Here is a 242,034-nt window from a genome sequence, read left to right as displayed (position 1 = left end):
ACTTCCACATGCTGCAAGTGTGGCCAAAAAAAAAAAAAAAACTATCTTTTTTCAACACACACACACAAAAAAGAGGGGTTCCTGTTGTGACACAGCAGCAACAAATCTGACTTGTATCCATGAGGATGCAGGTTTGATCCCTGGCCTTATTCTGTGGGTCGAGGATCCGGCATTGCCGTGAGCTGTGGTATATAGGTGGCAGGTGTGGCTTGAATCTGGTGTTGCTGTGTGTGGCATAGGCCAGCAGCTGTACCTCCGATTCCACCCCTAGCCTGGGACCCTCCATATGCCACGGGTGCGGCCCTAAAAAGACAAAAAAAAAAAAAGGAGCAGAAATGGGCCGCTCATTTCATTGGTCATGTGGTTTCTCGTATGCTCAGGCCTACTGGAGTGTATCTCTGGGGACGGTCATGTACCCTCTTGGAAAAGCAGGGACTGAGTAGAAGGAGCTCAGACCCTGGACTCCAAGCTGGGTTTGAATTCTGGTTGTGCTTCTGCTTACCAGCTGTGTGACTGTGAGGAATTTAGTTTACTTCTCTGATCCTTGGGGTCCTTGTTTGTAAAAATGGAGTCGTAACCCCTACCTTGTAGGACCACTGTGAAAGATGAGCATTGCATTTAAAGCAACAAGCACATGAGTATGTGGACCAGAGCAGACGTTTAAACATGTAGTTATTGCTGTAACAGGGCCCTGTGTGCAGAGGACACCATGAACAATTTGTATCCCAAGAAACTAGAAGCTAGTACTATGTGTATTATATTTAGGAAATCCTAGGCCTCTGTAGGAATGCTGCTAATCACTTAAGAAATATAGGTTGAGGACTTCCTCTTGTGGCTTAGTGGGTTCAGAACCCAACATAGTGTCCATGAGGATGTGGGTTCAATCCCTGGCCTTGCTCAGTAGGTTTAGGATCTGGTGTTGCCACAAGCTGCGGTGTAGGTCGACAGTGTGGCTCAGATCTGGTGTTTGCTCAATTTGACCCCTACCCTGGAAACTTGCATATGCTGCAGGTGTGGTCCTTAAAAAAAAAAAAAGAAAGAAAGAAATATAGGGAGTTCCTGTTGTAGTGCAGCAGAAACAAATCAGACTAGTATCCATGAGGATGGGGACTCGATCCCTGGCCTCACTTGGTGGGTGTTGCCGTGAGCTATGGTGTAGGTTGCAGATGTGACTCGGATCCCGTGTTGCTGGGTCTCTGATGTAGGCCAGCGGCTGTAGCTCCGACTTGACCCTTAGCCTGGGAACTTCTATATGCCACAAGTGCAACCCTAAAAAGAAAAAAAAAAAAAGAAATACAGATTGGGTACCTACTATGTGCCACGCTGTTCTGGGCAAGTAAATAAGGGAAGGGCTGAAGAAATGGCATTTGCAATGAGATCTAGAGGACAAGGAATCTGGGCAAGAAAGTAAGGCAGGGAATTTGTGAGAGAGGGAGCAGCATTTGTGTTAACAGAATTTCACAGGAAGTTATCTGCAGTCCTTTTTTACCCTCACTAGGGGGAAGCATGGAGAACTATTATACAAAAGACTACAGTGAAGGACTTTAAAAAAATATATAGGAGTTCCCATCATGGCTCAGTGGAAACGAATCCGACTAGGAACTATGAGGTTGCAGGTTCGATCCCTGGCCTCGCTCAGTGGGTTAAGGATCCAGCATTGCCATGAGCTGTGGTGTAGGTTGTAGACGTGGCTCGGATCCAGCATTGCTGTGGCTGTGGTGTAGGCCAGCAGCTGTAGCTCCAATTTGATCCCTAGCCTGGGAACTTCCACATGCCATGGGTGCGGCCCTGAAAAGACAAAAAGACTATATATACATGTACTGTGTATATATATATATATATACTGGAGTTCCCATTGTGGTGCAGTGGAAATGAATCCAACATGAGGTTGCAGGTTTGATCCCTTGCCTTACTCAGTGGGTTAAGGATGCCCTCAAGCTATGCATAATGTCCTTATATCCCCCCCAAAAGAGTTAAAAACTGTAAGTTAGCTTAGCGAACATAATTATTGGTTTCGAATAGTTCAAAACTCATCGACCAGAAGGCAAGTGTTCAAATATGATTTGAAGAATTATGAGTGTGTTCTTGAAAGTGATAGAATTCTGAGTGGGTCAGGGCTAAACATCAGGGGAGGTACAGGGCAGGGCGGCTGGGCAACTTGGAAATTCCTGCTGACTCACCAAGTTGTCTTCTCATCTTCTCAACTGTTTAAAAAAAAAAAAAAAAAATCAAGGGAGTTCCCGTCGTGGCGCAGTGGTTAACGAATCCGACTAGGAACCATGAGGTTGAGGGTTCGATCCCTGCCCTTGCTCAGTGGGTTAACGATCTGGCATTGCCGTGAGCTGTGGTGTAGGTTGCAGAGGCGGCTCGGATCCCGCATTGCTGTGGCTCTGGCGTAGGCCAGTGGCTACGGCTCCGATTGGATCCCTAGCCTGGGAACCTCTATATGCCGTGGGAATGGCCCAAGAAATGGCAAAAAGACAAAAAAAAAAAAATCAAGAGACTACTCAAACCTGTGTGATACAGTAAGAAATAGAGTTTGTCCCCCCAAATCTTCTACCACTCTTGAAATTTCCTGAGTGATGGGTATCTTTTAGTATTCCTAACAAGCCCCTTTCAACCGTACCTGAGCTTATGCTAGCAAAGTGACCCATGGACAGCTTCAGTTTGGAGGCTGGCTGCCAGAGGAACCGATCCTGTGTTTAGTGTTGGAACTTTCTTTCTTTTTTTTTTTTTTGTCTTTTTGTCTTTTTGCCATTTCTTGGGCCACTCCTGTGGCATATGGATGTTCCCAGGCTAGGGGTCGAATCAGAGCCATAGCCGCCCGCCTATGCCAGAGCCACAGCAACATGGGATCTGAGCCGTGTCTGCAAACCTACACCACAGCTCACGGCAACGCTGGATCCTTAACCCACTGAGCAAGGCCAGGGATCGAACCTGCAACCTCATGGTTCCTAGTCGTTAACCACTGCGCCACAACGGGAACTCCAGTGTTGGAAATCTCTGCACCCCTCCTGACTTCCAGGCAGGGGAGGAACTGGAGATTGAGTTAATCATCGATAGGCAATGATTCCATCAATCATGCCAGCCTAATGGAGTCTCCAAAAAGCCCCTAAATGACCAGGGTTTGGAGGGTTTGGAGCGCTTTCAGGCTGGTGAACACATTGAGGCACTGTGGGCAGGGAGAGCCTAGAGAGGGCAACGAGGCTCCGAGCTCCTCCCCTGACCTTGCACTGTGCCCTTCTTCCATTTGGGTGTTCTTGAGTGCCATCCTTTGCAGAAAATCAGTGATTGTAACCAAAATGCTTTCCTAAGTTCTGTGAACCTTTCATTCTAGTACTTATTGACCCTGAACAGAGGGTCATGGAAACCCGTGGAGAGTTATAGCTGCTGGTCAGAGGTATAAGTGGCGACCTTGGACTTCAGCATCTGAAACAGGGGCAGTCTTACGGGACAGGGCTCTTAACTATTGGGAATTAATGTCAGTATTGAATTGAATTGTAGGACACCCAGTTGGTGTCTGGAGAATCAGAGAATTAGTTGCTGGGTGGAAGGAAAAAAAACAACGTATGTTTCATTGTCAGAAGTATTGTGAATAGAAACAGTTGACCTTGGACACTGTTTTGAACTCCACACTGATCGCTTGTCTCAGGGTGCATGATTTTGGCAGGCCCTCTTGTGCTAGAGTTGCCATCTGATTGAAGTTTACCCTGAGAATCTGGTCTCCAAGGACCATGCGGTGGTCACATCTGCCAACTGGGTTGTCAGCGGCATTTATCAAGGCCGTAACTGTAGCTCTCACAGCTGCTTCTGTTTCATCCTCTGCTTCTATCACCCGTCTGTGGTTAACCGTCCCCGGGTGCTTCAGTTAGGCGAGCCAACTGGGGACTGGCTTTGAGGGGGAACAGGCAGAGTGAGAGGTGGCTCACTCGCCTGTCTGGGGACAGCGCAGCCCACAGAAACTTGCCGAACGCTTACTGTGTGCCAGGTGCCTTGCTCTGCACTGGGGACAGAGAGGTGACATGTACTCCAGCCCTTCTGCAGAGGGGAGAGACAGCCAGGGATAGTAATTCAAGAGTGTTGGAACCTCTGGGGAGGCCAGCATCCTCTCCGCACAGCGCTCTTCCAGGTTCCTTTCGGTTTTTTGTTTGTTTGTTTGTTTTTAGGGCCACACCGACAGCAAATGGAAGTTCCCAGGCTAGGGGTCAAATAGGAGCTATGGCTACTGGCCTAAGCCACAGCCACAGCAACGCAGGGTCCGAGCCACTTCTGCGACCTACTCCACAGCTCATGGCAACACTGGATCCTTAATCCATTGGCTGAGGCCAGGGATCGAACCTGCATCCTCCTTATGGATACCACTTGGGTTTGTAACCCGCGGAGCCACAAGGAGAACTCCCCTTTTGGTTCTGAGTTACGCCAAGCGCTTTCATGTCCTGACACTGTCCCATGAGCTGTGTCTTCTTTTTGGAACTTTCTTTGCATGGTATTCATCTTTCAGATACCAGTTTAATGTCATCTCTTCCAAGACGCCCTCCTCAACCATCCATTCTGGTTTCCCCCATCTCCACCTGGCCATGCGGTGTCTCTCACTAAACGTGTTTCCTTCATAGCCCTTTCCCCAATGTGCAGTGAATGTATTTCTTTGGTCCCCCTCCCTCCCACCAGGCAGTAAGTTCCCCAAGAGCGTGTCCTGTTGTTTTTTCTTTTTTTTTTTTTTGTCTTTTCTAGGGCCGCTCCCGTGGCATATGGAGGTTCCCAGGCTAGGGGTCGAATTGGAGCCGTAGCCACTAGCCTACGCCAGAGCCACAGCAACGCGGGATCCGAGCCGCATCTGCCGGATCGTTAACCCACTGAGCAAGGGCAGGGACCGAACCCGCCACCTCATGGTTCCTAGTCGGATTCGTTACCCACTGCGCCACGACGGGAACTCCCCCTGTTGTTTTTTCTAAGGGTGACCCTCAGGTGGATGGTTGGGTCAGTGCTGACACCTGCAGCTCTGAACAGAGTGTTTTCTGTCAGAGGAAGGAGCTCTAGGACTTTGCAGAGGAGGAGCGATTTCACCCACTTGGGAGGAGGAAGGGACTTGCCCGACAAAGGCCATAATAATGAACTGAGCACATGGGGAGCGCCTTGGGGAACCCCAAGCCTGGAGTGATGGCAGTGGAGAATGAGAAGGGTCTTGACTCCACGGCACAGCCTTCTTGGGTGTTTTTTGTGTGCGTAGGGGGAGTGAAGGCCAGCCTTATTTACACTCAAGCATTTTCTCCTTAAGCCAGCCTCTCATGCTACTACTCCTCTGAGATAACAGGAAGCATTTCACTAAGTGCTGCTCTGAGTTTGCCTGCCGCTCACACAGATTTTCTGGCCTCACTTGGCAAATTCCATTCTGCAAGGAGATCTCCGTGGCACGATTCAGAACCCAAGGAATTCCAAGGGGCTTGAACATGACCTCAGGTCTTGGTTCCCTAGGAATGGGGCTGAGGTGTTTTTCAGCGTAGTAGAATGGAAGGTCATTCCTTCGTGATGTTAGGAACAGACAAATTAAACTTCTGCCATTGATTTTGAAATGTATCTTCCTTGGCCAGGGAACAAAAGACGGACATGGCGCTGTTGACGACAGTGTGCTAGATGTCGTGGGCTCCCACTCAGGGCCCGCCCTTCCGAAGCTCCCAGTCTGGTAGGGAGTTAGCGTCTTTCATAAATATGTACAATTCAGGGTGATCAGTGGTTCGGATATGGCCCTGACAGGGTGCAGTGAAGCGGGGATGCAGTGAGGGTGTGTGCAGATTTCAGAGAGGGGTGTGTTGAACTCAGTGACCAGTCTCTCTGTTAAGTTGTCCCAGGGGCAGTGAGAGGAACCAGGATGTTGGCCTCAGATCCATTTTTTCATTTTTTTGACTATAAGACCTGGACATTGTTCCAGTCCTAGGGATCCAGGATGAAGCACCTGCTCCCAGAATGGCACGTTCTAGTGAGTGGTTAATGAAGAAGTGTGGGCTGTCATGTGGTCAGAGGTGCCCTCAAGGAAAACAAGGCAGGTCAGAGGTTAGAGAATGATGAGCTGGGGGCGATGGCTGGGTTAGGCTGAGAGGTTGGCCAGGGCTCCTCTGCAGCAGCTCCCCTGGAGCAGAGCCCTGGGTGAAATTAGGGCGCAAGCGTGTGGGTGTCTGGTACCCAGAGGAAGAGTGTTCCCGGGAGAGAGAACCACAGTGCCCAGGTCCGGTGAAGGGGAGTGTGTTTGGGGACAGCAAGGTGGCAAGTGTGGCAAGTGGGCACTGAGGCTGGACAGGTGGCTGAGGGCCAGCTCAGAATGGTAAGTGAATTTTAATTTTGGACCATCGGAGGCCTTTAAGCAAAAGAGGTGGCAAGCAAAAGAGGGAAATCTGACAGGAATGCTTTAAAAAGGATCCCTCTGGCTGCTCTCTGGGAGCAGAGGGAGCAAGGGGAGAGGAGAGAGACTGCTTTGAAGGGCTGCAGGGACTCGGAGGAGAGGTGTGGCTGTGGGGGTGCGAGTGAGCCCAGAGAAGCGGTAACGTGCCTAAGGATATGTGTTGATGCTGATAATTGCGTGTGCTTCGAAGCGAGAGAAAAAGAAGAGGCAACAGCAGCTCCAAAGTTTTTGATCTGAAGCCAGTGGAAATTCCCCCTCTGCCACTTCCTTCCATGTGCCGTCCCCCTTTTAAGATACACAGCTTTATTAAGATAAATTCACATACCATGCTCTTCACCCATTAAAGTGTATCATTCAGTGGTTTTTAGTATTTTCACGGAGTTGTGCAGTCATCACCACTATCGATTTTAAAACATTTTCATCACCCTTAAAAGTACCCATTAACTGCCACTCCCCGTTTCCTCCCAACCACACAGCCCTAGACAACCACTCGTCTACTTTCTGTCTCATCTGTCTGGTGCTTTTAGGGTCTCAGAATTTCGGTTTCCTCATCCGTAACTTCACAGGGTGATTGTGAGGTTTAAAAGAGAATATGAGGGAGTTCCTTTTGTGGCTCAGCAGTTAATAACGAACTGGACTAGTAACCATGAGGACGCAGGTTCAATCCCTGGCCTTGCTTTGTGGGTTAAGGATCCAGTGTTGCTGTGAGCTGTGGTGTAGGTCACAGATGTGGCTGGGTCCCTCATTGCTGTGGCTGTGGTGTAGCCCAGCATCTGCATCTCCAATTTGACCTCTAGCTTGCGAACTTCCATATGCCACAGGTATGGCCCTAAAAAGAGAGAATACGAAAAGAAAATAAGAGAGAATGCCTACCAGGAGGCCAAGCAGAGTAGTCTTGGCCTTAGTAAGTGTCCTGAAAATCCCAGCCCTCCCCGTCTGCTCTGGTTCCTGGTTCACTGTCTTATGGAAGCAACAGGGGCAGTGGTGAAGTGTGTGGGTGCCAGACCCAGATTGCTGGATTGTGAGTTCTGAACTCCTCAGTGACTAATTGTATGATTATTGCAAAGTTTTTTTTTTTTTTTAATCTCCCTGGGGCCTCACATTCCTCAACTGCCAGAAAGGGATCATAGCAAGTACTTCCCCAGTTGCTCCGAGTCAAAATGTGTGAAGTGGAGTTACCATCATGGCTCAGCGGACGGGATCTCACTAGCATCCGTGAGGTTGCAGGTTCGATCCCTGGTCTCGTTCAGTGGGTTAAGGATCCGGCATTGCCATGAGCTATGCTGTAGGTTGCAGATGCGGCTGGAATCCCAAGTTGCTCTGGCTGTGGTATAGACCAGCAGCTTCAGCTCCGATTCCATCTTTAGCCTGGGAACCTCCATATGCCATGGGTGCGGCCCTAAAAAGACAAAAAAAAAAAAGTGTGAAGCACTGGATCATTGCCTGGTCTGTAGCAAGTGCTCAGTGAGTGGTCTGTGTTGTGGTTCTGTTATCACTATTAGTCAATTAAGGAGCAGGCAGGTGACAGCTCCCAATGTCAAGGTCAGAAATGGACATTTTTGAATCCAGGCAAATGCATGGGTGAGGGAGGGAGAGAGACCATGGATTTATTTTCCATCTTGCCCTCTGGTTGGATCTCTGCCTTTTGAAAAGTCACTTGTCCCCTCTAAGCCTCAGGCTGCTCATCTGTAAAGTGGGGGCAGAAATCCTCCTCACCTTGTGGTGCTCTGTGGAGGATTCAGGAACCTATGCAGTATGAAGCACTGTGTTGAACACAGCAGGGAAAAAACCCTACCCCCCCTAGAGCTTGGATGGAGCTAGTAGAGAGAGAGAGTAAAGAATAATCATAAAAGCCATAATGATCATAATAAAAATACATGAATAGGAAAGCAGATAAAGCACATGGCACCTGGCATGTGGTGAGCATTCAGTCAATGGTAGCTCTTGTGATTTTTTTTTTTTAATTTTTTAAGGAGTTCCCATCATGGCTCAGTGGTTAATGAATTTGACTAGGAACCATGAGGTCGCAGGTTTGATCCCTGGCCTCGTTCAGTGGGTTAAAGATCCGGCGTTGCCGTGAGCTGTGGTGTAGGTCGCAGATATGGCTCAGATCTGGCCTTGCTGTGGCTGTGGTGTAGGCCAGCGGCTATAGCTCTGATTAGACCCCTAGCCTGGGAACCTCCATGTGCCATGAGTGTGGCCCTGGAAAAGACAGAAAAGACAATACATAAATAAATAATAAAAAATTTTAAAAATTTTTTGTCTTTTTAGGGCTGTACCCCGTGGCATGTGGAGGTTCCCAGGCTAGGGGTCTAATCAGAGCTGAAGCTGCCGGCCTACACCACAGCCACAGCAACACCAGATCCTAGCCACATCTGTGAACTACAGCACAGCTCACGGCAATGCCGGATCCTTAACCACTGAGCGAGGCCAGGGATCGAACCTGCGTCCTCATAGATACTGGTCATGTTCATTTCCTCTGAGCAACAACACGAACTCTGCTCTTGTGATTCTTATATGAAAGCAGTTTGTAAAGCTGGACAGCACGGTATGGAGGTAGGTCTCCAGGTGACTGTGCCAGCACGTTGCCTTCATCTAAGCCTACCCTCATCTCTGCTCAATTAAATTTCCCTCAGCCTCCAAGGACCCTTTTGTGTCGCCTGGTTGAAATCTCTGCCTCTCGTGGTAGAGCTTTCTTTTTTCCTCCCTTCAGCTGGCATTTACTGAATGCCACTTTGGACCAGTCCTGCTACTGGAGTCTGGAGCTTTTAAGCTGAACAGCCCAGGATGGATGTGGTCTGGAGCATGAACAGAGGGAGCCCAGGGCACTATGGGCCAGACAGTTATGAGCCAGACTGTGTAGGTAGGAGCCTGGCTGCCTTGGTTTTAGTCTGTAAGGGGAAACCCCAAGGCTTCTGAGCTCAGTGATAAAATTAGCAGATAAACTAAGACCTCACAACATTCTTGTTTAAATACTATGTGGTAAAAGTAAACATTTGCATTGCATTTAGATGCATAATCTATATTTAAGCATTACCATCTAACCAAAGAGAGCTACAAGATAGAAATGTAAGGACATGTAGAGGAACAAAGATCTCAGGGCAAATAATGGCTCAGCGTGAAGACAGTATTTTGCCAGAGTTGCAGTGGATGTGGCAAAATGGAACAGGGAGGTTTTGGAGCTGGATAAACCTGGGTTAGCTTTTATTACCCGAAGGAAGCTATTGCTCCGTGGTGAGAGTTAATACCCACCCTGCTGCTCTCAGAGTTGCTGCAAGGATGAAAGAAAACATCCATCAAGTTCCTGGCACTTCATAGGCACACAATAAGAGGTGTGTATTATCAAATATTAATAGCAGTATTAATTATTAGTAACAATGCAGCCTTATGGAAAGAGCTCGTGGGTCAGCCAGACCTGTGTTCAAATCCTGAGACTCCCGTTGCAGGTTGCTTAACCTTTCCGAGCCTTAGATTGTCTCCTATAAAATGAATGTAATACCCTCTTTGTGGGTTGACATATGCTGATATATGATGGATGTGACAATACAAAGTACCTAGGTTGTATGACAGGTGTTAAGTGCTTTATTGAATATTCTCATTATAAAAATTATATATTCTGATGGCCAAACATATACAGAAAGAAACAGTTAAAGAAGTAATGACATATCACTGAGAATTCCATTTCCTATAGCTCCTGGCCAATTTTAGATATCTCTTTATGCAAACTCTTTTAGTTTGGCCACATAATATACATGAGTTTATAGTACACACCTGTCCTGTTTTCACTCCATAATATGGAGATATGTGCAGTTAATAAATATAGATTTATCTTACATTTTTTAGTGGCTTCCTAGTAATCTTATTTTATGGAATACCAGAATTTATTTAACATTATAGATGGTGTTTGAAGTCATTTCCAGATTATTTTCTGTTTTATACAATACTGTATTAAGCAACCTTCTACATAGGTCATTGCTCACTTGTGTATTTTCCTTCCTGGGATAAATGAATTACTACATCAAAGGGTCTTCCCATTATAATTTTGTTCTTTGGTAAACTGCCTCCCAAAATGCCTATATGAATTTGTACTCCCACCAGCTATGCGTAAGTTGTGCCCATTTCCCTATATCCTTGCTAACATTAGGTTCTGCCAATCTTTTTAATCTTTGCTGGTCTGACCCATTGAAAAATAATATCTCAATTTTGTTTCTATCTGTAGTTCCGAGACTACTAATGAGGTCGAAAATATTTTTGAGTATTTATTTCCATTTGTGATTCTTCTTTTGTGAATTGCCTGTTTAGGCCATTGTTACTTGATCAATTTTCTAATCAGGTATTTCGTATTAATGTTTTTTTCCTCTTTTGGCTGCACCTTCAGCATGTGGGAAGTTCCTGGGCCAGGGATGGAACTTGTTCCAAAGCAGTGACCTAAGCCACTGCAGTGAAGTCAGCAGATCCTTAACCCACTGCTTCCCAAGGGGGTGCCTCCTATTGACTTTTAAGAACTCTTTGTTTATTAGGAATCTTAACTCTTCATCAGATATGTGACAGATATTTTCCTCCACTTCATTGATGGTCTTTAACCTTTGGTATTTTATTGCCACACATGAATTTTTCACTGTATGTAGTCAAATCTTTGTATGTGTGTGTGGGTGTGTGTCTTTAGGGCCACACCTGAGGCATATGTAGGTTCCCAGGCTAGGGGTTGGTTTGGAGCTATAGTTGATGGCCTACACTACAGCTACAGTAACGCCAGATCCATGCTGCATCTGAGACCTGTGTCACAGCTGGTGGCAACACCGGGTTATTAACCTACTGAGCAATACCAGGGATTGAACCTGCATCCTCATGGACACAATGTCAGGTTCTTAACCCACTAAGCCACATTAGGAACTCCTATGTAGTCAAATCTTGACTCGATTTTTCTTGATGCATTTTTTTAAAACATATAACATGCTTAGAAAGACTTTCAGTTCCAGGATGATAAAAATATTCACTTGTTTTCTCTTCCAGTGCTTTTATTTTATTTTATTTTATTTTAATTTTTTAATTTTTTGCTTTTTAGAGCCACATGTGTAGCATATGGAGGTTCCCCAGGCTAGGGGTCTAATTGGAGCTGTAGCTGCCAGCCTACACCAGAGGCACAGCAACAGTGGATCCGAGCCATGTCTGCAACCTACACCACAGCTCACAGCAGTGCCGGATCCTTAACCCACTGAGCGAGGCCAGGGATTGAACCCGCTACCTCATGCTTCCTAGTTGGATTCCTTTCCAATGTGCCACGATGGGAACTCCCACTTCCAATGATTTTATTGTTTCTTTTATCACATATACATCTTTGATCTGAGAGATGGAATTTAGATTTAAGGAGAGAAGTGGAGCTCCAACTTAATTTTTCTCCAAATGGCTACCCAGTTGGTCCTGTTCTGTTTATTGACTCCCACCTTTTCTCTACCAATATGAAAAGTTACCTTTATGATGCGTTCCAATTCCTTGTATACTTGGCTCTATTTCTATACTCTGGTTTAATAGGTCTGTCAGTTCCTTTGTCAAAGTTGGACTGTTTTATTTGGTGTGGCTACCTAATGCATTTTAATATCTGGTAGAACAAGTCCCAACTCATTTTAATCTTAGAACTTTTCTTGGCAGTAGGGCAGAGTGGTTAAATTCGGCCAAGTTTGGGTTCATTCAACCAGCCTGAGCTTTAACCCCAGGTCAGCTAGCTGTGTAATCATGGGCAAGTTATTTTTTTTCTCTCTGAACCTCTGCTTCCTTATCCGTCTAAAGTTAATAATTCTCTTGTGGCGCAGTGGATTAAGGATCCACTGTTGTCAGTGTGGCTCCTTGGGCCACTGCTGTGGTGCGAGTTTGACCACTGGCACAGGATCTTCTGCATGCCTTGGGCATGGCCAAAAAATAAATAAATATTATTTTTTAAAAATAAAGTTAATAGTAACAGTATCTACCTTAACGATGTTTTTGTGAAGAGATGAAATAGTGCATGGCAAGTCCTTGGCCAGGGTCTGGTACATGGTAAGTGGTCAGTAAATGTTCGGTCTTTTTAATTTTTTAATTTTTATTTTTGGTCTTTTTATCTTTTCTAGGGTACACCCACGGCATATGGATGTTCCCAGGCTAGGGGTCTAATCTGAGCTGTAGTTGCCAGCCTACACCACAGCCACAGCAATGCAGGATCCGAGCTGCATCTGCGACCTACACCACAGCTCTTGGCAACGCCAGATCCTTTACCCACCGATCGAGGCCAGGGATCGAACTCGCATCCTCACAGATGCTAGTCGGGTTCGCTAACCGCTGAGCCACGACGGGAACTCTGTGTTCAATCTTTTCATTGTGAAAACTATGTATCTATTTTTTCCACTTGAATTTTAGGATCACTTTGACAATAAAATCTCACTGGAATCTTAACTGGGATGGCATTTATTTGATAGGATAATTTTGAGATAATGAGTATCCACATGTTATAGGGTCTTCCAGCCTGAGGCAAGCTGTGCTCTTTATTGGTCCAAGACTTCACGTTCCTTGGCAGAGCCTATAGTTTTCTTCACAGAAGATGTATGATTTTATGTTAATTTTATTTCCAGACAGTGTAAGTTTTGTTTCATTTTGTTTTTGTGAATGTGAATTTCTTAGTACATAAGAAAGTTATTCATTTTTAAAAATCGAGATATAATTGACATAAAACATATTAGTTTCAGGTGTGAAAATAATGATTCTGTATTTGTTTATATTGTAAAATGGTCACCACAGTAAGTCTAGTTAATATCGATCACCACATGGAGTTGCACATTTCTTTTCTTGTGATGAGAACTTTTAAGATCTATTCTCTTAGCAATTTTAAAATATGCAATACAGTATTATTAACTATTGTCGCATGCTGTATATTACATCCCAAGGACTTATTTTATAACTGGAAGTTTGTACCTTTTGAGCACTTTTACCCATTTTGTCCACCCCCCCACCCCCACCCCTGGCAACCACCACTCTGTTCTCTTTATCTAGTCACTCGTTTTTAAATGTTTATTTTGCACCTAAAGTAGCTGTAATTGTTGATTTGGGAAATAATCTCTCCCCTACATAGTATCAGCTTTTGTTTTTTTTATTTTTTTTGTCTTTTTAGGGCTACACCCACGGTATATGGAGGTTTCCAGGCTAGGGGTTGAATCAGAGCTACAGCTGCCGCCTACACCACAGACACAGTCACAGCAATGCAGGATTCGAGCCACATCTGTGACCTACACCACAGCTCATGGCAACGCTGGATCCTTAACCCACTGAGTGAGGCCAAGGATGGAACTTGCATCCTCATGGATGCTAGTCAGATTTGTTTCCGCTAAGCCACGACGGGAACTCCAGTATCAGCTTTTAGACGTCCGAGTCTCTCAGCTCCAGGAGCACCCTAGGTTTCTATTGCTAGGGCACCTACCACATTGGCTTGAAATCCATCTAGATAATGCAGGAACTGTGTCTTATTGGGCTGTTAGTCTCCGGGGTTCAGTGGAAAGCTGGTATCAGGATAAACTTATCAATGCCAACCAAAGAAGGTGCCCAATGCTGCATTTACTGTTTTCTGGGATAGAAGAACCTCTCTTCTAGGACAGACGGCAGGACAGCAAATAGGCCTGCAGTCCCTGAGCTCCTCTGGCTGACCCTGAGGAAGTCATCATTAATGTCAAGAGTGGATATTTTTCCTCATCGCATTTTGCAGGAGGCTTTGGGTGCTGTGGGAGTGCAAAGGACTCGGCGAGTATAGGGCAGCAGGGAAACTCTTGCTGAAGAAATATTCAAGGAGGAGTCCAGGATGACTCTGCACCCATCTTGCTCCCCATCCACTACAGACCAATGTTATCACCCGTCCTGCGTGAATGAATCTGTTCAGCAAACAGAGCATCTGCTCTGTGTCAGGCCCTGGGCTGTTGGGTTTGGGGCCACAGGGTTGGGTAAGAGCCAGTATCTGAGCTCAAAGCAGAGCTCTGTTGATTCCTGGTTGTTATAGAAGGCAATTAGAACTCCTCAGCATGGGGATCTATCCCCTATCCTTCCCATATGTCCCCTACTAGGTCCCAGCCCACCTTTCTGACCTTGCCTCCTCCTCCCCCACTGGACTGCTGGTCCCTCCCCAGCTGAACACCTTTGCACTTTCACATACACGTGGAGGTTGCCATCCCATCCTCTCATCATACTCACTGTCACTTCTACCTAGAATTCCCTGGAGCCACTCTTTCTTTCAAGAACAGGAGTATTACCACCTCTGTGAAGTCCCTCCTCCTAGAGAGTTTGTTAGTGCATCCTCTTTTTTTTTTTTTTTTTTGTCTTTTTGCCATTTCTTGGGCCGCTCCCGTGGCATATGGAGGTTCCCAGGCTAGGGGTCTAATCGGAGCTGTAGCTGCCAGCCTACGCCAGAACCACAGCAACACAGGATCCGAGCCGCGTCTGCGACCTACACCACAGCTCATGGCAACGCCGGATCGTTAACCCACTGAGCAAGGGCAGGGATCGAACCCTCAACCTCATGGTTCCTAGTCAGATTCGTTAACCACTGCGCCATGACGGGAACTCGTTTTTTTGCTTTTTTTAAGGGCCACACCTGCTGCATATGGAAGTTCCCAGACTAGGGGTTGAATGGGAGCTACAGCTGCTGGCCTACGCCACAGCCATAGCAACGCAGGATCCAAGCCATGTCTGGGACCTACACCACAGCTCACGGCAACGCTGGATCCTTAACCCACTGAGTGAGGCCAGAGATCAAACCCGTATCCTCATGGATATTATTCGGATTTATTTCCGCAGCACCACAGCAGGAACTCCCATTACTACATCTTTGTCCAAAATTGATGATAGGTCTTAAGAATGTACCTAGTTATTTGTTTCCATGTCTATTATCCCATTAGAGCAGGGAACCCTCAGAGTCAGTAACCTTGACTTTGTCTCTGCAGTAAGAACTAACACACAATGGGTTGCTTAGGAATTGCAGTCAAAACAGGATTAAAGAAATTCACCTTCTATAATTAAAGAGATAGAGTACATCGGGAAGAGAAAAGATAGGATTTCTTAGCTTAGAACAGGGGTTCTGAGCCTAGGGCTCCAGGGAGGCAAAAGAGCAAGTGACAAAAGAGTGTGAGCTGTGTACAAAGTTGGGTTACTTGGGTTTCAATCCTGGCTCTGAGACAAGTGGCTTTATTTTTCTGAGCCTTTGAGGAAAGGGGGAGTACTACAGTTACTGCTCTTACTATATTGACTTCAGGGGGTCTGGGCACACCCTGAAATGCTACAGAGAATTTTGTATAAATAAGTTTTTCTGGAAAGAAGGTCCCTTGATTTTTAGTAGATTTCACCAAACATACAAAGCAAGCACAAGGGAGGCACTGTATTCCTTGTCTATCGCCGTGTAACAGGTTACCTCAGAACTTAGTGACTTAAACCAATGAATATTATCTCACACCGTTCCTGTGTGTCAGGAATCCAGGAGCTGCCTATTCAGGTGATTCTGGCTCTGGATCTTTCATGAGGTAGAACTCACAGATGTTGGCCAGGGCTGAAGTCATCTGAAAGCTTGCCTGAGGCCATGTGCTGTGTAGAGGTCACCTCTCCATATGGGGGCTTGAGTGTCTTCATGACATGGTGCCTGGCTTCCCCTAGAGCCTGTGACCTAAGAGAACAAAGCAGAGAAGATGCAATTTTAGGACCGAGCCCCAGAAGCCAGACACAGTCATTTCCAAACTATCCTGTTGGTTTTAGAGTTCAGCCTATTCAAAGTGGGAGGGACTAAAAAGAGTGTGCATGTTGGGGCTGGGAATCACTGAGGGCCATTTTGGAGTTCGGCTCCCACAGGGCCCTAGAAAGAATCTGTGATGAGTTTTGACTTTTAAGTCTTGACTCTAACAACAACTAATTGTATGCTCTTGGGAAAGTTCCTTTGCTTGACTGGCCCTGCCAGTTTTCTCACTTAGCTCACTTGGTAGTTGAGATACTCGAGAGTTAAGGCCTGTGAAAGCCATTTATCTAAGCCCTCAACTTCACCTTCAGTTCTTAGTAATCATTAAAGAGGAAGAAATACTATTTGGGGTGGTGTGTAAGTTAATGCTTTCAGTGTAAAATATTGAAAATGAAGAAACAACCCATCTACCAATCTCATCATCTTAGCTCCACCACTCTTAGAATTTTGGTGTTAAAATACACTTTAAAGTTTCTTGGAGTTCCCTTAGTGGCTCAGCAGTTAACAAACCCGACTAAGATCCATGAGAACACGGGTTTGTTTGATCCCTGGCCTCACTCAGTGAGTTAAGGATCTGGCGTTGCCGTGAGCTGTGGTACAGGTTGCAGGCTCAGCTTGGATCCTACATTGCTGTGGCTGTGGTGTAGCCCGGCAGCTGTAGCTCCGATTTGACCCCTAGCTTGGGAACTTCCATATGCCACAAGTATAGCCCAAAATAAAATAAAATAAAGCAAAAAAAAAAGTTTCTTTTCCTTCTTCACAGAGAAAAGATAGAGGAAATGGCTTAAATTGAGATCACAAAGATGTATGGTCGATCTCTTTGGCATTAACAGATTGAAAACTGGGATGGGCTCCTTAGTGGGGTCCTGAAATCTCCACCAGAAAACCTTAAAGAATCAGGCAGAAGGCTGTAATTATCTACAATTTTGGTAAAAACTAGCTCAGGTTATCCTTTGAGACCATTTGGGGGGGCTCCCCACAAACCTTTATAAGTAAAATAAAAAGAATTCATTATTATTATTACTGCTAAGAATAAAAAAAAAATCTTATTTTTTCATCAAACTCACATAAGTATGAGTGGCACATACTCATTCTAGAAGATTTGGAAACTAGTGAAAAAGTGAAAAACATCTGCCACCTTAATCTAAATGCTCCATTTTGTGGTTTAAATGAAAAATAATTTTTTTCAATGAGAAAAAAATGTAATACTTTGTAGGGGAAAAAAGCCACTCTCCAGAAGTAAATATTATTAACATTTTGGTGGAATAAAATGGGATTTCAACAACTTTTTCAGCTTCATGGGAGACTGAAAAAGAGGAATGGAGTTATAAAATGGTGAATGGCAGGTAAGCCAAGTTAGGGCTGCCCATCACATGGGCAGATACTGTTTACAGGGAGGTCATCAAGTCTTGATACTTAGCATCTTTACAACTCGTATAGATGTGTTTGGGTGAATCCTATACCCAAGTTTACAATTTGTGCAGACAGGTTCCAAATACTGTTTAGGGCCATTCGACAGGAAAAGAGTTCTTCAGGTTTTTGTCTGATAAAATCATCATTGAATAAGGTCATTTGTTCCATAGATTGAACACCTACCATGTGCCAGATGTTGGCAGTGTGATGATAACCCTAAGAAGATGCTAACAAGAGCACAGATACTAAGCCAAAAATCATACAAAGAAATGAAATGTGGGAGGGACTGAGAGAGTGCACATTTGTAAAGGATCATATGCTAGGCTGCAAGTTCAGCAAATGTCTCATTTAATCATCTGAGAACTGAGGGAGGTAATTTGACCTCTCTGAACCTCCACTTCAACTGAAAACGGGGGGAGTTCCTGTCCTGGCTCAGCGGTTAATGAACCCAACTAATATCCATGAGGATGCAGGTTCAATCTCTGGCCTCGTTCAGTGGATTAAGTATCCAACGTTGCTGTGAGCTGTGGTGTAGGTTGCAGACGTGATCAGATTTCGAGATGCTGTGGCTGTGGCACAGGCCAGCAGCTGCAGCTCCAACTCAACCCCTAGCTTGGGAACCTCCATATGCTGTGGGTGTGGCCCTAAAAAGACAAAGGAAAAAAAAAAAGAAAGGAAAAGAGAGAAAGAAAGAAAGAAAACGGGGACAGAGTCACTGGGAGAAAATGTTCATCAGTGTAGCAAACTCTGTTCTAGGGCTTGATTCACCGAAGTATAAAAATGAGCACTTTTTACACTTCAGACTCTAAACCTTCTTTTTTTTTTTTTTTTTGCTATTTCTTTGGGCCGCTCCCGCGGCATATGGAGGTTCCCAGGCTAGGGGTCGAATCGGAGCTGTAGCCACCAGCCTATGCCAGAGCCACAGCAACGCAGGATCCGAGCCTCGTCTGCAATCTACACCACAGCTCACGGCAATGCAGGATTGTTAACCCACTGAGCAAGGGCAGGGACCGAACCCGCAACCTCATGGTTCCTAGTCGGATTCGTTAACCACTGTGCCACGACGGGAACTCCCCAGACTCTAAACCTTCTTAGTGGCAAAGAGAGCTGGCCTTCAGTAGTCTACTGAGTTCAAGGTGCTTTACAAAGATCCCATTTAATCCCCATCCCACCCTTTGAGTTTATGTCCCCCATCATCCAAATGATGGCTCTGAGTCAATGAGAAGTATTATAATTTGACCAAGACCAGATAGCTGCAGAATGACTCCGAGAAGATTCAAACTAGGCCTGCGAAGTCCAAAATCAGTGGCAACACATTATCTCATGGTGAGGTTCCAGGGGTATGTGTGTCCTTTTGGCAATGCTTGGGTCTGTTGGTGGTGTGTTTGTTATTCAGATTCTCCAGGAAGAATTCATTCAGTGTCTTTGCTCCTAGCTGTGCAGCTTGAAAACAGTGACTCATCCCCAAACAGGGCAGGGTTGGATATCATTTCTGTTTATCTTATACTGTCCTGTGGCACCTGTGTTGACTTCAAATAAACTTTGTAATAAAAGCACCATGATAAAAACAGAAAACACATACCAAAAGAAAAAAAAAGTATCAGTTTGTTTTGGGGGCTTCTCACAGAGGATACATCCATCAGTCTCATTAACTTAAAAACAAAAGTGACAGCTACTTTTTAATGACTACATTGACTTTAATGACTAAAGCCAATTTTCTAACACACATCTTTTTTCCTTTTTTTTTCCTTGGCCATGCCTGTGGCATGCGGAAGTTCCTGGGCCAGGGATCAAAACCATGCCACAGCAGCAACTCAAGCTGCCGCAGTGGCAATGCTAGATCCTTAACCCGCTGTGCCACAAGGGAACTCCTAACACACATCTGTATGGTCCTCTGAATGTACTCTCTTCACCCCTAGTTATGATGCTGTCATTAGTCTCTGTTTGATTCTGTGGGGGCAGAGACCTTAAAACATTCACATCTGGATTCTCCCCAACTGAGAGCCAGGCAGTTTTGGCTGAAAAAATTAAGTCAAGGCATTTCCACCGTGCCTGCATTAGCTTTCTTTTGCTACTATAAAAAATTACCAGGAGTTCCCGTCGTGGCGCAGTCGTTAACGAATCCGACTAGGAACCATGAGGTTGCGGGTTCGGTCCCTGCCCTTGCTCAGTGGGTTAACGATCCGGCATTGCCGTGAGCTGTGGTGTAGGTCGCAGACGCGGCTTGGATCCCGAGTTGCTGTGGCTCTGGCATAGGCCGGTGGCTACAGCTCCAATTGGACCCCTAGCCTGGGAACCTCCATATGCCGCAGGAGCGGCCCAAAGAAATAGCAAAAGACAAAAAAAAAAAAGATAAAATAAATAAATAAAAAGTTACTAGATTGAGTGGCTTAAAACAGCACTATATCTCACACTGTGGGCCAAAAGTCTGGACTGTGTGGCTCAGCAGTTTCTCTGATAAGGCTAGAATCAAGGTGTTAGCAGGAATGGACTCTTCTCTGCAGACACTGGGGTGGGAATGGGGAGAACCTACTTCTGAACTCATTCAGGTTGTGAAAACTCAGTCTCATGAGGCTAGAGGATTAAGGTCCCATTACTTGCCCACAGGGCTTGTTTTCAGCTTCTAAAGGCTGCCTACATTCCCTGGCTCATGGCCCCTTCAGCAACAGTGGTTTGAGTTCCTCTCAAGCTTCAAATCTGATTTCTTTTCCTGCCTCTTCTCTCCAAAGCAACTCTGCAGCCTCCTTCTTCTGCTTTTTAAGAGCCCATCAGATAATCCAGAATAATCTATTTAATGCTCCTTAATTCCACCTCAGTGTTCCTTTTTGCCAGGAAATGTAACACATTCACAGTTTCTAGAGACCAGGGCATAGTTTTCTTTTCTTTCGGTAGGGAGCGAGAGGCCAAGGAGGCCACTATTCTGTCAATCACGGTGCATGTATTAACATGTAAATTTTTTGGCGCAGCTGGTTAAAGATATGGCATTGTCACTGCTGTAGCTGGGATAGCTGCTGTGGTGTGGGTTCGATTCCTGGCCTGGGAACTTCCCCATTCTGTGGGTGTGGCCAAAAAAACCAAAAAACATAAATTTTATTTTATTTATTTTATTTTGTCTTTTTAGGGCCACACACACACGGCACATGGAAGTTCCCAGGCTAGGGGTCCAATTGGAGCCACCTCTGCTACCTACACCAAAGCTTGTGGCAATGCCGTATCCTTAACCCACTGAGCAAGGCCAGGGATCAAACCCATATCTTCATGGATACTAATCGGGTTTGTTACCAGTGAACCACTATGTGGACTGCAAAAAAACGTAAGTTTTAGAATGAATCTCCTCTACTCCTTGGAGGTCAGAGAAGGATGAAGCTACTCAAGAAGAAAACATTTTGAATCAAGCCAAATGACTTGTCAAAGGTTACTGTGTCAGCTGCAGATTAAACAACAATAACCAACATTAAAAAAAATCAGGTCAGGAGTTCCCATCGTGGCACAGTGGCTAACGAATCCAACTAGGAACCATGAGGTTGTGGGGTTCGATCCCTAGCCTTGCTCAGTGGGTTAACGATCCAGCGTTGCCATGAGCTGTGGTGTAGGTTGCAGACACGGCTCGGATCCCAATTTGCTGTGGCTCTGGCGTAGGCCGGCGACTACAGCTCCGATTATTCCCCTAGCCTGGGAACCTTCATATGCCGCGGGAAGTGGCCCTCGAAAAGACAAAAAAAAAAAAAAAAAATCAGGTCAGACAATTTTTGGGTTGTGGAGGTGGGATTCTTCCTTTCCCTCTGTTGGAGTGAAGTTAGAAGGGGACAGAAGATTTTAAAGCACCTTATTTCACCGTCTACCGTCGATTTACTGTGCAGGATTTTGTTTATTGGACACCAAAGTCTTGTGTGACATGCATTAGAAACAGGAGCACTGGAGTTCCTGTTGGGGCTCAGCAATAACGAATTTGACTAGTATCCGTGAGGATGTGGGTTTGATCCCATGCCTCGCTCAGTGGGTTAAGGATCTGGCATTAATGTGAGCTGTGGTATAGACTGCAGACTTGGCTCGGATCCCAAATTGCTGTGGCTGTGGTGTAGGCTGGCAGCTACAAATTTGACCCCTAGCCTGGGAACTTCCATAAAAAGCAAGGAAGCAAGCAAGCAGGAGCACTGAACTCCTTGTTAGGCTTGGGCAGCATGGTGTTGGTCTTCCCTAAGCATTGGCTCTCCCGTGTGCTGACCTCAGGGAGTGAAGAGTGTGCTTCCTCAGAGGGAAAAACTTTCAAATATGGCCACTGACCCTTCCTCCCTAATTTTAAAGAACTGGCCATTATCCAATTTAAGGCTGATTCTAGGAATGTTTCTGGATATTGGCTGATTCAACAACCAGGCACAGAAAACCTATGTGTTGGGTACTCTGAATCTCATTTCATTTCGTGCTCTGCAACCAAGGCTCAGAGAGGGTAAATACATTGCGCATTGCCTCTCAGCCCGGTACCTATTAAACACTAGCTCTATGCCAGGAGCCAAATTATATATACCCATTCACACCCTCTTCCAACATGCCAGGTGTTTTATGTTGATTTTAATCTCAATAATGCTGTTAGGTATTACGCTGATAACCTGGACTGGCTGGTCTAGGTCCGTTTGACCCCAGGTTCTGTGTTCTCTCCAGGGTACTGCCTCAAAAAAGGCCTCAGGTGCATTCTGGAAAGTATGGCCCCGAAGTCCAAGTTCTTTACACCATCCATATCACCAAGTTCACTAGGTGGTAAGAACACTGCGGGCTGGGGTGCAGCTTCTGCAAATACAGCTTCTGCAAACACAAAGCGGTATGAAAGCACAGGAGGAAATGGGAAACTGTCTAGGTCCCTCAATCATGAAATAACCGTTTTACTGATATGAGTTTCTTTTTGTCTCATTATTATGCGGCAGTGAGTCATTTAGCGGAGGACCAAAAGGGAAAGTCCTGTCACTTGTCACCTACAAGAAGTGTCCGTGAGAATCGTTTAGGCGGAGAAAGGCACTAAGCGGGGGGGTGGGGGTTGAGCTACCAGTTCTCAATCCCCACCCTTAACAGCGCGACGGCCCGAAAGAGAGAAGCGCAGAAGGGGTTAAACCTAGCACGGTGGAGGTGGTGTGGGGGGATCCAGCCACCGCCCCTTCCCAGCATTACCTCCCATAATGCTTCAGGCCCCCATCCAGTTCCCGCACCTCGCGAGACTCCACCCAGCCCCTTCCCCGAAAGACTGTCTTTCCCCCTTCCTCACCGAGCCCTGCGCGGGGCGGAGGAAAGGAGGGGAGGGCGGAAAAGACGGGCCGCTGGGATCGCCGGGAAGTGTGGTCCGAACGTTGCAAGCAGCCATATTCTTCCGGAGCGGGAGAGGCCAGACAGGCAGCCTGGACTACGACTCCCAGCCACCTTTTCGGTTTGTTTTTGTTCAAAAAAAAAAAAAAAAAAACCCTACAGTCCCCCTCCTCACTCTTCACACACACTCACACACACCCACAGCAGACACGCATATACCCTGGCGCCGAAGGGAAAGCCGCGTCTCGCCTTCCTGCCCCGCCGCCAGTCTAGTCTTGGCCCCTCAGCAGAGCGGGAAAGCGGAGGCCAGAGCTGTGACCTCTGACCCCATGGTTATGCGGAGCCGCCGCATTCCTTAGCGATCGCGGGGCCACTGCTGCCGCCGCCTCCACCGCCACCGCCGCCGCGGGCGACTGACGCAGCGCGGGCGCGTGGAGCCGCCACCCCTCCCCCACCGCCGTCCTCGCGCCGGGTCTCGCGCCAGCCGGTCCCCAGCGCGCCCGCCCCTTCTCCCCGGCCGCACCCGAGTCCTCGCGCGCCGCCGCCGCCACGCGCCCCCCGCTGCTGCTGCTGCCGCTGCCGCCGCCGCCGCCGCCGCCCCAGCCCCGCGCCGCCGCCGCCCTAGCCCACCCCGCCCGGAGGTCCCGCGTGGAGCCGCCGCCGCCGCCGCCGCCGCCGCCGGGGAGGAGGAGGATGAAGGACAAACAGAAGAGGAAGAAGGAGCGCACGTGGGCCGAGGCCGCGCGCCTGGTGAGGCGGGCGGCCGAGGGGGGCTTGGTGGGGGGGCGTGTGGAGGGTGGGTTCGGCGGGCACCCCCCCACCGGGAGGGGGAGGGGTGAAAGCCCTGCCCACCGCAGGAGGGGGCGGGCCACTCGGGAACGGGACAGTCCCCCCCCCAAGGCGTTCGGTGGGGAGAGGTCCCCCGCCGGGTCGGATGTGGCGCCTTTTTCTGCACGCTCCCCCCCCCCCCAAATTCCTGCGGAGGGGCGAGCTGGCTGGTCGGCTCCTCCCTCTCCGGGCGGCGGGGCCTCAGCCACCCCTCCCCCACTATTTGGCAGTATCTCGGGGGTCTGGGGAAGCTTCGTTTATGCACCCGGGGGAGTTAGGTTTCCGGGAAAGGTCGGAAGCTCCTCCCTCGCTTCCTGGTGGGCAGTGGGGTAGTGCGTTTGACTCCGGGGGTGGGAAGGAGCCCCCAGTTTCAAGGACGCGAGTGGCATTTTGAGATTTCGAAATCTAAACCAGGTGTGTGCAGGGAAACAAATGCTTACTCCCAGCTTGAACCCTGAGCTGTGGTTCTCAAACTTTAGTGTCCTGTGGGGACACCTGGGGAGGTTGTTAATGAATGCTCATCTTAGGGTCCTACCTAAGACCTTTTGAGTCTTAGATTCTGAAGTAGAGCCTGAGTATGTTCATTTTAACCAGCTACCCAGGTTGGTTGTAATGCAGGTGGCCCACCGACCACACTTTGAGAACTGCTGACTGGACTTCATAAGTCTGGACATAGGCATTCTGCAGAGAACTAAGTACACTTTGCAAAGAATGTATCTGTGTGTTCTCTATTCCTTGTTGTCCTGGTGCATGTATACATGCAGTGTTGGACAAAGACTAAGTGTCTCTGTTTGAAGATACTGCTTACTGAGGACTTAGCAAAGGAGAGAGTAATTTGAGTATTTGGAGCTGTTTGGGAGATTGTGAATTTTCTGTTCTCAGTGTCACAAGACTTGCAAGTGAAATATCTTCCTTTTGGATTTGCACCCACAAAGCTAAGACACTTTGAGACATATTCTTATAAAATCTTGCTGATGACAGTAGTAACAGGTTGTACTTGTCTCAGAAATGTCACTTTCTCAGAATTGTCACAAAGCAGGGTTATAGTGCAGATGGCACACTTGTCTCTCGACACCTTGTAGTTTATATGCAGTTGCTATAATTCACTTTTAATGATGAATGAAGCTCAACTTTCTAATCTTTCATTTTATTGGAGAGTGAGGTTCTTGCCTCAAAGGTGTTGTGCAGAAGAAGACGAACGTGTGTTTGAGGTTTTTACAAAACTATGGTTCACCTTTTTCTTTCTTGGAGCCTGTAAAACTCAGTCGTTGACTTAAAAAGAACTAATGCTGTTTAGTTTATAGGAAAAATTTGGAGTACCTGATCATCTTCCCCAGGCATCTGTTACCCAAGGAACAGAAGTAGCAATTAGTTTGTGTGTTGAAGTTTTGTGCTTCAGTTAACTTGTTTTGGTTTGGCATATGAAATTTGAAGATTTGGAGGTACCTAAATATTTTTCTCAGATTCAGTCAAGTTTGGAAGTTTTGGTTAGCTTTCAGGATCTCTTGTTAACTTTAGGATTTTTCCAATGTTTCTTCACCTGGAAACAAATTGAGGCCTGAAGGAGAGTAGGAAAGAGCCAGAAGGATGTGCTCTCTTTCTCCTTGAGTTGTGTCTTTTCATTGAAATTCTCCTCTGAGTTTCTGTTATGCAGGTGTTTATGACTTTGGGCATCAGAAGGAAATTTGCTTGCCAGAGTTTTACTTGTTAGAGGTAGGTGAAAGTACCTTTAAATCCTGTGTTATGTACTGACGGAATTCTAAAGTCCGCTTGTCTCAAAGCTCTGTTAGCTCTTCCTGGTTGAAAGGCACTAGGAATTTGGGGTCCACTGTTCTGTTAAGTCTCTTTAGGTTCTTGAATTTACTGTTATTTGCACTTGAGTATCCAGGTTGCTATTTCTGTTGTATCATTGTCTCAACTCTTGCCAGATTATCCTGGTATGTTCTTTATCTTCTTTTTCTTCTATGGTTATTCATTTAAAAAATAGTAATATGAATAGGAATTACTTTCTGGTGCACTTAGATACCTGAAAGCTGACTTGTAGGACTATGGTGTGTAAGTCTGCGTATCTTTTATTATTCTTTGTTTAGAATTTTCTGTCTCTTTGGATGGGATCAGTTGGTGGGTGAGCAAGAACTTTTCTCCCCTCATTGAAAAAAAAAAAAAAAAAGGTGTAACAAGTGCTGGAGCGTTTGTGATTGCTTGCGCTGGAGAGAGAGCAAGCAGCTTGACCTGAGTGAGCTGTAATGGTTGGATCGTAGATTGAATCTAATTACTCTTTGAACAGGTGAATTTGGAGTTCTTGCCATGGCACTCAGGTGCACTGACTTGGGGGCAGTTTCATGCTGCCCCCGACCTTGCTGAGATTGGTGGCTAGCATAATACCAGGAACATTTTTAAAATCTATTTTTGTAGGAAAGAAGAGATTTCTGGACAATTTCAGTAGTGTAGTAAACACCAAGAGGTTGATTTTTGTCGCTGTTAATTATGTTGTTGAGAAGTAGATATTCTTTCAAACATTTTCTAGCGTTTTTTTTCCTAGATGTAAGAGAGAGACTTCATAGGGTAGAAATCCTCCTGCTTGTTAGGAACAATTTGCTTGGGAGAAATAGCTGAGTGGATTTCCCTTTAAATTGAATGCCCTTAAATGGATTCTCCCTTGCTTTGAGAACCTCTGCATTGCATGCTTTCTCTTTCACTTTGATTCATGACTGACCATTCTTACATCAAACATTTTTTTCCCCCTTTGAAGTTGGAGAAGAGATACTTTTTTTTAAAGTATCCTCTAGAAAGACAGACTAGGGATAGAACACTGCTGAATTGTTCTTACACTAAAAGCTGGAGGCATATACAGTTTTAATAAAAGTGAATACTTTGTATCTTTTGATGTAACTTCCCTTTAGAGATTTTTGTTTGCTCTGTCTTAGATTCTCAGGCTCTTCCTGACTGCTGTTTAGATAATTGGTAACTAATTTTTCAGTCAATGCTTCTTAAAAAAAATTCATCATACAAAAATTTGCTAGTCCAGCTCACAGTTAGTATTGAAGAAGAAGTTACATGTGTGGCCGTGAGCATTAGTAGCCTGTACCAGAGTTTATTGTGGGTATGTTCACATCAACACTGCTTAACTTGGCACTTAGGTTTTCGGAATGCAAAGATGAATAAGGTTTGCCCTTGAGGAGCTTATGGTCTTCTGGGGCTGGAGAAGGTCCGGACACATGAATAGAATTTCATTACAGGCATGGTAAGTGCCATCATAGATGCATAAATGGTAATAGGCATCCTGGTTCCTGCTTATTGTCTAGGCATAATTATGAATAATTCCTCCTTTTACTCTCAAGTGTCCTACTTTGGAAGATAAATTATATGTGTTGTGCAACTGTGGGACACTGAAAAGAGATGATTAACTCTGTCTGGCAGAGAACAGAAAAGGCTTCCTGGAGGAAGGTGCTTTCTGAACTGAATCTTGAAGGGTGAGTAGGAGTTAGGCCCATCATAGAGGATGAGCAGGAGCTGGTAACAAAATAAAGGAATGTGTGTGTGTTTACTTGCAGGATGGAGAGTGTGGACACTGGGTAGAACTACACGTAGTTATTGGAACATAAAGTTTGTGGAGTATCAGTTGGGCAGTCCTGTAGAGAGACAGGTAGAGACCAGATTCTAAGGGCCTTGGGTGCCAGGCCAGCACACACCTACTTTGTATCACATTTTAGGCACTGACTGCACTGTCTTTAATCTCTAAAACAACTCTGAGAGGAGGCCATCAGTATCCTTCTTTCACAAATGAGGGAACGTGGGCTCAGAGTGGGTAGTAACTTCCCCAAGTTTAGCAGGTCAGAATTTGAATCCGGGTCTGTCTGGTTCTAGAGCCTTTGCTTTTTCAGTGGGCCAGTGGTCTCTTTGGAAGCTTCAACTTTCACTGTATATAATAGGTTGTTGTCAAAAGACTTTAAAGGGGGAAAGTGATGAGGTCAGGTTTATTTTGTTGGACTGACCTCAGGCTGTGGTGGGTTAAGTTCTGCAAAAGCAGGAGTTTTTAATCTTGTTTACTGATGAATTTCTAAAATTGTCCCTAGCACAAAGGAAGTATTTCATGTGTCTCTTGAATGAAGGATGGCAGTAGCGTGAGAATGAATTTAAGGAAAGCAGGGCTGGTTGCAGGGATATTAGCAAAGAAGCTGTTATGTCAGGTTGGGTCAGAAACTGGCTGTGGGAACTGAGGGACAGGTGAGACTGAAGGATGATGCCTAGGTTTCTGAATTAGGTGGTGAGACAGACTTCCACCCAAGGAAAGGAAGATTAGAAAAGGGGAAATGAATGAGAGCAGATGATCATGGGGGCATCCAGTATAGAACTGAATATCTGAAGCTTGGGGAGATATCCAGGCTGGAGGCAGAGGTTTGGGAGTCACCAGAATTTAGCTAAGAGTTGACACTGTGAAAGATAATAATGTTACCCAAAGAGAATATAAAAACTGAACAAGGAGAGGCTAAAAATGGGACTACGGTAAATAGAGGTTTTATTTCAGCACCTACTTCTCCAAAACTTGACTTCCATTAGTTCTCAGGGCTCACAATCCTCCTTGGAGAAGTCCTGTCAGACTTTTTGCTTTACCTTTGTGGCAGAGCAGTGCGGTACTTAGTCGGTACTGTTAAATGAGACTGCAAGATGTTGGCGTGGCTTGGAGTAACCTCAGCAGCTGCACTGGTAGAGACAGTGCAGAGATATTGACAGCATGTCTTTTTCTTCCCTCAGAAGGATAACATTTCTTAACAACTCAGCTTCTTAAAGTCAAAAAGCCCCGGTTGCTCACAGAGATACTGCTGCCATGACTTTAGTTATAAAGGTTACTAATATAAACAATGCTCCATTTCTCATGGTTTTGCTTGCACCAATCATGTAGAAACGTAGCATCATGTTGCCAAGTGGCAAAATGTGCTGTGGCAGTTACCAGCAGAATTTTACAACCCAGTGGCATAAGTTATCATTTAAAAACTAGGGGTGTTAATCAAACTTCCTTGGGAAAGGAGATCTAAATGCTTTTCTGTCTTATAATTTATTGTGTAGCATTTTGTATTCTGTAGTTTAGCCATATTAACAGCATCAAGTTAAGCAGTATTCAAGGTTGCTAAGGCCCCACATACCATAACATACATGCTAAGGTGAAGTGTCTTTTCAGAATTGAGAACTAGAATATTTCATGTAATTGCAGTCACTTTCAGGGAGTAGATATATGTGTAATTTGGTTTCAAAAGTAAAATTGACTGGAAAAACTGAGTTGTCAGCAGTGTTAACCTCGCAGCAGAATTGTAGCCCATGTTCTATGCTGATGGACGTAAATGGAAGTTACACACTGAAATCAGAACATTTCTGTTTCTTCAGGTATTAGAAAACTACTCAGATGCTCCAATGACACCAAAGCAGATTCTGCAGGTCATAGAGGCAGAAGGACTAAAGGAAATGAGGTTTGTGTTGCTCTTGGTGCTTAACGTGAGGTTTTATAGGACATGTGTCTTTCAGTAGATCTCCTATGTTGTGTGTTCTCTGAGTGGAGGGTGGGGATGGCTGGACAACCTTTGTTTTCATTAGCAGTGTAGCAGCTTTCCCCATCCTTGCTCTTCCATAAATTTGAACATGGAGCTTGTTTTTTGTGTAAGGAGTCAGCACATTTTCTCTTGTACTCTGTTTTGTAAGTTTCAGTGATAGAGAAGAAACAGACTGACAGGCTCCATCGTGTTTAAACCTACCCTTCTCTCTACCGTATCTGTGAAGTTTGTTTTAGGATCAGAGAAGTCTCATCACCATAAAATCCACTGACTTTTTTTTCCCACTACTGATTCTAGCCATTCATGATATGAGCATACTAAACTGGGGCGTGACCTTGATTTTCTTATCATATGATGTATTTTTCCTAGAGAAGCAACAAATTAGAAACACGGAAAGAATCGCAAGCATGAATAAAAACCAGTAACTGATGTGAATCCTTTCTCTCCTCACCCCAAGGTGTAAATTAAATTTAAAAATTTTTAAATTTAAATGAAAGAGAAGCACAACATGGTTCCTTCTAGGACTCAGAACAAACAGCATATATTTTGTCTGTTAAGCTTTAGCTCCTTAAAATTGATCTTTTTAGGGTCACAAGATCCTCACTTTTCAGCTGTCAGTTCAGACATTCTCTAGTTGACATTTTGTGGGGAGGGAAGTTCAGAACTGTCTAGCTCACATTCATTTAAATACTACCTATGGGAGTTCCCCTCGTGGTTCAGCGGTTAACGAATCTGACCAGCATCCATGAGGACGCAGGTTTAACCTCTGGCCTTGCTCAGTGGGTTAAGGATCTGACATGGCTGTGAGCTGCGGTATAGGTCGAAGATGTGGTTGGACTCCCTCGTTGCTGTGTCTGTGACGTAGGCTGGCAGCTATAGCTTCGATTGGACCCCTAGCCTGGGAACCTCCATATGTTGTGGGTGAGGCTCTAAAAAGCCAAAAAAAATAAAATAAAAATAAATTAAAAAATTAAAATAAATACTGCCTGTGCACTTTGTGGTGTTAATAAATAATTGTGTTTTACTTTTGTTTTTTATGGGCTCTTTCCCATCATGCTCCTGTCTGCACTGCTGTTGGACCACTATGCCTATAGAAGGTAAATTAGTTCCTTTGGGACAGATGGCATTGAGAACCTTAACTTGTTTCTGTTTCTAGCTCTTATAGGAATTGTGAAGCAGTCATGGTGACTGGTGATGAGTGAGCAGCTCTGTAACTTGTAGACAGAGGTATAGTGTGTAGGAGTTAACACTGTTCGAAGAAGGACTCTGCCAGCATGTCGTTCCCCCTTGTAGCAGAGATGCTAGCACACCCACTTGATACTCCAGATTCTGCACAGAGGTTCTTTTAGAGATTGGTTCTTGGTGAATTTTTTTTTAGCATCCAGTGTGTTCCAAAGCAGAATAAGTAATAGAGCTTTTTTTTTTTTTTAATGGCTTTCTTAGACTTAGAATTTATTTTTAACACTCTGCATAAATTAGGGCCTCTAGTTCTGGAAATGCTGAGAGGCTTTACTTAAGATATTTATTTAACATGCTGGAGAGAGGAAGAGAAGGTGCATGGGTGAACTCTCATATCAACATGCTGGTGCCAAGCTCAATTAATATTTAATAATGGGCATTTGTCTGTATTTTTGACAGTTTTCTATTTTAAGATTGAGTAAGTATCCTCTAACTTACGTGAGTTGTCATTGTTTTGCAACCTACTATTGTAGCAGGGACCGTGAAATAACTTAATACTCCATCCTTTTTTTTTTCTTTTTTTTTCCATTTAATGTTTGAGCATTATTGGGTACTAAATCCATTTGACTTTTCTTTTTATTAAATTATTGCTCCTGAGTAGCTGTAAAATAAAAACCATCTGAGAAAAAGCAAATGAAATACTCTTCCTTTTGTGTGCTTAGTAAGGAAATATTTAACTGAGAAAAAAAAGGTGAGCTTATTTTCCTGGGGTAGCATCATTGATTTCTGTGGTCTTAGTGTTGAAAATGTTATGTGGCTGTTTTTGAGCAAGATATGGAGGTTGAAATATAGAGGGGAAACTAATTTAAAAGTTGGTATAAAAATACTGGGTAATTTTTTTCCCCCAGAACTTCTGAATATACTTGCAAAATCATTGTGTAGTTTTTCTAAATTTCTTGAGAACTTGGTTTGTATTGTCAAAAGGCACTAAAGGGGAGTTCCCGTCGTGGCGCAGTGGTTAACGAATCCGACTAGGAACCATGAGGTTGCGGGTTCAATCCCTGCCCTTGCTCAGTGGGTTAACGATCCGGCGTTGCCGTGAGCTGTGGTGTAGGTTGCAGACGCGGCTCGGATCCCGCGTTGCTGTGGCTCTGGTGTAGGCCGGTGGCTCCAGCTCCGATTAGACCCCTAGCCTGGGAACCTCGATATGCCGCGGAAGCGGCCCGAAGAAATAGCAAAAAGACAAAAAAAGAAAAAATAAATAAATAAAAGGCACTAAAGGAACTGTGAGATGTGGAGTGGGAATAACACATAACATGTCTTCTCCCAGAGCTCTCTGGGTGCGATTTACATGAATTTCATTTGTTCCTCTCTTGCTGCTTTCAAAGTAGAATATTTGTCATGGGATCTTTTCTTATATATGTGTTTCCTCTTCTTGATTTTGAAATAAGTGGAAAGGGATTAGATCTTTGACTAAGTAGGCATACTGATTTGTATGACCATCTTTCATTATTGTATATTTCTACAGCGGGACATCCCCTCTCGCTTGTCTTAATGCCATGCTGCATTCCAATTCAAGAGGAGGAGAGGGGTTATTTTATAAACTGCCTGGCCGAATCAGCCTTTTCACACTCAAGGTACGTAATATAAACTCTCCTTTGGTGCAGTGGTTTTTAAACTTTTAAGAATCACCGTAGGTTTGGAATGAGGCCCATGAATTTGCATTTCTAATAGGAAGGTGATGCTGAGCCTGTTGTTCTGAAATGGCATGTTGATTGAGATGTAGTGTGAACAGGGTTTAGGAGTTATTTAGTCATATCAGCTACTGTGTCCATATTCAGTTTTTCCTTGTCTATATCTTTGCAGATTGTGTGCAGTAGAGGGATAAGTAAGTATGGGGGTAATTGTAAATATGCCTTAATAGGATTTTGTTTGTAATACTATTGTGAAGGATAAATTACTGGGCAGCTAAGTGAAACCTGCTGTATGGAAAATAACTGCAATGTGAAAATTCTTGTGGAAATTTAAAAACTCACTAGCATTTATCAAGTGACACTAATTACAAAAGAAGATAACAAATCGGGTAGAGTTCATAATAAATCTTACATAGAGCTGAAATGAACAAGCTGTTTTGTGATGTATCTGGCTATCATTTAAACCAGGGGTTGACAGTTTTTTTTTCTGTAAAGGACCAGATGATAAATCTCTTAGGTTTTGTGGACCACCACATTATCTCTATGACAGCTATTCAACTCTGCGACTTATTTGTAGCAGGAAAACAGCCACAATTAATGAACAAATGGGCATAGGTGTGTTCCAGTAAAACTTTATTTATAAAAACTAGCAGTGGGCTAGATTTGGCTTGGAATATAGTTTGCTGACTTCTAATTTAGACATAGTTGACCTGTTGATAGTGATGAAAATTTGATGTGGATCCTTAAAATTGTCCGTAATGTAGTTAAAAATTGCAGTGGTCTATACATAGGCTTTTCCCGTTTAGTCCTGTTTTCTTGATAGACTTATTTTCTTTAATTAATTCAAAATTTAAACACTTGAGCAAATACCAGCTATATAACCTATGGTCATAAAACTTGATCTTTAGGTACACATTAGGTGTATCTTATGTTTGAATGGCTGTGCTATTCTGTGTATTATTTTTATTTGTAATATTTTGGACTTTAAAAGATGGCATAGTACAGCAGAAATTGGCACAACATAGTAAATCAACTTTAACTTAAGAAAGAAAGAAAAAGCATTAAAATGTAATGTCAGGAACTGAGCCTTGGAAGAGACAGAGCCCTGAGTTCAAAATCTGGCTTTGTAACCTAAGACAGATTGAACCCCTCTTTATGGTGTACTCATCCCTGGCAGAGTCAGTCCTTAATAAATGGTAGCCTTTATTGATATTTCTTTAGGTTCCTTATCCTTAATTGCTTATTAATGGCATTTTTCTATTATATTATTATACATTATATAATTATATGTAATTATGTGAAGTTATAATTTATGTATATTATATATATTACAAAGATGTCTTTTAAAGGAACATTTGTATTTTAAAGGTGGAGAGAAATACCTCTTTCTGTCAACACCTTAAGGATAGGAATTGAGTTTTGTGTTTGTAATCTGGCTCTGGGTGGAATTCTTGGCATAGTCACATTTAATAAATGTTTGAACTAAATTAAATTTATTAATTTTAATGTATCTGAGTGCACTCCATTAAAACTGCTGTTAAGTTTGAAGGTGTTCTGTTAGTCTACATGTTGTGTCTGAGGTACATTTCATTGAAGCTGTGCTTGGCACATTCTCTCATCTGTGTGTGGCTTTAAGTTGCTTATTCTTCCTAACGGCTTGCTCGTTGGAGTTATACCTCACTCCTCTGATATTCTTTGAGCTCTTTTTGGGTTCATGGTTTGCTTGTCTCGTTCCCCCAGTGGGAGTGTAAACTTTCTGAGGGCAGAGAGTGGGTGAATAAAGAAGGTGGTGCTTCCCCCCCCCTTTTTTTTCCATCCTTTTTTTTTTTCTTTTTCTTTTGAAAAAATTTCAAATCTGCAGAAAAAGTAGAGAACTACAGTGAACACCCCATCCAGCTTTTCTTCCTAATTATTACGGGTTTGCCACATTTGCTTTATTCTTTACATGTGTATGCTTTTTTCCTCCATACAATTTACTTCACCCCTAAATATTTTAGAATGTGTGTCTGAAGAGCAAGGACATTATCCTACATAACCACAATATCATTATTATAGTCAAGACACTTAACTGATACAGAGGTGTATAATAGAGCCCATATTCAAATTTTTTGTAGTTCTAAAACCATTCTTTATGGCTCACTTTTTGTTTTTGTTTTTGTTTTTGTTTTTGTTTTTGTTTTGTCTTTTTAGGGCCACACCCACGGCATATGGAGGTTCCCAGGCTAGGGGTTAAATCGGAGCTGCAGCTGCTGGCCTGTGCCACAGCCACAGCAACGCAGGATCCGGGCTGCGTCAGACCTGCACCACAGCTCATGGCAGTGCTGGATCCTTAACCCACTGAGTGAGGCCAGGGATTTATATTGTTTTTTATACTTGGGATTTCCCATCCTTATAGAAACCAGTGAGAGCTCCTTTATAGTGTTCTGTATTTTTGAGACTTTCACACTGAACTACTTTACTTTTGTGACTGCATGGTTGTGTCATTGGTGAGGTTAACCTGGCTTGGTGAGTCAGCATTCCAGCACTCACTGTCAGGCATAACTGCAGTCATCTGAACACTGTTCCGTTTTATTGTAGAATGATGCTCAAATCAAGATGTCATGACTCTTTGCACTTAATTATCCTTATGTGCTGATATAGGGCTCAGCCTTCAGGGTCCTTTAATTCAGTTAACAGGCCCAGTTAAATCTTTTTATATGTAGAATATTTAATTTTTTTTTTCCCCTTTCCCTGTTCCTGTGGCATGTGGAGGTTCCTGGGCCAGGGGTTAAACCCATGCCATAGCAGCCACCAGAGCCACAGCAGTGACGATGCCAGATCCTTAACCCACTGCGCCAGCAGGGAGTTCCTTAAAGAGTTTTAAAAACTCTTAGTAAAAGAAATAGATGACCACACTTGAAGTATCCATCCATTAAAATCCAGAGTTTGCAAATAAAAGAAAGGGAAAAAGCAAGTGGAGGAAGAGGGGGAAGTAATCATTGCAATTTTGCAGTTATTTATAGAACTACAATTAAATTATTCATGTACAACCCCACACTTAGAGCAATTCCAGAACTATTTATATTACCTTTAAATACCATGGAGAACACATGGAGGAAGCCTAGACTTCGATACAGTCAAATCATAAGAGTCTGTCATTTGAAAGGCAGTACCAGAATCCATTTTGATTTTTGATAGGTGCACAGCAACCAAAGTAATGTTTTAAAAATGCAAATCACATCATACCACTATCTTTCCTGGCCCTTGCCTACCTCTCTGATCTGCTTTTCTAGCCCTTTCCCCTTTGTCATTATACTTCAGCCAACCTGGCCTTCACTCAGTTTCTCAAACACCCCAAACTTGTGTTCACCTCAGGGCCCTTGGACTTGCTAGCCCCTCTCTCTGGAAAGCTCTGGTCTTATCATTTGGTTTTTAGTCTAGAAGTGTCTTCACAGTGAAGCTTTCTCTAACTACCTATCTCAGTTCTACAACATTGTGAGGGTTTTTGATTCTTTCACAGTCCTACTTTGTTTGGCTACTTGATTATCATTAGCCTCCCTCCACTAGGGTGTCACTGCAGGGACTTTATTTTCACTGTATCTCCTGTATCTAGCAAATAATACATATGTAGTAAAATATTGGCTGAATGAAAAGTAGAAGATAGCATCAGCTAGTTGTTGTAATTCACCCTTCTTTTATGTTTTATTGTAGAATATGCATATTCTGGGTTGTTTTTTTCTTCTCAGCAAGTTGACTTTTAAGAACCCTTTTTTTCTTGCCCTCTTAGGGGCAGTTCTACATAAATCTGTGAAAGACTCTGCTGACACCAGAAATAAATCCCAGGCCATGGCTGTAATCTGGTTCCTCTAATTGGTTAAGGCAGAAACTGAGCCATTAGAAACAGTTTAAATGTCTTAGGTATGTTTTAGATATCATGTTATTCTTTTTAGCATTTTGAACATTGAGTCATATCCTTTGATACATTGTGGGCAGTTGGTTTGAATTTCTTTACTCTGTGTTGATTATCTTGGTGTTTCTGATTGTGATCGTTCTTTTCTGTACCAGAATGAATGGTATATGGTGGTAGCAAGAGCGCTGAACTAGGGTTGAGGTCTGGGTTCCAGTATTAGTGCCTCAGGTTCTATGGAATATCTAGGTTTATACCGCTCTGTCTCTAACACTGAGAAGTTGAAATAGATAGCCATATGGGAGTTCCCATTATGGCTCAGTGGAAAGGAATCTAACATCCATGAGGGACGCAGGTTTGATCCCTGGCCTCGCTCAATGGGTCAAGAATCCATTGTTGCCGTGAGCTGTGGTGTAGGTTGCACACGCGGCTCGGATTGCGTGTTGCTGTGTCTGTGATATAGGCTGAGCAGCTACAGCTCCAATTGGACCCCTAGCCTGGGAGCTTCCATATGCCGTGGGTGTGGCCCTAGAAATAAATAAATAAATAAATAACTGAATAAATAAATACTTCAGGTGTTAAATCTTTCATCCCATGAAAGGGAACTTTATAAGTAGATGACTGTGAAACTGCTCTGGTTGAAGCAAGCGTGAAGGCCCAGTTTCTTCATTTCTCCTGGATTCTGCCATCCATATCCTATGCCCCAAGCACCTAAGGCATCTTTTCCAGACCCTGGAGCTCTGCTAAAAACCTCCTAGAGTGAAAGTTCAGTGAATATTCGTCCCGTGCTCACATTCCTCTGTCTAGACTCTTCTGTGTGAGAAGTAAGTCAGCCTTGGATATTTTTCTTTCCTGTTATTTTGCGAATCACTTGGAGTATACTGGAGGCAAATCCTGTACCACTCTGTACTGCGTAGACGGCCTCCTTAGTAGAGCGGTTACCATTTGTTTTGGTTAATGGTTGCAGTAATTTGGTTTTGATGGAAGCTTTGACCCTTCAGTTGGTAAAAGCTTCCTTATTGGAGTAATTCTCAAGGATGGCCTGGATCCGCCTTTGAAAAATAGGGTATTCCTCATTCTGACAGGATTCTCACGCAGCTCAGGGAGAAAAAGAACTTGATTGTTAATGGAGCCCCTGTCAGACTCTGGTTTAATGCCTAAGAGATAAGCTGCCTTTTGTCCTTCCACCTCCTGAAGTTCAAAGCCCTGTAAGGATGAAGTGGTAAATGCTAAAGGTCAGGGAGCAGAAGTTTGGAAGGCACTATCATTGGGATGATTTTATAGCTCAGAGGGGTGGGCAGGGTGATAGTTTCAAAGTTTCTAAGGCAATGTATGTATGTTTTAACAAAAAGGCTGTAAACATTTTTTAAGTATGATCTTAAACCACCAGGGTTCTAGGAAAATGAGATTTGTACATGCTCCAGGCTTCTTTGGGACTGTGTTTTTAAAAATGCTTAAATTTTTCTTTGGCATTTGATTTCTTCTCAGTCTTCATGTCAGACTTTTTCAGAAAGTTGTTTGAGGAACTTGTGTAGACTAAGAGAGTTGCTTCTTACTCTAGCTTAGCTAAATCTGGAAGAAAAGATGGAAACTGACGTTTAATTGAGTGCTAACTATATTCCAGGCAGGCATCGTACTCCTCACATTGGAACATAAATATGTTTCCTACTCCTGTACTAATGGGGAAGCAGCCTGAGAGAGTTTAAGTAGAAGTCACATTTTTGGTTATTTGAGAGATTGGTGTTTAACACATGGAGCACAGGTTAGGATGTTCTAAGTTTCTACCAAAGAAGTTGGTTCTCAAATGTTTGAGGTACGTAGTTAAGGTTCTGAAAGAATAACTTCAAATTCTCTGTGCATCTTGGGGTGGGAAAAGAATAAGGAGCAGAAAAGGTAGCTATTTTCTTCTGGAAGATGCTGTCTTTTTTTGATTCAGTTGTAATAGATGGGCTTTAAAATGTGTGCTTTTAAGCGTCATGTAATCCTTTTGTTTTAGTCTTCTCTTTGGCACTTTATGCCAGTTTTTCTTTGGTAAATTAACTCCTGACAATTTGTCTTTTAAAACAGTTTTTTTTTTGTTTTTTTTTTTTTTGGTCAGCATTTCCATTGCCACCTTAGTCTTAAATTATCCTCATATGCTAGCTATTGAAATAGCTCCTGCCTGGTCTTCTTGCTTTTACTTTTGCTTCCTTAGAATCCCGTTTGCTTCTTTGTAATACACACAGCAGCCAAAAGGAGGTTTTTTTAAAAAAACATAATTTGATCATGACACATTTCTGTTTGATTCCTGTCAGTGGTTTCCATGATGTTTACCAAAAAATCCAAACCTCCCTCAACCACACTGCCCTAGTTTCAGTTCTTTGAATTCCTTTAGCCCAGTCCAGTTTAAGGGTCTCCCACTTGGAACTCTCTTCCCTCTGTTTTTGCCCGGCTCAACTTAATGGATCTTGACTTAAATATCAGTCCCTCAGAGGAGCCATTTCTCTAAACTGAGTGTTCCTGTGGTGCCTTGAACTTCTTTTCACTTATAAATTTATAATTATATAATTATTGGGGTGATTGTTTGATATGTCTCTCCTAACTAGCCCTTAGGGGCAGAGAAACTGTATTATTTTGTTCTTGTCTATATGCTGAGCATCTATCATAGTAGTTGCTTAATAAATACTTGTTGGATAAATGCAGTGGAAAAACACATGACATGGAAGGAGATTGTTATGTCTTGATTGGTATCAGTTCTCTATGGCAGATAGTTGCATTGGTTCAGAGTGGTAATTTTTAGTGCTAAAATTGATACATGTGGAGTTCCGGTCGTGGTGCAGCAGAAATGAACCCAACTAGTAACCATGAGGTTGCAGGTTTGATCCCTGGCCTCACTTAGTGGGTTGAGGATCCGGTGTTTCCGTGAGCTGTGGTTTAGGTCAAAGATGCAGCTCGGTTCTGGCGTGGCTGTGACTGTGGCCCAGCAGCTGTGGCTTCGATTCGACCCCTAGTCTGTGGACCTCCATATGCTGTAGGTGCAGCTCTAAAAAGCAAAAAATAAATAAATAAAAATAAGTAAATAAATTGATACATGTGGTATGGAATGTTTACCAGGATCTCTTTTTCATGGAATGAAGTGTTTGAAAACCTCCAAAGTGTTAGCTTTGTTTTCTCAAAAGAAAAAAAATAGTGTCCAGTGTTGCTTTTGAAATCTAGTGCCATATTGATTCCTGATCTTCAGTATGTGCCCTACTTTTTTCTTACTGTCTCTCCCTGAGAGACGAGATGTTTTATATACTCAACATTTTAGGATGTTGTCCATGGTTATATAGTGTGGGTCTGTTTTGACTCCATATGCCTTACTCACATGTCTCATGGTTTTTGGTTGAGGGCCTATTCTTGAGAATCAGACTCTTAAATATTGTGGGAAATTCAGGGTACAGTGATTTTGTGGCTTCACTCCTGCAGCAGTGGGTAGTGATTGTCACTTAGGTGCATGGTGCCAGAGAAGGGGTGTTTGTCTCCTAATGCAAACTTTATAGTTTCCACATTCCCAGCTGCATTCCTCATCCTTGTCTGTCCTAGTACCTGATTTAAGTTTTGAGCCTGTCTGGAGTTTAGGGGATGAATGAATCTGCTTGGTTCTTTACAGTATGTTTTTCCATAACACTTAGATTTCATCTTTGTTTTGCTGTGTCTCCTTTGCTTCTCTGTTTCTCAGATGTCACTGACAATCTCCAAATTATATCCCTGCCCTGGATATTCCTTCATGAACATCAGACTTGTATATATTCAGGTGCTACTCTATCTCTTTTTGGGTACTAATGGGATCTCAGAATCATTAATTCAAATTAATGATTGTCCCACCTTAATCATTATTAGTTAGAATTCCCTCTTTTGAGTTGCTTATTTTAGAAACCTTGGCATCCTCTTGGACTTCTTTCTTTTGCTCTCATGACACACATAATCATCAATAAATCCTGGGAGCTTAATTTTTGGAATATATCTCATTTTACTACTCCCCCTCCTCCCTCCTGATTTAAGCCACCATCAGCTTTCTCCTGGATTATTGTAGTAGCTTCCTAACTGGTTTCCTTATTTCTGCTTTTGCCACCCTCCTCAGCTCTGGAGCCAGGAAAATTTCTTAAAAAGGTCAGTCAGATTGTGTCATTCCTCCCAAGTTCAGCTCCCCCACCCCCTGCCACCCCCTTCACACAGGGTAAAGGTCAAAACCCTTAGAGTTGTTTGCAGTGCCCTTTCTGCCTCCCTCCCTCACTCCCATCTCTTTTTCCTCTTACTCTCTCCCTCTGTTCACTCTGCTGATAAACACAGCGGCTTCCTTGGTGATCTTTTAACATGCTTTCACTATTCGTCTCAGGGATTTTGGCTTTGCTGCTTCAGCTGTCTGAAAGGCTTTCCCCCAAACACCTTCCTGCCCTGTTTCTGCACCTCCTTCAAGTCTGTGCTCAAGTTTCTGCACCTCCTTCATGTCTGTGCTCACCCTGACCTCTCCATACCATAACTCTCCCAATCCCCTTGTCCCCTGCCTTATATGTATATAATTTATTGTAATTATCTCCTATGACTTGAACTAGTCCACTAGGGAGAGGAGGTGGGTTTTTTTTTTTTTTTTTTTTGGTTGCACCCATGACATGTTGATGTTCCTGGCCTAGGGATCGAACCCATGCCTTAGCAGTGACCTGAGCCACTGTAGTGAGAATACTGGATACTTAACCTGCTGAGCCACATGGGAACTCCAGGAGTTTTAATTTTAGTTAACATTGTCTCGTCAGCCCTTAGGAAAAATAGAGGTACTCAGTAGTAAGTATTTGTGTGAATAAATGAATCATTTATTTATTTTGATTTGGTAATATAGTGAATTGTGTTAATAGATTTTTCTTCCAGTGCTCAAGCATCGTTTTATTCCTAGGATAAATGTTACTTTGACATGGCTTTCTTTTTAAATACACATTGTTAGATTTAGAATAAGAATAATTTTTTGGGATTTTTGCATCTGTATTCATAAATGACCTATATATTATATGTCTTTTTTTTCTTTCTTTCTTGGCCATATCCATAACATGTGTAAGTTTCCCTGGGGCACAGGTCCAGCTTCCCTCACAGCAGCGACCCAAGCCTCTGCAGTGACAACACCAAATCCTTAACCTACTGTGCCACAAGAGAACTCTATAATATTTTGATTTCAGATCTTGTCCTGTTTTGGTATCAAAACAAGATGTTCTGTTTTCCCTCTCTTGATTCTTTACAGTAGTCTACTAAGACAGGTTTTTTTTTTGGCGGTGTTTTTTTTTTTTTTTTTTTTAAGACCATGCCTATAAAATCTACCGGGCATGATATGTCTTTTTTTTTTTAATTTGTCTTTTTAGGGCTGCACCCGAGGGATGTGTCTTATTTTGAGAATGTATTGTTTTTACTTAAAAGTAAAAAATAGTTGCAATATATAAATTATACCAAGTAGAATATATGCATATTTATATTGTTTTAAATAATAGTAACTAGGAAATAAATTGCCACTCCCTTATCCACCATCTCTCTCAAGAACAGAACACCCTCTATACTCTTTGAAGCCTCTGACGAGCACATCCCCTTTTCTCCCTGCTAAAGATAACCACTCTTCTAATTTTCTTATTAATCATGACCTTGCTTTTATTTCCAGGTTTACCCACATGTGTGTGTATTGCTGAACATGCCTTTTAAAAATATCTTTATGTGAATGGAATCACACTGTATGTATTTTTCTCTGGCTTGCTGCTTTTGCTTGTCGTTTCCAAGCTTGATCTGTGTTGGTGCCTTTAATTGAAATCATCATGTTTTCTGCTATATGCTGTCTTACGGTTTGAATATTTCGTGATTTCTTTGTCTCTTCTGCTCTTGGTGTGTCTTTGGGTTCTAGTTCTCGCTGTAACAAACACTGCTGTGTTGAATACTCTTGTGTGTCTCTTAGCGCATGTGTGCAGTAGCTTCTCTAGGGTGTGTGTATTGCTGGGAATGGGACCAACTAGGAGGTTTTGCACCTGGTCATTGTTACCAGATAGTATAGCTGTTTATCAAAGGGATTGTATGAATTTACACTCCTTTCATAATATATGAGAATTCCTTTTGCTCTAGTATTATTGGTATAAAATAGTATTTTGTGGGTTTTTTTCCATGTTTTAAAATTATGGCATCATTTACATACAGTAAAAATTTACCCATTTGAATGTACTAATGTATAGTGTATGAGTTTTTTCTTTTAAATGCATTTGGTTTATTTTATTTTATTTTTTTGTCTTTTTAGCGCTGCACCCAAAGCATATGGAGGTTCCCAGGCTAGGGGTCCAATTGGAGCTGTAGCTGCTGGTCTACACCACAGCCACAGCAACTCCAGATCTGAGCTGTGTCTGCAACCTACACCACAGCTGACGGCAACAGCGTATCCTTAACCCGCTGAGCGAAGCCAGGGATCAAACTGGTTGGGTTCATTAACCACTGAGCTATGAAGGGAACTCCAGTTTTTTTTTACTTCACATTTGTTTTGACATTTTTATCTGGCATTTTATCAGTGCTATTTATTTATTTATTTTTTGCTTTATAGGGCTGTACTCTCGGCATATGGAGATTCTTAGGCCAGGGGCCTAATTAGAGCTGTAGCTGCTGGCCTATGCTACAGCCACAGCAGTGAGGGATCCGAGCCACATCTGTGACCTACACCACAGCTCATGGCAATGCCGGATCCTTATTATATGGCTTGAATGCAGTTGCTCCAGTAAATTTTGGTGCTAACCTGCTTCTCCTTCCCCTGAAAATTGTTTTACATTTATGTACAGTAAAATTCACCCTTTTTAGGTTATAGACCTTTGAGTTTTAACAAACACATGTAGTAATTGCCACTGTAATTAAGATATAGATCAATGCCACCATCCCAGAAACTTTCTCACTGCTTTTTTTTTCCTTTCATCTTTTTAGGGCCACGTCCGTGGCACATGGAGGTTCCCAGGCTAGGGGTTGAATCGGAGCTGTAGCTGCTGGCCTACACCACAGCCACAGCAACACAGGATCCAAGTTGTGTCTGCAACCTATACCACAGCTCAGGGCAACACCAGATTATTAACCCATTGAGCGAGGCCAGGGGTCGAACCGTCCTCATGGAAATTAGTCAAATTCATTTCCGCTGAACCATGATGGGAAGTTTCCCTCCATGCTTTTTTTAAGTCAACTCCTCTTCCCTCCCCAGCTCCTGGCAGCCATTGATATGTTTTCTATCCTTAAAGTTCTGCCTTTTCCAGAATGTCATGTAAATGGAGTTACACATTACAGAGCTCTTTGAGTCTGGCTTCCCTTGCTTAGTATGAAGTATTTGAGATTTAATTATCTTTTAATGTGCAGTAGTTACCCTCTCTGAGGTTTCACTTTCTGCACTTTCAGTTACTGGTTGTTCATCTGTGATCTGAAAATCTTAAGTGGAAAATTCCAGAAATAAACAATTCATAAGTGTTAAATTGCACACTGTTCTAAGTAGTGTGACAAAATCTTAAGCCATCCCACGCCATTCTCTTCGGGATCCCCAACAATTGACAGTGTCATGGCTCAGTGATCTCGGGTTATGTCCAAAGCAGATGATCTTCCTTTGAAGGAGGTTGGTCGTAGTCTAACACTACGTCACATTACATCATTCACCTCACTTCATCTCATCATGTAGGCGTTTTATCATCTCATATCATCACAAGAAGGGTGAGTACAGTACAATAAGATAATTTTGAGAGAGAGCACATCTGTATAACTTTAATTACAGTATATTGTTATAGTTGTTCTAGTTTATTATTGTTAATCTCTTCCTGTGCCTAATTTATAAATTAAATTAAACTTCATCATTGGTATATGTGTATAGGAAAAAACATAGTATACATAGAGTTTCATACTATTTCAGTTTCAGGCTTCCACTGGGGAGCTTGGAACTTACTCCCCACTGATGGGGGGGAACTGCTGTGTTATTCAGCCTCAAAAGAGAATGAAGTATCGATATACAGTAGTCCACCCTCATCTGTGCGACTGCTGAATATCCATAGTTGATTCTTTTTTGGTGCTGAATTATATCCCGTTGTATGGTCTACCATGTTTTGCTTATCCATTCCTCAGTTGATAGACGTTTAGATTGTTTCCTTCTTTGGACTATTAAGAGTAGTGAGTGCTACAAATATTTGCATATAAGTCTTTGTGGATGTTCGTTTTATTTACTTTTGGGTAGATACTTAGGAGTGGAATTGCTGAATTATGTTGTAATTTCTGTTTAATTTTTCTAAGAAACAGCTAATCTGTTTTCCAAAGTGGCTATGTAATGTTACATTCAAGTTTTTTTGTTCTTTAGTAAAATTTTTTCTTTTTTCCCCGGCAGTATCACTTTTCTCCTGAAATCTATTTTGATATTGATATAGCCCATCCAACTGTCTTATAATTCGTTTTTGCATGGTATATATATTTTTTTTCTTTTTTTTTTGTCTTTTTTGCTATTTCTTTGGGCCGCTCCCGCGGCATATGGAGGTTCCCAGGCTAGGGGTCGAATCGGAGCTGCAGTCCCCAGCCTACACCAGAGCCACAGCAACGCGGGGTCCGAGCCGCGTCTGCAACCTACACCACAGCTCGTGGCAACGCCGGATCGTTAACCCACTGAGCAAGGGCAGGGACCGAACCCGCAACCTCATGGTTCCTAGTCGGATTCGTTAACTACTGCGCCACGACGGGAACTCCTTGCATGGTATATTTTTTCCATCTTTTTGCTCTTAACCTAGCTATGTCTTTTATATTTAACAGTCCTTTGTATTTCTAGTTGGGTCTTATTTATTTTTATCCAGTCTAATAATTTCTAGCTTTTAAATTAGGATACTTGGATTATGTACGTTTAGTGCAATTACTGATGTGGTTGAATTAAGACTCCCATATAGTTCTTCGTTTTCTCTTTGTCCTGTTTTCTTTTCTTTTTTCCTTTTCCTGCCTTCTTTTGGATTGAGTATTTTTATTTTTTATTTATTTTTTGGCTGTACCCAGGATATGCAGGTTCCCAGGCCAGGGATTGAAATCTGAGCTGCAGCTGCGACTGTGCTGCAACTGAGGCAATGCTGGATCCCTAACCCACTGCACTGGGCTGGGGATCAAACCTGCATCTCTGCAGCGATCCTGAGCTACTATAGTTGGATTCTTAACCCACTGCTCCATAGCAGGAACTCTTTATTTTTAATTTTTTGGTATTTCTTCAGGACATTTATGTATTAAATTTTTTTTAATTGAAGTACAGTTGACTTACATATACATATCTATTTTCAGATTCTTTTCTATTATAGCTATTATGAAATACTGTCTATAGTTCCCTGTGCTATGCGGTAGGTCCTTGTTTATTTTATGTATAGTTCTGCTAATCCCAAATTCCTAATTTATCCCTCCCTTCCTTTCCCCTGAATTGATTATTTTTAATATTCCCCTTTATCTTCACTTTTAGCTCATTAACTATATCTCTGATTTTTTTCAGAGGTTACGTTATTATTTACCAAATGCACCTTTAACTTCTTTCAGACTATTTTTTTTTTTTTTTTGGCTACACCTATGCCAGGGATGGAACCCAAGCCACAGCTGGGAAATTCCTCAGACTACACAGGTCTTTAAATAGTATCACACATTGTACATAAAATATAAGATCTTAATGATGCTCTTTGTGCTGTTTTTTCCATACATTTTACTATACTCTTCACAAAACATTACTGCTTTTGCCTTAAACAATTCTTTTAGGCATTCTCTTATGGCATAGTGGGTTAAGGATCCAGTGTTGTCACTGCAGGTGGCGGGTTCTATGGGTTGTGGGTTCTGTGGGTTGGGGACTCCAACAAGCTGTGGGTGCAGCCAAAAAAAAAAATTATTTTAAAGAAATTTAAAAATGGGGGGGTAGTATTGCTTTACCTTCATATTTACCATTTCTAGTTTCTTCATTTCTTTGTGAAGGTCCAAGTTTCCATTTGTGGTGAATAGATGTGACAAATTCAGCTCTTCTTTCTGTGACAGTCTTTATTTTGTCTTGAAGGATATTTTAGCTAGATATGAAATTCTACATTTACCAGTCTTTCGTTTTCTGGTTTGCATAGTTTCTGATGAAGAGTTTGTGGTAATTCTCACATGAGTTGACTTTTTTCCGTTTCAGGTTTTAAGTTTTTTTTCCTCTGTATTATAGGTTTTGACAATTTGATTATGGTGAACTTCACATATCTGTGGGTAAAATTAGAAATTTTATTTTATTTTTACTTTTTTTTTGCTTTTTAGGGCCACACCTGTGGCATATTGAAGTTCTCAGGCTAGGGGTTGAATTGGCACTGCAGCTGCCAGCCTGCACCACAGCCACAGCAACTCTGAAATCCAAGCTGTGTCTGTGACCTAGACTATAGCTTGTGGCAGTGCCAGATCCTTAATCCACTGGGCAAGGCCAGTGATTGAACCCATATACTAGTTGGGTTCATTACTGCTGAGCCACAATGGGAACTCCTCAACTTTGAAATATTTTCAGCCATTATTTCTTTTCTTTCATTTTTTTTTCTATTGTCCTGTTTCTTCTGGCATGACACGTATGTTTGACCACTTTATATTGTGCCACAGATCATAGATGCTCTGTTAATTTTTTCCAGTGATTTTTCTGTTTTATTTTGAATATTTTCTATTGGTACTGACCTTTTCTTGTGTAGTGTCTAATTTGCTGTTTAGTCTCACTGGTGACTTTTTCATTATAGATAATTGTATTTCATCTTTAGAAATTCCATTTTTTCTTATTTTATATCTTTTTTCTCATTAAGTTTATTCTTTTAATCCTTGATCATATTGCATCCATTTATAGTAGCTGTTTTAAGTCTGTCTACTAATTCCATTCCTGTCATTTGCTATTGATTGTTTTGCTGATGAGTCACATTTTCCTGCTTCTTGGCATATCTAGGCTAGGTGTTTTTGTTTAGATGCTGACAATGTGAATTTTACATTGTTGGGTGCTACAATTTATCTTCCTTTCAAGAGTGTTGAGCTTTGTTTTGGCAAATCATTAGGTTTCTCTCTTTGGATTAGTTTTCTCCATTTGAGGCTTGTTTTTAAGCCTTGTTAGGGCAGATCAGAGTAGCTTTTCTCTAAGGATGATTTAAATCTTCTAGTAAGATATTTCCCTTCTGGGGTCTCCACCAAATGCCTGAGATGTTTAACAATGCCACTCCACTCTAACTAGTTATAACTTCTAACTCTCTAGGCCTTGTGCTGAGGGAAAATGTGGGGGGATTACCTCTGGGAATTAATTATTCAGCCTTTCATTGTGCAGCCTTTCGGAATTTCACCCTATACATATGCAGAGACCCTGTGCAGATTTTTGGAAGTCTTTTTCTGCAAAGCTTCCTTGTCTCTGGAATTCTCTGTGTAGCCTCCTGCCATCTCAGCTGTGGTCTCTGCTCAGCTCAGGAAATTGCTGTGCTCTGCTTTAGATCCCCCGTGTGTGTGTGTGTATAAAAAGATAAAATATTTCATGAGTTCTTATAATTCCAATTCAAGTTCAAGATTATAGGTTTTTTGGCTTGACTATTTTCAGTTTTACAGGTGTATATCCTTATGTGGAAATTTTGATTCCCAGTGAAACCACATAATTTGCTCATTTGCTTTTTCCAGTAGTCTCAGAATAACAATACCAGCACCAGCAGCACCACCAATATGATTATAGTAAAGGGTTTTTGTTGTTCTTGGCTGTAGGGTGTATCTTACTGTGGCCTTAACAAATCATTGCAATTTAAAAATCACTTGAAATAGGAGTTCCCGTCGTGGCGCAGTGGTTAACGAATCCGACTAGGAACCATGAGGTTGCGGGTTCAGTCCCTGCCCTTGCTCAGTGGGTTGACAATCCGGCGTTGCCGTGAGCTGTGGTGTAGGTTGCAGATGCGGCTCGGATCCCGCGTTGCTGTGGCTCTGGCGTAGGCCGGTGGCTACAGCTCCGATTCGACCCCTGGCCTGGGAACCTCCATATGCCGAGGGAGCGGCCCAAGAAATAGCAACAACAACAACAACAACAACAAAAAGACCAAAAAAAAAAAAATCACTTGAAATAATTCATTTGTTTGTGGTTATGCCATCAACTTGATGTGTAGTTTGGTTTACTAGTTTTACCTACTTTTTTTAAAGAAGAGATTGCTTAGAGTTCCCTGGGGCTCAGTGGGTTAAGGCTCAGTGAGTTGCGGATCCAGCGTTGACACTGCTTTAGTGTGGGCCTGATCCCTGGCCTGGGAATTTCTGCATGCTGTGGGCGTGGCTTTTATAAATTTTAATTTTGCTTTATAATGATATAAGATATTTACGTATGGTAAATGTACATACAGCACAGTGATTTTGGTTTTTTTGTTGTTATTTTCTTTTTTTTTTTAATTGTTAGGGCCACACCTGTGGCATATGGAAGTTCCCAAGCTAGGGGTTGAATCAGAGCTACAACCGCTGACCTGTGGCCAGCCACAGCAATGCCAAATCTGAGCTGCGTCTGTGGCCTGTACTGTGGCTCATGGCAATGCCAGATCCTTGACCCACTGAGCAAAGTCAGGGATCAAACCTGCATCCTCATGGATACTATTTGGATTCATTACCACTGAGCCCCAACGGGAACTTGTACAGCACAGTGTTTATTCAGTGAGTTCTAGCTTCTTTCCAATCCCCTTTGCTTGGTCCATCTTTTCCCAGTGGGTAAGCATTTTATTATTTTTTTTTGTTATTTTCCTTCCTTTTCAGAAATATAAGCATAACATTTGTTTTTGTATCTTCCTTTTTTAGAATGACATTATACACATTTTTCCCCACTTTATTTTTTAACTTAAACAGTGTTTCCAGGAGATCACTCCATAGCCATGTGTAGAGATATTCTTCATTCCTCTTTAGAGCTGTAGAGTACTTTAGTTTGTGGATTTACCATTGTCAGTATTAATCCATAGACTGATATCAGTATGTGAATTATTGTTCCTGTCTATAATGAGGTAAGTACAGAAATCTGGAATGTTTAGAAACTTATCACAGTTTGACATTGCCACAACATCTGAGCATGGTTATTGGACTCATCCCCATCTAGATCAGAGTGTAGGTCAGCTTGGGTGTTTTCAGGCTCACACAGTGAGTCATGTGTATGAGTCATGTGCAGTGGGACCACATATTGGTCTTTGATGGGCTGGGGAAAAGAAACCAGAACTGGTCCTTTAACCCGAATAGTTTGAAAAGGGTTGTATTTACTTTGTGTACTCCGTTGGTAGACATGGCCCCACAAGTTTTGACATGTATACTTTTAAAATATTTTTTCAGTTCTGAATATTTTAAATTATTATGAAATCTTATTCATGAATTAAAGTGTTGAGGTTTTTAAAAAATTTCTAAATATATGCAGGAACTAGGCCAGGAACTGAACCTGTGCCATAGCAGTTACTTGAGCCGCTACAGTGAAATGCCAGATCCTTAACCCACTGAGCCACAAGAGAATTCCTGTATCTTTAATTTTTAAACCTACTTTAAATATCAATTTGAAAAATGTCTCCTTTTGTTGATTTGTCAATTTCTCCTTGCGATCAGTTCATTCTTTATATATTAAGGCTATGTTGTTTGTTTTTAGTTGCCTATTATGGTGTAATAAGCCAATGCAAAGTTTATTGTCTTAAAACTACAACCATTTCGATCATGTTTCATCAATCTGTGGGTTGATTGGACTTGGTAGGGTGGTTCTTCAGCTCCACGTGAGCTGGGGTTGCAAACATGTGGACATGTATTAAACTGAAAGGGCCAAGACAGTTCACACATTTGGCAGCTTGGTAGAGGTAGCTGGAAAGCAGAGCTTAGCTTGGTTGTTGCTGGGGTGGCTGCGCTTTCATTTCATGTGGTCTTGGCACTTTTCCCCTTTGCCCAGTCCTTCCTGCACTGTTTCTCTGGCAGGGCCATCCAACTTTTTTATATGGCAGCTTCAGGGCTCTTAAAAGTGCAAAAGCAAGGGTTGCCAGGCATTCTTAAGGCTCAAGCCCAGGATTGGCATAGGGCCACCTCTGCTACATTCCATCATGCCAAGCAAATCAAAAGATCAGCCCAGATTCAGTGGGAGGGGACTATACAGGGACAGAAATAGCAGGCAGCTTCATTCATGGGGATCTTTTTTTTTTTTTCTTTCTCTTTTTGCCATTTTCTTGGGCCGCTCCCATGGCATATGGAGGTTCCCAGGCTAGGGGTTGAATTGGAGCTGTAGCCGCAGGCCTACGCCAGAGCCCACAGCAACGTGGGATCTGAGCTGCTTTTGCAACCTACACCACAGCTCACGGCAATGCTGTGAGGCCACTGAGCGAGGCCAGGGATTGGACCCGCAACCTCATGGTTCTTAGTCAGATTCATTAACCACTGAGCCATGATGGGAACTCCATGGGGATCATTTTTATTTTTATTTTTTTAGTTAACTTTTTTATGGCTGTACTTGTGGCATATGGAAGTTCCTGGGCTAGGGGTCAAATCTGAATTGCAGCTGCAGGCCTATACCACAGCCACAACAGGACAGGATCCTAGCTGCATCTGCAACCCATGCTGCAGCTTGTGGCAACACCGGATCCTTAACTGCTGAGCCACAATGGGAACTCCCATTGGAGTCAATTTTTAGAGACTAGCTACCACATTGTGTATTCAGGTTTCTGATTGTTAGAGCTTTTGGCTTTCCTTTTTTGGCTTTTTAGGGCCACAGTTGTGGCATCTGGAAGTTCCCAGGCTAGGGGCTGAATGGGAGCTGTGCCATAGCCAGAGCAGTGCAGGATCTGAGCCGAGTCTGGGACCTATACCATAGCTCATGGCAGTGCCAGATCCTTAACCCACTGAGAGAGGCCAGGGATAGAACCCTCATCCTCATGGATGCTGGTCGGGTTCGTTACCACTGGGACGTAATGGGTATTTTCTTTCTTACTGTGGTAAATGTACATAACAAAATTTAACATTTCAGACATTTAAAAATGTACAGTTTTGGAGTACCCACTGTGGCACAGTGGGATTGATAGCATCTCTGGAGCTGGGAAACAGGTTTGATCTCTGGCCCAGCACATTGGGTTATGGATCTGGTGTTGCCACAGCTTCAGTGTAAATTGCAACTGTGGCTCAGATGTGATCTCCGGACTGGGAACTCCATATGTTTTGGAGCAACCAAAAAATGTGCAGTTTTATGGCATTAGTAAGTATGTTCCCATTGTTGTACAGCAGTCACCATTGTCTCCAGAACCTTCTCCAGTTGAAACTCCGTACCCATTAAACACTGACTCCCCATTCCTTCCTCCTCCAAGCCCCTGGCAATCAACCTTCTACTTTCTTGTCTCTGTAAATTTGACTAGTGCCTCATGTAAGTGCAATCGTAGAATATTTGTCCTTTTGTGACTGGCTTCCTTCATTTAGCATAATGAACCCTAAAGGGTTCATCCATGTTGTAGCATGGACTCCTTTTATTCCTCCTTTCTACCCTCTACTGGCTTGGAAGTTGTTTGTTCTTTTTCTGGTATACAGGTTACCTTTACATTTTTCAACATGAAGACTTAATCTAAATTGAATAGCTCTCTCCTCATGAATGGCAGTTGCATTTTAAAATGTTTTTATTCTGAGTGTTTTATCTCTCCCGTGCTCGTCTCTTGTTCCACTTTACTTTTAGCTCTCTCAAAGGTAGGCATTAAAAAAATGTTTAAAAGTATTTATGTTGAAATATTACAAGTTTATTAGTTTGACATTGCTTCTTGCATCCTGTTCTTCTGAGTTTCATTTCTTTCGTATTCATGTACCTTTGTACATCTTAAGGACTCTTTCTTTGTCCTTGCTCTTAGATGGCATCTTACTTGTGTAATGATTTGTAGTTGATCATTTTCCCTTGTAGGAAGATGACATTTCCTTGTTTTCTTGCTTCTGTTGTTGCATTTGAGAAGTCTGGAGTCCGTTTCTACTTTATAGTCATTCTTTTTTTTGGGGCTGGACCAGGGATCAAACCAGACCCACAGCAGTGACAACACCAGATTCTTAACTCACTGAGCCACCAGGGAACTCCAATATAATCATTCTTTTGGTTGCTTTTCCTACTTTCTGTTTGTCTTTATTGTTTCTCTTTTTGCTGTAGTATATATTTGAGTAAATCACCCTGGTAATCTGAAAATTCATGTCTAGACCAGTATGTCTTTAAATTTCTTCTTTCTTGCTTCCTTTTCTGACATTGATAATTCACAGTGTTAAAACTTCTCATTCTGAGAGTTCTTGCCATGGTGCAGTGGGTTAAGAATCCGACTTCATCAGCTTAGATTGCAGCTGTGGCTCACATTTGATTCCCGGCTTGGGAACTTCTGTATGCTGTGAGTGCAGCCATAGAGTTTAAAAAAGAACAAAACAGAACACTTCTCATTCTGTCTTCCATACTTTCGTGTTTTCCATCTCTTTATCTTTTTGTGCTACATTCTGTGAGATTATTTCAGATCAAGAATATGGTTTACTAATTCTTTAGTTTTGATTGCCCATTTCCCTTTATAATCACATTTTTTAATTTCTAGATTTCCTACTTGATTCTTTTTTGAAATTTGCAGATTATCATTCTATCCTATTCTTGTTTTTCTTTCTAATTTTATTTCTGTGTATTTTACACATAATTATTTAAAAGCTTCTTTATTCTATTTTACTTACTTTACTACTATTCTCGAGGTCTAAGTTTGCCTATTTCTTTTTGTCTGCTGAAAACCCTGTCTCTAAAGGCTGATTTCATTATGTAATCCGACCTGCCCCCACCCACAGCACGTGGAAGTTTCCAGACCAGGGATCAAACCCTTTCCACAGGAGTGACCCAGGCCACTGCATTGAGAACACCAGATCCTTAACTCACTGTGCCACAAGGGAACTCCTATGTAGTTTTTTAATTTTGACTTAAATACTTATCATCTGTGGCGTTCTTTTCTGGGGGGGGGGCGATTTTTTTGTGAGTCAAGTTGCGGCGATGTCCCTCTCAGATGGTTTTGAGCTTGTACTGAACTTGGTAGACTTCCTTAGTGTAGTTCCAGTGATTAGGCTAATTTCTTGGCTTGGGGTTCCTGGACTGCTTAGGTACAGTGATTTTCAGAATCTGTATTTGTGATAATGAGTTTCAGTTTCTCAAATGTGTCTTGATTTCTGGCAGATGACAGACTTCTTTTTCATGGACTGGAAATTGGAGTTCATATTATTCCTGTGTAGTTTTTTGGTGGCTTTTGGTATTTTATACATCTGACTCATTTTCAATTTCTTGTCTCTTAGTTTTTTTCAGACATTAAAACATCTACCCCTGGGGTTCCCTGTGGCTCAACAGGTTGTCACTGCTGTGGCTCTGGTTACACCTGTAGCAAGGGTTTGATCCATGGCCCCTGGAACTTCCACGTGTCACAGGTGTGGCCAAAAAATAAGGAGAAAAAAAAAAAAAGCTGTCCTAATCCCTGTATCTGTTTTTAGTAGCCCTGAGTAGGTTGTTTCTAGCATCAGAAAATTTCCTTTTCTTGCTTTTGGGCTTGCCTATGTGTATGCTATATTTTGCACAGTTTTTCTGTGTGTTTGGATTGGGCGATGAATGCTGCTGTGTCAGGCTGAAAGATCTGTGACACATTTGTTCACTTGCTGTAAAACAGTCATAACTCACTAAAACGCAACAGTTTCTGAGTTCTGCCAGAACCCTGCTACTGGTGATGCCGTTGTGATGTCTCTGAGATCGTTCGATTTTGCTCACAAAGCACTGTGTCAGACTACAGGGACATGTCAATTGGCATCAATAACGGGCCATTTGACGGGAGTGCTTTTGATTGCCTTGCGCCTAGAACGGTTTTTTCTCATTAGCTGTTCTTATGGGAAGGAATCACTGTAGTGGCCCAGTGCTGTTTTCTGAGCACTTGGGATAGAGAAAAAAATTCCTTATCTTTTCTTTCAGTGATCTAATCTTCAGCTATCCCAGCTGAATGGGCAAATGCCCAAATTTCTGTCTAATTCAAGAACTCCCAGATCTGCATATCCAAAAGAACATTTCCATGCAAAGGTTCCACAGGTATCACAGATCCACCCTTCTACTGATGTCACAAATCAGCCCTCCTCTTACGTTACTTATGCCCTCAATTTCTTCTCAGTAACTCAGACTTAAAACCTGAGATACTCCTGACTTTCTGCTTCCACATGCAGTCAGCTGCTAGATCACACTACCACTTTCTCGTAGTAATCGTATCTTTTCTCTCTCGCTCGCTCTCTCTCTATATATATATATTTTCTCTCTGTATATATCAGGGTGATGTATTCCAGATCAAAATCTCTCATTATCTCTCCTAATGTGTCTCTCTGACCAGTCTGTTTAATTCTCTGTTTAGCTCAAACCAAGACCTCACCTTCTTATCCTCCTTTCTTATCCTGAACTTTTGGTGAAGTTCCATAAAATATCTTGTTGATGACTGTTTGTGTGATGGGGATTATTTTCCTTTTAGGTGGAAATATTTTAGCTAGAAATGTATATCCCATTTTTGTTCCGTTTTAAGTAAGTTAGTGGGTCATTATGAAATTGTGTGCACGGTAGTCAGGGAGTAGGGGAAAGGCTACTCATCTAGAGACTGGAGTTTTAGTCAATAACTAATAGGATGACTTTGGATAAATTATATTCTCTAAGCCCTCAGTCTCATCATCTGTAATATGAGGGTTTGAATTAGGTTTGTGTATTATTATATTAGCTAGCATTTATTGACCTCTTAATTTGTTCCAGGAACTGGGCTAACAGCTTTTCATGCATTGTTATTTTTTTTTAACTCTTTTTTTATTTTTTAAAACATTATTTTTTTGTCTTTTTAGGGCTGCACCTGCAACATATGGATCCCAGGCTAGGGGTCAAAAGGGAGCTGTAGCTGCTGGCCTACACCACAGCCACAGAAACATGGGAACTGAGCTGCATTTGCGACCTACAGCACAGCTCACAACAGCAACGCTGGATCCTTAACCCACTGAGTGAGGCCAGGGATTGAACCTGCATCATCATGGATGCTGTCAGATTCATTTCTGATGAGCCACGATGGGAACGGCTCATGCATTGTTATTTTTAAAAAACTTTTATTTGGAAATAATTCTCAACTCATAGAAAAGTTGCAAGAATAAATAGTACAAAAACACCCTTATTCTAACATTTACTCAGATTCATCTATTGCTAACATTTGTTAGCAAATGGAAGATCTGCATCTGTGTTCATGAGGTGTATCGGGCTGTCGTTTTCATGTAAGAGTAATGTTGTCCTTAAAGAATGAATTAGTGTCTTAATTTGTTTTGGTTGTTAGAACAGAATTCTACAGACTGGGTAATTTATAAACAGAACTTTTTCTCATTGTTTTCGGAAGCTAGAAGTCTAGGATCAGGGTACTGGCGTGGTAGGATGAGGGTCCTCTTCTAAGTCGCAGATTTCTTACACCCTCACATGGTTGAAGGGGCTAGGGAGCTCTGTGGGGTCTCTTTTATAAGTGCTCATTTTATTCATGATGACACTAATAATCCACTTCATGACCTAATCACCTCCCAGAGGCCCGACCTAACTATCACAGTGGGATAAGGATTCCAGCATTTGAATTTGGGAGGGAGGAGTGGGGGACACATTCAGACCATAGTCATTGTGATCCTCTCCTTTTAGATTTTTTTTTTTGCTTTTTAGGGGCCACACCTATGGCATATGGAGGTTCCCAGGCTAGGGGTCAAATCGGAGCTACAGCCACTAGCCTACGCCATAGCCACAGCAATGCAGGATCCGAGCCTCGTCTAGGACCTACACCCACAGCTCATTGGCAATGCCGGATCCTTAACCCACTGAGCGAGGCTAGGGATTGAACCCACATCCCCATGGATCTTAGTTGAGCCATGAAGGGAGCTCCCCTTTTAGATTTTCTGAAAGAGTTTTTACACAGAATTGGGATTACTTCTTCCTTAAATAGAATTCACCAGTGGAGCCATATGAACCTGGAAAATTTTAATTACAAATTCAGTTTCTTCTTCAGATACAGAGCTTTTAGGTTATGTACGTCTTCTTGGGTGAGTTTTGGTAGTCTGTGCCCATTTCATCTTAAGTTTCAAAATTATTGTCATAAGGATGTTAATGATTTTTTAAAATTATGCTTTTAATATTTGTAGAATCTGTAATAGTGTCACTGTTCTCTTCTTGATATTGGTAAATGTGTCATCTGTCTTTACCTGATTAGCTAATGGCTCATCAGTTTTAGTAATCATCTCAAAAGTCAGCTTTTGATTTCTTTGATTGGTTCTCTTTTGTTTTTCTGTTTTCTGTTTTATTGATCTCTGCTCTTGTTTTAATATTTTCTTTATAGGCATTCACATTGTGGTGAAGTGGAAACAAATTCGACTAGTATCCATGAGGATGTGGGTTTGATCCCTGGCCTCACTCCGTGGGTTACGGAGCTGGCCATTGCCGTGAGCTGTGGTGTAGTTTGCAGACATGGCTTGGATCTTGGCGTTGCTGTGGCTGGCAGCTGTAGCTCCAATTTGACTCCTAGCCTGGGAACTTCCATATGCTGTGGGTGTGGCCCTAAAAAGAAAAAAAAAGCTTTTTATGTTTGATTTGGGTTTAATTTGTTATCTTTTCCTTCCCACTTTTCTCTTGATGGAAGCTGTGGTATTTGCGAATTTTCTTCTTTTCTAAGATGAGCATGTAATATATACAACACAATTGGATATGTTGTGGGTTTTTTTTAATATAATTTTTATTTTTTTCCATTATAGCTGGTTTACAGTGTTCTGTCAGTTTTCCACTGTACAGCATAGTAGTTAAGCATACATGTATACGTTCTTTTTTCTCACATTATCATGCTCCATCACATTTCTCATGTTCTTTTTTCTCACATTATCATGCTCCATCATAAGGGACCAGACATAGTTCCCAGTGCTGCACAGCAGGATCTCGTTGCTAATCCATTCCAAAGGCAGTAGTCTGCATCTATTAACCCCAAACACCCCATCCATCCCACTCCCTCCCCCTCCCCCTTGGCAACCCCAAGTCTATTCTCCCAAGTCCATGATTTTCTTCTGTGGAAAGGTTCATTTGTGCCATATGCTAGATTCCAGATATAAGTGATATCATATGGTATTTGTTTTTCTCTTTCTGACTTACCTCATTCAGTTTGAGAGTCTCTAGATCCATCCATGTTGCTGCACATGGCATTATTTTGTTCTTTTTTATGGCTGAGTGGCATTCCATTGTGTTTATATACCACATCTTCCTGATCCAGTCATCTGTCGATGGACATTTGGGTTGTTTCCATGTCTTGGCTATTGTGAATAGTGCTGCAATGAACACGCGGGTGCGTGTGTCTTTTTTTTTTTTTTTTTGTCTTTGCTATTTCTTTGGGCCGCTCCCGCGGCATATGGAGGTTCCCAGGCTAGGGGTCGAATCGGAGCTGGAGCCACTGGCCTACGCCAGAGCCACAGCAACGCGGGATCCGAGCCGCATCTGCAACCTACACCACAGCTCACGGCAATGCCGGATCGTTAACCCACTGAGCAAGGGCAGGGACCGAACCCGCAACCTCATGGTTCCTAGTCGGATTCGTTAACCACTGCGCCACGACGGGAACTCCTTTTTTTTTTTTTTTTTTTGCATGTGTCTTTTTTTAAGGAAAGTTTTGTCTGGATAGATGCCCAAGAGTGGGATTGCTGGGTCATATGGTAGTTCTATGTATAGATTTCTAAGGTACCTCCATACTGTTCTCCATAGTGATTATACCAGCTTACATTACATTCCCACCAACAGTACTGGAGGGTTCCCTTTTCTCCACACCCCCTCCAGCATTTGTTATTTGTGGACTTATTAATGATGGCCATTCTGACTGGTGTGAGGTGGTATCCTCTGGTGGTTTTGATTTTCATTTCTGTAATAATCAGTGCTGTTGAGCATTTTTTCATGTGCCTTTTGGCCATCTGTATATCTTTTCATTCAATTCACAATATCGTTCTAATTTTTCTTTTGCTTTCTTCTTTAAATTATTGGTTATTTGAAAGTTGATGTTTAGTTTCTGTATATTTGGGGAATAGCCAGAGATCTTTCTGTTATTGATTTTTAATCTAATTCCATTGTGATAAGAGAACATACTTTGTATGATTTGAATCCTTTTAAATTTATTGAGGCTTGTTTTATGGGCTGGAATATGGTCTGTCTGGATAAATGGTCCATGTTTACTTGAAAACAGTATGTATTCTGCTGTTGTGAGGTGGTGTGTTCTGTAAATGTTGATTAGCTTGTTTTTGGGATAGCATTGTTCAAATCTGCTTATATTCTTCCTGATTTTCTATTTACAACTTTATGTAAGGCGAGGCTATCGACATTACTAATCGTGGGTTTATTTATTTCTTTTAGTTTTATCGTTTTTACCTCATATAGTTAGTAACTTCAAAGGAACATAAACATACAGGTTCCTCTTGATGAACAGACTCCTCTGTCATTTTGAAAAGATTATCTTTATCCCTGGTAGTATTCTTTGCTCTGAAATCTACTTTATCTTATAATAATATAGCCACTCCTGCTTTCCTTTGATTAGTGTTTGCATGGTATATTTTTTCTATTTTTTATACTTTTAGCCTGTGCCTTTATATTTCAGGTGGGTATTTTCATTTGCACTGTCTTTCTGAGAAATTTAAGAAACGAGGTACATATTTTTATCTACATATTTTCCATATTTCATGCTCTTGATTGCCTATGTGTAGATCCATATTCCCCCCATCTGGTATTATTTTCATTCTGCCAAACAGACTTTCTTTAATGTTTCTTATAGTACTGGTCTGCTGGTGATGGTATTTTTAGACATTTGTGTGTCTGAAAAATTATTTCCCCCTTCTTTCTTAATATTTTCACTTGATACAGAATTCTAAATTGGTAATTTTTTTCTTTCTGTACTTTAAAGATGTTGTTCCACTGTTCTGGCTTGTATTATTTCTGATGAGATGTCTGCTGTATTTTAATCTTTGTTCCTATGTAAGTAATATATCTTTTCTCCTCCTATTGTTTATTTTAAGATTTTCCTTTCATATCTGCTTTGTAGCAGTTTCATTATGATGTACTTTAGCATAGTATTTTTTGTTTCTTTTTCTTGGCTTTGTTAAGTTTCTTGGATCAAATTTGATAAACATTCAGCCATTATTTCTTCAAATATTTTTCTCCTACACCTCCTCTCCCCCTTTGGGGGCTATAATTGCATATAAGTTTGGCCACTTGAGGTTTTCCCAAAACTCACTGATGTGCTGTTCATATTTTTTCCAGTCTTTTTACTTTCTTTGTTTTGGGTAGCTTCTACTGGTATATCCTTATATTCTACTCGATTTTTCTTTAGTGTTCTGTTTGGATGTCATTTATATCTTACATGGCTCTACTTAATATTCTCAATGTTCAACACATGAAATGTAGTTATACAGGTATACCTTGCACGTTGCTTTATGGTGCTTTGCAGAGATTGCCTTTTTTTTTTTTTTCCAAACAAATTGAAGATTTTTGGCAACACAGCATCCAAGCAAGTCAGTTGACACCATTTTTCCAATAGCATTTGCTCATCACGTCTCTGTGTCACATTTTGGTAATTCTCAAAATATTTTAAACTCTCTCATTACTATTATATTTGTTACGGGAGTCTGTGATCAGTGATCTTTGATGTTACTGTTGTAATTGTTTGGAGGGTCCATGAACTCTTCCCATATAAGATAGCAAACTTTTTTTGTGTGTGTGTCATTTTTGGCCCCCTGTGGCATATGGAGCTCCCGGGCCAGGGATCGGAGCCACAGTTGTGACCTAAGTCGAAGCTGCAGCAACCCCAGATCCCTAACCCACTGTGCCAGGTGTTGAACCCACATTCCATCGGCTCCCAAGAGACCACCGATGCTGTTACACCACAGCGGGAGCTCCTAAGATAGCAAACTTAATTGATAAGTGTTGTGTGTGTTCTGGCTATTCCACTGACTAGCCACTCCTCCATCTCTCTCCTCCTCAGGCCTCCCTATTTCCTGAGACATAACCATATTGAAATTTGACCAGTTAATAGTCCTGCAGTGGCCTCTAAGTGTCAAGTGAAAGGAAGAGTTGCATGTTTCTCACTTTAAATCAAAAACCGGAAGTGATTAAGCTTAGTGAAGAAGGCATGTCAAAGGCTGAGATAGACCAAAAGCTAGCCAGCTCCCCGCCCCCCCCGCCCGCCAAATAATTAGCCAAGTTGCAAATGCAAAAGAAAGTTCTTAAAGCAAATTAAAAGTGCTACTCCAGTGCACACAAGAATGATAAAGTAAAAGAGCCTTACTGGTTAAATGGAGGAAGTTTGAAGATCAAATCAGCCATAACATTTCCTTAAGCTAAAGCCTCATTCAGAGCAAGGCTCTGTTCAGCTCTGCAAAGACTGAGAAAGGTGAGGAAGCTGCAGACGATAAGTCTGAAGCTAGCAGAGGTTGGTTTATGAGGTTTAAGGAAAAAAGCCATCTCCATAACATAAAAGTGCAAGGCGAAGCCTCAAATGCTGATGTAGAGGCTTGCAGCAAGTTCTAGATCTAGTTAAATAATGAAGGTGGCTACAATAAACAGATTTTCAATGTAGATGAAACAGCCTTTGACTGGAAGAAGACATCATCTAGGACTTTGATAGGTAGAGAGGTAAAGTCAGTGCCTGGCTTCAAAGGACAGGCTTACTCTCTTGTTAGGAGCTAAGGTAGCTGGTGACTTTAAGTTGAAGCCAATGCTCATTTACCATTCGGAAAATCCTGGGCCCTAAAGAAGTATGCTAAATCTACTCTGCCTGTCCTCTAGAAATGCCGCAACAAAGCCTGGATGATAGCACTTCTGTTTCTAACATGGTTTATTGAATATTTTAAGCCCATACTTGAGACCTACTGCTCAGAAAAAAAGATAGCTTTCAAAATATTACTGCTTATTGACAATGCACCTGGTCACCCAGGAGCTCTGATGGAGATGGACAGTAGGATTAGTGTTTTCATGCCTGCTGGCACAGCATCCTTTCTGCAGCCATGGATCAAAGAGTCGTTTTGACTTTGTGCTGTAACTATTTAAGAAGTACCTTTCATAAGGCCGTAGATGCCATAGAGAGTGTGATTTCTCTGATAGATCTGGACAAAGTAAATTGAAAACCTTCTGGAAAGGATTCACCATTCCAGATGTCATTAAGAACATTTGTGATTCATGGGAAGGTATCAGATTACCAACATTAACAGGAGGTTTGAAGAAGATAGTTCCAACCCTCGTGAATGACCTTGAAGGATTCAAGACTTTAGTGGAGGAAGAACCTGCAGATGTGGTAGAAATAGCAAGAGAACTAGAATTAGAAGCAGAGCCTGAATTGCTATAATCTCATGATAAACTTAACAGATGAGGGTTTGCGTCTTATGGATGAGTGGTTTCTTGAGATGGAGTCTACTCCTTGAAAATATGCTGTGAAGATTGTTGAGATGACAACAAAGGATTTAGAATATTATATAAACAATCTATAAAGCAGTGACAGTGTTTTAGAGGATTGACATCGATTTTGAAAGAAGTTCTGCATGCTATAAAATAGCATTACCTGCTGTGGGGAACTTGTTCATGAAAGGAAGAATCATTTGATATGGCCAACTTAATTGTCTTAAGTTGCGATGGCCCCACAGTCTTCAGCAACTACTGTCCTGACCAGTCAGTAGCCATCAGCATCAAGGTAAGACCCTCCACTAGCAAAAAGATTAGGACTCACTTGAAGGCTCAGATGATGGATTAGTGTATGTTAGCAATAAAGTTTTTTAAAATTACAGTATGTACTTTTTTTGACGTAATGCTATGGCACAGTTTAATAGACTACAGTGTAGCGTAAATGTAATTTATATGTGTTGGAAAACCAAAAACTTAGTTTGACTTGCTTTTTGTGATAATTACTTTATTGTGGTGGGAACTGAACCACAGTATCTTCACAGTTTACTTATAATAACTTTATGTATCTTCAGTAGTTCTACCATGTTTCACTTTGGGGTTTGCTTCTATTTATTTTCATGTCATTATGGGTCGAGTTTTTCTAGTTCTTAGCATTCCTAATAATTTCTTATTGGATGACAGGCATTGTGAATTTTGGGGTTCTGAATATTTTTGTATTAATCTTAGTTGTTTTTTTGTTTTTTGTTTTTTCTTGTCTTTTGTCTTTTAGGGCCACACTCGTGGCACATGGAGGTTTCCAGGCCTGGGGGTCTAATTGGAACAATAGCTGCTGGCCTGCACCACAGCAACAGCAACATGGTATCCGAGCTGCGTCTGCGACCTACATCACAGCTTACGGCATAGTAGAATCTCATAAGGCCTAAATTAATTTGCATTTCCCTAAGGATTAGTTAATGTTGAATATCTTCCCATGTACTTATATTCCATTTGAATATTTTTTGGTGTATTTTTTTATGTTCAAGTCTTTTGCCCAACTTTTTTTTTTTTTGTCTTTTAGGGCTGAACCCATGGCTTATGGAGGTTTCCAAGCCAGGGATCTAATTGGGGCTGTTGCTGCCATCTTCAGCCACAGCAATGCCAGATCTGAGCCGTGTCTGCAACCTACACCACAGCTCATGGCAACGCTGGATCCTTAACCCACTGGGCAAGGCCAGAGATCGAACCCGCAACCTCATGGTTCCTAGCTGTATTCGTTTCTGCTGTGCCAAGATAGGAACTCCTTGTCTAACTTCTAATTGGAATATTTTCTTATTATTGCATGTAAAATGTTCTAGATGGAAATTATTTGTTGAATATATGATTTGCAAATATTTTTTCCCAGTGCGTGGCTTATCTTTTCATTTTGTAGGAGTGGAGTATCTTTTACAGAGAAAAAGTTTTAAATCTTTTTTATTTTTTAATTTTTTGCTTTTTGGAGCCACATGTGTAGCATATGGAGGTTCCCAGGCTAGGGGTCGAATTGGAGCTGCAGCTGCTGGCCTATGCCATGGCCACAGCAGTGCAGAATCCAAGCCTCATCCGTGATTTACACCACAGCTCATGGCAGTGCTATATCCCTGACCCACTGAGCGAGGCCAGGGGTCAAACCCAAATTCTCATGGATACCAGTCAGATTGTTTCCACTGCGCCACAATGGGAACTCCAATTTTAAATCTTGAGAAAATTGTTAGGTGTTTTTTTGGGGGGGGGGGGGGGGGGCATCTCATTAGGGCCGTAGCCATGGTATATGGAGGTTCCCAGGTAGGGGTCAAACCAAAGCTGTAGCCGTTAGCCTGTGCCACAGCCACAGCAATGCCAGATCAGAACCTCGTCTGCAACCTACACCACAGCTCCTGACAACACCAAATCCTTAGCCCACTGAGCAAGGCCAGGGATCGTACCTTCGTCCTCCTGGATACTGGTCAGATCCATTTCCACTGAGCTACAGTGGGAACTCCACTATATTTAATTTATAGTTTTTTTTTTTTTTTGGTGTTTGTATGCATCATGTCGAGAACTCTTTGTCTAACTCTACATGGTACATAATTTTTCTCCTATGTTGTCTTCTGAATGTTTCATATTTTACATTTAGGTCTATGATTTCTTTTGAGTTAATTTTTTTTAAGTGTAAGGTTATATGAAGGAGCTTTTTTTTTCCCCTTTGAGAATGGCCAGTTATTCTAACACAATTTGTTTGTAAAGGCTATCCTTTCTCTATTAAATTTCTTTTATACCTCTGTTAAAAAAAAAAAATCAGTTGGCCGTATTTTGTAAAAGGTTCTGCTTCTGGTCTCTGTTCCTCTGTTATCTTAATTACCATTGAATAGCTGTATGATAAGTTGTGAAATTAGGTGATGTGATTCCTCCAGCTTTATTCTTTTTCAAAATTGTTTTACCTATTCTAGTATCTTTGCCTTTCCATGTAGAACTGTCTTAAATAATACCTACGAAATTTTTTGTTAAGATTTAATTAATTTATTTATTAATTTATACTTTTTTAGGACCGCACTCATGGCATATGGAGATTCCCAGGCTAGGGGTCTAATCAGAGCTACAGCTGGCAGCCTATGCCACAGCCACAGCAACGTGAGATCCAAGCCACGTCTGAGACCTACACCATAGTTCATGGCAACTCCAGATCCTTAACCCACTGAGCAAGGCCAGGGATCAAATCCGAATCCTCATGGATCCTAGTTGGAATTGTTAATCTCTGGGCTATGAAGGCAACTTCCTTTGTTAAGATTTTAGTAGTAAATATATTAACCTAATAGACTGGGGAGAATTGACATCTTAGCTATATTGAGTCTTCCAGTCTGTGGATGGTATCACTTTTCATTTACTTAGATTTTTGATATATTTTTTAATTTAATTTTTATTTTATATTGGAGTATGATTGATTTACAATATTGTGTTTCAGGTGTACAGCAAAATGATTCAGTTATACATATACTTATATCCATTCTTTTTCCGATTCTTTTCCTGTGGGATATTACAGAATATTGAGTAGAGTTCCTTGTGCTATACAGACGTCCTTGCTGGTTATCTGTTTTATATATGGTAGTATGTATATGTTAATCCCAAAGTCCTCATTTATCCCTCCTCCCCTTCCCCCTTGGTAGTCATAAATTTGTTTTCTGTGTATTTAGGTCTGTTTCTGTTTTGTAAATAAGTTCATCTGTATTTTTTTTTTTTCTTTTTATGGCTACATCTGTGACATATGGAAGTTCCTGAGGTAGGGGTCAAATTGGAGCTGCAGCGGTTGCTTGTATCACAGCCACAGCAACACCAGATCTGAACTGCATCTGCACTTATGCTGCAGCTGTGGCTATGCCAGTTCTTTAACTGACTGGGTGAGGCCAGGAATCAGACCCAGTCTCACAGAGACAACGTTGAGTCCTTAACCCACTGACCCACAACTGGAGGGCTGATCTCCATTTTTTTTTTTTTAACTCCACGTATAAGCAATATCATACATTTGTCTTCTTTGTCTGGCTTTCTTCACTTAGTATGATAATTTCTAGGTTCATCCTTATTGCTGCAAATGGCATTGTTTCATTTCATTTTTTATGGCTGAGTAATACTCCATCGTAAGGGGTGTGTGTGTGTGTGTGTGTGTGTGTGTATCACATCTTCTTTATCCACTTACCTGTTGATGGACATTTAGGTTGCTTTTAGGTCTAGGCTATTGTAAATAGTGCTGCAGTGAACATTGGGGTGCGTGTATCTTTTTGAATTTGTTGGAAGCTTTCTTTTTCTTCACACCCTTTACAGCATTTATTATTTGTAATCTTTTTGTTGATGGCCATTCTGACCTGAGTGAGGTGATAACTTATTGTAGTTTTGATTTGCATTTCTCTAACAGTTATTGATGTTAAGCATTTTTTCGTGTACCTTTTGGCCATCTGTATGTCTTCTTTGGAGAAATGTCTATTGAGATATTCTGCATGCACCTGCAGTGGCATCGCTGGATCCTTTGACCCACTGCACCAGGCCTGAATAGTAACCTGAGCTGCTACAGTCAGATTGTTAACCCATTGTGCCACAGTGGGAACTCTTAGTTGGAGTCTTTTGTGTTTCCATACAAGTTAGAAAAATTTTTGCTCTAATTCTCTAAAAAATGCTATTGGTAATTTGATAGGGATTGCACTGAATCTGTAGATTAACCTTGAGTAATACAGTCATTTAGACAATATTGATTCTTTCAGTCCAAGACCATAATATTATCTTTCCATTTATTTTGTGTCATCTTTAGTTTCTTTTATCAGTGCCTTATAGTTTTCAGAGAACAGGTCTTTTGCCTCTTTATTTAGTAGGTTTATTCCTAGGTATTGTATTCTTTTTTGGTGCGGTGGTACATAGGATTGTTTCATTAGTTTCTCTTTCTGATCTATCATTGTTAGTGTATAGATATGCAGCAGATTTCTGTGTATTAATTTTGTATCCTGCAACTTTACCAAATTAATTGATTAGTCCTAGTAGTTTTCTAGTAACATCTTTAGGATTTTCTATGTATGGTATGTCAGCTGCAGACGGCGACAGTTTTACTTCTTTTCCAGTTTGGATTCCTTTTAGTTTTTCTTCTCTGTTGCTAGGACTTCCAAAACTATGTTGAATAAAAGTGACAAGAGTGGACATCCTTGTCTTGTTCCTGGTCTTAGAGAAAATGCTTTTAGCTTTTCACCATTGAGTATGATGTTGGCTGTGGGCTTGTCATATATGGTCTTTATTATGTTGAGGTAGTTTCCCTCTGTGCTCACTTTCTGGAAAGTTTTTATTATAAATGGGTTTTGAATTTTGTGAGAAGCTTTTTCTGCATCTGTTGAGATGATAACATGGTTTTTATTCTTCACTTTGTTAACATGGTGTATCACATTGATTGGTTTGTGGATATTGGAAAATTCTTGCATCCGTGAGATAGATCCCACTTGATCATGGTTTGTGATCCTTTTAATGTATTATTGGATTCAGTTTGCAAGTATTTTGTTGAGAGTTTTGTTTTTTGGCTTTTTTTTTAGGGTTTCACCTGCAGTATATGGCAGTTCCCAAGCTAGGGATCAAATCAGAGCTGCAGCTGCCAGTCACAGCCACAGCAGCACAGGATCTGAGCCGCAACTATGGCCTACACCACAGCTCATGGCAATGCTGGATCTTTAACCCACTGAGCAAGGCCAGGCAGGGATCAAACCCACATCCTCATGGATACTAATTGGACAGCTGGTTCATAACCTGCTGAGACATAGTGGGAACTCCCTTTTTGAGGATTTTTGCATCTATGTTCATCAGTGATATTAACCACGTTATTTTTCTTTTCCTTTTTTTTTTTTGGTATCTTTGTCTGATTGTGGTATCAGGGTAATGGTGGCCTCTTGGAATGAGTTTGAGCATGTTGCTTCCTCTGCAGTTTTATGGCATCATTTCCCAAGGATAGGTATTAACTCTTCTCTTTGCCTTGGCAACACCAGATCCAAGCCACATCTGTGAACTATGCCTCAGGCTTGTGGCAACGCCAGATCATTAACCCACTGAACAAGGCCAAGGATCAACCCCGCATTCTTATGGATACTAGTCGGGTTCTTGACTTGCTGAGCTACCACGAAAACTCCTAACTCTTCTCTAAATGTTTAGTAGAATCTGATCTTTGTTGAAAGTCATACCTGTTGGAAGGTTTCTTTTTCTCTGGTCCTGCACCTTCATTGGAAGTTCTTGTTTATTTATTTTTATTTTTGTCTTTTTAGGACAATGGCCTATGGAAGTTCTTTAAAATAAAGACTTGTTTGAAGAGGCAAAGAAGGATACTACATAATGATCAAGGGGTTTAATAGAAAAAGATATAGCAATTGTAAACATACATGTACCAACATAGAAGCACCTCAGTATATAAGGCAAATGCTAACAACCATTGAAGGAAAAGTCAACAGTAACAATAATAATTGAGTATTTAATTTAATTTAATTAATTTATTTATTTTTGTCTTTTTGCTATTTTTTGGGTCGCTCCCGCGGCATATGGAGGTTTCCAGGCTAGGGGTTGAATCGGAGCCGTAGCCACCGGCCTGCACCAGAGCCACAGCAACACAAGATCCGAGCCGCGTCTGCAGCCTACACCACAGCTCACGGCAGCGCCGGATCGTTAACTCACTGAGCAAGGCCAGGGATCGAACCCGCAACCTCATGGTTCCTAGTCGGATTCGTTAACCACTGCGCCACGACGGGAACTCCAATAATTGAGTATTTTAATACAGAGCTTACATCAATGGACAGATCATCCAGACAGAAAATCAATAAGGAAACACAGGCCTTAAATGACACATTAGACTAGATGGACTTAATTGATGTTTTTAGAACATTTCTTCCCAAAGCAGCAGAATACCCATTATTCTCAAGTGCACATGGAGCATTCTCCAGGATAGACCACATGTGGGCCACAAATGCTGGTGCTTTTAATGTCCCAGAGACCTCTGAGACTGTCTTCATTTCATTTTTCTTTCTTTGTTCTGCAGCAGTGATTTCCATTGATCTGTCTTCCAGTCTGCTTATTCGTTCTTTGGCCTCCTCAGATATTCTGCTATTGATTCCTTTGAGTGTATTTTTTATTTCAGTTACTGCATTGTTCATCTCTTTTTGTTTTTTAAACCTTCTAGCTCTTTGTTAAACATATCTTATATCTTCCCAGTCTGTAGCTCCATTCTTTTTCCAAGATCTTGAATCATCTTTACTTATTCTGAATTCTTTTTCAAGTAGGTTGCCTATCTCCACTACAATTAGTTGTTTTTCTGGGGTTTTATTGTGTTCCTTTGTCTGGAACATATTCCTCTACCCTCTCATTTTCCTAACTTTCTGTATTTGTGGTCTCTGTCCCACAGACTGCAGGATCATAGTTCCTCTTGCTTCTGGTGTCTGTCCACTTGTGGGTGAGATTGGTCTAGGGGCTTGTGCAGGCTTCCTGTGGAGGGACTGTTGCCTGTCCACTGGTGAGTGGAGCTGGGTATTGCCCATCTGGTAGGCAGGGCTGTGTTCAGGGTTGTGTTTAGAGGTGGCTGTGGGTTCAGGAGGACTTTCAGGAGCCTGTCTGCTGATGGTTGGGACTGTGTTCCCATTCTGTTGGTTGTTTGGCCTGAGTCATACCAGCATTCAAGCCTGCAGGCTCTTGGGTGGGGCCATGTCTCTGCACCAAAATGGCCACCTCTAGGAGCGCTCACACTGAGTATTTGTTGGGTCCTCTACCACCAGTGTCCTTGCCCCCACAGTGAGCCACAGTTGACCCCTGCCTCCCCAGGAGACCCTCCAAGACCTGCAGGTAGGTCTAGACTAGTCTCCTGTGGAGTCACTGCTTGCCCTGTGTTCCAATGTCTGTGAAACCTTGTGTATGACCTTCAAGAGTAGAGTGTTTCCCCTAGTTCTGTGGAGCTCCTGTGCTCAAGCCCTGGTGGCCTTAAAGCCAAATAGTCTGGTGGTTCCTCCTCCCAGTGCCAGACCCTCAGGCTGGGGAGCCTGCCATGGGGCCCAGAACTCTTCTGTGGGAGAACCTCTGTGATACAATTATTTTCCATTTTTTTGGGTTGCCCACCCAGTGGGTATGGGATATGATTATATCATTGAAAGTGCCCCTCCTGCCGTCTCATGGCTTCTTTGTCTTTGGATGTAAATTATTTCTTTTGTCAATATTTGTTCAGCAGTTAGTTGTGGTTTTGGTATTTTCATGGTAGGAGTTGAGCTCAAGTCCTTTTATTCCACCGTCTTGTCTCCTCCCCCAAGCCTGGTAGTGGGAGCTGGCTGTGTATGCTGGTGTGGAGGGCTGGAGTGCCTCCACTGGAGAGTTGCTGCTGAGAGGTGTTTGGGGGCAGCCAGGGGGGTGAGGGTGACTGACAGCCCCCTCCATACCATGCAGCTGCTGGCCTTGTTTTTGATATTTTCATCAGCATTCTTTGGTTTTTAGCATACAGAGTCTGTACATGTTTTATTAAATTTATACCTTAATATTTTAATTTCTGAAGAAGTTATTGTAAATGTTATTTTGGTTTCTAATTGTTGATTGTTAGTATATACAGTATTGAGGGGTTTTAGTTTTGTTTTTGCTTTTTGGGGCCACACCTTTGGTATATGGAAATTCCCAGGCTAGGGGTTGAATTGGAGCTGTAGCTGCCAGCCATAGCCACAGCAACGTGGGATCTGAGCTGTATCTGTGACCTATACCACAGTTCATGGTGACACAGGATCCCTGACCCACTGAGCAAGGCCAGGGATCGAACTGGCATCCTCATGGATACTAGTCTGCTTCATTTCTGCTACGCCACAATCAGAACTCCCTTGTTTCTTTTCTTTCTTTTTTTTTCTTTTTTTTTTTTTGGTTGCCCATTGCATATGGAGTTCCCAGGCCAGGGATCAGATCCCAGCCCCAGTTGTGACCATGCCTCATCCTTAACCCACTGTGCCAGGCTAGGGATTGAACCTGTGTCCTGGCACTCCAGAAGTGCTGCTGATCCCATTGTGCCACATTGGGAACTCCTGATACAAATATAGATATGTGTGTGTGTGTGTATATATATATATATTTTTTTTTCTTTCTTTCTTTTTTTCTTTTTTTTTTCTTTTTAGGGCCTCACCCACAGCATATGGAAATTCCCAGGCTGGGGTCACATCGGAGCTGAAGCTGCTACCATATGACACAGCAATGCCATATCTGGGCCACGTCTTTGACTTGTACCACAGCTCATGCCAACGCCAGATCCTTAACCCATGGAGCGAGGCCAGAGATCAAACCTGAATCTTCATAGGTGGATACTAGTTGGGTTCATTATTGCTGAGCCACCATGGAAGCTCCTTTTTTTTTAAATGTTCACCTGTATCCTGTGAACTTGATAAACTCACTTGTCCTAGGAGTTTCTCCTTTAGATTCCTTGGGATCTTTTATGTAGACTATCATGTCATCTGCGAATATGGTCAGTTTTATATATTTCTGACCTGTGTGTGTTTTGTTTCCTTTCTTGATTGATTTTTCTGATGGTCAGTGTGATATCCTTACCTTCTTCCCATCCTTGCCTTGTCTTAGTAGGAAAGTATTCAGTCTTTTACCATTAGTATGATAATTTAGCTCCAGATAGTTTATAGATGTTCTTTATCAAGTTGAGGATATTCTCTTTCTGTTCCTAGTTTACTGGAAGTTTCTTTTTTTTATCATGAATATGTGTTGGATTTTGTCAAAAATTATTCTTTGTTTTAGTAGATACATTTTTAATACATATCATTGTTTTAATTTTTTTTTTTGTCTTTTCTAGGGCCGCACTCGTGGCATATGGAGGCTCCCAGGCTAGGGGTCTAATAGGAGCTGTAACTGCCAGCCACAGCCACAGCCAAGAGGGATCTGAGCCTCGACTTCGACCTACACCATAGCTCACAGCAATGCCGGATCCTTAACCCACTGAGCGAGGCCAGGGATTGAACCCGAAACCTCATGGTTCCTAGTCAGATTCGTTAACCACTGAGCCATGACCTAAACTCCAGTTTTAATTTGTATTTTTCTTTTTTTTTTGTCTTTTTGCCATTTCTTGGGTCGCTCCCACGGCATATGAAGGTTCCCAGGCTAGGGGTCGAATCGGAGCTGTAGCTGCTGGCCTGCACCAGAACCACAGCAATGTGGGATCCGAGCCGTGTCTTCGACCTACACCACAGCTCACGGCAACACAGGATCCTTAACCCACTGAGCAAGTCCAGGGATGGAACCCGCAACCGCATTGGTCTCGCATGGTTCTCAGTCAGATTCGTTAACCACTGCGCTATGACCGGACCTCCTTTTTTTTTTTGTCTGTATTTTTCTTGATAAATGGTGATGACTACCTTTTCATGTGATTTACTGGCCATTCCTGTCGTCTTATGTTAATTGTCTATTAAAGTGTTTTGAAGTTATATCAGGTCATTTTTAGCATCCAGGCTTCAGATTCCAAAAAGGTTTTGCTGGAGTTCCCATCATGGCTCAGCAGTAATGAGCAGGACTGGTATCCAGGATGATGTGGATTTGATCCCTGGCATTGCTGTGACCTGTGGTATAGGTTGCTGACATGGATTGCATCCCATGTTGCTGTGGTTGTGGTGTAGGCTGGCAGCTGCCTCTCCAATTTGACCCCTAGCCTAGGAACTTCCCTATGCCACAGGTACAGCCCTAAAAAGCAAAAAAAAAAAAAAAAGGTTTTGCTAATTGTCCCCGTAATGTCCTTTAATGGCTAAAGGATCTAGTTCAGAATTACGTGTTGTCTGTAGTTGCTGTAAGTCTTCAGTCTCCTTCATTCTAGAACAGACCTTCAATGTTTCCTTGACTTTGATGACCTTGACTCTTTGGAAGATTGTTTCATAAAATGTTCATTTTGGGTTTTCTTGTGATTTGATTTAATTTATGCATCTTTGCTAGGAATATCAGAGAAGGCTCAGGCGACTCATTATTTTAACTTGTCCTGGTACTAATGATGTCTACTTATCACTTAGTTAAGGAGCAACTGCCAGACTTCATCATCATGAGACTCTGCCCCTTTTTTGTATCTTTTTTTTTTTTTTTTTAAAGGATCACACCCTCAGCATATGGAGGTTCCAGGCTATAGGGCCAAACCGAAGCTGTAGCCGCTGGCCTACGCCCCAGGCACAGCAATGTCAAATCCAGGCCATGTCTGCAGCCTACACCATAGCCCACAGCAACACCAGATCCTTAACGCACTGAGCGATGCCAGGGATTGAACCTACTTCTTAATGGATACTAGTCAGATTAATTTCCGCTGAGCCATGATGGGAACTCCATTTTTCCGCCTTTTAATTATTTCGCAGGAGGAGCTTTGAAGCTCTTTGCTATCCCATTCTTCTAAATTTTTGTTTGTTTATATCTGTATGAAATCATGGTTTTCTGTTTTATTCAGTGGGTTATAATTTGTTATTATTACATGTCCCTGATTTGTTAGTCATAATCTTATTATTCTGGCTTGTCTGTCCCTTTAACATATTCCCATCATTCTTGTAGTACTATCACCTTTCTGGCAAAAGATAATCTGGGCTCACTGTGTACTTTCCCTGCTTTAGCCCTTATTATTAGGATTTCTCCACAGAGCCCTGGTGCTTTTAATACGTAGCGATATTTAGAAGTCAAGATGTAGGTTCTAGACGTACATACTGTTGTTAGGGTGTTGTTGACCTCAGTTCTCCCAGCGGGAAGCAGCTAAGCAATATTTGAGTGTATATACATACACATGTATGTATGTGAATTTGAGTGTATTTATATACATACATGCACTTAGATACATATAAGCACTTACGACTATATTTATGTCTAGCTTTATCTAAATATATTAAAAACTGGAGTACCCATTGTGGTTTAGTGGTAACGAACCCTGCTAGTATCCATGAGGATGTGGGTTCTATCCCCGGCCTTGCTCAGTGGGAGCATTGCTATGGGCTGTGGCATAGGCCGGCAGCGACGGCTCTGATTCAGCTCTTACCCTGGGAGTGTCTGTATGCCACACTTGTGGCCCTAAAAAGCAACATAAGTAAGTAAATAAATATATTTATTAAAAACTAAGTTTACTTGAATAACTTTTTTTTTTTTTTTTGGTCTTTTTAGGGCCGTGCCCACGGCGTATGGAAGTTCCCAGGCTAGGGGTCCAATCAGAGCTACAGCTGCTGGCCTATACCACAGCCACAGCAATGCCAGATCCGAGCCTCATCTGCGACCTACACCACAGCTCACAGCAGTGCCGGATCCTCCACCCACTGAGTGAGGCCAGGGATCAAACCCACAACCTCATGGTTCCTAGTCGGATTTATTTCTGTTGCGTCACAACAGGAACTCCAATAACAAATTTTAATGCAAGCCCAGAGGGTTCGTTGTATTTTTCTCCCTTTCAATTTCTGTTAACTTCCTTCTCCCGCAGTAATAAATCTGACTCCTAGTTTTCCTGTTAGCTCTAATGATCTTCCCAATCTCTTATATAACTACTCTGCTCTCCCATCACTGTTGCTGCCCTTCCTTCGTGAACATGCCCTTTTGACCCCTCTTGAACTCCAGCACCCTCTGCGATGATGGCCCCCGTGGTTGAAGGCCTCATCTGCTCAAGCTCTGATGCCCCACTCGAGGCTGCTGCCCTCCACACCTACCTTGGGCTTTGATACCCTGCCCCTTGTCATTTCTTGTTTGGGAATTTTGCCCCTCATGAGCTCTGACTCCCATACCATGCTGGCCCCAGCTGTGGACACCTGTTCCCCACTCAGGCCCTGACATTCTACTCGAGGCCACTGGGGCTCCTCTCCCCACCTTTGTTGTATACACACGTAATGGAAAAACACACTAGTTTGGGGGAAGAAGCTAGCAGCCCTCCCCCCTCCTCTTTTTTTTTTTTAAGTAGTACTTTTTAGATATAGTCTTTTTGGTTTTCATTTATAGAGGTTTTTTTAATGTACTCTGGATACAAGTCCTTTGTCAGATGTATGTATTGCAAATATATTTCCTGTTCTGTAGGCTGCCTTTTCATTTTATTAAGCTGTCTTTGATTAGAAATTTTCAGTTTTGAGCAAGTCCATTTTATCAAATTTTTTAAAGTATATAGTTAGTGTTTTTAGAAATCTTTTTCTATCCAGTGAATATTTTTTTTCTTCTGTAGAAGCTTTGCATATATATAAAGTTGGGTTTGTTTTGTTTTATTTTTTATTTTTTATGGCTACAGCCACAGCATTTGGAATTCTGGGCCAGGCGGTTGGGGCAACACTGTGTCCTTTAACCCATTGCTCCTGGCAGGGCATTGAGCTTATGCTTCTGCAGTGACCTGAGACATTGCAGTTGGATTCTTAACTCTGGAAGCTTTACATTTTTGGTTCTTAAGCTTAGGTTTGGCTCCCTACTTTATATCTACTTATTTGTTCAGTTCTAGAATAAACATTTAATAGTTTCAGAATTGCCAACCTGTTCCACTGTGAAAAACCAATCTAACTAGAGCTCGGTGTATGTTGGTAGTTCATTTTATTTCTTTAGCCCAGGTGTACATAGTTAAAACGCTATCTATGTTTGAGAGTTGTGGAATTCTCACCTTGGCTCAGCAGAAAGGAATCTGACTGGCGTCCATGAGGATACAGGTTCGATCCCTGGCCTCGCTCACTGAGTTAAGGATCTGGTGTTACCATGAGCTGTGGTGTAGGTCATAGATGCGGCTTGGATCTGGCATTGTTGTGGCTGTGGTGTAGGCCAGTGGGTTCAGCTCTGATTTGACCCCTCGCCTGGGAATCTCCATATGCTGCAGCTGTGGCCCTAAAAGACCAAAAAAAAAAAAAAAAAGAGTTGCTACTTGGGTTAGATCCACTTCTGCCCCTGTTCAGTGTGGTAATGTTAGTTATTTGAAATACATAAAGCAAAATCTTTAAAAGTATCACAGTATTTTCTGTTTTCAAGGCTGTGGGAAAATGCACTGTTATACTTTGCTGTTAGGAGCACAAACCAGACAACTTTTTTGAGGGGAATTTGGCTGTTAACAAAATTACATTAACACTTACTTTTGACCCATCATTTCCACTTCAGGAATTTACTCTGAAGATACACTTTCAGTAATAAAAAGTGAAGATTCACAAGGTTATTCGAGGCAGTGGTGTTTCTGTTTGTAAAATGTTAAAAGAGTAAATGCTGGCACATGGGAAAGTGGTTGCATAAATAAACTTCTGTACATCTGCATCATGGAGTATTATGCAGCTAAGAAGAGACCAAGGAATGATATTTATAAAATGGAAGAGTGAAAAGTATTTTGCACTTTGCTGTGTGCAGTATACACTTTCTAAGGATGACGGGGAAGTTCAGAGTTGGTATTATCATTTGTATAAGAAGAATAAACTGGAAACCAATGAGATTGGTTATCTAACCAGGGGATTGGTAGGAATGGAGTGGAAAGGGGGGGTTGTTGGGAGAGGGGGAAGAAAGGGATAAAGGAGGCAGTGTCAATTCTCTTGAATATAAACTTTAGATAATTTTGACTTTTATAACCATGTTTCACATTTACTTAAATAATAAAGCTGAAGAATGAAAAACAAAATGGATTACAAACAGAAAAGATTGAGTCTAATGCTATAACTAGCTATAAAATCCTCTTGTTGTTGTTGTTGTTTTTAGGGCCCATGGCATATGGAGGTTCCTAGGCTAGGGGTCAAATTGGAGCTACAGCTGTCAGCCTGTACCGCAGCTCAAGGCAATGCCAGATCATTAACCCACTGAGTGAGGCCAGGGATGGAACCTGAAACCTCACGGTTCCTAGTCGGATTCTTTTCCTCTGCACCTCAATGGGAACCCTTTTTTTTTTTTTTTAAATCCTCTACACATGGTCAGGCACATCGGTTTCATTCTTCTTTCTAAAGGTTGGTTCTATAGCTGTCCTTTCTCCTGTTCGTTATGGACTGTTTGTAGGGCGGCCAGTCATCCTGGTTTGCCCAGGATTGAGAGATTTCCTGGGGTGCAGGACTTTTCAGTGCTGAAATGAGAAAAGTCCCAGACACACTGGGACAATTTGGTTTTACCCTCTCTGACAGACATATTGCTGTTTTCCTGGGATTTTCCTTCATTCTCACCTTAGGAATTTTCATCTCCTTTCTCCTGTATTATGTAGCCCTTCTTTCCTGTATCTCATGCAAGCGTCCTTTGTGTAGTTTGTTCATGTAATACACATTCTCCAGTTGCTTCCTGAGAATGGGTGCATAGGAGGTAAATTATTTGAGACCATGCATGTCTTTTTGTTGTGTTCCATACTAGATTATTGGTTTGATTCAGAATTCCAAAAGGTGTTACTCTTACATTTTCCAGAATTGCTCTTGAGAGGCAGCATGATGGCATTCTGATTTCTTTGTCATGTGATATCTTCTCTCTGACCAGAAGATTTTAGGATCTCTTTTTTTTTCAGACCTGTATTCTCAAATTTCATGGTGTGGTGCTGCATAATGGGTCTTTTTTCATTCATTATGCTGGGCAATTCAGGTCTTTTAATTTGGGGAAAACTTCCTGTCTTTTTCTGTTTTCTATTTCTGGAATTTCCTTTTGTTGCATGTAGAACTTTTTTTTTTTTTTTAAACAGCCCCACCTGTGGTACATGGAAGTTCCTGGGCTAGGGGGTTGAATTGGAGCTGCAACTGCAGGTGTACACCACAGCCACAGCAACGCTGGATCCCAGCCCCATCTGTGATCTACACCACAGTTTGTGGTAATGCCAGATCCTTAACCCCCTGAACCATGCTAGGGATCGAAGCTACATCCTCACACATACTGTTTTGGGTTCTTAACCCACTGAACCACAACAGGAACTCCAGTAGGACTTTTTTTGATGTAGCCTTATTTTCTTTTGAGTCTGGGAATTCACCTATTTGTTATTGTTGTGTTTTTGGTTTGGTTTTTTTGGGGGGTGTCTCTCTCTGTCTCTCTCGTGCTCTTTTTTTTTTTTTTTTTTTTTTTAGGGCCGATCCTATGGCATATGGTAGTTCCCAGTCTAGGGGTCAAATTATAGCAGCAACTGCCAGCCTACACCGAAGCCACAGCAACACCAGACCCAAGCTGGGTCTGCAGCCTACACCACAGCTCACAACAACACTGGATCCTTACTTAACCCGCTGAGCAAGGCCAGGGATCAAACCCACATGCTAATGGATAGTAGTCAGGTGTGTTACTGCTGAGCCACAGTGGGAACTCCTCTATCTCATTTTTAATTAGTAGCAAGTTGCTCGCATTCTCTGATATTCTTTTATTTATTTATTTGTTTATTTATTTTTGTCTTTTTGCCATTTCTTGGGCCGCTCCCGTGGCATATGGAGGTTCCCAGGCTAGGGGTCGAATTGGAGCTGTAGCCACCAGCCTACGCCAGAACCACAGCAACGCGGGATCTGAGCCGCATCTGCGACCTACACCACAGCTCACGGCAACGCCAGATGGTTAACCCACTGAGCAAGGGCAGGGACCGAACCCGCAACCTCATGGTTCCTAGTCGGATTCGTTAACCACTGCGCCACGACAGGAACTCCCTGATATTTTTTTATTTCTTAAAATAGCATTCTGTTCTTGTTTTTGAACTGTCTCTTTGATAACAAATAAATATTCATTATCTCAGTTTCCTTTCAGTTCCTCTGTTTATTTTGGTTGCTTTCCTTCATGTAACAGTAGTGCCTACTTATCTGGGGGTCTTTGATAGGTCATTCATGGTGAGAACTGACGGATTCTGTGCTTGTGGGCACTGCTCGTTGGCTGTGATTGAGAGGGGACCTGAATGTTTTTTTGGAATCCTCCAATTGTCTGTACTTTGAAGATATTTTTTCTTAGGAAGGAGGAGGAATCCATCTCTTGCCAGGTAGTTGAGAGCAGGTTGGGGTTGTAAGGCTACTGCTGTTTGGAGAGCTTGGGGAGCTGAGTTCGAGGAAAAAGCTGATGGTGTTAACATTTTGTACATGATCTTTGACTTATTACTTCTGTTTATAGAGTGTGGCACTTCACACCCTCCACACTCCTAGAGCTAGTTTCTTCTATTTCAGAACCTCTCTGGTTTAGTCCAGTCAGAATGTAAATCTTCTCTTTTCTTTTGGAGCTAGAGATGGGTATGGCCTGTTTGCGGCCCCAGAGGTCTAAGGGGTCTAACTTCTTGTTCAGACTTCTAGCCCATCCCCCTCTTTTCATTCCCATACCTCAGCTCTGTCTGCAGTGGTTCCTAGTAGCTCTTAATCCCAGTTTTACTGTATGACTGGCTTGTGCTTTGTGAGTTTTTCCTCTGTAGGTTTAAACCTTAGTTTTAGTGCAGCCATTCTAATGAGGCTTCGCAAGTTTGCAAAGAATGTTTTGTCTGTTCATTTTGCCATGTTTAAATGGAAGCTGCAGCCTTTGTGCAGAGAAAGTGGGAAATGTCTTTGACTTCCACACCAGAACCTCCCCTTGTACTCTACTTGCTGTCCAGGCTTATGGCCCTTGTTCTTCCCAGTAGCAGCCAACCACTGCCGTTAATTTAATGTGCATCCTTCCTACTCATATGTATCCATGAAGAATGTGTAGTTTGGGGAGATCCCATTGTGGTGCAGTAGAAAGGAATCCGACTAGTAACCATGAGGTTGTGGGTTTGATCCCTGGCCTCACTTAGTGGGTTAAGGATCCAGCGTTGCCGTGAGCTGTGGTGTAGGTTGCAGATTCGGCTGGGATCCTGCGTTGCTGTGGCTGTAACATCAGCCAGCAGCTATAGCTATGACTCAACTCCTAGCCTGGGAACTTCCATATGCTGTGGGTGTGGCCCTTAAAAAAAAAAAGAAGCAATGTGTAGTTTGTTTATGTAGATGTATTTTTTATTCCTTTTACCTGTCATTTAATAGTGTATCATATCAATATATTGTTATTTATCCAGTCCCCATTATAGAATTTTTGATTTTTCACCTTTCCCCAGTTTTTCACTATTATAAACTGTGATAGTAAAACTGCTGTAATAATCATTATTTTATTTTTGTGGTCTCCGTATGCAGATGTGTGAGACTCTTTCTAGGAGACTACTTGCTTACCTTTTAATGGGTAAATTGGAGGTGATTGGAGGTGATCTGGGGGGCTTAGAAATATTTCATTACACTTTCTTCCTGTGTTATGTACCTGTGATGAGAAAAGTAGAATTATAAAACTTCCAGGAGTTCCCGTTATGGCTCAGTGGTTAGCAAATCCGACTAGGAACCATGAGGTTGCAGGTCCAATCCCTGGCCTCGCTCAGTGGGTTAGATCCGGCAATGCTGTGAGTTGTGTAGGTAGGTCGCAGATGTGGCTGGGATCCCTTGTTGCTGTGGCTCTGGCGTAGGCCGGCGGTACAGCTCCGATTAGACCCCTAGCCTTGGGAACCTCTATATGCCGCGGGAGCAGCCCTAGAAAAGGCAGGAAGACAAAAGAAAAAAAAAATAAAACTTCCAACTCTTTTCAAAAATTTTGTTGGGAAATACATATGCTTTTTAAATGGTCCAGCAATCCCTTAACAATATTGAAATCTGAAATATTTTGAGAACTGAAAAATTTTTCCTAAATCATTTGGCAGTAAATCCTGATTTGTCTAAAATCATTTGGTGGCAAAACTGATCTAGACTGACAAGGTTACTTTATTTTATTATTTTATTTTATTTTTTTGCCATTTCTTGGGCTGCTCCTGTGGCATATGGAGGTTCCCAGGCCAGGGGTCCAATCAGAGCTATAGCCGCTGGCCTACGCCACAGCCACAGCAACAAGGGATCCGAGCCGCATCTGTGACCTACACCACAGCTCACGGCATTGCCAGATCCTTAACGCACTGAGCGAGGCCAGGGAACGAAGCCGCAACCTCATGGTTCCTAGTCAGATTCGTTAACCACTGAGCCACGACAGGAACTCCCTGACAAGATTACTTTAAACCTGTTTATTTCACTTGTTATATACATACATGTTAATTCAAAAAATATTAATGTATTTGATTATGGGCTGCTGGTGGTGGTAATATATGGCATATTGCCATTCTGAAATTGAAGAAATTCTGAATTCTAAAACATCTAGGCCCAGGGGTTTCAGAGGCGGGATTGTGGTGGTCACCATCAACTAGAAACTGTTTGCAGATGTGGGTGACCAATCACAGATGAGAATTTATTTCTGGTTGATGGAAACTTCTTTTTTGTTATTAATGAGATCTCAGTTTCTTCTCTCAAAGCTGTATTCCAAGAGTTTGTTCATTTTTAAAATAACAGCTCTTTTCTTTTTTTGACAGCTATAATATTGAAATTGCTTGTGATAATGCAAATGGATTTCAAATTCAATAGAACTTTCTTTTTATGAATCTAAGTAGTATCCATGAGGTTTCAGGTTTGATCTCTGGCCTTGCTCAGTGGGTTAAGGATCCAGTGTAGCCATGAGCTGTGGTGTAGGTCGCAGACACAGCTCGGATCCTGCGTTGCTGTGGCATTGACCGGTGGCTATAGCTCTGATTAGACCCCTAACCTAGGAACCTTTCATATTTAGGTGCATCCCTAAAATAAAAGAAAAAAAAAGAACTTTCTTTTTATATTGAGTATTTTTAAAATGGATAAAGCCTTTTCCCAAGCATACACAGAGGTTGTGTTTACTGGTTTTTTCATTTTTCTTTAGGATTCACATAACAAAGTTAAAACATCAACAAACCGTTGTCTAAAGATGAATTTTAACTTTGGAGCTATAAACTTTCTGTATACTTTAATGTCTTTTTTATGTGGCTTTTTACAAATTTTGATTAATATCATTCGTGTTTTCAGAGTCTGTCAGTAAAATTTAGTAAGCAGTTTTTTATCTAGGTTTATTGGGCTGTAACTCACAGACCATATAGTTTATCCATTTAAAGTGTACAATTCAGTGGCTTTTAGTATATTCATAAACTCATACAACCATCACCGTGATATTCAAGAACATTTTCATTGCTTCTAAAAGAAACCCTTCAGCAGTCATTTCCTATTCTCCCCTCCCTCTGTCCACTGGCAACTGCTGATCTACTCATTTAATTACTAGAGCTTTATATATAAAAACAGAACGAAACAGGGTTTTTCCATCTTGTTCTTCTTTGAGAGTGTCTTGGCTATTTGTAGTCTATTGCCTATCACTGTAGAGTCAAGCTCTATTAAAAAAAAAAAAACTAGTAGAAGAGTTCCCTTGTGGCACAGTGGGTTAAGGATCCAGCGTTGTCACTGTAGTGGCTCAGGTTGTTGCTGTGGCACAGTTTGATCCCTGGCCTGGGAACTTTCACATGCTGTGTGCATGGCCAAAAAATCCGGTTAAGAGTTTTACTGGAATTTCATTGAATCTGCAAATCAATTTGTGGAGAATTAACATCTTTACAGTATTGAGTCTTAACCAAGAACATGGCGTAGCTCTCCATTTATTTAGGTTTTAAACCTTTCTTGGTAAGCTTTGTTTTCTTCATGAAATGGTTTTATTTCTTTTGTGAACTTTATCCCAGAGTAACATATTCTTTGTTGTTATAAGTTAGATTTCCCTCCTTCCTTCCTTCCTCTTTTGTTTTCTTTCTCTCTTCCTCCCTCCCTTCCTTGGCATGCAATAGCTTGGTGTGGGATCTTAGTTCTCAAACCAGGCCAAATCTTGACCACTAAGGAACTCCTGTACATTTTCTAATTGGTGGTATTACTGCTGATGTTGCGTTAATGTGTTTTTTTGTTTTGTTTTTGTTTTTTAGAGCTGTACTCTCGGCATATGGAGGTTCCCAGGCTAGGGGTCAAATCAGAGCTGCAACTGCTGGCCTATACCACAGCAATACCAGATTTGAGCCGCATCTGCAACCTATACCACAGCTCACGGCAACACTGGATCCTTAACCCACTGAGCAAGGCCAGGGATTGAACCCGCAACCTCATGGTTCCCAGACAGATTCGTTTCTGCTGCCACACAACAGGAACTCCATGTTAATGTGTTTTGAATCTTAAAATCTTTCTGAATTTCTTACTAGGTCAGAGTCTCTTAGATCAATGTAATTAATTATACTTGTTTGGAAATTATGACATTTTGGTTTCTTCTAACCTTTTTTTTAATGCTTTGGTCAGGAACTTTGGTATGCTGTTGAACGGTCAAAAATATGACTTAATTTTTAATAATTTACATTAAACAACCCTCAGATCAGCCTACCCTAAGAGAGTATACATACATTTCTTGTTCAGAAGTGATTTGTCAGACCCATAAAGAAAGGAAAGGCATGCATGAGATTTACTTCATGATTTTTTAGTTGAGAACCTAATCCTGAATGGTTTAAACTTAATTGGTTTAAACTTTACTGTTTTATTCTTATTTGGAGCTTGTGTTTACGGTGTCCTTTATTTTTCAAAACATTTGACTTACGGGAAAGTATTTTATCTGGGTTTAGTTAATGCTGATTGCTTTTTTTTTCCCTGCATCACTAGCCTCTTACAGTTGCCTTGCCAAACTGATATGCTTTATGTATTTTAAAAACATTTATTTGTGTTAATAGGTGAACATGGGTAAAAATTACATAGGTGTTCTTTGTACTGTTTTTATTCTTACAGCTTTTCTTTAAATTTGAAATTATCTCAAAATAAAAGTGTTTAAAATGTATTTGTAAAAGTAATGCATACCCATAGTTTAAAAAAAATAATAATAACTTAATTGAAAAATGAGGGAGTTCCCTTTGTGGCTCAGTGGTTAATGAACCCGACTAGGATCCATGAGGACGCAGGTTTGATCCCTGGCCTCACTCAGTGGGTTAAGGATCTGGCATTGCCATGAGCTGTGGTGTAGGTCACAGACACGGCTTGGATGTGACATTGACATGGCTGTGGTGTAGGCCTGTGGCTGTAGCTCTGATTCACCCCCTAGCCTGAGAACTTCCATATGCCGTGGTTTTGGCCCTAAAAAGAAGAAAGAAAAAAAAAGGTTAAACACTTGAACAAATGACTTCAAAAGGGAAGATATGACAATGGCCAATAAGCACATTAAAATGTATTCAGTATCTTTAATTATCAGGAAAATGAAAATTAAAACCATAATGAGGTACTGCTTTAGAATGGCTGAAATAAGACTGACAACACCAAATGCTGGCAAGGATGTGGAGCACCTAGGACTCATACAGTGCTGTTGGGATTGTAAATCTTTGGTGTCTTGGGATTTTTGTTTTTAAATGAAGTTGAACATTCCTCCATCCTGTATCCCGGAAGTTCTCTTAGATATTTACCTATGAAAATGAAAACATGTCGAGGAAAAACTCTGTACAAAAATGCTCAGAGTAGCTTTGTTCGTGATAGCCCACATCTGGAAATAACTCACATACCTTCAGCAGAAGAATAGATGAACAGATCGTTGGTATGCTCTTCTGTGAAAACAAGTCATGAACTGTTGATGTAGGCAGCAACATGGACGACCCTCCTAAACATTCCACCGAGTGAAAGAAGCCAGACACAAAAGAGTACATCCTGTGTGATTCCATTTACACGTAGGACAGGAATAGGCAGAACTACTTTTGGTGTTAGAAACCAGAGCAGTCATTGTCTCAGTGGGCTGGAAGGGGCAGCGTAGAGTGGGGTGGACTAGGAAGGGGCACATGGGAACTGCTAGGAGTGTTAGATCTGTTCTCTATCTTGGTGTGTATTTGTCAAAACTAATCAGATGGTATACATTTCACTCTTTGTAAATTATACCTTAATTAAAAAAAAAAAAGGGAAAGGACACAAGGGGTATACATCGATCCAAGGACATTCCTGCACATGAGCACAATACAGTTCTCACACGTGGGAAATTGAGCATTAATGCTATCCTGCCATTTACAGTGTTCACATTCACATATTCCAGTGTTAGCTTTTATAGCATTTTTTATATTCTGGTTTCATTACCTATTAATTAAAAAATTTTTTTTTTCAGTGTAAAATGTCTTTGTAATAAAATTAAAATACTGAGTCCTAGAGCAAAGAGTTGGTCCTCATCCCAGGAAGGTCGGAACTGGACAGCTTGAGATTTTATCGTGATACTCAGAACAGTGTGCACTTTGAAACTTACGGGGTATTTCTGCTATTTCCCGTTTAATATTTTCTAATCATAGTTGATTGTGGAAAGTGAAAGAAACTACAGATAAAAGGGGACTCCTAGTGGCCCGTGGACTTCATGAGTTAGAATTTTGTGGATTTCCCTTATAAATTTCTGGTGTATTTTTAATTAGTAGAATTGTGATGTTACCTACTCTTTTTCACACATTTTATTCAAAGAACATGACACCCCCGCCCCAGCCTTTCTCTGCTGCACCTCTCTCCATCCCCCAGTACTCATTCATACTCCTTCTGATTTTGAGGTAGCCCCTGAGTTTTCCTGGGGAACGGGTGGTTTAATTTTGAGCCTCCACAACAAAACCTGTTGGAAGAAGTGTTTGTTAAGAGATGCATTTTAGAGTGGAGCTCTCTTCTACACTCTAGCCTTGTTTCCACCACCTTACATTAGTTTAGATCTTCATCACTTTCTTTTTTTAGATCTTCGTTTTTTCTGACAGAGTGAAACTCTTCTTCCTGCCCCGACTTCCTGTGGTTAACAGAATGAAATTCCTAAAACTCAGATCATTATCCTAATTGATACCCTTCAGAGACTCCAAAGCAATCACAGTTTAATCCCTCAGCACAGTGTCATGATGTCGTCAGCCCTCTTGCTATCTCTCTCTCCTTCTCGCATATCCAGTTTCTTACACACATACTGAAATCTCTGGTTACTTTGAGTTTGGAATGTTTTTCCACACTAGCTTATCCCATTACCTGGAACTCCCTGCTCCTCCCCACTGCCAACCTACCTGCCTACTAGCTAACTTCCTTTAAAACTCAGCTCAAGCAACACATTCCCTCAGAAACCTTAACCTCCCTGGTCCTTACTCACTTTCTGTACCTCTGTGCCCTCTTTCTTCCAACTTGGTGAGTTAGATGCTCCTTGTTCTGGGCTGCCACAGCTCTTTGTATTGTTATAGATTGGGTTTTCTTCCCTACTTATTTGAGCTCCTGATTCCCCTCCTTATACCTTCCTCCACCCAGGAACTATCATGGTGTAGTTTATAGGAGGCACCCCAGATGCTTTTAATGAATGATTAGATGCAAAATTATGTCTAACTTCCTTGATGTATGTATGGAAAGCAGTTCTGAAAAAGAGGTCAATTAGAAAGGTATAGGAATTTAATTGGTATTCTAAATCCCTCTCCTCTAGGCAATACACATTTAGGAATGACTACTGTGCTTATAGGATTTGTAGGGTTTTGCTCACCTGAGTTGTGCCTTGCTGTCACAGAAGGATGCCCTGCAGTGGTCTCGCAGTCCGGCTGCAGTGGAGGGGGAGGAGCCAGAGGACACAGCTGATGTGGAGAGCTGTGGGTCTAATGAAGCCAGTACTGTGAGTGGTGAAAATGATGGTAAGTACCCTTGACGAGATGGGCCTGGAGCCATAAGCAGTCGCAAGGGACTAACCTTTATTTCCCTCTCTTCCAGTTTCTCTCGATGAAACGTCTTCTAATGCCTCCTGTTCTACGGAATCTCAGAGTCGGCCTCTTGCTAATCCCAGGGACAGCTGCCGAGCTTCCTCACAGGTAAGGAGGAGAGCTGTGACTAGGCTGCGAGGGCAAGGGAGGGCAGGCGCACCGCACAGGACTCTTCCTCCTGAAGTTCCTTGCGGGTCTTTGAGGCTGGCAGAAAAATCATTTTGGTCTCCCCCTGATAGTATTGTTTAAAAGTGGGCTGTAGGAAGAGTGGGTTATAGATCTGAGAGCAGAATGATTTGTTTTTTCTCTTTATCACAGTGGATAACTTTGTTATTATGATAAACATGGGAAAGGATAGCAGAGTGGGGAGAATCTGAGCTTGGCAGTTGGCAGTTTGCATTACTGCCCTGCCGCTCAGTAGCTTCGGGCAGATTCCTTTTCTGTAAAATGGGGGTCACAATACGTTCATTTCAGTTTGGGGTGACGCCTAGCACAGTGGCTGGCACCCGGCTCACTAACATGAGTCATTGCTGTTCTCGGCATTAGCTGCCCGTGTTGGTTGCATACTGACTGTGTTACAAGACAGTGGGTGGAGATGGGCTTGAGAAGGACTGCTCTTGTGGACCTGTAGGTGACTCGGGCTCTTTTTCTGTTCCCTCTGGGAATATAGGCAAACAAGCAAAAGAAAAAGACCGGGGTGATGCTGCCTCGAGTTGTCCTGACTCCTCTGAAGGTAAACGGGGCCCACGTGGAATCTGCATCAGGTACGTGTAAGCTGGTGATCCTGACGCTCCTTCCTCGGGTCCTGGGGACCCGCCTCCCTGCAGCAGCAGTTTCTGATCTAGGTGGTGCTGCGCCTCCTCCGGCACAGTGGTGGTGAGACCTGACCTAGGTGCTGGGGCCAGGCTCTGCTGGGCGCCCTCCCTTTGCCTCCCAGAGCTGTCGTAAGGGTCCAGTGAAGGCGTGTGCAGGTGCTTTGTAAGAGGCGAGGTGCTGTGCAAACTGAGATGGCGGTTTGGCATTCTTACGTGATGTTTTAAAGCCAGACCAGGAGGTGGTGATCTCTGACAGCCCAGGGCGGGGCCATGGAAGCCCCCGGTATCGCTGGCAGCATCTCAGGGAGAGCTGGGAGAAGTAAGCTTGTCTGAGAGCCACGGGCGCGGCGTGTGATACTTTTGACCAGTGGAATGCTGTGCCTTCAGGGTTCTCGGGCCGCCACGCCGATGGCGAGAGCGGCAGCCCGTCCAGCAGCAGCAGCGGCTCTCTGGCCCTGGGCAGCGCTGCTATTCGTGGCCAGGCCGAGGTCGCCCGGGACCCTGCCCCGCTCCTGAGAGGCTTCCGGAAGCCAGCCACAGGTGAGTGGCTCGGCACTCATTTCTCTGCCTGTAAGGGGGCCCCTGCAGGCCTAGAGAGAAGATGATGTCTTCTGCTCCACTTCCTTTACAGTTTATTTTTACTTCCTGGGTGGCCCTTTACTTTTTGTTGTTGTTGTTGTTGTTGGTTTTTTAACCTTGCATTTTGGTTATTTAATGCAGATTTTCTCTGCTAGACTCTGAGAGAACTCCCTGTGGGCAGAGATGGTGCCACATTGCTTCTTGTATGTCCCTTTAAGGGCCTAGCCTGTGCCTGCCTTGATATTGCTTAGTAAGTGCTCAAGAGAGTGGGAATTGCTTTTGAGCTTCTCAGTGAGGAATTCTAGCATTTGTTTTCTTTCTTTGATAGCATCCTGCCAACTATGTTCTCAACATCTGTAGTCTCTGTCAGACGCCCTTTTTTTATAACTTAGTATGTTGAGTGGAAGCCTGTGTTGGGTTTGGGGGTGCAGGCCTTCCATAGTGTGTACCTCCCCCGCCCCGGCAGGGCTGTGTGCAAGGCTAGTATGTGATTTGCTATTTCAGGATTTGTTTCTCAAAGCCCACATGCTATTTTTTATAGAGGGGCCACATGAAACCATTAAGAAGACTAACCTTGGCTCCTGAAAATCAGAATAAACCATTGCCCAAGTGGCTACTAGCTTTTCTGTCTTGCAGTTTCTCCCACTCATCAGTAGTGCTCAGTCTTAAAGTCTCAGAGCTCTCTCTTCCAATCGCTGAGGCTTTTGTGAGCAGTATTGACGTTTCAGTGGGCTTTAAGCAACCCTTAGTGCCTTTCTGCATGGAAGTCCTATGTTTCCAACCCATTCACAGAAGCCTTCTGCAGATTTTTCTGTAGGACTCTAAATGGATTTGCTTTTATACACCTTCCATAATTTCTCCTGTTGGCTTTGCTAAGCCTTTTCTCCAGTTCTGAGGGAAGCTCAGAGCCTGCCCCTTGCCTGGTTTTCTTTGGGAAGAGTGTAGCATAGCACGCTACAAAGTCTTGTCTGAGAGGATGCAAGGCCAAGTGTTCTCTTAGGTTTGATGGCAGCAGAAGTAACCCGGAAAGAATACTGGTAACCGCTAGGTTAGGATAGACTGGACAGTTGAGCAGACTGTGTGCAGCTAAGTTCTGGGTAGCTTGGGTGCTGCCACCAAAGTTTTCCCTCTGTTGGTATTTGCTTTTTTGCTTTAAGAAGCTGAACACCTATATTTTGTTTCTTACTGCTTGAAAAATCACAGGTCAGATGAAGCGCAACAGAGGGGAAGAGATAGATTTTGAGACGCCTGGGTCCATTCTCGTCAATACCAACCTCCGGGCCCTGATCAACTCTCGGACCTTCCACGCGTTGCCGTCCCACTTCCAGCAGCAGCTCCTCTTCCTCCTGCCTGAAGTAGACAGACAGGTACACACAGGCAGCTTCCTCTTTGCTTCTCTCTGGGCCGGCTTTTATTCCCTTTCTAAATTTATTTATTTATTTGTTTTTTGACCTCGTTCTTTCTAGGTGGGGACGGATGGCCTGTTACGTCTCAGCAGCAGTGCACTGAACAACGAGTTTTTCACCCACGCGGCCCAGAGCTGGCGGGAACGCCTGGCTGATGGTGAGTAGACATTCTCATCTCAGTGGCTTGAGTGGTGCCTCCCATGTGTGGTGTCACTTTCTGGTATTTAAAACCTAAACACTCATTTTCAGCCATCTCCTGCCTTTTATTCAAGGGGCATTTAGTACGAGGTGGGCTTTCTCCTGATAGACATGGTAGGTCTTGATGTGCTCCGTAGTGCTAAAGAACGTACAGGAGTATCTGGACTTCCACTGTGTGTATATCCATCTGCCTTGCCTCTTGATCATTAAGGCTATAACCTCCTATTCTTGCAGTAACCAGGGCATTGTCTGGGTGGATGGAAGAAAGTGTACCGTGGCATTGGACCTGCTTGTTAAGTTCCACCACATGCTCTGTCTTTGGAGACATTGCCACATACAGTGATTGTTAGCTTCTCTTAATTCAGTTTTGTGGGGAAGCTACATGGGAAAGGTTCTGGGAGGTTTCACAGACACACACTGCGCCCCCCCTCCTCCTCTGGTTCGATGATTTACTAGGAGGACCTGCAGGACTCAGCATGTAGTTGTATTCCGGCTGTAATTTATTTCAGCAGAAGAATACAGGGCAAAGTTAGCACAGGGAAAAGATGTCTGGGGTGTAGTCCAGGGAAAGCAGGTGCAGGCTTCCCAGGCCCTCTCCCAGTGCAGTCACCCTGGATATGCTCAGTTCCCTCAGCAAGGCGTTTTGGCAGCATATGGGAAATGCAGTCTGCCAGGGCAGGCTGTTAAGGACTTGGTGCCTAGGGCTCTTCCTGGGATCAATCATGTAGGAAGCCTGTGCCTGGAGCATACCCACATTCCACAGCCCCCAGAGGAGAGCAGGGGCTCACCATGGATAGACTCCAGGCACAGTGAGCCATTCCTGTCAGTTAGGGGTGGGGACCCTCCTGAAATCCAAGTTCCCAGATGTCAGCCAAGAGCCCACCTTGTCAGCAGCCCTCTCTCTAAGCCTGCTGTGTTAACTTTTTTCTGCACGGGGAGTAAGAGTGATTCTCTTGTTTGTTTTTGTTTTGCTTTTTTGGTCATTGTGCTGCTTGCCTTTGAAGAACTGCTTGCCCTAGGGAAGAGTACATTTCCCTGAATGGACGTGTTCTGTACTGAGTAAGAGCATGATGTGAGAGGTCCTCCAGTGGAGACAGGAGCCAGAAGATAGCGTTAAAAAAACCATTTCCAGGAGTTCCCTGATAGCTTAGCAGATGACGGATCCAGCATTATCACTGCTGTGCACTGGGTCATTGCTGTGGCACAGGTTTTATCCTTGGCTTTGGAGTTTTTGCATACCGCAGGTATAGCCAAAAAAAAAAAAAAAGATTTCCAAACTCACCACAGTTACATGTTATTTAGAAAACTTCTGACACGATAGAACTACAAGATTAGCTTTTCGTAAGACAGACATGAATATCCTTGATGAACCACTTGAAAAGTTTTCTTTCTCTCTAGGCGAATTCACTCATGAGATGCAAGTCAGGATACGACAGGAAATGGAGAAGGAAAAGAAGGTGGAACAGTGGAAAGAAAAGTTCTTCGAAGACTACTATGGACAGAAGTAAGGCTCTTGGCGCTATGAGTCCTGGTCTGGCCTCTGGGGGAATGGAGGCGGCTGTTCTCAAAGCCTGTAGGTCGCCCGGAGATGAGGAGGTTGCAATGACTCTCATTCAGCTTAGTGCCATTCAGAGGGAAGCTGACACAGGTTTTTCTGTGGTTAGCATTATGTACCATACAGATTAATTTTGTTCTGAGAGATCTAACATCTGGGTGTATGTTGTTCATAGAAGTAAAATAGACGTGCCCTCTCTGCCCTTGTAACTGATGGTGTGAGTTTGGTTTGCAGATTGGGTTTGACCAAAGAAGAGTCATTGCAGCAGAATGTGGGCCAGGAGGAGGCTGAAATCAAGAGTGACTTGCGTGTCCCAGGAGAATCAACACGACCACAGCGTGGCCCGGCCACCCGACAGCGAGATGGGCATTTCAAGAAACGCTCTCGGCCAGATCTCCGAACCAGAGCCCGAAGGAATCTGTACAAAAAACAGGAGCCAGAACAAGCAGAGATTGCTAAAGACACACAGTCTGTGGCACCAGACATCCCCCTCTACAAGGATGGGGAGGCTAAGACTGATGCAGTAGGGGTGGGCAGTCCCCATCCAGCTGGCACATCCTCCACAGCACCCACCTCAGAGAGTCCCGAATCCCCGGCAGAAACGGTGGCTTCCCGGATGCAGCCCAGTCCAGATGACCTGGCACGTGTCTCCACGTCTCCAGACAGAAATCCCAGTGTGCCTCAGGAGACCGTGGATCAGGAACCCAAGGATCAGAAGAGGAAATCCTTGGAGCAGGCAGCCTCTGCATCCTTTCCCGAAAAGAAGCCCCGGCTTGAAGATCGTCAGTCCTTTCGTAACACAATTGAAAGTGTTCACACCGAAAAGCCACAGCCCACCAAAGAGGAGCCCAAAGTCCCGCCCATCCGGGTAGGAGGCTGCTTGATTCTGGCTGCCCTAGGCCCAGTCCCCTTTAAGGGACAGGAGATTAATGGGACTCCTTGGCAGGGACAGAAGGCCCTGGGCCCTTGTATTAATTATGTGGGGGTGTGGCACTCTCTAGAAGAGAGCTGTTCTTGAGATTGACTTGAATGCCAGGGGGATAAAGTTCTTTTCTTCCTCACTTGTTTGTTCACTCTGTTGAAGTTCTCTCTAGAGGTCAGAATCCTTTGGGGTTTTAAAATCTTTTATTAGGTAGTAGTAGATTCTTTTGTGTAGTGACTCACACAGTCCCACCAGAAATCAAATGTGGAAGTGTGGCATATAAGAGCCCTTGAGCAGAATCTCCTCAGAATGGTGTGGTGTCTTGGACAGCCATCTTACCATGCTTATTTCATTTTTGAGGAAAACATTTTCCTTCTCTAGGCTATGACCCCTGAGCTACTAGAGTCCCAGTTTAGCTTTATAGTTCCTAGGCCATAGCACTCAGTCAGTTAAAACTGTTTTCTCATTCTTCTCTTGCAGATTCAGCTTTCACGTATCAAACCACCCTGGGTGGTTAAAGGTCAGCCCGCTTACCAGATATGCCCCCGCATCGTCCCCATCACGGAGTCCTCCTGCCGGGGCTGGACTGGCGCCAGGACCCTTGCAGACATTAAAGCCCGTGCTCTGCAAGTCCGAGGGGCGAGAGGCCACCACTGCCATCGAGAGGCGGCCACCACTGCCATCGGAGGGGGGGGTGGCCCGGGTGGAGGTGGCGGCGGGGCCACCGATGAGGGAGGTGGCAGAGGCAGCAGCAGTGGTGATGGTGGTGAGGCCTGTGGCCACCCTGAGCCCAGGGGAGCCCCGAGTGCCCCTGGAGTGTGTGCGTCAGATCTACAGCGAACACAACTACTGCCGCCTCGTCCTCTAAATGGTGAGCTTGTCCAGGCTGGAACTGCCATGTCCAGAGCCAGGAGAGAAGACCTGGCTTTGCTCAGAAAGGAGCAGAGCTGCCCTCTACAGAGGGTTCCAGATGTCCTCAGGAGCGGGCTGGAAGATGCCTCCCAGCTCCCCATTGCTCCCACTGGGGACCAGCCACGCCAGGCTCTGCCCCCACTGTCCTCCAGAACCCCAGCACCTGAGGGGTTAGTTGAACAGCCCACGTTGCATCTGCGAGGTAGAACCGAATGTGGGTCTGGTGCCACTTCCTGGGAAAGCGATAATGGGGAGCAAGGACCCCCTGTCCCCTTGGAGAACAGTCCTGTTCAGGCTCCAGCAGGGGATGTTGTATTAGAAGGAGGCACCAGCCAGGCTCTGGACAGTGACCGTAATCCCACCGTGAAGGACCCTGAGAATGTGACCCCGTGTTCTATTCCTCAATCATTGGCTGGTTGCCTGCAGGACAGACAGTTTGATGATGAATCAGGACTCAGTGCCTCGGGCCCACCCACCAGGGAAAGAGCTGCTAGACAAGGAAACTTGAAAAGTGAGGCTCTCTTCTCCGCTGTTGCTGCTCCTCGGATGCCTGGCCTGTCAGATGACGGGTCAGTGAGACAGCCTGAACCCACCTCCAGAAAAGGTGCCCCACCTCTTGAGCCCCAGGTGGGAGAAGAGCGGGACAAAGCTGCTCCCCTCGTTCCGATGTTGCCTGGGGCCTTGACAGCTGAGGAGGGGCTGGATCCCCTCGATGACTTGGCTTCCCTCTGGGCAGTGCCATCTCAAGGGTGTGCTGACCGCGCTGGCAGCAGGCAGCTAGAAGTTGCAAAGCTGAGAATCAATGGAGACTCTGAAGCCCTGAGTCCTCACAGCGAGTCCACAGACACAGCCTCTGACTTTGAAGGCCACTTCTCTGAGGACAGCAGCGAGGCCGACCCTGGTGAAGCCACAGTGCAGGAGAGGTCCTCGGCGGCAGACCAGGCTGAGAAACATGATTGGAATGGCTCCGCCGCACTCCCCAAGGTGCACCGCGACCCGAGTCTGGTCACAAGGACAGACAGCATGGTTGCTCCTCAGAGCTGGGTGTCCCGAGTATGTGCAGTTCCCCCCAAAATCCCAGACTCCCTGCTGTTGGCCAGTACTGAGTACCAGCCGAGGCCCGTGTCTCTTGGCCGCCCCATGTCCTCAGTGGAGGCCACCAACCCACTCGTGATGCAGTTGCTGCAGGGCAGCCTACCCCTAGAGAAGGTTCTTCCTCCAGCCCATGGGGGCAGCAAACCCGAATCCCCACAACTGCCGCTTACGAAAGAGCAGAGCCATGGCGGCTCCCTGGGGACACAATCTTTGCAAGATCCTGGGGGAAACAGTTACGAGGTTGGTAGGAGCAGTCCTAGTTTGTCAAGAACCTCGAAGGAGTCTCTTCTACCTGAGAGCCGTGAAGCAAGCACCGGCCTTGCCAGCCCGCAGGCTACCCAGGTTCCTGGAGCGTCCTCAGAAATCTCCAAGAAAGCCCCAAGTTCAGACTCCCTCTATCCAGTGACACACCCAGTGGCTGCCTCTGGGAAAGTGGAAGTGGACTCCAAAGAGCAGTCCTCCTCTTTCAGTTTTAAAGATCAAAAGGAAGCTGGTCATCTGACCCAGAGCAGTAATTCAAGTGCCACCCCAGGCACGAGTCCAGGAAATCTCACTACCTCGAGAGCCCCTTGTTTCTCATCTCCAAATGCGGTCTCCTCAGGTCCCGATCCGGCAGGTCGGGCCCTGGGTGACCAGAACAGTGCTGGAGGCCAAGGGAAGAAGCTCTTTGGCTCCCAGAACGAGGCTGCAGCCCTTCAGTGCCCCAGGCCTGTGGAGCCAGCGCCACTGCCTGCTGATGCCCCTCCCACTTTTCCCAGTAGGAAGTTGGCTCCAAGCAAGAACTCCGTGTCTGGTGGGGTACAGACTGCCAGGGAAGACTGGGCTCCAAAGCCACCGCCTGCCTCTTTTGACAGAATCAAGAGTGAGAAGATTTTTGGTGGGGGGCCTCTCAAGGCAAACGCAGAGAACAGAAAGGCAATGGGGCCCGGTCCTCGGGAGCTGGTGGATCATTTGCAAGGGATGCCCTTTGTCCTTGATTTGCCCTTCTGGAAATTACCCCGAGAGCCTGGGAAAGGGCTCAGTCAGCCTCTGGAGCCTTCTTCCATCCCCTCCCAACTCAACATCAAGCAGGCCTTTTATGGGAAGCTTTCCAAACTCCAGCTCAGTTCCACCAGCTTTAATTATTCCTCCAGCTCTCCCACCTTTCCCAAAGGCCTTGCTGGAAGTGTGGTGCAGCTGAGCCACAAAGCAAACTTTGGTGCGAGCCACAGTGCATCACTTTCCTTGCAGATGTTCACCGACAGCAGCACGGTGGAAAGCATCTCGCTCCAGTGTGCGTGCAGCCTGAAAGCCATGATCATGTGCCAGGGCTGCGGCGCGTTCTGTCACGATGACTGTATTGGACCCTCAAAGCTCTGTGTATTGTGCCTTGTGGTGAGATAATAAATTATGGCCATGGGAAAAGTTGTATATTTAGTGTGTGTATTTTGATAATGATTGATCTTAAATCAGTATCCAGAATATTGATAAAATAGACTTTGTCTCTCTAGGCAAGAATTCTCTTGCCTCTCCCTAAAATTTTTAGTGCTAAAGCCCCTCTGCCACCTGTTGGCTCTTCTGGTCTTGCTGGAAGGGTTTCCTGCAGGGCAATTCGCTGGCTGCCCAAGGCCGGCCGGCCTGAGCTCTCACTTAGTCAGAGCTTGGTGTGGTGCGGGAGCCTCCTTGAGACCCTGAGGGACTTGAAGCAGAAGCGAGAAGGTTGTGCTCCCCACCTAGGGAGCTAACCTGCGTGAACTGAGTAGAAACGTCAGTCTTCCACTGCCCCCTCCCTGCCGTCTCTCCTGCTGCTCCTCCTGGGGAGCTGATGGGGAAGAAGCCAGTACAGGGTTTACAGTCACTCCCAGCAGTGCCCACCAGGGGGCTTAAGCACCTGCTGACCTCAGGGTCACCGTCCATCATTTGCCAGTTGATGGAGCCAGTTTGACCTTTGGTTCTGTTGCTGAAGCCAGTTTGGGACTTAACCTGTTTCTGAACCTTGAATAGACCTGCTTGGACAATGGGTCGGGAATAGGGTTTCCTCCTTGTAAGTCAGGTGTCCAGACGTCTGGCAGGTGAATTCCTCTGCTCGACACCCTCTCCGTCACTTTGGACTCCGGGAGTGGGCCTCTCCACGCACCTGTGTATGTGAAAGTCATTTTACATTTCAAAGCAGTGTGTTTTTCTTATTTTTATATTTTTAACTCTTTATCCTTGGATGTATAAAGTGAGCTTTTGGCTTCTGTAAGTATGCTCTATGCACCTCTGATGTTTTATCATGTATTTATATGTTGTACACAGTACTGGCCGATTCTGTAAATGGATGTATTGTACAGAGAACACAAACGTCTCTCTCTTATTTTACATCTTCGGCATCATTGCATTAAAGTGGTGTAATTGACTTCTCTCCACCCATGTCAGAGCCGCTGCTTTTGGTGCTGCCCAATGTGAGGGGTGGACTGATTGACTTGTGACCTGCCAGGTGACCCAACACCCTGTTACCAGTGGACCTGCCAACGCCTGCAGAGCCACGGGCAGCCTGGCCACTCGCTGCCGGGCAAATGTGTCTTGCTCCTCTCATCTCTTCTCCTCTGACCTTCACTGGCTCCCCGCTGCCGTATGTGACAAATCACCACCACCAGTGTTAAGTGCTTCTGAATCCAAGGGTGAGTGCCCTGGGCAGCCCCCAGGGGGCCTTCCAGACCCGGGTCACCACCTGTCAGCTGTACCTGGGACCATGTGCTCTTGGGGCCACAAGGCTCCACTGGACATACTTTTTTTTTTTTTTTTTGGCCGCACCTGCAGCATGTGGAAGTTCTTGGGGCAGGGATTGAATCCGTGCCACAGCAGTGACCCAGGCCGCTGCAGTAACAGTGCCGGATCCTTAACCCACCGCACCACAAGAGAACTCCTTCACCGGACATACTTTTGACAGCAGGTTGAGGAAGAAACAGCTATGCCTGCTGCCTGCCTCTCTCCCAGCGTGTTTCCAGCAAGTAGATGTCTCCATAGCCGTCTTCCCTTACCCTGCTTCCTGCCTTATTTCCTGTACCTCGACCTGTGAGTTGAGCGTCCTTCTTGTTTACCTTAGGCCTCCCCGTGTGAGTGCTTCTGTGTGAGCTGTAAAATTGGTATGACTTCAGCAAGTCTCATTTCATCTGAAAGGTCTTCCCCCAACCTCACTTTTCATCCAGTGTGGCATTTCTGTCATCTGAAGCGTGAGTGGGAAATTGGCAAAGATTTGGTGGTGATTAAAGCGCAGTATTGGCCAAGTCCCAGTTGTCAGCTTCAAGAGTCTGTTTACCAAAGACAGGGAACAGAGGCCCAAGTGTGTTTGATCCTCTTCTTCCTTCTGCTGTGACCTTCGGGGCCGCTCTAGGGGACAGTTGGAAACTGGTCTGCCAGGGAAAGCACTGCTCTTGTATGTCTCTGTGGTCTTGGAAAAATAAACCTGTACAACCTGCACTTGTGGTCTTGGTCATGTTCTGCCGCCGCCCTGCCAGGGTGGGAGGAGGAGGGGCAGGTTGGGGCGCAGAAGCCTCACCGAAGGCGCAGACACCAGCCCACCTCACCGTGGCTCCGGGGCTGACATTCTTGCATGTGGCGTTCTTCTGTGAGGTTGGTCGAAAAGGCGTGATTTGTCAGCGTCGCTTTAGACTCTGCGTAGCGTGGTCAGCGTCCCCGTGATCCACCATGTGGGCTGGAAGCAGGAATCTGATGACAGCGGCAGGGGTCCTTTTTGCTTGTGATTCAAAACCATGAACTGTGATGTCCCCCCCACAGCTGCTTGTCCCAGCCGCCTCGCTCAGACTGAGATGGCTGAGAGATCCCCAGCAGCTGATGAGCGGTGGGGAGGGCGACTGGTTTTGGCCTTGAAGAGCCAAGCACCTCTCGGCGAAGCGGCAGGCAGCAGTGAGGGAGGGGCTGGCACGAGCTGGGGCCTGAGCGGATGGTGGGCTGCAGGGACTGACTTCTCGGCTAAGGTCCTCACACTTAGCTGGAATACTTAAAATACATGGCTTTGTGATTATCAGAAGCTGTCTCAGCATATAAAGAAGCCTAAAGCTAAAAAATGATGGAAGTAAAGCTTAATTAAAGTATGTATCCATTAGCTTGTCTTCTGTGAATTGAAGAAAGTAGAGTTTTCATGTGGTGGAACACGTTTGGGGCAGTCCAGGCTGATTTGGCGGTTCTGCTCTTTGATCAAGTGGGGTGGAGAGGTTATGGTAGGTGGCTGTGTGGTGAATGGGGGGCCTGGTGGTGGTGATGTGTCCTCATGCCTTCCTGTCATGGAATCTGCCCAATTGCTTCTGCCAGAGCTTAGAAGATGTTAGAAGCCAGGGTTGGGAACTAACGTTGGCAGTTGCACCTCATCAAGGAGGTGGGACTGTGTGGTGGTTGGAGTGTGGGCATTGCTCCTACCAGCTCAGTGGTTGGGGCAAGTTACTCAGCCTTTGACAACTTCCTCATCCCTGATTTGGGATAATAGTTGCTACTTTATACAGTTGTGTGTGGCACCAGCCTGTTTGTTCTCGCCAGGCCAAGACAGTAGCTCTGTGAACTTACAGTAGAGATCAGAACGGCTCCTATTGTCTGCTTGACCTTCACGTCAGAGAGGGGCTGTGGACATGGGGGCTCTTGTGGCGCTGAGGGCAGGGGGCAGGTGGAGGGGATGGCTAACCTTCGGCCTTTTGCTACAGTTGAGTACATACATAGTCCTGAGTTTGGAGACTGGGTACTTGGCAGAAGAAGCTTATTTTACCTGTGGTCCAGAGGACAAGGAAAGCTAACGTTTCAGAATCCGGAAAGAGTGCTGTCTTACTGGCCTGGCATGGCGTCATCCATCTCTTTCATGTCCAACCTGCTCATGAGAAAGTCACACCCTGCCTGAGAGGGTTGCATGGGGGTGTGTGTACCCACATCCCTTGGGCTTCAAGGGCTCAATCACCTGCCCGCCCTGTGCCCTGAGTGGAGGTGGCACAGGCTATGTGCCCCATGTGTGTGTGCATGCGTTTGCCACTTAAAGTGATGGAGAGGGTAGGCTCTGTGACCTGGTGGTTAATGCTTGAAAACCAAATGGTGACAGTGCCCTATGCGTCCTCTTGTCTTTGTGCATCAATTTGAAAGCCTAGAGTGAACATCTCTAACAACCGAAACATGTAGATTGGAAGCTCTATAAAGGAAACAGAGTGAGAAAAAGACAGCTGTCAGCACAGTAGGGTTTTTTTCTTTTTTCTGGCCATGCACACAGCATATGGAAGTTCCCAGGCCAGGGATGGAACCCACACCACAGCAGTGACCCAAGCTGCTGCAATGACAGCACTGAATACTTAACCCACTGCACCACAAGGGAACGCCCAGCACAGCGGTTCTTACTGTTCTGGGAACATGGGCTCCTTTGAGAGCCCAGGGGGAGCTCTGGAGCCTCTCCCCCCAGGAATGCACATACCCACAAAGCTGTGTGTGTTATTTCAGATGGTTTACCAGCCCGCTCGGCAGCTGGAGACCCTCACCGCAGAACCCCTTGACTGACAGTAAGCCTGATAAAAGCTGGGCTTATACAAAAGAAGGGAGAGATGACTTTCTAAAGGATTCTTCTTAGGTTTCCTCTTAACTTCTGAGCTTCCTTAGTGCATTTAAGTTACTTTTAAAATGCAGTTAGACAGGTGTGGTTTCCCCTTCCACACACTGCATAAAGGGAGCTTTACCTGTTTGGTCACCGAGGAGATTTTCGTCCACTGTTCTGTGGAGGCACTGTCCTCTACACTTAACACCAGCCGTCTGTCTGGAGCCCCACTTCAGCTGGACTGAGGCCAAGCAGCCCTTCTCCGTCCTCAAGCACGTTCTTCTCGGATCCCAGCGCTTCTGCAGCTACAGCGCTTTGGCTGGAGGTAAGTGTTGCCAGCGCGGCCTGTGTACAGTGGGTCTGGTTCTGGCGGTGTCATCCCCAATCCTTGGTGGTGCTTGGCAGTGGTATTTTTGCTGGGACAGGCGTCGTTTTGGCATCATAGTTATACTGAGGATTTGCTGCTCTGAGTCTACCTATGTGAGAGATGATGTGCCGCCTTCTGCTTTGACTGTACCTGCTACTCTCCTTATAATTCTCAGCCCCAGGGTATCTCTCTCGGGCAGTGGCTTCAAACTATGGCCCTCTCACCTTTTATCTATTTTATGTATTTGGCTATTGCACAGAACTTCACTTTAAGAAAAGGGATTCTGGAGTTCCCAATGTGGCTCAGCAGGTTAAGAACTCTATAGTAGAGTATCCATGAGGTTGCAGTTTTGATCCATCTCACTCAGTGGGTTAGCGATCCTTGTAGCCATAAGCTGCGGTGCAGGTTGCAGATGTGGCCATAAAAAAACGAGAGAGAGATTCTTCTGTCACTGCAAACTAGATGTTTTAAAAACAGCTGCCACAGAGTATGTGTGTACATGCAACTGTAATTGTAAATGTTTCATTTATGCTTTTAACTTAGGCAGAATTGTTTAAAAACTCATGACAACTAGGTTTGTCCCCAATCATATTCCTCCCGTTTTCCTTAAAGTTTAATGTAAATTAAATATAGGGTGAAAAAAAGTCTGCATACAAGTAAAGGTCTTTGGAACAAATGCAGTCCTTTTGCCTCTTTCAAGGTGGGAGCCCAGGTTTTGGGTTGAACTGAGGTCAAGTCCTGAAGGTTCAGGACCAGGGATGGTGCTTCCTCAGTTTTCCCAGCTGGCTCTTGGGGACTACTTCCTGAGTTTGGTGCATTGAAGAGCTGCGCCCTGGCGTGATGGGAGTGCAAAGAGGGCAGTTTGCAGGGAAACAGCTGCGTCTAAGACCTTGCTTGGTCACTGGCTGAATCGGATTTGGCATGTACCCAGCGTGCCTGCCTCATCTGTAAACAGGGGCAGGAGTACCTCCCTGGGAAGGCGACTAAGATTTCAAAACAGTGCGTGCCTGTGCTGAGCACCTGGTGAGGACCAGCAAAGGTTCCTTTCCTTCTCTTTCTGGTGGGTGAGGTGCAAAAAGAAAGTGATAAGTTTATGTGTTCGAGAAAATTTACCAAGAACCTTCTCTGTGCTAGCTTATTGGTGAGGAAGAGGTGGACTCTACTGGTAGAATGGCATTTCAGGGCCAAACTAGATTCAGATGCAACAGAATGAGCAGTGCTGCTTTTGAGGGGACATAGTGGAGATCAGGCATTGAGTTTGTTATTCAGTGTTTATTAAGTAGATTCAGTCTTATATATGATATACAGATTCCAAAGAAAAAGGATTCCACATACTTATGAAATCAGTGCATTTAGCAAGTAATACCATGGAGATAACAGCTCGATTAACAGCTCATTGGTCTTTTGTTAAGTGAGGGGAGAGGGAGTTGGCCTGTGCTAGTCATTCCACAAACAAAACAGAATTTAGTTGCATCACATAGAGAAGACACATTCTAAGAATTAAAATATTAAGCCACATTTACTGGTAAAACTCACTATATAGAACACAAATAATTTTTATAGAGCATTGAGGAGGAAGTCCTCACCTGCTTAGAAGAGCCACGTTAAGTTGCATAGGTGCATATCTGTAAAAATATAATTTAGAGATGAAGCCATTGATTAAGTAACAAAGAGTCACCTTTAAAAGTTGGTGCCATCTGCTGTTTGCTTTAAGTGCCATATGCTTACTGTCTGGAGCCCCCTGCCCCTCCCCAGAGGGGCCTCATGTACGAGCTGCCCCAGGGGACCCTGAAGAGATGCTTGTACCATCTGCATTGGAAGGTCCTAAAGCTCATCTCCAGTAGGAAACTTGCGCTCTTTCCAAACATGTCTCAATTATGCCAGAGGGTTGGCAACCCCTTGGGTTGTCCCTAACTCCTGGGTGGCTTGTCCCTGAAGGTCCATGAGTCAGCGTGACCTTCCCATTCTCAGGCTGCCGGGAGAGGAGCTATATTCATCCCCAGTGGCAGCCAAGTCCTGTTTTCACTTTCCACCTGTCCATGCAGTTACCCACCAGCAGCCATAGGAAGTCTCCATTCTGAGCCCGGCTCCCAAATGGACCATAGGACAGAGGCACACAGACCGTCTGCCGCCTGGAGACGATTTTTCTGAGCATAGAAAAGTATTTTTTCAGCAAATCTGAGTTCAGTGTGGCGTAGGTTTTTTATTTTTCTTTTTAGGTGGAAACAGGTAAAAAGTGAGAGGTTTTTGTTTTGTGGCTTTGCTAAGCAGATGAGCTTAGTGAGGTGCACCTTCCTCCTCAAGAGCGAGTCTTGCAGGACACACAGGGACCGGGGCATCTGTACATGTAAACAGTACACTTTCACTGAGTCCAAAATTAGGAGCAAAAATACAAAGGTTCACATTGGTCTTAGGTAGATACAGGCGAAAAAGGATTGAGCTGTCTTGCTCATAAACAACAAAAACAAAGTTTCTAAAGCACCACTAAATTATATAAAAATCAGACCATGGACGGATTGAAACTGGTATTCTGGTGAAATACTTTACTATCTTGTAAAAAGTTTTACAAAAAATTACAAATTAAAAGTATCAACCCTCTGAGTTCAAAGCAGCATTTTGAAAATGAACTGGTAGTTAATCCTATAACCACCCCTGGAGTCATAAGTGGCCCTTGGGAACAGGGATGGCTGGGTTCCACCTGTTTGAAATCCTCTAAAAACCTTCTTCACCCCCCGCCGGTCCCCCTCCGCCTCCCCACTGTCCTTGGGTATAAACTGAGTGGTGACGGTAAAGTGAATTCAGATGGGTCATACTCTTTACTAGATGATCCACCACTAAGACCAGATTCCCATTTCTCCTGGTTCTACCCTTTTCGTGGGATTAGCCCCCTGCAAAGACTCTGGAATGGGTGTATTCCACTCTTGCATTACCTTTGTAATTTAGGATCCCACGTGATTCATGTATGTCCTGAGGCCCCCCCATAAGAACTTTAAGTGGCTGTGGGGCTGGGCTTTGGATGCTCCCTTTGGGAGAAGGCAGTCCCTGGGGTGGGGGTGGGGGTGGGGGACGGACAGCAGCAAGCGCCTTTCAGCAAAACCAGCTCAGTGGTGCCCTCCAGGGTTGACGCTGCATCTTTTAAAACAAAAGCAAAACTGAACGAGTTCCCTGACAGAACTAGCGAATGGAATCCTGTTTCCACACACAGTAACTTGCTCCTGATTCTGCCATCACAAGGGCTTCATGTGTAGCTTCAGTAGGAAGGAGCCCACCCAAGAAGCGGGATGGGTGAGACAGGATCCACTGTCCTGGAGGGGCTCTGGGGGGCCCAGTGCACCCTGACTGCTAGCATTCGTTTCTTTTCTCTTTGAAGCACATTGAACCTACATCTCACCACGGTGCTGAGGCTGCTGAAGTTGGGCAGTAAGGACAAGCGTGACTCAGAAAAACACAACTTCAAACTGTAGCTTATACTAATCTTCAGCTCTTAATTCCTCGTGTGGGTGGTAGCGCGAGCCCCTTCCCCAGTCTTGCTCACTCCTGTCTGTTCAGAAAAGCAAACCGTTTGTCTGGCTTGGGTACTGCCTCTGGGAGGAGAAATGACATGTGAAACAACTTGACGTCAAGGATTCTAAGGCGGCGATTGTCTCTGCCAGTTTCCAACATTAAGATTTTCACAAATTGCCTGGGGTAACATTTTGCAAAAGATCTACTGATTACTTTGTAGTATTGTTCACACACAAAAATAAATATTTACACAAATTTAAATGTCTGGGAGTAGAACTGAGCAGGTGGGGGCTGGACATGTGGACGCTGGGATGGGGGAGGCGTTGGGCACTGGAGCTTGTGCTGTGCTAAGGGTGGGTCTCCGCATCCTGGCCCCGACCGGAGGCCTGGGGATCGGTCAGATGGAAGGCAGAGGTGGTGTGGCTGGGAGGTGGAGCGCTGGAAGCCTGTAGGGTGTGGGCACCCTACCCTTCAGACTTTCTGGATCCAGGGCCCATAGCTCAGTGACGGATCTGAGGCGTGGGAGGCATCCAGTCTGGAGCCCCCTCCCCAGCCTCATGAGGGTGGTCTGCCACAGTGCCCGGAGGCAGTTGGCTGCAGAAAAGCTGGTTTGGGAAGGGATGCCTGCTTTGGGGTCAAGTGGCTCTCTATCCTAGGGTCCACTTGGCCCTGGCTCCCCGGGACCTCTTTGCTCTGAGGGAGGAAAGGCAACAGAGGGCGTCTGCCAGCTCTGGGCAGGGGCGGCAGCAGAGAGCTGCTGTCATGGCTACGGAGTGTTGCATGGAGAGGCCCTGTGGGCCTTGTGAGGTCTGGGCAAATCCCTGGTTTTAGCAGCACTGGTAGGTATTGCACTGAGCAAGAGGAAGTGCCTACTGGGGAGCAAGGAAACCAGGCCAGCCTTGTCTTTTGCCCTTTTTCACACTCCAGAGAGGATGGGTTTCTTCCAGGACTGGCCCCTTCAGAAGGGCTGGTCCTAGGAGAACCCAGGTGACTTCTCCATTTCTGCTGACGGTCCCTTTGCTCCAACCACAGGGGCAGGGGACGGGAGCTGCCTTTCCTGTTTGATGGCTGCCTGACAGCCAGGGGCTCACCTTGAAGAAAGGGGCCCTTCCCGGCAGGGGTCCGAGGGGCCCAGGCCTGGCTCCCTGGCGGCAGGGTGAGGGCAAGCCCTGCTGACCGGCTGCCGTCTCCTGGCACCCTGTCCTGCTAGGGCCCGGCGGGCTGCTGCTTGTGAGGGCCAAGGTCCTCTCTGGGCTCCAGCTCCTGGCCCCCCGTCTGGACTTACCTCCCAGGCAGACACACTAGGTGGGGGAGGTGGGAGACAGCCATTCAGAACAGGCTCAGGGCACATCCTGGAAAAGCCCACGCTGGAGTGTGAGGTAGAATACAGGTGACCGTGTGACTGGGGCATCTGTGGAATGGGGTGGGGGAGCCGCTTTTGTTTGTCTCTGCTTTGCAGTGGGTGTGGGTGAGGTCCTCCTGCTTGGCGGTGCTGGGCACTCAGAGGGCCAGCCAGCCCGCTGCCCCCCCGCCCTGCCGGCCCCCAGCCCGCGCCAGTGTAGTGATATGGAATGTTAGGTCACAGGGATACAGCCTTCTGATCAGACAGACACAGACTGGCAATCTGTACAAACACAAAAGAATCCATTTTCAGAAAAATAAATTACTAAGGGGGGAGGAAGAAAGGGTCCACTTTGTTTTTCTCAATAAATATGCAATTCTGCTCACCTAAGACTTGAAAGGTAATTATCTGGGGGTGGGATTCTAACATCAGGGTCCACGAAGATGATTCTAAATAGAGCTGTGGCCCCAGTGCCTCGTCAGGGGGAGCCCCAGCCCTTCCAGAGCTGCCCCGTAGGCCTCTTCCAAGCAGGTCAGAGCACCCGTGTGGTGAGATTCCAAAAAAAAAAGTGTCCTTGTGCCCAGAGTCTCAGGCGCTTGGAGTGTGGCTAGAAACAGCTCTTCTGGATCCACCTCTTTCAAAAAACAAAAGGTACCAACTGGTGAGGCGGGAAGCCGGTCTGGGGCTGAAAGAGCCTCCTTCCCTGGGGCAGTGCACTCCAGGTGCCGCTGGGTCAGTTCTGCTGCAGGATGAGGTTTTCCAGTTCGTCTGCCGAGCGCAGCAGGAAGGCAGCGGACTCCCGGTAGCCGGCGATGAGCTGCCGGACAGCGCTGATCTCCGTGGGGCTGAGCTGGGCGGTGGGCATGGTCCGGCTGGTGCTGTTGCTGGAGGGCGTGGGCGTGGGCGCCGTGGACGTGGTGGAGGCCCCGCCTTTCATGCTGAGGTCTGTGGGCCCTGCGGAGAGGGAAAGCCAGGGTGAGCAGGTCGGCAGATACCGGGCGCGGCCTCCTGATGTTATCCTCGTCTGGCTCGCTGGTTATACCCCCAGGGCCTAGAAGGGGGCCTGCAGGTGAAATATGGTGTTTGTTCCCTGTGAGCCCCCAGGGTGATCCTGCCAGGAAGGGGACCTTATCATCATGTGTGACTGGGGAGGCAGCTGGGGCCTGAAGGGGCAGCAGTTGGCTGGAGATGGCACTGTGCACGTGCACGTGCATGTGTGGCTCTAAGATACTGCTGGCACTGTGTGGACGGCTGCCCTGCTTAGCTGTGGGAGAGAGGCAGGGCTGGACTGTGCCTCAAGGGAAAGGGGCTGGAGGAGCAGGCGCAGGAAGGTGCTGGGAGGGCTAAGCCCTTTCCTGATGGGCTGCAACACCTCAAACTCCCTTGACTTTGATGAGTTCTTCTGCGTCCAAATGAGGTGGACGGGCTATGCTGCTAGGGCGGGAGAGTGTGGGCTGGCCGTGTGAGGGTCGCTGTGTTGGGACAGGACCCAGAGCAGTCACCTCCCCTTTGCCCTGGAACGTACCAGCAAAGAGAGAGCCTCAAGGCTTACTGAAACGTACTGGGGTATGTGGTGGGGCCACCAGGTCCTGTCTCCTCTCCACCTTTCCCAAACAGCTCTTGCCATTGGGCAAGCCTGGCCTGGTGGTCTGCTCCACAGGAGATTCTTAACTTCCCCAGGCCCCAGCCCTCAGCTGCAGCACAGTGAGGCTGTGGTGGGGCGAGCCATGCCAGTGAGACCCTCAGCACTGGCAAAGGGCTTCCAGGAAGCATGGAAGCTCCTAGAATTTAAATTCAATATAATTCAATTCTTTGTTCAATTCTGTGTTCAATTCTTTCGAGGTGTTCAGCAAGCAAACAGCCAAAGGAAAGGATCTGGGACCTCCAGGCTCCTTGGGGAGCCTTCTCCGAGTCACTCTCCCTATGCCCGCACCCCCCTCCCCAAGCAGAAGTTATCTTACTTGGGTGTGTGAGGCTGTTCTCAGTTATCAGCCTGATACCCCATTAGTTCTGACAGCTGGTTTCACTCATTATTGCATCTACAGTAGCAGTTTTTATGGTGCTACAGCGATGGACAAGCGCTTGTCACTAGAGACATCTAGACCGGAAGTTAATACCTTGGAAGAAATTACAGAAACTCGACTGTTGCCAAAAAGAAGCTGGTGCGGACCCCAAATGGGGAAGGAAGTTGGAATCTAAGATGGGACAGCTTGTCACATGGGATTAACTTCCTCTTTAACAAGAGAACATGAATGTCAAATGGGAGGCCCCAGGAACTGGCTTGCTAAGGAACATCCCTGGACTTGCGCGTGCTGGCTCCTGGCTGCTGCCAGGTTTGATCCCCTCTGGACACTGCCTGGGGATGGCATAGAGGAAGGCTAGAGTCACCTGCTACAGCTGGTGTGAGCTGGCTTGGGCTTCCTCTCTATCCTCCTGCCTCCCCCAAGCCTTGTCCTCTTCAGTCCTGGGCTCAGAGCTGTCCCTCTGTCTCTCCCCGTCGGGCTCTGGTTCCAGGCAGACACTCAGGTGGCTGGGTGATTACTAGAGGGGCAGGAGTGGGCAGAGCTGCCCAGCACCCAGGCAGGACAGTCTCTCTGGGCTGATGTGCATTTTCAGATCCAAGCGTGAGCAAAGTGAGGAGCTCTGACCCACTAATACCACTGCCCAGCCAAGGTGCCAAACTGATCAAACCCTTGTTTAAGCATCCTGTTTTTCTTTCTTTTTTCGCCACGCCCAAAAAACCTCATGTTGCAGCAGTGACCCCAGCTGATGCAGTGACAATGCTTCAGCACAGGAGAAATTGCCCATACCCTGGTTAAAGGGCTGCCACTGGGAAGGCAGTGAGACTGGGACTGCCTGTGGAGTTCTTCCAACTGCAGGATTCAAACCCGGTGCTCACAGGACATGTGCTGCCCAGATAAGGAGGTCAGTGAGAGGATCTCTGCCTCTGTGACCTCACCACCTTCCTGGGTCTGAGAAGCCAGGGAGACCAAGGTACAGTGGCAGAGCTAGTGCCTTCCTTGAAGCCTCTCTGGCCAGTGTGTGAACAGGGTGAGGAGGGTAGCAGGCCCGGCCCTCAAGGGAGGCCAATGGGGCAGCCCTGACAGCTGTGGCGTGAGACAGGCCCTGCTGTGTGGCACCAGTGGGGGCTTATCATCATGGCCCGCCACCTGGGAAGGACTCTCCCCATGCACAACGGGGGCTCTAACTTCCCTGCCCTGGCACCTGTCTCCAGACACACTCTAACAGGGCTCCCACTCGGCAGGGCTGTCAGACGGGGCTTCTTCCTGGACAGAAAGCAGGAAGCCATTCTGTCCCTCGCTACAGCCGGCCACTTTGGCCTCAGCCTCAGGGATTAGGGCCAGGCAGCCTCTTATTTTAGGTTAAGAGGCATTAGGAAGGGATGAGAACTTAAGCCCAGGCAGGAATCTTCCAGGGACCCACACATACTTCCTGGGGGGGCGGGGGGGACGCGCAAGGTGAGTAGAGGGTGCCCGGGCTTTCTGCCAGGGGAGGGAGGGATGGGCCCCTCCCTCGCGGCCCAGGAACAGGGAGGGTCTCCTGCAGCCACAGACTGGGGGCTTCAGGAATTCTCAGGCACGTTCAGCCAAGAGCTAACACCAGAGTCTCCTCTAACCTACTCCTCCAGCAGCAGCTTGCTGTCACCCCTGGCTCTTCCTCTCACCTCCAAAGGTCTCCCAGAGCACACTGCTCCTGCCTCCTGTCCACCCCATTAAAGCCTCACCAAAACGCAGACAGCACCAGGCTTAAAGCCTAACTGTGGCTTCCCCTGCACACAGGAAATCCAAAGGCCTGGCTCAAGAGGCCCTGGGATCCCCTGCACCCACACCCACCAGCTCCTGGAGGCCAGCCGGCTCTTCTCCACCAGGGAACCCGCTCTTGCCCTGCTGCGGCCACCACCCAGGGCTCAGTGTGAAAGGGCCTGTGGTCCCCACTCAGGGCAGCCCCTAACCTCCATGGTGAGGTTTCTATCTTTTGGAGATTTTTTGCTTCAATATTGGTCTGTGTCTGTCCACATCAGAATCTCCTGAGAGGAGTTATAGGGAGCATCTAGAGAGTCACTGGCTCATGGAGGAGGGAGGCACAGAAGGCTAACCATTGCCCCAAATGGGGCCCCACAGTGCAAGGACCAGGGCTGAGGCCCTGCACCCAAGTGAAAGAAACTTCACCTCACAGGTAAAGGTCATGAGCCGTGGCCTGGAGCAGGAGGTGACCTGCCTGGAGCCGCTGCAGCTCGACTGGGCCAGGCAGGGGCCAGATCAACTGCCATCCACTCTGTGAGACCTGGGCCGGCAACCATCTCACTGCGACTTGTCATCTGGGGTAAGACGAGGGCGTGGGGAGGCTCAATTCAGGTGAAGAGCAGGGCTTCGGCTGGGACTCTGCTCACAGTGGCCCTTGAGGTGCAGGAGTGCGGGGACAGAACCAGGGAGAGGCCCAGCAAGCCTCCTGGGTGGCGAGGAAGGAGTGGCAGGCTGTTAGTTTTAACCTTGCCTTCTAACCTAAGGACTGACTAAGACTATGAGCTGGGGAGACTGCCTATGCCAGGAAGGAGTCACTGTCCCTGTGGCCTCTGCTGCCCCACCTGCCCTGCCCCCTTCCCAAGGCCACAGTACAAACTGGGTGCTGCTCAGGGAGCCAGAGAGCCTAGGCATCTGGCACTCACCATTACTGTGATTTCCTGTTTGGAGGGAGGCAGGGGGCTGCAGGTTGCTGCCCAAGGCCCCGTAACCACGGTAACTGTAGTTGAGGCCACCGTTGACGTACACAGGGTCCTGGGAGTAGGAGGAGGCTGGCAGTGAGTAGGTGGAGTGGGCGATGGCTGTGGAGTCCCGGGAGTGCTGCTTGTCCAGGGCTATGGGCTCGTCCTGCAGAAGGGGAGGGAGGTGCTGGGGAACCACAGGTGTGGGAAGCCCCGACCCTATTCCTGCACAGGAGCGGGTGGCGGCTGTGGCCCCAGATTTACTGGGACCAGTGCTATGACCTGCAGGACTCTGCCCTCTCCCTGGTCACCTTCCCCACAGCCTCCCCCTAGGCCCCCCATCTGCTCAGCCCCTTCAGGGCAGATTTGATCTGGTCCTGCCCAGCTGGAAGCACTCTCAGGGCTCTGGAAGTCCAGATCCCCTTCCTAGGTCTGCAGGGCCCTTGGGCCCCAGCTCCTCCCCCCACTACCTCAGTACCTCCTTGGGGTAGCACCACTGCCACCTAAGAACTGCCCTCCCTACTTCCTCTGCACCCAGCGCCCACGGTGTCTGCAGAATAACTGAGGGCCCTCCCCACCCTGGAGGCTGGCAGCAAGCAGGCACCTGGGAGGACTGGTAGATCTCCAGGCGCATCCTTTTGGCTGCTTTTCTCGTCTCGCTCTCACAGGCAGCTGCCAGGATGTTTTCTGCCATGGCCGAGGTCAGGTGAGGAGGTGTGGGTCTGGTCTGCAGGCAGAACGGGGATGGGGCCACTGTTGGGGCATGCAGAGACCCGGCCCTAGAGGTGGGTGGGGCAGGGCTGGGGTTCGGGCTTGGAGCCCCATTATCTATGGAGCTGTGTGATTTTTCTGGGCCTTGGTTCCCTCCTCTGTGAGCCAAGGCCCATGACGCCTATTTCCAGGGGGACTAGGAGGGCTGTGGGCAAAGCGCCCCCGCTGGGAGGATGTCGGGGAGCCCCGGAGCAGAGCACAGAGTGGAACAGGGTGAGCGGGCCAGGACTCGGGGCTCACCATCTCCATGCCATTCTTCTTCATGCGCCGGCAGGACTTGAGGTACGTGCGGATGCGCTTGCGGGCCCGCTCCTGGAACTCGGGGAACTGCCGGCTGCACGACTCAATGATGGCCTGGATCTTCTCCTTGGGCTGCTTGGAGATGGGCACCATGCGGTCCAAGTTCTCATCCACAAAGAGACGCACAAACATCTGCGGGAGACACAGGCTGTGGGAAGGGCTGGCCCGGCTGCGGCCCGCCCCGCCCGCGCGTCCCCCGGGCGCTCACATTGAAGGCCTTGAGGCGCTCTGGGTCCATGCCCTCAGAGTCATTCATCTTGTCATTGTCCTCGTGGTCGTCGTGGTCATCATCGTCGTCATCTGCTGTGGGGGCCCGGCCCACCGTCAGGTCCTCGGGGCAGCCACTGACCTCGGTTTTGATGGAGTCGTAGCTCCCCGAGCTGTAGGGGGGGGACTGAGAGAAGGCGAGGGGCAGAGGGTCAGGCCAGGTTCTCATCTGGTCTCAGGCCTTGGTGGGTGTTGGGGGTGGGACAGCGAGCACACCCAGCTGCCACATGAGCCACGGCAGCAGAGGCCCCAAGCAAGTCACTTTCCTTCCTGTTCCCTTCACTTGTGAAGTGAGGACAGCAACACTGCCACCCCTCCCAGGCTGGAGGAAGGGCTGCCTGCAAGAGTCGGTGCAGAGACCTGGCGCCCTGGGGGAGCCCAGTGCAGGCGGAAGCGCTTTACGCAGCGGCAGCGCCCACACTGGGACCTGCCTCATTGTGCGAGGGAAAGGCAGACACAGAAAGGGTTCCTGCCACCAGCCAGCCTCTCCTGGTTGTGCCAAGGTCTGTTCTGGCTTTAGAGTTTTCCTCCCTGGTCCCCAAGGGGCTGCGACCCTGTGTTGACAACCAAGCTGTCACAAAAGCAGCGAATATGCTGTCTGTCGGGGACAAGGAACAGATGGGCTGGGAGAAAACCAGCCACGGAGGCAGGGCCACCAGGCAGAGTGCATCCCCGCGGCTCCCAGGCCGTGTTTCTCCTGTCTGCTGCCACTGATGCGAGTCACCGTGAGCCCCAATGCAGAGCGCATGTGCAGAAAGGAAGACGGAAGCAGACCCAGCCCACCGGGCAGTCACCTGTCCTAGCAGAGAAGGGACTCGCCCTGTGAGCCCCTCCTGGAACAAGCCCCTTCCCCGTCTCTCCTTGGAATGCACTTTCCCACTCTCCTCCCTGCTTTCTCCCTGTGTGCCCACCCCTCCCCCTGCCCCCGCACACGTGCTCTGGGAGGCTCTCGGAGGACCGCTGTCATTTGCCTTTTGGAAAGCTTGCAGCTTTGGCAAGTCCTCACTTCACTCAGTGGGACTCTGACTAGCAGTGTCCTGGACACACAGTCTCTGCCCTCAAGGAGGTGGGCATCCGGCAGTCAGGCCCAGGAAACAAACAGACCCTGTAATGTGGCCACACAGTGGCCCAGACGGTACATGGCTCTCACTGACTGGTGCCTTGTCCGGCAGTGGCTGCCATCACCAGCCTCCACGTGACCACACCCACAGGAGTTGGCCCTCCCAGGGTCCCTGGCCTCAGGCCCATCTCTTGATCTACATAGACTCCTCAGGGTCAGGGACACCCAGGTCCTCTGGCCTCCCGATGGGCTGCGTCAGACTCACAATGGAGAGTCAAAGATGCCTTGGGCAAGTCACATTCCCAGGTGGCCCTCGGCCAATCCTCTGGCCAGTGTCTAAGGAGGCAGATGAGTTGTTGGTGGCACGCGCATGCTCCCATCTCACTTCCTTGGTTCACACGTGTGGCCTGAGATCACGGCGGCAAGCTCACCCTCTCCAGCTCTTTGCCTACTGAGGCAGCAGCTGTGTCTGCCCCTGGACCCAATCAAACAGGGGAAGGCCAGAGTTCCCTCTGTGGCTCAATGAGATTGGAGGCATTTCTGCAGCACCAGGACACAGGTTCGATTCCCAGCCTGGCACAGTGGGTTAAAGAATCCGGCATTGCTGCAGCTGTGACTCAGATCTGATCTCTGGCCTGGGAACTCCACATGCTGCAGGGCAGCCAAAAAAAAAAAAAAAAAGACGGTGCTCTGGCCAGGACCTGCTCCACAGTCTGGGCTCAGACACACGGCGACAACTGAATACCTATTTGTTTGTATATAATTTTCTGACGAGATGTGCCCTCAGAGGCCAGCACCCACCCCACACTCTCTGCAGAAGAAACAGGCCCTGGGAGAGTAAGAAACCTGTGCAGGGCTCTGTGAAGGCACCTTTGGCCCCCCAGCCCTGCAGAAAACCCCTACACCCAGTGCCGCATTGCACCGCTGCAGAAAACCTTAGCGGGAGAAGCGACACGGGGAAGGTGGGGACTGCCAAATGCTGGGACACCTGTCCACCACCCACCCCCCACCATCAGCCTGGTCTATTGCGTTTCACACATCCACATCCACATCCCCAGGGCCACCAAGGCCCCGCCCTTTTTCTACACCATCTGTACAATGGGGACAGGCATGCAGAGCCACCAGGAAAGGCGAGGCCTTGGGCCTCTGTGCTGAAGGCGGCCACTTGCTGTTCTTCGCAGCAGGCTCTATTCTGGAGGCGGAGGGGGCCAGACCACATGTCACCCGCCACCTCCACCAAGGCAGGAGCCATCAACCCCCAGGCTCAGAGAAGCGAGGGCCCTGCTCAAGGTCACACACACGAGTGTTCTCCTGTTTCGGAGCCTCCGCAGGAAAACAATGGCGTAGCAGCCATGGCCACTACCCTGGTGTCACAACCCCAGGACCACGATTTCATTTCAGGGGAGCGGCAGAGGCTCACAGCTCAGGTGGGCCAGCAGCCCGCAGCCCCACACACCTCGGGGGTGGTCTTCACCCCGTACTTGACACGGCTCCTCAGTCCATCGGCGCCACAGCCATCTGAGGGGTAGGAGGGTGTGCCGAGCACTGAGCCCTGTGGGAGCTTGTCACACAGGTTGATGGGCTGGTCCTCGGCGGTGGCGGTGAAGTCCATGGGGGCCACAGCTCCGTTGCCATTCATCTCAGGAAAGGCGGGGTCTCCCTGGGTGCTGCTTGAGGTGGACGGGTTCAGGGTGGAGGAGCCATTGCCACTGCCGCTCTCGGAGGAGGAATCGTCTGGAACGAGAGGCCTGGGTGTGAGGCCCCACCCCAGCACCCACTGGCCCCCAAGTGCCCCTGGCTCCCACGGCTGTGGCAGCCCCAGGGAGTACTTGCCCTGCACTGTCCTCATGAGCAGGCCTGGGCAGGAGGTGAGTGCTGCTGTCCCCACTGGAACTCCAAGCGGCTGGCCTTGCCCCAACCTGAGGTGGGGGCAGGGTCCCTCTGCCTGAAACTGGGGCCACCAGGGCGAAGTGGCCATGGCGTATGTAGGGCATGGTGGTCTCCCACACTCCACACCCCCAGGTGCCACATCCGGCTTCCAGGACCTGGGAGTGAGTGGCTGTGGCCACTGACCACTTGTCAGGGGTCCTGGGACACCCCAGTGGCTGCATGCGGCCTGGCCAGCAACCCCCCTTCCCCCAGTTCATCACTGCCTTGCCCCTTCACACCGTCTCCTCAAAGGACCCCCTCCCCACAGCACGCCCTTGAACTTCTCCCTCCTCTGTCTGAGGAAGGATGGCTTCACTGTGACACCCCTGCCCCAGTTTGTCACTCCCTCCAGCAAGCAGGCCCAGGCAAATCCTAGCAGCTTATGCAAAGATCTGCCCTCTGTGCACGGCCACGTGGCACTGGACATCCAGAGCCAGGGTTACAGGGTCTGGGGTCTGCATCCCCTGCACCTCAATGGGCCACCCCTGTTTTCCTGAAGTGACAGCTCAACAAAGCTCTGTGGAGGGCGCCCCCTGCTGCAGAGAGAGCAGCATTGCCTGGGGGATCCAGGAAGACAAACTTTTAACTAGAGAGCTAGACCTTTCAGATAAATTCCAGGCCTCTTTTTCCCACTCTGCCCCACACTGCTGCTTGATCAGCTGAGAAGGTTGAGGCCAAAGCTGCACTCAAGCTCCCGGGGTCACTGTCAGGTGAGTACCGCGTGGTTCCTGGTGGCGCCCAGGTGCCGGCTCTGCACCTGCAACCAGAGCGGGTGGGGGAAGGGCAGCCACAGTGATCCCTGACCGCCTCCCAGGGCGCCCCTTCCCCCTGGCCAGGGTCGCGCACGACCCCACCCCCACCCTCCCGGCCAGCAGATTATGAAGATTTAGTCCCTGGTGCTGGGCACTGGGCACGCGCACCTCTGCACCGCCCCAGCGTCCCCATGGCGACCAAGCGGCTCTAGCTCCCCAACCAATCGCTGGCCTCCCGGCTGCCCAGGGGCGGAGCCAGGCTGCCCATCAAGCAGTCAGGGCCCTGGGCAGAGGGGGATGGGAAAGGCCTCGGCGCGGTGGCACCCCTCCCCCTCGGCCGCTGCAGGTCCCCAGGGCCAGGCTGCTTTTCCTCGTTTTCCTCTGGCAGCCACTGCCCCCTCCACCCTCCTACAGGGCAACTCCACACTCTACTCAAAGCCGCCCCAGAGGTCCCCCCTTGCTCACCTACACCCCAGAGTCCCCAAGCCAGCAGCCCTGCTACCTCTGGAAATTCACCGCCCATCCCCTCCTCCTCAATCACAGACGGGTCTGGTTTTCTTCTGGCAGTGTCTCCAGTGACTAATCTGGACATTTGTGGAATGAACAAATTACCCAGTGTATTTACTGAGCACCTACTGCGTGCTGGCCTTGTCCCAAGCTGAGAAACAAAGTAGCGACTACAACCAAGATGCCAGCCCTCCTGGGGGGGACAGAGGCACATTACTGAAGCACAACCACACCCACCCCTCCCCCACCCCATCCAGCCTCTTTGGATGACCCCGCTCTTGGCACCCCAGCTCCTGTAGGTCACACCCTCCCCGTCTCCACCTTACTCTTTCCCAGCACCAGCCTGTCACTCCCCTGTTCCCTAACCTTCTGTCCCCCATAGCCTGCAAAGGATAGCAGGGTGTGTTCTTGGTCCCGTGACCTTGGCCGCCTCCCCCAGCCCAGTCCCACATTATTGGCCACTGCCGAACCTCCCACATCCAGCCCTTTGCTTGGGCTCTGCTGTGCGAGTCCACCACCTTGCTTGCAGCTCAGTACGTTTCAGGCCTCCTTCAAGGCCTGGCTCAACCCTGCCTTCTCAGACGGCCTCCTTCCCCCGCTTCCCTAGGGAGGAGGTACACACAGCCCAGACCCCAGCCTGGTGCCCATCCTGAGGGCGACTTCATGCCTCCTTCACTCACTCAGGTTCGGTCCTGAGAGCTGCCCCCCTCCCACTAGGGCCTGGCCTGTTGCCCGGAGAAGCCCCAACGCCTGGGGTTCCAGGAGCCTCTGCCAGGGCTGAGGAGCTGGAGGGCAAGGATTGACCCATCCTGGCCGACTGTGCGAACTATGAACTCTGGCCAGTACCCATTCTTAGCCCACTTTCCTACCCTGGCACCACCCCCAAAAGGCCACTTTCTTGACCTCAGAGAGCCTTGTTCGCCTCCTCTGGAAGGGTTACCAGAAGGGTCAATGGGCACCACAGCTAGCACAAAGGGAGCCAACTGTCATTGCACTCAGGTGGGCTTCAGGACCACGGCCTCTTGTGGTACACACCATGCACAGGCCCAGAGGTGCAGCCCAGCCACCTGCCTCCTCACCAGGCTTTCCCCAGGGAGGATGGACCCTCTTGCCCTGTGCATCTCCAGGCGTGAGCACAAAGGAGACTTCAGGGCTGTGAGGCTGCATGTGAGTGTGGGCACGTGCGCAGGCGAGCCCTCCCAGGACCCTCCCAGCTTAGGAACCTTAGGAGCCAACCCAGACTCTTGAGCTGCCAACACCCTCGCCCCAGGGCTATGCACCTGGGCTGCCCAGCCAGGGAGCCCCAGGCTCTGGCTCCAAAGGCGGCACACTCCCTCCTACCACACAGTTGCCGCCTGGAAGGGGAAGTGGACCCACCAGGGCAGGAGCCCAGTCCTTGGGAGGCTACGCATTCCAAGTTTTTAGAAGAAAGTGGAAATATGCACCATTATGTAAATATCTAGTTTTTTTTTTTTTTTTTTGTCTTTTTAGGGCCACTCGCGGGCACATGAAGGTTCCGAGGCTAGGGGTCCAATCAGAGCTACAGCTGCTGGCCTACGCCACAGCCACAGCAACTCCAGATCCGAGCCATGTCTGCGACCTACACCACAACTCACGGCAACGCCGGATCCTTAACCCACTGAGCAAGGCCAGGGATCGAACCCGCAACCTCATGGTTCCCAGTCGGATTTGCTTCCGCTGCACCACGATGGGAACTCCTAGGTTTTTCTTCTTTTTACAGCCACACCTGCAGAATACGGAAGTTCCCAGGCTTGGGGTCAAATTGGAGCCACAGTTGCTGGCCTCTGTCACAGTCATGACAACACTGGATTTGAGCTGCCTCTGTGACCTATGCCTCGGCTTGTGGCAACGTCAGATCCCTAACCCAGTGAATGAGGCCAGGGATCGAACCTACATCCTCACAGACACTATTTCAGGTTCTTAACCCACTGAGCCACAACAGGAACTCCAGATTTTTAAATATTGGTGACTTAGATTGCTCACACTTTGAAAAAAACCTTGCCAGACAAATGAACAAACAAAATGGTCCACTGGAGTTTCCCAGTGGCTCAGTGGGTTAAGTATCCAGTGCTGCCCTTGCTAGGGCCCAGGTTCCCTCCCTGTCCTGGGAACTTCTGCAATGAAATCTCACTCAGCCATAAAAAGTAATGAAATTCTGATACACGCTACAACACGGATGAGCTCTGGAAGCGTATGCAAAGTGAAGTCAGACACAACAGAAGAATATTAAATGAGTTCATTACGTGCAATGTTTAGAACAAGCACATTCCCAGAGACCGTAAATCTATTAGGGTCACTGGGGCTGGGGAAGGGTGGATGGGAGTATCCGCTTCATGGTTACAGAGTTTCTGTTTAGAGCAATGAAAACGCTATTTTGGAAATAATGGTGCTGGTTATACAACATTATCAGAGTACTTTATGCTACTGAATTGCATGCTCAAAAAAGGGTTAAAATGGTGAATCGTGCATTTCATAGCATTTTTCACCATAAAAAAAAAAAATCCCCCCAAACCAAACCAAAATCCTTGAGCAAACCAGCGGGCTCCAGTTTACAAGTTCCATTTGCTGCCACCCCACGTACTCGCAGGCCAAGCCTCTCCCGTGTCCACACTGCAGCCGGTGTCAGGGACAGCCAGCCACACACAGAGCCCACTGAGGCACAGGCGAATCGCAAGTGCCTTGCCCCACATGTGCTGCCCTCAACCCAGCGTGCTCGGCGCTGCCTGAACCCGGTTCCACTTCTGCCAATGAGGAAGGCTGTGGGCTTTAGGCAGGACGGAGAGCAGCCGTGTATCCTCTAAGATGCCCCTGTACCTCCTTCCAAAACGGGTGTCATGTCAGTAAAATAGGATTTATAAGGTGTAGACAATACCTGGTACAGAGAATAGGTGCTTGGAAAAAACCTGATTGATTCCCTGCCCCCCCCCCGCCACGGCTTCTCATTTCCCAGGCTGGACCCCGGGCTTCCGGGGACACCTCCGAGATGGGCATGGTGAGGGGAGGAGGGAGAGGACAGCGCTGGCAAGATGCCCTTCTAGCCCTCTGCCCTTTCTGCAGCACCTGCTGTGTGTCAGGCCTGTGCAGAGATGGGGGGGGGCCGGTTACTGTCCCGGAGGCTCATGCCCTAGGGAGCGAGAAACCAAACAAGGATTCAAGGGGGAACACAAGGCTCTGGAGAGAGCGTCCTGAGTCTCCACGTCCCCGGTCCCTGCAGCTCCGTCCTCCTCTGGGAAGCCCTCTCTGACTGCAGCGCCCCATCAAGGCCCCACTTCCGGATCACCCCTCTGCAAAGCTCATGCCAGGGAGGGTGCTCTGTGCATGAAGGAGGAGGGAGGGAAGCAGGGCAGGCTTGTTGGAAGAAGCGGCCACAGAAGCAGCCTCCAAGGACAATGCTGAGAAGGCCTGGGGTCAGGGCTGAAGCTCCCTGACCCTCGAAAGGGCAGAGATGCCGCTAGGGGTGGGGCGGCTGTGTCTGCCCATCAGCCCCCCACAGTGGCTGAGCCATAGCTCAGGGACTGAGTTCAAACCCCCAAGCTGAAGCCAGCCTCTCTCCAGTACCACTGGGCCCTCTGGCAGCCCCTCCGGCAGCCCCTCTGTCCCCCCATCCAGCTGGGCTCTGGCCTTTCACTTGCTGTTCCTTCTTCCCAGGACATTCCACCCCCCTCCCCTCCAGGGCTTTGCTGAAAGGTCACCTTCTCAGTAAGACCTCCCTGACCCCCTCTGACACACTGACCCCTTTACCCATTTTTTTCAGAGTATTTATCGCCTCCTCACATAGTACGTCTAAGCTCTGAGCCCAGCCCCCCACAAGCTGCCCCAGATCACTCCTGCCTCTCCAGAAACCACACCCCTTCCTCTGGAGAGGCCACCTCGAGTCTTCCAGGCTGAGCAGACGCCCTGGGCCTGGCCAGTCAGCACAGCCCATCTCGGCGATCCATGATGGGCACGTGACCAGGCTGAACCCATGGAAGTCAGTCCAGGGACTTATGCAGAAGCAAATGGGAGGAAGCATGCTCCTTCCCACCCCGGGGGCTGCTGAGCCCACTCAGCAGGGAGACCCACGCCCGGAAGGCAGGGCTGACAGGCTGGCACAGGCAAATCCCCCTAAATCCATCTGTGCCTAAAGCCAAAGACTTTCTAGTTAGAGGAGCCGATGACTTCCTTACTGCTGAAGCCGGCTGGAGGCAGATCTGCATCTGGTGTGCCTCGTGTGGTCGCTGAGTGATCCATGGCCCTGCCTCCAGGAAGGCCTGGGGGGAAGGGAGCCCCCGCCAGCTTGCTCCTCCTTGTGGCCCACCCCAACCCCCAGGAGGGGCTGGCCGCAGGGCCCTCCCCCAGTGCCCCACACAGAGAGAAACCTCAGCATCCCAGGCTGGGGCGAGCTGGAACCCCCCGATTCCTGGTTCTTTGCTCCTCCCAGCCCTCTCCAAACGAATGCGGTCTAGGGAGACATAGCCATGCACCCAAACCCATGCCCAAATGAGCAGCGCCAGGGGAGCAGGTGCGGGGCCTCACTGCCTCCTGACCTTGGGCACAGCCCGCCTCCCTGGCTCCTCTTATCTGTAGTCCAGGGAGTTGCCGCTGACGCCCTTTTGGGCTCTGACACTTTATGACCCTGTGAAAGAAGCCAGCCGGCCCTACGGGGACACGGAGAGCAGGAGTCCAGCCTTCTGGGGGTGCGGGCCTCCAGGAACGTGGCCTGGAGCTGGATGTGACCCTCTTGTCTCCACCTGGTTTTTATCTTGTGGCTGTGCCAGGAGGCCCCTCCAGGACGGGCACCCCAACCAGGGCTGGCCTGCTGGAGTCCAGAACAAGGCCAGCAGGACAAGACTGCCCCCAACCTGTGACTGTCGTGACAGAGACAGCGCAGCAAGGGGCCACGGGAAAGCAGCAGGAAGGCACCCTGCCCGGGCATGTGCACAAAACCGGGCCTCCCCCAGCTCTGGCCAAGGGCAGCTCCCGGTCTGGGCAGGACGCAGGGCCCACCACCTGTGCCCGGAATGCCTACGGGCAGGGAAGGACTGTGTGCCCATCTATGTAACGTGGGGCAGTGCGCTGCTATTCAAATGGGGGAATTAGCGATGAATGGGGGAAATTGTTCCTCCCTCTGTCCAGTCTCCAGGAGGAGACAAAAACCCCTTTTACCTCAGCAAACAATGCCCTTATGTGGGCGCCAGCGCCCCACAGCCCGCACAAGCCCAGCTCTGTGCGAGCCGCCAATTGCCACACCGGGCTCTGGGGCCACAGCCAGCGGTGCCCTCTCCCAGGGGCGACCCTCGCCGGCTCCCGAGGAGGCTGGGCAAGGGCGCAAAGGTCCTCGGGCCCAGCGTGCTGGGGCAGGCTGCCCCTGGGGCCAGAGGTGCGGCTGCCGGGAGGCTCGCCTCCCTCCTTCGCGGGCTTCCAAGCAGGGGAGAGGAGGGGGCATCAATAATTCACACACAAAAGAGATGAGCTGGGCGGAGGCGGGAGGGGAGAGCGCTGGAGCCAGCAGTCCCACGGCTGCGGGGGTGGCCCTGCTGGACGCTGAAGAACCAGGCCACATGGCTTTGGGCTGCAGTCTGGGGGCGCCCTGACTCGGCTCTGAATTTGGGGTGTGCACCTCACCAGGCTGGCCTCCGCCTGCTCTGACAAAGGCTGGCGGTCGGGCCGTGTTTACATGATGCATAGTTCCCAGGAGCACTGGGCTCCTGGCAGGCTACCCTGCTCTTCCTCCCGGAAGGAAGTGGCGGGGGTGGGGGGTCAAATGGGGGACACTGAGGAGCTGGGTGAGGCAGTGCCATTGGGATCCCACCATCCTGGGTGGTAGGGCCACACTGGGCAGCCACCCCTCAGCCTGGTCTTCAGACCCTGCCACCCACCTAACTGCCTCTCCAGGCGTCCTGCTCTAGTGGTTCCGAGAGCCTGGCTCAGGCCCTGCTCCCCATCTGGCCTCCACTCTCACCTCCCAGCACCCCCAGCACCCCTATTCCACAGCATCCGCCTTTCTCCCTGACCTTTGACTCCTTCCTTAAGCAGGTGTCAACACCTGAGGCCCTCAGTGTCTACAGCGATGCTGTCCAACAGAAGCTTAATGCAAGCCACCGATGAAATTTTCAGTTTTCTAGGAGCCACATTTTAAAAAGTAAAAAGAAAGAGATAGAATACATTTTATTCTATTATCATTATTATGTTTTCTTTTCTTTTTAGGGCTGCACCCTTGGCATATGGAGATTCCCAGGCTAGGGGTCTAATTGGAGCTGTAGCTGTCAGCCTACACCACAGCCACAGCCACAGCCACATCCACACCAGATCCGAGCCACATCTACGACCTACGCCACAGCTCACAGCAGGATCCTTAACCCACTGAGGGAGGCCAGGGATAAAACCAGCAACCTCATGGTACCGCATGGTTCCTAGCTCGGATTCGTTTCTGCTGTGCCACGACAGGAACTCCCAGGTGGAATAAATTTTTTTTTGTCTTTTTGCCTTTTCTAGGGCCGCTCCCGTGGCATATGGAGGTTCCCAGGCTAGGGGTCTAATCGGAGCTGTAGCCACCGGCCTACGCCAGAGCCACAGCAACGAGGGATCCGAGCCGTGTCTGCGACCTACACCACAGCCCACTGAGCAAGGCCAGGGATCGAACCTGCAACCTCATGGTTCCTAGTCGGATTCACTAACCACTGAGCCACGACGGGAACTCCAGGTGGAATAAATTTTAATAATTTTATCTAACCCAATATATCCAAAATATTGTCATTTCAACAATTAATACTGTGTTAAAATTGAAATACTTCACATCCTTTTTTCATAGGAAGTCTTTGAAAAAACTCAGTGTGGATTTTACACATAGGGTACACTTCAATGTGGCTCCTCTATCAGATGGGGCAGACCCAGGTTTTCATGATTTTCCCCTAAAACTGAAATCATTTCTCAGAGTTGTCCAAGCCGGCAGATGAGAGTTGGGGTCTTGGGGCAGGTGGCCTGGGCAGGGCTGGTGGTGGGACACTGGGGCCGGGTGCCTCCTTTGGCCTTCAGTGGGAGTGAACACCAAGTGTGCCAGGTGCCGGGAGGTCTCCTCATTGCCTGATTTGCACAACCACCCCCACAGCAGATGCCAGGGAGGAACCAGAGGATCCCAGAGGGAAGTCATCAGCCGTCACACGGCGTGAATGCAAGAGCCCTTGGTGAGCTCCGGTGCTGTCTCACTCCCAAAGCACCCCTGGTGCTCTTTCTTCTCTAGGCCTTGCTTTACCCTTCTGTACTATGGGACAGCCCCCCTGCCCCCCACCACTGTCCCACATTCTGCAGCCCCTCCCAAGCAGATACTGGCCAAACGTGCCCCCGAGGAAAGACTCCCAACAGGGACAGCCTGGGTCTATCTTCCCAGGCCCCGCCCTCAAGGCCAAGCACAGGCAGTGAGAACTCCTTGCTAATTCAGTGTGCAAGGCTCTAGCTGAGATATCCACTGCACGCCCCCCCCCAACCCCAAAACAAATGATGTGTTCTGAGAGCAAACAGAGCCACTCCGGGCAGCCATGTGTGAATGATTCATGGGGCAGGGCCATGGCCCGAGCCTGCGTGTGTATGTGTGTGTGTGAGTGAGCTCGCCAGAGCCTGTGTGAGTGTGTGTGTGTGGCAGGCCTTCCACCTGCCCTCCCGGAAGCCACTCTGCATTTGGTGCATCCCAGTCCTTAGGTCAGAGTGATGACGCCAACGTGGCCCTGGTCACTTCCTGGTTCCTTGGACAGGCTCTGGTAGCAATGCCTCTTGGGCACACACCCCTCCCCTGGCCTCCTCTCTAGCACAGCAGGCCTGCCTCCAAAGAGGATCAAAAAGGAGTCGGGTCTCCATGTGTCCCGGGCTGTGGGGGGGGCGGGGGGAAGAGCAGGGCTCTGACTCCGCCAATAGCCCAGCAGGCAGAGGCGAAACTTCTAGGTGTGGGGGAATCTCCCTGTCCCTTTCTTAGCAGGTGAACTTCACCTCTAGGGCCGTGGAGCTTGCCCTGCCCTGTGTTCTCGCCAGGTGTCTGGGGGCCTGCGAGGGTCTGGGGCCCTGGCAGCCTGCACAAGGCCAGGGCTGTGCAGGCCTGGCCTGCTCCCGGGATAAAGGGATCTCTCGGTGCTGTCTCCCAGCCTCCCTTACCCCGCAGCGGCCGGAGGCCAGGACAGCCCAGCATTGTCTGGGCCGCCTGCAGCCCAGCTGATGACGGACACTTTCCTATGACCCGGGACTGCCACGGTGGCCCACAGCCAATCCCCGGAAGGACTTGGGCCCTAGTTCTTTGCTCCTAGGGGAGGGGCAGGCTGGAGGCCACTGCCACCTCTTCATCCGGTGTGGATGTTTGGAGTCTTGAATAGGAGCAAACAGCTATCACTCTGGAAGGAGGAGTACGTGACATGTAGCCAGAAAATGAGGCCCAGACAATTTGCAGCCTCACCTGAGACAGGTGGGGTCAGGGAGACGGACAGCACCAGGATCAGCAGGTGTGGGGGAGGAAGACTCAATTTAAGAGCCCACTGCAGGAAGCCTTGCCAGGGAGGCCTGGTGAAGGGGCCACAACCCTCTCCCCACGTGACAGTGACCAGGGAGGATGCCCAGCCGCGAGTAGCAGCGTCACGGGGAGTAGGCTGCATGAGGCAGAGAGCCTTGGGTCCCGGCTGGGAAGAGAGCTGCTCCAACCCCCCGGGGTGGGCACAGTGAACATGAGAAGTGGCCGAGGCTCAGGGGTGACACGGGGGACTGTCTCTGAGCCACGTGGCCTGGCCCCAACCTACCCCTGCCCCTTTGCCTACTAGCAGTATGGCCTCCTGCCTGCTTCCTCGCACCAGCAGCTCCCAGCCCTGGCCGGGACACCCTGTGGTACCCCCAGCACCCAGCCTAGTGGCCGGCACGCAGGAGGTGAGCTGCTACCCAGGTGCCTTCTCTGTGGACAGCGGAACTGACTCACAGCTGCTAGCCAGCGTGGGAGCCTGGGGTGGATCTGGGGTTTGCAGATCAGGGAGCTGGGTCTTGGGGGACTTGGGGGTCCCCCATAGGCCCTGCCATGTGTGGGAGGGGAGTGGGACAAGAACACAGGAGATGCTGGAGCAAGCTGGAAGTGGCCGGGCCCTCCCAGCTCAGCTCCCTTTCCAAAGGAGACGTGGGTGGGGGGCGGTGAGCAGAGGTGAGGGGCTCCGTGTGAGTATCGCACAGAAAGCCAGGGCCAGAAGCTCACAGAGCTCAGCGGGCAGAGGGGTCAAGAGGGACCTGAACAGATGAGGAGACAGGTCTGGAACGCGTGGGGCAGTGAAGGGTCCAGAGGGTCTGGGAGAGGAGGAGCCTCGTCGTTCAAGGGAGGCCCCTGACCCACCTACAGCCCCTGAGCCTGTGAATGCCACTTGGTCACGGACCCCGCCTCTGGCCCTGCAGCAGAGCCCCCCCACCAGCCAGGCCTCCTAAGAGCAAATGAACCCTGCGCCAGTTTGTGCCGGGCCCTGTCCACACATCATCCCACCCTCACCCCACCATCCAGTGAGGGGAGGGACTGGCCCCAGGCCACACAGCAAGAGGTGGCAGAGGCAGAATCTGGGCTGGGGTTGGGGCACACTTTCCTCGTAGACTCTGTGGAGACGTGGGAGAAAGGCCGGGGCGGGGGGTGGGCAGGAGAGGCAACACCGCTGTAAATAGCAAGCCCTGGGCAAGGGTGGCACACCTGCTCCCCAGGGGCCCACGCTTGCCAGCCAGTCTGCATTTCTGGGTAGTGGAGGGCCCCACCCGAGGGCAGCAAGAGCCAGGAGGCGGGAAGCCCTGGTCTTCTCACAAAGAGCTCCTGAGACACACTGGGATTCACGGCCGTGGTCACCCTGGCCGTGCTACACCCAGAAGCCGGGGTCAGAGGTGACCCACTTGCTTAGGACCTCACTACAGGGCCAGGACCTGCTCGGGGGGAGCCACAGTGGGGTGCCAGGGGCTGCCTGCAGGGAGCTGTGTCTGGTCCGGATCCCAGGGCCCACAGAAGTAGCCTCACCTTTTCTCTCCGTCCTCCAGGAACCCCTGTGTGCCAGCCCCTAGCCTGGCTGTGCTGGCACTCTGAGAGACAGGTGACCCAAGACACCCCCAGCCCTGGCGCCAGGCATCTTCCTCCCTTCCCCACCTCCTCCTGACAGGCTGCCCAAGCCTCCCAGGCCATCATACACCTGCCTTCAGCATCACACCAGCGCAGCCTCCTCTGAGGGGCTTTTGCTGGTGCCCTGTCTCTGCCATCAGCTTCTCAACAGCCGTTTGCTGAGCACCTGTTCTGCGGTGAGGGCTGGGGGGTGGGATGGAGGGATAAAGCCCAGAAGAGAACACCCTTGGATAACAAAAAGCGGTGGGGTGGGCCTGGACCGTCCTTCCCCCCAAGTGGCCCAAATTCGGGCCCTGGAGCCAGAGACACCCTTGTGGCTGCATGGGGTCTGGCGAGTTAGCTCCCCCCTCTGTAGGAAAGGCCTAGTCACAGCTCTGAGCTCACAGGGTCATGGCCACCCTGCCACCAGCTCAGAGCTGAGCAAAAAGCAGGCTCAGGAAGGGGGCCTCCAGTCACTGGGATGACCCGACAACCTTTAAAAATGCCATATCAGTGAGGGGGGGGCAGGGGCCGGGCGGGGCGGGAAGACTGTGTGGGGAAACATGGTGGCTTCAGCACTACACCATCCCTCCCCGTTTTTTTTTTTTCTTTTTTTAAGAAAACAAGACTTTGATTACATACACAGAAGAGTCTAAGAAAAACAGGCCCCAAACATTGGTGGTTTTGAGTGTCTTTTTTTTGGCTTCCTTTTTTCTACAATAATATAATACTTGTGAAATGAAATAAAAAGCAAGATACTCTTCTTCAAAGACACACCTCCTGCCCTCAGAAAGCCTACAGCCTGGCAGGATCCCATGTTCTGTGCGCCTGTCCCTTCCCTGCAGGCTCCTCGAAGGGACAAGGCCAGGGACGGGCTTATCAGCCTCCAGCACCAACACGCACACAGCAGAACTGGTGGAGGCCCTGGAGGAACCAGCGCCTGCGTCCAGCCTGCAGGCAGGAAGCGCGGCACCTGGAAGCCCACGGCGGGAGGGGCCTCTCATCTGAGAGGCACAAACGAGAGGCCCCCAAGTGCTGCCCAGCCCCCGCCCAGCCCGCTCCCCCGCCCTGCAGGAAGATGGAAGCAGGACCCTCGTTCTCCCGGGCGCTAGCTTCCTGTCTGCCCAGGAGCTGAGTAATGTCCGCTCCCACCCCCACGCGTCCCTTCGGGAGGCCAGGCCTCACATTTTCCGCTCAGGAAGGGGCAGCGCAAGAGGCCTGGTGAAGCACATCAAGGGGAGACGGGAGAGGGCCCTAAGCTCTGGCCGAGCATCTGACAGCCAGAGGCCGCTGGCCGGCCTGCCCCTGCCCGTGGCCTCGTGCACTGATTCCCTTCACAGACACCACCCCCTGCTCAGCACCAGGCGCTGCACTGGGCACCGGGAAACGGGCTCTCAGGGTGCTCACTCGGCATCTGGGGAAGAAATGGGCACCAGACCGATAACCTCCCCGACGGGACGTCGTTACAGAAGGCCGCGCTGTTCGTCAATGCCAGACCTGCGCCTCTGGACAGTCTCGGCAGTCTTCCAGAGGTCCCCCTCTCCACCCCCAAAATGCAGCCCGAGCATTTTCCCAGGCACCTATGATGAGACCAGGGCTCTGTCTGGAGTCAAAAGAAAGCCCAAAGCCTCAGCTGGGCTTTGCGGTGGAGCTGGAGGGGACCTGGCCAGATGGGGGCTGGAGGCAGTGGTGGAACGGCCTGGATCACTCGGCCCAAGGTAGTGCTCTGAGTTTGGGCAGGCCACCTCTTCTGGTTCCCAGGCTCCCATGCCCACCCTCTGGGGAACCTCACACATGAACGCGATGCCTCGAAAGAGGAAGGGCGCAGCCTTGGCACCCCCTCCTGACTCTGGCTGGATTGCCCCAATTTTCTCACTGATCAGCAGTTCCCTCCCGTGAGACGGGACAAGAGTCACATCCTCTCCCACGGCAACTACAATCCTCAATGAGGAAGGCCCGCGGTGCTCCCTGGTCAAAGTATCTGGCTGCTGTGACTTCACGGAGCCAGGAGGAGACCCATAAAAGAGATCCGTGAGGGGAGGCCTCCCAGGCAGTGGCAGGCTTGCGGACCAACGCACAACTGTGTTCAGGGCAAGCACACTCCCACTGCTGTGAACCTCAGACAAGCCCCTGGGAGTGAGAGCTGGCCTGCTGATAATTCATTTCTAGTCTCAGCCTGGGACCTGCCCTGCCAAGGCCCAGCCTTCATCTGCCTTTGTTCAAATTTTTAAAAGAAGGCGGAGGTTGAGGAAGAGGTGGTGGAAGAGGAGGTGGTGGAGGAGGTGGAGGTGGAAGAGGAGGAGGAGGTGGAGGTGGAGGAGGAGGAAGAGGTGGAGGTGGAGGAGGAGGAAGAGGTGGAGGTGGAGGAGGAGGAGGAGGAGGAGGAGGAGGCAGAGGACAGGGAGGAAGAGAAGGCGGAAGGGCCCAACACATCCACCAACAGGTGAGAATCTGTGCAGACTGCCTGGCTTCCTGAAATGCTCTGGGCTGTGATGATGCTGGTCAGCAGAGGTGAAAGGCCCCCTCACTGCCTCGGGGGTCCCCATTCTTTCTGCCTAAGGGAAAAGACCCAGGTGCTCAGCCTGGGGGGATCCTCAAGAACAAAGAATCCAACTTGCCCCCCCAACAAGGGGCAGACCTCTACCCACTCTGGATGGTGTGCTGGGGAGGCCCCATCAGTGCTTACTCCTTTACTCATTCCGGCAACAAATATTCCGCAGGCCCCTCTAATGCGCCTGGCACGCAGCTAGAGTCACCAGGGACAGAGGAGAGAGCAAGATCGGCACAGCCTGCCCCTCACTGAGCTCTTGGCGGCGGGGGGGCGGCTCAGACATGGAGAACCAAGGCACCTTGAGGTCGGTGGGGTCAGGGAAGCTTCTGGATGAAGGCACACAAGCGGAGAGACCACGGAGGGCCGTGGCTGGGTGCAGACAGAGTCTTTGCTTGGGCTGTCCCCCTCCCAGTCCCTCTTTAACAACAGGGGACATGAGAACACCCTGAAGCCTCAGACAGTCTCCCACTGACTCAAAGATGGGAGCAGGTTGGGAGCTGGCACCTTCAGAGAGGAGGGCTGGCCACTTGCTACTGCGGGCCCTGTCAAGGACTCCAGGCCGGGTCTGTGCTGTCGGTTGGACCTTCCAAAAGATTCAGGACCAGACAGGTAGCAGAGACCAGGCTGGCCGGTCTCAAGGCCTGTGACTCCCCCATACTGGGTCCAGGTCAACCTCCAACCGGCACATCAGCCCACAGCCTCCAGACCCAGGCTCCGATGAAATAAATAAATTGATGGAATCGTGGGCAACACCATCCTCCCTGTCTCCAGCTCTGGCCGCCCACCCTGATAAACACCCTGGTCCTGTCAGCAGGCCAGCACCCACGGCCTGGAGGGACCTGGGGGGGCAGGAGGGGCGGGGTAGGGGATGGGAGTGACTACACCCAGGTCGGTTCCCCACGCCCAGTTTCTGGGGGACCAGCTGCAGGACGTGCTGATTTCACCAGCTTTGCGGTGGAGTTAGCCCTGTGACCGCCCACTCCCTTGTGCTAACTGATGCTGGAGCCCCCACATCACCAAATCTCCCTGGAAAGCATCTCTGACAGAGAGGAGATCCCCACAGCGTGGTTGTAAGCAATGGTAACACAAGACCTTTTCGAGAATGAGGTGGGGGAATGCGGCGCCCATTCAGTCCTACCACTCTGGTTTTTGTTTTTGTTTTAATGCTCTGGATCCTTCTTGGGAAGGTCCAACCGACAGCCCTGGGCTGAGCTTGCTGGCGTGGCTCTTGGTGTGGCCTTTGGGCGTGGCCCTCAATAAGCTCAGATGAGGCAGGAGGTCAGCTGCTGGGCGCTTCCCAGCCCCCTGAACCCCCAGCAGCATGCGGCTGCCCCCGCCTGATTCCCAGTTCTGTCCCGTGGGAACGCTGGAAGGCGATATTGGTCTGGGAGGCTCGCAGCACGAGGGGGGGGGTCGTGCTGACCTTATGAGTTGTCAAGGGACAAAAGCCTTTTCTTTCCTGGCAGCCGCGCACCCCACTCCTCACAACCACACCCTGGGCTCCCCAGTCCCTGGCTGGCCACCCCAGCTGCCTCCTTGCTGGGTCTCCTCCCAGACAAAGCCAGATTCAGGCTTTCGAGGGCCGTGGGGACACAGGCACGCGGGTTCTGCCATGGAGACGAACTTTGACCCAAACTGCAAGTCTCCTACCCCTTATTTACTCTTTAAGGCTAACCCGTTTCACAGAGTTAACATTACACCCCTTTTTAACCCTGTGCCTCCCTCCCACATTCCAGGCCCCGACCTTCAACCCCTCCTAAGTGCAGCTCTACACCCCAGTTCTCTCCAGCTCATCCCCACCCCCATCACCTCCACCCCAGAAATCAGAGCCCGGCCAGGGACGCTCTGACTGCAGGTGCCACCCCCGTGATGCCCACCACCGTGTCTAACTGAGGCAGGCCCTGGAGCCCCAGTGCACAGCCCTGGGGGGCTGGACACAGGGGCTCTGGAGGTCTGACCCTGCCCCCGACTCTCCCACCCCAAGAAGGAAGCCTCTGTCCCAGGGGAGGAGAGAGGAGGATGCCTGGCGGGCTCTGGAGGATGGAGGGGGCCAGGCCAGAGCTGGGACAGCTCCTCAGCTGCGCCACATCTCATCCCGAGGAGCTGGGGGCACACATGAGGATGGGTACACTGCCTGCTCACCCACCAGACTCTGTCCTAAAGTCTCACATCCGGGCTGCAGAAGCCCAGCTCGTTTTCATTACCGGGCATCTGGACTGTTCCGGGTCAGGCACACTGTTAACCTTCCCAGATCTGAATCATGATAACTTTGAAATCCATATCCCACCGGCCCACGAGCATCAGACAAACAGACAGGACACCGTCAGGCTGCCAGGCCCGAGAGTGCTATCCATTCACCTTCGGGGAGGAATAAGTGCTCCTCCTGGAACTAGGTAAGGGTTGGAGCAGCGGGGGCCGTGGAGATGCTGAGAACCCTGGGCGCAGCTGTCGGCCTGGGCCAGGGCCACCCCCGCAGGCTCCAGCCCAGATTCCACCACCCAGGATTCCTAGGCCCTTGCAGGCAGCGGGCACGGCCCCTCCTCCAACGGCCACGAAAGGACACTCACCGTCCTCTTGGCTGTGGAGGTTCTGCGGGCTCCGCATCCTCTCGTCCTGGCTGGGACTCAGGCTGGAGGCCAGGTGTGGGTCAGCTGACATCCATGTGGAGTCGTTCATATCAAAATCTTCACTGCTCACAGAAGTTTCATCCTGATCAGGGACAAAGAAGGCAGGCGTTCAATAGGGACGGGCTCTGAGCAGCCCCTGGGCAGCATTGTGGGCAAACCTCACGGCCTGTGGGTACTTAGAAGTACCCCAGAGGCCGCAGGGAGCCCCAAACCTTGCAGTGGGGGCTGGGTTGCTCCCCCTGCCTCCTCCCCCACCCCACCCCCATGGAAGTGGCTGGGGCTCTGGTTCCTGTCGGAAGCCCGGGCTGAAGGCCGTTGCTTTCTGTAATTGAAGACAATTGAAGATGAGGTCTCGCATCCTGTAGGGCGGATAGCAGGGCCTGGCTCTTACCCTTGAGAGCCAAGGTTGAAACAAGCGCTGTAAACAAGGGCCACTGCTCCCTGCTCCCTGCCCCCTGCCCACAGCCCGGGGACGAGGGCTCACACCACGCAGGGCCAGGCGGGCAGAAATGGGTAGCAGGGCACGCCGGCACCGCCGAGGCCAGGCTGATGGCCCCCACCACGCCCGCTTCCCCGACTCCCGTGGAGCATGCATGGAATTCCTTTCTCCCACTCCCCCGGCCCAGAGGACATTTCTGTCTTCCTCCTTCCTAACCTTTGCTGTGCTTCAAAGATATGCTCTTGGGCGGCTTCCAGAGCTGAAAAGGCCAGCCCCAGAAGTATAGAGAAGGAAGGGGGCGGGGTAGGCAAGGGTTCGGATCAGACCGCAAAGGGGTTCGGCTCAAGGGCCTGGGGGGCCGCCAGGGCCTTCCAAACAGCCGGAGGGCCTGCCGGAGAGGATCACGCCTGCCTCCTCTCCCCTCTCTGGCTTCAGTGAGCCCTTGGCCAGTCATCCGGGAACCCCCGGGGCGGGGCCCCTTCAACCCAGCCCTCCAGTGGGAAGGGACCCCACCTCCTTTCTGGCCCAGCCTCCTTCAGGAGCCGCAAGCGACTGTGTTTGGGAGCTGGCTGTAAATTGCGAGAAAGATGACCCAGCAGCTCCCACACCCCGGAGCTCTGGCTTTGCCCCCTCCCCTCCCCCCGTCCAGCAAGATACAATGGTCTCTGTGGGCCCCCAGGAAGGACCTCTGGCAGAGCACTACCCCCCCAAAAGCCTCCCTCCAGGGGCCCTCACAGAGGTCTCTTTTACAGCGAGCAAACACACTTTGGTTTGAACTTTCTTCGGCTGCTGTCCGAGGCAGACACATCTGCTCTCCAAGTGCTAGGGAACCAGCGTGGATTATCCTCCACTCCCTCCCCCACCAGCCGGGCTGGCAGGGAGTTTCCTGGAATTTACAGCTTCTGTGCAGCACGAGTGTGTACCCTCTGCGGCTGAATCAGGAGGATGCGAGCTGGGCCAAGACGCCAGCTCTGTGCTGCTCAGGGGTCCCAGGCAGTACACCCAGGGCCTGGTGGTGGTGGTGGTGGTGGCAGCGGCGGTGGTGGTGGGGGGAGTGGGAACACGGACACAAAGACCACGTGTGCTCTCGTGCCCCTCCCCCCACAGGCGGGCACTCTGCCTCCCTCCCACAGGCTGCCCAGCTCCTTACACATGAGCACAGCACACGCACGCACAGCCTTCCCTGGGTGAAAGCATGCTCATCACACTCACTCAGACTGTCTTCATACCTGGAGGGACAGACATACATCAAAAGGCTCACTCTGCACAAAGAGCAATACGACTCCCCTATGCCAACAGGACAGGACCCAAGAGTGAAGGGCAGCGGGCAGGTGAGCGAGAAGGACCCTTGGAGGGTAGGGCCAGCCAGGCCGTGGGAGTAAGGAACGGGGGCATCCTCGCATGGGCACCTGGCTCCTTCCCAGCTGCCCAGGGTCACTGTGCTCAGGGTATGTCCTGAAGTCCCCGCTAGAGCAGAAAGGTTCTCTCCTGGCTCTTGGGTATTCTCGAAACACTCAAGGCTTAAAGGACCAAGTATTCTAACATCCAGAAGCACCACCTATTCAAAGTGCTCCATCTACTCATTCAACCAGTATGTACTGAACACCTACTATGTGCCGAACACCTCTCTAGGTGCTGGAAAAAATTTGGCTGCGGATAAGTCCTGGCCTTCCTGGCACTCCCTGTCCAGGGCAGGAGATGGACAATCAGCAGGAAAAGGCATAAGGTAGTGGGGAATGAGGGCTACAAAGCAAAATACAGCAGAAGAAGCGGGGAGGGACCCACAGGACTGTGTTTGCCAGGGTGGCCCGGGGGCGGGGGGGGGGTGCACACAGCTGATCAGGGGACATTTGAGCAGAGGCCTGCTGGAGGTGAGGAAGGTTGTTGGAGGGGGTGGAGGTCCCATGTGGGGAGTGCCTACAGGGGTGTCCCCTCCTAAGGGGCACATGACCTTGGGCAGCTCAGAGAAAGGAATGTTCCACTAAGCACAAAAGTTCTCACGGAAGAGCAGGAAAAGGTCAGAACGGCTAAGTGCAGCACTGAACGCTCCCATGGTCTAAACCCACTTTGCCAAAGTTTAAAACAGTAACAACTGAAGTCAAGATTTATCGGGGGTCAAGTGCTTTCCTTGGAGGGTCTCATTTTCCCCTCACCACAAGCCCACCACCTAGTGCAGTTTTCACCCCATCCTACAGATGAGGAAGCTGAGGCTCCAAGGGGGGGAGGCACTTGCTCAAGGTTATGAGCCAACAAGTGGCAGAGCCAGAGGTGTGGGATCCTGAAGGCCCAGACACACGGCCTTCCCACCCCCAAGCCCTTGCCCAAGTTGTCCTTCACCCGGAACAACACCCCGTGCTGCTGCGGCGTCCCCCAGCCCAGACTTCTAAGGGCTGTTCTTTCGCTTCTCCCCCAGCTCTGGCTCATTCTCCACATCTCCCCTCCTTACACTGCCTGCCTGCCCGTCCCACCAGCCCTGGCACTTGGGTAGGCACAGACGCCTCCATGGTAGCCGGTCAGCAAGGTGGCTCTCTGCCCTGTCTTTCCCCAGAAATCCTTAAGTCCTTCTAAGAGCCAGGACCAGGCTGTGTGTCCCCTGGACAAGGCCACCGAGACCTGTCAGATGGGCTGAATTGCCTGGCATGATGTTGGTATTTAATGAGGATGTGGCATCAGTTTGACAATCAGGGACCTGGGCCCATTACACAGTTCCTGAATGGACACTGGATGAAACCTGGACCCTGGCTGGCAGGCTGGTGGTGGTGTGCTGCCATGCAGGGTCCCCCACCTGCAGCTGCCAGGCACCCCTGCACAGAGCCTAGGGTTTCTCTGGCTCAGGTCAGGAAACTGTCCACCGGAATGGCCCCTCTCCACCCCTCCCTGCCCTGACAGGTCAAACCATGCAGAGGAGGGCTAAATTTCACACTGGATTGCAAGCACTTGATAATGGGGAGCACTCAGCGCCCTCACGAGGGGCTATGAGGCAAGGGTTTTAGGAGACTTCTTTGCAATGGCCCCACAGAACAAGCAGGTGCCCATGACAGATCTACCTGCATACCTGACACCTGCCCCTCGGGGACCTGCCTCAGCTGCCCAAGGGCACCATAGCTAGTGGCTGAGCTGGGATCTGAACCCAGGCAGCCTGTGCCCAGAGCCCACATCACAGACCAGCCCATCACACCGAGGGGCCACCTCACAACCCTTCCTCCCCCCAATCGAAACAACCAGATTCCTCAACAACAAAGTGTCTCAGGATGAGACCTAATGGGAACCCATGAGAGACAGAAGTACGTTTACACTCACGCCTCGTTCACTCTCTTCAGTGAGTCAACAGGCACTTGCATTTACGGCGATCTACCCTGTGCCGGTGCTGTGTTGGGGCGCCATGACTGCGGCAGGGCTCTCTCCCTCCCTGTCATTCAGGGGAAGAGAGAGCGAAAAATTCTGACCCACTTGTAAGCGCTGAGAGAGTGGGGTCTGGGAAAGCCCCTCCTCAGGTATCTACTGACTGTCAAGCTCTCCCCAGCCAGTGTTCCCACGGCCCCCAGCAAGGGGCCACGTGAATCCTTGCTTTTGGGTGATGGTTCTAGCTAAGCTTTTGACACCTAGTCATACATCAATTTTTTTAAGTGAAAAATTGAAGCAATTAACCTAACTTCAACCCCCCCCAATATAAATTCCAATCAAAATTAGCTCCCACACCCTTACTTTCAGGGCTGATCTGGGAGAGAAGGCTTCCCAGACCCCTCTGGCCATCTACCTGCCAAAGCAGAGCCCCTGGCTGTGGAAGGCAGACTGTAGTCTCGCCCACTCACACCGAGCCCAGGCCCTGGGAGCAAGCCAATCACACAGGCAATTACCAGTACACACGGTTCTGAGTCCATCAACAAAAAGCAGGGGAGGCCTAAGGGACCTGCAGGAGGTGCTGGCCCAGGTTATGAGGCTGGGCCTCAGCCCTGAGAATTTTTTTTTTTTAAGGCCACACTCACAGCATATGGAGGTTCCCAAGCTAGGGGTCTAATCGGAGCTACAGCTGCTGGCCTACACCACAGCCACAGCAATGCCAGATCTGAGCAGCATCTGCGACCTACACCACAGCTCATGGTAACGCCGGATCCTTAACCCACTGAGTGAGCCCAGGCATTGAACCCACAGCCCCATGATTCCTAGTCAGATTCATTTCCGCTGAGCCACGACAGGCACCCCAGCTCTGTGAATTGACCCCAGGTGCTCCCCCTGCTAGCCCAGAGGTCACAAGTTGGGCACTTCTTGCTTTTCCCTCTGGAACCTCACAGGAATTCACTCTGCTAATTTCTCTTTCTTTCTTTCCTTTTTTTTTTTAAGAAGGGACACCTTTATTTATTTATTTATTTGCCACTTCCCGCGTTCCCAGGCTAGGGATCTAATCGGAGCCGTAGCCACCGGCCTACACCAGAGCCACAGCAACTCGGGATCCGAGCCACGTCTGCAACCTACCCCACAGCTCACAGCAACACCAGATCCTCAACCCACTGAGCAAGGCCAGGGATCAAACCTGCAACCTCATGGTTCCTAGTCGGATTCGTTAACCACTGTGCCACGAGGGGAACTCCTAATTTCTCTTTCTGTAAACAAACTTTAATGAAATTTCCTTTAGAAAATAAGAGTGTATATAATCCCTTACTTCCAGGCCACCCCCCTACCCAGACCTCATGTGACTGGCTAGTCATTCCCCCTGACTCCTCTTACCTCTGCCCTCGGACACCCTGAAGGCTGCAGCCTTGCCCACCTGTTGATAAAAGTCCATCATTTATTCAGCACCAAAGGGCCTGAGCCACTCGCAGGGCGATTGGGCCAACTGCCCTTCTGGGGAGGGAACTCAAGAGCCAGCCAAGGGATGGGGGGCGGGCGTATGGCACCCAGACAGGCCCTGGGACACGCCCTAATCTGGGAGCCCCGACTCTGAGCAGAAGGAGAGGAGACGACCAAACCCTCCCTGCTCTTATCTGCAGTCCAAAATTCACGGGCAGGTTCAGTTTCTCTCCACCCAGGTTCTGAGGCCCTACCTCCTCTGCAGGCAAACTAGCACCAACTGCTGCCCAGCCCAGGAGGAGGAGAAAATGGGAGACCAGAGGGAAATGGTGGAAACGCGCCTGTATCCATGGCTGTAACTAGGGGCAGGTGCTATCAGTAACCTGATTATTTTACAACTGGGGTCAATTTCTTGGGAACTGGGTTCCTGGTACCTCTGAAGTTGAGCCATTTGCATCCTCCAGTATAGGGATCCTGGAGTGTGCCTCACACAACATTTTCCAGGCCCTTCCTCAGAGCTGTAATTCTATCTCTACCACTTGCTTTGAGGGAGCAAAGGAGGAGGATTTGCTGGGAATGGTGCAGTTGCAAACCGTAAGCCCTGACCGGGAGCCTCGGGTATGTGTTTCAGAGGAGGGGTGGGAGGCGGGCATGTGCCTGGGCCGTTTCTGGGAACAGACCTCTTCCCTGTCCAGCCCCTGGGGGGTCTCTTTGCTGAAAGGCTGAAGATCCTGTTGAAAGGACCACCAGGCTCAAGGCAGTTCCCCCAGCACCGGCTCTACCCCAAGCAGGCGGGCACCAAGATGGAGAAAGTGAGTACCTCCTTCTAGAACACCTGCAGGCCCCTTCTAGGCCCTGGAAATTCTTCAGTGCGAGGCAATCTCCCCCCCTTGTCTCCATGTCAGCAAGCATTACACACACAACCTTCTGAGCATGCCAAGAAGGTACTGAACCGCATTTGACCCCAACTTAACCACTTCAGTTCATCAGACGGCTTATTAATGGAAGATGAAAACCCCCCAGGATCTAAAGCAATGAGGGTTCAAATCCCCATTGGGAAGGAACAGCACAAATGAAATCTTAGGGTGGTCTGAGCCACAGCTCCTGGGAGCTGTGGGGTCCCAAGGCTGCTGCTTCATGCTACATCCCAAGCCCACCTGGCCACCAGGGGAGGAGGCCAGCCTCCTGGGGACACTCTAGCAAAATTCCACTCCTTCTGCCAGCACATCTCCTCTGCTTCCTAGCCACACAAGCACAGGCTCTTCTGGGAAACGTGAAGTGGGGAGGGCTGACATAGCCAGTCACCTACCACATTTTAGGTATTCTCTCTCTCTCTCTCTCTCACACACACACACACACTACACACGGTCTGTCAGAAACATGTTCGCATGTACACGGAGATGCTCTGTTGTCTCTGCTGTCATGGGTGCCTAGATGCTGGGGTGAGCATTTTCAACACCTTCCTACTAGTGAATTGAGTGTAAAACCCGGGCTTTTGTTTCCCCAGCAAAGGCAACTGGCTGTTTTCCCAGCACTCCTCACCACGAGGGCCTCATTGATACCCCAGGCCCTGCCGTTAACAGGGGTGTCTTGAAAAGGGAGGCTGGAGAGATGAGCTTCAGCAGGCAGGGTTCTCCCAGCCAAAAAGAGGGCTAGAGAGAAACCACCCTGCACCCATCCTCTGCAGGAGTCTCCTTCCAAGAAAAGGACCTAGACAAGAGCAAAAAGTTCTTGAGCAGTTCGGCTCCACGTGGCCCTGAGGTGCCAGGGGCCACATCCATTCTCCCAAATCAGTCTTCCCAACTGGGAGGAAGGCCCTGGGTGCTCTGCTCCTGCTGTTCCTCAGGAAGGTGCTGAATGGCGTCTTGCTCCTCAGCCAGTGGGTATGGGAGGAGGTGCTGTCTCCAAGCCCAGCTCCACAAAACAAGCCCACCTGGAGCTGGGGTCACACAGGAGCTTGATGATATTCAAGGACATATTTAGGCACTAATGGTTTTCCAATGACGGGGTAATTTACTACCTGGGGGCTAAACTACCACTGGGGGCTGGGCCCTGAGTGGGCTTCCCCCCTTCCCCCAGAACAACCCACAGCTGCCAAGCAGGGAGCAAGGCAAGACAGGGCCACAGGTCATGACTCTCTCTGGAGGAGTTGTGAGCGCCCCACACCCCCCCACCTGGGAGGACGGGGGCCCAGGCTGGGGTTTCCAGCTGATTCTGGGATAAGTAGGGCTTTATCTCAAGGGAGAATCTATTTCAAGCCACAATCCTTCTCAGAAAGAGGAGGAAATCACAGAGTCCAAACACCATTTCAGGTGAAATCAGGAGGTTATTAATCTCCCCTCAGAGCAGACAGAAAGAAAAATCAATGTTTTAGAGGGGGTAAAAAAGGTTCCATTTGAATTAATGGGTTTGTGGCTTCTCCATTGATCTGCGCCTCTTCACACTTTCTTTCCGTGCTTTTGTGCTCTTGGGGAGGAGGGAGGAAGAAGGGAATGGGGAGGAGGGGAGTGGGCCTCCCGATAAGGAAAAGGACGGTCTAACCTTAACCTTTCTCCAGGAATAATGCTAATTAGCTAGGCTTAATGAGAACTTCCCCCAGGAAGCGCAGCCGGGTAAGGGCGATTGGACTCGGGCAGCGCAGCTCCAAGTGGGAGTGGGGAGGGGGAGTCACTTCTGAACCCAAGCGGCTGGAATAAAAACGTGAATTGCACTCCCCCACCCCGCTGCCCCAAAAGTGTCCGGCCTTGGAGGACTAGGTGGAGAAGCGGAGAGCGGCGGACGGAGGTGTAAATCCAACTTAACCCGTGCGCGCGCCCTCGCTCCGGCCAGCGGCCCCCGCCCCAAGTGCCCCCGGCAGTAAGGAAGCCCCTTCGCCAGGGCCACCGAAGCCCCCAGCTTCCGCTCCTATGGTACACTTGACAGGGGCACCTGGTCAGCTCCGAGGAGGGACGGTGGCCGGCCGAAGTGGGCTCAACTCTGCAAACCTCCTCTCAACTCCCCGCGCCGAGGCAGGGAGCCCCTCCCTGCCACTCAACGCTTCCCGTCCTCACATCTCCAAACAGTCCACTTCCCTTCCCGCGACGGCCGCAACCGAGCCCGGCCCCTACCGCCGCCTGCGAACGCCTTCCTCCCCGGGACGCGGTGCCGAGCCCGCTGCAAACCGTGTGGCCGCCGCACAATACCGCGGCGCGGCGCACACAATCACCGCCCCCCAGAACCCGCGTCGCGCACGGCCCGGGAGTGGGGTGCACCCGGCGGCCCCCAGCACTCGGGGCCAGGCACACCTCTCGGGCACCCCGAGGCCCCCAGAGTGCAGGCTTCACCGCCCCCACCTCACTCGGTCGCACTCGCCCGCCCCCCGCCCCAGCCCACTCCGCCCAGGGCGCAGCCGCTTCCGCGCGCCCCCCTCCTCAGCCCCGGCGCAGGAAGCTCCCCCAGCGCCCCCCTCCCCGGAACCCCCCAGCCTCCCGCCCCCCTAACCGCAGCTCAACGGCCGGCGGCAGTGGCAGGAGGAGGGGGGCGGCGACCGAGGGCCCGGAAACGGCCCGATCGCGGGGATCCGGGCCGGACTCCGTACCTGGGCGGGAGGCAAGGCGGAGACCGGCGGTCGGGCTCGGCGAGTGAGCGGGGCGGGCGGCAGTGACAGCCCCACGGCTCCAGCTGCTGCTGCTGCTGCTGCCGCCGCGGCCGCCCGGGGAGAGGGGCTGGCACCGCCGCGGCGCGTCACTGCCCGGCCCGGGGGCGGGGGTGGCCAGGGGGAGGGCCCAGGCGAGCAGCGGCGGCGGCGGCGGCGCCGCGGCCGGGAGGGAGGAAGGGGGAGGGGGGCACCGGGCACGGGGAGGCGGGGGGAGGGGGGCGGGACCCGGCACGGGGCGGGGGCCGGGGGGAGGGGAGTGCAGGGAGGGCCGCACGCTGGGGGAGTAGGAGGAGCAGCGGGAGGAGGAGGTGGAGGGGCGGGCGAGAGGGAGGAGTGGGCACGGGGGGAGGGGGAGAGAGGGAAAGGAGGCAACCGGAGAGAGGAGAAAGGAGGGAGAGGCGGGGGGAGGGGTTGGGGAGAGGAGGAGGAAGGAGCGGGTGCTGGGCCAGGTAGGGGAGGGAGGGATGAGGGCGCGCTGGACGCGCTGCCGTGCGCTCCGGAGGGAGAGCGCTCTTAAGGGGGAAACGCTAGGAGGAAGATTCTGGCCGGGGGCTGAGCCCGGGAAAGAAGGCGGTTGGGTCTGTGCCTGCCCCTCACTCCCAGAGGCCGCAGTCTTCGAGTCTGGGTTTAGGGGGTGGGGGTATGCCTGTCCAGCTCTCCGCTTCCAGGCCAGGAGAGGAAAGTCTTGGCCCAAAGAAAGTGACTCAGGCACCATTAGGAACTCTCGGCGCCCTGGGGCCTTTGGGTAGCCCTCAACCCCCGCACGTCTCCGGGTTCTCGGGGACGCGGGTCTTCGCTGGGCGGGGCTGCTGGGCCAGAGGGCTTGGGGCCCCCGGCGGTCAGAGCGAGACCATGGTCTGGGAAGGACAGGCACGTGGTAGGCTCTGTGCCACCCCCCCTCCAGGCCCCCCCCCCTTGCTTGATCAAGTTCAAGCTCGGGCTCCTCGGCGCGCTGCCCCACCCGCTGCCCCCTCCCCTCCCCCTCCCTCTATTCCGCACCATCTCGCCTCTTCACTCTTCCTTTGTCTCTTTGCCACCACTTAGTTTACACCCTCCCCTGCTCTCCTCCTTCCCACCCGCGGGCGCCTAAGAGTCCGGCTGCGCTCACCTGTCCGACCCGAACATTTCCACGATCTCTAGCGCCCGCCGCCGACCTGCTCCCGGCTCCCTGCCCCCGCCTCCCGCGGGTCATTGTGCTCCTCTGGACCACACGGTGTGGGCTCCTTAAGGCGTGCAGGCTACAGTTGTAAAGTAATAGGATAATATCAAGAATGCTGTTCCATCCCAGACCTGGGCGCGCAGTGTCCGCAGACACGGCATCACAGTAGAGGGAAGACCTACGCCGATTAGAGACACGTTGCTCGGCGCAGACCGACATCGTCCACCTGGGGTGCAGGGGAAGACCGCAACGGGCGTCGCGGGGTAAGGGATGGGGGATCCTGGACCTTTGAGCAACCTCAGACTTAGCCTGAAACATAACGCGCGCCCCCAAACAGCAAAATTAGACCCCGACAGAGAAGATGGGTCTGGGGCAGATTCCCTCCCTCCCCTAATCCACACCCTCCGTTACAACAGATCTGCCTTCAGAAAAATCTTGTACTTTAAGGGAGATGGGAGCTGCCCTTGTGGAATTCTGTGAGGAAATGGCCAAAACACAAAACAAAACAAACCAGCGACGATCCACCTCCTGGTTCCTCTAGTCGCATTCAAAGAGGAAGGGCAATATCTACTGACTTTACGCTACAACTCATTCACAGTGGAACCAGCAAAGAAGAGAGAACGAGACAGACACCGCGATTGTTTGCAATTTTGAAACAGACTGCCTTTAACCCTCTAACTTTTTTCTGTAAAAAGCCTTTTTCTTTCTACTGAAAGCTTTGCATTGTGAACAATCCGAGGTAAACAAGGCTCCCTCTACAGGTACGAATTGGAAATACAACACCACAGGTTCAGGGCTCTCAGTATTAACCCATTAGAAAAATAAAAAGATGACAACATATCAAATTAATAGCACACAGGCTTCCTTCTGCACAGGCTAAAGATTTTACTGTCAATATAAAACTCACACTTTCCTTTTTTTTTTTTTTGTCTTTTTAGCTATTTCTTGGGCCGCTCCCGCGGCGTATGGAGGTTCCCAGGCTAGGGGTCCGATTGGAGCTGTAGCCACCAGCCTACACCAGAGCCACAGCAACGCGGGGTCCGAGCCGCGTCTGCAACCTACACCACAGCTCACGGCAACACCGGATCGTTAACCCACTGAGCAAGGGCAGGGATCGAACCCGAAACCTCATGGTTCCTAGTCGGATTCGTTAACCACTGCACCACGATGGGAACTCCAAAACTCACACTTTCTTTATAAAAGAGGGTCTAAGCATGTTACTCATAACACCTTTTATCCCTGAAATCAAATGTGTTTTCACTTTTCTCTGTGAGAACCCTGCTTCTCTTCCTCTGTGGAAGAGGCCAGTTTGGAGGCTTCATTGCCTGAATGTCCACACACGCTAGTGCACAATAATGATTTTTAGAATTAATTAGTGGCCACGACTCTTCAGTTCATACAGGGAAATGTGGGTGTTTCCAACAAGGAAACTGTCTCTATTCACTCTGAAAAAGAGATAATTCGGGCCCAGGATTTCCCATCTCTTCCCACCCCATTTCTAGAGACCTCTGACTTCTCCTGGCCTGAGCCACTATTTCGCAGCGGTGGTGGACATCTGGGCTTGAAATGTAAAGCCAGATCCAACTGACGTTCAAAGGTGGAATTGAACCCAGATAACTCACCTCTTCTCTGACTAATAAGAGAGCCAGTACTGCCCAAGAGGGCAGAGCAGTGATTTTCCCTAGGCATGAAATGCGAACTTATCTTCATCCCTGAGATAAAACAGCCCCAGCCCCACTCAACCCACAGGAAACAGTTGGGAGCCCTGGAGAAGCCTGGCTGTTTAGCAGCACTGCCAATTAGGTGAGTTTTCATGTGTGCTGAAGCTTGCAGAAATCTCCCGGTTCCTTAATTCCTGCAGGAGCTGCCACTCCTCAAGTATCCTTGTATAGGTTGCTTTCTGCATCTTTATGCTTCTCGGAGTGGCCACAGCATGGGTCCCAAGAAGGAATGGCATGACCTAGTTTCTTGACCACTAATTCTCCCAATGACGTGTCTCTTTTTTCAGCCCCAGTCTGGTGGGAGACCACGACTGAGAAAGGCTGCTCCCATCTGCTTAAGGGGGCAGTACTGCCTTCATGCCCCCTCTAGGTTTCTGCAAACAGTGGGTGCCTTTGTAAATGGCAAAATTGGCAGGGCATTTGCTCTATGGAGTTTCTAAAGCAGCAACCCCCTCCAGGCGGATTCCCATATGAAATGAGCCTGCTCCATGAGAGGGGACCCAGCCGTGGGAACCAGAAGATTTTGATTAGGAGTAACAGGATCTTAGCGTGACCAGAATGGATGCTGTTCAAGCATCTCAGAGCATTAAAAAAAATTATCCCTACAAATTGCTTATTAACTATAAAAGGAACATGTACCTGCACAAGGGAGAGACTGGGAGAGGCCCCCCAACCAAGTGATCAAATTCAGCAGCCCCCAAAGCAGGGCCATCAGACACGCTGTGCTCACCTCCTGAAGGGAGGCAATGAGGGAACATAGCATTGCCTGGGTTGTGTTTTCCCCATGTCATGTTCTCAAATGCTGAACCTGGATCTGATCATAAAGAGACAACCAGACGTGAAATACTGAGAGACTCTCCATAAGTGTCCTGGACTTTTCAAAAGATTCATTGTCATTGGTTTGTTCTCAATCATGAGACCAAAGAGAAATAACAACCAAAGGCAAAGTTTGAATCTTGGTTGGATCCCAGAAACAAGAAGCGAGGTGGAGGTGTGGTGGAGACCCAGAGGATGGGGTGGGGTGGGGGGCTGGCATGAGGGGTAGAAGGAGGCAGGGGTTGAGGGCGGTGACAAGGTGGGCTCTAGACTGGGTGGTCAGGGAAGGCCCCTCTGACAAGTAAACTCAAATGAGTGCTCCCCTGGGATGGCAGAAGCTGACAGCTGGGTGAAGACTTAGGGGCACAGTCTTACTGGGAGAGGAAGCAACTGGTGTAAAGGCCCTGAGGTGGATGAAGAGTTGGGGAGAAGAGGCCACATGTTAGCTGGGAAGGTCTTTCCCATAGAACACACTTAGCAGTGCAGCACTGAGCTGAGCTCAGCCTGGCCACAGGGCACCGGTCCCAAGACATGAGGTGTGTGGATTTTATTCTAAGAGCGAGGAAGCCGTGCAATCTAAATATGTTTCTAGAGCAGAGGAGATGAGATTGTACGGAAGCAGAAATGGCGCGGGGGAGACCACTGAGGAGGTTGAATATTAAGAGTCTAGCCAAGTGGGACTGGTTCTAGGTCTGGCTCTGACATTGAACAAGTGGCCTTGGGCCTCACACTTAACCTTTCTAAGCCTCAGTTTCCTCATCTACAGAGTGGGTAATAAGGCAGTGTGTTTAATGTAGTATTTGACCCCAAAATTTCCAGCCTCCCAGCTCTCCCTGGATGACCCTCCCCTCCTGGGATACCAGTCTGGTCCCCAGGCATGATGAACAGGGCTGTGTGGAAAGGAAAGGTGTGTGACTTCGGAGGTTAGGTCATAAAATTCAGCTTGCTCTTTCCCCAGAGGGAGTACTCGGTAAAGAGTAGCTTTTATCTTCATCGTCAGGATGCTACATTTTCACAGTGCTGGTCAGAACCCTCTCGATAAACACTGCAGCAGTTTCTTCCGCCCCCAGCAGCTTCTGGGCAGGCTTCATTTCACGACATACCTGTCAGCGCTTCCTATTAGTGACCTATGTTATCTTTGCCAATCTGAGAAGTGATAAGTGGGGTCTCTTCCTTTGCCTCTTCAGTGGGAATGTGAATGTATATTTATGCGTACCACGTGTTCATTGGCCACTTGTAATTCTTATTTTTTTAAAGCAACCTATTCATATTCTTTGCTCTTTTCTCTACTGGGGTTGGAGGTCTTTTTTTTTTTTTTTCTTTTTGTAAGAATCCTTTAGAAAGGAAGGAAATTAATCTTTTGTCATTTATTTTGCAAATATGTTTCTCTTTTGTTGTTTGTTGTTGTTGTTGTTGTTGTTGCTTTTTAGGGTCACACCTGGGGCATATAGAGGTTCCCAGGCTAGGGGTGGAACTATAGCTGCAGCTGCCAGCCTACACCACAGTCACAGCAACGCCAGATCCTTAGCCCACTGAGCAAGGCCAGGGATTGAATCCACATCCTCATGGATACTAGTCAGGTTCATTTCTGCTGAGCCACAATGGGAACTCCTTTTGTTGTCTTTTTATTTTGTTTATGATGGGATTTTTTGACACATGAAAAGTTTACTTTTTTTTGTCTTTTTGCCTTTTCTAGGGCCGCTTCCCTCGGCGTATGGAGGTTCCCAGGCTAGGGGTTGAATCGGAGCCGTAGCCACTGGCCTACGCCAGAGCCGCAGGATCTGAGCAACGCGTGATCCGAGCCGCGTCTGCGACCTACACCACAGCTCATGGATACACTGGACCCTTAACCCATTGAGCAAGGCCAGGGATCGAACCTGCAACCTCATGGTTCCTAGTCGGATTCGTTAGCCACCGAGCCATGTCGGGAACTCCCCTAGTTGGATTCGTTAACCACGAGCCATGACGGGAACTCCAAAAGTTTATATTTTTATATCATTCCATTAATTTTTTTTCTTTAGGGATTTAGAATTTCAGGTCAAAACAAAGGTTTTTTTATTTATTTCCACTCTAAGATTAAAAGTGATTCACCCATATTTTCTTCTAGAGCATTTGTAGTTTCATTAGAGTTAAGTATTTATTCTGTTTGTAGTTTATTTCCATATAAGAAGTGAGGCAAAGATCTAGCTTATTTTGTTTTTTAATGGGTACCCAAACTGTCTCAATACCATCTTTTAAATAACTCATCTTTATCCACTGATTGGAAGTGCCATCTTTATAATACACTTTTTTTTTTTTTTTTTTTGCTGTGCCCAGGGCATGTGGAAGCTCCTGGGCCAGGGACCGAACCCAGGCCATAGCAGCAATCTGAGCTACTGCAGTGACAAAGCCAGATCTTTAACCCACTGCCCCATAAGAGAACTCCTCCCATTATTTTTAGAATGGTTTATTCTATTGATCTGTTTATCCCTGTTCTGATAGCATAGTTCTAGAATATATTTTATTTTTTCTTTTCTTTTCTTTTCTTTTTTTTTGTCTTTTTGCCTTTTCTTGGGCCACTCCTGCAGCATATGGAGGTTCCCAGGCTAGGGGTCTAATCAGAGCTGTAGCCACCGGCCTACGCCAGAGCCACAGCCACACCAGATCCGAGCCATGTCTGTGACCTACACCACAGCACATGGCAACGCCGGATCCCCAACCCACTGAGTGAGGCCAGGGATCAAACCCGCAACCTCATGGTTCCTAGTCAGATTCATTAACCACTGCGCCATGATGGGAACTCCTATTTTATCTTTTTATAGCCACACCTGAGGCTTATTGGACATTCCCAGGCTACGAGTAAAATCAAAACTGCAGCTGTCAGCCTACACCACAGCCACAGCAACGCAGGATCCGAGCTTCATCTGCGACCTACACCACAGCCCATGGCAATGCTGGATCTTTAACCCACTGAGCTGCATCCTCACAGACACTGTTGGATTTTCAACTCACTGAGCCATAATGGGAACTCCTAGAACATATTTTAATATCTGGTAGGGCCAGCACTCACCTCTACCCCCCATGAACTGTCCTTGCCCCCAGCGTAATAAAGACAAACCCTTTGCCACAGCAGGGAGGGCTCTAGGGCAAAGGGGGGAGGGTGTTTCAGATGGAGAGGCTGTTGGGGGGCTTGGTTCCTGGAAGAGGTGACATCTACTCTGAACCAAAGAAGGTTGGGGGGAATGTGACAGGTGGAAAGTGGGGAGGACATCGTGGCAGGAAGAGGACCAAGTACAGAAGCTCCAGGGCTTCACACATACCTGGGTGCAAAATACCTGATCTGTGGTCGGGAGTAACGCTGCTTATCCATTTATTCCTCACATTTGCTGGTTTTTGCACAGCTGGCTGCAACCTCAGAGTCAGTTTGACACCTTTGCTGAAATCTAGGAGAAACTGTCCAATACTGTTTCCTCATTCCCCCTCTATTTAGATAAATTTCCCATGATGCCTGTAACTAAGAGAGTCTGGCTTGTTGAAATATTCTTTCCTAACAACCACCGCAAAAGGTGAAAATTACAGTCCCTTTCTTTTTTTCTTTTTTTAATTTTTTTGTCTTTTTGCCTTTTCTAGGGCTGCTCCCGCGGCATGTGGAGGTCTCAGGCTAGGGGTCTAATCAGAGCTGTAGCCACCGGCCTACACCACAGCCACAGCCACGCCAGATCTGAGCCACGTCTGCGACCTGCACCACAGCTCACAGAAACGCCGGATCTTTAACCCACCACAGCTCACAGAAACGCCGGATCCCTAACCCGGCCAGGGATTGAACCCGAAACCTCATGGTTCCTAGTCGGATTCGTTAACCACTGCGCCATGACGGGAACTCTGAAAATTACAGTTTCATCAATTGCCTTTTCAGAAATGTGCTGCTTTAAAATGTCATCAGTTAATCTCTGTTCATATCCCTCTCCTACTCCAGAACCTGCAATAGCTCCCAAATGCTGGCAGAGTCAAATCAGAGCTCTCTGGTCTGGCCTTAGATCCTTCTGTTTCAAACTATGAACTCTGCTTCAGACAGACTCACCATCTTCTGTCCCTCAGTCACCCGTGTGACCCCCTCCATGCCTTTGATCACGCACGCACTTCCAGACCCAATTTCTCCAAATCTGTGTGTAGACCCCCCTACCACATGCCAGGCACCATGAAAAGTACAGGTGACAAAAGAATGAACAACATGGATACACGTCTGCCCACTCGGGGCCTGCAGGCCTGCAGAATAGAGGCAGATTAAGCGGATAACCACAAAGTTTCTGGTCACAGCAAATATATTTATACCTGAAAATTGTGTGACCTGCTAAGAAGGAAGTGCCTAGTATATGAGAAGGACATAGTGGATCCTGGAGGGCTCCACTGAAGAGGTGACATTTAAGTGGCACACTGAAGGATTCACTAGGTAGAAAGATGCTTTGGCCCATCAGCAAAGACATTTTCCACCCCTGTCACATCTAGGCATCTTTGAACTTGGAGCATCAATCTCATAGCCCACCCACCTGGCTCTGGGGGCAGGTCTCCATCAGTCTTAGTTCACTTAATGCATGCGTGTTACTTCCCATTTCCTCCTTTGTATCTCACTTTCCCAAGTGCACCGTGAGCTCTCAGGGGCTGAGATAGGCTCAGGGTCCCTGGCAGCTTCCTGCACACAGTAGGGACCCACCATTGCATCACTCAGGACCCCGTCCCGCCCCCTGCCCAGCACGCCCTGAGGTCTGCCAGAGATCTGAGTTAAGCAGGCCCTCCAAACATAGGCCACACTTTGTAACTCCCCAGGGCATGCACCCGCCTCCCCTCTCCTCCTTCTTTCCCGCACCTCTGGAGAGGCTCAGTCAAAAAGCCAAGCCCTGAGCCGGCATGACCACTCCCGGGTATGCAGGCAACAGGAATGAGCACCGATGAGGAACAGGTATGGGAATGGTCACAGCAGCACGATTCACAGTAGCCTCAGCCTGGAACCACCCACATGTCCATCAGCAGGGAATGGGTGGCTGTGGGACTTCTATGCTGTGGAATCTAGCTCAGTCACCAGGAGGAATAAAGGTGCAGGCCCCAGCACAATGAGCCTCACACTCATGCTTGTGGGCAACAGAGCCCAGGCTGGAGAATTCTAGTTATATAAAGCTCTAGAACAGGGCGAAGCAATCTGTGCTATCAGAAGTCAGGATAGTGGCCAGACGGGGCCAGAAAGGGTCCTTGGGGGTGCTGACAATGTCCTGTTTCTTGATGTGAGAATTCATCACAGCGGGAGGGTTCAGTTTGTGAAGATTTACTGAGCTGTCCACTTAATGATAGTGCTTTTTCTTTCTTTTTTTTTTTTGTCTTTTTGCCTTTTCTAGGGCTGCTCTCACGGCAACGCCGGATCCTTGACCCACTGAGCAAGGCCAGGGATCGAACCCACAACCTCATGGTTCCTAGTCGGATTCGTTAACCACTGTGCCACGACGGGAACTCCGATAGTGCTTTTTCTCTATGCGTATTATACTCCCATAAAAGTTCAAAAAAGGGGCCTGGGCTGGGGGGAGCTAAAACCAGTTACCACGGCTGAGTAGCTTAGAGTTCAGTGCAACCGACTGCGGTGGCCCACACCAGCCCGAGCACCGTGCTGGGTGGTGTATATGTTACCTTATCGAACCAGCCAAATAACAAGGTTGACATTAACTGCCATTCTGCGCAAGCAGAGTTGGGGCTCTGGGAGAAAGATTAAAGGACACATCCAATAGCTCGGAGACCAGGGGACACGCCCACAGCTGCGGAACTTACGCTGGTCCCCAGAGTGTGCGGTGGGCCTTGCTGGGGCGCTCTGCTCTGCTGTGCCTCACTGCCCGCCAGCAGAGCAGAGAGGGGAACCCACCAGAGCGAGTCTGGGGCACTCTGGAAGTTTGCCGGGGGCTGGGAGCTGGGAATGGGCCAGGGCTGCTCCTGGGTAGTCAGCCTCTGGCCAGACCCCCAGGCTTCTCCGTGCAGCCGCTGAGGGAGGTGGAGCCTGGGGAGTCTGGCTGGAGGAGAGGCAGAGCCCCTCTGTGGGCTGTCAGACGCTGGGATACCCGGGCAGGCGGCACTTGCCAATTCAGCCCCAACATGACGGAGCCCACAGGTGAGGGTATGTGTGGGGGTGGGTAGCAGCCAAGGCTTTGGGGACCAGAGCTACTGCCCAGAGGTCTTTCTGGTAGCCGGAATCACAGGTTGGTGCTCAGCATCTGGGGTCGGGGCAGAAGGGAGCCGGGGAACTGGGGCTGCGTCTTGTTCGAATTCAGGCCCTTCCTCGGTGCGGCCTCAGGCAGGTGACCTAACTTCCCCCAGTCTCAGTTTTTTCATCTCTGAAATGGGGTCTTAATAGCAGGAGCTTGTTTCCAAAAGCTGCTGTGTGGCTTATAGGCAGGGACGCCTGCAGGGGGCTGGACTGGTGCCTGGCGTGGAACACCTGCCCAAATCTTGTTATTGTTAGCCATGAGGATGAGGATGATGACGAGGGGAGAAATAAGCAATTAATGACGCCGACACCAGTCAACAAACATTTGCTGAGCCCCTGCTGTGTGCCGGGGGCCTGACCCAGGCGAGAGACTGTGGTGATGAGATGAGCTGATGCAGACCTGTGCCCATGAACCTGCCCGGGGCGGGGGCCACTCAGGGCCTTGGCCGCTGCTGCCCTGTCCCTTGCTTTTTCCTTTCCCTTCTCTCCTCTGCTCTTTGCTTGGGAATTAACAGCATTACTGTGGGAGAGAGCACAGCCTTCCCTCACCTCACTCTATGACTTCAGGGGAATCACCTGAACTCTGTGACATGGAGCCTCAGTTTCCCCATGTTGTCCGTGAGGGTCCTGGCACGCGTTCCTGCTTTCCTCCTTGCCACTCCCTCCTCTCTTCTCCTTCCTCCCTGCTCCCCCTCTATTTCCTTTCCTTACTATTTTTCCCCTTTCCCAAGCCTTTGGCAACTTCACACCCAAAGGCATGGTCCAGCTCAGCTGATAGCACCCAGGCCACAGCCGATGCTATGGACTAACTTACCTAATACCCAAACCCAACATTTCTTTCTTCTGTTTCTCAACAGAGGGTGGGAAACAAAATTCTTTTTTTCCCAGCCCCGCCTTGCAGCTGCAGGTGGCCAAGTGATCCTGGCCAATAAGATGTCAACATAAGTCTACTGGCCAACTCTCTAGGAAGGTTTTGCCTTGTTGTACTAAGCTTACACCCTTCCCATTTTCCTCTCACCTTGAATGTGGACAAGATGGGTGGAGCAATAGCAGCCAACTTGCAAGTGTGGGGAAAAGGTCAGCATCACAGAGACACCAACCCACTGTGGCCGATTTCAGCACCAACAGCTGCTCCTCCATTCTTCCTGTCTTCAGGTGTAAAACAACCTTCATGTTTTGCTATACAGTCAGCTGGGTTTTTGGACCTGCCATCAAAAGCATCCCTGGCTGATTCACAGGGCTCCTGTTTGCCGATGGACTGGTCAGCAAGGCCTCTACTCCCATGTGGGCTTTCCTCTAGAGGGTCCTTAAACAGACAGAGGAGGGCAGCTGTGTGGGGGCACCTGCTCTGGACACTGTGGTGCATGGCGGACCCTGCAGAGGGAAAGCTGCACATACAGGTGTGTTCCAGTTAAAGTTCTTCTGTTTCTATCCTATTTTTCTTGAAGCAGCCATTCCAAACATCCAAGGCCTAAAAATGACCGTGAGGCTGGCGAGGCATGGGCTCTGTTACTCCCGTCTACTGAGGAGGCAGCTGCAGAAGAGATTGGAGTGGCCGCCCTGAGGCCAGGCTGCCTGTGGTCATGCTGGGGTAAGCCCTGCTCCCCACCTGTCTTTAGCACCAGCCCAAAGCTCAGGGTTATCCAGGCTGCGAGGTGCAGTGGGGCTGGCTGGGGCGGGGGAGGGGTGGGTGGGCAGAGCTCTGGGGCCCTCTCCCAGCTTCTCAGCGACATGCCTGCCTGCTGCTGACCCTTGACATACTGACTTCCTCCCCAGAAGAGTTTCCTTGAAGAAAGGGGTTCCTCTGTCAAAAAGCAAACTTTGAAAACCACTGAAGTCTGGCCCAAACCTGCTGTTGCAGTAACAGGGAAGCTGCAGCATGGAGAAGTGAAAGTTAGACAGCTGGTGCGGGGCAGAGCCACACCTAGAGTCAGAGTTGCTGGGCTGTCTGGGGCGCTCATGTCCACTTACTGTCACCTCCAGCTAAGTCTCTCTCTCCCCTGGTGGAGGAAGATGCTCTAGGAGGCTTTGCGCCTCACACAGGTGGGTGAGAGCATTCCTTTGCGGGCTGCTCAGGCTTAACCCAAGCACATCTCCCCCTGGCTCCCCTTTCCGAGCCCCCTCTGCTGTTCCCACCCCAGGGCCTTTGCACTTGCCGTCTGCTCTACCTAGAAAGCCTTTGCCCCAGAGGGCTGGCCACTTCCTATCATTCAGGCCTAGGCTCAGATGCCATCTTTTCAGAGAGGCCTTCTCACCCAGAGGCTCGGTCTATCAACAGAGTCCATTTTAATTCTCTGCCCCAAACCTTTTCCTTTTGCGTATTTTATTTTTCTTTCTGACGTCCTCTCTGCAGCCCATGAGCTCCCTGAGAGTGGGCTCCTTGTCTGTTTCACTCACTGTTGTATCCTCAAGTGCTCAGGACAGTGTCTGGGACATTGAAGGAACTTAAATGATTTCTGAATGAGTGAAGGAGATTTTTTAAAAACTATACAAACACAGGGTGGCAGGGAGGCCAAGGGTGTTTGTTTAGTGGGAGAGCTGTGAGCAGAAGCCATGGGACCCTGTCCTCTCTGTCTGAGTGGCGGTAGGGGAGCTCCCAGCCTGGTGGGGGTCGGCACCCGGTCACCCCATGAGGTCACCCTCTGAGCAAATCGAAGCAGCCAGCACAAACTCACAGTGTGACACTGTGCCATGCTGCCCTCAAAAGAAAAAAGGGAGGGGGTGTTAATGAGGTAAACACAATCAAGACCCGGAAAAATCTTGGCCCTGCTTCTACGAGTCCACCCAGAGCCATTATCTCTAATTGATCGCCAGACATCAGCTGCTGAAGCGTCTGAAACCCTCCTGCATTTTCCAGGTCTGGTTACAAAGCCCGGGCCCGCCCACCTGACCACCCACCCACTGAGCGGGGTCAGGTCTCCTGGACCAGCTCTTTGCTGGGGGCCGGGATCTGTCTGGGCCCCACCTGAGAAGGAGCCATCACGCTGGCAAGGGCGGGGAGGGGGTAAAAACCACGAGCCACAAACGACTGGCCACCAGGAGCCGAGCCGCCTGCACTGTGATGCCTTAAGCTGAAGGTTCCACAAAGCCACCAGGGGTCTCGCCCTCCAAAAAATGTGACCGAAAATAGGGAGGACTGGAGAATGCACCAGATGAGATCCTCCAAGAACTGAAGGTAGGAGTTTCGCTGTTGACAACAACAACAATAACAACAGGACTTGGCCACGAGACAACGGGGCCCGTCTGGGTCTCAGTGGGGCCGGACCCAGAGTTCGAGGCAGGGTCACAAGGTCGGCCCGCGGTTCAGGGACCATCTGGACGTTTTGAGCTGCTCCTTCCTGGCGCGGCCAGGAGAAACGCCTTCTTTCCTGTTGGGTCTCTCCTGTCCTAAGTGACAGAGCCGGGAGCAGGGTGCCTGCAGGGGGGGTTCTCAGTCAGAGCTCCATGAAGACAGAGCCGCCCCCATTTACGGAGGCCCAGGTAGGGGCTCCTGACCTTGCTCCTGCCTTTTCTCTTGACACAGATAAAGCGTGTCTCAAGGCCAACCTCACGCGCAGGATTCTGCTCCAGGCGCCAGGCAGCTCTCCTGCCTGCACCAGTAAATTATGGGCACTGCGTGCATTTTCCCCCCAGATAATGAAGCTGAAAGGCCACATCAGCATCCTTGCACGCATGGGGGTGGATTCAGCAGGCTGGAAGGGGACTGAGGCTCTAGAAGCTGAGGGGGACAATGGGCTGTTTAGGTTCGGGCTATCTACTAACTCCATTAGGCAACTGGCTTTCGAGACAGGATGTTGGTTGTTGTCTGCTTCTTTCCCACAGGGTTTCAGGGAAGCAGGAGGAAAGAAGGGAGATACAGCCGTCTCTGAACCCAGGCTGCCCTGGCAAAACAGCCATGATGCTCATTTTCTTGGAGTATTTGGAAACTGCAGCCAGTTTCTTGAAAGCACTTGAGGATTCTCAATGATGTATATCCCTCACGAAAATAATGGCCCCTAACAAAGATGTTTGTCAGCGGGGTTTTGTCCTCTCGAAAAAGAGGTTTCCCAGAAAACTTCCCCTCTCAAGTTCAGAAAGGCCCTGTTTGCCTGTTGCTGTCCTTCGGAGGATGGTGCCACTGGGCTGTCAAGGTTCACAGCCCTCAGATTCCAACATAAGATCATGATGCTCCTGGATCACAATCCACCCCGTTTTGGGGGTGATAGAAAGGCCTGTGGTCAAAGGGTCTCAGCTTAGCATTTTATGTGGTCAGATCAACGATGCCTCCAGAGTGTCTTTCCCTCACCAAGAAGGGTGTACACAATTTTTTAGGCAGGAAACATTTTTCTTTTTCCAAATAACTCTTTTTTTCAAGCCAAGAAAACTTTTAAAAAGAAGGATGACAAGGAAGGGAACAACTCCTGCTGGATAGTAAGACGTAGTAGTTTATGAGACGTATTAGATATTAAGACATATTACTCTTAAAACAGTGTGGAGCTGTTACATGACTAGACAAAGAAACCAAAGGACTGAATAGAAGTAGATTCTGTTTCAGATAGAAATTTGGTAAATTATAAAGGTGGCATCCCAAATCGATGGGAAGAAAACAGACTCTTTTTTGTTTTGCTGTTTTAGGGCCGCACCCGAGGCATTTATGGAGGTTCCCAGGCTAGGGGTCAAATCAGACCTATAGATGCTGGCCTACGCCACAGCCACAGCAATGCTAGATCCAAGCCGTGTCTGCGACCTACACTTCAGCTCACGGCAATGCCAGATCCTTAACCCACTGAGCGAGGCCAGGGATCGAACCTGCAACCTCATGGTTCCTAGTCCGATTCCTTTCCACTGTGCCACGAAGGGAACTCCTAGATTCTTTAATAAATGATGTTGAGGAGTTCCCGTCGTGGTGCAGTGGTTAACGAATCGGACTAGGAACCATGAGGTTGCAGGTTCGATCCCTGCCCTTGCTCAGTGGGTTAATGATCTGGCGTTGCCATGAGCTGTGGTGTAGGTCGCAGACGCGGCTCGGATCCCGCGTTGCTGTGGCTCTGGCGTAGGCTGGCGGCTATAGCTCTGATTAGACCCCTAGCCTGGGAACCTCCATATGCCGTGTGAGCGGCCCAACAAATGGCAAAAGACAAAAAATAAATAAATAAATAAATAAATGATGTTGACCCAAAGGGAGCCATATCTCATCTAAGAATATATCAGGAAAAGCTCCAAATGGATCAAAGATTAAATGGGAAAAATGAAAATGTAGATTCTTTTTTTTTTTTGTGCTCTGTCAGCTGAGAGGGTCTAAAAGAAAGGACATCCCAGTAGCAATAAGCACACTTAGTATACAGATCTTGGTTTTTAATATGATCCTACAATAAAAAAAAATCAGAGCTCCTTGGAGATATGGCTGATTTTAGGACTGGGGAAGAAAATACAAAAAGATAAGCCTGTCGCATCTTGCAATACCAGAAAGTAAAGGAATGCTAAAATGATACAACATCCTGCAAAAACGCATCGATGAGGGTATATCAAAAGAGCCCAGGCGCCAAATGAAAGTGTTCCCAGTGGCCAAAGCTGGAAGAGTTTGAGCATCAGAATAAAGCACTACTGAACTGTAGCCCAAAGTATAGAATAAATAAATAGCCATATAGATAAATGATTGAATGAGTGAATAAATTTATAAATGAGGAAGGAGAGACAAATCTCCATGCAAAAGAATTCCGAACAGTGTATGTGGGTACTCGGCCCTCAGGGAGGGAAAAGATAACCCCCGCTCCTCAGGTGTGGGCTGCGCACCGCGACTTCCTTCCAGAGTGAACAGTGTGGAGTGGGGGTGCGGGTAAAAGAAGGACTTGACCATCAGGAGGCCTGACAAATACTGTCTCAGCCAGGTGTGACCAAGGTGACACCAAGAGTCATGAATCACCGTGACAGTATATACCCGTCATAGGATGTGGTAAAAATGGCACTGTGTCTGTGGCCTTCCTCCTAATAACCCCAAACCCCGGTTTTATATTGGGGAAAACATCAGATAAATTCCAAAATTCTATACAATACTTGACTTTTGAAACTGCCAAGGTCATCAGAGCCAAGGAGAGGCTGAGAAACTGTCACAGCCAAGAAGAGCCTAAGGAGATGTGACAAGTAAATTAATACTGTATCTGAGATAGGACTGCAGAACAGAGAAAGGACATTAGGTAAAAACAAGGAAATCTAAATAAACTATAAACTGTAGTTAACAATGATGTATCAGTACTGGTTCATAAATGGTAACAAATGTATCATACTAACATAAGAGAGTAATAACAGGGGGAACTCTGTGCGCAGGGGACAGCGTGGGAATTCTGTACTATCTTCTCAGTTTTTCTGTAAGTCTAAAACTGTTCCAAAAATACTCTTTAAAAAATGAAAACATGAAAATACTAAAAGAGAACATGAATGCAGAGTGGAGTTAGCCTCTTTAAGACTCAAATACAGAAGCTATTAAAGAAAAAAAAATACATTTGAGCATATAAAAATAAAAATAACAAAATACATATACCATAAGTGAGATCAAAAGATAGAGGGCAGGAGCTCCGGCTTTGGCACAATGGGATCGGTGGTGTCTTGGAAGCTGCTGGGATATGGGTTCGATTCCTGGCCCGGCATGGTGGGTTGGAGAGCTGGCATTGCCACAGCTGCAGCTTAGGTTGTGACTGTGGCTCTGATCTGCTCTCTGGCCAGGGAGCTCCATATGCCACGGGGTGGCCAAAAATGCCCCTCCGCCAAAAAGATAGAGGGCTAAGGTTGAAAAAAAAGGAGCAATGGCTAACTCTGGGGAATCAAAAGCAAGAAAATGTACTCACAGGATGCTAACTGGCTTAACTATGAATACCCTCTACAGTCACAATAATATAAATATAATAATTTATCTAAATAAGAAGGTATAGATAATATTGAGAGATGGAGAAATAATACATGTGTTTGTGAGAGGGTGTAATAGTGTAAACACTTATCTCCTACAGCAAGAAATTAAACAACAACCAAAATAGCCCAAATTGAAAAATCAAGAACTAGCAGTGTCAGCACGTGTTATTTAGAAATAGGAGATAAATACCAGAAGAGATAGCCAAATGATAAGAAAGAAAGGAGGCTGCCTCTGAAGGGTAGAAACTGAAGTGGGGAGCTGGGGCAGGATCTGCTGGTCTTCTATACGATTTTTAAATATGTACTGTATTGCTAAAAATAAAAATGAATACAAATAAACAAAAAAGATGAACACTTGAGAAGCTGTTTCTGAGGGTTAGCTGCCCTGGGGTTGTAGGGGGAGGGTCTGAGGCGCACAGAGCAGAACCTGAGAGCAGCTACCCCACCTGCACATCTTCTCACAGCAGCAATGTGCCAAGGATCATTCTTTGCCTGGAGAAACCGAAACAGCAGCTGTGGTCAAGGTCAGTATTTCAGTGGCTTTTTGTTTTTCTTGCTGCAGCACAAACCTTCTGCAGTGCCAGGCATTTTACTGAAATGGGGAAGGGTTTGTGCTACAGCTTCTCAGAGCTTGAAAATGGGGCCAGTGGCATTTCAGGCCTTTCTTGGGTTCTCATGGAGGCAAGCTGGGGCCCCTGGGCTTGGCTACATAAAAGTAAGAGGCAGGCTGATGCCAGAGGCCTATGTGGGGTGTCTAAGAGGAGGGAGGCAAGAAATGGAACCAGAAAAGGAAGGTAGCAGTGGACCAGGAGGCCCAGGAGTTGGAAAGAAGGGAAGGAGCTGGGAACAGAGAAAGTGGCCCCAGCATACCTTGGTGGGTGAGCCCAGTGGGGAGAGGAGGAAAGGGACTAAAATCTAGGCAGCAAAGGCAGAAGACCCTACATTTTCACCAGTTCACAGAATCCACGCCTTAATAGCACTTCATATGCATTTCCAGAAAGCAGACACTGATGCTCAAAGTATGGAGATACTGCTCTAGAGAAGTGGCTACAGCAAGACAGTAGCAAAAAAATTATAAAGGTAAAGAGACCAATGATGGGGAAGATACTGAGGGCTGTGAAAGAAAGATGCTGCCTCTCACAGTGAAGCCCAAGGTATTCTTTATGTTCATAGGACCTATTGCCCTCCTCAACCTCTCCCCCACAGCAGATCTTTGAGGTCAAGAGGCCTCAACCTCCCCGAGGGCAGACCTCCAAAGTCAAGAGGCTCCAAAATCTAACTGGGAACTGTGCCTTTGAAAAACATAAAGTACCTCCCTGTGCCTTATTTCTTTTTGCCTTGAACATGCTTACTTTGATCTTGTTTGACATGAAGAGCACTGCCCTCTCTTTCTTGTGTTTTCATCTTCTTTTTGTGTCATTAAAAAAAAAAAAAACTTTTGTAAATACCAAATGGATTTTACTATTTAAAAAAAACCTCATCTGGAGTTCCCACTGTGGTGCAATGGATTGGTGGCATCTTGGGAGCACTGGGTCACAGGTTCGACCCTCAGCCTGAAACAGTAGATTAAGGATCCGGCATTGCCTCAGCTGTAGCTTAGGTCGTGAGTGCGACTCAGATCTGATCCCTGGCCTGGGAGCTCCATGTGCTGCAGTGCGGCCAAAAATGAAAAAATAAAAAACAAAAACAAAAATAAAAAATACCTCATCTGAGTCTTTCTGACTCTTTGTAGTGGAATTTAACCCATTTACATGTATTGTGGTTTTCTAGAGTGTGATCTTGTTCCTGCTAGGTTACCTATGTTTTCTATTTATTATATCTCTTTCTGGCTGAGTCTTTTTTATTCCTTTATTTAATTACTCTTGCTGGACTGATCAAATTTTCTTTGGCTCTTTTACTTTTTCTAGTCATTTAGACACTCTACATTCTATTTCTATTCCATGATGATGATTGTTTAACTTTCAAGAAACATATCAGAACCTTTGCTTCCTTAAGAGACCATTAAAGTTACACATATTGTGAGCCACAGCCACGGACATGGCAAAATTTCCATTCTGCTGTTTCTCCTCTGAGCTCACACCGTGCCTGGGCTGATGTCAAGCTCTTGAGGCCAGGTGTCAGAGTCAAAACTCACAGGTTCTCCACAGCTGAAAGTCCTGTGAGTCAGGCACTGTTTAGGTAAGTGACAGGCTCTCGCTGAAACCAGTGAACTATGCTTCTTCTTTCAGTCTGCCTATTTTCTTGGGGTCCTTCTGAGCAGGAAGGAGGTTGAGAACGTCCATGAGAAAAGAAAGCCACAAAGAGGGGTAAGGACTCAGAGAGAGAAGGAGCAGATCCCTGTTTGAATCCCTCCATGGCCCACAACCTGGTCCAAAAGATTAAAAAGTGAATGTGGCTAGCCCCAAAGTGGAAACAACCCAAATATCCATCAAAGGATGAGTGGATAAACAAAATGTGGTCTAGCCATACAATGGAATGTGATCCAGCCATAAACAGGAATGAAGTTTTGACACATGCTGCAACATGGATGAACCTTGGAAGCACGCTAAGTGAAATCAGGCAGACACAGAAGGTCAAATAGGATGTGATTCTACTTATATGAGGTACTAGACAGTCAAATTTATAGAGATGGAAAGCAAAACAGCGCTCACTAGGCACTGGGGGTGGGGAGACCGAGGAATTATTGCTTAATGGTTACAGAGTTTCTATTTGGGGTGACGAAAAAATTTTGGAAATAGTGGTAATGATTGCACAACACTGTGAATGTACTTAATCCACTGAATGATACACTTAAAGTGGCTAAAATGCCACGTTTTACACATATTTTTCCATAATTGAGAAAAAAAGTGAATGTGAAGAGCTTTTCAGAGTGGGCTTGTTTCCTTCTCCACTAAGGAAGATGGAAGCCTGAGAAAGTCCCACGCTTGGAATGTGCTCATTTCCTGCCCAGATCCTCGCCTGGCTCCCAGCACTGACTGAAGAAAGGGCTTTTCCGTGCGTGTGTGTGGCCTTACTTCCAAGAGGCACAGGCTCTGAGTCCCCTATTCCACCTCCTCCTTCTCTTCCTTTCCCCAAACTGGCTCCGGCCTTCCCCAGTTCAGGCCCTCCCAGGGCTATTACCCCTCAGCGTCTCTCACCTGGGCCCTCTTTGCTGGTCCGAATCTCATTTTATTTATTTTTTATTTTTTAATTTGTTTTATTTATTAATTGGCTGCACCCGTGGCATATGGAAGTTTTCCCGAGCCAGGGATGGAACCTGTGCCCCCGCAGAGACCTGAGCAGCGGCAGAGACAACTAGGGATCTTTAATCCACTGTGCCACAGTGGGAACTCCTCAAACCTCATTTTAAAATAAGCGAACATAAACCCGCTATAATGGAAAAAAATAAAAATCATTACATTAAAAAAATAATAATAAAAAAATAAAATAAGCGAGTGTCCCCTGAGCCACCTGGCAGGTCCCTGGTCCCTTCTTGTTTCTATTTTCTGTCCACAGTTGCATTCTTGTCCCCTCCACTTAGAAGAGCTCCTTGAAAGTAACTGTGCTGTCTTATTCATCTTTGTGGCCCTGGTCTCCTGTACAAGGTCGTTCACTGTGTCTATTAAACCGAAGTTGCAGAATAACATTGCTGTCAATAGTAGCAGAAGTCACTGAGGCTTCCTTTGTTGCTCCTACAGTGTCCAGCACTGAGCCTGCTTTGGGTCATTTCCCTCAGAATAACTCTACGAGGTAGGAGTGCTGTTATTACTCTCAAGTAACATGCGTGAAAGGGAGCACAGAGAGGTGAAGCAATTTGCCCAGACTCACACAGCTGGTGGGTGGTAGAACTGGTACTGTCAGCCTGACTCTAGGGTCTCTGGCTTAGGTGGGTGGGCTGGAATCTCAGCAGAGAACAGGGCCACTTCATACTGGCCCGCGGAAAGGAGGAGGAGGGCCAGTACTTCGGAGACCACGGGGCTCTAGACAGGGGCTACCCTGCAGGCTCTATAAATGTGTGGAGGGAGGGGGAGGGTCTGCCCCTCCTCCCCCAATCTCCAGGACCCAAGGAAAACTCTGGGCCAGCGGCAGCAGCAGAGGAAAGGGAGGCAGAGGTTAATGGAGGCAAGTAAGAGGCTCCATCACGCGGGTTTAAACAATGGAGCAGGGCACCACTTCACACACTGCTGGGAGAACCATTAAAACCATTAGCGGGACATTAGTGCTGCTCCAAGAACTGGAGAGACAGAGGCGGGAGGTGAAGGAAGGTGCCGACAGCCTCCTTTCCTGCTTTGGACAGAGCAAGGAGTTGGGGGGCAGGGGGGGCGGGGACTGAAAAAGCGCTGAGCCAGGGGCTGCCTGGGAAAGTTGCTGAACCTCCGGGGGTCTCAGCCTCTGCTTCTATAAAACGAAAGTATGCGCTGGGGAAGGAACACAGATGCTTTGCCTTTCTCCTTCAGATGTGGATCTGATTTCTACAATGCGGTCTTAGTTCAGACACTGCGATCTCAGGAAAGATCAGGATAACATCACCCTAATGCGGAGATAAATTATTTTCGTCCCCCTGCTGATGACAGAGAGTTTGCCAGGGAGCGGGTGACCTCCACCCCACCCCAGCCAAATCCCTCTTCCGAGTATTTCCTTAAGCATCGTACAGTTAAGGCGGTTCCCAGTTCCCAAGCCAAACAAAGCTCTCTGCCTGCTCTGCCAGCGTCTCTGCCAAGGACGTTTTCTCTCCACCAGCCCTGCCGCTGATCCCATACACAGTACCCCGGCGGCACCCGCTCCAGATTCTAACAAGCACGTCCTCATCCAGGAAGTGTGGGGGAGAAGTAGGGCCTGTGACCTCAGCAGGTGCACAGGTTCGGATGGAAGAGAGCTGAGCTTCGGGTCACATTAGTGGTCGTGTGACCTTGAGCAAGTGTGGAGCCTTTCTGAGCCTGAGCTATGGAACCTGTAAGATGAGGATGATAACGTGACCCTTGCTGAGTTGTGAGGACGAGGGGTTGATCGTGGAAAGTGCTGGACATGAACAGGTGCCTGATTAATAACCCACCTGCCCGCAACAGCATCCGCCCTGTCCCTCCTCTAAGCTCTTCCCACAGATCCCAGAGTGCTGATTTTAGGTTTTCCCGTCTCTCTCACTGAACTGTAAGTGCAGCAGGGCAGAGACTCTGAACAGTCGGCTCTCTTCTTTACAACTCTCTTCACATTGTAAAATGGTACATACAGGATAATTCCCTTTCTATTCACTAGTCTGGGGTGGGCGACACCAAAATATTCACAGTGATCAGATGGTGGGATGATGGTGATTTTTGTCACTTTGCTTTTGCATTTTGCTACTGAGGCCATGTGTCACGTGTATAATTTTTTTTTTTTAAAGCATGAGAGAAAACTGAATGAGACAGAAAACACAACCAGTAGCCTCATGAAGAAGAGCCGCCAGCACTTTCCTTGCGCACAGCCCTGAATGGGGATTTGAAAGCTCCATGGCTGGGGATGGCACTCACGGGTTGCCTCTGGCCCTAGGAGCCTGGCCTGTACCCCCTCTGGGAGCATATCTTATCAGAGAATGCTATGGCACATTCTCCCAGAGAGTTCACACCTCATGAAATCTCACCCAACCCCATACAAGAAAACGTACTCGTCATCAGTACAACTAAATGTGAGTTCAGTTTTATGTCATTATGAGTGTTTTCTAAGTAAGGGGGAAAATCAACTTTATCAGGCTATCCCCTCCTGTTTTCAGCTGAGTGTGGCCACCGCAGTGACAGCTCCTGGGGGCTCTGTGTCTAAGGATGGAGGTCCTGGGAGGGTGGAGTCTGACCTCTAAATGCCTTTCATGTTGAGGACACCCTAAATATTTGCTGCATTGGACCAGACCTCAAGGAGAATCTTTCTCTTTGTGTGAGTGTTATTGGATTTTCAGATTGCCTAATAGCCGCTGCAGAGGAAGACCATTCTCAGGATATTAACCTGACCCAACTGGATGAAAGGAAACATGATTCCATCCAGTTCACAGGTCAAGCCCACCACCTGCACGTTGTCTGCTCAAAGCGAAGTGAGGGGAAAATGTTCGACTTGCCTTACTGTATAGTGTCTCCTGGACATCTAATACTAGAAAAAGAAATGAATTTGCAGATTTTCCTTACTCAGAGTTTTTAGGTGTAGAGCTTTGTTCAACATTAACAAAATATCATTCATCCCAGCTCTGTTCCTTTAGAATTGGGTTTATTCTCCACGTAGCCTGCATGAGTGATTTGCCACCATTATAGGTGTCCGCTGTTGGCATTTTGGGGTCAGAGTGATCCAGCAAGGAATGAAGCCACTTTCAGAGTCTTGTCTTGGGACACAGGGGTTGAGAGCAGCAGAGCCAGTCCTGGGGCAGCATTCGGATAGGAGGCCATCTGCCCACCCCAGGGAGTCCCGCGCTGACTTCACTACAGGAAAGAAGCTACCAATTCAAGTATGAGTATTTTTAGTTCCAACTCAAGCTGCAGAATCAAAGACGTCTGGGTCCTTGGCTCTTCCTTGCTGCAGCAGATAAGTAATATGGTGAGCAACGTGATTTCTTGTCTTGCCGTGTGCCTGGCTACAGAACCGGGATAATGGGGCTGGCTGAGGGGCTGAGGCCTCACAAGCTCACTGCTGTGCGTGGAAGAGTGCGGAGGCTGCCAAAGCGCCCTAGGCTTGAGGTGGGATGAGGCGTCTCCAGCCAGCTGTGGGCAAGGAGGGTTTGCGCTTTTGATCTACAGCACACTGGAGAAAACTGGGACCTTTCAGAGGGCTCCCCCATCTGGGAAACTGGGAATGGAGGCGAAGAAGACAGTCAACTCCACTGTCAACGGACCCCCCCTCAGCTGAGGTCCCACCCAGTGCTTATGTGCCCAATGCTTTGCTTTTCTCCTTTTCTTCAGCTACAGAACTCCTCCTGCATGCAGAGCCAGCCACACTGGCCTCTCAAATCCTCACTGTCATTGTCCTTCTCAAGCCACAGGGCCTTTGCACAAGCTGCTTCCTCAGCCTGCAGCTCTGTTCCCTTCAAATCTTGACCTCAGCTCAAGCACCCGCTTCTGAGGCCAATCTTCCTGACCCCTGCCTGGGTTCCCACCCCCCAACCCCAATGTACTTCTAAGTGCTCAGAGCAGCATGTGTCTCCTGCCTGGCCCTTGTCACAGCTGCATCATGACAGCTGATAAATCTCTCTCTCAGTCCTTTACTGCTGCCTCCTATGTGCTGGGCATTTGTGTATGACTTTTTTCATTTGTGTCTGTCTCCCTCTAGACCATGAGAAGAGCTGTTTTTGCTCATCTCCAGAGACTGGCTCACAGAGTGGGGCTCCCTAAGTATTTGCCGAATGACAGAATCCCTGCTAATGCACCTAACCAACAGTCTTTTTTTTTTTTTTTTTTTCTGTTCTTCTGCAGCATGTGAAGGTTCCCAGGCTAGGGGTCTAATCGGAGCTGTAGCCACTGGTCTACGCCACAGCCACAGCAACGCCAGATCCGAGTGGCGCCTGTGACCTACACCACAGCTCACGGCAACGCCGGATCCCCAACCCACTGAGCGAGGCCAGGGATCGAATCTGCAACCTCATGGTTCCTAGTCGGATTCATTAACCACTGAGCCATGACGGGAACTCCCCTAACCAACAATCTTAATGTCCCACAGATGGTAAAAATTTGTAAAACCAAACAAAACACAGTAGGATCCATTAATGGGGGGGGGGTCACAGTGTGGGCCACACTGACTGCTACTGGTTCTGGTGGTGAGCTGGATCTAGCACCATTTTGTAAGAAAGAGCAAGTGGTGGGGCTGTACTCCTGGCTGTTTGGCTGTTCAAGGGCCTCTGTGCCTCACTCTTCACCGAGACGGAAGAGAATGGTGATAAGAACGTGTGAGAAGCCAGGTGCCTGGACGGTGTGAGTGTGGACGGTTACAGGAGAAGAAAGACCACCAATTGCCCTGCAGCAGTAGTCTGAGATCGCAGGCCAAAACTGCACCATGGCTTTTAGATTTTGTAACTATTAATGAAAGCAACACCCTTATTCCTGGCAACCCCGCACAAAAACAACTTTGTGGCTGTGAGTGGTAAATCCAACACCATATTCCCCACCGACGATATTTTTGATGACAACGTGAAGTTTCTTAGGGATACAACCATCGTAGAATAGACAATCTCGGATGAAAAGACGCGAGGACGCAGACACGCAAACGGCTCTACCACCCAGGGCAAGGCTCACTTCATTTGACCTTCAGAGGCCATGGGGACAGAAGGACACGCCATGCCTCCTCCTTAGGGGAGGGCAGAACCCAAGGAAACCAGCTCATATCCTTAAACGGGTGCCATAGCCCCAGATGCTGCCTAAACATGTCCTGCTACATCTCCTTGGGGCTGAGTTCAGAGCCATCATCCCCATCGGTGGCAGACACAAGCTCAGGTTGTCAAGGAGACCAGCTGGACCAGGAAGGCATGTACCCAGGGCTGGGAGTCAGACCTCCAACGGGGGAGAAAGAACCCATTTCCCTAGCTGGGCCTGGAAGATGTGGTAGATTCATACGTCACAACAGATGAGAAAGCTTGAAGCAGGAGGTGAGAAATTGTGACTTTGGTTTGGGGCAGTGGCAGAGGGAGGGAGTGGCACTCACCTAGTACCTGCCCCCCGCCCCCCATTTTGGCCACCCAGTGGCAAATGGAGGTCAGGGGCCGAGGATCAGATCTGGCCGCAGTCGTGACCTAAGCCGCGGCTGCAGCAACGCTGAATCCTTCACCCACTGTTCCGTGTGGGTGGAACTGCGTCCCAATACTCCCAAGATGCCACTGACCCCTGTGAGCCACAGCAGGAGCTCCTCACCCAGTCCTTCTTTGAAGGACAGGCACCTTGCTTTGCAAAGGGCTGGAGAGTGGACCATGAGGGGAGGCAGGCAGGAGGGGTTTCTTTCCATAGCCTGTTTGTATGGGGCCTGACGGCTCTGGGCAACCCACAGCCGGGGAGTCTTGGCCACCTGGGGGGGCCCAGGGCCTTATTTCACCTAGGCCCCCTCCAAGGCCCATCCCCCCGGCCTGTCTGGGCCCCAAGAGTGACAGAGGCCACAGGCTGGCAGCCAGCCCCTGCCCCCCTCCGCCCCGGCCTCCCTGGGGAGAGGAGGCCAGTGACAAAGCGCAGAGCAGAGAAAGAACCACCCAAGAGCCAAGGTCAGCAGCTCTTACCCACCCCCTCCCTCGCCCCTGCCCTTAAGGGAAGTTTGACTGAAGACCCAGCAGGGCGGTCTGCCCAGCAGACCCTCTAACTAGGAACACATTCCTTCCCGCCCCTCTCAGCCTAGACTGCACGGCCCAGATAACCAGATAAGGGCCTCTTTGATTTCCAGTGTGTTTACACAGGCTGTGGCCCCAGTCTCGGAAAGGATCAACCCCATCAAGGCAAGTTAGGATGCCTCCAGGTGGGGTGCGCGGGGGGGGTGGGGGCGACGCCTTACCTGCTCCTGGGAATTCATCACGCGCAGCTTCATCTGCTTCAGGTACGTGGAGGTGAGGGGCATGTTGTAATCGATAATCCCGGAGACCAGAGGAGAGGGAGGCTCATTTTCTGGCAGAAAGAACAAAAGGAAGCTCCTTTCAGCCTGTGCTGTGGGCCACTGGCAGCCCGGCACCCGCATGAGGTGGGCGGAGCGGGAGCAGGCTGGTGGTGGTGGACTGGTGGCCCGCCCACCGTTTCTGGCCCGTGGATGTGGACTGCACGGCACCCAAGATATTTTTCAATTAGGTGCTGGTGTTTCGAGAGAGAGTTTGCATTTCAGACATCAGGGGTTTCTGGCTTCTGTGAAAGATGGAGGGTCTGGCCGTACAGAGCCCTCATGCCCATGTGGTGAGCACCCAGCTTGGCCGGGTGGAGGCCACTCTTTGGAGACAGAGTGTGAGCTCTCTGTGTGGCCATCCCTTCCTATCTATGGCCCTGCACCACACCCTCTCTCGATTATGAGCGCTGTAACTGCCAGGGCCTCGTGGTCATTTAAGTTTCCAAGGCTGGTCTGAGCCAGCTCCCAGGCCCGCCACCACTCCACCTGGTCCCCCACCTCCACAGCATCACCCCCTGAAGCACATCAGGTACCACACGGCTCAGGGGTCTGGGCCAGGCCTCCAGTATCCCCCAAATTCTAGTTCCTCTTTAATCACGCGGAGAGGAGCACTGTTCCTCCCGTTTATTGCTTTCTCGTCCTGAAGATCAAAGTAACGCCTGTTCTCTTTGCAGAGCATTTGCAGAATGTGGAAAGATGTAAGGAAAAATAATAATAATAAAAAAAAAACCATAATTGCACCAAGCAGCTTGGCATATGCTTCTGTTTATTTTCTTCCCTGTGATGTCTCTTTACATGCTTGGTATCATAATGTGTACAGAGAATGATATAATCCGCTTTAAAAACTTTTTTTTGCTTAACATTTTGTCACAGGCATTTCCCCCACCATCATTGTTTTGCTTTGCAAGTATAATTTTTATAGTCCTGTACTATTTTTCCATACTTTCCTTAAGTCAGTCCCTTATGACTGGCTATTTAGGTTGTTCCCCATTGGGGGGCTGTTATAAACACTGCGGGGAACATCTTTGTGCATGAATGTTGGCCTGTATTTCTGATCGTTTCCTCTTTAGACCAGATTTCAAGACGAGGAATTCATGGGTCAAAGGGTAGGAATACGCCATAACTCTTGAAATGTCTGGCCAGGCTGCCTTTGGCAAAGGCTGCTGCGGGGGACACTGCCCAGCCATTGTGTTCTGCATCCTCGATGCCACTGTGGGGGTCGCATGGGAGAGACTGCACTGGCACTGGAAGAAGCCGAGAGGACAGGAAGCGTGATTCAAAGGGAACTCCCATCACTTCTCTCCCCAGCCCAGCTTCCCCTTCAGATGTCCCCTACGGTGACCAAGCTCAACACCCTGGAGCCACTGGCTGGGACACGTCACACTAACTGGGGCCTCATTTAGTCATTTAGTACTTGACCCGGCCCTAGCCTCTGTCCAGGAAATAGTCTTGGTTACCTGTTCTCCGCCTCCTCCCCTGGCTTCCAAGGGTGCCAGGCCTTTGACCCAAGCCCCACCCAACCCACCCCACCAACCCCCGGGGCCTAGTTCTGCTCACGGGCTGGGGTTTGAGCAGTGCGAGGAGAAGTGGGAGCAACTACTCTCTGCCGTCTGCACTGCACCCAGGGAATGCCCAGGGGAGCGGGTGATGGGGTGGGGGTTGAGGAAGGCAGGGATCAGCTGAAGCTGCTCCTCCAGAGCCGGAGCCCAGGCTAGACAGGCCCCTGCAACCTTGAAAACACTCTGCTGAGTGAAAGAAGCCAGACGCCAAAGAACAAATCCTGTGTGATTCCCCGTAGATGGAATATCTAGAACAGGCACATTCACAGAGACAGAAAGTAGAAGAGAGGTTACTAGGGGCGGGGGTGTGGGGATGGGAAGTTACTGCTTCGTGGGTCCACAGTTTCTGTTTGGTGTGATGAAAAAGTTTTGGAAATCGATAGTGGTGGTGATTGTCCAGCAGGGTGAATATGACTAAAGCCACTGAGTTGTACACTTGAAGATGATTAAAATGGCAAGTTCTATGGTATGTTTTGCCACGATAAAGAAAAAAGGCCCCTGCCAACAGGGGGAAAAACTACCCAAAAGGGAATTCCTACTTGGTAAGGATACCGACAGTCCTACAGAAAACAGGGTCCATGCGTTTTGAGGTGGAATCCTTCTTGAATAACATTTCTTGTCAGGTTTCACGGAAATGCAGAACTGTTTGGCTTTTTACACCTATGCTGTCATATGCAGAATTTCTGTTCTTCCAGGAGGAGGTAAATATCACTAGGAGAATGTCTCAGAAACTGAATTGAAATGGGCCAAACCTTTTTCCTTTTCTTAAGGGGCTTGCCTCTTGGTTCTGTGGCAAAGGAGTTCCCTGGCACCAGCGCACACTAGCTCCTCCGGCATAGACTCCCTGAGCTCTGGGGAAGCTAAATGCATTTTTTTTTTTTTTTTTGCTATTTCTTGGGCTGCTCCCGCGGCATATAGAGTTTCCCATGCTAGGGGTCCAATTGGAGCTGTAGCTGCCAGCCTATGCCAGAGCCACAGCAACTCGGGATCCGAGCTGCGTCTGCAACCTACACCACAGCTCACCGCAACGCCGGATCGTTAACCCACTGAGCAAGGGCAGGGATCGAACCCGCAACCTCATGGTTCCTAGTTGGATTCGTTAACCACTGCGCCACGACGGGAACTCCGCTAAATGCATTTTTGTGACCTTGAGTCCTCTTCTCCTTGCTGCCTGGATCAAACCTTCTGCAACTCAGGGGCAGGCGGGGACCTGCCCCCCAGCCCTGATCGAGGGGGTTGGATGCACTATGTGGGGCAGACATTGTGGCCACATTCAGATGACATCATTCAGAAGAGCCACGGTTCCCGTTTTCGGATCTCGGGTCTTCAGATGGAAGATTCTGTCCTTTCCATTTCCTCAAAGACAAGGCTGTCTGGCGAAAAGCTGCTACGTGAGAAGGGCCCTCCACCCTAAGAGGCCTGATCAGAGCTTCAGTGAAGACTTCACTGGGTGCCATGGAGATTCTGTTGTCTGTGGAGGCTGGACCCTATTCCTTTACTGATGGTCACCCATGTCCTGCCTGATATGCCATGACTACTTACGAAAAGGTAACTTCATTTATTTGTTTATTTATTTGCCCACGCCTGTGGCCTGTGGAAGTACCCGGGCCAGGGACTAAACCTGTGCCACAGCAGCGTCAATGCCAAGTCCTTAATCCTCTGAACCGCCAGGGAACTCCTAAAAGGTAACTTTTATTTAAAAAAAAATTTTTTTTTGTCTTCTTTTTTAGGGCGGCACTTGTGGCATATAGAAGTTCCCAGGCTAGGAGTCGAATCGGAGCTGTAGCTGCAATCCAAACCGTGTCTACAACCTACACCACAGCTCACAGCAATGCCGGATCCTTAACCCACTGAGTGGGGCCAGGGATTGAACCCACATCCTCATGGATACTAGTCGGGTTTGTTACCACTGAGCCATGACACTAATTCCCAAGGTAACTTTTAAAAAGCCAGGTACAAATTGATTTAGGGAAAAAAAACCCCACAAGGGCTGGAATGTAATCTTGGGAGGCTAAAGAAGGGGGCCTCCTTGCCTGCTCCCTGCCCAGCATGTCCATAGATCAGAAACTGCTTCCAGTGCCCAGAGGTGAGCCAGGAGAGCTCAAGGAGAGGAGGCAGGATGCCCTTGTTTGGGGAGGCGGGGACATCCCGGGCACACACACGAATCCATCAGAGATCGGTGTGTAGCGAAATGCTTGCGTCTGCAGTTCCAGAAGTGAGAGAGTCAGGGAGGCAGGACCTTGGCGGGCGGGAGACATTCCAGGTGCAGGGAATGTGCCAGGGAGCTGGCTGTGGGAGGTCAGAACTCGGCCACAGCACAGCCAGGAGACAGGCAGGCAGTGTTTTTGGCGGTGGGGAGCCACCAGCTTCTGGGGGTGATAAGTGCCACTCACGAAGAGACTCAGCTTAGTAGGAAAGAGCTACGGAGCAGGGCCAGTGGGGCTCTGTGGAGACAGGTGCTGATGGGGGATGGGGAATGAGCTAGGATGGACACACAAATGAGGAAGAAGTGGCTTCCTTGGACTCTGTTGGACAGGCCAGGCCCCTGCTGTGGTCAACAAATACAGGGGCCACTCCTGAGCCACTATAAGTAACCTGAGACCACTGGTGAGTTAGGAGCTGGTAGGGGTCACAGAGCTGAAATAACCCGGCAGGTTGCTGGTGAGAGAGGCGAGGAACTACCCAAAGAAATGTTTCGACACGTCTTTGCCAAGGAAAACTGAAGCCAGCCCAAGCACTAGACCTAGTTTTCCAGGCCTTGAGAATAACCAGTGCTGGAGAGGCTCTCCCAGGCCAGGCCGAGCGCTGACCACAGCTGCGTTCCCGTGGCATTTGCCAATCAACCCAAGTTCCTGCTGAGGTGGTGGCCCAGGGTCCTCCAGGTGGAACACAAGGTGGCAATTCTCACGAGTTTCCACGTACAGGATGGAGGAACTCCTCTGTCCAAAGACACCTTGTGGCCCAGCGGAAATGAATCTGACTAGGAACCATGAGGTTGCGGGTTTGATCCCTGGCCTTGCTCAGTGGGTTAAGGGTCCGGCATTTCTGTGAATTGTGGTGTAGGTCGCAGACGCGGCTCAGATCTAGAGTTGCTGTGGCTCTGGTGTAGGCCGGCAGCAATAGCTCCGATGAGACCCCTAGCCTGGGAACCTCCATATGCTGCGGGTGTGGCCCTCAAAAGACAAAACACACACACACACACACACACACCTCTATAGTTTCTGGGTGCCAGGGGCGAGAGCCCTCGGGGGCAGGGCTGGGGGCTGAAAGATGATGAAGGCCTGGCACAGGGGGGCCTTGAGACCAGCCAGCCTGCGCCAGGGTTCAGATTCAGAGAGGTCTTAGGCCTAGGACTGGCTCAGAAGGTGGTGGAAAAACCTCTCCCCCAGGGAGGGGAATCGACAGGTCAGCACCTCTTCAAGGAGTGAGGATGTGTGTGCGTTCAGGGTGGGGACAGTCGGGGGTAGGGGGTGCAGAGGGATGGTCATTAGGGCTCCAAGGCAGAAGCACTCACAGGGCTCTGGAAAAGGTCCCGGCAGCTTTGTGGAGAGAGGATTGCAACAGGACTTCCGGTCAAGCACTCAGACCACAGCTCCAGGCAGACCCTCCTGCGCGATGCTCCCAAGAACTCGTGAGGTGGGCGCTAGTGTTCAGACCCTCATTTTACAGATAAGGCAACAGCACGTGGGGAGACTTTGCAACCACCCCGTGTCACACAGCGAGCAGGTAGGAGAGCCAAAAGAGGACAGGCCAGCACAGGAAAGGCTGCAGGGGCAGAGGAACAAGCTGGAATGGGGTCACATGGGGAAGGACAGAAAAGGGGGATCAGGCAGGGAAGGGATTGGAAAGCACACAGAGGAACCCGGGCCTGGCTGCCAAGGTGCCACCACCTGCACAGGAGGCTCTCGCTGGGGAAGAGACCCTTGGGCAGGTAACTTGCGTTGCCCACTGCTAACTCCTAGTCTGCAGCCACAGCCATATTTTGTCACATCAAAGAACAGTGAAACATGCCCCAGAGGCCCCGTTCCCCAGCAGCCAGGGCTGGGCCCAAGACACACCCCATTCTCATCTCTGTCTCCTCTCCGCCCGGCTCAGGGGCTGGTTGAAGAAGAGCGTGGAGCCAGGAGGCCCTGGAATTTCCCATCCTCAGACTTCCTGATCCTCGGCGGCCTCCTTTGTTTGTGCTCCTGGCTCTGGGGGAGGGCACAGGACCGTCCAGGCCTCCACTCTGCAGGGGACAAACCACGAAGCAGGGGAGGCTGCTCTGCTTCCTTTCTTTCTTTCTAACACAAGGCCAGGAAGCAAAGGTTCTCGCAGCAGCCCCTTGAGAAGTCTCCATCCTGTTCTCTGTCTCGCTCCTGCCCTACCTTCCTGGGACAGGAACCTGGGGCCTGGGGTGGGCTCGGGTTTCCCAGAGGGCGGGCGGGCAGGGGAGGAGGGAAGGCAGGCATGGCAGGGGTGCAGCTGACTGCATCCAGAGGGCTGGGATGGCAGGTGGAGACAGGATCTTCAGGCTCTCGGCTGGGGCAGGAGAAAGGACTGCTAGCTGCCTAGGGTGGTCCAGACACTAAGGCCTCAGCCATTAAGCAGGCAGAGGGGCCTTTCAGACTCACTGGAAACCTCCAGAAACAAAAGCCTTCTCTTTTGCCCAGAGGCCAGGTTGTGGACCCGGGGTGACCGTGTGTCTCCCCAAGAGACACCTAGATCTTGGCAGTCTTGTGCCTCGGGTGGGGCAACAACATGGGGGTGGGATGGTGGTGCCCTACAGAACGGGCTCCTTTAATTCAAGAGTCCTCGTGAAAACCCGAGAGGGGAGCGTTCTTCCCATTCACTGATGGGAAGGTAAGTTCTCCTCCCTTCTGGGGACCTCGGACAAGCGATTTCGCGGAACCACCTCTCTCTGCCTTTCCTCAGCTGTAACCAGAGACAGACAACCTTACAGGATCCTAAGAGGTGTTACAAGCAGTTGAACAGAGAGGTCCCTGAACCTGCTGAGGGGCATATAGCAGGGAGTGGGATGGCACACCCAGGCCTGCCAGACCCTAAGCCCACTTCTGAGACACTGAGGTCACGCAGTCTCCTGCTCCCTCAGTATCTCCTCCTCTCCGTGTACAGGAAGCTCCTCTCCTGGGAACAAGGAAGGAGCCTCCACCTGAGGATGGGCATGGTGCAGCCTTACTCCGCCTGCCCTCTGTCCTGCCGGAGCAAACCCCGGGACAGAGAGGCTCCAGCACAGGGCCCATGAAGCCGGCACATGTGCTTTCTCCCTCTCCACCTCCCTCCGTCCCCCCACTTCCTCCCTGGGGCTGGGGACCCGGTAGTGGCAGCAGGAGAAGAAGCCAGCTGCTGCTGTGCTCGGCATCCTCCTCAGATGCCGCCCTGGAGACCACGCGCCACCTTCACTGGGGAGCGAGGGTGGGGGCTCGGTCGTCCTCCACAGCAGCGGAGAGAAGGGAGCAGCATAGATGGAGCCTGCAGACACCCTGGAGCAGCCCACAAACGCAGCCCCTCTTGGCCTGCCTCTGTTCCCCCAGGAGAGCGGTTCTGTGTCTGACTCTGCCAGTTGTTATGGAAACGACTAGAACAGCACAGGCGGGGATGGGCAGATGGGTGGGAAGGGCAGAAGCAGCCATCACCATGGCCCTAGACCTGGCCAGTGGTGGTGCGGGGGTAGAAGAGGGGGCAGTGAAGCTGGGAAAGCCTCCTGACCCATCTGCAAGTACCAAAGTGTCATCCTGGCACAGGGGTTGAACCCACTCAGCCAAAGCCAGGCCACATGGAACAGGGGCCTCACTCGGTCCCTGGATGTTATCACTGATCACTGCTGCTGCATGGCAGCCCCCCGTGCCAGGTACAGGGATCAGCTCTCAAATTTCATCAGCTTCTCTAGACAGGCACCATTAACCCATTTCACAGATGAGGAAACTGAGGCTCACAGAGGGGAAGTCACTTGTTCAGGACATATAGCTATTGAGCGGCAGAGCTGAGATTTGAGCCCATCCAGTGCAGCCCTGGAGCCCCTGCTCTTAAACCATGAACACAACACTTATGAGGGATCAACTGGATTAATTCCCGGCCCTCATACTTTTAGCGGCTCTCCAGGGAGCTCATGGAAGTGGCTGTGGCCTAATGGCCCCCACAGACAGGAAGGCCTTTGGATCAGTGAGGTAGCTGCTGTCAGAAGTCACATCAGGGACTCAAAGAGGAGGGGAGCCCCAACTCAATGCATAGGCTCCAATTCCTTTGTTGTCGCTGGGCTTCATGATTGGTGTCCCCACAGCCTCGGTGGACACCACTGGGACACCACCTGAGTAAATGGCTCGCCCTTCATTCGGAATCTGCTTCCATCCCCAGGCAAACACCCTCTGACCTCGGCGACCTTTGCAGGCCTGATGCCCAGGTACAGCCTAGAAGCCGTGGTAAGGGGCCCCTCCAGGTATCATTTCTCGGGGCTGAGTTATAATCACACCAGCCACACATCAGCCCATCTCACGGCGCCAAAGTCAGCTGCGAACAGACCGCCTAGACTTCCCAGACCTCTGGACGTTCAGGATGAGGTTGTGGGGGGGGGTCCTTGCTGCATCTCTCTGGGCAGGGCAGGGCTGGAGAGCGTGGCTGCTGAACCAAGGGACCACCTTTGGCTGGTCACAAGCCATGGGGAGGTGGCTTGGTTACTAGGTTAAAGGGCATTTTAAACTAGCCAATCCCATAGATCTGAGTGTGCCCTGAGGGGTGGGGAGGTGGGGAACTAACAGTGGTAGGGAGGCCTCCTGACCGCAGGCCTGCTACTACAGGGTGGGGGGGCGCAGCGAGGGCTGTGTTCCTGTCCTCAGTGAGACCGGATCCATGCGGACACTGCCCGGGGTGAAGCCTGGGTGGCAAGAATTACAGAGCTTAGGGAACAGGGTAAGGTGGCCATTTCCTTCTAGAACCTTGGTGGGAGAAGAGAGTCTTGAAGGGCAGTGGGGAGGAATGTACTGTTTTTAAGTGAAACTTGACATTTAAAAAGAAGTTTAAAAAAAAAAAAACCTAAAATGAGGCTTTCTGGGCAGCTCCATGGACTCATGCTGGCCTTTGGGAATTGTGACGACTGCTGGCCATGCACTTTTCAGTCGGTGCCAGCAAAGGGCAGGCCCGTCGGGGGACAGCCCCTCCCTGCAGAGCCTCCCTTAAGCCTCCAGCACACCCACCACCTCCCCTACCTTTGGGCTCCAGGCCGTTGGAATTAAAGTGCATCCTCTTCTGACACTCTGTACAGCTCATTAGGAACCGGGTCACGGCCTCTCGCGGAAGGAAGGCGTAGGTCTCTGCGATCTGGGGGAGAGAGGAGGTTCGCTGTTACGTGGATCCGTGGGGAGGAGGCTTGGTGGCCAGGTCATCAAAGGCTGTGCCTTGGTGACAAGCATTCGGCCCTTGCCGGGAAAGGCAGGGATTTGAGGAGCGAGAGGCACCTGTCTTAGAGTCTCAGCCATGGAAAAGAGTTGGTACTTTTGCAGAATACTATTAGTTTCAAAATTTTGAATTAAAAAAGCTTAACAGTTGAAAAAGCAAAACTTTGAAATGTTATCACATCTTTAACCTATGTTCTCATAAGTAAGTACTATCCCTCTCACAAGGTTTCCTTACGGCTACTGAAGACTGAGCTGATAAACACTGCTCTGCTCTTGAGGCGGATAAACTGAGCCCCAGTTATAAATCTACCAGCTCCAGGCCTATAAACAGAGCCAAGGCTCTCTAAACTATTCCTTGACCTACTCACAGATCGGGAAAGCTGTAAAAGGCTGATGCCAAGGGATCAGATTTTTCAAACTGGACAGCTCTTAGGGATCCCCCATGTTCCAGACACAGTCACAAGGCCCAGAGAGGTAAACCAATTCACCCCAGGTCACACAGCTCTTTAGAGCAATGCCAGACAAGAGCCCAAACTCCAGGCCACCCCCACCCCCCAGAGCTGCCTCTGAGGGCCTCCCCCCACCAGAGAGAAAGCATGAGCCGTGGGGGAGGGCAAGTGAAAGGGAAGAGAAGGGACACAAGAAAGCTGCTGGGTGGGGACTGAGCAGGAGCGGGTGTGGGCCCAGAAGCTCAGTCCTCTCCTCTTGCTCTGGATTTTGGGAAACCCACTGGCCCTGGATTGGCTGCCTGAGGGGGCCAGAGGGACCTCTTGGAGCCAGGTTGCTTGGCCAGGCCAGTGGTTAGCCACCCAGTTGCTGGTTTTCCCAGGTTTCCCAGATCCCAGGGCCCTCCCGCTCCTCTCCACTAAGGGGCAGCATCGCCCCAGCGTTGTGCCGTCCTCGCCGCAGCCCAGCTGGGAAAGTTGCCGAGGGCTCTGGCCAGCCCGCTGCAGGAGGGGGCCGCTCTCCAGGACAGTACCTGGTCTGCTCCTTCAGGATGCAGGGGTGCCCTGCTCCATCCCCGTGGTGGCTAGGAAGCAGGGTAGGGTGGGGCAGAGTGGGTGGGGTGGGGCGGTGCCCGGGGCTCCTGGTTGCCTGCGGGCAGGCCCTCAGAGAACTGGCTTCAGCTCTGCTGCCAGCGGAGCTCCAGGGGCCACTCCTGCCTGGCGGCCGGCTGCAAATGCAGAGTTAATTTTGGTGACACAATTGTTATTTCTCAGCTGATTTGATGCTCTGCGGAGCAGGCAGGCTCCTTGATGAGTTATCTCCCTTCCAAATTCCCTGTCTGATTGCCTTCCTCTGGAGGTCAGGGACAAGGGCAAACCCCTGCTCTCTGACTGGAGCCAGTGGATGGCCCATCCTCCTCAGGTGTGAGCGCTGAGGCACGGGGTTCTCCTGCCACGCACACGTGGACATCTTCATCCCCAGCCAGGAGCTACCTGGAAGCCTTAAGGGTGGCGGGTCCCCCTCAGGCCTGTAGGGGAGGCAGGGATGGGCCCTGCTGAGGGGCTAGCGGCTGTAGGAGTAAATAGGCAATAAGGAAGGACACCACCAGGCCAAGTAGAGGGCTGGGGCTGACTTGGGCCAAAAGATGACCTCCTAGGCGCCCGAGGTGTAGCATCCCAGGTCAGGCCACAGAAGAGCTGAGCCGAGGACGTGGGGGAGGAGGGTGACAGTCTGCTGGGAGGGGAAAAAAGGCCCATACCATAGGGAAAGCCCTACTTGACTCTATGGAGTGCACGTGCTCAGGGCTAGCCAGAGAGGGAGTTTCTGCGGGGCTCAGGGAGAGCCTTCCTAGCTGGCTGCTCTGCTGAGGGCTGCTCCTGGCATGGGCAGAGGCCCTGCCTGCCACCTGGCCCCCTGAGGATGCAGGGATGGTTCTCAGAGAGGGCCCTGCCCAGGGGTCAGAGTGGCAGCCTCAGCCCTCCTGGCCTCAACAGGGACCCAACAGCATGCAAAGGCTGGCCGGTGTGCCACTGGGAAGGGGTGCACTGGGCACACACCTCCTGGCCCTGGGTCCCACGGAGGGGAGGGTGGGGTGGACTGAGGTGGGGTGGGTGAGAAGTCCCTGAGGCTTGGAGCTGTCCAAGGGCCAGGAAGAGAAGCCCTGGCCTGCACGGCTGGACTGTATGCAGCCTAAGCGCTCCCTGGGAAGTCAGTAAATGCAGAGCCCAGCTCCACGCTGCTGTGGGGAGCCCCTTGGAGGAGCAGGCCTTCCCCCGCCAGGGTTTCCAACCTCCTGCAGGCACCTTTTGGTTCACGCTCCTGCTGTGGCCATATGAGAAATGGGACCTCCACTTCTGTTTGACGGCACATGTGCCCAAGGCCACAAGACCACAGGATGCATTGGAACGAGGCGGGCAGGTGCCCTAGTCAGTAGGACGGTGGTTTTCAGAGAGTGTTAGAGCTACAGACACAGTCCTGGAAACAGATTCTTATCCTGAAGCCCCAAACATGAAAGGGATCAAGACGCAGCTGCTGAGATTAAGAAGGGAAAGCTCCGGGACCCCTGACCCCTGCCCCCGCCCCACAGCGGCCCTGGGCTGCCTGTTGCCTTGCTCTAGGGCCTCCTGCCTGGACATGGGGACCGGCACATGAATCTGCCTTTTACATTTTTCTTAGTGGTAAAAACTGAGCGAGATTTCCCTGGCAGGGAGAGCAAAAGCTATTTGCAGAGTCGCTGACTTGCAAGGGCCCATTTTCGCTCCCCAACTCAGAGGCCGACAAAGACAGATGAGGCCAATTGGGGGGATTTGCACCACTTTACAAGATCCTCCTTCTGCCCTGCGGGTGGATTAGCACGTGGTGGGCCTGGAGCAGCTGCTGACCACATCTGGCCCCAACTCCGAAGTGGTCTGGGCAGCCAGCTCAGGACTCCCGAACCTGATCTAGCCTACCAGCACCCTGGGGGAGGTGAAGGAAGCACAGGGGCTCGTCCCAACTCCGATGGGTGCAGACACCAGACATGCCCCTTGGAAAAGGACCAGTCCTCTATATGGGTTCAGAGAACTTTGCAGGACACAGACCCCTGCCTTGGCAAGACTTCCTGGGATCCTCTGGGCCTCAGGTCACACTGCATCAGAGACAAAGCAAAGCAGGATGGGAAACCCCTGTACTGCCCGTTGTAAATGGCCACCCACCCCTGGCTCAGAAAGCTCACTACCTGCCCTCTTGCATCCATTGCTAGACAGTGGTAGGTGCTACAAAGTTCTTTCCCCACGGAAGACCATGCCTCCTCTAATGCCCTGAACAAGCCTGCCCATCTCCTTTCCAGTCCGCTGCTCCCTCAGGCACCCCAGACCCATAAGAATCCGGAAGGTCCCAGGTACCCCCAGAGACAGCAGGGCCATCCCAGGATTCAGGTTTGGCAAAATACACACAGGTCCAAAAACCTTTCCCAAGGGCCTGATGCCGACCCCGCAGGGCCAGGCTGTGCCTCTCTGCAGCCATCAGCACGGAGGTCTCTTTCCACAGGCAGGGATGGGGCTAAAGAGTGAGGCTTGGGTTGAGGAAAATGGGAGCAGGTGAAAAGAGGAGGACAAAAGCATCCAGGCACCACCCTGCCCTCCCCAAAAAGGAAAGGGGTGGCACAAGAAGGGTGACAGATGGGGAAGGGGAGGGGGGAGGGAGTGGAGGCACACAGGGGAGGAAGGAGGTGCGGCAGCCCCCTTGGCCTCACACCCGCTGCAGGAGGGCCTGGCCTGCTCCCTCAGCCTTGGCCCTGCTGCTGAAATTCCAGCTCTGTGCGCAGCCCAGCTGGCTCACTGCCAGTCATGTGCCAGCTCCAGGCTGGGCAGCGGGAAGTGGGGCACGCGGCGGGCACATGGACGAGCAGCCAGGAAGTGCAGAGCCAAGGGCTGGATGTCCGCTTGGCGCAGAGATGCAAAGCCTGGTGGGAGCAGCCCAGGCCCGCCCTCCCCACAGCCAGCAGCTCAGAGACCCCAGGCTTCATGAACACCCAGGAAGGGCCTGAGGGCGAGGCTTGGGGCTGGGTGCCGAGGCGACCAGGGAAATCACGTGGTCTGGTTGGCCGAAGCCTGTCTGCTTCGACAAGCGAGTCAGCAGGCTCGCTAGCTGACCACAGGCGGTTTGGAGAGAGGCAGGGCATGTGGGGCTCAGGGGCCAGCTGCCTGGCTCTGAGTGTCAGCTGGGTGACCTCAAGGCAGGTTTACTCATCTCTCTGGGCTTCGTTTGCCTCCTCTGTGAAATGGGGGTGACAGTAGCACCTGCTTTATCGGCACAAGCTCCATCCACGTGTTGGCTCGGAGAGCTGGTGCAGGGGACGTGCTGAGCGCAGAGCCTGGCACGTGCCGACTCCTGGCGCTGGCAAATTCAATGCTGAGAACCTCTGTGGGGTCTCACCACCACCAAGCGGCCCACACAGGCCCAGGCTCGGGTAGCCCTCCCTTGTCGGTGGCCCTCCAGCTGAAAAACCCTCAGAACTCCCTTCGCACAAGTCGTTGCCTAACGTGCAAGTGCCGAGAAACAGGCTGGGCTGGGGCGGATGGCACCATCCTCTCCGGCCTCCCTCAGCCCAACCCTCAGCCCTCTGAGGTCCCTAGCACGTGGGTCCAGCCTTCATCTGGGGCCAAGGCCATTTTCTGAGGACAAGGACAAACCAGATTGTAAGTTTTTTAAAAAACATCAGGCCATATAGTGAAACTATAGACTTATACAGGCCACCTCCACTGCACTCCAAGGCTGTTTATAAAAGCACTCGGAGGGGTTCGCGTCCACCTTGGGTGAGGAAGCCCAGTGAGAGAGAGGGGCAGGTCTCTAGGAAGCCAGGGAGAAAGTCAGCACAGAGGGGGACCGGGATACTGGCTGACTGGCACTTCAGTGCTGTGTGGTCTTATTAACTCTCTGGGTCTCAGTTTCCTTAACTGTGAAATGGGCCACGGTGCCTCCGTCACAAGATTGCTGTGAGGCTTGAATGAACACAAAGTACTTGGCTTTACCAGTTTAGTGGCAGGCACCAGACAAGCCAGAGCTGTGCGTGAGCCATGGCAATGGGTGTCAACAAGGGGACGGGACCAGAACTCAGGCAGGCCCTCCTGCTCTGGCTACCGTCCCTGCCACCACCCCACGTGTGATGTTTCCAGCCTAGACAGCTTCCTCGGCTCCCTTCTGCCCACCCAGAGCTTAGACTGCTAGCTTAGCTGCCACTTTCCCCATGGAGTCCCCCCTGGCTTAGCACTGAACTCTGGTGTCTGGAGACGCCCTTGCTGAAGGCCCCGGTGCCTGGGTTCTTGTTCCCTCCAAGCTAGTCTGGGAGACATTTCTGTTTCACAGGTCTTGGTTTTGCTTTCCGCTTCCCCACCCCACATTGAACTGTGATCTCCTGGAGGGTGGGGCCCAGGTCCTCAGACTTCCCCTGGGGAACTTTCAGCATTGCCTTGCCGGGGGTTATAGGGGACCGAAAGAACTCACACATAGAAAGTATTTAGGATGGGCCTGGCACACAGTAAATGCCATGGAAGCATTTGCTCTTCCGATTATTATTATTTAGCCACCCCCGCCTCCACTTCCAATCCGCAGGCCCCAGGATGGGGTGGGGGGATGGAGTGAAGCAGAAACCAGGAAGAGGGGGGCTTTCCACCTGCCCTCATCCCTCTCCTTCCCTCCCTCTCTCTCCTTCAACCTGCTTCTCCTTTGTGCTCAGACCACAGAGCCCGCCCCCTCGCCCCGTGAGCCAGTCTCTGGCTGCCATGCCCTTGCCCTGTGCCCCCCTGGGTCCCCAAAGGCCGTTTCATCACGCCTCAGCTCCCTGCCCCGCCCCCTGCCCAACATGTGCGGAGCCCATGGCCTCCTGCCAAGGCCTGGGGCTGCCAGCAGAGGCAAAGAGACAGAAATCTCACCGCTCGGTAGGTTTTCTTCTGCCCGGCGTGCTTGGGGGCTTTGCCTGGCTCCGCTGAGCTCTCCACATGCATCGAGTAGATGATGTCAAAGAAATCTTCCACCACAGCGACCCGCTTCAGAGAGATGCCCTCGGGCTCCGACAGGCCATCTGCCCCCTGCGACAGGGTGGACAAGCTGTGTTAGTGTCAGGGAGGATGGCGGGGTGAGAGCCGGGCCCTGCGGCCAGCAGTGGGTCGCGGGCAGGGACGGTGCTGCTCGCTGACCCTGCAAGGCCTCCGATGCTAGGTCTGGGCGGGGGCTGGGGGGCAGGAGGCTGCTGAGAGGGCCGCAGGGAGGGGGCTTCACCGCCAGGGTGGCTGCTGCTACTAAACCTACCAGAAACAATGGGCCGAGAGAAACAACAACGAAACTATGCATTAAAAAACCAAGAGCCTCCATGTTCACAATTTCAGACAGATTGTGCCAGACTCAGGCGGGGAGCATTCGAATCACACACGGTGCCAAGACCGTCCTGGAAGTCTCTGGGGAGTGGGGGGGGGGTGCTAAATAGATGCGGCCCCATCAGGAGCTTTTGCCAATTAGCAGTAACCTTTCACTGTGGTCCTGGGCTGGGGTCCCAGGGGAACGGCTCTGATCACCTGGGCGACTCCTGCCTCGCCCTGGCCTTTCAGAAAAGCTTTTTACCGCTGCCCGCCTCCCCACTCCAGCAGCTGAGTGGCAGCAACGGCACCCGGGCTCTTTGTGTGTGGCGATGTAAAGAGTAACAGACGCAGGGCCGTGTGGAGGTGACGGGGGCACGTGAGTGGGGTGGCTGTGGGCCCCCCGAGGCTCTTATTGGGCTGGCATGAGTGCTGTCAGCTGCCCCTGAAAAGGTGTGCCAGGATCTCTGCGACATGGGCTCTCTGCCCTCATCTCCCCAAGTGGGGACTCAGAAGGCTCTGAGGGGTTTCAAAGAGGAAGCGTGAGCAGCGGGGAGGTGGGGGGCTGGGGGAAAGGAGGCAGGCCTTTTCTCTAAAAGTGCCCCCAACACAAATCCCCGAGAGAGTTCTTCTCCAAAGGGTCCCACTCAACAATGTGGGCTCTTTGGGGTGGGGTGGGTTCTTCTGTTGGCTCACAGCTGTCTCTCCAGCCCCAGGACAATCGGAGAAACACAGCAGGCTCAAGAGATACCTGCCAATGACTGGTTGGTTATAAGCAGCAGCCAGGTGGGGTAGTTTAGACACTTTTCCAGTTTCAATAGGGCCCTGTCATTTATTTTATTTTATTTTGTCCTTTTAAGGCCATACCCGCAGCATATGGAGGTTCCCAGGATAGGGGTTGAATTGGACCTGTAGCTGCTGGTCTACACCACAGCCACAGCAACGCAGGATCCGAGCCGCGTCTGCAACCTACACCACAGCTCACGGCAACGCCGGATCCTTAACCCACTGAGTGAGGCCAGGGGTTGAACCGCGTCCTCATGGTTGCTAGTCGGGTTCATCAACCACTGAGGCACAGTGGGAACTCCGGGGCCCCGACATTTACGTGGCTGTGTGACCCTGAGAGGGTATTTTGCTTCTCTGAGCCTCAGGCCCTTTATCTAGAAAATAGAGGTAACAGAAACACCTTTCCCGCAGCTACAGAGAGGAGCGAATGAAATATGTGTGCAGCACTTAGGACCAAGCCCGGCCCACAGGAACTGTTGGATAAATATTGTCATTAAGAAGTGCTCTGCCAATCGCCAAGTTTCCCCTCTCTAGGCTAGGGCTGCACATCGCAGCAAGCCTGGGAGACTGTTAGGGCCAGGACCTGCCTGTGGGATGGTGGCTGGTAAGTGGCAGAGCTGGCTTAGGATCTTTGTCGTCTGAGGAGAATAGAGGCCATGCTGAATAGGACGCTCACTCAAAACACATTCTGGCTACACACAGGGTTTGGTTTTATCCAGCAACTTTTTCAGCATGCCACAAAAGGACAGCAGGGCTGTCGCTTTGCCAGTGGCCCACTTGAGAGCAGATGGGAGAGGAAGGGTACTTGGGGCGTTGGGACCATACCCTACAACTAGTAGGCAGTGTCCATGAATGACGATCCTGGCTGGTGACCTCACAGGCCCTGTACAGACCCTCTTGCCAGTGGCTTTCTTCCTAGTCAGGATCCATTTCAATGGGGACATCTCAGCACAAACCTGGCGTGGGTGGGGTGCGTGCGTGTGTGAAGAGCTGCCTGTTTGCCGTGAGACTGTGGGCAAACTCTTCAACCTCCCTGAGCTTCACTTGTGAGATGAACTATAAAATTCCATGACTCTTCTACTCTTTTTTTTTTTTTGTCTTTTTGTTGTTGTTGTTGCTATTTCTTGGGCCGCTCCCGCGGCATATGGAGGTTCCCTGGCTAGGGGTTGAATCGGAGCTGTAGCCACCGGCCTACGCCAGAGCCACAGCAACGCGGGATCCAAGCCGCGTCTGCAACCTACACCACAGCTCACGGCAACGCCGGATCGTTAACCCACTGAGCAGGGGCAGGGACCGAACCTGCAACCTCATGGTTCCTAGTCGGATTCGTTAACCACTGCGCCACGACGGGAACTCCCTGACTCTTCTACTCTTAAACCCCCTCAGAAGTTACCGTGATCTTTCTTTTTTTTCCTTTTGGCCACGCCCACAGCATGTGGAGGTTCTGGGGCCAGGGATCGAACCCACACCACAGCAGCGAAATGAGCCACTGCAGTGACAACACCAGGTCCTGAACCTGCTGAGTCACAGAGGAATTCCTCTTTCTTGAGGGTATCTGAAGTCCCCCTCTTAAGTCCTGGGCTCATCAGTAACTAATTCATAAGCTGACTTGTAACTACCAGCATTCAGGAGATGGCCAAATACTGTTGTGATAAAGTTGGATGGGACAAATATTATGATGGGCCAGTTATAATACACTTCTAACCAGAGGTTCACATTAGCAAACAAATGAACCTCGAGAATGGAAACATATCTGGGTTTTTATTTCTTGATCTGGGTAGTGGTTTTACAGGTGTGTTCAGTTTCTAAAAAGCCATTGATCCGAACACTTACAACCTATGCACTTTTCTGTGAGTCTGTTAAAATTATTATTATTATTATTATTTTGCTTTTTAGGGCCGTACCTGCAGCATATGTAAGTTCCCAGGCTAGGGGCTGAATCAGAGCTATAGCTGCCAGCCTACGACACAGCCACAGCAATAAAGGCCTGTCTGCAATCAACACTGCAGCTCACAGCACTGCTGGATCCTTGACCCACTGAGCAAGACCAGGGATAGAACCTGTTTCCTCATGGATGCTAGTCAGATTCGTCTCCAATGAGCCATGAGGGGAACTCCCTAAACTTAATTTTTAAAACTATATTCTTAAAAAGTAAAATGGGAGTTCCCTGGTATCTGGCATTGTCACTGCTGTGGCTCTAGTTATTGCTCTGCTGCGAGTTTGGTCCCTGGCCAGGGGAACTTCTACCTGCTGTGGCTGTGGCCAAAAGGAAAATAAAAGTATAATAGGGCAAGCAGTCCATGTCTTGTGAATCTGAGTCCAGAGGTGTAAATGGTGGGTTTGGCTGCTTATAAGTGAATGGACCTCTCTGCTCAAAATTGTTTCAGACCAGAACATAGATACGTCAGGAAAAAATAGATAAAATGTGGTGGGAAGGGAGAAAGAAAACAATCTGGTAAAAAATAACATTTTAGATAGATGAGATGGAAATTGCCCCCCTAACCAGCGTGGTGACCTTGGGCATGTGACCTTGACCTCTTTACAACTCAATTTCCTCACATCTGTAAAATGAGCCTAAAAAGTCCTAGTTGGATGTTCCAAGGATCAGGTAAGAATGTAAGTCAGGCACCTGCCACATGCAGGCTTGTTTATGCTCATCTCTTCCCTTGGGACTCCCTGAGCTTGAACATTCTGTGCTTAGGAATCTGTTCTTATCTTCTGTTCCTCTGATCCATCCAGGTTACAGAGGACCCACCATCAGAAGAGATGCAGAGTCTTAATTTTTAATTATTAATGCGATTCCTAAACAACATGCTAAGGCTGTCACACCAACCTGGAATGAGCTTTCCTAAAGTCCAGGTATAACTCAGCCACCCAGATTAAACAGCAAAACACACTGTCCAGTGCCTGGCCTGCCTCTGCCCTGGCCTCCCACCTCCACTCATAGGCAGACACAGGTAACCAATAGCTTCGTACCTGGCCCAAGGGGGCCATAAAATTATCCCAGAGTTTGGATAATAACCAATCTAAAAACTGATTGCGATTTCCCCTGATGTGCAAACTTGGGTCCTGTAATCTCTCTTAACTGCAGAGGTGAACACAGGAAAGGAGACGGCCGGCAGCAATCAGAATTCAAACCACACGAGGTTGGCAGAGCCACACCTTGAACTGTCCTCTGGTGAGCTGTGGCCACCTGGACACCATGTGTACTGGACCCTGAGGGAGGAACACTGGGGGTATCTGTGTGGCCTTCAAGGAGAACCCTGGGAAGAGAACAAAGGGCTCCCACGGCAGTCACGTGCCACAGACATCTCTGCCATGCCCTGCCTCCATAGAGGTAATCACCTTCATGCTAAATGCCGCAGGAGAGGCACGCCTTTCCTGGCCGAGAATCCACACACAGTACTACAAGGCTAGAGCTGCTAATTAAGGGAACAGAAAGCACCTTTCCCGTAGCCTTGGGATGCCCCTGCCGACCCCCTCTGCTTTGTACCCAAATTAGCCTAATCTGATCCATGGCCCTAAGCAAGCAGGGCCCTGAGTTGACAAAGCAAGCTCACTTCATTTACAGGCTGGATAAAGAGGGGGCTGAAGCCTCTAGACTATTCCGGGCTTCCTGGGAAAGCCAACCAGGAGTGATGGAATGGAACCCTGTAGCACCCCATGGGAAAAGCCATGAAAAACACACGGTCAGTTGTGCAGGACCAACCTCTGGGGCCTTCCTGAGTGGGGAAGAATATTGCCATGGTAACACAGTACATCCTTTTGAACCAGCTAACTCCAAAACAGCCAGCCAGACTCAGGCCAACAAAACCAGACATGGTAATAGCTTTAAAAAAAAAAAAAAAATCATGGAGCTACAAACTTCTTTGGCTATCACCACCTTCCTTAAAACCAGGTCATCTGGGTTCTAAACTAAAGGCCAGGTTACAAGTCACTGAGGAACTCACCGAATGTCTCCTTAAGTAAGGCTCGTATTCCAGAAAATTTATAAGAGTGGTCCACAAAGTGTGGTTCCTAGCCATCATGTGGCAACTTGTGAGAAATGCAATTCTCAGGTCCCACGCCAGACCTACCGACCTGACACTCCGAGGGTTTTCATAGGCCCCGCAGATGGTTCTAATGCATGGCAGATTTTGAGAACTGCTGATGAGAATGTCTCCATGATTGAGACAGGGAGGGAGCTAGTAAGGAAACTGGCACTGGATAATGAATATCGACATGCCCTGTGCTGCTGGGCCTAACGTATTAACATTTTCTTCTCTACTGAAGGCCTATTTTCCTAATGGTGGGAACAAGAGAATTTTATTTGGCGACATTATGAATGAATTCAAAGTGTATGAATTCAAAACACCTGCCCAGAGACTTAATGCAGGATACAGACAGAAAGAGTGCCCAGCGTCCTGACATCCTATTTAAGTCCTCCCTCACAAAATTAATTGCTACTTAAGCAGGTCATCCCTTGGTAGGTCTTTTCTGGCTTCCTCAGTTTCCTTAAATGATTTGAATGTGCAGCACAAGGAGGACTGCTGTGTCCAGGGCTATAGACCTACTCAGGGACACGAGCATATCTTCCCAGGCCCTGCCTGGGTGGTCTCATGGGCTGTCGTGGGGACTCATCCCTGAGGTGAGCGCCTGAATCGGACTGAATCTTGCCTGTCTCCCCACTAAGCCAATTAAATGGACTCCTGCTCTTGATGGCAGGTGAGGTCCAATTGCTAATGGTCTGCAGTTCTGTCATCGCCACTGGAACTTGGAAGTCACTTGCTGGTACTAAGTTATACACTTATCAAGGCGGGCTTATTACCATTTCAGGTCCCCAGGGTGCCATTTAGTGCGCCACCATCACTATATTAGTGGCATATGCCTTCCAGCAACAACAAGGCCATGATTAAGAAAATGTGGCTAAATGACAGGGACATTTCTCAACTGGGTTGCTACAGTAGAAGAAAACTTGTAGAAAAAGTTCTCAGGAGGAGCCCTTTTGGTACAGCTCTCAACAAAGAGTGAAAATCAGCAAGATTGCCAACAGAGGAGGAAGTCAGTGAGCAGAACCCACCCCTGGGGAAACACAGCTTTGGCTACCACTTGTATGGGAGCCCGGAACTTCAGGGGGTCGATCGCACAGGCAAATGTGAGGATACTGCTCCATCCCATCTGGACCAGCCGACTAAGTGCTGCAATTAAAAGCAAAAGCTCCTGCAAATATTAGCTGCATGCTCCTCCCAACGTCTGGAACCGAGGCTGTTCCTCTTGTGCCTCAAACCATACTTGAATAAATTAAGGCAGGACTGAGGTTTGGGGAATGGGGGTAGCAGTTTGGAGGGGCTTCCCACAAAGTCTCACTCCAACTCCTGGCAGGGCTAAAAGAAGACCCAAGTCAGCTTTCCTGTAAAGGGTCCTTACAGGGAAAGGAAAGCAGAGAGAAGAAATTTAAAAAGCAAACTAAATTGAGAGAATGAAAATAATAGAAAACCAGAATGAAGGCCCTCACCCAAATATCCAGAAATTCTCTCCTCAGAATTCCCAAGAAAAGTCCGTCATAGTTTGTAAAGGGCAATCAGATGGCTGAGAGGACCTATTACTTGAATGGGACAAGGACAGTATTTGAATTTCTCTCCACTGTGAATACTACCCACTGCAGACTGGAAACCAAAACCACAAGAACACCAAAGTAAAGATTCACACCAGAATTTTTATCCCCATAGTTGCCTTGAGCTCTGTAGGCCTGGATGGGGCAGAGGGATGAGACCCCCCCCCCCATAAATAAATAAATACATAAACAAGGCGCAGGGGACTCAATGTAGCACCTGCCTCTTCTCCACCCCTGTGCACAATCTCCAACTGTTAGTGCAGAGCCGCCACAGAGTCGCACCTGCCATCTGGAACAGGCCTTATATATTCCAAGACCTTCTTTCTGCTTCGCTGAACCTCCGTCTTCTTTCAAATCACGCCGGGGACCAAAATGCACACCCCGGGCCACAGAGAAAGTTGCGTGGGAGCAGCCCCCAAACAACAGCTATCTTTGAGGGATGCCATATCCTTTGGGCAGCTCTGTATATTTCTTTTTGCTCCTTTTTTTCCCCTTCTTGGTTAACAAAAGAATGTCTGAGATGTCTGCAAGCGTTGAGGAGAGGAGTGGAAACAGAAAGGGGTGCAGTGGGCCAAAGTGTCCCCCTCTTATGGAGGGGGGGAAAGAGTAGCTAAGGTGCTCTCAAGCAAGATAGGGTGGGGCCTGGCTTGGGGATTCTGGCCTGGGGGTGCCAGGAGGAAGCAGGTGCTCTAGGTGAAGTCACAGGACTGAGGACAATCCAGCTTTGACCCTGGGCAAGGGGCTGGCCTGCTTAGGCCTCAGTTCCCTCCTGTGCAGAGGTGACAAAGTATACACAATGCCTTTCGCCACTTCACAGGAAGGCTGGGGGAACCCACAGAATGCACAAATAGGTGCCCACCCTAGGCGAGGAGACATCCATAAATGACCGCTGCCGCCACTACTGTGGAGGGGAGCGCTCCAGAATTCTGGAGACCCGCCTCCCTGGGGCGCTGTGGCCAAGGGCAGGGAATAGGGTCGCTGAAGGGTGCTGAGGGCCTTGGTTCTAGGCGGAAGGGGGCGGCCCTGAGCCAAGCAGGCCCCGCGGCGGGTTCCCTTCGGGCCGCGGCGGGCTGCCCGGGTGCGCTAACGAGCTGGGGGCCCCAGGTGCGGGCCCCACCCTGGGCTGGGGGGGAGAGGAGGAGGAGGAGGGGGAGGCGCTGGAGGTGGGGGAGGGGAGCGGGCCGCGCTAATGACTGTTGACAGCGCGCGCTGAGGCCGGCCCGGCAGCGCGCGCCACTGACAGCTGCTCGGGCGGGGGGCGGGGGGCGGGAGTGAGGCCGCTCGCGCTCCCCCCACGGCGCATGCGCGTGCGCCTCGGCGGGGAGGGGCCGGGAGGCGCGCGCGTGCGCGCGCGCCGGGCCCGGGTTCGGAGGGCCTGTTGGAGCGGCTCGCGCGGGCTCCTCGCGGGCAGGCAGGTAATGAGAGTAACCATGGCAACCCACCAGAGGAAGTGTATTCTGCAGGAGACGTTAATCCCCTCTCCCCGGAGCTGGGACAGCCTGACTTTCCATTCTCACACAGTAATTAGATACCAGCTGTCAGTGCAGGGGGGACGGCTCCGCGGCTGCAGCCTGGGTGGGGGGGCGCACAAAGGGGGCGGGGGGGTACGCGGGGAGGAGGGCGTTAAAGACACAGGGACTCTTTCCGCGGGTGGGCCGGGGTGACGCGCGTCCCCAGCTCCGGCCTCTTGGCGCGCGCGCGCCCGCTCACCTGGAGACCCCGCCCGCGCGGGGCCCCGCCCATTCGACACGCACCTGCTGCGCGCGCGCCCGCCTGGCGGCCCTTGCGTTACCCCTCTCCTGGCCCCGCCTCCCCACTCTCGGCGCACCTGCTCCGCTCCCGCCCTCCCGGGACGCTGCCCACCTGTCCTTTGTGCCGGGCGGTACCATTCGATCTGGCCAGCTCTCCTTCAGGGAGCGCCCGCTATGTGCCAGGCGCCGTGCCAAGCCTGATCTGTGTAATCCTCACAGACCCTCTGCGGTAGGCGCCTCTGCTCTTCCCCGCCCAGGGAACAGCGGGGTGTGGCCATTTGCCCAGGGTCATGCAGACTTGAACCCCCATCCCGATGCCCATTTAATCACCAAACTACAGCGCCTCCCCATCGTGTCCACATCCGTTATAGCTTCGGGGCCTCCAAACCGCTCAGGGAGACAAAACAATCACACTGGTGGCCGGCATCATGGTGTACTTAATGTGTGCCAAGCGTTCACTGCCTCATTTCACTTTCCCAGCAGCCCTAGGAGGTTTATTACCTCCATCTTACAGGTGGGGAAACTGAGGCACTGAAAGCTGAAGCAACTTGTCCACAGGCGTGGAGAAGAGAGTGGCAGAGCTGGGATTCAACCCCTGTAGCCACACCCCAAAATCCATGCTCTCAGCTACAGGGCACTATTAACTCCATCCCCAAGGCCTTAATCGGCCCAGGCCTTCTCCTCCTTTCATTGTTCAGCCCACCCACATCCTGTCCCAGCATCAGTGAGGAGCTGCTTCTCTTAGCCATACCTGAAAAAATCGATGTTCCTAGGCCTAAGCCACTGCCACGTCCCTAATTTTTGCCAGACCTCCCAGAAACCCTTGCTCTCAGTGAGGATATCCACTTGGAAATCACTGGAGGCCAGCCTCGCCATTTCCCAGATAGGGAAACCAAGACCATCAGGGTGAAAGGCTAGCCCAGGCTTTGATGGCTTTGTGGAGACTTTTAGGGGAGTTCAGTCCCCAAAGGCCCAGCTATGCCTCCTGTCCCCCACACCACAGTCAGGCCTGGGGGTGGGGGGTGCACACCAAGGAGGGGCAGGAAGTGCTGAGAAGCAGAGCGGGCTCCTGTCCCCAGTGGCGGCGGCGGGTGTCTGGGGCAGGAGGAGGCTATCTGATCCCTTCCCCACTGCCCCGGCCATGACCTCCTCCCTCCCTCCCTCCATCTCTCCCTCCTCCCTCATGGCCAGGGTAGCCAGCACCCTGGGCTGCTGCTGAGAACCCAGCGTTCCCCAACCCGGCCTGCATTCCTGTGGGAGGAGGGGTGGGGGGGAGGTTGGGCCAAGGGCTTTAGGGACAGGGGCACCCCTGGGGCTGCCCCACCCTGCCTGGGCCAAGGCCGGGCTGTCTCCAACCTCACCATTTCCTGCCTCTGCTCTCCCCATCTCTCAGTAGCAGAGCTGCCTAAATTTGGCTCCAGGAGGGAATGGGGGAGGTGGCAGCAGGCGGGTGCTGTCAGAGGCCAGGGCGCAGCTCCCTGTCTAGCCGGCTGGCATTTTTGCTGTCTGGAGGAGGGCAGGGGGGCCTAGCAGCCCTCTCCAGGAAAGGGAGATGTTCGTACCTTCTGACATGCACTGAGTAATGTGCAAACGACATGCAAACCGAGCTTCAAATCAGCATCTCAGCCAGGGAACAGCTTGGGTGCTGCTTTTGGGATGAGAACAGAAGGACCGGTGGCCCACTCCCCAGGGGCTCCAATGGGGGCTGGGGGTGGGTACAGGGTGTCCGGGGCTGGCAGTTGAGGGATTCCGTTTCTTGCCAGGTGGAGCTTTGGGGCTTCAGATCAGTGGCTGGACCCTTGGGTCTCAGCCTAAGGGCAGGACCATGGCTTTCTCTGACTCCTCTGGCATCATGCTGGGCACACCCTGTCACACGGTTAAGCACATGGGTTTGCAGCCACTCTGCCCAGGTCTGAACCCTGGCTCTCCACCGGCCAACTCAATGCATTCCTCACCATCCCCAAACAACTCATGTGATCAACATCCCTTTTAGGACTTCCCTTCCCTAGAAGGTGGGCACAGGGGCGTGGCTGGAAAGAACAGGGGCTTTGGAATCAGACCTAGATGCCAGGTCTGGCTTGGCTAGTAAGGCTCTGTGGATCTCACTTTCCTCCTCTAGGAAATGGGTTTGGGATCTCAAGATCAGCTGTGATGTCCATGTGAGGGCCTAGAAGGCAGTGGGGACTCTACACGTCTTCCCACCAGCAAGGTGTCATTGCTTTCTGCATTCATTCCACTACCTTCTACTTCCCAGTCCCACCTCCCCTCTCCTCTTTGCTCTCTGTCTTGGTTTTTCTCTTGTCCTGTTGATTTCTCTCTGTTTCTCTCCTCCTGTTCCTTCTGCTTGTCTCAAGGAAGTCACTACTTCTCAGAGTCTCAGTCTGCACATCTGCTGCAGGGGGGCAATGGGAGGTGAGGGTGAGCTCTGTTTGGGGTCTGGGGCCCAGGAGGCACTTGATGGGTGGCAGATCTCTCTCAGACCCATTTATACCCCAAATGGCCGAGAGGGGTGGGCTGTGCCCTCAGCTCTATCAGGTACAGAGTGCTGGGGCCCCGCTTCTCGGTAACTCTGTTTCACTCCAGATAACTGCTCTCCTGCCCCTCGGCCGGGGCTGATATGAGCTGAATCCAACTTCCTGCCACCCAGAAGCCACTTCCTGCCAAACTAGAGCTGATACCAGAAGAACTTGTTTTGTGTGCACAGAGCAGTCCCGCTGGGGCAGACACCCGCCTGCCCAGGGTGTGAACATTTTTTCCACTTGCCGGTCTGCCTGATGGGGCTGGGTGGGGGAGGATGGGGACTCTGCCCTCCTCACCTCTGAACCTACCCATCCTGCCCCACCGTAGCCTCAGGGCCTGCCAGCCATCCCAGGAAGGGTGCCAAGTGGCCCTGTGGGCCCAGACAGACACGTGTAGGCAGCGATACGGTCTGACACAGCCCCACACAAGGCCCGTCTGACAGTCCCCAGAGCCACGGGGCGTTCGGGGCGAGAACTCTGGGAGACAAGTGTGTGACCCTGTGAGAAGCCGTCACACACACTCAGAGTCACATACAACCACACACAGAATCCCACACAGCCAGGTACACCTGGTCTCAGAGTCACATATGCGTGCACACAGAGCTCCCATGCTTGCCCAGCCTCTGCCTTCCAGATGTACTCTGAGGGTCTGCTCCGCGCCAGGCCTTGGGCTTAATCCAGAGTAAAAACTACTGGAATAGCCACAAATTATTAGCTGACCTGTGCTGGTCCCTCAGTTTCCTTATCCGTGAAATGGGGGAAACAGCCCTGCCTCCCCAGGGGTGTTGGGAGGATGAAGTAGCTCATGCGTGCAAGGCCCCTGTCCGCATCTGGTCCACAGACAGTGCCGCCTAAGTCAGGCTATCTTAGTGAACCAGGGGGCATCCTGTACCCAGCTTCGCTGAGATCTTACATACCTTATCTCCCTGAGTCCCGGCCCAAGTCCCCGCACCTCAGGTCCTCATTCCCATTTCCACAGACGAGGACACGGAAGCTCAGGGAAGAGGCCCACAGGTCCTCAGTGGCCCCATTGACCTCATCGCTCACCCGCCTTGCTGCCTGCCCCATCGTGCGCACATTGTTGCCTCTGCCCGGAACGCCCCTGCCAGTTGCTCTTGGCATGACCGGCTCCTCCTGAGCTGCCTACTTACCCAGCTCCTCCCCAGAGCCTAGCAGCCCCTGTTCACGTCCCTCAGAGCGCTCATCGCCTGTGGAACATTGGACGCCCCACCGGACTTTAAGGTCCAAGGATCGGGCCCATTTTGTCCTGTCCTCTGGCACATAGTAGGTGCTCAACCACTTCAGAATGAAGTGAACGAAAGAAGTAGCCTGCTTCTCACAGCTCTTGAGGACAGAGTCTGGATGGAACCCAAACCAGGACACCCCAAAGCTGGAGCTCCCTCCCCAGCTCCCTTGCTTCAGACACCACCGGCAGGCACTTCAGAGCGTGTGAATGAAAGGAGGAAGGAATGAATGAAACCAGGATTTCAGGATCCCAGTCCAGTGCTCTCTGGGCCAGACCTGCTTCACTTCCTGGCAGCGTGGACGCGAGCCAAGCTCCAGCCGCCTCGGAGGGTGGCGGGCTGACGGGCCGCCTGAAGCCGGCTGTCAGGAGCTCGTCTGGCCACAGCCGCCAGCAGGGGAGACCAGCTGGCGGTGCAGGGTCCATCGGCCCAGGCCTGGAATCTGAGCCGCCCTGAGAGGCCCAGCTTCTCTCCAGGCCCCCACAAACTGGCCTTTGTTCCCCGGGCCGGCCAAGGCTCAGCAGCTCGGGGCTTTCTCTCAGCCTGCGGCACCCGCGCCGAGCCGGCGGGGTAAACGGCCAGCCTCCCCTCTGTCCGGGCCCACGATGTCGCTTCGGCACTAAATGGAGATGTAATTTTCTATACAAATCCATGACAATTTAGATGGAGTGATTGTAATTGGCTTTTCAATGGGGGTTTTGTCCAGTGCTGGTGGCTAGAACTGGGTGGCCTGTTTGAGGCAGGCACCATTTAAATGACAATAAAGCAATAATATTGAGGACTTGTACAGTGCCCAGAGCCCCTCCTGGGCCCGAGTGGAGCCTCATGTTTATGGATCTGGTCCTTCCCTGGGGCTGTCTGGACAACCGGGTGGTTGGGGGGCACCGAGCCCGGGAGAGGGGCTATTCCAGATATAAAGGCTCCGAGGTGGCCAGGGCAGGACCCCACGTCCACTGGCCTATCTGCTCCCTCATTCATCACACGACCACTAACTAGTGCCCCCCGAGGGCTGGCATTCCAGGTGTTGGGGGTGCCGAGTGCCAGAGAACCATCCCAGGCAGGTCAGAGGCAGGAGGGGACAGCGCCTAGCTGGCACGACATGAGGCTGATGGAGAGCGTGACCCAGAGCCAGATGGCATGGGTTCAAATCCTACCATGCTCCAGTATTACTAGCTTCCTGGGCGTCAGCAAGTTACTCATAACCTTTCCATGCCTCCGTTCCGCCAGTCGTAAAAGAGGCCACAGGCAGAGTTATGAGCATGAAACCCCTGACTAGGGCTCAGCACAGCACCTGGAGGATGGAAGTTACTGCTTCCATCAGTAAGTTACTGCTGTTGTTCATCAAAACTCCAGCTCTGATGTCAGACTTGCTGGGTGTGACTGTGGGCTTGTGACTTAACCTCTTTAAACCTCCATTGGCTTCTCCTGAAGGTGGGGCTTTGGGGAGAACCAACCCCACAGGGTGGTGGGGATTTAAGGAGAGGATGCAGGAAGTGCTTGCACAGAGTCGGTGCTCGCTCAGTAAATAGAAGCTCTCAGTTGCCGCTGCTTTTTTGGCCTTGAGGAGCTTGCCATTCAGTGATAATTATACTGTTGAGTGTGGGAGACAGAAAGGGAAGAAAAGAAAGCTCACAGGAAACCACGCCAGGGCCGTCCCTGCCTTCGGGATGCACTGGGAGGGAGTGATCCGGAGGGGCCTTGGGAACAGGGTGGGGCTGTGGGCTGTGTTAAGGAAGGAAGGCTTCACAGAGGAGGTGACATCTGGGCTGAGCCTTTGAAGGATGAGTGGGGTTTTTGCCAACACAGGGTGGATACCGGCACCCTGACAGGCACTTGAGAGTTGCAGGCAGTCCCTGCAGCCCTGCTTCCTGAACCTGGGCTTTGGACCTGTGGGGGTGCCGAGGTGGGGTGATGAGAGCAGGCGGTCAGGGAGGTCTTCCTGAAGGAGTGACAGTGAGGGCATCTGTGAGGTGAAAGAGCCTGTGCAAAGGCCCACGGGTGGCAAGGCGGATGGCGTCTTAGGTCTCGGTGAGTGGACGGCAGGGAACCTGCAAAACATGGCTGGAGGGACAGGACGGGGGCTGTGGTTTTATTCACAGTGGAGCAGGCGGCCACAGAGGGATTTTTAAGTAGGCAGGTGACACCATCCACATTCTTTTTTTTTTTTTTGGTCTTTTGTCTTTTTAGGGCCTCACCATGCCATATGGAGGTTCCCAGGCTAGGGGTCTAATTGGAGCTGTAGACACTGGCCTACACCACAGTCACAGCAACATGGGATCCGAGCTGTGTCTGAAACCTACTCCACAGCTCACGGCAACACTGGATCCTTAACCCACTGAGCGAGGCCAGGGATCGAACCCGTGTCCTCATGGATACTAGTCGGGTTCGTTAACCACTGAGCCACTATGGGAACTCCCACATTCCATTTTTAAACACTCCCCCTGGCTGCTTGTGGCTATAGACAGGAAGGGGTAAGAGGGAGACCTTGGAGAAGAAGTGGGGTCCCTGGCGGGAGAGATCTGAGAAATAGCAGTGCTCAATCACTGCGGGATGGATGATGCACAAGCAGAGGGTGATGAGGGGCTGGGTGCAGCTGGCACATAAGCAGGGTTGGTGAAAGGAAATGAACAAAGAGGGGTGCGGGCCACCCTCTACCTCCCCCTGCCATGCTAAGGCTCTGGGGCTTTTCCCTGAAGGCAGCAGGGAGCCAATACGGTTTTTCTCCAGGCAGAGAAAAACCATGCTGGGATTTGTGCTTTGGAAAGATCATTCCAGCTGTGGGGTGGAAGGGTGGGAGGTGGTGGGTGGGCGAGGCTGGAGGGAAGGAGGCAGGAAGAGAGAGTGGTTGGTGGGGCTCAGAGGCCTCAACAGGCCTCCTGGCCATCACTCAACTCCAAGAGCAACAAACTTCCTCTTCAGTGAGCTCTAAAACCTAGTCCTGGCTCACTGAGTTGTCAAGGCAGGGTTGGGATCCAACCCCAGGACAAACTCAAAGCCCAGTGTTCTGCTCCCCTTTGGCATCATCTCCCTTGGTTGCTAATAAAACCCATCATGAATAGTGTTTCATTATAACCATCAGCTATAGAACCTGTACTAGAAGCCCAGGAGGTAAGCGCTATTATCATTCCCATTTTACAGATGAGGAACACTAAGGCTCCGAGAGGCTGAGTCACTCATCTAAAGACACAGAGCTGGGAATTGAGATCCATGCTCAGACTCAGGCAGTCTCAAAACTCCAGACTGATATATCAGAGGCCCTAACTTGCACTGGGGGGGGGTGGTGGCATGCAGAGGTTTATTACAATTTTGAATTTATTGCTAATACTTAGGAGTTGGAAAATCTCAGAACTTCCTAATGTTCGCAGTCCCAGGACCCAGTCCTTGAACCTTGTCCCTCTAGTGCCCCCACCCCACCCCTGGTGACACCTCCAGCATAGGCCTCTCCTCTGCATTTATTTGGCGGAATGGATAGACCTGAAAGCAAGTGTGTGTCCAGGGCCCCTCTGGAGGGCCAGGAAAAGCATCCATCTATTTATGCAACAAGCATTTGGACCATGCCAACCCCCTCCACTGCCCGGCCATCACCACCAAATCTCCTCCACCAGAAGCTTCTCCATCTCCACTTACTCAGACCAAACTCCCAGGAGTCATCTGTGATTCCTCCCTCTTTCTCTCACCCTGCCCCCCACCCATCCCATCCAGCAGCAAATCCTGTTGGCTCCACTTAAACTTTGTCCAGAATCCAACTGCGTTCTACGATGCCCCTTGCTCCTGACCTCCTGTCCCGGGACCTATGGGGCTTCGGGGAAGGGCATGTGCTGACACTCGAGAGGCCTGGGACCCTCTTCTCTGAGTCTCGGTTTCTTCAGCGAGAGGAAAGGTGGGATACAGCAGGTCATTTGGACTCACATTATTCTTTTTTTTTTTGTCTTTTGTCTTTGTTGTTGTTGTTGTTGTTGCTATTTCTTGGGCCGCTCCCACGGCATATGGAGGTTCCCAGGCTAGGGGTTGAATCGGAGCTATAGCCACCGGCCTACGCCAGAGCCACAGCAACGTGGGATCCGAGCCGCCTCTGCAACCTACACCACAGCTCACGGCAACGCCGGATCGTTAACCCACTGAGCAAGGGCAGGGACCGAACCCGCAACCTCATGGTTCCTAGTCGGATTCGTTAACCACTGCGCCACGACGGGAACTCCGGACTCACATTATTCTTTTGTCCAGGTTTTGGAGATGGGAAGAGCCTGGTTCACAAGACACTTCTTGTTAAAAATCCGAATTCCTGGGAGTTCCCGATGTGGCTCAGCGGAAGTGAATCCAACTAGTATCCATGAGGATATAGGTTCGATCCCTGGCCTCACTTGGTGGCTTAAGGATCTGGCATTGCTGTGAGCTGTGGTGTAGGTCGCAGACGCAGCTTGGATCCTGTGTTGCATGGCTGTGGCATAGGCCAGCGGCTACAGCTCCAACTCGACCCCTAGCCTAGGAACCTCTTTATGCCACGGGTGAGGCCCTAAAAACCAAAAAAAAAAAAAAAAAAAAACCCTCATTCCTTTCTGGCCTGGGCAGGACACAGGTGTGACAAAGGAACAGCATATGAGTGTCTGAGACAAGGACTATCCTGACTTTCAGCAACCTGGGAGTGGAGCAGGGGCTCCTTGGGGTGGAGGCTGTCTTGCTCCCTGACTGGAGCCCCAGTATCTACCACCTAACACAGAGTGGGTGCTCAACTTGGATTTGCTGAATGAATAAATGAGTAGATGAACCTTCCTGGCCTTCCAAAGGGACCTTGGGCATTCACTCACTTTCAGAGGGCCTTGATTTTCCCATCTGAGAAATAGGCAGAGTAAAACCTAATGCCATTGCCTTCCTTCTCTGTAACAACTGACATATATGGAGTGCCTGCTGTGTGCCAGGCATATATTAACTCATTTACACTTCATCGTAACCCCAAGAAGTAGCAGTAACTCCTTTTTATGGCTGAGGAAACTGAGGCCCAGAGAGGTTAAGTGACATGCCCAAGGTCACGCAGCTCATAAGTCGCTGAGCCAGAGACCAACTCAGGCGGCCTGGCCTTAGAACACTTGTTCTTTTTTTTTTTGCTTTCTAGGGCCGCACCCATGGCATATGGAAGTTCCCAGGCGAGGGGTCGAATCGGAGCTATAGCAACACAGGATTGGAGCTCCGTCTGCCACCTATACCACAGCTCATGGTAATGCCAGATCCCTGACCCACTGAGCGAGGCCAGGGATCAAACCCATCTCCTCATGGATACTAGTCAGATTTGTTTCCACTGCACCCCAACAGGAACTCCAGAACTCTCATTCTTAAACACTGTTCCAGGCTACGCTTCAAGAAGAAATGAGGTTTGGGGAAGCCTGCCCCAAGGAGGCAGCCCAAGCTGTAGATGGGAATAAGCAGAGCAGGGCGGCTGGCTCCACAATTGTTCCATGGCTCCCATTTAACACCAGTCAAATAATACCCACATCTGGACTCATGGTTCCTGGAAGGAGCTCCAGTTGCATCTTCTTCTACAGGCACCAGCGCAAATGTGATACTCCAGCCAGGCTAGCTGCTGCTCTTCCCATGAGCCTAGGGGCTGTCCTGCCTCTGTGCCCGGACATGCCCTGTCCCATCTCTGTAGTATGCCATCCCCCAGCTCCTGAGCTGTCCCTCCTCCAAGTTTCAACCAAAAGTCCTTCTCTCTGATTCCTCCCTTCAAAGGCGTCCCTGATGCCCGGCCATATTTCTTACCTTTGATTCCCTCAGGCACTTTGCCAACAAGGATAATACAGTTAATGTGTCTCCATATGCCAGTAGGTGCTATTAGCAATGCCACTTTACAGGTGAGAAAATCAAGGTCCTGAGAGGGGAAATAAGTTGCCCAAAGTGACATGGGATGGAGTCAGGATCGAACCAACATTTGCCTGACCCAAAGCGAGACCTCCGAACCCTGAGTCAGACCACCTTCCTAAGGTCTCTCTTTGAATCTTAGCTGCTTTATTAAAAGGGATGCAGCCTACAGACAGAGGCCACTTCTCACCATCTTGGCACCCCACCCCCACCCCAGCTCCTGGCACAGTGCCAGGCATACAGTAGGCGCTCATTCAAGATTCCCTAGTGACTGAACAGCCCTTGCTTTCTGCATGAGTAAATGTCTTAGAAACAGATGTTCTGGGCACCACGTGCTAAATTTGCATCCTTCCAGTAGTTATTTCAGAAGGGGTTTAGGCGCTCTGAAGGCATGGGGGCTAGACAGGATGGTGGGAAGTGAGCAGGATCAGCATCAGAGAGACCCTGCGACCTCAGATCACTGTAGCGTGGGGATTTCAATTCTGACCTTCAGGGTCATTGTGACAGTATATGCAGTGCTGGTACTTAATGAGCATTCAATACACAGTAACTGCAATTATTAATCAACAATTCATATTCTAGACATTGCTGCCAGGAGTGGAAGGCAATCTGGCATCACCTATTCAGAACCAAAAGCACATGCCTGTGGACCCAGCAATCCTACTCCTAGGCAGAAACTCATGTGTGTCTGACATGGCCACCTATGTTCAAAGATGTTCCCTGAGGTTGTGTTGCATAAGCAAAATGCTGAGAACAATCTAAATGTCCATCAACAGAGGACTAGGTAAATTAAATTGTGGTACATCCATAAAATTGAATAGTACACAGCTGTAAAAAAGAATGAGAAAGTTCTTTATGTTCTGACATCCTTACACAGAGCACATAGATTTACTGTTTAATGGGAAGACAACCTGAAGAATATAAAAGCTGAAACTATAAATCTCTGAGAAGAAAGCCTAGGGATAAATCTTTGTGACCTTGGATTAGAGAATGGAGATAACGCCAAAACACAAGCCACAACAGAAAAATTAGACAGACCTGGTCAAAATTAAAAACTTTTGTCCTTCAATGGGCCATCAAGAAAATGAAGAGACGGAGTTCCCGTCGTGGCGCAGTGGTTAACGAATCCGACTAGGAACCATGAGGCTGCGGGTTCGATCCCTGGCCTTGCTCAGTGGGTGAAGAATCTGGGGTTGCGGTGAGCTGTGGTGTAGGTTGCAGACGCGGCTCGGATCCCGCGTTGCTGTGGCTCTGGCGTAGGCCGGTGGCTACAGCTCCGATTCGACCCCTGGCCTGGGAACCTCCATATGCCGTGGAAGCGGCCCAAGAAATAGCTAAAAAGACCAAAAAAAAAAAAAAAAAAGAAAATGAAAATGAAGAGACAACCCACAGGCTAGAAGCAAATATTTGCAAACCATACATGTGATAAAGGATGGACTTGTATCTTGAATATATAGAGAACTCATAACTCAATGATAAAACAACAAATAATGCAATTAAAAAACAATTGAAGGATCTGAGTAACACATTTCTCCCAAGAAGATACACAAATAGCCAATAAGCACATGAAAGAGGCTCAATGTCATTTGCCGTCAGAGAAATGCAAATCAAAACCACAAGCAGATACTACTTCACACTGGGATGGCTTTAATCAAAATGACAGAGAAAAAAGAAGTTTTGGCGAGGATGCCCCTGCTGGTAAGATTATAAAATGGACCAATGACTTTGGAAAACATCTGGCAATACCTCAAAAGGTTAAACAGAGAATTACCATATGCCCCAGCAATTCCACTACTAGGTAGAAGAGAACTGGAAACATATGGCCACACAAAAACTTGTAGGTGACTGTTCATAGCAGCGTTATTCAGAACAGCCAAAATGTGGAAACAACAGTAGTCCATCAGCTACTGAAGAGATAAATGAGATGTGGTATATCCATATGATGGAATATTATCCAATAATAAAAAGGAATGGAGTACATGCCACAGTATGGACAAACCTTGAAAATCATTATGCTAAGTGAAAGAAGTCCAGCACAAAAGTCCATGTATTGTATGGTTCCATTTATAGGAAATGTCCCAAGAAGGCATTATAAGAAATACCTACAGAGAAAAAGAGATGGTTTCCTAGGACTGGGGAGCAGGTCAGGGGAAGCAGAGAGTGACTGCTCTTAGGTATGGCGTTTCTTTTTGGAGGTGTTGAAAAGATTCGAAAATTGTGGTGATGCTCGCACAATTCTGAACATACCCAAAAACCACTGAGGTGTATTTTAAATGGCTGAATTATGTGGTATGCGAATTATATCTCAATAAAGCTATTATAAGAACAAAAAGCAACCTACAGAACAGCGTACAACATATTTTGTATAAAAATAGAAACAGACCCCAGAAATACATGTGCATATGTGCTTATACATATGTATAAAACATCTCTGGAAGGATACTCAAGAAATAATAGTGGTTCCCCCTGGGAAGGGGTCCTGGATGGCTCGGAGGGAGAATATTCTTCCCTGTACATTGGTACCTGATGAATTGTTTTTTTGTTTTTAATAATGAGCTTCTATTACCTTTTCAAAATGTTATACTTCAAAAAAAATCAAACCAGTGGTTTATTACTGGCCCTCAGCCAGAGGATGGGTTGGGTGAGGCAGCTCTGAAACACAGGAGATAGAGAGAAAAGCCCAATTTACAGATTTCTAAGCCTTGCTAATGTCCATTGTCCTTTATTCCTCACACAAGCCCTGTTAGAGGGTTTCAGCACAAACCCTGTTTCCACTAGCAAAGCCTGTGGGTCCCCCTTCAAATCTGCCCACTTCTCACCCTCCACGGGCATCTTTCTGGCCCAGGCTGCCACCCCCTTCCTCCTGGCTCACCCGGATCGTGACACTGGCCTAGTCCCAGCTTCGACTCTCTCCAGTCTATATTCCACACAGATCTGCCCTTACCTCTCACCGCTCACTTCCGCCCCTGCCCCCAAGCCTGGGCTCCACTGGCCTCCCCACTGTTCCTCAGACTTAGCAGACACTTCCTGCCTCAGGGCCTTTGCACTTGCTCTGCTCTCTACCTAGAATACTCTCCCACCAGATAACCACCTGGAGGTTCCCTCACCTCCAGTAGTTCTCTGCTCCAATGTTTCCTCCTAAAGAAGCCTCCTCAGACCTCCCTACCTCAGAGAGCAACCACCAGCCCTGTCTTCTTTCCCTGCTTAATTTTTCTGTATAGTACCTGACGTATCTAATTTTTGTCTGTGACCTGTCTCCCCACCCTCAAACGTAGGCTCCATGAAAGGCAGAATTCTGCTTCTTTCCCCAGCAATGAGGATAATACACATTGTAGGAGCTCAAAGATATTTGTCAGATAAAACTGGGTCTTGAGAAACTGTCATTGATCAGAGGAGGTAAAGGAGATAGGGGGACTAAATGTCACATGGTCTCTTGACTGGGATCCTGAAACAGTGAGGAAAAACTAGCGAAATCCAAGATAGTGTGAGCTTAGTTAATAGTGATGTACCTGTGTTGGTTCCTTAGTTGTAACAAACACAATCGGGTCAGATGTTAGCAGTAGAGGAAACGAGGTGAGGGGTCTATGGGAACTCTCTAGATTATCTTTGCCACTTTTCTGAAAATCTAAAATTGTTCTAAAATAAACCACTTATTTATTTATTTATTTTTGTCTTTTCTAGGGCCGCACCAGTGGCACATGGAGGTTCCCAGGCTAGGAATGGAATTGGAGCCGTAGCCACCGGCCGACGCCAGAGCCACAGCAACGCAGGATCCGAGCCGCGTCTGCAACCTACACCAGAGCTCATGGCAGCGCCAGATCCTTAACCCACTGAGCAAGGGCAGGGATCGAACCCGCAACCTCACTGTTCCTAGTCAGATTCATCAACCACTGAGCCACGACAGAAACTCCAAACCACTTATTTAAATTTTAAAAACGAGTTGAAAGAAAGCACACGTGTGCAAACTGAGGCTCCAAGTTGAAGCATCTGCCACAGGCTACATGGCTAATGAGAAGCAGTGGCTCCTGAGCAGAGACCCAGTGAACAGCCCCCAAGAGCAAGAGGCCCCTGTCCCTGGAGACCCATTTATTTTGCAATGAAAGACAAAGTTGTATTGGGGGTTTTCTTGCCAAACATCACAGGAAGCTCAGACAGGTTACTGAGAATCCATGCCTGGCCCTGCAGAGCTCCAACCAGACAGGCACGCTTCTCCTGGCAGCTCCCCAGGAAATTGTCCTTTTCTCCCTGGCTCCCAGGAAGCCCAAACAGCCTCTTGCAGTCATAAGACTGTTTGCTAAGGGTTCTTTGCCCTGGAGCTCAAGATCTCAAGCTGGGCCATACGAATCCAGTTAGGGGACAAGGAGGAGGCGAAGGGAGGCAAAGCGTGGTCTAGGAAGAGCAGAGGAAGTCAACAACTCTTTCCAAGTGCCCACGGGGAGCTGGCACGGGCCAAGACATTTTAGGCCTATGTGACCTCATTCTTGGCTCCCAGACCTGCAAGGTTCGTTTGGTTACTCCTGTTTGACTGGTAAGAAAACCAATTTTGGGAAAAGGACGCAGTTACAGGGCCATGAAGCAAAAGTGCTGGGATTCACTCTCCTGGGCTTCATCTTGAACCCTTCTCCATACCCGCCCCGCCCCCCTCCCTCCAGCCACGCCAGCTTCTCTCAGAGCCACATCTGTGCTGCCACCTGGCCTTTGCCCAAGCTGTACCCTCTGCCTGAAACACCCTTTCTCCCCTATAACTAAGCTAACTTCTACTTGACCTTCAGGCCTCAAGTACTACCGCTGGTTATGGGCTGAACCATGCACACACACAAACACAGCCCATTCCTCCCCCCACGGTTGAAGTTTTTTATTTTTAAAATTTTATTTATTTGATTTTGGGTCGTGTCCGCAGCATGACGAAGTTCCTGGGCTGGGGGTCGAACCCGCATACAGCAGCAAGCCAAGCCACTACAGTGATAACGTCAGGCCCTTAACCCATCGCACCATAAGGGAACGCCTCTATGTTGAAGTCTTAACTCCTGTACCTCAAAACGTGACTGTATTTGGAGACGGGGTCTTAAAAGAAGTAATTCGGTTAAATGAGGTTATTGGGGGGACCCTGATCCAGTATGACTGGTGTCCTTTTAGAGGACATCGGGACACAGAGACACCCAGAGGAGAGACCACGTGAAGGCACGGGGAGAAGACGCCCGTCTGCAAGTCAAGGGGGAGGCCTCAGGGGAAACCAGCCCCCACGACACCTCGATCCTGACTTGATCTGGGAATTAATCTGTGCTGTTTAAGCCCCACGCCCACCCCATCTGTGGAACTGCTTTGGCAGCCCCAGCAAACAACTAGAACTGCCTCAGAAACCCCTCCCTGACCTCCTCCCCTGATGGGGACCCTTTGAGCCCCATTTCCTCCACAGTGCCTCTCGGGACAGCTCTATCCTATTTATTTGTGTGACTGGTTACCCTCTCTCTCCTCAGGTTAGACGGGGAGCCTCACGAGGGTCTGCCACGGTCTCTGCGAGGGCCGGGCACAGAGCCTGCACATAGGAGGCGCTCCAGAAACACGCGCAGCAAGAAGCCACAAAGGAGGAAAGGACAAGCAAAGCTCCAGGGTCTCGTCTCCCTTCGGGCCTTGGTCTGGGACCCCAAAACCGCAAATCTAAGGCCACCCGAACTCCAACTTCATTCCTCTTCTGAAGCAAATGTTTCTTTTGGGGGGGCTTCAGCTCTGTCAGGTTCAGTTTTGCCCAGCAACTTTAAATCAAATCCTTGCTAGAAAAAAATGTGTAATTCTTTCCTGGAGTCAACAAAAGAAAAGGTGCCTCGTCCTCAGTGATCCATCCCCGGCCTCCCTGAACTCTGTTCTTCCTGCTCCCCAGTTCCAGCCCTGCTCATATCTGCCAGTGACCTGGGGCTACATCCAAAACTTCCCTCCCAAAGGGCTCATCCCCAAGAGCCTGGAAATAAGAAGTGAAGGCTCAGAAAGGGAAAGAGAGTGGCCTAAAATCACACAGCCAAGCATCTGTGAACTTCAGCTCTGGGCCCAGTCCCATCCCTTGCAGCATTAGCTGTGGCATCTGCCCACATAAGGTCATCAGCCCTGGGCACAGAGAGGATGTGATCTGCCCAAGGTCACACAGATGGGGAGCTGGAAGTCCCAGAGCCCAAGCCGCGACCATTGGGCCACAATGCCCCTTCCCCGTGGGCTGCAGGAGCTGGGTTGTTATGTAATACTGACTGAGCTCCCAAAGCAGGGCAGGTGGGGAATCTTCAGAATCAGGCAGACGTGGGTTCCAATCAAATCACCATGTGACCCTGAACAAGGGACTCCATCTCTCTAGGATGTTTCAACTATAACACAGGATTAATGGAGTCTACCTGGTGGGGATATGGTGCAGGTTCAATGAACCAATGTCAAGGTTGACGTTCCTTCGTTAATGGTCACGCTAAGGGAGTGAAGCCATGAACACAGAGCCTGTGGACTACATAAAGTAGGTCCACCTGCTCAACCTTTTCCACAAAGCAGGGTCCACTCTCCCCATCCCGTCCCCGTGGAGCAGCCGCCTTGCTGCTATGCTGCCCTGGGGTCCTGTCTGTTGAGTCACGGCACAAACTCTCCCCATCATTTGCACTGTGGATGGTGCCGAAGGCACTGGAGTCTTTTTTTTTTTTTTTTTGTCTTTTTGCCTTTTCTAGGGCTGCTCCCATGGCACATAGAGTTCCTAGGCTAGGGGTCTAATTGGAGCTGTAGCCACCGGCCTACACCAGAGCCACAGCAATGCGGGATCTGAGCCGCGTCTGCGACCTACACCACAGCTCACGGCTACACTGGATCCTTAACCCACTGAGCAAGGCCAGGGAGCCAACCTGCAACCTCATGGTTGCTAGTCGGATTCGTTAACCACTGCGCCACGACGGGAACTCCAGCACTGGGGTCTTTCGTTACAATGGTCTCAACATCTCCTTGGTCTCCAGCTACTATCTATACAGAGATGTGCTCGGAAAGCAGGATCCTCAGCCCCTCTGCAAGGAAGTTGGGAGCAGCCCAGCCAGCTTCCCGAATTTCCCCATGTGGCAGCGGAGGCTGGTGGGGACTCTACCCCCCCTACCAAGCTCTACAACCTCTGGCAATCTCATAACGGTGGATGGAGGTAAACGCTGGCATCAACCAGTTCTTTCCAGCTCTAAAAACAGGCTCTGGGAGTTCCTGTCATGGCTCAGTGGTTAATGAACCTGACTAGCATCCATGAGGATGTGGGTTCAATCCCTGGCCTAGCTCAGTGGGTTAAGGAACCAGCGTTGCCATGAGCTGTGCTGTATGTAGGTGGTGGACGTGGCTCAGATCCCGAGTTGCTGTGGCTGTGGTGTAGGCCGGCGGCTACAGCTCTGATTGGACCCCTAGCCTGGGAACCTCCATATGTCTCGGGTGCAGCCCCAAAAGACAAAAAAAAACCCAACCAACCAAACAAACAGGTTCTGTATGCTAGCGTTTGTCTTCCTGCACATCAAATATCTCTGGAAGGAGAGACAAGAAGCTGGTTGCAGTGGTACCTTCTAAGAGGAGGTCTGAGCAGATAGGGGAAAGAAAAAAGGATTTTTATATTTTCTTTCTTTTTTTCTTTTTTGTCCTTCCTGAGGCATATGGAGTTCCTGGGCCAGGGATCAGATCCGAGCTGCAGTTGTGACCTACACCACAGCTTTGGCAATGCCGGATCCTGCACCCACTGTGCTGGGCCAGGGATCGAACCTGTGTCCCAGAGTCCCCACTAATATGCTGCAGTGGGGACTCTCATGTCTTTTTAAACTTTCGAATTTCGAATTGTGTGAATGTACTGTACCTAAACAAAATTAACAGTAATAACAGAACCTAGGATTCTGGGTGGAAAGATTAAACCCCTGGCATCCTAGGCTAGCCTGACCCTCCACCATGACTGCAGATAACTGACACCAGCCAGAGGGGCTTGGCTCCCCCAGGGTCAGCTGAGCGAGGGTGGTTTCGCCTTACGGGCCTCAGTGTCTCCTCAGGATCAAGAGATCTGTTGAAACCTGCATCCTAACCCAACTCTGATTCACTAGTTCCTTCTTTGGATCATATCTGAGGAGGTCATGAAATGGTCCATCACGGTAGCCACAGGGAAAGGGGTGGGGCGCACGGCCCTCGAAGCCCCAGCAGCCCCGCACTCTGAATGAGACTGTGTGGGACACCACCCAGCCAGTTCCCTTGTTTCACTGATGGGGAAACAGAGGCACAGAGCCGGAAAGGGACTTTGTGCCCAGGTGACACGGCCACGCTGGGCATGTCACCAACCCCTTGGCCTGCACCTGACAGCCACAATCGTGGAATCGGGGGGCTTCATCTGCATTCACTTCCCCCACACACACCCTCAAGAGGCTGCATGGGCACGTGGAGGGTCTGGCCTGGACGCGGCCCCGTCCATAGCCTGGGGAGGCTGGAGGGTCGGCCGCGCCGGCCTGGCTGGGCCTTTCAGGCTGCGGTATGGAGTCTGGTCTTTGTCCTAAGAGCCCCTGGGGAGCCACTGAAGGGTTTTAGGCTAGGAACTGATGTTGTCTGATTTATGTTTCAGAAGATTGCTCTGGCTGCTGGGTGGAGAATGGACTGGAGGGGCGAGAGGGGGAGCAGGAGACTAACGCAGAAGCCGCTGCAGCCTAGACCAGAGACGGGGGCAGTGGGAGAGCTGTGACGGGGTCCAAGGGAAGGTTGCTGACTGCCACTGGAAAAAGGCTATTTCTTGGGTAGTGAGTCTCCCGTCCTGACATGTTTAAACTCAGACCACAGGACAGCGACAGCACTGTTATAGGGGGGACTTGATAAGTTGGACCACAAAGCTAAGGTTCCGGGTCATCTCCTCCAGGAAGCCTTCCGTGACTCCCAGGGCTGAGTCAGCAGCCCCCGGCACATCCCCCCTTACAGCACTGATTTTCCTGGCTCATAATCGTTGGTTTCCAGATTTCTATGCCCTTCCCTGACACGAAGGCAGGGGCCACTTCGCTCCTCTCTGGATTCCCAGCACTCAGCCAAGAGCCTGGCCTGCAGCAGGACCACATATATCACTTCCCCTCCCTTCCTCCCCCTTCTCTCCCCAGCACCCCTTCTCCCGGGTCTTTCATCTGGGTCTCCCCAGTGCCCAGCCTGATGCTGGCATACAGTAGGTACTCAATAAATGTTCCTTGCAATGGATCTAACACACAGCAGGAGTTCAATAAATGTTCACCCCCTTCCTCTCAAGAGTGCCGTCACCAACAGTGCCGTAACACACACTAGGTGCTTTTCTCAACCTTTCTAAGAACTTGAGATAGGGCTACCCTCACGTTTATTCCGCAGACCAGCTCATAGAGGTCTAGAAAGGTTTGGGAATTTGCCTCGGCCACCCAGCTGTCAAAGAGAAGAAGAGGGATTTGAACCCAGGCTGTCAGGCTCCAGCACGAGACTATGGCCTAGTCCTGAGGGCCCAGCTGCTACCACCACTGTCCCTGGCACACAGTAGGTGCCGAGATCTGTCTATAGTGGGTCCCAGAAGGACACAGTCACCCCCAACCCAGCTACCACAAGAAGCACCGGCCAGATCCCACTTCCCTCCCAGGCCTGGGCCTCCCTCCCGCCTGAGTGGACCAGGCTGTCCCAGGGGGCTCCTGCCAGCCCAGGCCTGCCCAGGCCCCGCCGCCCACACGGCCTTCCCTGAGCTGCCAGTAGGCAGGCAGCGTGGCCTGCCCCAGGGGACTGAGCCTCGGCCGCTGGGCAGCACAGACAAAGGCCGGCAGCGTGCCCGATCCCCTGGCACTTGGGCTGCTGCTGTCTCCTCCTCCTCCCCTTCCAGGGCCCAGGGTTGGGGGCACCAGCACAGGCTGTTTTCAAAAAGGGAGGTGGAAAGAAGGATGAGGAATGGGGCTGAGCAGCCCCAAGGGCAGAGGCTGGAGCAATCAGAATGACTGGTGGGAAGCAGGACAGACCTGCAGGGCCCAGCAGCCAGATCAAGTGGGTGGGGGGCCGGCGTGGGCACAGCCCGGCAGGTTTGACTCTTCTCCCTGCCCCCACACTGGCACCCAGCAGGCGCCAATCCAGGTCTATTGAATAATGACCACTCTGGGTACTGAGTGCTGTCAGGGTGGGGCCTTGGGCACACGCCTCGCTGAGCCTCTCAACAAGAGATAGGGCTTGGGACTTGCCCGGAGGAGAGCAGGTATGGAGGCAGCTACTAATTATCTCCTAGGTTCTGCCAAGAGGAAACTGAGGTTCTCAGAGGCAAAATGACTCGCCCAGGGTAGTACAGTTGAGAGAGGAGGAAACACAAACGCTACCCACAGCTATCTGACTGCAATAGGCCACGTGCTTCCCACTCCCCTGATTGTCTCATTACAAATAATTAATTCATCATAAAAAGAGCAAAAACAACTCTCTCTTTATTGAGCATTTAATATGTGCCAGGCACTGTGCTTAAGGCATTGCCTGTATGAAGTCATTCAATCCTCACTACAAGGCTGCGAAGAAGGAATGATTATACTGACCATTTTACAGATGAAAAAACTGAGGCCTGGCGAGGTAGAGTAACATGACCAAGATCAAACAACAAGGAGGGTTTCAACCCAGCCACCCAGAGCCTGCACAATAAACCACCATGCTCTATCCTGAATGGAAGGATGGATGGATGGACGAGGGGACGGACAGACTAATGAATGGGTGATCTGCCCTGTGTGCACCAGGCCCTCGGCGTGGCACCCAGTAGGTGCCTGGCCAGCAGCAGCCATGACAATGCTGTACTTTCTCCTGCAGCCCCTGCCAGAGGGACCTCGTGTCCCCAGCAGGGCTGGAGCTTGGGGGCCGTGGGCCGTGTGCCCGGGCTGCTGGGAGAGCCCAAGCTCCCTTGCTGAGCCGAGCGACGGCATGACGGATGTGCCCGCCGCCGCGGGGAGCCCGGGGTAGAGCAGTTGCCTGGAAACAGGCTGCTCTGGCGGCCCACACTCAGACCTTTGTCACCATCTCAAGGACCTTTTTTTCCTCCTCCTCCTTTCTCGCTGGAGCCAGACCCGGCACGCAGGTGAGAAGCTGCAGCCAGCACCACCAGCAGCCTCTGTCGAGGGGGACCCATGGGGGTGGGGCCGTGGCCCCAGGTCGGAGAGAGGGAGGCAGACGCGGGAGAGAAGGGGGAGCCTGTGGCGGGGAGACCGCGCTCCGCGGGCGGCCCAGCCAAGGCTGGGAAACATCCTGATGCCGGGACGCTTCTCTCACTGGCTTTATTTCTCCCAGCTTCTCTGACAAAAAATGAGCCCCAGTCCTTTTTCTAAATGGCGCAATACTGGAAGCATCTGCTTCTCGAGCTGAGGGTGGTGCCTGAAGAGATCTGGGCAGGGCTGGGCCTCTGGGGGGCCAGGGGCAGGGGGACAGGTGTGGTGCCCCCGCACGGCAGGCACTAATTGGCTCTGGTGCTGGTGGGCCCTGACAGGGGATTAACTGGGCCCTGGGGAACGGGCTGGGGACTGGGCCACGCCCCAGCCAGGGCCCCACTTGGGGACTGGGGTGTGGAGGGGCCAAGAGCCAGGACTCCCGGGCCAGAGCAGCCTGGGCTCAATCCCAGCTCTGCCCCTCGAGCAAATCGTGCCTCGGTTTCCTCCTCGGTGAACAGGGAGCGCCTCCCTGAAAGGGCAGTGGTGGGAATGACATGATCTGCATAAAGTACCCCGCACAGAGCTGGGCCTTGAGGAGACATGGAGGGGACCTGCTGGCTGAGACGCCTCAGGGTGTCCCTCCCCAGAATTTCATTCTCGCCCCAGGGAGGCAGGGGGGCCTACAGCCCACTCGTTGGACACACCCAGAAGCTGAGGCTTCCGGAGGGACGGGGTTTGCCCAGGTCGGATGGCCCAGAGGATGAGCAGCCAGGCTGACTTCCACCTTGTCAGGCTTCCAGTTGGCACAACCACTATCTCAACCTCCCTGACTAATGGGGCTGCACCCTGACTACAAAAATCAAATCTCGAGGCCGCCTGCCCCAAACCTTCCTTGGCTTCCCAGTGCCTGGAGAGAATCCAGGCTCATCCGTGGGCATTAGAGGTCCCTGTGATGTGGGCCCACTTTGAAGTGCGCTTCGTGCCTCTGTGAGGCTGGCTCCTCTGTCTGGGGTGCCCACCCTCCACTCAGCTCCTTGCTGAGTCTTGACCCGAAGGTTTGCTTTTCTGGAAAGGCCTCCCCGCCCAGAACTCCACAGGCCAATCCAGGGACCCTTTCTCCTGCGCACCAATGCTCTGTTCACCCACATTGCTCTGCCTCGTAGGCCTGAGAGATCTTCTCCCAGGAACCTGGCCTGGCACCCAAAGCCATGCAGTCAGACCCTATCAACCTCCTGAATCTCTGCCCCGCCTCGACCTGCCACAGGGCCCCGCTACAGCCTTTGTCCTGGGCCACCGGCCTTACAGCCTCCTGGCCCCTGAGCAGGCTGCCCAACTTGTGCACCACTCCTCTGCTCCCACAGAAGCCCCAGTGCTGCTCAGCAGCCCCCTGGCCCGTTGGGTCCAGTTCAGACCCTCCCTCCTCTGGAGCCTTTACTGACCACTGCAAGCCACAGCAGCCCTTCGACCGGATTTTCCTGCAAGAGTTGCAGCTGCCTCCCTCCTGTATGTTCCTGAGGCCTGGGGAGGGAGGGAGAGCTAGGGAGGGAGGGGGGTTGGAGGGGCAAGCGGGAGGGGGAGGGGAGGGAGGGGGAAGCCCACCTTTACCAGCACTTGTTGTGGCTCCCGCCCCTGTTCTAGGCACATAACCACACAAGATCTCAATTTAGTCCATTCCTCAGGGGAACAAAAAGAGGCTCAGACTCTGAAAGATTAAGCTTCTCTCTCTCTTTCTAAGGGCCTGAGGCCTAGCTGACCTTCTCCTGCTGCTTGTGATGCTAGAGTGGCACTATAGGGTCCCCAAGGGTTGTCACTGGGCTCGTGCTCCTTGTATTCCCCACCTGGCCAGCACGGGCCGAAGGCAGTGGCCGTACTAACATGACCCGCCGATGACGGATATCACTGGGGGCCAGGCTCCAAACCACATAATCCTCAAGCTCAAGATGAGGAAACTGCCACCCAGAGAGGCAAAGTGCCTTATGCAGGTCACCCAGCCAAAAGCACAGGACCCCATGATGAGCCAGGATCTGAACCCCATGATCGGAAGGCCACAGTGTCCCAGAGACCAGGACATGGCCTGGCCTCCCAGCCAAGCTGGCATAGCCTCAGGCAGCTGTAGCCCCAATTCCAGCCACCAGGTCCTGAGCCTGTCCCCGGCGGCCGCCCACTAATTAGCCAGGCAGCTTCCGCTTGCGCTGTGGCTGCTTTGGAGCCATCCGCCCAGGGCAGGCCGAGCTTGCAGGAGCAGGAAACGGACTTGTAATCTGCATGAGAGGTGACAAAAGGGACAGAGGCGCCCTTGGCTGCCCAGCCACATCCATGTCCCAGGACTACCCTCGGCTTGCTCCCCCACCTCCCCAACAGGCTCCCCGGACATCTGCTATCTGCAGGACACATCCACACACAGTCCCCATCAAGTCTGGGTCACCAGGCCACACCCCAGGAAGAGCAAAAGGGAGCATTAACCTGGCCCCCTCCAGCCTTTCAAGCACTGCAGGGAGGGGTGGACAGGAAGCTCAGCAATGTCAAATCCTGCCGCCCTGTGCGTGTCCATCACTCTCTGGGCACCGACACGGCTGCCCCCCTGGACCTCACAGCAGCTCGAGGGTTGAGACACCTCTTGGCCCCTTTGACAGGTGAGAAAACTGAGGCACGGGGAGAGGAAGGGACTGCCCCAGGCCACCCTGCTAGGAAGGGAGGGCACCAGGATTCACATTCAGCCCATCTCACATGGGAGTTTGTGCTGTTCCCGCTCTGCTCCACGGTGAGATCATTCGGTTCCAGTGTCCCATTTTGCTGCTGAAGAAACCAAGGGCAGGTGACCGCATTAGAGAAAAGCCTGGGCTTCGAGTCCCAGCTCTGTGCTCCTGCCTTGTGTGCCTCAGGACAGGACGTTTCCTCTCTGCACCTCAGGTTCTCCATCTAGAAAACGGGCCTAGAAACCCCTGAGTTGTGTGGGCACTGACTGGGCAAAGGCTGTCTGGGACCTTAAAGGCACTGAATAAGGAGGCGTGCCTGGACCTCCCCTTCAAAAGGTCAGATGGTCAGTCCAGGGCTCACAGCGAGCTGGTGTGGGGCGGGGGGCCTAGAACTCATGGCCTTGAGCCCCATGAGATGCGGGTTGAGGCTGCAGCAACTCAGAAGCAGAGACTGGTCAGCAGGGCCTTCCGTCAAAGGTTAAGAGGCCAGACTGAGGCCAAGAATTGGGCCAAGGGAGGAAGGAGTTTTCCTGCATGGAGCCCACCCGTCAGCAACTGGCTGAGCTGTGATGGGAAGGCCCAGCGCTGGGGCTAAGCAGCCCTGAGTCCAAATCCAGGTTCCCCCAACACCAACAGGGCACACTCCTCTCTGAAGCTTGCTTCCCCATTCGTAATGCACCCCCCACCCTGGCCCGGCCCAAGGCTCGGTCGCTGATCAGGCCGGGCATCTAGACAACAAAGCACTAGGGGCCAGGCTGATAAAAGATGAACCTGGAGACCCAGCTGACCCTGCCTGGGAAGGCCAGACACCGGATGGACAGGCAGGGCGGGTGGACAATCACGTGAGCCCAGACCTCTTCCTCTTCTCAGGGACCTGCCCGACTCCGCCCACATGCGGCCTGAGCTTCCCCAGGCTCCGGGCCTTTCAACATCCTTACAACAGACCTCCTGACCCACCAAGCCATGCCTTACAAAACCTGCTTGGGGACCACAAATCTGAAAGCTGCTATTGCTGCTCAGGGTGGGTGATGTGTGTGCCCCTGCACACATGGGCTCGGGAGGGAGGCTGGGCTCTAGACAGCTTCCACTCTCCTGGATCCCTGCACTTCCCTGAGCCAGGGGACCCACGTCTGAGCCCATCGGCCCTGCCTCGCTATTACCTGGGGCAAGTCACTCTCTTCCAGCCTCAGTTTACCACTCCGTAAGTCGGGGTTGTTACTTCCGGCCCCCTTTTCTTCATGGAGTTTTTATAAGACTCAAGTGATAGGACAAATTCCCAACAGCTGTGAAAGCAGTCGGCTGTCCTGTGAACATTAGGTTCGGGTTTAAACATTTACTGAGCATCTCCTCCAGGAAGGTGCAAACCTGGCCCCTTATATACCTGCTTCCAGTTGTGTTTCCTGCAAGTCCCATGCTGTCAACCCTGCTATATGGGCACCACAGCTCATTCTCTAGATGAAGACGCTGAGGCTCAGAGCATGATTTTGCCTAAGGTCACAAAGCGGGAAAGGGGTGGACCCAGAATTTGAACCCAGGGCCATCAGATCGTCAGTCATCTGGAGTGAAGACTTAGGACCATGGTGTTCTCTTTCCAAGCTCCCACGGATCTTAAAATTCACCCTTCGGGTTGAAGAAATGGGCATCAAGACCCTGCCCCGGCCCCATCCAGGAGCTGGCATCACCAGCTCTCCCCAGGATGGGTATTTGGACTCAGAAATCATTTTGTTCTGGGGTCTAAGGTCCTGAGAGGTAAAATGTGTTTTTTTTTTTATCCCAAATACAAGGGGTGGGGGGAGCCGGAGACACCGGCCTCCTCACTCTTCCTCAATCCCGTGGACATACTCCTGCCTCAGGGCCTTTGCACTTACTGTTCCCTCTACCTGGAATATTTTTCCATCAGGTACCTGCATAACTTGCTTCCTCACCTCCTCCAGGGCTTTGCTCAAAATGTCACTTTCTCAGTGAGGCCCTCTCTGACACCCTGATTAAAATTCCAATACTTCCCACCCCAGCACCTCCAGTTCCCCTCTGTTTGATTTCTCTCTGCTGCACCTGCCAGCGTGTGACAAGCTGGGAGCTTTCTTGTTTATTATGTAGGGTCAGTCTCCACCAGAATGTCAGCTCTCGCAGGGCAGAGATTTTCATTTATGTCTCCAGAGCCTGGCACAGAGCAGCTGCTCTGTATATATTTAAACGAATGGATAAAACTGAGGCCCAGAGAGGGATAGCGGTGACCCCCAGGCCACACAGGAAATGCAGAGGCAGCTTCTGTGTCCAGGACTTCTGCTCTCAGCCCCCACCTTCTGTCCTCTCCCTTCACTGTCATGGGATCACTTGGGTTTGCCAGAAATGGGGGTGCAGGAGCCTGGGTCCCAGAGGCATGGGAGTCACCAGTGAGTGGGTGGGAGGAGAACAGCCCCTCCCTCAGGGCCTATGTGTGGTGTGTCCAGCCATCAGGAGCCCCTGGCTCCCTGTGTGCGCCCCCCGTCCCAGACCCAGAGGCCAACTCATAACTGAATCATTTCTTTCTTGCCTCCTGATTAAGGAAGGGGATCTCCCCCTGGAAACATCAACTGCCACAGCGAGGACGGCGGTTCCTGGACTTTCTGGCAGCCTCCCGGGAGGCCGGGTCTTCCGTTTCACAGATGAGGTGCTGAGGGCCGTGGAGCCAGGGTACCATTTGCCCGAGCTTGCTGGGGCAAAGCCTGCCCTCAAACCCTGTTCAGGCAAGCCGGACTCAGACATTTTCCCCGGCGCTGGGCCCTGTGCAAGGTGCAGGGTCCAGGAGGCAAGGAAGGGACCTGATAGTGATGACAGTGACGGGGAAGCTGCCTGTTGATAGTGGCAGGTGGCCATGGCTGGGAGCAGCCGCTGGTCTGCCTGCCTGCCTGCCTGGGTTCACATTTGGGTGCCGCCCTTGGCTCACAGGGAGCCTCAGGCAAGTTGCGTAAGATCTCACAGGGTGATTGCGGAGCCCAGAGTGCAAACACACAGGAAGTATTTAGAGCAGCCCGGCACCTAGTAAACGCTCAACAAATGTGAGCTGACACACCACCAACCTTCCCATCACTATCACCACAACCACCACCAGCACCATCATCACCACCACCATCATCACCACCATCACTACCATCACCACCATCATCTCCATCACTACCATCATCACCATCACTACCACCACCACTATCATTACCACCATTACCATCATTACCATCACCACCATCATCACCATCACCACCATCACCACCATCACCACCATCATCTCCATCACTACCATCATCACCACCATTACCATCACCACCATCATCACCACCACCACCACCATCACCACCATCACCACCATCATCTCCATCACTACCATCATCACCATCACTACCATCATCACCATCATTACCACCATTACCATCACCACCATCATCACCATCACCACCATCATCACCATCACCACCACCACTATCATTACCACCATTACCACCATCATCACCATCACCACCACCACTATCATTACCACCATTACCACCATTACCATCACCACCATCATCACCATCACCACCATCATCACCATCACCACCACCACCACCATCACCACCATCATCTCCATCACTACCATCATCACCTTCACCACCATCATCACTGCCATCACTACCATCATCACTACCATCATCACCATCATCACCACCACTACTATCATTACCACTACCATCATCACCACCATCACACTACCACCACCACCATCACACCATCATCACCGACATCACCACCATCACCCATGAGGCATCCCGAGCTCTGCCAGGGCAACGCCACATGCGTGAGGCTTACCACTGCCCCCCAGGAGGCTCTCTCCAAGTTGCTGATGTGCAAATGAGTGAACAGATGATTGAACGGTGAAGACGCTTTCATGGAGAGTGAAGCAGCTAATACGGGGAGACTGTTAGATCCAGTCCTTAGCACCCCCCAAGCCCCGTCCACCTCATCTCTGCAGCTTCTGCTCCCATGGATGCTGTTGGGGCCCAGAACCCAGAGCCTCCCTGGGCCTCAGACTCCAGCCTCTGCTCTGTACACACTGGACCAGGCTCGGCTCCTGAAAGCCTCCCTGCCGTGTTCCTAGTTCTGCAATACTCAGGCACTCCCCACCTGAGAGCTGGCTTTCTGGGGTCACATTAAAGGATGGTCCGGCCATGTCTCCTCAGCCGCAGACCTCCCTTCAGGCCAGCTTCCCTTCCCTTATTCTCACAGCCGTGTCCCTGCCCCGCCTGGGCTGCCCAACACGGCCAGCAGCGAGTCAAGCCTCATGCCGCCACCATGAGGCCTGGGGCCTCCCTGACCACATGATGCCCCCGCCAGCCTCCTCCGGCTCTCAGCCTAGCACTGGAGGAGCCTGCCTGCTGGGTGGGTCAGACAGCCTTGATGGGACCCTGGCCCTCATATGGGCCCCACCATAGCCCTGGTCCTCCATTCTGCAAAGTTTTTTTTTTTTTTCTTCAAGGCCACACCCACAGCATATGGAAGTTCCCGGGCTAGGGGTTGAATCAGAGCTGAGGCTGCTGACCTATGCCACAGCCACAGCAACACCAGATCCAAGCAGCTCACAGCAACGCCGGATCCTTAACCCACTGAGCAGGGCCAGGGACTAAACTTGTGGCCTCATGGATACCAGTTAGGTTCATTAACACTGAGCCACAACGGGAACTCTTTATTTTGCAGAGGAGGAAACTGAGGCACAAAGAGAAAAAAGAAAAGGCTGGAGGCACGCATTCAGCAAATACTGAGTGCCTACTATGCACTAGAAGGGGTCCCAGCTCTGGGAGGGCAGAGATCAGGTCTGCCCTATTCACCACTCCCGGCACGTAGTAGGTGCTCAGTAAATCTTCGCTGGATGAATGAACAGCACCTGGTGCATAGCAGGTGCCAGAGTTCGCTGAGTGACTCAGTGAATGAATGCACCAGGTGTGGGAACACAGCAGTGAGCAAGACAGCAAACGCCCCCGTCCTCGGGGAGCCCAGAGGAACACACATACAAGCACACGCAAACCCAGCATTAGTCAGATGCTGACGAGGGCTCCAAAGGTGAAGTAGGGGCTTGAGAGTGATGGAGGATAAGGCAGTCAGGGAGGGCCTCTCTGAGGAGGTGACATGTCAGCAATGCCCAGTGAGAGCTAAAGGACAGCCTGGAGGCTAGTGTGGCTGAAGGGCAGTGAGCAGAAGCCCACAAGGTGGAGAGAGGGGCCTTGGTGGCTTCTGCTCTGACAGTGATGGGGACCCACAAGAAGGGCCTGAGCAGAGAAGGAACACAGGTTTCTTTTTCTTTTTTCTTTTTGGCTGTCCCATGGACGTGGCATTTCCAGGCCAGGGATCAGATCTGAGCCACAGTTACAACCTAAGCCACAGCTGTGGCAATGCCAGACCCTTTAACCCACTGCACCAAGCCAGGGATCAAACCTGCATCCTGGCGCTGGCCAGGGACCGAACCTGCATCCTGGCACTGCAGAGAAGATGCCAATCCATTGCACCTTAGTGGGAACTCTGGGTTTACATTTTTAGCACAGGACTTTGGCCACTGTGTGAAGAGGGAGAAAGTAGGAAGGACAATGGGAGCTGTTGCTGGGGAGGAAGTGACAAGAATTAAGGTGTAGAAGGGTGATGATAAAGGGCTTGCACCCCCACCCCCTAGAGTTCTACTTCCCTGGAAAAGGGGGAGTCAGAGGAGCCAGCCATGGAGGCAGCAGGGCTAGCTTGGGGTCACTAGGCAGAAGTGGCTCTCTTGAGCTCAGCAAGCCCATCACAATGGCATCAGGTGTGCCCTGACCACAGGTGAGGAAGGTGGGGTCCCTGGGACTCCCAGCCCTGGGAGAACAGAGATCAAGTCTGTCCTATTCACCACTCCTGGCACATAGCAGGTGCTCAGTTAATCTCTGTGGACTGAATGAACAGCATCTGCTACATGGGAGGTGCCAATCAAAGTTTGCTGAATGAATCAGTGAATGAATGTATTGCCTGCAGCCCTGTATGTTTGCTGGCAGTTTCTTGCGTTTGTCTGAGTTCCTTAAAATAATTGCAATTGCTGCCAATCACAGAGCTTTACTGTGAGCCAGGCCCTGGAGGTCTCTCACCTGCATCTAACAACCCCAGAGAGCAGGGTCTACTGCTATGCCCATCTTACAGAGGAGGAAACTGAGGCTCAGAGGGGTTAATTTCCCCAAGGTCCACTCAGCTTCTAAGCAGTACAGCCAAGCTCCACTTTAATACCACTCAAACTGGGATCTTATCAGGGATATCATCAACTCAATTAAAATCCCCTGGGGGCAGAAGCCTGCAGGTGGAGTCCTTATGAACCAGCCAATGCTCCATCACATCTGAGGCACTGCCCTGGCTCCTCATCACAGCCTGGTACCACCTTCCTGAGAAGGAAACCAAGGCTGGGAGCTGGGAACTTAGAGGGCAGAAGTGGAGAAGGGGGCTTTGAAGCCCCATCTTCGGGGTCTGGCCAAGGGCTCTCTCCACAGCCCTCCATCCCTCCCATCTCCACTGTAATGTCACCAGCACAGAGTTGGAGTCCTCTCACCACAAACCCTGAACAAGGCGGCCTCTGGTTCCGGGGCGCAGCTGATGACATGACGCCCCTCCATGTCTCATGATGCGGGGCTGTTAGAATGACCTCTGGGCTGATCTTGCACCTCTGCCTCTGGCTTAAATGGGCAGAAGTGATGAACACTGAGCTTCAGGATCTGTCGGGGGAGCTGGGCATTTAAGTGCACGCCTGGTACACAGACAACAGTAATCACAGCGGTTAACAGTTAATGGAGCAGCTGCGGCAATGACAGCAGATATTCACAGAGCACTCGGGCCCAGGGCCCTGCCCTCCGCTAGGCTTCAGGAGCTATGATCTTCACCACAGTCCAAAGAAGCAGGTCCTGTTATCACCCCCACACTTAGATGTAGAAACAGAGGCACAGAGAGGTTGAGTAAGTTGACCAAGTCACACAGCGAGTAGATGGCAGATCCAGGATTCAAACCCAAGCAGCCCAGCTCCACAGGCAAACGTATCAGGGAGGACTCATAAGGGACTGGACCCCTCTGGGCAAGGGAACTAGGTACAGGGGTGGGGCGCTGGGCACTTGTCGCCCTCTCGGGGGCTGCAGTTTGACTTGTGGCTGCTTTAAGTCAGGTGTGTGTCTTACCTTAAAAGCGAACCTCTCTTGGGCTCCTTTGTCCACAGCGCCCCTTCCCCCTCCCGGGAAGCCCTAACCCCTCTGCGATTTCATGGCTCACCTCCTCATAAGCGCCCTCTCCTAGCTCCTCCCAGGCCCCGTGGGCGCCGCCCTGACCAGGCACTGGCCACACTTATGATCTGGGGATGACTGGCAGCTGCCTGAAACCTGGCTGTGGAGCCAACGCCCCGTTCTTCTGCAGGTGAGCACAGGGCTTCCCCTGCCTCAGCTGAAGGGCAGAGCGCTGGCCAGCTGGCCCTGGGGCTCCATGTCACAGACTCCCTCAGTGACCCCTGAGGGTCAGTCCTACCAGTAGATCCCATTCGCGCCTGAGCCATATGCTCCAGGGGTGAGCACCCTCTGCCAGACAGATTCACGCCTGCCTCTCCATCCCGGGAAGAGCCACTGTCCAAGCAAGTGTAATACCACAGGGGACCCCAGGATCTCACCCTTGCCATCAAGAGGATGGGTGGTTTAGGGAGCGGAGGACACGACACTTCACGGTGGGGGCTCAAGTCCCTGCTCTGCCTCTACCGGCTGGGTGGCCTCAGGCATGGTACTGAACCCCTCTGAGCCTCGACATCCTCCTCGGCAAGATGAGGATCATCATGGAAGCCGTGTGTGGATAATCACATGCACAGCGTGTTTAGCAGAGCACCTGGCACTTTGTGAGCAATCAACAAAGACTGTGTCACGACTGTCATTGTTTCTGCTCAGCAGCAGGCATTGGCTGAGTACTTTATGCATCTCAAATGATCCCCACAACAACCTTAAAAGGTAGTTAATATCACTATCTCCATTTTACAGATGTGGAAATGGAGGCTCAGAGAGGGTGAGAGGTGTGTCCAAGGTTGCACAGTGGCAGTTTTGGTTGGTCAGGCAGGATTTGAAGCCAGGGCTCTCTCTCCCGTGGAGCATGCCCATTCTTCGTCCCATCATGGGCAGTCTGGACTCGGGGAAGCCCACTGCCCCTCTGGCCCTCCCTCCCTTCCTGACAGCAAAGTACGGACTGGACCAACAAGACTTCTGGACTCTCTACAGAGTTCCCATTGTGGCTCAGCGATAACAAACCTAGCTAGTATCCACGAGGATGAGGGTTTGATCCCTGGCCTAGGTCAGTGGGTTAAGGATCCAGCATTGTTGTGAGCTGTGGTGTAGGTTGCAGATGCAGCTCAGATCCCAAGTTACTGGGGCTGGTGACATAGGCCAGGAGCTGTGCCTCTGATTTGACCCTTAGCCTGGGAACTTCCATATGGCACGGGTGCAGTCTTAAAAAAGACTTCCGGCCTCTCCTTCCCACCTGCTCTGGCTTGGCGCCCTCCCTCTGCCCTCTGGCTTCCATCAAGGCCTCCTCTCCTCCAGATCTGGGCTGAGGGGCGCTGTCGATCCTCGGAGGCAGGCTCAGCTGGCCGCCCCTCCTCCCGGGGTCCTCCGCTCCAGCTGCCCTGCACACACTCCCTTCTGTCTCTGCCCTCTGCCCCTCCTGTACCCTCTGCTCCAGCACCCACTGGCCCTGCCCTGGACTCCACATCCCTAGCTCTAACTGCCACTGGCCACACCGCAGGCACAAGGCAAGAAAAGCTCCTGTCATCCGTGCCGAGCACTTGATGTGGAGTCTCTCTTCACTTCCCCACTGCAACCCTGTGGAGATGGATAATTCCATGGGCCCGGATCTTACAGAAGGGGAAACCCGGGTTCAGAGAGCGACTTGTCTCAAGGTCATCCAGCTAGTGAGACACAGAGCTCGATGCAAACCTGGGCCCAGTTGGAGCTCCAAAGCCCAGCTCAGCAGCACTGCTTGAATGGCCTTGTCACAGATTCAGGGGTTATTGATTGGATTACAATCATAATCCTAATTATAGCTGCCTTTTATTGAGGGCTTGATTATGGCCACACCCTGGGACAGAAGCTTCTAGATCACAGAATATAGTATACAGTAGAATATGTATAACTAGTATAGAATACAGTATGGAAGGTGGATATAAGTGAAGCCACAGCCATTATTATTCCATTTTACAGATGGGCAAACCGAGGCTCAGAGAGGGAAAGTGACCTGCCCAAGACTGCACAGCAGTAAATGGTAGAGCGTGGACCCAGCTGCTGCCTCCACAGTCCCCACACCTCTGCTGACCCACAGGGGCCTCGTGTTCAACACAAAGCCCTTTGCCCCTCAGCCTGCTCCTGTCCCAGCCTCCAGATCTTCCATGGAGCTTCCCAGCCCCATGGAGCTTCCCAGCCCCAACTCCCTGAGCTGCCTCTCCTTCCCCCTCCCCCATGGCCCAGGGTTCCCCAGCACCCCACAACCCCCCTTGGGAGGTTAACAGCAGTCTGGTCTAGGGATCTTATTGAGTCCACGGGTAGGGGGTGTCCTCCGAGGGACCCTGAGATGGAGCCACAGCCCTTCCTCGGTGGCCCATTTGCCAGGATGGTCTTATGCCATCTTCCTCACTACCCCCCAGAGTGGGGCTCGGCACCCACTTATATGCAAGGGGTCAGGGGCTCGGAGCAGGCAAGCCATCTGCCCAGAACCAGGAGCTGTGGCAGAGCTGGGATCCAAAGGCAGGCCTGCTGTTGGCCATGTTACCCTCTGGCTGCTCTACCCGATAGAGCGCTCCTGTCGCCTGGGGGAACCCCTATCTGCATCTTCACGAAAACCACAACCCCAGTATTTAAGCATTTCACATGATTCCCTCCTTCAGTTTTCCCAACAGCCCTAAGCAGGAGGGACAATCACTGCACCCATTTTTCAGGTGGAGAAACTGAAGCACCAAGTGGTTACTTGGCCGAGGGCCCAGCAGAGGCTCTGCCTTGGCTTGCTAACCTGTAGAGTGGAGTCAGGACGGCCTCCCAGGGCGGCTGAGGATGGGCGAGACTGCGGAAACCAGGGGCTCTTGGAGACCCGCCCTCGGGAGGCCCTCAGACCAGGCCTGAGGCCCCAGTGTATTTCCCTCGACCCACCAGCATCCAGCCAGGGCCTGGCCTGCCAAAGGAAGGGCCCCATGTCTCCTTGAAACTTCCTCAGCCTGGGGATGCCGAGAAAACGATGAGTCATCCACCCAAGCACAGGCCTCCCAGGAGCCTGCGTCGGGTCCCAGCCGAGGCAGGGAAGGTTCCAGGCTGGGAAGGGGGCCCTACAAACATGACGCCTGAGCTGGCCCCACCAAGCCCTGAGTCACCAGGTCTACTCCACAGCCTCCCACTGCCACATGCTACCAGCCTTGGGGACAGCTCTTGGACTCCGCCCACTGGGGCTGCCTGCCCCTGGGGCCATCACCCCAGATCCGTGTGTCTGCCTACATTCCTGGGTTCTTAAACGCCTCTCTGCCCACCCAAGAATACTGGGTCAATTGTGACCCTGGAGCGTCCCTCGCCACCCCTCCCCCCATGTCACCCAGTCCCAGTCACTCAACCTCTTGGCCGACAGAGAGCCCCTCCCCTTGGCCCCAGGCTGGCCTTCTCTCTCCACACCTCACTATGTCCCAGCTTCCCTGGCTCCCTTCTCTGTAACACATCTCTCTCTAGCCTAAGCATTCCGAGGCTCCTTCTAAAACCCGAATTTGCCCTTATCTCCCTTCTACTTAAAAACCCTCCTGCAAACTCTCCTTGATGGTGACGCACTAGCTCCTCTGAGTGGCTTTCCAGATCCTTCTCTTCCATCTGGCCCCAACTGATCTCACCAGCTCATCCCCCTCAGGACCCCAAAGTGGTTCTCCTGCTGACCTGGCCATTTACCCAGCCCCACCTGAAATGCTCCATAGGACAGGCTTCTCCAGGAAAGTGGCCCCTGTTGCCGTCATACCCAGCCTGCGCTGAGCCCGCAAAACCTGTCCCCTCCCCAACCCCATGCTCACATGTCCACCCCTGGGAATGAGCTTCCCTGTTCTGCTCTTGCTGAACAGTTTGGTTTGGGCCTCAAGGTCCACTTCAGATGTCACCTCCTGGAGGACTCCCTGGACACCCTCAGGCAGGAGGAAGGCTCTGGGTCTGGGGGCTCCTGAGACCCTCTGAGCACAGAAGGGATGGGTGGTTCTCAGACTCCTGCCTCTAAGGCATCTGCTGCCCCGCACAGGGGGGAGTCCCTTAGGGGCAGGGATATTCTGAGACCTGGGGACAGAGTGAACCACGAGATGGTTCTACCCAGGCAGAGCTCATAGCCTCGTGAGGAGAAAGATACTAAACACGTAAGCTAGCAAAACACATACAGAGACACGTACACATATACATATATACACATAAATATACATGGGTGCATATATATAAAATACCTGAGGGTGGTAAGGGCTATAGAGAAAAATTAAGTGCAAAGAAATTTAGGAGAAAATTAAGTAGGAAAAGAGAGAGTCCAAGGAACCTAAGGTGGCTCTGGCTGGGTGATCCGGGAGGGCCCCTCTGAGGAGAAGTCATTTGAGCAAAGATCTGAAAGAGGACGGGAGCCGGCAGGGCAGAGATCTGGGGGAAGAGAATTCCAGGCTAGGGAAACAGGCCAGTGCAAAGGCCCTGGGGCAGGGCTGTGCTTAGTGGTTTTTCAGAAGCAAGGAGGCCAGCGGCTGACACTGAATGAGCAAGGGGAGAGTGGAGGGCGGAGCGGGTAGCAGGCAGCTGGGTCTGATCAAGCAGGGCCTGTAGGCTTCAGGGAAGACTTTGGCTCTTGCTGTGAGTGAGACAAGAATCTTAGAGGGTGCCGAGCAGAGGAGGGAGAGAATCTGATCTGCTTTTTGCTTTTGCTGATTCGCCGGCCATGGGAGCCAGAGGGGATTACAGGGGGGCTGGGGTGGGCACAGAGAACCCATGGGGGAGGCTGATGCATCTCCAGCCTTGGACGGGGCTGGAGGCAGTGAAGGCAGCGAGAAGGTAAAACCTGAGAAGTATTTTGTGGGTAGAACTGAGAGTGTCTGCAAATGGCTTGGGTGGGGAGGGAGGCGGGGAAAAGAGTCAAAAATGATGGCCAGGTGTGGCTGGAGCAAGGGAAAGATGGAGCTGCTTCGATGGGGAGGGCGGTGGAAGGAGCGAACGTGGGAGTGAGTGAGGCAATGAATGAATGAATGACCAGTCGGGGCCCCACTCAGCCCCGGTATCTGCAGGACCAGGAGCCCCTTGCCCCCGCGCTCCTCAGCTTGGTGCCCCACCCGCGGCTGAGGCGCCCCATGGCCCGGGCGCCGGGGAGCTGGGTGCTGAGGGAGTCGTTGACCTTGTGGGGAGAGGACAGGCCCAGCCTCCTGCAGCCTGCCCAGGCCGGGCCAGGTCTGGAGCTGCAGCCAAGGTGAGAGGGTGGACATGTGTGGGCGACGGGGAAGGGTGTCTCCCACCAGGCCAGGTTCGGGCAGGTACGAGGGCCGCCTCCAGCTTTGGAAAGCTTTTGCAGGGCGTCCTCAGCTAGGGTGGGGAGGTGGGGAGAGCCAGGGAACCCACGGACCCCTGCTTCCATGTCCTGGCTCTGAGAGGGTCAGATGGCCTCGGAACCCAGGCTCTGCCACTTGCTCACCCTGAGGCTCGGGAAGGTTCCCCGGCCCCTCTGATGCCAAGTTTGCATCTACCTCGTAGAATCCAGAGGAGATGAAGTGAGCCCAGAGTCCAGAGCTCAGGCTCCTGGCCAGGGTCTGGGGTGGGGTGCCGTGGGGCAGGGGGGATAGGCGATGGTGATGAGAAACCTCTGAGAGGCTCAGCCTTTGACTGCTCTACCTGGCAAGTGCCTCCCAGGCTTGGTAAAGCCCCCTCTCACCTCTCCAGCACCCTCTCCTTGACCTCTGGGATGGGGCCCCCCCCACACCAGGAAGAGATTCAGGGCAGGAGGGACCACAGGAGCCTCCCCTGTGCAAACTGCTGGGGCAACGGAGGCTCAGAGCAGGGCAGGAGCCAGCCAGGGCATAGTGGGACCTTGAGCCTTCGAGTCCCCAGCTCTGGGGCTCATGCCCTATCTGTGGCCCTTGCCAAGACTTCGCTGGTGTTCTGCGCAATTCAATACAACATTAACCAGGCCCCAATGGCACTGGAGACACAGAAATAACCCAGACACAATCTCTAGGGAACCAATGGTTGCTTCCCACCAACTACATGCCAGGGATTTGGCTGGCTGCTTTATTTCCACTAGGCCGTTTAATATCCATGACATTTGATTACCATCCCCATATTCCAGATGAGGAAACTGAGGCTCAGTGAGATCACAAGACAGCTCGCATTTCCTAAAACTTGCTCCATTCTTTAGGCTCTGTATCTACATATACACTAATCTTTATAACCAGTCCTATAAGGGAGATAGGATTATCAGCTCCATTCTACAGATGAGAAAACTAAGGCCAAACTGATGAAGGGCAGAGGTGGGATTTGAACCCAGGGCCCTGTGGCTTGACACCCGAAGCCCTTCACCTCCCCTCTACATCAAGGTAGGCCTGGGGCAGAAAGTGGACTCGGGAGTCCTTGTTCCAACCTGACAACCACCCTGCTGGGCCCTCTCCCAGTTTCCATCAGCTCCCTCTCCTGCCTTGGGGCCCAGGGCCTAGGCCCACCTTTGACAGAGGTTATCAGAATGACATCCTAAAATGACAAGAGAGTCTCTTCCAGTTTTCCAAGCCACTTAGAAGTGGGGCTTTGAAGCCCATTTTCCAGCTGAGTAAACTGAGACTTGAGGAGGTCAAGCAGGCTCCTTGCCCCGGGTCACGTGGCAAGCAAGCAGATGCACGAGGATCCCTTGGGTTCTGGCCCCTCACTTCAAGTTCAGAACCCTCTCTCCCACCCTGCCTCTGTGCTGCTTGGCTGTGGCACCATAAATGCCACCACGGCCAAGGTCACAAGCTTTACCCTACTGTCCTTGTAGGGCAGGGACTTGGGGGAAGAGGGACAAGGCTGCAGATGCTCTCCTTGGGCCTCTGTCATGGGGACAGGGACATGGTGCCACCTCTTGTGCCCACCCCCTCCCTCATACTTGGCTTCTGCAGCTGCTGAGACCCCAGGGGCAGCAGGGGCCAGGCCAGCAGCTCCAGCTGACTTGGTTACGATGAAGGACACCCCTGTCAGGCCCATGCTGCCAAATCGACAGGTTTTTTTCCAAAGGATCTAGAACATGTGTCACGCGCACACAGTCATACTTGTGATCTGCCAATGCCCACACCCCAGGTGCTCGCACATCTGCCAACACAGACACTCACAATCACACACACTCACAAGCATGCAGTCTCTCCTCCACTTGTATATACACATGCACGCGCGCACACACATGCACGCGCGCACACACACGCACACAGCCCCGAGCACACAGGCATCCCAGGCCTGCACGTGGATAGGTGCACACGCAGGCTCACACGGCCACACTTCTGCATGCACACCCACATGGACACACACGCTGTAGCCCAGGAGGGCATGAACACGTGCATGGTGCTCAATCCGTTCCACAACCTCCAAGGTAAGGGCTGATTGGAGAAGCCCAGGTTTGCCTGAGGCTGGGTCAGACCCTTGACCTTTGACCCCGGGCAGCTACCCATAGGCTCTCACCCCCCCAGTCCTTTGAGCAGCATTTTGAGGGTCCCAGATGGGGCTTCCTGACCCCCAAACACTCAGGGATGGGAAGGTAGCCTGTAGGGACCACGAAGGAGAGGATGTTCATGCCAAGCCTTGCCCAAAGAAGAGGGAGGCACGCTGCCCCACCCCCTACCCCCGGCCAAAAGTGACTCAGGACCCAGAGGAGAGGCCCTGGGAAGGCGGAGCCTGATCCTCCAAACTCAGCCCCCCAGAGTCCCCAAGACTCATTCACCCAAATCACCAAGGCTTAATTAACAACATAGCCCACGTCTGCCACTCACGAGAAATACACAGAAGGCTTGTCTTGTCAGCCTTCTCCCTGAAAGTCCTTCGCAAAGCAGGACGGTCGAGGCCTCCTCCCTTCTCCCCACCCCAGACCCATCCTAGAGCACCCCAGGAAAGTCCCAGACATTTTTACACGAAGCCAATCCTGCCTCGAGCACCAGCCTGTGATCACAAACATCTTGCCTAGAAGGATTCTTCTACACTAATTCAGATTAAGGTGTAACGGACTGAAAGCTTGTCACGAAAAGACCTATGCTTTCCAAGCGGATCAGGCTGTAAGACATCTCCAAGAGGGCCAGAGAGGAGGGGTATACGGGCGCTACCCAAGCTCAGGGTCTCCTGTCAGCGGTGTGGCCTTGGGCAAGTTCTGAACCCCTCTCCCTGCCACCCCCCCCCCCCCGCCCCCCGGCCAAACCTCCCTTGACTCATCAGAGCAGTACTGACCTCCGGGCTGCTGTGAGAACCCGACACATGGGGACAGGCACACAGTAGGTGACTCAGAAAGGCTCACTGTGGTGAGAATTTAGAGAAAAGCAGGAGACACTGAGGTTTTTCAACGGAAGGTCACAGTGTATATTAGGTTGTGCTAAGTCAGAGGCCATTTCCCGCCCAGACCAGCGGCCGCAGGTGCCAAAGGTTTACTCAAAAGCTCTGGGGAGAAGGGCTGAAGACGGTGAAAATGCTCTCCACTAAATGAATGTTGTCTGCAAACTGGGAAAAGACCACCATTAGTCAATTTGGCCAGCGGAACACCTGGGGTCTGGCTTGCAAAAGCCTGGTGCTGAGAGTGGAGTTTGCCAATCTGGCGTTTCCCCCTCGGGGGATGGGGCTCTAATGGGGGGATTCCTGGCATGTGATGGGCCCACAGAGAAGCCTGGGTGGAGCCTAGAGATCTGTGTCCCAGTCCCGGCTCCCCACCCCCAGAAACTTCCTCTCTCTGGCCTCAGTTTTCCCATCTGGAAGATGGCAGCGTTTGGCTGAGAACATCTACCTCCAAGGATCCCTGGGGCTCTCTGATCCTAGGAGTTGTCAGATGGCCCAGGGCTCCGCCCCAGACATAACCTGTGGCCCTTTCAGGCTTGGGGGACAGGCCCATTCCGAGCGACCAGAGGAAAAGGAAAGGGATGGTTCACCTTGTGGCCCAGGCTAGAAGGGTCTCGCCTTCGAAGGGTTTGCAGCCCCCTGCCTGGCAGCCCACAGAAATCGCAGCAGGCCAAACACAAGAAATACCAAATCCTAGCTGGCCTTGGCCCAGTCAGGAGGCCCTGGCTGGCTCCTGTCACAGAGAGATCTTATCCCCACGAGCACCCTGTGCCGCCTGGTGGAGGACTCCGCCCTCCTTCCCTCAGCCCTCCGCCTCCACTTCTATTTCCTGTGACAACCTGCAAACTGAAGACCAACTTGCCCCCCCCACACCCCCACACCCAGGCTTCTGGTCGACCCCCCGCCCCACCCCACCCCCAGCCGGGCCCCAGCTGCAGGAGGCCCCGGCAGAGTGTAATTCCCCTCGCCCTCCTCTCCGCCCTGGGCCCGTCCGGACAGATTAAGCCTTTGTCACACACACCCAGAAAAGCTCAGGGCCAGATGGGACAGGACAAGTGGTGTCAGATCATCGACCCTCCGCGGCCGGGACTCGGAAGGGCCCCGACCGCAGCACCACATATGGCTGTGGGAGGAGGAAAGGGGGCCCACGGAGGGGGCAGCCAGAGAGCAACATGGAAGGGAGATGACACATCACGGCCACCCTGGGGACCTGAGCTCACGCAGGGGCGCAGGGGGCCCTTGTTCCACGGCTGGATGACACAACTCCCACACCCCCTCTTCGATGAAATTGCTCTGTCTGCCTGCCTTCCCTTGGAGCCTCCATGGGCTTCTCGATCAGATCCTGAGCTACGTCCACCTCCCCTACCAGCTGGGTGCCAGGGGAGGAGGCTCAGAGTCCAACCCACTCCAATGCCCCATTGCCCCTGCAAGGCCTGTGGATGCTAAACAAATGTCTTGGACAAAGGTTTATGGCCCAATGACCTTCACAAAAACCCACTCAGGGCAAAACTATAGGATCTCTCCCAACTGCCGCCAGAAGCAAGGATAACTTTGTGTGTGTGTGTGTGTGTGTGTGAGAGAGAGAGAGAGAGAGAGAGAGAGAGAGGGAGAGGGAGAGGGAGAGGGAGAGAGCCAATGAAGGCAGAGGTTGTCCTTTGCACCTTTCAAAGAAGGTCCCATTCAGCTCCTCCCAGGAAGAGGCCATGGCTGCCCCAGAATTCCCAGCAGGATTTGTTCCTCTTAGATCAGTGAAAAGGAAAATGGAAATGGAAAAATAATAACTGAGCCCCAGGAAGGTGCTTGGAGCTGGGGGTGGCAGGACTAAGGGCATCTCCTGCAGCCGGCTCCGCTTGGCTGGGCAAGTGGCAGGTAACTAAAGGGCTCTCTGGGGACCAGCGGGCCAGGCAGGTGGGTGTGGGTAGCTTAAGGGGCGGGCTGTTGCAGGAGGGCCCCTCTGTTGTGTTTGTCGTCCCCCTGGTAGCCTGGGCAGGGAGGCCTGGGTTCCCTTTCTCTGCCTCCCAGGCAGGTGGTCCCTTGGGAGGGCTTATTATTGGTCTGGGAGCAGGGGTGGAGTCTTTCAAGGCCCCTGCTGCCAGGCAAGGCGGGTCAGTGTGGGCCTCATGAAGGAACTGAAGGCTGGGCTGGCAGGACCTGGAGCCAGGCCTAGCACCCAATTTCTGCATGTGGCCTGAATGGGCGTGAGTGCACTTGCTCCGCCTTGACAGCTGTGTGGCTAAGGGGGTAAGGGGACTGATGGCCCCATGATGCCTACTCCCTAGGGGAGAGGTCAACCTGCACAGAGAAGCAGTGAGCTAGCTGCCCTGTCTGAGGGTCACCTGTCCCCAAACTGCAGGAGTGGGTGGAGTGGGGGCTTCTGCCTCAGATGAGGAAGGTTGGGCCAAGCCTCCCAGCTACCGGGGGAGGGGTAACCAGAATGGGGTGGGGGTGGAGGGCACTAACAGACCTCGGAAGCCTGGATGGCTGAAGGCAATGACCCAGGGTAGGGGGCGAGGACTCAGCCAACCATCTGGTGGGTCACTGACCTCGGAAAAAGCACACTTAGGCTGGAGACTCTAGCCCAAGATGGGGGAGAAGCGAGGAGGGTAGGGAACTGGCAGAGTGGGGAGGGCTGACCTAGGCTGGGGAGAGGCAATGACCCCTACTCCCAGTGTGGGAAAGTGGGCACTGATTTGGGCTGGGGGGAGGGGTCCCCGACTCGATCGTTGGAGGGGACAATGACCCAGACTCCCCTGGTTTGGCGGAGAGCACTGATTTAGGCTGGGAGGTCCCTGACTCGAGCGGGATGGGACATTGCCCCAACCGCCCCCTCTGGGAATCCAGCCCCGGCGCGCCCCTCGGCCCGGCCCCCAGCTCCCGGTCCGGCCGGAGGCGGCAGCGGCGCAGATGGGCTGCTGGCGGCCGCAGCGGCAGCGGCGCGGTTATCAGCGCTCCTCGCAGATGGGCCGCCCGCCCTCCGCGCTCGCGGCTCCCCACTCCCCGCGGCCTGCAGCCCCGTCCCCTGGGCGCGGGGGGAGGCGCCTCTGGATCCGCTCCCCGGCTCCCGCCTCCCTCCCTGGCGGCCCCCTCACCCCGCGGGCCCGGCCCGGGCGGCCGCCGGAGGGGGAGGGGGAGGGGACAAGTGCACTTTTCGTAACGACCGAATCAATTGTGTGTGAAGAGCCCGCTCCGGCCGGGGACTGGGCTGAGCGCGGGGCGGGCGGGCCGGACGGGGGAGGAGCACGGAGGGGGGAGCGAGGGAGCGAGGGAGGGAGGGAGGCCGGCGCGGGGCGGCCCCGCTCGCTTGCTCGGGCCGGGCGAGGCCGGGGAGGGAGCGAGGGGGGCAGGGAGGGAGGCTGGCCCGGCCCGGCCGGGCCGGGGGCTGAACGCACTAATGGAGGGTCTCCGCGACGGAAAGTTCAAAGCTCAGCAGCGCCCCGGGAGCAGCCGCCCCCCCAGCCCCCACCCGCTGCAGAACAATGAGGTCCCGGCGGGGGAGCCGCGGGGCCCGCGCCGCACGCCCTCTCCAGGGCGCCCCGGGCCGGAGGGGACGCCCCCGCCCGGCCGCCCGCCTCCTCCCTCTCGGCGGCTGCGGTTCTCCGCCCCCTCCCCCACGCCACCCCGCCCGGACCCGGCCGGCCCCGGGGACGGGGGAGGGGAGGGGATGGATAGGTCAGGCCGCCCCCGTCCCAGGGAGGGGGGAGCTAGGGGCCCGGGGGGCGGAGGGGGCGCCCCACCCACCCGCGGGAGGCTGCTCCTGCGCCAGGCTGCGGCTCGGGCTGCCCCTCCCCGGGCCAGCCCCGGGTGGGGTCGGAGAGACTGTGCCCCTGCGGGCCCCCTCCCCTGGCGCTGGGAAGCCGAGCGGACTCCCCGTCCCGTGGCCGCCCCTGCCCCCCCCCCCCACCGCGGCACCACCCTCCATACACACACACACACACACACACACACACAGAACACACACACACAACACACACAGACACACACCGCCCAGCCGGCCCGGGGGCGGGAGCGCGAGGCGCCCGGGACAGGCAGCCCCGGGGCGGGCGGGGGGAGGCTCGGGCTTCGGAGCAGCCGCCTGCTGGCGGGGGGAGGGGACGGGAGGACGGAACATGCTGGGGTGAGCAGCCCGGGACAGCCCGCCCGTCACCGCCACGGCCCCGGCAGCGGCGCAGAGGGGGGCAGGGACGCCCAGAACCCGGAGCGCTGCCCGGGCGGGCTGGGGCGGGCGGGTGAGCAGGGACGAGTGCGCCTCGGGAGGACGAGACCCACGGACAACCTCAGGGACACACGTTCGGACACACATCCACACCCCCACCCCGCCCCCGCCCGCCCCGAGCCCCGCGGCGGGACCGGCCCGTGGCCGCCGCGCGCGCACTCACCGAGCCCGTCTTGACCGGCACATACACCACTTGGCCCATCTTGGGTTCCCGGCCGCTGCCCAGGCGGAAGCCCTTGGAGCGCACCCAGAACTGGAACTTGCCTTTCTCGCCGGCTGCCGGGCCGCTGCCCGCGCCGGTCCCGCCGCCGCCCTGCAGGACCTCGGCGATCCGCTGGTATTTGCTGCGTGTCACCGTCTTGGTTTTGGCCGAGTCGCCGTAGGTGCGCAGGCACCAGTCCCGGAACTGGCGGCCCAGCTCCGAGTCCCCGGGGCTGCGCTCGCGCTCCCAGCCCCCGCGCAGCAGCAGCGTCGGCTTCGGCATCCTCCCGCCGCGCCCGGCGCCCTCGGGGGCGGGCCGGCCGCCGGGCCGCCCGGTGCCGGGACTGGGCTGGGCTGGGCCGGGCCGAGCCGGGGCGCGCCGCGGCTCGGGCTGTCCCGCGGTGTGGCTCCGGCGCGGCTGCTTGATGGGCACGGGCGGCGGCCGGACGCGCGGGGCTGCGGCGCGCTCTGTCCTGCTCGGGCGGCGGCGGCGGCGTTGGCGGCGGCGGCTCCGGCTCGCCTCCTGCTCCGCCTCCTCCTCCCCCCCGGCCGGGATGCAGGAGCGATGGAGGCAGCTCCGGGCCCGGAGGTGCAGAGGGGGCGGGCCGCCCCGCGGGCGGCCGGGGGAGGCGGGAGGCGGGGAGCGGCCCCGGGCGCGGGGAGCGAGACCGAGCCTGGGCGCGGGCGGCGGCGGCGGCGGCTGTCAGCTCGCGCGGCTCATCCTGCTCCTGCTCAAGCTCCCGCTGCCGCTGCTCTTCCTCCTCCTCCTCCTCCTCCTCCTCCTCCCGCGCCCGCCTCCACCACGCCGCGGGATCCCACCTGTTAGAGCGTCGCAGCCTTCGCCGCCACCCCCCCCTCCCGCTTCTCGCGCCCGCCCGCGGGGCCCAGCCCCCGCCCCGGCCCGGCCCCTGGGGGCGCGGGGGCCGCCGCGCCCGCAGCCGCCCGGGAGGGCGGGAGCCGCAGGCGCGCGGTGCCCAGCCCAGGGACCGAGTTCCCTCTGGCCGGGCCTGGCCCAGAGCCTCGCAGGCCGCGCTCCGCCGGGACCGGGCGGTCTCGCAGGGAGTAGGGCGCAGACCCCGCCCGGCCACTAGGGTTCCTGCCTCCCCGGGGGGCCCCCGCCCGATTTTAGCCCGGCGCGGGTGGTACAGGGCAGGGCCCCTTCCCTTCTTCCCGGCGACTGGCCTGACCTCTCCAAGTGTGAGCCCGGCGCCAGAGGAGCAGTGTTCCCCTGGAGAACCCCAAATCACCACCCTTCGGGGAGCCCCAGACTTCCTCCCTTCTCACCTCGAATTCTCCCAAGTTTGGCTATCCTTGCTTCTGCCAGCGCCACTGCTCTGGGACAGCCCCGAGCCCCAGGGAAGTCATCAACATTGACCGGTGGCCTCACTCAGGACAGCCCTGTCAAGGCTTGGGGGCAGTGCTCAACCCACCACAAATTCATCCTGATACACCCTGCCTTCCCCAGGTGCACCTTGACCTAGAATCGCTGACTGAATAAGCTCAGGTGGACCTGCCATCACCCTCCTCCCTGGGCAGGACTGACCTTGGGTAGAGCCAGCCCCCTCCCCTTTAAGGAGATTACTAACATAAATAAAGGCATAGGCCAATTCCCCAGCATTTCTGCCCTCCTTTCTTAACGGGTCTGAGAAATTGCTGAACTTCTCTTCCAGCTGTTCCCTAGAGTCCCTCCCAAAGGTCCCCAGGCCACTCCTGCAGGCAAGTCACCACCCAAGACTGAGTCCCAGATTGTGGCCAGTGCAGGACCATTTTCTGCCTAGGGACTACTAGCTACCTTCATCCCAAGGTCCCCCACCCTGGTTCCTACAGAGTCCCAGGTCCTGGCAACTCTGAGAGGCAGAGAGGACTGGCCCATTTTATAGATGAAGGCCTGGGGCTTGGAGAGGTGACCTGACCTGGCCAAGGTCATTCAGGGAAGAGAGGAGGGCTCTGGCTCAGGTCTGTCTGGCTCCTGCCACCACATCACACATGAAATCTGCCCCCTGGCCTCCCGCTGGGAGGGATCCCCCTCACTGTATGTGGCTGGCTTACTTCCCCCAGTAGACTAGGAGCTCCAGATGCACAGGGCCCATATCTGACTCATCCCTGTATCCCAGGCCCTAGCACAGCACCTGGCACACAGTAGGTGCCAATAACTGCTGAAAGAATCCAAGAGGTCTTCCAAGTCCCAACCTCTCTCTGCATTTCACATAGATTTATTTTTAGATAATTTACATTTCCATGTTACTTTATATATACCAACAACTCCACAGTCATTTTTCCTCTTTATCTTCCTAAGAGTTCTTTTTGGTTCCATGCCGGCATGCCCATTTTTCAGAGATAACCACTTGAGCTCAGAGAGGGCAAGGCACTACCCAAAGGCCACATAGCCGCCCCCACCCTGGGAGAGGAGGGAGGCTGCTGCATGATTTGGAAGCCCCTGCCCTGACTTTTCCAATACATCCCTTAACACTTAACCCCACTGCTGACTCCCCTCCCGAGAACAAAGGTGCTCTAGCCTAACAACGCTAATGATCACTTTCGGCAAGCGTGCCCTGGAGCCTAGGCGGTGGGGCTCTCCTTTTGAATTGGTATTTTAGAGTTCCCATCGTGGCACAGCAGAAACGAATCTGACTAACATCCATGAGGACACAGGTTCAATCCCTGGCCTTGCTGAGTGGGTTAAGTATCCGGCGTTGCTGTGAGCTGTGGTGTAGGTCGAGACACAGCTGGGATTCAGCGTTGCTGTGGCTGTGGTGTAGGCCGGCGGCTACAGCTCTGATTAGACCCCTAGCCTGGGAATCTCCATATGCCATGGGTGCAGCCCTAAAAAGCCAAAAAAAAAAAAAAAAGAACTGGTATCTCTATCTAGTTCCAAGGCATACTTCAATAACCACTAAGCCAGACCACCTCCATGCATTCTGGGTCTTTTCCTGACTTTTAGAACATAAAAACCTGGTTGTTGATCTTGGGCTGAGTTCTTGTGTGACAGCAGGTGTAGTACAAGGGAAAGAACATAGGCTTCCAGGTAGAGTCAGACTTGAGGTTGAATCCTGACTACCATTTGCCATGGCATTCTTCATGCCCACAGATCCCAGTTGGCTGCTTCCTAATTGAATGAACCCATCAGTCCACCCTTTGCTGGTGATCTCTGGCAGGTCACTGAACCCCAGCTGGATCATCTGGATAATGGACAGAGTGTCATGGATGTAAAGGTTCAGCAGAGTAATGTATGCGAGAGCGCCTATATATAACAGGTGCTCAATGAATACCATTTGCACTCCCATAGAAGCTGCAAAGTCTTCAAGGAGAAAGATGAATTTGGTTAGTACTTTTTGTGTTTCATTCTGTCAACAAACAGTTCTTGAGCAGCCATTATGCCCTGGGTGCTGGAAATAGAGTCGTGGGATCCCCAAGGTTCTTGGTCTCTTTGAGCTTACTGATGGGTGGGGAAGAAGGCCATCGAACAAACCAACTATCAATAATCACAGCTTAGGGAAAGGGCCATGTTGGAAGTAGGGAGCTGTGCTAGCAAATAATGGACCAAAGAGACTGCTCTTCTTAGGAGGGAACAGGAAAATCTCCTCTTGAGAAGATAGATTTGAGCAGTGACTTAAATGGCAAGGAGCCAGCTATGCTATGATCTGAGGGAAGAGCATTCCAGGCAGAGGGAAGAGCATGTGCAAAAGCCCTGAGGCACGAAAGAGATTGATATTTTCCATAAGTTGAAAGGAGGCTAGTGTGGCTAGAATGAAGGAAATGAAGAGGGGTTGGAAGGCAGGAGACCATGGAAAAAACTTTGGCTTGCATTCTGGAAATGATGGGAAGCCACTGGAGAGTTTTAAACAGGGGAAAAGACTGGTAAGGAGTGGAGTGCAGCTGCAGTGGCCCAGGGGTCTGTGGACTAGGGTCCTGGAGGTCAGCAATCTTGATTTCTCTTCCCTTTACACCAGCCGCAATCTCAGCCTCTTGCCCCAAGAGTGAGTGGGAAGTGTGGAGGTGGCTGAGCCAAGGATGAGCATGGCCTAGTACTGCTCATCCCCACTTCTGCAGAAGCAGATCCCTGGACCTCTGGCCTGTTCATGTCAGTGGCCTCCTTTAGCAGGAGTCCTGCCCCAGAGCATGCTGGGTGGAAGGTAAGTGTCTCAGCATACCCAGCTTGTGGGCAAAAGTGGGGCAGCGGATGGGTAGTCACGGTAAAGGAGGCAGCCGCTCCTTCTTTCTCCCCATTTCGGACAGCTGCCAAAAAGACAGAGTAGGCTTCCCCTTAATCATAGGTCAGTGCCCTGGATATTTTTTTAACCCTTAATCTGGATATCCAGGGAGGCTGGGGTTGAAGCACAGAGTCCAGACCCCCAGGGCTCATGTCTATTTCCAATTCTGACAGTAAGGTACTAGGTCACAGGAGACTAAGTGAGGAAGGGTCTGCAGGGAGTATACAGTCTAAACTCTGCCCTTTATAGATGGATAAACCGAGTCCCACAGGGGAAGAGGCTCAGGGCTGCCGGCAGAGAGGGGCACCTGGCCTTTGCCTGGTTTGGCCCAGATCACCTGCTTTTCACTGAGCTGACTCTGGGCTCAGATGAACGGGAATGCCTGCAACTCAAGAGGTGAAGTAGCCCCGACCCAGCCTGGGGTGGGGCAGAGTTACAGGCCTGGGGTGGGGCACAGTGACTCAGGCCCCCACAGAGGCCTGTCCACCAAAGGCTGGGAGAAGCATCGAGGCCCCGGAGCCTTGGAAAGGGTGATTTCCACTGTCAGGCTCGGCTGCTGCTTCCGTCAAGGGTTGTGTAGCCACTGCCACCCCCACTCCCAAGCATCTCTGACTGCGGTCTGTTCAGCCATGGCTACCTGCTGCTCCAGGCCCACCTCACCCAGAAAGTCCTCCCCACCCCTCAGTTTGGTTCAGGGGCTTCCATGGCTGCTCACAGACCCCAGGCTTTCTCCATGCTGGCTCTGACCACACAATATCATGATTGCCTGGCTCCCTGTACCAACCAGTGTCCAGCACAGGGACTGAGGTGTCATAATTATTAAATAAACAAGCAAATGAGGGTTCCCGCTGTGGCACAGTGGGTTAAGAACCTGACTGCAATGGCTAGAATTGCTGCAGAGGCTGGTGTTCAATCCCTGCCCAGTGAAGTGGGTTAAAAGCTGTGGTGTAGGTCACAGCTACAGCTCAGATTCAAACCCTGGCCTAGGAACTTCCATATGCCACAGGTGTGGCCATTAAAAAAAAAAAAAAAAGAGTTAATGAGTTCCTGTTGTGGCTCAGTGGGTTATGAACCAACCAGACTAGTATCGATGAGGATGTGGGTTCAATCCCTGGCATCGCTCAATGGGTTAAGGATATGGCATTGCCATTAGCTGTGGTGTAGGTCACAGTAGACGAGGCTTAGATCTGGTGTTACTATGGCTGTGGCCGGCAGCTGTGGCTCTGATTTGACCCCTGACCTGGGAACTTCTATATGCTGCAGGTGTGGACCTTAAAAAAAAAAAAAAAAGAACAAACGAAGGAATGAATGAATGGGCTGGTTCTCCAAACGCACATCTCAGACTGAAGTCTATCGTATTTCCCACTGCTACTCTGCCTCCCCCAAGCAACTAACCAATCAGCATTTAGAATGCTTCCCCAGAAAGCTCTGTCATTGAGTGACCTGATATGGGTGCCTTGATTTCTCTAAGCCCCAGTTTTCAAAACCGGTAAGATGGGGATAATAACTATACCTAACCCACAGGGTTCTTATGAGCATAAGCACTCAATAAATGTTAGCTCCTGTTATCCCATGTCCATCTGCCATTCATTGCAACGTTTGAGTAGCCTCTGTGTGTCAGATGCCGTGCATGGTGTCAAGATCACAGCCATAAACAAGATGGACATGGCCCCAGCCTTCACACTGCTCAGGGATGAGCTGGGGTTTATTTATTTATTTATTTTGTCTTTCTAGGGCTGCACCCACAGCATATGGAAGTTCCCAGGTTAGGGGTCAAATCAGAGCTACAGCTGCCCACCTGCACCACAGCCACAGCAACGCCAGATCCAACACCAGATTGGCCTTGTCTGAAACCTACACCACAGTTCATGGCACGACTGGACCCTTAACCCACTGAGCGAGGCCAGGGATCAAACCCATGTCCTCATGGATACTAGTCAGGTTTTCATTACCTTTGAGCCACGACATGAACTCCATCCAGCTGGGTTTTAAAAGATCATGACAGGGAGTTCCTGTTGTGGCTCAGTAGTTAACGAATCCAACTAGGAACCATGAGGTTGTGGGTTCGATCCCTGACTTTGCTCAGTAGGTTAAGGATCTGGCGTTGCCGTGAGCTGTGGTGTAGGTCGAAGACGTGGCTCGGATCCCGCATTGCTGTGGCTGTGGCGTAGGCCGGCGGCTACGGCTCTGAGTAGACTCCTAGCCTGGGAACCTCCATGTGCCGCAGGAGTGGCCCTAGAAAAAGGCAATAAATAAATAAATAAAATAAAAGATCATGACAAATGGGTTGAGAATTAGAAAACATGAAGCTGCCGTGAGAACATATGAAGAGGGCTCAGATGAGCATTTTCTGAGAAGCCCTGCCCCAAGGGTTTCTTGGACAGAGGCACTCAAGGTGACAAGGGGAGGGGAAAAAATATCTCCATGCCTACAGCGGGCCCGCCACGCAGCCACACCCAAGTGGGAAACACTGAGCCACCTCGAAGAGTCTAGGAAGCCCTTGAGTACCGCATCTCCTTTTCCAAAACCCAAAGTGTGAAGAGATAAGGATTTCACTCAAATGTCACTGCCTCAGCAGAGCCCTCCTTGATCACCCTTTCAAAATAGTCCCCAGTGTCTCTTTATCCCCTGCCCTGCTTTATTCATCTTCATAGACGCAGCACCACCTTCTATTATAGTGTGTGTTTATTTGTTTCTTCTTTCTGTTCATCTCATGCACTGCAGTGCATGTATCAAAAAGGCAAGGGTTTTGTCTTATTGACGGTAGTATCTCCAACATTCAGAACAGCCCGGCACATGGTAGATGTTCGATACACGTTTGCTGAATAAATGAAGAAGCCCTAAGTGAGTGAGTGTGTGTGCATTCTAACTAAAATTTGCCAAGTGATCCAGGAAGATTTATGTCAAATTGAAAAGGAAGGAGGCTTTTCTTTCTATTATTAATTGTGCCTACTGCAAGTCACTAGGTTTCATTGCGCCTCAGTCTCCTCATCTGTAAAATGGAGCTAGTACCTACTTTGCAGAATCACCGTGGGACATCAATCAAACACAGTGCAGGGAGTTCCCGTTGTGGCTCAGTGGTAACAAACTCGACTGGTATCCATGAGGATACCACGTTCGATCCCTGGCTTCGCTCAGTGGGTTAAAGGATCCAGCACTGCCATGAGCTGTGATGTGGGTCACAGACACGGCTCAGATCCCACACTGCTGTGGCTGTGGAGTAGGCCGGCAGCTGCAAGCTCCAATTTGACCTCTAGCCTGGGAACTTCCATATGCCACAGGTGTGGCCCCAAAAAAGCAAAAAACAAAAACAAAAAACATGGTGCAAAATGTCCAGATGGGGCCTGGCACACAATAGGTATCTCATAGGCAACTCAGTTATTCTAATGGAGCCCTTGGTTGAGAGGCTCGTGAAGGAGGATCCCCAAGCCCTGAGCCTTCCTGAAGGACACACAGGAAGCTGACACTGGATCTGTCCGGTCACCTGAACTCACCAGTAATTTATTGATGCTGGATGCTGGCACCTAGTAGCTTGCCGGGTCAGCCTCAGGGAGCAGGTGTGGGGCCCTCAGGGCCTGTCCCCAGCCTCACCCAGGAGGGGCAAGGTGGGGAGAGTGGGTCCGCTGAGGCACAGGAAAACTGATGGGTCAGCCCTTACAAATTCCCTACTGTGTGCTGGGCACTGGAAGACTGAGAAAAAACCAGGTGCCTTTCCTGCCTGACCAGAGCTGACAGAGGGTGAGAAAGATGTAATTTGTTATTTGAACACCCACAAAAACAGTGACAGCTGCATGAGGACCTACTATGTGTCAGGATCTTTGTCCACATAACTGCATTTGAGCCCCACAGGAGGCCTTGTTCATAGTCTATAGTTCAGAAAATGTCACCAAGGGGCGGTCAGATGATGTGCTCAAGGTCACACAGCTCAGGAGTGGCAGAAGGAGATTTTTGATCCCAGATCTGACTGGCTCCAAAGCCCATGCACATGTCACTGCCACCCTGCCCCCACCAGGCAGGCCAGCCTAGGGCATGTAAATAACAACCCTAAATAAAGAGCCCCGCACGGTCAGAAGGGAGCAGAGGCCCATCCCCCTGAAGCTTCCTGGAGGCCGAGGCCTTTAAGTGGCCTTCAGAGGATGGGTGGAAATACCAAAGGGGGATGTATTTAAGGGCAGGGAAATAGCCAGAGCAAAGGTTTGAGGGTAGAAGAGGGAATGGTGGGTCTGGAGTGTGGTGGGCAGGCCTACTTGGGAGAGCAGAGGAGCCCTGGAGGGGGCAGTGGGTATACAGGGCCTGAATGTCTGGCCAGCTCCAGGCCTCCCTGGGTGGGCGGTGGGGAGCCCTGAGAGTTGTTGAAAGGTGAGGCCACCATTTCCCCCCTGACCTATTTTTTTTTCTTTTGTCTTTTGAGGGCTACACCTGCAGCATGTGGAATTTCCCGGGCTAGGGGTCAAATCGTAGAGGCATCTGTGACCTACGCCACAGCCTGTAGCAGTGCTGGATCCTTAACCCACTGAACGAGGCCAGGGATCGCACCTGCATCCTTATGAAAACTAGTCAGGTTCTTAACCTGCTGAGCCACAAGAATCCCTGACCTGTATATTCTAAGAGACCAGCCACTTGGGCCAGAGGAGGCCTGGCGTTCAAGGACCTCTAAGGTCTAGCTCCAGCCTTGCCTGTCTCTGCTCCCCTCTACCAGCCCTCAGGGCCTGGCACGCTCACTAGCTCCGAAACACGTCCTGCTCGCTCTCACCTTGTACCTCTGTTCTCCTAGATCCCAACTCCCGACACCTACCCTCTTCCCAGGCCTTGCTCCTAGGTCTGTCTCCTCCATGAAGCCTGCCCTGACCACACCAGCCCTCGGTTATATGCCTCAGCCTCGGAGACCAGGGCTGGGCAAGGGCCCATCCTCCACTAAAAGCCATGAGCGCTCGCTAAGCATAGTGGTCGGCTGTTGCTTTCATCTGTCCAGCAACATTCTCCGGGTGATCTGAAAGGCCTTTGAGAAACTGCCCCTTCCCCTTAGAGCGCACATAGCTGGAGCAGGACAGACCTGAACCCTGGCCATCAAAAAACATCTAATTCCCTTGACCACTGTGATGGTAGCCAGATTTTTTTTTCTTTTTAGGGCCACATCCGCGGCATATGGAGGTTCCCAGGCTAGGGGTTGAATTGTAGCTGCAGCTGCTGGCCTACACCACAGCCACAGCCACACCAGATCCAAACTCTGTCTGCGACCTACACCACAGCTCACAGCAACACCAGATCCTTAACCCACTGAACGGGGCCGGAGATCGAACCTGCGTCATCATGGATACCAGTCAGATTTGTTACCGCTGAGCCACATTGGGAACTCCCAGACTTCTGACATTATTTGAGCCCCTTGATTCAATCGTGCTTGAAAGCCCTTTTTATTTTCACTTAGGTCTCTTTGTGCTGGATTTCTTATGACCCCAAAATCCTTGTCAGATATACTATCTGTTCAATGAAGTTTGGGCCTCCTCTGGTCTGGCCCAGGCTGTTATATCAACCTCCTCACTGGACTGCTGGCCTGTACATCTTCCCCTCTGCCCCACGCCAAAGGTTCACCTCTCTTAATTATAACTTCTGTTATTCCCCAGAATAAAGTCAAAGTCCTCAGTTTTGTCCTGTCCTGTTCTGGTCTATACCTCTCTGTGCCAGCCACACTGAGCTCTCCACTCCTCTGAACAGCACACCCTTTACATGACTACAAATTATGTACGCTGTTCCCTACCCTCCTGCCACCAATTCTCTTCTCTGTGAACTCCTACTCATCTTTCAAAACCCCATTTGATTGTCACCCTGCCTGCCATAGTTCCCTTGGCAGGGTGAGATATCTCTCACCCTGGCACCTCAAGCTCCCCAAGTGGTCTCATTCAGACCCATGATTGCACAATTTGGTTATTATTGTATATTTGGCTACCTAGGTCCCAGATGAGGAGTTCCTCAAAGATATAGCCTGGTCTTACTCACTTCTTATTTCCCAAAGAACCCATTAATAGCTGTCAACTAACTTGCTAAAGGGAAGAGGGGGCTGAATTGCTGCCTTGAGGCCTTGTGTCAAATACTCACTGGGGTTTTTGCTTTTTTTGTTTGTTTGTTTTTCACTTCAGGACTTCTCAGAGCCTTTAATTTGCAAATGGGGCCCCGAGAACCTACACACCACCTTGCTCCATTTCAGGAGTGGGGAAATTGAAATTCAGACAGGGACAAGGACTCATTCAGGCAGCTGACAGCAGAACCATGCCTGCATTCCAGGCTCCAGCAGGTCCAGCGTTCTCCCCTCTATACCCCAGGCCCTTTCTGGGCACAAGTCACCTCTGTGTCAAAATGTTAAAGAGCAAGGCCTCTGAGTTTTGCACCCCCTTCTTGCCAGCTCTGTGGCCTTGGCCAAGTGACGTAACCTCCCTGAGTTTCAGTTTTCTCACCTGTAAGGTGTTGACACCCACCTCATGGGGTTGCCATGAGGATCCAAGTGAAGTGGTCCATGTAAGAGCACTTAGCAGAGCCCCCAGCACACAGTAGGCCCTCAGTAAATCACTGCCAGCATCTCTGGCCTCAGCCTTCTCAGGAAATACTAGGCACACTGAGCCCTGACATCCTTGGGGAGATGTGGGTCTCTCTGGAGAAAGATGCCAGCTA

General features: G+C 50.4%; 2 protein-coding genes and 2 long non-coding RNA genes across 11 annotated transcripts; 2 read left to right on the top strand and 2 right to left on the bottom strand.

Annotated features, from left to right (window-relative positions):
• Positions 1-15,397: 15,397 nt before the first annotated feature.
• On the bottom strand, positions 15,398-23,342 carry LOC125122692 (uncharacterized). The gene is made up of 3 exons (XR_007133876.1): positions 22,795-23,342; positions 22,148-22,340; positions 15,398-16,061 (listed from the first exon to the last, which is right to left on the bottom strand). It is a non-coding gene; the product is annotated as an uncharacterized LOC125122692 (long non-coding RNA).
• A 93-nt stretch (positions 23,343-23,435) lies between these two features.
• ASXL1 (ASXL transcriptional regulator 1) lies at positions 23,436-96,306 on the top strand. Of its 2 annotated transcripts, XM_047771347.1 has the most exons (13): positions 23,436-23,582; positions 29,043-29,125; positions 30,301-30,303; positions 31,914-32,022; positions 85,197-85,317; positions 85,394-85,491; positions 86,054-86,147; positions 86,586-86,738; positions 87,981-88,144; positions 88,244-88,340; positions 89,780-89,885; positions 90,171-90,804; positions 91,339-96,306. In XM_047771347.1, the coding sequence occupies exons 1-13, from the start codon at positions 23,526-23,528 to the stop codon at positions 94,246-94,248; spliced, it is 4,629 nt and encodes a 1,542-aa protein (XP_047627303.1). In that variant the 5' UTR covers positions 23,436-23,525; the 3' UTR covers positions 94,249-96,306. The 2 variants fall into 2 exon arrangements, with proteins under 2 accessions (XP_047627303.1, XP_047627305.1); XM_047771349.1 differs by lacking the exon at positions 86,586-86,738.
• A 3,725-nt stretch (positions 96,307-100,031) lies between these two features.
• On the bottom strand, positions 100,032-231,710 carry NOL4L (nucleolar protein 4 like). Of its 7 annotated transcripts, XR_007133874.1 has the most exons (12): positions 231,123-231,620; positions 179,217-179,372; positions 173,170-173,281; positions 164,310-164,419; positions 129,132-129,273; positions 112,198-112,475; positions 109,623-109,808; positions 109,355-109,546; positions 108,948-109,070; positions 108,308-108,509; positions 104,007-104,574; positions 100,032-103,902 (listed from the first exon to the last, which is right to left on the bottom strand). XR_007133874.1 is itself a non-coding variant. In XM_047771342.1 (11 exons), exons 1-11 carry the CDS (start codon positions 231,441-231,443, stop codon positions 104,354-104,356), a joined length of 2,043 nt encoding a protein of 680 aa, XP_047627298.1. In that variant the 5' UTR covers positions 231,444-231,710; the 3' UTR covers positions 100,032-104,353. The 7 variants fall into 7 exon arrangements, 6 of the variants coding, with proteins under 6 accessions (XP_047627298.1, XP_047627300.1, XP_047627302.1 ...); XM_047771342.1 differs by having other exon boundaries at positions 100,032-104,574; positions 231,123-231,710; XM_047771341.1 differs by lacking the exons at positions 100,032-103,902; positions 104,007-104,574 and adding an exon at positions 107,108-108,090.
• On the top strand, positions 187,376-192,310 carry LOC125122690 (uncharacterized). Its single transcript, XR_007133875.1, has 2 exons — positions 187,376-187,430; positions 191,265-192,310. It is a non-coding gene; the product is annotated as an uncharacterized LOC125122690 (long non-coding RNA).
• Positions 231,711-242,034: the final 10,324 nt, after the last annotated feature.

The sequence above is a fragment of the Phacochoerus africanus genome, chromosome 3, assembly GCF_016906955.1.
Source record: "Phacochoerus africanus isolate WHEZ1 chromosome 3, ROS_Pafr_v1, whole genome shotgun sequence".
NCBI lineage: Eukaryota > Metazoa > Chordata > Mammalia > Artiodactyla > Suidae > Phacochoerus > Phacochoerus africanus.
Note: the sequence above shows the minus strand (reverse complement) of the source record. Positions and strands in the feature narration are given on the sequence as shown.

Coding starts and splice junctions, on each gene's coding strand:
- ASXL1 (XM_047771347.1), top strand. CDS start 23,526: ATGAAGGACAAACAGAAGAGGAAGAAGGAGCGCACGTGGGCCGAGGCC. Junction 86,148..86,585: donor CCACGTGGAATCTGCATCAG/GTACGTGTAAGC, acceptor CTGTGCCTTCAG/GGTTCTCGGGCCGCCACGCC. Junction 88,341..89,779: donor GCGGGAACGCCTGGCTGATG/GTGAGTAGACAT, acceptor CTTTCTCTCTAG/GCGAATTCACTCATGAGATG.
- NOL4L (XM_047771342.1), bottom strand. CDS start 231,443: ATGCCGAAGCCGACGCTGCTGCTGCGCGGGGGCTGGGAGCGCGAGCGC. Junction 179,373..231,122: donor TGCCGGTCAAGACGGGCTCG/GTGAGTGCGCGC, acceptor ACCCTGTCGCAG/GGGGCAGATGGCCTGTCGGA. Junction 164,420..173,169: donor CAACGGCCTGGAGCCCAAAG/GTAGGGGAGGTG, acceptor TCTTTCTGCCAG/AAAATGAGCCTCCCTCTCCT.